The sequence below is a fragment of the Lepisosteus oculatus genome, chromosome 2 (genome assembly GCF_040954835.1).
Source record: "Lepisosteus oculatus isolate fLepOcu1 chromosome 2, fLepOcu1.hap2, whole genome shotgun sequence".
NCBI classification, from domain to species: domain Eukaryota; kingdom Metazoa; phylum Chordata; class Actinopteri; order Semionotiformes; family Lepisosteidae; genus Lepisosteus; species Lepisosteus oculatus.
In genome coordinates, this window is record NC_090697.1 from 73,084,302 (window position 1) to 73,358,896 (window position 274,595).

The window sequence follows — 274,595 nt, forward strand, 5'->3', positions numbered from 1 at the left end:
CAACGTGTGTGGTTCTCCTTTCTCCGGAGTGAATCCGGTTTACATTTTAGCTAGCCCACGAACGGGCGGCCTCTTCTGAACCTCCGAAATGGCCAGAGACTATCAAAATCACCGATCAGTTTTTTTTTACGGAGCAATTGAACAAATGTGCCTCAAAGAACAAGCCGAACAGATTCCGAACTAGGCTAAAACGAAATGCATTAGAAACAGTTCACTTGGACACTTGGGACAAGGGAACCACTGCCTGAAACACAAACTCGACTCTGCACCTGTTGCCACTCTTGTTTTTTTTTTAATAACATAAAATAATAATAGAAAATGCAGTTTGTTGTAGCCTGCTCCCACTTGCTAGATTACCATAAGCCAGCACCCACAGATCCTTCAGCGGTCCCTCAACACCTGCGCTCAGTGCGGAGGAATATTGACAACTAACAGGACCATTTACCCCCCAACCGTGAATAAATTAACATTATGACAAGCTAAAAGGCCAATGGGGGGTGAGAAGAGGTGGGTCGACAGACTTCTCAGCCGTGTCTGCTCCTTATAACCATTTGAAAGTTAAAACTGCGGTTATAAATATACGCGTGATTATAAATATCCACAGCGAGACACTCTCCAATATTTTCTTGTAAAAGCAAGGTAAAAGTATTTTTCTTTTATGACACGTATATCGGTATAGCTAATGTCAATGCATGGTGATTTTTTACTGGTTGGGTTGGAGTTCTGAACAAATGCAATATGATGCTATTCGGAGCATAGCCGTATACTGCGTATTTTTAACTCGTCTGGAAGTTTACCGTGTTGACAAAATACAGGAGAATGAAACAGTTTTATTTGTAAACTGTGAAAGCCTAGTACTTGTTAAATGTTACGTGTTCTCTGTAAGCTTGAAAGTTAGCCGCCTTAATGAAGTATGTACAATATTAAAACTTTATCTCCAGGTAAAGGAAAATTGGAACTTAAAAGTTGATATAAATTATGTAAAATTGTCAAAGCATGGGACGCGTATCGATATGACCTGCGTCGCATGCAAACGTCATTGCTTTATTTCCGAAATATTTCTCTCCTATGGAGAGAGTTTTTTTAAGCAGATAAATTGTTCGCGTCCGGCTGCTGGCGGGTGCCGCGGTTAGTTCGGGCTCACACGCAGTCTTGGTGTCCTGGGTCCGTCCTGGACGCCCTTCCTCGAGGAGTTCATATGTCCTCCTCACGGGCGCGTGGCTCTTCTCCCGGCCCCCGAGCGCGTGCGGGCCAGGCGGGTGGGCGGCTCCCTGTCTTCGTTGTGTGCGTGTGAGGCTGTGCCCCCGGTATGGACTGGCGTCCTGTTCACTGGGGGGTGCGAACCCTCCCCAGTCCTGTGCCCATTATGCAGGCTCCCGTCTGCCGCAACCCTGAGAAACAAATGCAATTTCTGATGGTAACTGGAGAACTACCACACAGTACAGATTCACTTTCACACGGGGGCTAGGTGAGTCAGCCGCTGCGGTGCTCATTGCGGACACTCATGTATGGCAAAATAAAGGTTAAAACTTTCGACATCTCTTCTTCTTCCCTCTCCCGTGTTTACATCTAAAGTTTTTTTTTTTACGCTGACAACAAAATGTTGAAATGAGATTAAACCAGTTCAACAGTCGGGTTCAGTGCTCGCTCTCCCGTATTCCGTTTCTTCTTGTCCTTTGAAACAGAAGAGCCGCGAAGCTTGCGCATAAGGATTAAGGATAGTTATGAAGTTAAACGCTGACACGAAACTTGTGGGCATTAGGAAATGTGTGGGTTTAATTTGCTTCCACATACTGTACAGTATGTACTCTTTATTTCGCACAACAGTCACTTGTGTTTCTATAGTTGTCTTTTTACATCTTGTCGGGGGATAAATGGCAGTTCTGTTCAACAAAGAGATTAGTTCAGAACCTGATATACATCTTCGAGTACACAGCTGAAACAGCTATATGCTTTAGGACAAATAGACACAAAGTTATTATTATTATTATTATTATTATTATTATTATTATTATTATTATTATTATTATTATTATTGACAGGACTGAAATTGATCAAACAAAACATCACAATCTCGAAGATTCTATATTGAAGGCGTGTGACTGTTGTATAGTTGGAAATATCTAAGAAATGCAAGTTTTTATTTTATTTTCAAGTGACTTCACTGCTGTCCAGCACAGTGATCAACTGGGGATTCCTTAAATACCCGTTAATCCCCCTTCCTGCTGTTATTGTACCTCTTCATCTGTTGTGTTGCCTATCTGGTTTTTAAGTAATTGTTAATACTACTATTAATAATAATTCCTTACACTTTCTGGGCACTCTGCAGAATGAGCTACAGGTGAAGGGGACTCCTCTCCACCGCCATCCACACTGTAGCTCCGCAGCTCGGTGATCCCACGGCAACCAAAAGGCAGTTCTAATATAACTGCTCCGTTTTCTGTTTTTTTCCTTCTCAGTACACCTGTGCAACTGCGCTTCTGCATCTTCCCGTTTGCTGTATTGTGCCATCTGTTTAGAAAAAGGGAAACACTAAATACGAAACCGTTTAGATATAATTTGCACAATTTAAACATGCTGCTTTTTTTCCTTAATAGTTTGTGATTGCGTTCCGATCCTGTTGTTCCTTTGCCTGCCACTTCAGATCAGATGCTGCGTAGCGTCTGAGATACAATAACCACAGTTTATTAGATTCGGGTTCAAGCGAAGCAATTGACACATTTCCTACTGCGGTTTTGATGTAAACTGTCGCATTTTGTTTGCATTTTCGTGTACTCTTGTCTCCACTATATGCTTCTATTTATTTACGAAACGCAAATTCCAGAAAAAGTACCTTGAATAAGTTTAGGTTTCTGTGCTGTTGTAATGAAGTAAACATGAAATAGATGCGATGATCAATATTGCACCTTCTTCAGCACGATCTTCTTCAGTACTGAAAGACGCTGAATGATTTGATTATTAATTTGTTAATTTGTGATTCTTGTTAATCACCTTGTCAAAATTGTTTGCTGGTACAATTGAAGCAATATTAGAGAATTAGGTAGAACATTGCCCCACTCACGTTACCTAGAATATCTGGAAAAAAAAATTCTAATGTATGTGGCATTTTTACTTTTTCAGAATAACCCAAAGTAGTCCTGCTGGCTAATTGCAAATATTGCTTAAGGGTTTTGATACCATTGGATTTTTGTTTCCTCTGAAGAATAAACCACAGCCTTTTTGTTTATACTGTAGTATGTGTGCTGTACAGTACATGTACAGCACACACACAGATGGGTAGCTACACAGGTAAAGGATGACATACTGTACTGTAGCAGAAGACAGAAGATAGAACAAACCTTGGTCTTCGATAGCTTCATCTGTGATAGTGTTTGAATTGTAAAAAAGTCATGTGTCCTGCCACTTAAAGTTTGCTCACCACCACCCTCCCCAAAGGAATAATCCATCCATTTGGAATTAGACAAAAAAAACATACCGCATCCTTTACTGTTTTCCAAGTGGGGATCAGAACGTCTTGGTAAATGCTTTTGAGCTAAATGCCAATTGAGGTAATTTCTTTCATCTTGTTAATCCTTTCTAAAACGATACAGTGAGCATAAGGGTTGATTGGTAGCGAATTTAGATTATAACCCTGTTGAAGAACTCAAGAAGTAGTTGCCTACTTTTCACTGCTGTCCTGCTGGTATGAAGTGATTTATTTGCACAGCTGGTTAGTCTGGTGCAGGCAGGCTGGACGAGATCTTTGGATCCTTTAGCTACTACAGTACGTACCGAATGGGCTAGATGGGACACATGTCCTTCTCTCATTTGTAATGTTTATAACAAAAGTTCGGGAGGGATGACAACAGCCAAGCTCAGTCAGACTCAGCTGTCGGTAATTAGCAATCGCTCCTGACAATCCATTCCTCTCCCAAATGCTGTAAATACCTACGAGACCCCTATCTCTCTCTCTTGCATGTCTCTTGCATCCCACCTCCAAACCCATCTTCACCTCTGCAGCTGCCCCTTGGTCACCCTGCATGGGGGTCCTGGTCTCCTTGTCCTCTGGCCAGGAGGTCAGCCCTCAACCAAGCGAGTTAAAGCCAAAATTTCACTCCATGATGCTTTAATCTTGGGTGTTGTCATTCCTCATGAAACTGGTCTTATGTTCCTATGAGGCATGGTTCATAAAAAGAAAAATTGCTCAGGCAGGACTACCAGGACATACTGTACACAACAGGAGTACAAGTGTTATTTACCTGTATTATTTAACTGTGGATTGCTACCACTGTGTGCTTCAGCCTGTGTGACACATAAACACTCCCTCTGGCCTCTTCGTTTTCCCTCATTCAACTTTGAGAATTCTCTTTAGAAGTTGTTTTCCACAGAAGCACTGGGAGGCAGGTATAAAAACTCCCATTGCTTAGTAATTTGAGGCACATCAGGTTTTACAGATGGGAGACTCTCCCATCTAAGCCCTAATAAGGCATTGCAGAAATGATATTCGTTACCTCGTTTGATTAAATATGCAAAGAAAGGCTTTTGTTGTAAAAAGATATTTGAAAAGCATATGCGATTTGCCTTCCTGCAAATTCAGTACAGTTTGTACCAGGGCTTTGCAGCTTGTCAAGCCTGAAATGACTCAAGAATGATGATACACTGTGGGTCGTTAGTGGGGTGGTTGTGTGATTTGATTTTTTTTCCCTTCCCACTAGGAGCAAGCTGGCTACGATGCAGTGGTCAGGGATCCTGGTGCTTTGCTTGGCTGTGAGTGTGTTGGAACTGGATATTGCTCAGGGAGAAAAGGACAGGATTTCGGAGAAACTCAGCAGCGCCGATGAGCAGTTCTGCCGGTAAGTAGGGTGCAAGCAGAGATCGGAGAGAAGGATAAAAAAGTAATCTACAACAGGGTGCTTGTTTCTTAAAAAGCCTGTGAAAGAAATCTATGGAACTTTTTAAACCTTTGGATCAGTACTTCAGAGAGGTTATTCTTCAGTGTTTTCAGTAGCATGGATCCAGGAGCAAAGTTGCTGTGTAATTACTTTTCTTCATTTTTGTACTCACAGCCCGAGAGACAGCATTAACAGACCAGTTTTGAGAGAATACTCCTGCTATTAAGGTTGAACAATAAAAAAAAGAACATCACTTGTATCAATAAAGCTGTAGTTTTGTGTTAGGATAGTTCAGTTAAGTTCTACACTGTGCATCATTTTTTAAAGAAAAAGTTTCAGTCCAGGTAGTCCAGTCGACAGTTCATGAGCTGTGTGTGTCACCAGATTGCAGCACTAACTGGATTGAATTTGCTCTACAAAGAATGGAGGATCTCTTTTATCCAATATGCAAACACTACTGCCTTGCATAAGCCAGAGAGTGGCACTCCACAATATTGCCGTTACTCATAATTTGACAGGGGTATGTGTGGTTCAGAATTAATCAGGTTCACCTCCAAACCTGGGTGACTGTTTTCTTACCTTTCTATAACAGATTTATCCCTTTCCCTTTAATAATATCTATAAGTATAAAGGCATTTTGCATTGAAAAGACAGAAGGGGTGCAATTCTTTTCTCTACAGAAATTTGTGTATTTCTGCTACATGGGTGGGAGAGACTGTTGAAGTACAAATTATGACTAATCAAGAAAATCCAGTACTGTACTGTATATCAAGGACTTCGGTGACACATGGGGGCTAATCTTTGATAATACCTTTGGTGGGAGGTACTTTTGACTGAATGGCTGTAGTGGGTGAAATGTGTTTCCTTTGCTTTGCAGAGGGGGATTAGAGGTATTGTATCCAGAGCTGCAGATCAGTGAGTGCAGCATAGTCCCACAAGCCCAGCGTTGCCGATACAAGATCAGCACAGAGTGGGAGGCCCCACAGGTGCAGCTGACACAAGCCAAAAAGGTGAGGCTGGGTTCTCAGCTGATAGAGCATGTCAGCCACGTGTGGTAAAGGAGAGAATTCAAGAGGTTTGGGTACCATTGTCATGCCATTAGCACTGCCTGACACAGCGTTTCACCTTTGATGTTTTCATCGTTTATTCAGCTGTATGTCCTAAAGTGATCTGTCAAGGGGGATCAGTCTGAAAATGTCAGCAGTATTTTCTTTGTACGCTAAGCAGTCAGATGCATTCTTGAGACCTTGTGCACGTTTGCATCGTTATCCTCTTTGACTGAAACCAGAGGCTCTTGCTTCAAAAGGCCAAGTTAAATAAAAAAAATAATCTAAATTCTAATTTAAAATGTAGATGCCTACAGGGGGTAGTGTGACATGGTTTAGACCTGATGTGTCAACTCCAAATGCAGCTGGTATGATTACATAAGAGCTTTTCATTCTGCTCATCTCTTGAGACAAACCAAACCAGTTCAAATGGAATTCAAAAGATGATATTTGTTATTTCTTGGAAATGCTCATGAACGTCTAGAATTCTGGAAGTTATAATTCATTCTCAGCTTTAAAAGATGTTGATTCTTTTGCTTGAGAAAGATTTTGACACAGTTCTTCTCTCTGGGCACTGACTCGTGGATATGGGAGTACTGTACACTGTCCATTTTTGCTGACCTTAAAGCATTCTGTTAAAGGTTGACATTTTACATTTTTGTTTGTTACATTTTCTTAATTTTTTGGTGCACTGACTTTAATTTCATTTCACTATGAGATGAATTTCAAGTTTGAGAAAAAAGCAGCAACTAATTTTTAGTTTGAACTATTTTAACTAATAATTAGTTTTCGACTTTAATGTGGAAAATTCGTGACATAGTTGTGAATCTGGTATTCACTTAAAAATAAACAGAGTTTAACGACAGGAAATTGATTCCAGTTGTCAGATCACATATACGCATACCTTAGCTTTGTGCAACAACCTGAAACTTTCGGGTACCATAAATAATATTATTGCTAAACATATGCCATTCTAATCTGCAAGCTTTGAGAATCAGAATCCTTTCGATGCCGATCACTGTCCTCGCACGTCTCGCAGCCTGAGAATCGAAATTATTTCTTACTCCCACGGGTAGAACTGAAATATTTGCTACCAGGAGGTGGCGCTATTACATTATATATTTTGTCTTAATTTCAGGCGGCATCTTGAACTGCTGCTCAAGTCTCTAATATACATTATATTAAAATTCGTAATAAAATTGTTTTTATTTTTTCTTTGTTTTTTTATGTCACTTCAATATTTTAATTTTTCCATGTCGTTTCTAACTGTCGAAACATAAATTTGAATCCATAAAAAATGATTATAGAATCAGGTTCATAACCTTTGTTTTAGATTACATATTTACTGAGCCCTCCGTCAGTTAGCCCTCTGTCTGGTGCGCTGGTTTTCATAATAACTGGACATTCCAGATGTAATCAGCGCACGCAGAGCTCTCGGAAGCAGTCGTTTAACTGCAGATTACATATAAATATATATTTTTTAGAATTTCAAGTTTCAAGCTCAAGTATTTTGTTTACAGGCATTGATTACCTCTGAGTTTTTTTTTCTCCAAAAATGCCTTTTTTTATGTTACCTTGCCTCCCAAGACACAATTGTACTGTAAAGCTACCATTGTTGCAAGGTATCTCCACTTGGCTTTATTGCTTCCCTGAACTGGTCGAATACCTTTAGTGCTAGCCTAAAGATTTAAAGAATTTGGGGTTGAAAATAAATTTTTGCATTTTATTTTTTAATATATTCAATTGTGTAAAGATGGAAGTTACTGTAACAATAGCCTAAAAGGGCATGGATTTGAAGGACATTCCTCTGAGCATTCATGATTTTCTTAGTGACTAAGCCCTAAAACAAGTGAGCTGACAATGCAGCTGTTGTAAAAGCCATAGCTTGGATTAACTTTTTTTTTTCCTTTTTCTGGTGGTGCTTTATTTCAATTCCAAGTTTTAGTTTAATCTGTTTCTGAATTTGTATAGCCACCTTCAGCATCAGAGTCAATTAGTTAATTAAAAATAAACTGAAGGCATGGAGTACTGATTGGACCAAGGTTCTGCTGTGGCACATCAGAAAAGTGGTAACATTGCCTTCCTTTGATCTAAATGCTTCTGCATGCTACTCTCACACAAATCAGAGGAAGAGGTACTTCTGAATGACTTCTCTTTGCATAAAAATGACCAAAACGCTAACAGTCAGCTGGCTACAGCTAATGTGTAATGCAATGAAGTTAAGTGCAAATACACTGTGGAAGGCTACATACAGCACATAAGGCATGTGGCCATGAAGCAACAGTGAACATGCACTATAAACTAAAAGAAAATCACTTTAATGGCCATATACAATTTCTTGTATTAGGAATTTGTCTTTTCACAGACCCCAACTTGCTGTCCTTGAGACACGCAGACAGGGAGAGAAGCTGGGGGTCAGAGCACAGGGTCAGCCATTTACATGGCACCCCTGGAGCAGTCGGGCAGTTGGGGTGAAGGGCTTTGCTCAGGGGCCCAGCAGAGTAGGATTCCTCTGGCGGCCACAGGATACAAACCGGCAACCTTCCAGCCAGAGGCGCAGATCGTTAGCCACAGAGCCAGCGCTCCGCCCCGGAGGGGCCTGCTAATCTGATCTGTAGTAATGGGTGGTGTCAGTAGTGGAAAAAGCAGTTTAAGGGTTGCAAGGCAGAGATACACTGATGGGCAAGGCTTCCCAATCCTGGTATTTGTGATCCCAGTAGATGTAGCGAGAGGTACTCTTGGTTACTTAATTTGACCCATAATTAGTCATTTGTTATAATTTCCAACAGTTTCAAAGATGGAGAAGTTTAAAGGCTTATACGGCACCAACAGAATACTCCTACACCACTACATAGATACACCATACCTCCGACAATTGAATGTAAGCCAGACTTGAACATAACACTTGACTTGATTGAGTTGTACTATTTGATAATGCTGTATTATTTTGCACTGTTTGCTCTGTTTGTGTACTTTTGCACAGTTCTTAACGGATATTGGTACTGTCACACTGGTTTTTACATTGTTATTGGTATTGCATTTACTTTTTATTGTCTTGTCTGCTGTTCTGTATGTGCTGCACCTGAGAGACTAATGAAAAACACTTTTCATTATACTACTGTATGTACCTGTGTAAGTATAATGACAAATAAAGTGGAATTGCAATGGATTGATCACTATGGCCTTATATAAAGTACTGTTACATACTAATCCCAGTACCCATTGGTTTTAAAAGCATAGGGAACATTTTAAAAGTATCTGTAGCATGTCCATCAGCATACTGTAAAGTATTTTGAAGAACTTCTGCATGTTGTCAAAATTATTAATTTCACATGGAGTTTTTCAGAACGTTTAACAATTGAATTTCAGAATGCAATTTCAGAATTAAAAAAAATAGTGATATTAAAGGAGGCATTCTAATCAGTAGATAATAATATTTTAGATATCTTCATGTGGTTTATATAAGCTTAAGTTACTAATCAACCTAAGAGCTGAAATGAGTAAAATAGTTCTAATTAATCAATTCAATAATGGGTTCAATTAAGTGAGAGGGAATAGAGCTCGGCTGGAACAAAAAGCAGCAGTTTCTGGGGTCATGAAAAGCTGGAAGTACAGTGAGAGGATGGAAGTGACGAGGAGACACCGGATAGTGGGCTGACATGATAGTTGTAGGAAGCCTGATGCGGAGAAAGTGAAATGCGGAGAGTGAGTGGGCGTGGGAGGTGGATGGGTGAGGGCAAGATACCCGTGTTACATGGAAATGTCCCTTGGCACAGATGGCACAAGTGGATAGGGTACCTTCCAAAGAAGCAATGATAGTCATAGGGAATTCTAGTGCATTTTGCTGGAATCTCATGTCTTACTGTAGAAAAGAGCATGTTTTATAAGAACACACAGTATAATCTGAAGGAGACAGATGAAGTCACAGAGTTGGCTTAATTGAGTGGCAACAGGGACACTCTGTGTTCCTGGAGTGTGGATGTGTTGGCTTGGAGATTAAACTGCTTTTTACATGAACGTCTTAGAGGTCCTGAGTTCCTGTCAGCAGCACACACAGGATTAAACCCACTGAAGCTAAACAAGTGTGAGTACCTGGATGGGAGAGCTCCTGGGAAAAACTAAGGTTCCTGCTTGAAGAGGTGTTAGTAGGGCCAGTAGTGGGCGCTCACCTTGCAGTCCATGTGGGTCCTAATGCCCCAGTATAGTGACGGGGACTCTATACTGTAAACAGGCGCTGTCCTTCGGATGAGACGTAAAACTGAAGTCCTGACTCTCTGTGGTCATTAAAAATCCCAGGGCGTTTCTCGAAAAGAGTAGGGGTGTAACCCCGGTGTCCTGGCCAAAATATCCAATTGGCCCTTACCAATCATGGCCTCCTAATAATCCCCCTCTATGAATTGGCTACATTACTCTGCTCTCCTCCCCACTGATAGCTGGTGTGTGGTGAGCGTACTGGTGGACTATGGCTGCCGTCGCATCATCCAGGTGGGGCTGCACATTGGTGGTGGTGGAGGGGAGTCCCCATTACCTGTAAAGTGCTTTGAGTGGAGTGTCCAGAAAAGCGCTATATAAGTGTAAGCAATTATTATTATTATTATTATTATTATTATTATTATTATTATTATTATTATTATTATTAAACCACCCAGGGCAGAGCACTGAGGCAGTTCATGCTCTTTGTCCATTGTCCAGTGTGCAGCAGGTTAGGATGGCCAATTGAACCTAATATCAAAATTATTTTTTTTCTAGCTGTATTTTTTTTTGTGTTCTAAAATAAAATCATAACGTTAATCTGGGATTAATTCAGTAGGCTTTACGCTTTAAAGAGGTGGAACAATTGCAACAGAGGAGGTTGCCTTTCACCAAGGCAGAGCAAGACCAGGCCTGTGGGCAACCTCTCGTGGGATTGCTATAGTAAACTAAAAATAAAATAAAATCAGCAGAGAAAAAAACCCTATATATATAAATTGAAAACTAAAATTGAAAGCTACTTCAATTTGTGAGGCATTTTATAAATTCCATAGCTAAGCAGTCTGGGTAGAACATGATATATCACCCTTTTGCGTCTTAAACCCCCATTGATATATGGCCGTATTATCTATAATGCTGTCTTACATGATTCTCTTTTATTGCCAGAGTTAGTGGCAGACAGCAAAACAGATTACGTGTGAGATCAAATCAATACGAACTTTATTTACTGGGCCCTGAAACGCAATTTTAAAATGTTGTTTTGCCCATCACTTATCAAAACATACGGCAGGTAGTGGGAAAAAAGCGGGATTTCTCTCAACTGAGTAGCAATTTGGAGCGGTGTGGATTCGGCGGTAGGTCTTTTATTTTCTGCCAGTGCTATTTCTCAGCCTTGTCTCGAGTGCGGCGGTGGCGGGGCTGAGTGTGTTTGACACTGTGTGAAAGGAGCCGCGAGGTTGTGGTCAGTTACTGTTACAGTTCCATGCTGTGACATAAGAATTTGCTTCAAGTAGGAAGCAAACTTGATAACGCTTCCAATCTGCTTTTGTAAGTTGTCTTGTATATGATATTAGTGCTCAAAATTGATCCTTATTGAATAATATATAACCTTAAAATTGGAATCTCACCTGGAGCTATTTGCCAAGTGCAGAGAGAGGATTCATAACCATATTTGGTTTTCCTTAAAACCTTTCCTATTGCGAGCCTGTGTAATCAGCTCAGTAGCTTTCTATTCTTGTTAGCTCTACATCTGCCTCTGCATTCAGCCCCTGGAAGTTCAGAACTGCCCAATCAAGCTGCAATTTGAAATTTGGAGTCGTCCAATGGAGAACACCGTGGGTAATGATGAGCTTCATTAGGAACTGAAATTACGCAGAGTCTGAGATACAGTATTAGGAGTTATAGGTCATTCTTTTACCTAAAAAAACCCACTGATGTAGTAAGACTGCAGGTTCTGGGAAGTGAAAACACAAGCAGTACTCCGCTGAAACCAAGACTTATTTCAAGTTTTCATCTTTTCAAGTAAGGTACTAAAATAATAATAATAATAATAATAATAATAATAATAATAATAATAATAATAATAATAATAATAATATAGTCAGAGCAGCACACTCTGGATTCCTGAATCCGCCTTAAAAGCAAGTCTGCCTTTTTCTCTTGAAAAAAAAATAAATTGTGAAAGAAACTTTTCTGCATTTACATTTTTGGGGGAGTACTGGAAGGGAGAGGGTTGTGCTGAGAATGGGTTCAAGCTCGAAGTGAGGGTTTTGGCTGGGGTTTGTGTGGCTGGCAGTCCCAGTAAGGTAACTCTCTGCTATCATTGACAGCTGCCTTTACTTAACTTCCAGCTTTCCATATCGCGTAGATCTGAATTAGCTCCATCATTTCACCAATGAAAATGATTCGATGGCATCATTTGTTGGAAATGTTTGTGTGCCTTCACTCCTGGTCTGGGGGTCTGGGGGTGGTGGTGAATGTTGGGGCTCCATGTCTTTATGGTTTGCATTCCAGCCTGGACACTTGTTGTCTTTATTGGAATCAAATTTTCACTTAATTGGTCTATATTACCATTGTTTCTGGGTGTTTACTGTTTGAGGAACACCCCGACTAGCTCAGCTGGTAGAGCATAAGACTCAGGGTAGTGGGTTTATGCCCCACATTGGGTGCAAGGTTCTCTAATAACCCATACTGGGCAGCAGCAGTATGGGGTGGTGTTGGTGGTGGAGGATCACGTTTCCGTGACAACGGCAACAACATTAGCACTATCTACGCGGAAGAAAGGCCTGGGAATCTACTTCTGTATCTTGCCATGAAAATTCTATGGATAGTGATGGGGGAACTGTCCGGAGGGTCGCCATGAGTCAATACCGACTCGACCACCACCACTGATTGAGGATTATAAACTATTGACAGAGTACTGTACTGTATGTAGGTGGACTGCAGCTCTCCAGGACCAGGAGTGAATCTCATGTCTATAGAGCCTGGAGTGGAAAAGTGCACATGTACTGTTACTGGATTTGAAATTCCTTAATTTTTTAATGAAAAGTCAGGATTGACGACAGCTAAAGTATGCTACCCTGACCCATAGTTGTTCCTCACCTAACTTCCCAAAACACTATAGATACTATACTATGCCACTCCCTCTTCTTTGCATTCATCTGTCTGCAATCCTCCTCCTCCTCCTCCTCCCCTTCTCCCTGGACATCCTAACATCCTCACTTGGTGACTGGCCCTCAGCTGAGCAGGTTAAGCCTAAGCTTCTTACATTCAACTTCTGAATAAACATTCCTAAATGCATTTTCATGTTGGGTGTTGTTATTGCTAGTGAACTGTGATTAGAACTGCTTCTTTCATGAACTCTGCTGAGCTCACGCATAGCAGTAGAGGCTGTTAATAGCTGCTTGCAGTCTCTGAGACACACTCTCTCTCTCTGATTTTGTATGCTTCACTAAATGGAAAGGTCTGGGGGCGGTGAAAGATTTAAATGTGACCCCCTTTTTTTTTTGCTTTTTGCTCCTTTTTATGAGCTGATGATGATAAAATGGAGCCGATAAGCCGGAGGTGCCAGAAAGAGCCAGTGATCTCTCAGCTGCCCACTCTGCCTGGGCACAGAGAGACTGGCAGCGTGTGTGCGCGCGGGGCTGCCTTCTTATGGAGTCCAGCAGGCCTTGTCATTCTGAGGGAAGCCTACAGGTCTGCCCACGGAGTATTCCTTAGCAGGTTTCGCTGGGGTGGATAGACAGAGAGAGATGTTCTCTCCGCAAAAAAAAAACCTTCCAGGAAGCTTACCCACATTTCACCGTATTCAATAAGGAATAAAGGAAAATGTCACAGTTAGAGGAGCTACAGTTATTTTTTCCTTTATGGGGGAAACTGTACTAATTCTAAATTTTATGGGTGAATTCTCAATGCATTTTCTCTAAGGATTATAAAAGGTTAGAGAAAAGTGGGTGTTTGCTGTCATGGCATGAGAGTCATTGGCAACGTGATAAGGTAATATTATTTAATGTGATTGACAGTCATTTTTATAACTGCTTTGGAACTGCCCATTGTTTTAAAACCTAGTTTACAGCCACAACCCATGTAAAACCCACAAAAACTGAGGACCTGCACATTTGATACACTGAGTTGTCGGAGTCATTTGTTGTTTGTCATCCTGCAAGTGGTGCTGTGCCTTATATGCTAATTGGAGTGGTGGCATGTCTCTCACTGACATCACCTCTCCAATGCAAGTGTGCAGGTGACATAGACAGCAGGCTGTGAAATCCTACGGGTAACACCAATGAGACTGGTGCAGCCCTGCTCTGTTCCTGCTGGGATTCGATCACAGTCCCTTGCGGGCTCAGAGCAGACACACAGCTGCTCCCCAGACTCCGGCAAGCTCCGCTGAGCCCTGTTTCACCGGCTTCTGGCTGTTCAGAGGCGTTTCTGTTTCATCGAGAGCTTAGATAAGAGCTGATGCCCACTCTACCCTGGTGATGCTCTGCCAGTAGTCTATGTGGGTAATAAGCAGGGTTACTCAGGCAATCTTCAGCCATCTGGAGCACTGAGGTCCACGTGCACCCCGCATGAGTGTTGTTGGTTGTCAAGCCATTAAGGGGACCCCAAAAAATAAAATTCTGGAAATTACAGATAAAAACCCAAATCAGTGCACTAAATACTCAATATTACTGATCATTGCTTAATTTTATCTAATCAATGTTTTATGTTTTAAATATACTGTAGGAATGAATTACATATATTTCAGAACTACTTTATCTTCAGTAACAGTAAAGGGTTCTAAATGTGCTTAATTAATATTTTGCTTAATTAATTTTTCATCAAGATGTCTGATCTTGGACTGTATATGAAGTCCAAGCCATTTCTTTCATGTCAGTTGTTGCTAGCATTGCTGGTGTGCAGTGATGGTAAGTTACTGCACACCAGCATGGATCCTGAGTGATCTAGCAACTCCATGTTGCAATGTTCCTGCCAGAAACATTCGCATAGACACATTCTGTGTCTTTAATTGAGCCATGGTGTGACTGCAGTGTGATTAAAGCCTGCAAGCCTGACTTCCTCTTATGTGTGGTAAGCATCATCTTTGCACATTCAAACTCACAAGCACATTTTTCTACAGTATGTGTCTACACATTTTTTAAAATGGCATTTGTATTATGTTGCAGTTTACAGTGCATGAGCCATAAAAAGGGGGACAGTGTGGTGCAGTGGTTAGCACTGCTGCTTTGTGGTGTTGGGGCTCTGGGTTCAATTCCTGAGGTGATATTCCTAGGGCCCCTGTACTTTGAGGTACTGTAGCAAAGCTAACTGCTGTGCCACCATAATTCACTACATTACATTGATGACAGTGTTTGGAAGTCTGTATTTAACAGGATATTAGAAGAGGAATGGTCATAGAAAATAAATGATCAGTTTCACATAATTTAATATAGAGAAGTTCATAATTTGATATAGAGATGTTTAGGTCTGCAAGCATACAGTAGCTGAAGTAGGCCACAGACTCTTTTGTTTGCTCAGTTAAAGTGCTAAAGACCTTTCACAAAGGACTCGAAAATACACATACCTACAGTCAGAGATTGCGGAAACAAACAGTCCAGCTCTGAGCTTCATGGCTTGTTCTCAAGGAGTGGGAAGGACGCAGGCAGTAAAAACAGGCGCACTGCTGGTTGTGGGAGAGTAAAATATGATTTCAATTACCATGAAAATGTGTTTTATCATCAATGAGGGGATTAGAGCAGATAAAGGGAGATACCCAGGCAATCTCAATGGCTGTAGCACTCCTCGTAGGCAGGCAGGAGTATTAAGAGGCAGGATGGATGTCTGGCAGCACTCTGACGTTAAACTTCTCCTGAGAAATCGCTTTTGTTCCACTGTTGTCCCACTGGTTTTGAGGGGATTCCTCACGCCCCCCTCAAGGAAGTTCCTGGGGTTTTCAGCTCTTATAAATAACTACCTATTACTTACTTCTTCTGTGGTCTTTTCTTGTTCTGGCCTTAATTGCACTTCATTTTGAAGGCAGAATGATGGAGCAGACAAACAAACTCTAGAGCCTTAATGAAGGAATTGAAATTTATAGTTGGAATCAGTGTTCCAATTTCAATGAAGTACTTCTGCCAATGTCATTCACTGCTGCTGCTCACTCACAGTAATCCTTAGGTAGCTTTACTGCATTTTGTTAATATTTTCAGAGTTTAATCAAAACATATTTCATGTGCATTTCTTTTGGGCAACATTTGTTATGCTGTCCTAACGTCCTTTAAACCACTATTCGAGCAGGTGCAGATGGTTATCAGTGATTTCATTCTGCCCCCAAAAGTTTTTTTTGTAATGGAGTTGTTTTCTTCCACTGATGGTAAGGAACGTTCCACCTACAGTACATACTTTTGCATATCTCCATTTTTTTTAATGCAGCTTAAGCTCAGGTGACTCTAATAAAAGTAATACTGAAGGAAAAAAAATCCTCTTAATAACATTAGACTGCTGCAAGTTCTAAAACTTATTAAAAATGTGGAAACATATTCTCTGGTGAAGCGGCAGTTCATATAAAACCACGAGAAAGGCTGATCTGTGTGAGTTACAGTTCAGAGATTCATAATCTGGGCAGAAAGTTACTGCGAAGGCTTATTGGCGCTAGAGCAAATACAGAAAAATTAAATTCTATTTATACGGACCATATGGGGTAATGTACAGTGTGCAGGTTGTAAGCTACTGTATAAGGTTCCCCGAGAACAGTTGCAGCAGTGGCCACAAGGGGGGGCTGCAGCAGCTGTGTAGTGAAGGTCATAATTGGGCTCTGCTGCTGGAGTCAGAAAGTTTTATTATCTTTATAAAGATGGTAAACTTGAGTTTTCCCTTACATGCTCTTAACCGTGCTGCAAGGACAAAGCCAGGATGTGTACTCTTGCATGATTAATCATGAAGCAATGCTAGTGAGAGGGATAGTAAAGATCCTGGATATTTTTTTTAAATCGTTATTTGAGGGCGAATGTGCATTTTGTTTATTTTACGACCTTATTTTAGCTCCTGAAGGCGAGGTGAGAGCAGATGTGCTCATCCCATAGACATCTGGCTCTTTTTCAATTCTTATTTGTGGCCATAATTGTCAAAGCCTATAATTTACATCCTCTTATTTTCTCTTTCCAGAGGTACTTTGCAACCCAGAGTATTGTTTTTCACATGTACCCCAACATTTCTTTAAGTCACTTTAAGTCACAACAAATCAAAGTATCGACTGCAAATTTGAAGGTTTCGGGATCCCATAGAAAGTGGAAGAGCAGAACTGCATATAACTGATAAGAAAATGTATTAGTTTCTTTTATTAAAAAAGAAGAAACATAGCTGTTAATTGTAAATTAAAAATATCTGTGTATACAGTATATACATTTAGGTAAAAATAATATTGACTGCATGACAATTTATTTCTTTTGCAGTACAATCTCTTGCTTCAAACATGTCCCACTGAACTGACCCACAGTGTTTGCAGACGATCTAGGAGCTGGTTTGAAGTCCTCAATGAGCAGGTTGTTTTTCCAAGTCTGGCTTGCCCCAGTTCCCAAGGGATTTCTTTGTTTCTCTGCTGAGGCTCAGGACCGAGAAGAAAGGGTTAAGTGAAATTGGCACAGGTTCGTTCAAGTGGGCGCGTTTTGAAAGGACAAGACAAATCGATTTGGCATATTCTAATCTCATTGCTATACTCCACTGTCACTCTTCCCACTAGCCTCACAAGTATGTTCCATGCCTGGACCCCACACTGAAAAATGAAGCAGCTGTGTGTGTGTGTGTGTGTGGGGGGGGGGGTTCCTATGGCTTTTTAAAAAAGAGTATTACAGTATCTATTTATTCGGTCCTCTCATCCTCATCCAGACCGGAGTGTTTCTGTAGCCCTTAACAGTATTTCAACTTCGTCAGAGTATACATTACGTTCCCTTATGTGGGTCTCTTCTATGACCCAGATTCTTGACAGTCAACAGTTACATCTTCCATTGTTGGAAGAAACACAGCACGGATTGGCAAATATTTGTAATCCAGAAAAGCTTACAGGCCCAGATAAGGATCAACAAATAAATTGATCCTTAACACAGCAAAGAAACAATAAAGTTTATTCGGTAATTACTATAAGTGTTGAGCAGAATCCTGTGTTTCAAAAGACCTGTTTTACTGTACTTTGTTTTTGAAACAATGAAAATAATATAATTTGAAGCCACCAAATTCCTACAAGAGAACAGCGAGTAAATAATTATGATTTTCCTAATGAAGACATTAGAGTGCACATAACTAGAATAAGTGTTTGTGCTAGTGTTAAATGTTCTGAAATGTTCTAAATGGGTAGCATTGAATTAAATGCAGCATTTATTGTTGTTATTGTGTGGCAACAATAAATGCTGTGCTTATCATATATCACAGTACTGACATGATAAAACTATTTAAAAATGTGAATAGATGGAAGAGGTAGATTAGAACTGATTCACATTGGCCTGAATATTCAAGTCTTTAAAGTTTTAAAGTACTTTTAAATTGAAAGTATTAGTGCCTCCTTCAGATGTATTTAATTACATGAGCATTCTGATGGTGGGTTACCATTACTGTCCCACGGCTTTAAGGTCTGGTTTTATTCCAGGATCTGGTGTCTGTGTGGAGCTCTCCTGTTCTCCCTGTGTTCACACAGGTTTTCTACAGGGTGCTGTCTTTTCCTTCGTCCAAAGCCTTGCTAACTACACTGTAGATTCGCCATTAGGAATTTCTCTTCTCTGCTGCCCCACAATTAGAGGGGCATTCCATCTAGGGTTTGGGCAGTCATGAGCTGTCAGTCCTTCTTGGTGTACCGTGGTTCTTGAATAGGAGAACTCAGTGTGAAGAGTGGGCTTCTGATCAAGCGTGATCATGCATCGACAATAACTAACATTCATAGCTTAGATATGACATCTGACAGATTGTTACAAATACAGTAGATCATATTTTTTGTGCGAGGAAACGCTATGCAGAGATAAGTAGCTAGTCAAGGGTAATTACCCATATTTTTCTTCTACAATTAATGCATGTGAAGTAAAAAACAAAAGTTGCCAAACCATTTTTCTGCTCCTGACCTCCCTGTAACAACATCCTCAGATTAAACATAAAATGAAGCATAAACTGAACCCGTGAGCTGTGAGTAGTTTTCACCAGCTTTTGTTTCTTTAACACAATGAGTCTGGAGTCTAATTCTAATGCACAGAACCAAATATTGTGTTAACCAGTTTATACATATCTCTGATTTCCTGTATTTGAAGTGGAGGAATGCTATGCAAATTATTTGTTAATCCTCTGCTATTTTATTTACTTTTTCTTTGCTGTGTTACTTAACACTTACTCTATCTTCAGACAGAATGTCTTTGTTGTGTGAAACAGGCAGTATACGTAGCTACATTCTCTGTGCACTGAAGTGAAAGGGATAATAAGCTTTGCTTAAAGAATGCAGCTTACAAAACACCTGAGTCTGTTTTGTCATTTATAGCTAACAGCTTTAATTAGGAAAACAGATTTAATTATATCAGATGAAAATTTAAATGCTGGTGTAATGAAAAGCATTTGAGGACTAATGGTAAAGATGAAAATATCAATATTCTGACCACCATCCTGTTAAGAGAACTAAATTGTCAACCACATTAGAGTACCTTGCCTTGAATAATGGATGTAACTGTTATATGTGTTATGAAATTAAGATTGTAATCAGAGCTTTCTTTAGTGTTTTCTACTATTAGAATACAGATAATTGTGAAAGAAGGAACCAAGCTTGTCATTTAGCATCTTCAACTGATAATAATCAGAATCCTCAAAAACTTGAACACATTCGCTCAAAGTAAACTATACATCAGCCAATATGCAGTGTTGTAGTAGCTAATTGATTACATTTATCAATCAAATGTAACTGACTCATTACCATGTGTTCTTCATAATTATCATAATTCCCTAAACCTCCATAAAGGTAGAAGGCTATAATATAAATTACAGACCTATCAAGATTAATAATTAGTTTGTAACCAAAATGGCTAAAATTCAGAGAGAAGATTGTCTTAAAATAGTTTATGTACTGTATAACGAATTAAGAAATTAAGTAAAATAAATATAGAACAAATATTAAAAATATAAAAATATGAATATTGGAAAATATTCAAGACATCCACAGTGCAATAGTTTGGAGATCAGAAGACATTTTCCTTTAGTTTTAAAACTAGGAGAAAGTGCGGTGTCATTGTATAAAACAGATTTGTAAACTTTTCCTAATTCAGTCAATAGGAGTCAAGCCTATTCAAATGTTTAAGAAATAAATGAAATTGAGGTTAAGTCATTTTCAATATAAACCCAAGTGCTAGAATACCTTTTAAAAGCTATGTTTTAGGCACAGGAGACATTGTTAAAAATAAGCATGCAAAATCTATTTGAAATTGGTATTTGTATTGAAATTAAATATTTGAAATTGGTTTGTCTTGTTTATTTTAACTAACTGAGAAAATAAATCAAAGTCAATAGTAAAAACACTGCAATCTTTTGGTGACTGATTTGTTACTGTTTATTAAATGATTTTGGCATTTTTATATTCCTCTTTCCTCAACCCTGAAATAATTAAGTATGAAGTCAAGAAATTAGGGTCAAATCAAAAACAGCAGCAGCACTGTATGACTGTTTTGACCTAAGTGGCCTGTGTTTTCTTTGCACAGGTTTTTTGATTTGTTCTGAAAATAATGGGAAGCAAGGTGGGAATTTGTCATAGCCAAGGAGCTTAAACATCTACAGAATCAGAAAATAAGCTGTTTTCTTTAGCCAGTCATACTTGAAAATAGATCATATTTTCCTAATTTCAACTGACTCATATACCCCCCTCCCTCCATCCTGTCCCCTTTTAAAAAGGAAGGTTTATGTGGTTTTACAAAAATTAATGTATCTCGACATTTATCCAGTTTAATCTTCTTAACATATTAAAATGATTTCCATTACCCTGCAGTAACTAAAGCTGAATCGTGCTCCTCCCCCACAATGCATACACACTGAAGGATTTGGACATCCATTTTTCCAAAATACACCAAACTACAAGACCAGAGTTAACAATTGTACTTTTGGGTCCCTAGCAGACAGAGACCGATATTCTTTAACAGTGGGTTTCCTATCCAGAGTGCAGACATCTAGACCTTGTACTGATTAAAACTGATTGCATGCTTAAGTGACATGTCCATGTCCATGATCAAAATTAATCTATTGCTCTATCCCTGGCCCCTCTCACTCTTACTGAGTGGTAAGACTAATGACTGGTAATGGAAACCATGCTATCTTTCAGTATTCATTTTGGTATTTTGGTACTTTTTCATCACTTATTGTCTTTGATTAGTGTAGTGTCATTTTTGCTCTCATATCCTTGTCTTTTAGATTTCTTCCAAACAACAACTAGAGTATATCCTACAGTTTTTTTTCCTGAGATATCGAGATGATCACAGACTATGATCATCATGATCATTTGTCCCTTGTGCTCCTTTTTCAACAAATGTTTTGTCAAAATGCAACTAAAAGGAAAAAAAAACTTTCCTGTGTATACAGTAAATACTCACCGGCTGCCCACAACTCTGAGTGCCTCTTTTTTGGCCCCTCTCCCTCTACCCCATCTTCACCCTTTCAGCTGCCTCCCTGGTTCATTCCTTGTAAGTGAAGGAGCTTATGACTTGATCTTCAACTAGCTCTGTAATTTCTGTCAGCCACATATGCTAAGTGTTGAATATAAAGGGTGAATATTTTGTTGACTTTTTCATAGTTCTTAAATTGATTAATTTATTATAAGGAATTTGAGCTCACAGTTTAACAAAGGGAGACAAATGTAACAAGGAAAATAATCTGACTGTCACTGTATTCGGTAAAATATTACCTAGCTGTCCTTTCTCCCAAAACCATAGTTTATACTATTGAAAAAATCCAAGTGCAATCTAAAAATGAAATGACCCCTTTTCCAGGTCTTTTTTGTTTAATGAATCTTAATTACCCAAGAAACATACAATGTTTCCATTTTATCTTATAGTAGGGATACACTGGAACAGCAAAAATCTTACACATCCATCCCTCATGATTTTTCTGTTAGATGAGTGCTTGAAACTGGAGATCATTAGGTGCACTCCATACTGTAGGAATATGTATGTTGGATGTTTACTACTGTATTGAAGACTTGGCAGGATAGGCTCTGGCTCCCCTGTCACACTGAACTAGATGAAGTGGTTAGTAGTTGGATGGATTGCATCAACAGCTGTCCAAACTGCATGGAATTCTGCACTGCTTTACCAAAACGATTTTTTGGCACGTGATAGAACAGCGGAAGGATCTACCCATAGAAATTAGAACTGCTCAGTCCCTGATCACTTTTTGGCACCTGCTCAAAACATCTTTTTTTGACAGCACCTCTGATCTCCCAGCTCTACGTTACTTAAGTTACTCTCTGTATTGCACTAATGTTTTTCTTATTCTAAGTTTAGTAACCTATCTTAACCAATTGTGACAGACCCCAACTTGAATATGGTGACTCAAGGGATCTGAGTATGTTACAAACTCGCAATAACTAGAGAAATGCAATGAAGGCATTATTCTTCAGCCTACCCACCAAACCATGCTCCCATCTAACCACTCTAAAACTTTAATAAACAGCCATGTGAGAAAGTGATCTATGAGCCCTTCACCAGTTCATATTCACCCAGTGTGTCTATTTACAGTAATTAGAGGCCTTTATCAACCTCTAGTGGCAGGTTAGCTGTAATATCCGCCTTTCAAGACCCAGCCTGCCACACATTCACTGGAAACCTAGAATACACACTAACATTATGGCCACACTGCATCTCTTTATCAGCACTGCGGCTAAGGATCTGCACTTAGGAAGAGGAAGCAGGGGAATCCTACTCCGTTGGGCTCCTGAGCAAGGCCCTTAACGCCAACTGCTCCAGGGGCGCTGTACAATGGCTGACCCTGTGCTCTGACCCCAGGCTTCTCTCCCTGTCTGTGTGTCTGTGTCTCATGGAGAGCAAGCTGGGGTATGCGAAAAGATGAATTCCTAATGCAAGAAATTGTATATGGCTAATAAAATGATCTTGTCTTATCTTATACGATTTTATGACTTACTGTTTCGTTTTTCATAGGGCACCACTTGCACTGAATATCCAGTTTCTGGTGATCTCCTTGTCTTTTTATTAATTTAATAATATTTATTTATACCACCTTATAGTACCTGAATGATTCTTCCCTGTACTGTACTTACATTTAAAGTAGGTACATTTTCTATTTTATAAGTTGCCCAGAATCATGGTGCCTGCTGATTAAGTAGCACAGTAGCAGCAATAAGAACTAGGACATCATTTTAAAAGCAAAGAAAGTAAGGTCTACCTACATTTTTTCTTGAAACTGGGCATCTGGGTTTTTCATGTTTTTGTTATAGATATCTCTTATTTTAATACTTGTGTTGTATCACATTAAATGGATAATAATAATTAATAGCAACCTTGCTTTTGCTGTATTCTCAGGGTGATCAATGCATTGCATCCAAAATATGGCCAATAGCAGTATTGTAAATCGTTTAAATTATAACTGGGTTTATTATCATAAATGGAGAGATTTCTGAAAAGACTTAACGTCAGCGGTGCGTAATTTTGTAAGATCTCACATTTATGTCAGATCTCCAAGCATTTCCGATTATCTGTAGAGCAGGCCCAGCCCTGAGATCTGATGAAGCAAGCGACTGCTTGAAAGAAGGATGTATTTAAAACAAGAAAGAGAACTTGAGAATCTTTCTTGAAAAACTTGAAAAACTTCACAGCACACTTAGCTTAAATTATTGTTGTGGTAACACATTCAGATATTTCCAGGCAATATTTTTATGTTATTATTACTGGTAATGGTGGCAATTTACTTTTTACCTAAACAAATACTGTATAAGATGTTATGATTAAAAACAGCCTATGAGGAAGTCTGTTATTTAAACTTGCGTTGGTATAATCGGCTACACCATGATTCCCTTATGGTTGCAACACAGTTAAAAACTTGATAGATATTTGAAATCATATTATATATTATCCTGACTAGATTGAAAAAAAATCATTTTTATTTTAGTTTTTCCTTAGAAGTGTCTTATACTGTTTTACGTTTTATATATGTTTTTACTGCAGTCCCTCTGATGTCAATTTACTGCAGTGAATCTCTACTTTGTTGTGAAATAATAAAATATAGGAAAGTCTGAACAGTTTTATATTGAACAGCATTTATGTGACATAGACATAATGCATTTGTAGATGGAATACAATAACCTAGAACCCTAATTAGAATAATTGTAATAGCTTACACTATTGTAATAATACTGTATATTTCCAAAGCTCTTCACATAAAGGAGAGATCAGAAAAACAGTATCGTTGGGTTTTTAATGACCAAATGATCAGGGCCTCTGTTTAATGTTTTTTTCTGAAAAAGCTATGAAAATAAGAAGCTATTTTTCTGATTGATGTGCTTTACCTTGTAGTCAAAACATGTGATTTACAGTTACAACTATGTTAAAATATATGAATTTATTATATATTAATTAATATATATTTTATACATATTAATTAATTTATCATTTTAATGCGAGTTAGGCTCTTTAAATCAAGATGCGGCTCACCAATTAATTTAATCCCAAAATTTGGAAAAAGTATCTGGTCGTTATCAGTTAGAAATATTGCCCCAATACTGACATCTTGCAGTTAATTTAGCTGTTGTTGTGTGTTAAAAGTGATCATTGTAAATGACATATTGTTAAGTAGATCTTCCATTAAAAAAAAACACAAATGGACTTTGTACTTTTGTAAAACATACATACTTTATTGTAAGACATACATACTATAATGTATTTATAATGTAATATAGTAGTTTTAATGTTGAAATCACAATGATGACTTTTTTTTCTTATAAGAGTTTTATTCAGAGTGTTCTAACTTTTTTGTGTTCAGAGCTTTGGAGATGCCTTCTCCTTCTACAACAAAAATAAGTTGAACTGAATCACTGAATAAGTGATCAAGACTCATAGCAATATTAGCAGCACATCCTTGGACTCAATAACACATCTAATGGAGAGACATATTGTTAGTCATGCACAATACTGTAAGCTTAGAAGACCCCTCTCATCTACTCTTTTTGAAAAAATACTCTCCTACCGTACCTCTGGATGGAGGTAACAGATCCTCTGTATAAAGACTAAAAGAGCATTTACTTCCTTTATACCTGAAAGCATTCATTTGTTGAATAATGAACATATTGTTTGCAGGTAGGGGATCTTATTGTTATAGTTATTGCTGGAGTCTTTACAAGCTGATTGTCTGTTTGTAATCTTACAGTACTGGAAAAGTTCTGACTGGGCGATGTTGTTGAATGTAGTTTTGTATTATGCTATCGTACTGTTGTTGAGTTGTATTATTGTTGTATACTGTAATATGTTTGTGAGCTCTTGATGTGCAAGACAAATTCTCTTGGGGCAATAAAGGTTAATTCAATTAAAAATTCATGTTTCAATTAAAATAAAATAAAGAAAGGTTGATTCAATACAGGTGCATTTTGTTATAAAATGTGAAGAAACAGGAAAACTGGATTTCAAATTGCTTTACTTTGGCGAATTACTCCTCTTTCCATGTAAATGGCATTGGAATTATCCTTTCCAATTTGATCTAAAAATGTACAGAAACGTTCAAATTGGATTGGTACTTTAGGATGTAAAATTTGTATGTTCTGAATGCTCACCTTTTAGTAAATTTACATCTGGGTCTACCATCCTTCATGATAAAGACCAAATATAATCAGTAACGTTCCTCTTCATTTGAAATATGAAAAAAAAAAACATTTAATTAATTAGTTTAGATGATTTTCACCAAGTGGACATTTTTAAACTATTCAAGCAGAGGCTAAATGTTTCCACATATATTGTTGGTGACAACAGCAGTGTGGCGTCTGAAATCATACAGAATCATTATATTCATGTGTTATTATAAAGACAGCACCCAAATGTCACCGTCAGATTATTTAACTGTTTCCTCATGTAATGCATTATATGCTGTGATTTTTCTGCTGGGCAGTTAGTTTCCTTGCAAATCTTAATTAGGGTTTTTCTTCTATTACTTTGCAAAACAGGCATTTTTAAGTCATTTTTTTTCAAGTGACGATGTTCTGAGCTGCATCTGCAGTGTTAGGCAATGTGGGTACGGACATTATGTGACCTTTGTTTAAATATTACATCTCACTCTAGCTGATTACTCATCTGTAACTGTTGTATCACACTGTGTGATGAACTGGGAATGTTCAAAGAGTAAATACTGCATTATAAATCACAGAATCTTTCTTAGGCCATCAGACTTTAGAAATTGCTAACCTTTCTTGCAATATTTAATAGTATGTTTATGACCAAACATTCTGAGCTGCCCCATTCACTCATGGAAAACTACAGTAAGTGTTACTGTGGTGGCTGTGGCTCAAAAGGTAATAGGACACACCCCAATTCTTGGCTTCTCTGATCCAGATAATGTGTGTTCAAGCCTGTGTCATGTCCCCAGCTGATTCTGACAGGGAATCTGGGCTGTAGCGACATGAAGGCGTAAAGCTGAGATCAATTGATCAGCGCTTGTTTGGCCTGTAGTTGTGATTTCCCAGGTGCCTGCAGAAGCGACCTGCCTCTCTTCCTGTTGGCACTGAACTCTGCATATTGCAGTGCTTGTACCGCATTTAAGAATGAGTGGCCTGATGGGTGGGTCAGATTCTGTGTCATTCTCCATGTGCGGGTAATTGGCAATTGTAATTAAAACATAAATAAACTAGAATTAGATTAGAACAAACAAAAAACAGTGCTGCACCGTTTTTTTACATTTTTCTTTGACTCCCACAACAAATACATTTCTAACCATGACCATGCTTATTTTTACTGTTACGTTTTCATGCATAATAATATTCAGAAATTTTATAGCAAAATGTAGAACATACGTTCCTCTGTTTACCTGTCTGTTTTTTTTCTCTGTTGCGTCCAGATTCTAACAAACAAGTGAACTGTCTGTGAAATGCTTGTAAAGAATATATGCCAAATTAAAATTTGGAATGACAAAGTGAATGGATATTTTTTTTTAGATAATACACAACTTGTTAGACTCGTACGTATTTTTCAAATGGAATCTAAGTTCGGGTGTTCAATTATTGGAACAAATTAGATCAATTTGTTCGTGAATTATAGGAGGCATCAAATTTATTCAGCATATTAGATGAAGTGGTGTTAAATTAGACAAACTGTCTACCTTACAGAATCTCACTAAGCAGGCGACTATCACCTGCTGAGAAAAATGAGTATTTTTAGCTAAAAATTAGAGTACCATAATTACTCTGTATATGTATTAAATCATTAGAGTCTTGAATTATTTAATTGTTTTTTTTCTATACTCGTACTTCAGCAAGCTGCTCAAAGCCTGCTCCGGGAGACTAACATCGCCTTGCCAGGTTTTGATTATTTTCCGATTATGAAAAGAAGTCAGTGTTAATATTAGAAGCAATGTAAACCCTTTGTCAAACCTATGCTTTATGTTTCAGTAAACAATCTGTCATCTACTATTGTTGGTTATCATTAAGAAGTACCGGTGATCTCTCCAGCAGTACAATGGATAATGTATTTGACTCACAAGTAAGAATAAGAATAAGAATAAGAATAAGAATAAGAATAAGAATAAGAATAAGAATAAGAATAAGAATAAGAATAAGAATAAGAATTGCTTACGCTTATATAGCTCTTTTCTGGACACTCCACTCAAAGCGCTTTACAGGTAATGGGGATCCCCTCCACCACCACCAATGTGCAGCCCCACCTGGATGATGCGACAGCAGCCATAGTGCGCCAAAATGCTCAGTACACATCAGCTATCAGTGGGGAGGAGATAACAGAGTAATGAAGCCAATTCATAGATGGGGATTATTAGCAGGCCATGATTGGTAAGGGCCCATTTGGCCTGGATGCTGGGGTAACACCCCTACTGGGTTTTTTAATGAGCACAGAGAGTCAGGACTTCGGTTTTACAGTATAGTGTCCCCGTCACTATACTGGGGCATTAGGAACCACATAGACCACAGGGTGAGAACCCCCTGCTGGCCCCACTAACACCACTTCCAGCAGCAACCTTAGTTTTTCCCAGGAGGTCTCAAATCCAGGTACTGACCAGGTTCATACCTGCTGGGCTTCAGTGGCTTGCCAGTTGTGAGTTGCAGGGTGATATGGCTGCTGACCATAAGTGGAAGATCATTGCAGGAGTGTCTGTGCAAGGGGTTTGGGAACAATTAGCTATGCAACAATGGGACAAAATGAGTTGAGATTTGTCATTAGTTGTTGTGGAATTATTGGACTAGTTTATTGGGAATTATGTATAACAGAAATTTGGAAGAAAGTTATGTCGTGTTCTAATCAAAGCCATACTTGCCCACTCCTCCATTGACAAAATGAACCACAATGAGATGAAGGAGGCACCCGGCTTTTGATTAATAGATGGTTTCCCCCACTCAGGCACTTCAAATAAACTTCACCAGCGACTGATCCTTTCATGTCACACGAGAAATAAGAAATTGATTAAAACTAAAGGGATTTGAAATACCTAAGCTACTCATGGAGCCTTACATGTCTTGCCAAAAATGGGCACAGATTTTCTTTCCTGCTTCCCAAATGGTGCTCCAGGTTCTTCCTAGTGAAAAGTTGAGATTCTGGGGAAGAAGAAAGGTTCTTTATATGTGCAGGAATGCAGATCTCTTTCTTCCCATGAAATCCTAAGTGTGCCTTGAAGGGATGGTGGCGTACAGAGTATTGCTGCTACAGCTCCTTTCTCAACAGGATTTTTGGCTCAACATGTATGTTGAAGAATTAGAGTACATTCATGGAGATGGGGATGTAACCCTTTAATTGCACGAGCAAATCAATTCTTGCCTAATTCAGGCTCAGGGGCTGCCCATCCATCCAGGCAAATTGTTGAGGAAAAAAAAAGGTTGAAAAAACATTTAATATAAAAAATGAAGAATCCTTAAATATATTATTTTAATTAAAATAACAAAGATGTCATTATTTCATTCCGTGTGTGTGTATGGAGGGAATATGAATTATAATTTATTTCTATACACTTCTGAGATTAAATTCAGCATCAAATACACTCGCTGATTTGTAATAATAAAAATGTTGATTAACATTCTCAGTGCCTTTTTATTTGAAATTGGACTGTTGTGCAAAAGTATGTATCCTGAAAATTGTGTCTCTATTGTGATCTCAGAAACACTGAACCTTAAACGTGCTTATACACCCCATGCTTAAACTGGGGATTAAAAAAACCTTAAAAGCTAAAAGGAGAAAAGGGGAAAAAATATTTTCCTGTTTTCCAAAAGCCTCAGCCTAGATCTGCCTGGGGGGTTTGAGGTGGGGGGGCACTGATGGCTAAGGATGCTGTTGCTGGCAGCTGCTTTAGGGCCGTCTGTGTATAGTCTTCACTCTTTCAATCAGAAGACGTAGTTCATGGCATGGCACTGAAACTACAGCCTTTCTATATTACATATGACCGTTCTTTGCACAGTTGTATCAGCTTCAAGCCTATGTGTATGCTTAGTGTGTATAGAGCTTTTATTAGGTGTTTGTTTTTGCAAAACGCAGGCCAGAACCTATGGGAGCAGGCAACACTCAGGATCGTGAATAAAAGTCTGATATAAAAGTGAATCAGTCGACTGAAAAACCTACAGTCAAACAGCTCAGGCAAACAATGTGTGATGTTTGGGGCAAGACATCCCGAGTGTCACGGGAGCCGGTCCAGGAGGGGCTGACGATGGCCACCGGGTGCTCAGGGAGGGTGGCCAAGGCAGACGAGTCCAAGGAGTCCAGGGGGGGAAATCCGGGGCGAAGCCCAAAAGTCCAAAACCAGGTGATCCAACCAAGACGGGACAGAACTGAGTTAAAAACCGGAACGGGATCCAGAACAGGGACAGGGAATAAAAACGGGAGGACGAGGCCAGGCGCTCCGAGCCCCTGACTCAGATGGTCGGGACACTGTGGTGAAACCTATGCCGTCGGGTCTCTCCTGGACCCGCTCATAGGCGGGCTTCCAGGCGTCCATCTCCCAAGGCTAAGGCCAGGCTTAAATAAGGAGGGGCAGGATTGGGGGCAGGTGCACGTAATCAGGTAATCCGAAAGAGCCGGAGCACCCTTGAGAGGAGGGATTACGATCGTGACACCGAGCAGGCTGGCTGTATCTAATAAAATCTCAGACCTGTAGCTAGGGTCTGCCTGGCTGCCTGTTTCCTTTGATTCCACAAGGCGAGGAAATTTCGATCCATCCCACCTGGGCTCTGACACTAGAGTGGGTCACACAATCAATTTTTGGTGGTGGTGGTGGGGGTGGATATTTTATGTAAAATGTCTAAAAAGTGTATACTTGAACTTATACTTGAATGGATATGTGTATACTTGTATATGTGTATTCTTGAACCAGAAGGTTGGTTTCTGATCTACTGTAAGATAAAGAGAATGTTCATTAAATGTCACACAAATTGACATTTGTGTTTTTTGTAATTAAAGGTAAGACATACTGTAAGGGCACCGGCTGAAAATTGATTTGAGTTTTTTTTCCAAAACCCCTGGCATTGCACTTCAACCAGTTAAACTGATCGTGTCAGTCAAAGACCTCCAGAGACCTCCAGTGTCTCAGTGTCTCTTTCTGGAAATCACCTTAGCCTTACGTCACCAGGCTATCACCCAACAAATCAGGCACATCCCACAAAAGGCTCAAATGATATTGCTGCCCCCAGAGCAGAGTACCAGTTGATAAAAAAATAAAAGAGGTGGCATGCAGTTGTGTCAGGAATCATTTATCCCCTATGAGGAAGGGGAGCATTGATTTTTGTGAGGCCTTATCATCACAGTATCAGGCAGCCAGGATCTCTTTTCAGGTTTTAATTGCTGAGCTATTTGTTTCTCATAAAGCCAGCCTCTTTAGCCAGCCAGATAACCTGTAAGGCAGTGACCAATAAGGCTGTTCTATTTGTATCCATAGAGGCACATAAAAATTTACAACCAGACACACAGGTAGCAAAAACAGCCGATTTGGAGTGTTCAGCAGAGAATTCCTTTATTTTCAGCAGGTAAATATTTAATAGTCTGCCATTGAGAACACAGATCTTTCTAAACAGTTTGTGGAGCAGAGGAACTGGAAAGCAGTGCAAATAACTTGGGTGTGATGCTGCTTTTGCTGGCTCAGATATGACTCTTGAGGAATAATAATAATAATAATAATAATAATCATAATAATCATAATAATTGCTTATTATTATAATAATAATATCACTTTTCTTGACACTCCACTCATCCAGTGAAACACCTTGGGATTTTTAATGACCAGAGAGAGTCAGGACCTCAGTTTAATGTCTCAGCTAAAGGATAGCACCTTTTTACAGTATACTACCCCCTTCACTATACTGGGGCAGTAGGACCCACACAGACCACAGAGTGAGCACCCCCTGCTGGCCCCACTAACACCTCTTCCAGCAGCAACCTTAGCTTTCCCAGGAGGTCTCCCACCCAGGTACTGGCTAGACCCACACTTGCTGAGCTTCAGTGGGCTGCCAGGTGTGAGTTACAGGGTGATATATCTGCTGGAATGAAAAGGTTTTAGATTTTTGTTCCAAATAATTTCTTCTAATTACTTCATTCCAGTAAATCATCTACTCAGTTGTTCACAAATAAACCATTTCTTGCATTTTGAGATTGATAGTTTCATGGGGGGCTTCTTAAACATGTTGGGTTGGAGCTCCCCGACATGCTCCCCAAGACCAGGAGTGGCCACCCCAGTTCTAAGGCTACAGAAAGTCTTCATGGACTCTTCCTCTCAACTGTTTCCACACTTCCTTATCTGGAAGGTGGAAATGGTCTGTAGATGGCCGACCTTGGTAAAAATCCATGTGTGTTTTTTTCCTGGTTTCTCCCTTTTTCACACGTTCAGAAGTGGTGTGCAAAGACATGCTGTACGGAACTTGATTACATCGTTGACATCATCCTCCACCGAGATGAGTAAGATCCAGTGCCAAAGTGGTTTGTCATTGATTTTAGCTTGTTTCATTTATGGTGATTAAGAATCTTAATTAAGCCTGAAAGAAATGCCTGAAAGCATGTTTTGACATCACACGTCCACTGATCACAAATTGTCTGTGAAGATGTTTGATAGGTTTTATCAGCAATGAGGAAAGGTGTCAAATCCAGTATAATCAGGCTCAACTGTTTTCTTATTAATGACATTTCTCAATTCCTTTATTTGAGTTATTTTAGTCAAGACATGAATTACAGTAGATCCTATGTGTACCTCATAGAATTATATACTGTATACAGTATGTTAGCCTTTTAAAAGGTTTTTCATCTTTTTGAGAGCTAACCCAGCTGAATTTTCATCCTTGCGTTGGGACATTCAAAATTTAGCTAGAAATGGCCAAATGTAACGCTGAAGCTTGGCTTTCCAGTTCAGCCACAAAAATATTGAGTTGTGCAGTGTAAATGTAGATTCTAAGAGGTAGACTGTTCAAGAAAATCAGTCTGTCTTTCCCCCTCCCCCTCACTAATCACAAACAAAAAAAGAGTTGCTATAGAAACCATATAGCTGCCTAGAGTTAAACTAAAATTCCGTTTCCAATATGTGTTTATATTTAGAATATCCTCCTCATCGGGGCAGAAATCAGATGGCTTTCAGAGACCTTGTTTAATTGTCTTCAGGCGATTATAGCTTTGAAAATGTATTCTTGCCCAATATTATGTGACTTTTGGAAAGGAGAGTCGAACAGCTTGCTGGCTTTGAATTTACTGTGTTTCCATTTTAATTACTGCAAATCTGGCACAACCCATGTGCTGTAAAATTTGGCAAATGTCTGAGGTTCTCATTTTGATAAGATGAGAAAACAAGCTGCATGGCTTTCACCTTGATCATATGCATTGTGCTCTCTTTGCCCTGTGATCTACGCATTTATTTCGAAGGGGCTGTCCTAGGAGGAGCTTGGATGATTTTGGCATTGGTTTTGTGCGTATTGGGTTTCTGGGAGTTTTTCATGGGCATCTAGAGGTCTGAGTGTGAACTTGCACATTGTGTTTGCTAATTCCTTTGACGTATTGGTGAGAGTGTAACTGAAAGTGTGTGAACAGTTCGTTTATGCTTTGTTTAGGAAATGGTATTAGTTTATTGTGGAAGGAAAAAAAGCTTACTGTAGATAAACAGTGATTACAACTCAAGTTGACTTTCAGAAGCAAAAGCTACTTAAGAAAAATTTCCAAAAGCAGGATCTATTCCTCAATGTGTGTGGTACTGCTTTTCTCCTGCTTTTTTACCAGTTTTATTTCAGAACCCCCTTTTGCCAAAGGAGGGATTTTAAGGAAATGAATGACTATCTGCTTTGTACTATGAAATCAGCTCATCTGGAAATTGAAGACCCCATTTAATAGTGTATTTTTCGCTCCCTATTTTTTCAGGTCTTCCTTTGCTGTGCTACAGCTCAGTAGTTCATGAAAGGTCTTGTAATTTCGATATTGTAACACTCTCAGGTTCACGTGTGTATGCGCCCTCGCCGCTGCCGCCTCAGGTCGGCCCTCCACCGCTGGGGACTCGAGCCCGGGCCTCCGGCGTCACTCAACAGGGACCCAGCCAGTTGAGCTAAAGGGAAATCTCCCATCAGCCTGACGGCTGAGGTCCCTGCTATTCACAGGGAAGGGCGGTGATGTCACCACCTTGGCAAGCCGGCTCGCACAACCAGTAATGTCGGCTGTATGCGTTACAATAGCAATATGATATTCATAAATTCAATCATTTACAACCATAACATTTTTTTTTTATCTTCATGAAAATATTGTTAGAAAATATCGGATTCAAAACATGGCATGTTTAAATCTTGACCATTTGGGGTTTTTTTAAATGTTCAAACCGTAATTAACACAAATTATATTAGAAAGAAGAAATGTATACAAACTATTGTCAATCCCCAATTCCTTAACCTTTGACCTCCCAAATAAACAGACATTCAATACATTACTGTACTGCATTGTCTTTCTAATGAAGGAAATCGTAGGACCTGAAGGAGTTGTATTGTCATTATACCATCTGCCCCAATCTAAAATACACATACTGTACTGTACCAGGTTTCTTCCTATTTCTAAACTTCTTGACTTGCGTTGTTATTTCACTATCCTTAGTATTACATAAATAACATTAGTTTTGTCATGTGTTATACTGGAGGTTTATACGTACTCTTATCCTGGTTTACAATCGTACAGCTCCCTCAGGTAAGATCATAAGAATGGCTATTCATTTGATCTGTCTGGCTGATTTTGTTGCTAGGAACTGATTGGGTTGAAGATCTAATCCAACTCCTTTTTGAAGAAGTCAAGGTACACGTTTTATCACATGGTCGGGTAGCATGTTCTGAATTCTCACCACCCTTTGTCTACAAAGTACCTGCAAGTTCCCAGTCTTAAATGTTGTTTCCTTAGTTTCTGCTTGTGTCCACAGGTGTGTATTTCACTGTGTCGTAAAGACATCCACTGGGTTGACTTTTTCAATAGGCTGGAGGAGTTTCTATACTTGAATCACATTCTCTTATGTTTGTTTCTGTTCAAGTTTAAAGGCGAATTCGTTAACATTCTAACAAACAATATAGGTCTGCAGGGATCATGTTCCTCACTGTCTGACCAGCCCAGATGGCATCTCTAGTTCAAGACAAATCTGGTCCCAAAAGCAGAATGAGGTCCTACCACAGTGTTGTGGAAGCTTTCTTCTCCAACCAAAAATAAATATGTATCTATGGTTTTTGATGCCCCCACCCCAAAACAATCCCACTATAGTTGTGTATGTTTGCATTTCTGGTCCTCAGTATGTGTCTGTGTGCATCTGCGCTGGTTCTGAGTAGGTGTGTATGTGTAAAGGCACCACAAGAAAGTGTTGAAAGACACAGCTAACAAGATCGCATCCAGGGTGACTAACAAGCTTAACATGAGCAAGGCTGTGTTCTCGAGCATGCTGTGCCGCAAAGCTTCCTCAGCACAGAGGAACACACTGTCAGCTTCTACCACCCAAAAAAATAACCATTTTAACCCTTTCCCTGCGTGCAGGAATACTTTGCATCACTGCTGTATAGTGGTAGAAAAGCAGAAAGAAAACAAACCCTTAAAATGCATGCAATATCATTGGTATACTGGAACTTGAGATTTAAATGTGTTACTGTACAATATATATTGACAAAAAGGCGAGGAGATGCTGATATTCCAGTCAAATGCTTTTAAGAGTGCTGGAACAAAGATATTTGTTTAATCTCTCGTCTATGTCCTTGTGCTGCATAGCACACATCAAGTGATTGAGCTGTAATTGGCTGAACAGTGGCTGTCCCAGAATGCCTTCATGCTGTAACTGAAACACGTAGCTAAGGTTTGTATGTCTCTAAGAAGAAATGTACTGTAGCAACTTAAAAGACAATTGTCCGTGCATAGCAATTTTGTTATAAATAGGCTGCAATTCCTACCCTATACAGCTACACACAGGATCTAAGGTTAATGTTATGTTTCTGTGATACAGTATATCACAGATTGTACTATTACAATGACAAATTCAATAATTCTTTTCACTTTTAAAGATTAGGAGAAATCCAGAAGGATATCTTATGCATCAGTTATGTCACATTTCAGTCATCAGTCACATTTCAAATATATTTTTAAAGCTGGTTTACTCCTGCTACAACTGTGCTGTGTGATTTGATGACTGAAGACAAAATCTTTGCACAGGGACGTAGAGAAAAAAGCTAATTGCAACGATCAATCCTATTATACTGTTCATGTTAGGCAATATATTTAATTAATTTTAATATTTAGTTAATCTGCATAGAAGATGATACTGTACACATTAGTTTGTGGGCTGTTTTTTGCATGTTATTGTACAGGTACTGTACAGTATATGTACAGTGCTTAATTCACAGTTCTGTGTAGATCATCTGCTTTGCTAAGCAAATAAAGTAAACATTTTCGATGGCTTGTTGAGTTTTTACAGAACCTATTTTCAGGTCTGTTGGTCAATTAACGAAGTGCGAATGATCCAATAAGAAGCATCAACTGACAGACATATGATACAAATAAAGACTCTAAGTATTTAAGTGTATCTGTATATTGTAAGTTAATGTATACTGTAATCTATTTTTCCTATGCATTTTTTCAATAGCATTTCAAAAACATTTTTTTCAAATGGAGACTTTTATTGGGGGCATTTATTAATTTGGATTTCCCAACAGACACTGGTCACCAACCCCGGATTTAGCAAATGTTTTTAAAATCACAGTTTTACTGTAAATATTCATCGTAACCCCAGCTTCACCCACTGAACTAGGTTCCTGATTTGGAATAGATTGCTTCTGCCTGGAGGACAAAAGCGAGTCTGAACGACGCTGCATGGAGCTGCAGGTAGCCTGGCCAGCCACAGGGGGAGCTGTTGCACGACAAATAAAAATTAACTTCTGTCCCCCAACCAAATCTGTTGATGCCCAGTCAATTTTGCACTATTACCAGGGAGCCCTGGCCAAAAATGGTGAGCAGCACAGACTGGATTACAACATTGTACCCTGGATAGACTGTGTAGACCATATGTGCCACTGGGGCACTGCCAATGGCTTTGGATCTGGCATCAGAATAAGTGGACTAAGTAACTAATGCATAGTGATGCCCTCAACTATGTTGTAACCTAGAGGAGACAAATCTAGCTTTCATTGGAAATGTTTTAAAATAATTACCTTGTTGCACCAACAGAGCAGGAGTAATAACACTCATAGATATACAGTACAGTAAAAGAAATTCATCCTGGGCAGAAGGGTTCATGAAAAAAAGCTGTTAGCTCTGTTGAGGCTTGAGCTGCCACCTTCACAAAGCTGTCGATAATAAGATGCTTATGGCACAGCTCAACGTTAACGCAGGTAGTTATTTCTTTTTGTGCAGTATAAATGACTATCAGGTGGCATTAGCAGGCATTAAGAGGAGGTGTTAATGTGTTTTTGTGGCTGTGCTGAGCAAAGGCGCTACATTGCAGAGCTGTTGCCTGGCTCCCTGCTCTCAGCTGTGTGTGGTCCCGTGAGCCACTTCACACTCTGCTTGTGTGGGAGTGAGGCTGAGATATAAATAGATGGGATTCTAGGTAGAAAGCAGCATTAACAATGCCAGGGTATGATAATACCAGGAATTAATGAAGTCTTGTGTACTTATTGGCAAGCTAATGCTTTTTGATTATAATGTGTAATGTGTAATGTGGGCATCACTCTCTCTCCCTCAGATTTGACTGTCTTTCTCAGTGTGTATGAATATTTAGTCCTTTAAACCCTCCCGATAGGTTGACAATTTAGGCACTGGTACAGCTGCTACAATTCAGTTTATGTTGATCCAGTGAAATTTCACACAAATAGAAACAGACAGGAATTGAAATATCTCATATTCTGTGTAGCATTTGCTCTTTAATGTTACAAGTTAGTAATTAAAGTCTTCATCCGTTGTATCATCCCAGAAATACGGGCACAATGGTAATTTACCGTTTGCATACAAAACATAGTTCTGCTTGCACCAGACAAGTGCAACAATTCTGTCATCACAATGCTAATAAAGCTATTTACAGTTTTTTATTCATAAGCTTTATAAATAAATGCTGCGAGTTCCATTGATTTGTGTGGATTAAAAGAGTGATAAATTAACAGCAGGGTTTTTTTGTATTTTGGAAGGCTGTGAACCTGAACTGTGGAAGAAAATGTTGCAGAGAAAAGAGTAAACTGGTGTTTGGCTAAATAGATCTCAAACAAAATAGGAAGTCAAATTAATAAATAAAGCCTCTGACGTAAAGTACATCACAATCCAGTAGGAATCACTAACCCACATTTAAGATTCCTATGTGGTGCAGTACTTCTGGTCCAAGTTGGGAATTTGAATGTCAAAATGTGGAGTTTCCTGGGACCCAAAAATGTTCTTGGTCACAGAAGCTCCAATCATTCGTGACTCACAGAACGTCTTTTTTTTGACAGCTCAGTATCTGTAGGCAAAATTCCACTGTACCATGACAAAACAGTTCTGCCATAATTCATCCTACTGTCTTCTCATCTGTTTTAATGGTTGATGTGATATCTGCAAATTGGCTTGATTACACGCTACAAGAAGTTAAAAACCCCATGAGGTCTGTGGCAGAGAGGTTTTGTTACTTTTTATGTCTAGACCCCAGGAGAAATGTGGCAATGTTCCATCCCAATGCAATGGAAGCACACAACTAAATCTAGTGATGTCTTCTGAATTGTTTTAGCACAGACTGAGGCTGATTTTACACTAGACAGACCATTAGTGTCTCGTGTTACTGTGCATGCAACCTGCAGATGCATTAAAATGATAGGAATTGTTTTCACTGCAGAATTTGTCTATTCCACTTTTGTAGCACTGTTAGTGCAAAAAGAGGGATAGTGCAATCAACAGCACTTTGAAATATTGCTGGGTTCTGCTTTAAAGGAAAGTTTCGAACTGACAGCACATTGTATTTTAATAAGCTGTACTACGTCTTTGGAAATGAAACCTGTTCAGCGAAGAGCAACACACTTTTGGCAAAGCTGTAAGTCACAGTATGAAGTGCATTAGTAAGCACCAAAACAAAGCACTTGGTAAAATTATTATTTTTGTATTAGGTGTGATAGGTTATATATTCAAATCCAAATTATTTGAAACATGTATATTTTAAACACAGGAGCTGGCTAATTGTCAGTTTATTTTCTTCAGTACATAGCAGTTAATGACTATACAGTATAAATGTATGTTGTATTACATTTAATTTTTTTTAATATATTTCCAATGTGTAGCACTGGTTGTGTGTTTTACGTGTCTCGGTTTGTAGTGTACAGAGGGGAATGAGCAAGAGGAGCACAGTCCTCCAGCCATCCCACCTTCAAGCCATTCGGCACCGACACTGTAGCCCTGGACTGTAGGTTCAGCTCTGAGTGGAGGAGCAGTGTGTCCCTCCCCGAAGTCACCTGCAGGAGCCTGGCTGACCACAGGGGGCGCTGTTTTGTTGCAAGCCGAGAAATCCCAGGCCCATTAATCCACCCTGTCCTTGACGGGTCTCAGCCGGTTGCGCCAAGCCTCTCTAGGAATCCTGGGCAAGGTCTGTTAATGACAAGACACAGGTTCGAAGTCCCAATCGGCCTGCACTTGGACAAGCACCTTGACTGGAGGAAACCCCCGTTCTTCTTTTTAATTCTGAAGCTGCGATAAATTCTATGGAACAGTATTGTTGTGCTACGTGGTGAACTACTATATAATAGTAAGTGTGAATTCCTGCTTTTTCAAGCTGACCATGGTTCATTGTAGGAATGCCATTGTCAAATTTTAATTATGTCAATGTCAATTTTTGTAAATGAATACTCGTTCCCAGTGGCTACAAATATACTGTACTCAGTAAAAAGAAAGTTTGTTGTCTGCTTCAAGTTTAATAATCTTCCTGTTCTGTGTAAGTTGTGCAGTGGCGCAGAAACAGTGTAGTAGTAACCCTACCCTTTTTGCTTTCTGCGGGGGATTTGGAATGGGCCCCTTAAAATGCGAGACACTGACTGCACCTGCAACTGGTTTGTCTCTGAATTTGTGTGCTGCTTTTGGTAAGGGGTTAGATACCAAATGGTCCAGCTTTGCCTATATTTTTACACTCAACCTGCTGTCCTGTAAATTAAGTGGTCTTCAGTGTAATGATTCAATAGTGTGAGCTCCACTCCCCTTGATAAAACTAGCAAGTAATAATAATACACTTCTATGGACCATCTGGGGACTCCAGTCGAAGCACTTTACAGGTAATGGGGACTCTCCTCCACCACCATTGTGTCCAGCTGGGTGATGCAACAGCTGCCGTAGTGCACCAGTATGCTCGCCATACATCAGCTCTCAGTGGGGAGGACAACAGAGTGATGAAGCCAGTTAATATATGGGGATTAATAGGAGGGCAATGTGAAATTTGGCCAGGACGCCAGGATTACACCTCTACTTTTTTCAAAAAACACCCTGGGATTTTTAATGACTACAGAGAGTCAGGACCTCACTTTTACATCTCATCCTAAGCACTGCGCCTTTTTACAGTATAGTACCCCCTTCACTATACTGGGGCATTAGGACAGGGTGAGGGCCCACTACTGGCCCCACTAACACCTCTTCCAGCAGCAACCTTAGCTTTCCCAGGAGATCTCCCATCCAGGTACTGACCAGGCTCACACCTGCTGAGCTTCAGTGGGCTACCAGGTGTGAGTTACAGGGTGATATAGCTGCTGGAATGAGAAGGATTCAGATTTTTGTTCTAAATAATTTCTACTAACTACTTTATTCCAGTAATCATCTACTTAGTTGTTCACAATTAAACCATTTCTTATATTTTGAGGTTGACGGTTTCGTGGGGGACTTATTAAACTTGTTGTGTCATGTTATGGGCACAGAAATACGCCATAATGTTTTTCAGGAATGAGTATCTAACAGCATCAGTATTGGAAGATGTCAAGTGCATGTCAGCACATACTGTAGCATGACTTCTGTTCTCACTTGTAGAAGCTTGGCACTGATACTCACTTATTAAGACAATACAGGTCAATGGCAGAGCAGAAAGGATGCAAAGGGTCTAAGTGTCCTCTCTCAGTGATGACCGTGTTCGTCTACTTGATTGTGACTTGATTGTAATATTTTGCGCATAATTATTTTTGCAAAGCCCTGTGGCATATGAAAATATGTACAGTGTCATGACTAAGGTTAAAAGGTGTGTTTTTAAAAATAATGGTTTCATATAGTCTTCGAGTCAAATTTCAGTTAATGGGCAGCGAATGCCAAAAACACACTGTAGTTAAACCAGACAGCTCAATCCTTTCTCTGTTCCAAAAAAAGGATTTCTCCCCTCGCTCTCCGTCTTTGCCCCATGCAGCAGTGTCCTTTGTCATTAGCTCTCAGCGTCTACCTGTGTGTGTTGAGGGGGGGGCCCTTTACTTTAATGGACAGGACCTGTATCCAACTTCCCCCTTCATCCTCACCAGCCCCCTCCAGGCAGGTGACCTCTAGGTTGCTGGCAAAGCTGATGAGCAGCCAGTCCCTGCTAATGTCACAACAACTGTGCGAATGGCATTTCCATTTCAGTCAATCACCGGATGGCATCGGTCCATGCAAGAGACAGGATTCAATTACCACTGCGGCACTGACCTCCTGCCACTCCTCTGCCCCCTGTGCCTTGTCACACAGCTTAATTTTGCTCTGTTAAAGATCCATCAGACAGGCAACGTTTTTAACCCCTTTCCCATCCTGTGAAGTTTTTTTTTTTAGAATCAAATTTAATAACTCCACCTGAAAGTCATCTACCTGTATGTTTCTGCTGGTCTCGTTCTTATTTGTTGCATTTCCTATGATGGGAATGACCTGCGTGCTCCTCTGTTTTCCTCTCCTTTAGTATCAGTCCAATCTGGCACTAAAATGACTTCTGCGCAGCGCTCAGCAATGCACAATGAAGGACAGAACAGAAGTGTCTTCAAAGAGCATTTCTGGAATTCAGATGCTGTATCCACAAATTCAGAAATGCATGCTAAGTCAAAATCATCGTTTTTCAAACTAAATTTAAGCTCTTGCTCTGTACCTTTAACACTATTTGTCCTTTTCACTTTATAACTGGTAATCGAGCTGGGAATCTGTCTTTCAGATGAAAAGTGTCTTTATAAGCTATTCTAATGGAATAAATACAATGGACGAAGAAAAGAAAACCAAGAAAACCAATTGGAACAAATCAGAAACAAAATACCTGAAAAATGAAGAAAATGGATTTGCTTTTTTGCAGTTCTGTGGCACAAGACGCAGGTTTCTAAGCCATGGAATGATGCACCACCACATCAAATAACTTACTGAAATAATCAAATATATAGTTAAAATCAAATTTATAGAAGACTACAGGCATTCCTTAGTTCTTTTTTTCAGTTTATTATTGATTATCCAACCTCGCTTTAGGCTTCGATCAATAGCTGTTAAGCCATCTCCATTTCTTAATCACAACACAGATACCTGTTAATTACCAAACAAGTTCAAGTGTTCTTGCTACTTAAGAGGGATTTCATGTCAATGTATTGCTTTGCTCTCAGTGTGCAGTGGATGTATCTCCCATTTAATGAAATGAAGCAGTCCTGTCAGGAGATCGCTGTGCTTCGACTGTTGAAAAGGAGAAAAAAGGAACAAAGAAAGGAAATTAACAGAAAGCAGTGTGAATGACATTGTTTCCAGTTTGATCAGGGATAAAGCGTGAACTTTTAAACTCGCCGAGGGTCTCCCTCTTTTCTGGACATGTTCGACTATGGAAAAAGAAGCTTGTTCAGATTATGCTTTCTGCCATCAGAAATATCTCGAAATCTGTGGTGTTTTTCAGTGCCTCATTTACGGGACTTAAGTTACATTATATCTAAAGCTGTTTATTCTTTTATTTTTATATTCACCCTTCAGTCTTGAATTGCTTTTTAAACCCCCATTCAGAATAATAACTCTTGCACCAATACAGAGAGATCAAGAAAAGGTGTGCTTTGCTCCCTGACTGGCACATTCCTGGTGCTCCACATCGCCTGACAGGAGGGTTAGTGCCAGAGGATGGGTACAGGTCTGCAGTCCTGCAGAACCCTGAGATGTCTAAGGAGTCTGTGTCTTTTTCTGAGAGATTCTTGGGAAATGAATCCCAACTTTTTCCACTGATGGTGCTCTATCAATTGTGCATCCCCGCTTGGAGAATCCTGGTCACAGATGACAAGTGACATGACCTACTGTAGGATTTGAACTAAATTTGAAGCAGTATAAACAGCAGTGTGGTCTATAGTCTTGGTTTGGAAGAGACATTTAGAGAGCATTGAGAACTAACCTAGATAAAATTGCATGAAAACAAATGGGGTAACAAAGTCATAAGAAATAGTCTCCAGTATTTGGCTTGTGGGCAGTCAAAAGACCTTTAAACCTTCATGTGTAAGGAGGCTATCCCTGGAATTGAGCCAGACTGAGATGACCATTTCCTGTGGTGATGTCAAGCTGAGTTATGGTGTCAGTGGGTGGACAGTGGCCCTTGCCAGAGATAACAGCAATAGCCGTGACGTCATGAATCTCAATGAGGAGATGCTTTGTTTGTCTGCAGTATCTTGGGGTGCCACGCCAGGAGTCATTCAGGATATCAATAGGTTTTGATAGGTAAGGAGGTGGCTGGATTTAGTGTTGTGATATTGTGATGGGAGCCCTCTATTGAGATATTGTATTTACAAGAATGATGCTACACAATGCTCACTGTTAGGGCTTATGTGTGACTGACAGGCTATAAATTTCTTTCAAGGGAGACTATCCTACCCTGAACACCCTGGCCAGCATCACAGCTAGCCTCTTCAGCATACAGTAGTGCTTCCAAGTGTTCGTGTTTTTAATACTTTACCCTCACAGTAATCAATGTCCTCAATATTTCCTCAAATATGTCCTCAAAATATGTAAATTTCCTGAGATTATCAGCAACCTCTGTTAGATTAAACCAGATCCTTAACCCTGTTAGAAATCTAATTCCTTCCTGTGTTTGAAGTCCACCCAATAAATCATACATTTCTTAGCTCCATCTTGGAAATCTAATAATTAATCACAAATCACACCACTGATACTTCATTCTTTGAGTCCAACCAAGTCAATGAAAGCAAGTCAAATCAAGTCAATTTCCTGAAGGTTGGCTATTTAGGGTAATAATCTGTGTGATAATGCATTTTAAATTAAGATACGCCACATGATTTTATGACAACAGCATCCTTTTCACACCCACTTGAGTCTTAACAATTCGTCTCATTTGCAGATGAGGAAAAAGTTGGGTTGGTGGCTCACATTTACGTGACAAAGTTTTTTTCTCAGAGATCTTCCCTTTCTCAAACATTTCTGTGCCATTCAGTCCTTGCTGCACTAGTAGATGGAACTCACCACACCCTCAGTATAAATCAAATCAAATAAACATCGTGGCAAACACTTAGACTGAGCTACTTGAAGCATCACAGTCTTGTTTATTATTGAGGTTTAAGGTAAAACAGGTTAAATGTGTTTCTTTACTTTCACTAGTGTCTATGCTTTTTGTTATATATGCTAATATTTCGTTATTGTTTACAACAAGATAACTTGGAAACACCCAGCTCTGTCCTATGTTGCTGTTTGTAACAAGTGATCTTTCCTACTCTGTCCTAAGAAACTGAAGTGGGGATCACGTGTTAGGATAATTTTATTTCAGGGAATGGTCTCATCTCATTTGCTGTTTGGCTCTTTTGACTAACTCAAGGTGGCAATTTAGGATCCCTGTCTTCTTTCATCGCTGTGCCATTTGATCTCTCGGACTATCACCTTCCCTTTCTTGAGGCAAAATGGAATTGAGATTTCCTGATCGTTGCCATGTACTGAGAGAAAGGCTCACGACCTCATTTGTTCTCAGCGGAAACACACGTAGAAGCACAGAAAAGGTGCACTGACTTTGCAGTAACCATGCTCAAGATGCATGTTATTCCAATGAGATCTCAGCTCTGCCCCTCTCCCCTCAAGCACAATTCAGTAACTTTTTCCTGTACCAAGAAATCTTGTCCGATGAACTCCCGCACAAATAATTCCATTGTCGTTGAGTTTTTCTCTGGCAGTTAATAGGAATTCCCTGTGGGATTGTGCTGTTATCACCAGGGCACTTGGAGCCTAATCCATAGGAATACGAGGCTCCATTTCCCTGCTGTTAGCGAGCGTTAAAGATCACGCTCTGGCCCGTTAATAGCTGTCTCTCTCCCGCCTCCTAGCCTGATGATTCCTCTGATTCCCATCACACCTCATTTCTCTCGCCGCGCTCTGCGTCCTCAGACTCTTCATTACAGCGCAGTGGGGTTTGTGCAGCAGCTGTAGAAACTAGCAGAGCGAGCAGTTAACCCTTCACTCCCAGGGGAGAGTTGTTCACAGACCAGCTACAAGACAAGCTTAACATAACCTTCTACTCACTCCGGCGCCTTGCTTCGTACCATGTTCTGTGTTGCATGGTCTTTACTGTGCCGCCGTCCATATAGAAACAGTACAAACGTAAAGGGAAATGCGCAATTGCCCACTTTTTACTATGCTTTGCAGTGTTTAACATTGCATAATGAGGTAACTTGTTTTTCGCATGCACTCCATTCCCAGGAAGAAAAAAACAAAAATCAGAAACATTAATTTTTTTTTTTCCAATGCTGTGAGTAGTATGAATAGTATGGAGTGCATGAAATTGAGTCTACTGTATGTCATGCTCACTATAAGGCAACTTATTTTTCAAATTTTCATAAGAAAGTATCAGGTTAAAGGATAAATAATGCCAGAATGTCTCCATCTCCACTATAAATACTATAAAATGCTATACAGTATATGTACCTAATCAGCATAAGTAAGAGTATTACTTTTTCTGTGTCTGGACTCGGTCTCATAGTTTACGCATACCTGTAAAGGACATTTCAGTATTCAATCCAAAACTTGTTGCAGGATCAGTTGTGAGGAATGAAAAACCATCCATCCATCCTCTTTCTAACAGCTTTATCCAATCCAGCGCCACAGGCAGGATGCACCCTGGATGGGACACAAGTCCGGCGCAGGGCACACACAGACATGAACACCCTCCTACCAGGGGCTAACTTTCTCAGAAGCCAGGTAGCCTATCAGGATGCCTTCGGACTGTGGAAGGAAACCGGGACACCCAGAATGAAATTACAATTCATGCAAATCATGCTGTGAGAAACATAAACACATTGAGTTAAAGGCCTCAATGATAATTTAATCGGAGGCAAAATTACACACATTCAGAATAAGTGGAGATCATTGGATAGTGCTGTGTTAAACAACTGGAATGGGTACGTGCTCTCTGAAAAGAGTAATTAGGTCTGTCAGCCTCACCTAACAGTGTGGTTAATGCATGGCAATTTATTGTGTACACAAATTAATTTTCATCGATATCAGAGCATCAGAGGGTTCTGGTCGAAGGGCACTCATATACAGCAATTATATTATTACTGTAGGTGAGAATGCATCCATAAAAATCTGAACAAAGAACCGGAATGCCAGAGTGAGTAAGTGGAGGCCATCTGTAGTGGGGGCAGATTGCAGCCCAGCCTCGGGTGACCTTGCTTGACTCTTTGAAATGAACTGCAAATGCTAGGAATCAAATCATAGAGCTCTTCTGCACAAGATTACAGGAAGGTTAACATATTTAGGAGAAGTGGCTTGCAACTGATGCCGAGTTTAATGGGCAGCTCAGTTCCACGAGATTAGTTCTGTGTTTGTGTGCTCTGGATTACTACGGCCAATTTCTCCCCACCTCCACCACCACCCTCCAAATGTCAATAAACTGACTGAGGAGGAGGTCCCTATCAAAGGAAAAGGGTCAGGGGTATTTGAAGTTGATTGATTCTCTTATATGGGAATCCCAATGAGTTAATGAGGCTGATTAACAAATTATTTGGAGAGGCAGTGGGCTTCTTGTCCCCTGTGGTTGTTCATGAACGCATGAAGGTTTCAAAGCTCTGGTATAGTTCATCTAGTTCAGGTTAGTGTTTGGTCGCTTGATCAATAGTTGCACCTTTTTACCTTTCTGAGCAATTAAAATAGATCAGTACAAGAAAAAGAGTGCTTAAACAATTACTAAATGACTAAATGGATTCTTGCAGTTTTATAAATGAAAAAGGCAAGTGGTCACATGAATTGATGAGTTTGTTATAGATATTTGACAAATATAGTAAATGATGAATGTTGGAAGTTATCAGTATTGAGGATATCAAAGTGTGGCCCTTCACTGGGAATGTGGCATACAGTAGGATAACCTGCTTACATTAACCACTATGAGGAAACTCAGAGCTAGGACTGATGCCCTGGTGTAACAGAAGCACCGTCACACCCTAATATGGCCTATAACTTAGTGGCTTAGTTTGTTTTCCCTTCTGTTTAAACCTCAGTCGATGGGCGTGGACTAAACTTTGTCTGAAACCCACCTCCTTGCCAACTCTTAAATGAACCTAATCAATAACCCTGAGTCAACAAAAGAGCACAGAACTTAACCCACTTCTGTGACAACTTTCAAACTAACCTAACCAAAAGACTGCTCTCGCTGCAAGATTGCAAGATGATTCTCACACAGAAACTGGTCTGATTTCACCAGGAGACTAGACATCTCCAGTTATGTTCTTTTCTGTATTTATAGAGAAATCAAATTGAAACGGGATGCACTAAATTCCTCTCTTGCAATCTTCAGCACTTTATCTCTCTCCAGAGTGCCCCCAAATTGCCATCCAACTGCTTAAACTTACACCGATAGCCCCCAAAGACAGCAGCATTACATTTCTGAATCCTGAGGATGGAGCTACAGCCTCTGTGAGACAATGCACTATACTGTAGAGAGGACATCAGAATTATGCTGCAGATATGTCACTTAGTGCTGCATAATAAATTGGACTAAATAAATTTGGATAAATAATATTAATGTACTGTAGGGCAAGAACTATTTTTATATGGGCATTATTTTCCTTGTCAGAGGGTCATGGTCTGTGATCAAGAGATCAAACACACAACTCATAGTCAAGCAAGTAATATTTCAGGGCCTCCAACACTCTGAGCTGTCCCTTTTAAAAACAGCATAGGTCTGTTCACTTGAGAGCATCCAAAGGCTCAATTATACCATTAGACATTTTTCCCCTTCACAAATCTTGGAATAGCACAGTCCCTGGACCCATCTCAGATCTATATGCGTATAATTTTAAAGTTTAGAAATATCTGGTATTTCAACATACTGTAGGGTCCTGACACAGTACCATGTAATGACATAATATACAGTATTCTGAACTGTTTGGTAGAGATTAAGTTTGGTAAAAAGCTTTTAGCAGATAGGATAATCAGAAACCTTTTGTAACAACCACAGGGCCTCAGAGAATTTCTCGCAAACGAGCTAATCGGCTTCAGCGCATACCTACATAACTACACTTAACTACAAGCACCTCCGCACGTGTTGACTATGACCCACAGCGGTTCCTCATGATGAGTCCTCATCAACTCCTATCCAGTACACGCCATACTTAAACCCTCTGTACACACTGCTCTAGGCTCGGTATCGGTTTCTTGTCTTGAGTTTCTACCTCGCGTTTTCAACTGCCTTCTCTGATCGTCTCTTTTGGATTTCGACCTCCCTGCCCGTTCTTTGATCACGACTTTGCCTAACGGATTGGATTTCTTTGGGGACTCCCCTGGATTCTGACCCCCATTTCTCGTTCCTGGACCTTTACCCTGGCTGACGATTTGGCTTTGGATACCCCGACCTTGCTTGTGCCTATTGTCTCGACCCTCTCTCGAACACTCTCTCTTCTCCGCAGAGGATCCTAAGATATTTTGTCTTGGCTGCCTTAACACCTTTGGGACTTTCATCAGACCACTGCCTATCTTTGGTCCGAGTCAAAAATTGTTGTTTAGCAGAAACTGTTTTTTCTTTCTGTTTCCCTTTCTTACCACAGCAGTAGGTATTTTTGTTCTATGAGCTCCCTTAAGCATATTCTTCTTTCCATTTTTTCAGCCTACAATATTTATATTGCAATATGTATATTGCATATTAATAAATATATAAATATACAATATTTATATTGCATCTTTATATTGAATATATTCCAATATTTATATTGGAATGTCTGTGCTTTTAACTTATGTGAGTGATCTAGATTCTGGTATAAGTAGTAAAATAGTCAAGTTCACAGATAATCCCAAGTACTGTATATTCCATCTGTATATATCTTATATATGACAGACACTGTAAAGGAAATTAAAAAAAAACAAATTAAAGACTGAGCAAGCACCTGATAAAATGGAACTTAACGTAGACAAGTGTAGGCACTTGCGTGCAGGTAGTGAAAGTCTGAGCTATATAAAATGGGAAAGACTGAGCTCCAAGAAGCTACTTTTGAAACAGGCTTAAAGTGTCTATGGTGAGAATGTTTTGGTCTTGTCACGATTGTAGTCCCTCCCCCTTAAGGGCGCTCCGGCTATTTCACTTCGGACTTGATTTTTGCACCTGCCCCCTGTTCCAGCTTCCTTCCAGCCCACCTTAAAAGCCAGACGCCCACTCTGTTCCGAGCTCTGCATTGGTTCCCGTACCAAGCGAGTCCAGGATCTGAGTGTCTGGTCCCGTTCCCCCTTTTTCCCCCCCGACCCTCCACCGGGTCCCGCTCCGGTTTTTAATCCTGTTTGTCCTCGTCTCGGGTGGACCGCCCGGCTTTGTTCCTTTTGCCTTCCTCTTGGATTTCCCTTTGGACTCTGTTTTGGATTGTTTGCCCTGGACTCACCCCCCTGAACACCTGCCCACCATGGATACACCCCCTGTTTTCATTCCCGACTCCCGCATGCTTTTTTCCCCGTGTTTTCCTCACGCATCCCCGGACTGTGTTGTCTGCCTGGGGTCCAGAACAAATGCTTTGTTACAGGTCTATATTCACATTTTCCACCTCTTTACAAAAAACAAAATGCTGATTTGGAATCAGTCCGGAGAAGAGAGAGTTGATACACTCATGGGCTTGATGGAATGCCCTTATCTTACAGCCTAAAAGAATCAAACTATTTGGTTATGAACACAGAAGACTTCTAAGGTATCTTGATCAAATATTCAGTCAACCCCTTTTCCGTTTTACCTGTCTTCAGTTCCAGTGTTTTGAAGGGCGTGAAAAGTTGCATGTTTAACATTTAGCCCAGAGTCCAGCTGAACATTTTGCATTAAATGCTGGAGGGCAGGCAGATTCAATAGTTCGGAATAGGAGCGTGCAGTACATCACTTAAAAATTGAGCATTAGGTGAAGATTTAGGTAGAAAGGACACAGTATCATGTTTCATTGCAAAGAATTGTTGAATTTCATCAGTGTGTGACGAGCTGCACTTTCTACTGTTGAGCAGATGCTACGGTATTTGACTTCCTGTCGAGTATCGAGAAGCATACAGACGCAGCGACATTTTTTTTGCACCATGCGTTTATTTTTTTTCAAACGAAGAAGAAAAGAAGGGTTTGAGCCTCCAACACAAAAAACAAAGAACAATAATAAAAAAAACAGATAATGATGTGCATGTCTGCTGGTCCCTGGAGTCTGTCTCTATATCTGGTTGCAATTATTGCTGGGTTTGACAGATGGAAGTTAAAAGTGCGCTTGCGAGAGAGAGAGGAGCCGTGGCAGAATGTGTGAAGAGCAGGCGTGGAAGGGGCCTTTCTCTCTCCTCCCTGGTGCTCAGTGTGCCAGCTGGGCCTGCCGCCTCAGAGCAGGTACCATCACCACGCAGCTGTTCTCCTCACACACGCACCCTGGCCACGGCTCACACACGCCAGCGTCGTACGGCTCAACGCTGGAACCAAGCCACATCGGTGAATGTTGAGCCTGATTGACATCCGGCTGCGCACAAGACCATTTCAGGAGAGGAACAAGACATTAAGTACATTCGAGTTCTAGAAAACCTGTCCTATCCCAGGCTGCTTGTTGAAATTCCTTCGGTCTCCTGTAAAATAAACATGATCTGCCTGGGGTGATTAAATGCTTAAGAAATAACAAAGTTTTCTGTTTAATTCCACTGAAACAATACAAAGTAGTTCCAGTGACTCTTTGAATAACTGGTGTACCAGTGCTTATAAGAGCCGCCAAAATGAAGGTTCACACTATTGGATTAAATAGTGAGATTCTATGTGTTATATATTAAAGTATACCCACTTACAAGTGGCACTCTTTGTGTATTTACAGTGTGTAAAAGTGCAGTGCAGTAAAAGAAAACACATTCAACATGTTTTGGTTTTGGTTCCTAATAAGGTATATATGAATGGTTCTATTTTAAGGGACAGTACGTGCTAAAACAGTGTTAAAGAGTAACAAGATCTGAGATCAGAGACATGCTTCTCAGGAGCATGCACAATCTAAAGTGAATTATGCCACTCATCAGCATAACAGCATCTCTGCTATTTACTGCTGAAGAGCAGCCTAGAGCCTAGTATTTGTCCCACATGCTGACAGCAAATCAGTCCAGTTATCCCTGATCCAGCCAACTACTTCCTCATCTGGCTTTTAGTCTACAGAGAAAAAAAATAGCCAATTCTGAGCAATGTTTCCGTGCATGATATGATTTGCTTCCCCACCCTACTTGGACTGCTGTCGTCATCTGCATCATGCAAGATGAAGTGTATAAGAAAGAAAAAGCATCCAGCACTCGGAGATAGCCTTTCAACAGCAACCTGGTCATTGAAGACTAACAAAAGATGAACGCATTGAAAGAGCTGAACATTGCGGTCACACAGCTTAGCAATAATGGATGGGCTGGAGCGATTTGGTAATGCTCTTCAGCTTGCCAGGCTCTTGCTGTCGGAAGGCAATGTGTTTGTGTATTACCTGCAGGCAGTATCAAAGGGAATTTTTAACATTATCCGATTAGCTGCAGGGTAGTATGTTTAGGCTTACTGCGATATCTGCATGTCAAGTAAGCTGAGGTTTACGCTCTTAAGAATGTCCCACAGTGAAAATTAGTATTTCCATAAAACTGTAAGCGGCACAGTCTGTTCTCATTCAGGCACTCCATAAATAAGCCCACAAAGATGCACACAGCTGCTTGAGAGAGCCCAGGCACAAAAGTTCATTTACAGCTGTATATCCACCACAAATGTCTTAACTTCTGAGGCCGGCTAGATCACAGACTTGTGCAGACACTGTGCAGTAAGCAGAGGGATGGATATCGACATGAAAATGTGAGGTCCTGCATTTCAGAGCAACCCCAGCTATGGAACATGTGTCCACGATATCCCAAAATTTTGCAAAGTTATTAGTCATGTCTTCCTATTAATGGAATTGCAGAATTTCCTTAGATTTCTAAGTTATCTGTTTGTACCTAAGAAACGGAGCCCCACCTGCTTACGGGATACTTATTCATCTGCTTTTTTGAATCAGAATATCATCCATTTGTGTACAATAATATTTCTGTGAGGTAGCATAAATTGGGAAAAACAAGTGTTCATGCTGAATAAAAAAATAAGGAACTTAGCAGTATGGCTTTTCCGAAGTCTGTGTTATCACAGGTCTATTAACATTGTGACTCGTGAACAGATAAGTAAGCTGAGGCCGTTCAGGTGGTTTGTATTGGAAACCTTTATGCATTCCTGAGCCTCTGTCTCTAGCAGTGTTACCCCAGCCTTCCAGGCACTGTGATTCTAGCAGATTTCAAGTGTTGCCTTTAATGATTCCACAGAAACCGTCCGACGCCAAGTCTGATCTGAATGGCTGTGCTTGACGTCTCTGTTCATTTGCTTAACGGGAAAGAGTGTAAAATAAGAAAGCCATCATATGGTCAGGCAGATTTCAGGCACCGTGCCAGAGATGGCAAATGTGCTCTCGCAACAATTCAATCTGCTCCCATAATTCTCTAACTTTAATAATACAGACAGAAAGGAATATTTTGTGCTATTTAGCTGGCAAGTAGAGCCTTTTTCCTACTCAAATGGATGACTGTGGCATAGAAAGCTTTCTTCAGAGCTGGTTTGCTTAGTGCCCTCACTAATCTCAGTAGAGAAACTATGAGCTTCTTTCGTTAATCACAGGTAATACAACACTTCTGAAACATCTGTTTCTCAATTTGCCTGCAGCTAATTAATCCAGTTTTCCAAGAACCTTTCACATCTGGAGAACGTGAGTTCAAATCCAGCACAAGTGAAATTAACTTGCTGGTCCCTTTGCAGTCCTGATTTAATTAGGCAGCAAAACACAAATGGGCTTTTATGTATTCTTGAGAATAGAGTGTTTTGAAAGATTTGCTTTTTTAAATCACAATGGAATGTTTGTTCCTAAAATGCCACAAAAAGTATTTAAAGTTGCTAACTTAATAAAAGCTGAAGAACTAAGGAATAATTCTCAAGTCTTTTGCAAGGAAGGACATTATATGTAGTTAACTGGTTCTGAAGCCCTTTTCCTCAAATGTTGCCTTTCGATCCTGGGGACCCACAGGGTTAAACATTGGCCTCACATTCCCTCAGGCTAACATTAGAAAGTCTATTACAATCTCCTCCGATCAGAACACTCAGGAGCAGTGGTGCTATGGTAGGTATTTAAGAGACTGAAAATGACTTCTAATGCTCAACAGGACACAAAAATCTATTTGTTTGGTTCGATGGCTGAAGATAAAATAAAAGAAGGATTGAAAAAGGTGTCACGGTGGCAGTTCCAATTTGAAGAATACGTCTCCTTTCCTTCCTCTGTAGCCTCTATTTTCTAATTTAATTAGAAAATAATGTAATAATTCACTTACCCTGAGCTGTTCATAAAGCAGGTCCATAAGAGCAGATGAATGCTCATGAAACTGTATTCTATAATCAGGATTGATCTTATTAACATGATAATTCATGACATTCATTCTCAGGACTGCCCTCTTCTGATCACTTCCCTTTTCCATTTCTTTTTCCTTTCTTAATGTGCTCTCAGTTCCTTGCATCCCTTTGTTTCTGGGGTTGACTCCAACTCTGCCCAGCTCTCACCAGGATAAGCTCTTTACTAGTAATGGATCTATACTATTTGTCTTACTCCTCTGCTGTACGTCCCCTCACAGGTCTCACCAACAACATCAATGCGTACATTGTTTTGAAATGATCCAATTATTGAAGCAACAATTGAAAACCTTGTGACCTAATTGTGACTTCAGCAGCCACAGTCACATTCAGGTTAACTCACTTGAAGTGGCCTTTCTTCTTTCAGAAACAGAAGTATGTCCTGATCATGGTGGATCCAGATGCTCCAAGTCGTAGCAACCCCACACGCAGATACTGGAGGCACTGGCTGGTAGCTGACATTGTTGTGAGTCTCTTGCTTTTGGATTTTTTGCATCTTTTTAACTATGTTGAAGATTGCCTACTACCAGTGAATTCTCTCTGAGGCCAAGAGGCAAGTAAAAGCAATAGGAAACAGGCTAGGGTAAAACATACAAATGTACCACTCATAGCGTAACTGTACACACACAAACCTTGTTTTGCACACTAAAGATTGGACAAGCCCGCCTTTATAATCAAATGCAATACAGAATCAGAAAGAATATATTAAGCTGTTTATATTTATAATTTGAGTCAATGATCTGGGTGTGTAATTCATTGGTAAAACCTATGATTACTGTGGGATCAGTGTTTCTAAACAACAGTATTTGCAGTGAAATGGCACATTTCACCAGAAGTACTCCATCAATGTTAGGCTCAGGCTTTCACCAGATTTTATCTAGATAGTTTAGATTTCTAGATAGTTTATCCAGTTTATCTAGCACCTAGCAGTACCATTTCTCTCCAGTCTTGTGCTCATCAGTGTGCAGTACATGTATGGTAAGTGGCAAAATTCCTGTTCCAAGGAGCCTGTGTATCCATCCTTCAACCTAGGTGTTACCACTAGTTCTGGAGTGTCAATCATGAGGGTAAGAACTCCACTGACAAAATGCCCAAGGTGAGTGGCTGTTTTCATCAGTATAGGATCACAGGTTCCTGAGCAATCAGTGGATGAAAAGTGGAAGCTTCTAACATACAGAAGGTGGATTAGTTAGAAGAATTCATGTGATGGATGCTGTATTTCACCATGTTTGTTCTTGAGAGAGAAAACCGTTGTTTTATCATGTTGACTCTGGGTCGAGGGGAATGGGCTGACGGATCTGCGTTGCTCTTTGACCTAGGAAGTGCTTTTACTATGCAGCTTTGGTCAATAAATGCTATATTTTAATTTACTTCACTTCCTTTCTCACCGCTTTTCTGCTTGTCTGTCTCGGCCTGCTGCAACCAATTCGAAGAACATGGCGATTTTATTCAGCGCGCTATTCCCTCAAATTGGCGTAATCAAATATTTAAATCCTTTCATTTCAAAAGAAGCATCACAATCTTCCTCTTGAGAGGACGCCTATGCATACGTCTAAATTCAGAACATGAAAGTGTACAGAAGAAAAGAGGGAAATTGAAGTAAACAATACCTTCACGGGTTCTCAACATATTCACCTGCTCAGAGCAGTGAAGTGCAGGTCAAGGGTAAGAATCAATTAAGAAAAGTCCACTCATGCACAAATAAGAGTGATTCAGTATGTCTTAATCACCCTTGTGTTTACATAAGTGGAGTTTTATTTTGAGTGAATGAAAAAATAATGTTTAAACGAGTACAATAACACAGGGTCCAGCCTTTTATTTTGTAAAATGGCAAACGAATACTGTAAGTGCTCTACATGTTATTTTTTTCAGAGCTGCAGTGATGCAGACTAGCAATGTGTGCTCTAAGTATAGGCTGCTACTGGGCCTTTAATTGAAAAGCTAAGCTTGCTAATATAGATTTTTTTAAAGCGCTGATTTGGCAATCAGAAATCTCACGTACATACCATATAAAAGAGTAAGTGCAAACTGGTGCTAAAAACACTTTGGAATGCTCCAGTTTGTGAATTCCCCCCCTATGTGCTTTTCATTAGCATGTTTCCAGCTTCTTGCATAATTACAGAATAAAAATATCAAATTAGTCATCATCCTCACAGCTTTAGAGCTGCTTTAGAAATATCTTGAATCAGTTCCTTCTCAGTGCTAAAGACCTCTTAGAATGACTTGATAACTGGTTGCAAATTCTCATGCCTTGTTTTCCAAGGTTAAATGTCAATGAACTTGGAATGGACTATGTCCTTGGTTTTGTTAAGGTCTGATATCGGAAGTTCTTCTTTGTAAATTTGCTGATGGCTGACATTTCCGTTCGGTTTATTTAAATATTCCATCTTGGTTGATCTGATGGTGCTTTAGTTTTCCAGTGGTCAAAGTGCCTCTGTGGATTGTGATGGAAAAGAGGCCAGCTGTTTCCTTTCTGTTCCTGTTGAAACCACTGGATTTTTAGGCAGGGTGGTTATGAGAATCTTAGAATAAAATGCCACTGGCATTAAGAAGATGAGCTAAGAGTGCGCTCCTGCAGTAACAATTTTCTTCTTTGTTTTCCTCCTGTTTCGCAAGATAATATCAAATGTAGTTTCACAAAATAATGTCAATGCTGAACAAAGTTCTACAGCTTCTGACAATTTTGTTCATTCAATGTGTGACTGGAAAATGGCGCCCAAGACTTTGATGGGGTACTGCAGTCTGGAAAGAGCAAGCTTATCGCTTCTTTCCAGAATGACATTATGTGTACCACGTTCCTGGTGCCAGAAAGTCCTCTCTTTACCTAGTGCCCGGGGCCTTCCAGAAGTTTCCAAGTGATGGATGATTTTCAATTGTTCAAAGGGCCAAAATCTACAAGTGTCTTTCTATGAAACATCTTTCATTTAAGTCCACATACAGCATCTATTACATTGTTGAAATTAACCTCTTTCCCCACTTTTTTTTTTGTGTGGAGATGGTACTCATCATTTAAAGATGTAAAGAAACTCTGTAGAATATCCTCAGTGATATCTAATGGTTGACTGATGCACTGCACATTTAATTTGGTTTAATACATCAGTCAAAAACATCTCCAAAAATAGTCTGAGCGAAGTATATTGTTCAAGAGCAGCCTCTTCCCACCTGGAATCTGAATGCATGAACTTACAGTCAGGTGTCCACAGCCAGAACTCATGCCCCACACTGTTGCACTGTCATTGAGAGACTCTCCACAGATGTTAAGAAGGAACTGCAGCCAAACGTTTATTTGTTAAAAAGTAGTGATTTGAATTGTTTAGATTCTAGGGGTAGATTGGTCCTGTTCACCTGCTTTTGGTAGGCCCCTCTAATTTCCTTTATACATTTGTATCACTTACTGTAGGTCCATCTAAAGTGGTATCTGAACCTCCATTAGCCTGGATGATGCCGATGTCTTTTGGTAATGTTGTTTCTAGTGGTAATGCTTTTAATTAGTAGTCCCTGCAATTCATTTGAATGTCAATGCTGTATTTTTTTCTTATTCTGTTCTGTAAATTGCCATTTCTGAAGTCTCATGAAGTCTCTCATTTGTTTAATAGTTTTCAACAGATACGGAATCTAGGAGGTGCAGTTGAGGCGAATATTCTAAAGGGATTAATTCATTGGAAATCTAGTCCAGTCACATGCACTTACAAAAAAAAATAAAAAATGTGACCTGAAAGCAAAAAAAAACAACAACCGTCACAGAAGCCAGGGGCTAGCCGCGGAGAGAGACCGGCGAGACGGGGGGACCCTATGCGTAGCGGCAGAAATGGAGCAAACACAGGGGTTAAATCCGGGCTCAAGATATCAGGCGGAGTCAAAACGAGACTTAAGCCCTCAGATAGCAGACGTGGGGCGACCTGGTGAGGTGAGCCTCTCGACAACGCATACCAATGCCGAGCGAGGAGGATAGGGAGACCCGGAAATATAAAGCCCCAGACAAAGAGACACACTGGAAGAACAAGTAGAGCACAGGGAAACTAGGAACAGGACAGAGCAGGAGCGCCCTCTAGATGTAGAGGGCGTGACAGCACCTTAAGTACAAGTGGGATGAAGGCTGAGAACGTGATGTGGTTTCAAGTCTAGTAAACTGTTTTCATGGGATCCTTGAGAAAGCTGCTTAAAGAAAACAGTAATTATTTTGGAATAAATGTGTACTTAGAGACTAAATGAGTATACTTTAGGACCTAGATTTATTTCTTTATGTGCCACACAGCTTGCACAAATGATTTGTTATTTAACCTGAATCCTGTCCTGGAATTAAAACAATAAAGACCAGCCATGCTAGTCCTCCAGGTGCCATCTGCAATACCCAGCCATCTACCTGAGATCTGCAAGACTGGGATGCAATAGGCAGAGCCTTGACGTTAACAGCTCCTGATGTTAACAACATAAATTAACTGATGCTATAGATGTTATAGACAATTTTAAAAATTTGAAATTAAGCAGAAAATCATGAACTATGAGCCCTTCCTGCTCACTAGTCACTGTATTGACTAATGTAATGTGATGTATGAATTGATAAGTAAAGGTTGTGAAGCAGACATCTCACTGTAGAAATGTTCCAATGTTATCTGCATGCAGAGTTAACACGTAAGTAGTATTTATTGGCAAAATTGTCTCGAAATCAAGAGCAATATTTCTAGCAGATTAAAAGAGAGTTATTCACAAGCTTTTTGACAATGTAATGAGGCCATAACAAGTCACCGGAAGTTTTATTGGCTCTTTGTTTGATGGGGGTGTGATTGCATTGTTCCTAATCGCAGAATATGGTGCTGCGCATACCTGGAAATTGACTATTTTGTGAATGTAAATTGGAAAATTTACATGTTACTGTGCACATTTTACATTTATTGTGGCTTGAAATGCACACTTCAATGCTGATTCTTTCTAACCTCGAAATATAAAAAGAGTGTTCTAGTCCCCCCTTAAACCACTCCCACAGCTGAGGTTTGTTAACATTCTCTCTTCTCAACTGTGGTTGTGTGTGAGGCAACACGTCTTTCTCAATCGAGAGCTCCACCTCCACGCCAAACACACCCTGCATGACTCCACAACACCAAGCCAGTGCAAGATACTGTTGCATGGCAGGAAAAGGATTCTCTGAGTGCCTACCTAGCTCTCGCAGCACTAGGCGAACAGCTATATCACCCTACAGCTCACAACTGGCAACCCACTGAAGCCAAGTAGGTGTCAGCCTGGCCAGTACCTGGATGTGAGACTTTCTGGGAAAGATAAGATTGACCAGTAGGGGTCGCTCAACCGGCAGTCTCTTTGGGTCCTAACACCCCAGTATAGTGATGGGACCACTATACTGTAAATTGTCCAATAGTTAGCAAATCTTCCAATGAAACATAAAACCAAGGTCCTGACTCACAGTGGTCACAGAGCGTCTCTCAAAAAGAGTAGGGGTGTTAACCCTGGTGTCCTGGACAAATTCTCACCTGGTCTTTCCCAGTCATGGCCTCCTAATACTCCCCATCTATGAACTGGTTCTATCACTCTGCTCCCCCCCCACTGATAGCAGATGTTTGGTCAGTGTACTGGTGCGCTATGGCTGCTGTTGCATCATCCAGCTGGGGGCACACATTGGTGGAGGAGGAGAGTGCCAATTGAACAATCGAGCCCCAGGAAAATAAGTACTTCCACTATCTATTCTTCTACCTGCTACTTGATGGCCTGCACTGGCCCTTCAACATAGGAATTACATCTTGATCTTAGCAGGGAGGAGGGGGTTTGATTATTAAACCAACAGAGGAACAGTAATACAGAGTGGAAACAAAACTGATTGTTTACACACAGGAGCTTTAAGCTTTTAAATGTAAAAGCAAGCACACAGGATAAAAGCTGAATAAATTAAACATCGCAGTGGTGAATTAAATCACCATGGTTTTCTTCCAAAGCAGATATGGTTCACTTTCAATCTGTTTTGTTTCTGGTTCAGAACATTGGCTCTACAAAATGCTGTTTTCTGCCTTTTGAAGCTGCAGCTCTTTGTCTTTTTAGTATTTTAAAATGTTAAATTTGAATGTCTTATATTTAATAGCGAGTGTGACTCAACTTCTTAATTAATATGATACATTAAGATGCACTCTTAAAAATAATGCATTAAAAATCTTTATTGTGCACATTCCCGAGGGTGCTTAAGGATAGGATAGATGTGTTTGTTTCACAAAAAACACCAGTGGAATATAGGGAGAAACAGAATATTGCACATACTGTGGGCTTTATTCACAAATCTATAACATACATGAACAATGGTTTAAAATACTGCCTTTACAGTATTTCCTTTGGATTTTATTCCTATAAAAAAGTGTTAGTAATCCCATATTTACATAAAATCATTTGAATACTGGGCCCATATATAATAGTTATTATAGTTATTGCAATAGAATGTATAACTCTTTAAGATAATATAGATAGTAGACCAAATTGAATGAAATGTGTTATGTGCAGTAGCTTAAAAAAAAAATCAGTATAGTTGCTTTGATATCAGTTGTCAATAAGGTGTTTATACAGTATCTTTATCATTCTTTATGTTCATATTTACAGCACATAGACTTAATGGATAGTCACACATTTTTTACATGACAAACATTGCACAGAGTAAAATGTATATTGGTGAAGGTCTGAACAAAAAAAGCAACAATATCATTAAATAAACAAAAAATCATTTTACTGTTAATAGTCTTCATTGCATTATTTCAGAATGCTTATTGCTTAAGCTGGTGATTTTTGATTCATTAATTAAGATTCATTCTGTTATTAAAAGCCAAGTAGATTAAGAAAAAATGAAACTGAGAACAAACAGCTTTTATGTGTAATTAAGGGTGACAAATTTGTTCTCGTAGTCGCTGAGATTCTTTAAGACAATACAGGGTTTTAAATTTTGTTATTCTTTCTAAGGTGTGCTTTAAGGTCACAATTTTATATTCTGTTGATTAATAATATATTGAACACAAAAATGCTTTCCCAACTCACATTATAACATTGATAACTGGATATTTAGCAGGAATTGTGTACAGTTTAATAGTAGGTTATTAAACTTTTGCTACACAAAGTAATTGAGCACTGATAATTAATTTTTAAATAACACATTAATTTCCTTCCCTTTAAATGTAGCCATATACTAAACTTTTAACATGAAATAAAAACTCAGTAACTCAGCATTGCTAGGAGTAGTATTCATAATGGTAATGGTAACACTATTCCATTAACCCTTTGTCATCTTGTCACAGGAATATTCATCTCTGTCCACAACCGAAAAACGTTAAGCATGTACAGTACTTTTTACCAGGCAGACTAGGGCTTGAACAACAAAACAAGTCAACTACCAAGGGAATGTGCCATTAGGATGGATCTTAACTGGTAGCTTTCAGACTTTCCTATCCTTTGCCTATCCTTATCCTATTGAGGACTTTTTTCTGATGATCAACAGTACCTGGGACAAATTTATAGCTTTTCTCAATTTTATGACATTTCTCGCAGTGTCGGTTACTGACTTACTTGTTCATACAGTAACCATTTGGGTGATGGATCTGCTATAGGGTTTTAATTCTGCTGTTTATAAGCACATCCTTTATTTGTAGAGAGAATTGGTCATGGGTGATATAGGGTAATTGAATCAGTTCCTGCAGTATGTTTTGATTATCCAATTTGTTTAATTTCCTTCTTGTTAGTAGTGATTTTTCCATGGGGATCTATTACGGACAATCAGTACTTTGTTTTCCCAGAGTACTTTTCCTGTCTCTTCCTAACTTTGTTCTGTCCACTGTGATGTATTTTTGGCTCTTTAGACTGACAGCCGCTAACCAGCTGTTCAATATTCCACCGCTGTGTGGGTGTTGCCATCAAATCTTTGAGTTGTGATTGGCTGCTGTGCTGGGCTGTTTGTGGTGTCAAGGATGGTGGTTGGTCAGAGAGGTTAATGAGTATTCTGAGTGATGGGTACCCTCAGTGGGAGGTGTTTAATTGCTGGGAATGGCTAAGTGACATCCTTTGACCCTTTCTTGTTATCTCAATTGAGTGTGTGAATTATGAAGTGTTAAATTATATCCAGATTCCTCTGGGATACTTTTTTGTGTATGAATCCTGATGCTTTAATTTGAGGGGCTATTTTTTGACCCCTAGAATTCTTTGCTGATTTAGAATTTCCCATTTCAGCCTACTGATTCAACCCACCTGGAGGGATATTAACAATCAATGGATGAGTTTTCCCAATTCACAATGCTTCTGGGCATGATCTATCAGGTGCCTGCTGATGCTCAGACTGCCTCATGTGAAAGTACGAAACCAGGGCTGATTTGCATCCAAAAACTGAAGAAACAAACAAGTAAACTGAGTTCAAGGGGGCATGTAAAATTGAATTGCTAGAACCAAATTACTTCATCTTTATTAATAAGATGTTGTACAAACAATAATGTAACAATTGTTTCCTTTGAAATCATCATGGCAGGTTTGTCAATCATTAACATTGAATTAAAATGTACTGAAACTGTTATAAGCAGCATGGTGGTACAGTGGTTAGCATTTCTGCCTGGCAACGCTGGGGCCCTGGGTTTCATTTCTGGGCTACCTGCTTACTTACTTTAATTTCTTACTTTTACTGTCCCAGATGGGAAATTTGCTTTGCAGGCAGGTAAAAGACATAACACAATACATTTAAAATAGCATGGACCTATTGATAAATAAGAGACATATATGTATGATGAGAAAGAAAATAATATAAATATACAATCGATGGTCCAAATTATGAAGGTTAATGGGATTAGAAAAGACCGTAGTTCTACTGCATTTGAATCCAGGTAGTCAAATACCATACCCTGATGGAAGGAGCTCAAAGTCCCTGTGCAAGGGGCAACCATGACAGTCAGTGATTATATTGGCCTTCCACACTATTTGTTTGATGTCTGACAGCTGAAGCTGCTGCTCTTCAATAATTTTGCTGGCTGCCTTTATTATCTCTGTCTGTTTTTACTTTGTCTTTGAAGGTTACCAAACCAGGTGGCTGCAGGGAATGTTAAGATAGGTTCAATGAAGGTTCTGCAGAATTAAGTCATTGCTGTAGTACACACATTAAAAGAGTGGAGTTTTCTCAGGAACAACAATCACTTTTGGCTCTTCTTACATACAGGTATGGCATCTGTGCTTTTCTCCAAGGTTAGCTTGTGATCTAGGGTCAAGATATTTAGAACTTGACCAATTCAATGTCTTGCTCCTCAGTGACTCCTCAGTTGGTTTGGCAAATGGTGGTTGCATTCTATAATCAGTGACCATGTCCTTGATTTTTGAAACATTAAATTGAAGAAAGGAGTTGTTACACCCTTCAACAAAGGTTTGCTTCCACCACAGGCCCTGATCAGTGTCTATTGTATGTTGGAGGAGACTGACAAATGACAGAGTCATCAGCAAACCTGATGATGTGTCTGTCCTCAAAAGGGCTTCTCCAGCTGTCTGTATAAAGAATTACAGGATGGGGGGTAGAACACATCCCTTAAGAGACCCAGTGGAAGAACAAAGCTGCTCTGATATAAGACCATTTACTCCCACTCTTTATAATAAATTGGATAAAAAGTCTAAGTACAATCTTAAAGTCTAAATTAAAATTTGAGAGTAACATTAAGAAGTGTGGTTGAACTTTGTTAAAGGCTGATAATAAATCTATAAATAAAATTCTGACGTGTGTCTTGGGACCTTCTAGAAGTGACTATAAATGTCGTGGGAGCCGGGTCAGACTCCCGTGAAATGTGTAGTTAAAGATCCTATGTGTGATAGTATAATCCGGAAGAGTCTGGAGGAGGACATCAGGGAAAGACACAGCAGGGTTCGGTCGGGCTGAAAGACAGGAGGTGGTGAACGTAGTGATCCGGTGAGACACCGGGCTTAAATAACAAAAAGGGGACGAGACACAGGTGAAAGTACTAAAACAAAAACTAAAAACAATACAATAAATGTGGGAGCGCCCTCTAGAGGAGGGATGACCACCATGACAATAAGAGATGCAGTAATATCAGGATAGCATCTTTGACTCCTCTTTTAGCCCGGCATATGATTCCCACCCACTGCTCTACCTTGTGGTGACAGCAATGCCATTGGTCTGAAATTATAGTCTTGGGGGTTGTGTGTTTTGCAACTGGTATGATCAATGCCCATTTCCAACTTGGGGGTACTTTCTGCTGGTTCAGAGATAGTTTGAAAATATAATGGAAATATAGAAACGAGCTGTTCAGCACATGACCTCAGTACCGGCCCACTGATGTGATCAGGTTCACGACTTTTCCTGACTTTTGCTATCTTCAAAATGTCTGTAACATATTGGGTAACAGATTCCGCTTTGGTGGAAGCCGTGATCTGCTCTCTTTCTGCTATCTGTGCAGAGTTTGCGTGTTCTCCCCAGGTTCGCATGGGTTTCCTCTGGGTGCTCCAGTTTCCTCCCACAGTCCAAAGGCATGCTGGTAGGTTAATTGGCTTCTGGGAAAATTGGCTCTGGTGTGAGGGCGCGCATGTTTAAGTCTGTGTGTGCACTCCCATCCAGGATCAATCCCGCCTTGTGCCCACCGCTTGCCAGGATAGAGTCCGGCTCTCCTGAGACCCTATATTAGATAAAGCAGTTAGAAAATGAATGGATGGCTGAATCTGAAGTCAGTCTTTCTATATACGCTCTGATCTTGGCCTTTATCCATGTATTCCTGTATTATACTACCCAACATTCAGTCTGGCATGTGTCTGGAATCACAGTGCCATGCAGCTCACTGACTTTCTGCTCTGAGTGCAGATATGGGGTAATTGAGCCCAAAAGCATTTAGACTGTGAGTGTACATCCACCATTTTTGCTATGTCATCTTCACTTGCAAGACCTAAGCAAATGGCGATGGTTTATTTGGTCTTACACAGTAGATACACCCTGTATTAGTTATGTAAAATAAAACTCAGGTTTCCACTTAAATTGTTCTTTTTGGAATTATATTATATAGAATAATAACTGTTATGTTTTATAGTTGAATAATTATTTTACAGTAAACTTTACCTTTAAAAGGGTGATGAAGATGATCATAATGATAGACACTGCACAACAGATGGGAATATGGTACAGAGACCATTCAAATAGAAAGAACTTTTCTTCTGCTCACCAGATTAGCCTTGACCTCTGCAACTCCCTAGCTATCTTGCAATCAGGATCTCCTCTAGCCTCGCAGTTTCTCATCAATAACAGGCAATTAGAGAAATACATTTAACAGCTTGTTCCTTCAGTGCTAAACTCGGATTCCAGATTGTCTCTCCCTCTCTCTCTGTTTTTCTCCCAGTGTCTTGAGTGATGCAGATGTTCCTGTTTGCTGTTGGTAGCGATAATTAACAGGCAAACCATGAGAATTTAACAAGAGCAGTCTGCTATGTAAATAACCTGTTAGGTAAACAGTTACACTGTCTCCCCTTCCACACATACTTAACCAGTTTGCAACATTATTTGCCTTAAGTGTGGGGAGGGTTGGTAGTTAACTAGATTTGTTTCAAATACGCAGAAACTGTTACTGAGCACAGATATTGTTGTATTTAACCCTTAAGATGATACAGAGGATTTCCATAGATAAAAAAAAACATATGAAATGCTGCAAGAAAGAGTAAGCCATTAGGCCCTTTTGGCTCCAAGTATCTAATTGATTGAACAATGTCATCCAGCTGTTTATTTTAAGAAGCCAGGGTATCAGCTTCAACAACATGGCTGGGTAGCTTATTCCAGATGCAAAACCCTAGAAACACTGCACATTCATTAAGTGTTATTATACACTATTATACACTATATAGTATTATACACTATTATATTATTATTATACACTATACAGATGACACGAATTAGATTCAAAAGCCACGAAATTCCTAAAAATAGAATTAAGCAAAAACCAAGCCAAAGCAGAAATCAAACATTTTGAGTCTTTTAAATGTATATATTTTGTAGGTGTGTGTATGTAAATAATTTAAAAAAAACTGTTAGCAAAGGGATTCTGCACTGCTGGTAGTGGTCAGAACAGCTTAAAAAAATCTGCTATCTTGCATTTTTTATTTTTTTATTGTAGGTAATTGATTTGCTTTCTGATTCCAGTGGTCCTCAGGTCTGGTGGAAGAAACCTAAAGCAGTGAATTCAGTTGTCAGTATTAATTAAACCTTGTTGCCAACATTATATTTGATCATTATAACTAAGTTGATGCTGTTTTGCTGATCTTGTTAAATGCATGTTGTTGAGGCAAGTTTTTTTTCCTGGTTTACACTAGAGGTCACAACTATAAGATCCTGGCTAGTGGAGACTTGGCACTCCAATGTGTCACTAAAAGTAAATTTCACTTTACTTTACAGGTGAGCTGGAGATCACTGAAAGCACACCTTTTGAAATATGTTTTGTGTCTGAATATTTGCAAATTAAGCTTCAGGATGAGACAGTTCACAGCTACATGAAATCCCAAATATGATAAGGCAACTCAAATGCAAGGAATTATTTCTAAAAGCTATGGATCCACTTACTGTATATCAGATGTGTAAAAGATAATATTGTGTGATTATGCTTATGCAATTTGCCTTATATTCCCGTTATTTTGCTCTGCACTTTATGTCTGACTTGTATCTTTAAGAATAAAATACTTTTTAGTAATTGTACTTATCTTATAAATTAGTAATATACTGTGATGATTATGTAAAGACATGTATTCTAGTGGGAGAACATTTCCTCAAGTCATTTCTCTTCCAATATCCTTTTTTATTTCCAGTGTTTACTAATCTCTGTTTTTACATCATTCTGAAGCTATTTTGCTTTTGTGTTATTGGAAAAAATAGCTAAGTACGTAAGGTAGAATATGATATTTCCTCAATCCATTGTGAAGTAACATCAATATTACATGATCTTTAACTACTCTAGGCTCATAATCATCACAATCTCTGAAGCCTGTAATAAAAAATGCCATGACATGGAGAACTGCCCATTGCAATTGAATTGTTCAATTTTGAACTGTTGTTGTTTTTCTTGAAAACTGGATCATCTTCATGTTCCATGTTTGTAATGGCAATCATGAATTGTGTTGAGTTCAATTCAATAACTGGGCAATTTGCAGGGGGCTGGGGTACTATTTATCACAATGGCTTGTGTACTTGTAAATGGGTCAGAAAAGTTTTTGTTCTTATTGTTTTTATTGGCTAACCAATATTATGTAATGAAATCTAATGACTATAATTGAACACTCTAAAGAGCTTTTCACCATTTGAGAGAGCTTTCATTTTAATTGTTTTTGATATTGCCTGGTAAACATGCTAAGAACAATATTGGCTATAAACAAAAATACCAACTTCAGATTTTTTTTTTGTTAAGGACATTATACATAAATGCCTATTCATAGAGTTGACATTTACAAAAAATGTAGAGCCTGGTAGTATTCTGTTTCCTCAGGCTATTATTTGGATTTAAATTAGGATATTTTTAAAGCTTTTTAGTATGTTGTGAATGAGCAGTATTCCCGTTCATTAAAAACTGGGCAGTTTAGTGACTAAGTCAGCAGTGTAGGTCGTTGTGTTTTGGCATCTCCTGTTATTTAAGATGCATTTATGAGATCACAGGGCAGAATTTACAATATAGTTAAAATATTATTATAAAATATTATATGTGCAGTACTGAGTCCAACAAAGTGAAGCTTCCCTTACATCCATGAGGTTTACCAAAGCTTCTGTCATTGTTTTGCTATAAATAAGATGTCTGATACATCTGGAACAGAATCTCATTCTTCCCCATCCTGGAGTAACATTGGTATTTGGTGTTGGACTGATTCCCAGTAATCTTCAGTCTAATTTCTTATCACCTGAGCTTATATATGCAGAATACATTACACAGAAATGACAATTTCAGCTTTAATCTCGGCAGAGTTCCTAAAGAATGGTGGATGACAAACAGTTGTGTCCCCATGGCTTCACTCTATGTATAGCTTGGAGATCACGGGTTCGAATTGAGACTGTTCCATTGGCATGCTGTTACTTAGAGTCTCTCAATGAATTACCTTAATATGAACAGTGCTGGCAGCTGAGTCATTTTAATGTAAATAAAGTGTATCAAAGATTCTGGCTTTTTGTGGGCATACTACATAGCTTGCCCATCGTGATTCACATTTACTGTCTTTAAAATAAAAGGTAAAAATGCCTTTGTCCCATTTATAGTCAGAAAGCAGTGGCTGAACAACAGCCTTGAGAAGTGGGTAATGTCTATGAATCAGGCTTGTTCTGTATGTCACTTAATGCATACTCCTTACCTCAGCCCAAGGGCGCCAGTGTCTGGGCACACATGGGTACTTTAACATAGTAGCAGCTGATGAGAGTTTGTGAGTCTTTGATATTTTCTAGAGCAGGCCAGGAGTGCCATGGAAAGAATTTAAACAGCTGCAAGGTATTCTAAATTATAGTATGACTGAAAAATTGACTTCAATATAAAAACACACACAAATCTCCTATGACAACATAATTTGTGCAATAGTTTAATACAAGTGTACATGTCCCCGCAGTAAACCCTATTGTGTTTTTTTAAGATTTAATTTCTGTTTTTATTCTACCAAGAATAAAAATAGTGTTTTCTAGGGAGTATGGTAGTCTGTTATGTGAACCTTTTTTCCTCTGAACAAGAACTGATGTTGTTGAAAAAAAGCATGGGATGTCCACGTTTTCATTAGAAAAAAATACATTATTTTGATTTTTACATTTTTGCCACAAAAAAAGCAGGATTTGGCAAGACAAAGAGACTAAATGAAGAAATATTGGACATTTGCAGGGAATAACTGATCATATGACAGAAGCAGAAAGAAATAGCTAAAAGACCAATATTTACAAAATATGTTGGTCAAACTGGTGGTCAGTGACCTCAAATTCTAAATTTCTAAGACTTTTCATTTTTGTTTTAAAAAGAATTATTTTTCTGGAAAAAAAAGAGGTTTTCCATTCATGTTTACTCAAGCCAAGCAATCCTCTCTCACATTGTTCTGATCCACTGAGCTGCTGTGGCTCTAGTCTGGACTTCACTAACCCTAAAAATATCTCCAGATGAGCCTAATATGCCTTTTCATTCTTAATGTCATAAAATTGCACTAAAAGGCAAAATAAATAAAAATACTTTCAACATATAATAGATAATAAAGATATATAGCACACCAACATGCTTGTACTGCCTTACCGTAAGTTAACAAAAAATATTACAGCATTTTTATCCTCCTATTATTTCCACTTACCTAAGGCCTTTTAATACAAAACCATTTGCTTTTTTTACAAAACCCATTTGTTCACCAAACGTAGCAATTTATTCAGATTACCTTTTATAATTCATCCAACATAGGCAACAAGAAGCAATATTTGTCATTCATCCCTACTGGTATAATAGCTCGGTCTATAAAGACCTCTCCTTGTGATAATAATGGTTAAAAAAGTCCAAACAAGAATGAACAGGGATTATTAAATACGTAATAACCAGACGTCCATACAACTTTTAAAACTTTTTTGGGGGATTGGTCTTGCATGCATATTCATAGCTTGTTTTTCAAGGTACTGACTTGCTGTGTTGTTGTTTCTTTGTTTAGCTCTGTTCTGTCCTCCAGGCTACAGCATACAGCCCTAAAAGTAGAGTCATATTTCCCATTGTAAGAGAGCATCAGCATAATCTGTTTCCTACTTTTTACTAAAAAGCACAGTTATGCATATACAGTATACATTACAAATATATTTCATAAATGTATGTGTTATGTGCTGTTGGCGAAATGCACAATATATTTGTCATACTTGATTTTCTTTTTTTCCTCCTCGTTTCAGTGGTGCAAGTAATCTTTTATTCTTCCTTCTGTTCCTTGTATTTTTATTATTCTCTCATTTCTGCCTAATGCACTTCACACCTCATCTGTGGGAACATCTGGCTGCCGTCAGTAAAACAGTTCATTTTGCATATTGGACCAACTCGTGGAGCACACTGTCACCTAGTTAATGATGAGAGCCTCTGCCCTTTTACAGGAGATGCTCTATAGAGTTTCATAATGAGGCGCTCCTCTCTTGCACTGAGGGAAACAGATTTTGAAACATATGCATCTTTTTTATCTCGTTGAACACTTCATTTACTAACGAACAGACGTAACCTAACAGAACGTGTTCTTCATTTCGCAGGAAAAGATAAATGTAAGGATTTTTATTTTCACTTTAGTTTCATTTTCAAATATTTTGAACACATGCACGCATTCTTTTGAGGAAATAAATATGTGCATCCAATTCCTAAAAAAATCGTATCATAAAAACCTTTATTTTATATAGCGCCTTCAAAAGTGGCCTCTCAAAGTGCTTTACAGTAAAAAAAAAAGCATACAAGGAACGGAGACAGCAAAATTATCACAATTACAACAAGAGCCTGGATTGCAGCATAAAGGGAGACAGAACCAATTCAATAAAAGCCCTTCTTAAGAAGAAGGTTTTGAGTCTTCCTTTGAAAGACTCACATTAGTGAATTACAGATAAAATGTATATTTTATATTGTGAGAGCTGATAGAGGAATATTGTCTTCGAACAAAATATCAAGACACTGAATCCTTCTGTCATTCTCGGATCCCCTTATGAAAATCTTTTCTGGTGACTGCAGGGCCAGGCCACTGTGCTGCTGTAGAAGACTGTCAGCCTCCTACATTTTGCAGGATTTGTGCCTTTAACCTATTTTTTACCATTTCATCTTATTCATTTTATCTCCAAAAAGTTGAATATGCTGACGTATTACAGTCATAGATTCTGTCTTAAGAAGTAAAGCGCATGTGGAAAAAGCCCCTGTAAAAGATGTATTCAGATATATCAGTTATGTACAGCAGAATTGTAATTATACTTTGATTTAATATAGAAAGAGACCTTTCTGTTGTCACTGAAGTGCGCATGCAGTAAGGACTGCTATTCATGACACAGTCCACATTTTCATTTTTTGTAATAACTAAAGATATTCATTATTTTTATTATAACTATATACTCACAGAATTATGGTGTTCCCCCTGATAGCCTAATGCAACCCACGCTTTTAAATCAGATCACTGTTAGTGGGTTTTCTTTTTTCTTCATGTTTTTTGGCATAGTTTCCTTCTGTGCTTTTTTCAGTAACGATAATCTGGGCAAAAAAAGCATTTTCTTTTCTGTATTTTGAAAGATTTGGTTTCAAGCCTCCAAGCTTTTATAATAAGAAGTTCTTTGCTTGCTTTTTTCCTCCTTGCTTTGATTAGCTTTTGTCACATTAATGCTGTAGCGTGGCTCTGCTTTTCCCTAATGCCGAAATGGATCGATTAGTCAGACCAGTGTATTAATACTTAAAGGAGAAGGACAATGTTATCCACGTTCAGGTCTAATGCTACGACCAGCTGCCATAGCTAAAATGCTCATCAGACAGGAGATTTATTTGGAACCTTGGTTGTTAATGGAGGTAATGACTTACGTTTAAGAGAGAATGGCCACTCCTTCACCACACCCATCTAAATGGAAATGTAGGTGATGAACATTGCTTTCTCAGCATTAATTGTTGGTTTCTCCTCTTAAAGCCTATCTGTGCTCTTACTGTGGCAGCTTGACTAACGTAGTGGGGATTCGATGGTCTTGTACCAAGATTAAGCCAAGATGCAGGTCTGTATCTCAGGACACTAATCTTCTTAGCCCAGATCTTGAAAATAAATTGGGGTGTATGAGTAAACTCTGTCTGATGATTGAGAGAGCACCTGAAAACCCGTGGATCATTGTACAGGTAGCATGGACTGCTGGGAAGTCTTAAATATTGTGTATTGTGAATGCAGCGTTTGACTTCTTCCAACCCTCACACACATACACCCGCTGACAACTTGGTGGACAATGCTTTTACTCAATGACTGGGTTTTGCAGAATGTCCAATCTGCTTTCAAGATGACGTTGTACTGGAGGATGAAAGTGAAAGCCAGTACAAGTATTTTAAATGGAGCACAGGAACATGAATTAAAGCAGGTGCGTCATGGGGGCAGGGCAGTTAATGCTGTTTCCTACACCAATCTGAAGACATGCTTGCTCTGTTAACTGGTGTCTACATTGTTGCTGTGCACTTTTGCGTGTCCCTGGTTGGACTAGTATCAAGTTCAGGTTTTTTCCTGCTGGGATACATTATAAGCTGCTGTAATTTTTGTCAGGAATAAGTGGATGTATAACAATGGATGTATTAATTCAATGTTTCCAGCTGCTTTGTTGCTGTATAGATTAAAAAACTATGTTTACACTGATAAGAGGACAATCTTTGTGCATAATGAGTGCACTATATAATTTTCTGAATTAACAAAACAAGTACTTAAACGTGAAATAATAGTCTTTAGTGAATTTGTGTACAAATCACTTAACTGTATTGTTAGAAATTAATTAGGAATTTCTGAATTGTATTTTTAATGACTTTTTCAACTAGTATGTACTGGATTTAAAAACATTTTAAAAGTGTAAATCTAACACACGCCCACCTCTCAGCTTCTCCTTATTTCACTAAACGATTAACAATATGATCATATGGCACAGCTGCAACGCTTGTTATTATTATGAATACACGGCTAATGAGAGAAATAAAAGTATAATATTATAATTATAGATTTGTAATGGCCTCTTCATTTGTCTTTGACAAACACACACACTCTGAGAGCAAGTTGAAAAAACCACACGAGGTAACCAAACTCAGCGCAGTTTGGACAGAGCAAGACATCTCAAGGCCATAATAGCCTTCGTGTTTGTCCCAGGAGCCTTCCAAACTCGAACCTTTAACACGTATCTAACTTGATGAAATGGCGTTACCTGTCACTTGAAGCACATGCCAGGAATATTACAAGAGTGACTTTCTTTCACTTGCATAACATTTGGATAAGACTTTTGCATCTGATATTGATAAATGCCTTGTACCTTCTAAGATACTGAATAGTCTTCAGCATTTTACGAATTCTACAAGTCTCTGAGCTCTCAGGACACCCAGTAATGGTACTCACTTGAGCGCAGGTAACTAGCCTACTGTGACCCGGATTCTCCAAGTTGCACTGCAGGATTGGCTGAATGCTATTGCAGGCAGGCTGGTATTAGTTGTCCTGGGCTCTCTCAGCTCTCAGAGACTTTGGGTGCAGGCATGCAATGATGTGGTTCATTGTGAAGCTGCATAGCCCATGACATATAGGAAGGTGAGTTGGAGTAGCTAGCCTGCAGCACCTCTTTCTCCAGCACATACAGTACAGTCACAGAGCTGGTAGCTGTGAACATGAAAAACACACAACCGGTGATTGTGTTTTGGATGGGCATAACAAAAAAATAGCTGACAGTTCTAAAATCTAAAAAATAATCCCTGCACACATTATTCCTGCTCTTCCTCTGTAAATTTCACTGTTTGTCTGTGCAATCTAGAGGGGACTTTAAGGTTCTCCTGCTCACAAATAAAACTCTGAATGGTCTAGTTAAAGATTATTTTGAGGGTTTATCTTAATTTAAGATCTGCTGAGTCAGGCTTTCATACCCAATGAAGACCAGGTTCCACACAATTGACCATATAGCCTTCTCATGTTACCACCACATAAGTGACACTCAAGCCTCAAAAATCACAGGTATCAAGATTTACCATTTTAGTAAAGCTTTAATGTGTAATTAATGATGAGGGCAACAGAATGGATTATGAGGTTTACATAGACATTTATTTATTTTTAACATTTAACATTAAGGAACACATTTAATTTTATCTGCCTATATAGAAGCAAATGCTTACATAGTCCTTGGGCGGTGCTTCACCATTCAACATGAATCGCTGTCATGACAATGAAAATATATGGCCATTGTAACCGAGGAGCTGACCAGGAAAAAAAATGGATGCTTTGACTGGCTGAATTGATCTCCAGGTTTAAATCCATCTAACCATGCATTTTAACATAACAAAACATAACATCACTTTATTAGCCCTATACAATTTCTTGCATTAGGAATTCGTCTTTTACATGGTGCAGCAAAAAATAAAGTCACAAATTTAACCCCAAGAATTGGTCACTGGGTTGGAAGCTATATTTTTGTTCTAAAATGATCAAATATAACTAACCAAAAATAGAATATGTGTTATATTGTACCTATCATCCATATTAATCTCAAGATCACAATTATAACTTGATTGACAGTAAAGCAAAACATTTTAACATTTCTGTCCCAATATTGCTGGAGGACAGAAATATATAAGATAACTTTATTAGCCATATATAATTTCTCACATTAAGATTTTGTCTTTTCGCATACCCCAGCTTGCTCTCCATGAGACACACAGACAGGGAGAGAGAAGCTGGGGGTCAGAGCGCAGGGTCAGCCATTGTACAGCACATCTGGAGCAGTTGGGGTGAAGGGCCTTGCTCAGGGGCCCAACGGAGTAGGATTCCTCTGCCAGCCGCGGAATACAGACCGGCAACCTTCCAGCCACAGGCGCAGATCCTGAGCCACAGAGCCACCGCTCCACCCCATATGTTCGCTCTACAGTGTTTAGAGAATTTTAATACCCCTTATGAATATGATTATAAAATAATATATTTAAAATAATAGAATAACAATATCCATAAAATAAGAAAAATCAATACATCTCCAACATCATGTTCTTTAAATGCCTGTCAGAAAGACTGATATTATGTCCATACATCGATCTAAAGTCAATGTACTGTAGGTAATAATAGGTTGAACATCATTACGCTTCCATCAAGAAGAAATCTGTCAATTTTCATGAAGTGTAGTGACCCACTGCATGCTGTATGTTCACTTTGAACATTGTGTTGCCTGTCGTCCATACAGGTGATGACATTCCTTCTATGAGCTACAATGTTGCTTTATCTTCTGTCCACAAAAGATTGCACACTCTCCTCATGTGCTGACAGCTTTTGTCTGCAATAGTCTAAATTTAAAAAATAAACTGGTCAAATGATTGTGCGATACAAAAATGTCATCGTCGTCAGGAACACTTCCACTGTGCAGCAAGCAATGGATAAGTAACGGGAGAGACTAGTGCTCAAAAACCTGGAAAGAGTTTAAAAATGCACATTGGATGATGTCAATGAGCATCCCGACAGAAGGATTGTACTGTGCATTATGCTTTTCCTGCAACTGATACTCTACCGTTGCTCAGGCAGGATAAAGTTAAATCTAACCCGTATCGAATGAAAGAAGAGTTTAAATGAGGGCAGAAGCCAGATCCTCCTCCCTCTTTACCCTGTACAATAGGCATCGTGAGTAAATGTGAGTGAGTGTGTGTACATTGTATTTATAGCAGGCAGAGCCGGTCTTTCCTTTGCGCTGTTGCTCACACACCCTCAGGCTGCTGCTAGGGAGGCAGTAATCAGATTATAATTACTGTGAGCGGCTAACCCTCATTGTCAGCTCAGTTACAAGCAGGTTACACCGAGTGTGGGCTGCTGTTTTTACCTACAGGGGGAATTACATAAGAATCCTCCGCTTCCTAGCCAACCTGAGCCCCCGTTCAACATACCGCGCGCTCGTGCCGCAGCCGCTGTAACCTACACAGGCCCCCCGCCATCGCCATAACAACCGCTCGCTCCAGGCCAGCCTTCCTCCAGCTGCTCGGGCTTGGCCTGCGGTGGCCCCTGCGCTCCACGCAGAGTGGCGCGGGCCCGGAGTGGGGAGAGGGGAGGGTTTTCCAAGAGGGTCCACGGAGGAGGTGACAGTGCTGCACTGAGAGCGTTTTCAACTAGTCGGCTCCCTGCCCGGGTGGCAAGATGGTGGGGAACTGAAGTGGTTCACTGCGCTGCACTGAGGTCAACAACAACAACAACAACAACAACAAAAAACTGAACCGAGGAGTGGCGAGAGTGCCGTGTTTTAAGAAAAGCCACAGAAGGAAATGAGAATTATTAAGGCGAATTTAGCCAGGAACCCAGTCTGAGCATGAGAGCGCTGGAGAGAGGAGAGGATGGAGTGTACCCAAAGTTGAAGGTGATATGGGGGAGCCATGTTGTGAACGTTGTGAGGAATCTTTCACTGCAGCAAGCTACCCAGGTGATGAGCGTGGCTTTATCAGCAAGGCCAGGCTGGTGGCTATGGGGGACAAAGCTTTTTTCCCACTAAAATCGGGAAATGCTGCATGTGACTGACTTTCTTGTCTGCTGCAGACTCTCTGAATTAGTTTCAGCCCTTTGCCTGACATGGAAGAGACACAGGGTACTTGCATTCCATTGCTATCAATACTTCTAATCAATAATCTGGACAGAAGCCCCAAGATGATCTTGATATCCATCTGCAGGGAGGAACCGAACAGGCTGTGAATCAGAGGAATCTATTTGCCGATACCCCAGCCTGCTGTCTGACTCTCGCTAGACAAACAGTTTCTTTTTTGGTCTGTGTGTGCAGATTCCCCAACAAAGTTGTCTTGTTCCCACGTAAGAATTTTCAATGTTGCTGCTGCAGGCTGGCTTGAAAGTTTGCCATCTCCCCTCTACCCCGGATACCCAGTCTCAGGCAGCCTCCTGGATTGAGTGACGCTTCAGCTGGCCGGCTGGAGCCAATCCTGAGGCGGGTGGGCGCCTGTGAAGCCCGCCCACCTGCGCTTACATAAGCGGGGCGATCCTGGATGAGAGAAAGAGAGAGCGAGCGTGTGGAGGAGGGAGAGACTGGGACCAGCGAGGAAACCCCGCTTGCTGAGGGGGAACAGTGTGACTGCGTGTAGCCCCACAGCTGCTCTCGACAGGCAGGGCAGCACGAGGGGGAGGAAGCCAAGCTGTTTCCACACCTAATCCACAATTAGGCAAACCAAAAATAGGAGGCAGACACATCTCTGGCCTTCTGCGGGCTGCAAGGCCTATTCAGAAAAAGGAAAAAAAAAGCCCTGTCTTCCAAAAGAAAGTTTTAAGAGCATGTGGTTGCATAGAGCTCCTTTTTGTCATTGACTGAAATCCTGAATCGTGCCATAATCATTTGACGGATTTCCACCGTTATTTGTGCAATAGAGCACTGGTGCCTATTTTGGGTTTAGAAGGTAGTACATCCCCAAAACTGAGCAGGAGTATTCTTCGCTAATACATATGCATCTAGATGTTGATTTCTTTGTGTTTAATCAGGAGACAATTGTATTGATCAGGCTCCTACTAACTTTATAAAGCATTCATTAAAATGGATTGGGTTTAACCATTTGTTTTGACTCTATGGCAATTTCTTACTTGCTTGTTTATAATACCTCACTGAAGAATTATAGAGAAGTCTTAGTCAGTCAAAAGGGATTTTTCAGAGTAATAAGAAGGGTATACAGGATTTATGACTCAAGCTTGACAATTATAAATTAATTGGCTTATTTTATTCTCTCGTGTGCAACTCACATTTGTTTATCTGAAACACTGGTTATTTGATAGTGCAAAGATAGGCAGCACTGTTCATCCTTTAGTATTCAGTATATATTTTATATTTTATATAATAGTATACTATTTTATATTCAAAAAATAGTAAATTGCAAGCAGCATGACCTTCATGTTTATAATGAAATACTGTATTTTTTGGTGAGCTAGAAATGTGGGGGAGTGTCTTTGGTCACTTAGTGATTATGAATTATTTAGCATGAAGAGATGACTGCAGACTTACACCATGTTGCACTTTTCTATGTCATAGGCGAGCTCCACTTTTTCACTCTGCAGCTACTGGGGGCTGTATCCCAGGGATGTTCAGACTTTACTTACGAAAAAGACCCTCATCCCCCATTTCTATTGGATGAGCTTGTTGATCCCGACACATTTCAGAACGCTTCATCTTGCCTGCACAATAACCACTGTGAGGATCTTTACATAGTGGGAAATACTTCCAATGAATATGATCTCCGTTCTGAGAGCTGAAGCAGTGCCTGTCCTTAGTATCTGCTCCTTTCAGTGTGCCTGTTGTGGCTGTAAATCTCAAGATGACACCTGAATGGCATGTTGCTGTAATCTCAGGAGCACAGGCTAAGCCTCATACACTCAAAGTGCATGTTTGGCCCGCCAGAAACAGGAAGTGTGTCACAATGTATTGAATCCTGCAATCTCTATACAGTTTATGATACACTTCGGAGACAAATCTTAGTTTGCTTCACCTGGCAAAGGAATTCATGACTCCTAGAGTTTCAACCACGCTTCTGACAAATTTCTGGTCTCACATAACCATCAATTTCCTAATGCTTGTCCTTAATTGCAATTGTGAACTAAATAACATTGTAAAAACAGAAATGAAGGAGCAGCAAACTAAAATAGTTTTCGTCCTCTATGCTAACACTATTAATGCTGTGATATAGATTTCTCCCTCTAAAGAAATGAAAAGGCAACACATGAGTGTGGTATAACCTGCAGCAACACGATTTCACTACCAGCCCAGGATTGCAGGTTTAAAGGGGAGCTCCTTTGGGGGCGATTAAATTTCTTACACTTTTGCTTTCCCTACTTGGCTATCCACATTGGTAGAACATTTACAGCTTGCAGGGCTCTGAGACTCTTCCTGCAAAAAAATAGGCTTCACTGTATTAGCTTGCAGGAGAGATAGAACACAGGTCAAAGTACAGGTGGATCATTCGCTTGTATTGAATCCTGCCTCAGCTAGGAATGCGGAGCTCAATAAACGTATACATAGGTTTGTGAAGATGGTGGAGATGTGATCTGAAACAGAAGATGGAAGATAAGCTGGGGAATATAGTGATTGTTTGGTGTACGCCCACAAGTGTTTATCAGCATGATCTTGGAATCTCCAGTAATGGAAAAATCTCTTTTTCCAAATGTCCCTAGAGATGAAGTCTTATCTAAAATGGAGATCCTTGAAGTTGAAAGGAATTACAAAGAACAAGTTGGGATCCCTGTTTAATTTTCAGTTCTCCCACTGCACTTTTAACTTGACTGATGAGAAAAGACACAAGCAAAGGATCTTTAAGTTCTGTGCTGCCAAGCTTGTTGTCATTAACAAAAAAAGAGAATTACAATAGAAACAGCAGAAGACAGATGAAACACTTGCAGTGAGACAAACCATGTAATACTGTAGCTTTCTTACAGTCTATTTCTTTTGCTTATAGCACTGATGTACTGTATAAGCATTTAGGATGTAAGTGTTAAGTTGTTGTTAGTGTTGCATGTTAGTGTTTTCTGGGCAGAATTGTCTTCCTAGTTTTCACTGTTTTCATTTTTTCCAATAAAAATCACGACAATGTGAAAGACTGCAGTTCTGGCCACTCACTCAGGCAGGTCTACATCCCAGACATCATACAGGTACATATTGTCTGAGACTTACAGTACCATATAAGACACCCTTTCATTTGTGGACAAAAGGCTTTACTTAGGGAGACATTTTTTTACTCTGTCTCTTTCCATTCTGGAAATCCCTATTCAAATTTAACCATAATTTTAATAATAGTAATAATAACATTAATAATTTTACCTACACATGAGTGTGGGAGACTGACAGCAGGAAAGTTATTTAGTCTCAAGGCCTAATCAGTCTATATATTAAACCTAATAATCAGGTGCTTTATCAATTAGATTTTTATAGATGGAGAGGCTCAGATGTTCTAGATCAATAAGGTACAGTGATACTCAGAAGGGACATATACATGCTATTGACATTAAAAAGCTGAATTCTCCATCACTGTTCTACTTGATAAGGCCACTACAAGAAATGAGATCACAAGCACCTTGTGTAGAACTGTTTGTTCTTTTGCAAGCTCTCCGTTAAAGTTAAAATCTGCTGTGATGGTTCACCATGTGTCTTGTCCACTGTCCACTGCTTTGTTAGCAGACTGTCTGCACTGAACTTATTTGGCATCCTGTAATGTGACAGACAGCTATGATCAGATTTTTCAGTCATATACCCTAGAGTTTGTGTTTGCTGTTTTTTTCTCCTGGGAGTATGGTTTGCAGTTGTACACTTCTAGATATTCCTTAACCACATGTAGCAAGACAAACTAATGTAATACATCTGTCTATCCATTTTCTACTCAGTTTATCCAGTACAGGGGCAGTCAGAGATGATCCTGGCAAGTTACAGACACAAGGCAGGATACAAGCCATTCCGTCAAAGCGCACACAGACACTCGCTCACTCACACCAGGGCCTGTTTTCCTAGAAGCCAGTTAACCTTCCAGTATGCCTTTGGACTGAAGAACACCGGAGCACCTGGAGTTAACCCGTCTGGACACAGGAAGAAAAAACTCCAGACAGATAGCACCCCAGGAGTTGAACCCAGGGCCCCAGCACTGGGGTTCCCCACAAACTAATGTAAGGTACAATTTAAATTCATGCCATTTGCCCTGGATTTTATGGAGTGAAATCCATTTTTAAAAAGGGGGTAAGGACTGTTCTATGCACATATTATAAATAAAATAACACAAAATTCACTGGTGTTCTACTGGTGTGGCAGTAGCACTGCTGCCTTACAGATCTTGGGTCCCAAGTTTTATTCTGGCCTTGTGCACATTATATGCTGAACCTAGAGTTTTCATGTTCTCCCCATGTAAGTTTGCATGGGGATGCTCCAGTTCCCACCTCTCGAAGGCATACTGGCTAGGGTAATCAGTGCCTTGTGCTTTGGGGACTGACTCTTAGTTGCTGTGACCCTTACCAGGAATAATTATGGATGGATGAAAATGTCCATGTACGTCATTAGTAAATTTCGTACCACCAGTGTGCACAATCATGACTTTTACATTGAACATTTTTCAAACATGAAATGATGGAAAAACAGTATTAATGAAGAAGAAGTCCATTTTCCTCATAATTGCTAATCAAACAATTATATGCTTGGTTCCTTGCTACAAATGCATTCTGCATCATTGTTTTTCTGTCTTTTAGCCTCATAGAACAGAACCCCAGAAGACTGACACCTTTCATTGGCACAAAGGCCGTTTTGTGGTCACAGTCAATAAAAGCATAAAAGCATTTATTTTCCACATTTGTTAAATTAATTACATACTCAATCTCCCATAGGAACTGTGGTTCATTAACCTTATTGTGAAGTATGCACAATTCCTAGTAGTTACCATAACATCTGTTCTGCTCTGATCTGCTTCATAATAGAAAGATTCAATATCTAGCAATGCAATATCTTAATGCAATTTTTTTTTTGCAATTTCAATTCCACAGTACACTAGCTATCTGTATAAATCAGTATAAAGGTATTTAGTTGAATGGATTTTATCAAAGACTATCCAGTGACTGAAGAAAAAAAAGCTTAAAGAGGTCATTACCAGGGTGGCATGGTGGTACAGTGATTAGCATTGCTCTCTCCCAGCTCTGAGGTCCTGCCTTCCATTCCTTGGGAACTATCTGTGTGGAGCTTGTATGTTCCCTCTCTATTGCCTGGGTTTCCTTTGGGTGCTCCAGTTTTCTCCCCTAGTCCAAAGATATACTGGCAGGCTGATTGGCTTCTGAGAAATTTGGCCCTGGTGTGAGTGTGCTTGTTCATGTGTCTGCATGTTCCCTGCAGTGGACTGGCATCTCATCCAGAGTGTATCCTGCCTTGCACCGGTTGCTTACTGGGTTAGGCTCCAGCTCCTCTGTGTCCCTGAGTTGGATATTGCAGTTAGAAATGGATGGATGGGTCACCACCAAAACTGGTGTGTCATTTGAAATGTGTTTTGACCAATATGGTTATTCAAGTAGGTACTGTAGCTGCATCAGCATGTGTAGGCCGCAAAGGAACAAGTAAAGGTTTATTCCATGCTGAAAAGAGAAGAAAAGAAACACAACGTTTCGGCTGTGAAATAAACCTTTATTTCTTCTATATGGTTATTGTTTTGTTTCTTTGGAGGGGGATTTACTTGAGATATTAAAGGAGTTGAGGCTGTTTTGTTCTTTTCTTTATGGACTTTAATCCATTCAAGTACCAAATCAAAGTGTACATTTATCTCATCTCACATTACATTACACATATACACCACAGTACGCTACACACACTTTTATTAATGTATTACATTCCTTTACCATGGCGAGGGGCAGTGATGGTTAATTTCACTGCCTCACAAGGTCTTGGGCGTCTTCTGTATGGAGCTTATCTGTTCTCCTCATGCATTGAGATGTTCTCAATACAAACAATATTGGTTATGGGACTAAACATAATCTGATGAACATGAGGGGTCTAAGGGCTTCCTCTCATCTGAGATGCTTGTGATGCAGGTATTTGAGATCCACAGTACAGGTAGGATCACATAATAAAAAAGCACCATCTAACAGGTAGCACTCTTCTGTATGTTAGCAGTGCCTGGAGGAGTTTGGTTTGCAAGTGCTAGTCTGTGCCGTCGGCTGGCACAACCACCTGATACACTGTAGTACCTTGTATGGATTAAGGATCCACCAGCCAAGGCTCAGTTCTCATAGCCTTGCTCACCCTATGAGATCACGAGAGATTAGGCTGTCTAGCAGAAGACTAGAGAGCAGTAGTAATCTCCCCCATTATGTCCCCCACATAGAACCCCCCTCCTACAGGACTTGATTGACCTTGAGATGATTAGAGGTTTAATTACACGCCTGTTGAGGCTGCTGTAATGGCCTTTTAATTGAGAGTTTTTCACAGGAAGCCCTTGGAAGTTGTGTGTGTGGGCCCTGCTACTGCTACCCAGCCCCCTAGTGTGGCAGGCCCAACTTGCCCTGCTCAGACAGCCACTTTCCTGCTCACAGGTATCCATCTGGCTTAGTTCTTCCTCATCTTTGTTCCTTATCAAAAACATTCAGTAGTTTGAATTTAGAAATTAAATATGCTCCTTTTTTATTTCTCTGTGTTTCCTGAATACTTTCATTTCCTTTGTATATTTAATCCCAGCAGTTTAAACAGTAAATTCAATTAGTTTAATTCAGAAGACATGGAATGTCTTTGTCAGACTTGCTCTCCCAGAGCCAGGCTTTTTTGAGGTTAATTAGCACAGTTGATTTTTTTTTTTATCTTACCAGCTCTGGAGGAGAGTTTTAAAGGGGCTAGTGCTGACATTTCCATCTTTGTTCATTTTTCAGGTATTGCCCGTTGAAGTCATTATATTACATGAACACACTGTCACGATTATAGTCCCCCCTCCTTAAGGGTGCTCCAGCCCTTTCACTTTAGACTTAATTCTGTGCACCTGATCCCTTTTTCTAGCCCACCTTAAAAGCCAGGCGCTGACGCTCATCCGGGCTCTGCATCTGGTTTCCGCACCGTGCGAGTCCGGGACCTGGAAGCGCCTGGTCCCGTTAAGGTTTTAACCTCTGTTCCCGTTCCCTGTCCGCCGGTTCTGACCCGGTTCATGTTTTAATTCCTTGTTTGGATGGATCACCTGGCTATGGACTTATTCTTGTGTTTTGGATTCCCTCTATGGATTACTTTTGGATTGTTTGCCTCGCCCACACCTCCCCCTTGCACCAGCGCACTTTGGACACGCCCCCCTGTTTTCATCCCCGTATTCCTGCATGACCTTTTCCTAGTGTTTCCCACTTCTTCGGATTGTGTCGTCCGCATAGGGTTATTATCAATAATAAGTGTGCAATGTACACCACCATGTATGTTAATAGTGCTCACTTGGCCCTTTAATGCAGAACTAAACACACTATTTTGTAGTCTGATCCTGTCATTTCAGAAATTAAGCGAGGCTGATCCAGGTCAATACTGAAATTAAGATATGTCAGAAAGAAAGGATGACAAGATTGCCGCTGTCTGTGTGTGTGTTGGCAGACCAGTAGGTTGGGCTCTTCTCTCTAGTGCTCAATTTTCAAAACCAATGCCTTAGTGTGCTGTAGGAGGGGGTTTCCTTCAGATGAGACATTAATACAAGTCAATACTGATTCCATGGCACTATTCATAAGAGTAGGTGCATTAATCCAAGTGTCCTTGTTCAGGTCCAGTCTGGGCTGCCGTGATCTAGCCTACCTGAACTTCTCCCTCAATTGGTGAAACACTGTCTCACACCTCCAGCTGACCGGCTGTGTAGAGGGGCTGCAGTTGCTCATGGCTCCTGTGTGTTTCCCTGTGTGGGGGCTGCTCTTCAGTGCTGAATAAAGTGGATCCCTTCTTGTACACCAAGTGCTTCGGGATGCTCCGGGATAAAAAGCGCTAGGTAATGCAAATGATTATGTTTGGTATTATTTTTAAACGGTTGCACTGGGCCCAGCAAAAGCAAACTGCATGCTATTGCTTTGCTGAGCCTTAGTTCACTTTGGCTGAAAAAAACTGTTCTCCTAGGTTTGTTTAGGGTGTCAGCAGAAAAGAACTATGCAAACTAGGTGCCCACAAGAAGTTGTCTCAGGCTTTGTGTGTGTGGGGGGCTGTCAGTGGCTTGTTTGCCTGCAGAGGGCCGGAGGTCGGGGGTGGGGGGAGTGGGCAGTACTGTTCTAGGATTCCCTTCAAATGAGTCACGCAGACAGACAGTCCTGCTGTTACCAGGGGAACACAGGCGAGGGCATCCCTCTGTCTGTAACAAGCCATAGAGCTGGCAGTCCTAGAAAATCGTTACAGAATCTCAGAAACAGCAGACTCTGGTCAGTAAGCGTGTAACAGGAGGAAAGTAGATGTGCATTAATTAGCATTATTGAGTGCTTATAAATTAAATCCAACGTTATCTTTTGTGGGAAAAAAAGAGGAAAAAAGAGCTAATGGAAATGAGTTCAGGCGTTTTCAGAAATTCCCCTGATAAAGATAACTATCAAAGCATATTGTGGTTTGTAATGTGATTGCTCTATCAACCAACAAATGTTTAACTAGCAATTGCGGGTTGGCAACACTTTCAATTCTGATACAGAAGGCTTCATCTATACGTGTTGTGTGTTTCCTAAATATTAAATTGTTGTATTTTTCTGTGGAGAGGTGACGATACCACCAAATGGTGAACCCAGGCTGCTCTCTCGGGTGAGCTGGATAGCATTATCAGCAGGCCATAGTTGGCTGTTTTCGGTTTGGAATTCTTACAATGTGTCACATTGTGTGTTTTGACTGGGGAGGGAGGACCTACAGAACAGTAGGGAGAAACTCTACTGATCAAGCTCCCAGCAGATATAAGATCATCTCTCTTCCAGTGATAAACTGATATGGAGGATGGTGAGGATAAAAAGTGTTCACCGACTCCTTAACTTGACGCATTGACGTGGCCTCATGTAAGCTTATTTTGTTCCCTAGTTAGGACTGATGGGCCCCATGTGCTCAGTACTCTAACAGGTGACATTTATCACAGTTTTAACACTAAACACAGGTTATTTCCAAGAACCACATTGTCTTCCTGGTTCATTCCACAGTCTCCGTTTTGGAACTTGAACAATGCAGGGTTTTACCCATGCATCTGCTGTGCTTAAGGACAAATTAGTTTCTTTTTAAACCTATTAGTTCAGGGGAAAGCCTGTTAAGAGAGTTAATTTGTTCAACTGATGAGGCAGTGAAGCAAATCTGGAGCGTCCCCCTTCCTCCTCCTTATTGCCATCCTGCCTACACAGTGACACACCGCTGAATCTGACAATGGAGAAGCAGTTCTAATTGCTTCAAATTCATTAGCTGACTAGTCGGCCCAATTGATTAGCCTTGTAACTCTGATGTTAACTATTTTCTTGTGTAAATGCACTGAACATGCCGTACATTATAAAACTTTTCACAGAGCACCAAAAGAAACTTACTGTATGTATTTATGCATGTATGTTTTTAGAAAAATAAGCTCTGCTGGTATGAGTTATTGATGTTTTTAGCTTAAGTTTGATTAATTGATCATTTGTGAGTGACTGTGATACGCTGAAGTGACTATTGACTGTTGTATAAGCACTAAATTAGCTCATTAGTGAGTTGATTGGGCACAGGTGATGAGGTGACGACTCGACCTGTTGAATGTCAAGCATTGTGGGAATGAAGAAGAAAAAAGAGAGGGACCAATTTACTCCACTTATCAAGAGCACAACACCTTGATGCCATTGATAAGATGTAGGAATTAGTCAGTGCCCTCTCTCTTGTCACCTGATGTGCTCACAAGTCTGCAAATTATAGGAACCCCCTGATCAAAATCAGGGAACCCACCCCATGTGAATGATCTAGGGGATCACAAGTCCATGATTAGGTCTAAGTGTGAAGGTTTGGGCAGGCACGTTTAGTCATACCAGAGCTACAGCTGCAGTTCTTGGTGTCAAGCTGACTATATGGCACTGCATTGAGCCTCACCTGTAGGCCATTTCAGCAGGATCCTCATGCTGCTGCTGTAACAATGGCTTTTTCTTGTGAGTTGAGAGCGTGAAGCTCTCAGACATGAGTCCCATTTAATATTCGTATGATAAGCTAGGAGTATGAATGCCATCAAAGACTCAGAGACCAGTGAACAGGGATACACATGTGAAGGATGAGCATGGATGTCAGTGTTCCTGCTATAAAAATGTTTTTGTCTTTTTCCTAATAATCATTTTGTGAATATGTTATAATTGTATATTTCTCTTGATGCTCACCATACTTTGAGAAGGATACAGATGTCTTATTTATCTTGCATGTCCAGTTCCCAGAGGGTATGGGTTGCAGGCTGAAATTTGTAGTACTGTACTATTACTATACATGATACTGCTGCTGACAGACCAGCAAATACACATGACTGTGACTTTAGCTGATAATCCTGACCATGTAGTACTTCTAAGCTCTACCAAGCTATGGAAATGTGCTCACAATGTTGTACCCTAGAGAGCATGTTTAGGAAATGCAAGGAAAGGGGATATTAACTCATCTGGTGAAAATCACAGATTCCTCACCAACTCCAAGATTCTCCATGCATAGGTACATTTCCTAAAACATCATGTCACTTATGTAGCATGTTCATTTGACTTCAATGGTTGTCACAGAAAAGACACCAAAGAACCAAACAGCTCAACTCCAATGAAAGCCAAACCTGCACTGTCCAAGGACCACCATAACAGTCTCATTTTACACAAGGAAGACTGATTTAGTCTCCCAGCCTGTAAATTCTTTAGCATCTTCACAATGTGGGTTTATGTAGTTTCTAAAGAACAAGCATCCAGGTACAGATCAAATAAAACCTTGGTTTCACACTGCCAGAGGTTTGGTGGTGCTTCACATGGCAAGTGTGTGGGTCAGCTAACGTATCAGGGCACAGGAAGCAACTTTATCAACAGATCCTGATATAAAAAAGAAACTGACTTTATTACTCTTATTTTCATGCAAATCGTTTCACTGTCTGAACTGTGTTTTGTCATGTTCAGCAATTCAATAGTGTGCTGTATTAAGCATTTCATGAAAAATCGGATTCCCCAAAAGAAAAGTTTAAAAAAACTCCATGTACTGTATCAGTGCAATAACATATGTAATCTGGAAAACAGACTTTGTGTTTTACTTCCAAATGGTATTTCGTTTTTCCGTGCAAAGACACTGCCAGTGTAATGACAGTGAAGTAACTGAACCAAGCATTTTAATGAAATCACAGCTTCACATACTTTAATCATCTCCCCAGTATGCTCACTTTAACACTTTGTATTCGCTGTCAGAAAATGCGGGTGGGAATTAAGCTCAGAGATTTGTTCAGTCTTTTCTTGTATTTTATCCCAGAATGATAGAAAACTGTTACAGGTCCTGAACTAAAAAGCCAAAGCACAAAAAATTGAAAAGGATCAAGGGGTAATAAATCTCTTAAAAACGGATTTTTCACAGTGCATTTTTGATCCTCAGTACAGGAGGAAGGTTCTTGGGGACAGATCAGAACGTTCTTTTTGAACATGTCCATTTCATCCTCCTTTACATGCAGCAGAATCCTGTTTTCAGCTGCTGTAGACAAGAATCTTTCTGTTCCAGCTGAAACAATGTTTGGAGTTTACTACTCTTTGCTTTCTGGGAAAGTGAACTGATTTGATTATTTTCTGCTGGGTTAGGAGATTCTTTTAGACGATAACAAGATGCCATCCTACGTTTTTCTCCATCATTTGCTAATCACGACGTTGCGTAATTTTCACCGTGGTCTAAAGCTCAGAGCCCATGCTCTGTGAAAAGGAATCTGTGCACATCTGTTAAACCGTGGCGTTAATCAGGTGGAGATTTATGGTAACAGCTGATTAATTAGACCCTCTTAAATATGAATAAAGTGAAGTGGCAAGAGGAATCTGAATGAAGGGAAGATGACTAGCATCAGAGAGAGAGTGAAAGTGGCAGAGTCCATCCTCAGAATAGAGCTGCTAATGCCATCTGTTATGGGCTTTCTTTCTCTTCTTCTCCCTTGCTCACTCTGTCTGTTATTTAAGCAGCGAGAGAAGCCCTCGTCCCTTCTTTGAGGACGTGGGATGCTAATTGTCGTAGGTGTGGGTTTTATGAACACAGTGAGCAAGAGAGAGGGAAGGAGGGAGGGGTGGGGGGAGGCAGAGGGGGATGCTGGTCTTCGTGAGTAAGCCCTGCTGACAAAGGGAACCTCTCTCCCACACAGACAGAGAGAGAGGTGGGCAGGCGGGTGGGCGGGCAGAAGGGGGCATCCCCCTCCCCTCCTTGACACCCACCAGGTGAATCCTGTCATCTCAGGATCTGAGCATCTTCCAGGTAGCAAGAAAAAAAAAAGTTTACTGCTTATAGCAAACATGAAAGAGGGAACTTTTTTTGCTTTCGCCTCAGCATACTCTCATTTATGGTTCTTTTTGGTATTCTTTCTGATTTTATATGTCTTTTATTGACTCCAGTCCCCAGATGATTGGGGGATAATTTATTCATGATCAGATTCCAGGGACTTGAACTCCCCATTCTCCATTGTGCTATAGTATAGTATATAGTATAGTAGCCGAAGATCTTGGTGCAGAGGAAGGCAGTACTGTGTAGGAATGCAGAGTAAGGATAGAACAGGAAACTCGTGATGCAGAAATATCCTGCAGATCGAGAGTTGACGAGTGTTTAACAAAAGAGACAGGTAAACTAATGGGAATGGGGTGCCAGCTATTAGATCATTTAGTGGCATGCTGTGCTGAGTACCTGCTTCAGTAAAAAAATAATGGCACCTACCCGAAACAGCTCCACAGGCCTGAATGGGAAAAAATATATGAGAAGATTCGTTAAGAGATTCCGTGTGAATCTCCCTCCTTTGCACACTTCTGCCAATCAGAATTAAGAAGTGTTTTGTTCAGGTTTTTGAGGAGGTGCGATAACTAATTAGCATGGAAACTCCTTAAGCAAATACAGCATTTGAGGAACCCTCTCTCAGGGTAGAAGTCAAAGTGTATGCTACAAGTAAGAAGTGAACAAGTACCAAGAAAATACTAAGTCTGTTAATGAGCTGATGTTGTAGGGATGTTGAACCCAAGAGGACAGAATTCAGCCTGCTGTGGTACTTCATTTCTAGGCATGCTCCCAGCAGGACAGTGAAGATCAGCCTCAGGCATCTTTTTTTCATTTACCCCAAGAGAAGACCATGTATAGAGTGAAAGTTCTCATGGTTTCCCAGTCATATTCTGGACTCAGAGCGTATCTTACACATTACCCAGCCAGCTGATTAAAGTACTCTTATTGCATTTTCCCAACTAAGGAACAAGTAATAGGTTTATTCCATGCTGAAAAGAGAAGGAAGAAAACACAACGTTTTGGCTGCTTTGTTACAAGTGGTCTCCCACTGTTTTCTTGGCTTCAGATGTGTATTGTATCCTTTTCCTTCTGGTGCCACTGAATGGAATTCTGCTTTGTGTCCCTTGAACCTAATCTGAAGCAGTTAGTTGGTATGCGGTCCCCTTTCTCTTGTTTAGGGGTTGTTTTCCAAGGCGACGTACTGTAGGAAGCTCATTTGACAAGCTGGTTATATCATCCGGTTACTTTCTCAGTATTTATAGTGAAATGTTGTGGCATTTTCTCAACACGAAGTAGAATTTCCACATGAAGGTTGTCATCTGCCTCCCTTGTCCCTGACCCTAACGGTTGATCTCCCAGCAGATTAAGAGCAGTAAAGCACACTCCTGCGTGTGACTGCAGCTGTCAGAAAGAGACCACGGAGCGGGAACAGTGGGGAAACAAATATTCCAGCGGGCTTTTGGTCTGGTCCAGTGGTCTGGTGGACTTTTTGGTCCTGGTGGTTCTCTCGACTGGATACAAGGATGGTCATGGAAAGAAGGATGTTCTCCTTGGTATACTTCAATAACTCGAGAACCATACAGTGTCCATTCCACGTAGGTGTCCAAGAAGGTTAAATTTAGTTCCTCAGGGGTCTTTACAAAGAGCTACAGGTGAACGAATCCACCCTCAAATGCTAGCGCATGTTCACAACTGACACTGTTGGTTTTACGTATTATTATACTTGGGAAGCAAATTATTTATGTTTTATTGGGATCCTTTGGACAGTTGGAGAGGTTCTCCAGTGCCTGTTTTGAAGCTGAAGTTTACTGTTCATGCTGTGTAGTAGAATACACTTGGAAATCAAGGGATGAGTGAATTGACATTTACAGTTTCTCATGACCCCTGAAAATACAACAGCGGTAGCCCTCTGCAGAAATCCGATGTACACATGGCATGATGCAGTGTAATGTTATCAGCAAATAGCTTGTCTGTAGGCACCACCTGTTTGTTTTTTCACCGGACCCAGCCAGTTGTTCTGTGCACCTTACAGTGACAAAATGGACAAAACTGTTTTATTTATATGAGAAGCCATGTTTTTTTCCTTATTGCATTTTTTGGCCAAGTAAAGTAAGAATCCTGCAAACATGCAACACAAAGTACAGGGAGGAACCATCAGGAACATACACATTTTGAAAGGAAAGGAAATTTGTGGAGAAGCTTGTTTAACTAACCCTGGAGTTGCTTGTGGTTGTCATTGATTCATAATATACAGTAGTAGCGAGACATGTTAGAGAGCAGGTCAGCATTGTAGCCTAAGGTAGAACTAATGCAGAAATATAGAGGTGAGGCTAAAGTGTAGCTGATTTGCTGCTAAAGGATACTTACAGGGTGGTGTGGTGGCTCTGTGGCTAAGGGTCTGCACTTGTGGCTGGAAGGTTGCTGGTTTGTATCCCGTGGCTGGCAGAGGAATCCTACTCTGTTGGGCCCCTGAGTAAGGCCCTTAACCCTGACTGCTCCAGGGGCGCTGTATGAATAGCTGACCCTGTGCCTTGACCCCAAGCTTCTATCCCTGTCTGTGTGTCTCATGGAGAGCAAGTTGGAATATGTGAAAAGACAAATTCCTAATACAAGAAATTGTATAGGGCCAATAAAGTGATCTTACCTCACATTACAAAAGAGTTGAAATTTGTTGAGCAGAGAGACAAGGATCCTCCTAGTCTATCCCACCCTCAGGTGGGATGAGGGACATCAATGTACACTCCAGGCCAGGACCCCAAAACGTTTCTTCACAAAATATGGGGCTCATCCTGCCTGCAGGCAAACAATTTACATCAGATTTTACCACCATTTCCATTTTTGTAGAATTATTTTTCTGCTGGAAAAATGTTGTTTGAGCTGACTTTTCTTTTTCCCCCTTTTAACCTCCATATTGACTACCAAATAGCACCCAGTGAAAACCTAAAAGTGGACCTTTGCATGTAGAGACTGAAAATAACTATCAAATGTAAAGAAGCACAGCTTTCAGAAAAATATCATTTAGAACTGCAATTCTATTCTATTCAACTGCTCGGCTCTCCCAGCAGTACTGTCTGTTGAGTCTTGTAATTTAGCAGCCTGCAGACAACATGCAGAGTCATTGTTTTCAGCAGTCTGACTCACTGCTGGGGTGGATTATAATTTCAAAGCAAAAAATGTAAAAGAACAATGATTTTATTGTTAATTGTGCAGTTCATATATTGAATTTCATATCTGTGAATGATTTTTGTAGTTAAAAGCTATGTGGCGCAAATCTTTTTCAATAGCAAACAAGTGAACTATGGGATCTAGCGTCTGTGAGCCATTAAACCAGTTCTGTTTGCATAAAAAATGTATGGGTTAATATTGATTGGTCCCAAATTTTGTAAACTATATTATTCAAAGTTTGTGTTAAGCATAGAATTATCTAATTTGTATAATGAGTCTTATACTCTGTCTGAGGCACTTTTTCTAGGAGTTCAAAATGAAAAGAATACCTGATAATATAATGGTTTATACTCCCCTCTCTTTGAGCAACTCTGAGCTGCTGACATGTGGTCTTGTATTTCTTGCTGTTTTAGTTGCCTCTGAATCTGTCATCAACCCAAAATTTAAAAGCCCATACTTCTTTTCTAGTAGATTGATGTCTGTTAATCGCAAAAAGAATAAACGTATTTTGTGACATGCAGTGGATAAGATCTGTTTGCCTTCTATCCACATGTGTTAGACCACTCGTGACAATTTTAAAAATCTAAAATATATGCGATTCTCTGAGAGCTGATATTCCAGAGTCTCTCAAACCATAAAGGTTGAGGCCTGTAGTCCACACATCACCAGTTAACGTTTAACTTAACTCTGTAAATGGAGCTACACAGCTGGTTAACCTTTAGGGTTTCAGTGGGCTTGAATTTGCCATGATAACCTTGATTTGCCTGCAAATGTACAACTTTGTAAAAGAGAACTATGTTTTTTGCTTCAGGCAACACTACCTCCCCCAGTGGGACCCCAGTGGAAAACGTTGAGAGGTTCTGACAACATGTTTGTCGGAGGAAACAGTATTCAAATCCTCATTTTTTCCATTCTGATTAAAGGTGTACAGTGTTCAAGGAGATTAACAGTTGGTCATTTAGGAGGCTTATAAAAAGTAAAATAATTGGTGATTCTGTAGATAGAACTGAAATTGGAGTATCTGCTAAAATGTAGACAACTGCACTAAGGGCTTTATTAAAAAAAAACAGACAGTTACCGTGTTCAAACCAGAATCAAATGCTTTTGTTGTGTAGTATATCAATACCACGAGGAAGGCTCATTCAATCTCCATTTGTCCCATCTTGCTTGCTTGGTTGCCTGTGGATCATGAAGCTAACTTTTGAGGGATTCTAATGAATCTGGTTACACCATGAGGAAAGTTACCATTTTAACAAGTGAGGAAATGTATATGTTACATTTTGGATAAGGACATGTCTCTTTTTTTTAGTTCAAAATACACTTGCACTAAAGTTAGATCCTCTGTACTTCTTGCTTTGCTTGTGGTGCTTGTGGTAATTATTTGACTGCAATTGAATAGTTTAATGCATCTAGCTTGTAGTCATGCAGAGCTAGCCAAAGCTGAGTTAGCAGACCATGGAAAAGTAGTGCGTTTTAGATTCAACACAGGGCTACTCCACATAAGAAGGCGGCTTGGGCTCAGCAGATGTATTTTTGAGACGGCGATCAACACATCTTGAAGAATACCTTAATTAGCTGAGAAATGCTGGACCTTTTGTAAGTGGCATGAAGGAAGTTTGACACCTGAAGGTCAGGACCTGCAACTGTCTATGTAGTGGAGGTGGCAGCCGGTTTAATTTATCAAGGAAAGTGTTGTGAGGAGTGAATCTTGGCAGAGTTTTTTTTCCTTTTTCATCAGGATTAATTTGTCTTTCTCAGGTACGAGAAAGCTATTACAACAGAACCCGGTCTTCATCTGAGGACAGTCAGACTGAAGGCTTTAAATGTCTGCCTGAGAAGCAGAGATACAGCCTGTGGCCAGTAATTTAGTTAACGTGAACCCCTTGATTGACACTACTCTACACTTATTCTAACGGTCCTATTTATACCAGCAAATGTGTAATGTTCAAAGGGAAAATACATTTAGAACAGATTTAGATGTAACATCTCTAAGAGGACACTTCAATATCTGCATTGGCTCTCATTGGCTATATACCCTGTCACGAAATTAATGAAGTCTGTGGAAGTTTTTTTCATCTGTAGGCTCTACAGATATAATTCCCAACCGTTCAATAAAAGTGTTTCCCCCCGAGAGGAGGGAGCAGGAATCAATTGCTCTGCCTGTCACCTGCATGTGCCACCTGATAGTAGGACCGCAGGTCCTGCCCACTCCCTGAGTCCCTTATTCACAACACCCACTCCACCCCCTGCCCCTGGGACTGCCTCTCCTTTCTACAGGACACTGATCACAATGTGAGAATGCCATGTAAATAGGTGTTATTCCCCATGGTGGCCTGTTTGTGATACTTTAATGGGAGACATGCTGTCTCTAAACTCGATCACCTGCTGTTTTTCCCCTACATGTTAGCTTGGTTAGTGCACATTTTGGGTGTTCATGAATAGGGCAGATGCTCTCTTAAATGCCCCTAACCATCATAGAACTCTTATTTTTTACTTCGGCAATACCCCCATTTTACAAAGTCTGTTCAGTTTTTTTTTTCAATCTATTTTTATAATCTACCATCTTCTACTAGAAACTGATATTTCTTTCACAAGCAGTGTCGTCAGGGACGTCTTAATTGCTTCTCTGCTAAATGTTCCTAGCCAGGAATATAGTGACTTGCCTCTTTACAGTTCTACAGTACCTGCAGGTCTCTGCATGGCGACTTGAGAAATATAGGCAAGTACTACCCACACGCAGATCCTTGGCGATGCTGGTTTTCAGGGTGAGCATCTGGTAGTAAAGACAGTATGCCTCTGTCCACATCACAGTTTGAAAAGATACCAACACTCTGCTAGCTCATGTGTATCTGACACAATTCACATGTACCAGTCCAATGCAGGTGTGTATAAATGTGTTAAGGAAATAAGTGATTAGAAAAGTACTTAAACAACAAAACCCTTATATCTGTAATTCCCGAATCAGATTACTAAAAACCATGAGCCCTAATCATGTATATACAGTACATTCCGATGTGTCAGTAGGATTGCTTCTTTTCAATTGTCTGGTTCTGTCCTACCTATCTGTCTTGAAACCTGTATCATTAATATATGCGAGTATGTTATATTAAGATGCAACCGATGGACAAGGCTGAAGAATTGTGATCCCTTTACACTCATTATAAGGAGGTCATTACACTACACAAAACTTTCTGTCTGGAGAACCACCACTTGTTAAACTGGTCATTTAAAAACTGAGGCTGTTTAAGTTGCAGCCAGGTGACACAGAGCAACGAACCTATCAGAGCAAAGAGCAGGCTTTGTGCTACAGTCACCGGACTGTAGTAAGGGAAAAGTCTCCCTTTAAATCAATGTCACTATGAGTCCTTTTCAGTTTCTCTTAGTAGTGAAATTCTGTATTGTGCAGTCCTGATCCTTGCACATGTAGGTTAGATGAATTACTTCACCGACAAGTTGACTGAATAAGTAAGTGAAAGTCAGCCCTCTGCTATAGACTTAAAAACTGGCTTGATCGTAAGTCTGCTTAACCATCTGTGGAGACAGAAGCCTACCACCTGCGACTAGAGCGCTATGGTATCACCATGACAGACAGCCAATTAACCCCAGAACCCTGCAGCGCAGACCTCCCTGAGGGGTGACAGCGCTGAAACAGTGATCATAGCCAAGCCCTGACTGTCTGAGCTGCGGCCCCCTTGTTCACAGCATACAGAGTGAGAGTTGTACTGCACAGTTGCATGCTCCACTAAGCACTAATTATACAGTTCCCTGGCAGAGACTGCGGAGGATGGTAGTTCTAGGTTCTCGTATTAGGTACGTATCAAGCATTAATAGCCAGCTAATTACAGATCTATTATCTGTGAGCTACTGCTGGAAAATCTACTGCCCTTGAATTTGTAATTTTAATTCACTGTGTTAGTTAATGTGTGAACACAGACTGGCAATCAGTAGGTGTGCAGAAATATCACAACCTGAGCTGATTTCCATGGCACGTGATACTAAATTGAAAAATGTTTCTAGGATAGAGAACCAGTAAGAATGGGAGTTTGGCTCAGCAAGCTTCAGAATGATATCGTACGGAATGACCTCCCAGCACCTACTGATCAAAGACAAGTAGTGTAAAACGATTAGCATCTAATAAATACCATTCCCTTTTGGTATCTGTGGAACTGAAGGCATGTCCAGATCTCTGTAATGCACAAGCTCTTCTGATGTGCTCTTTCTCATGATTTGACAAATGTTTCATCACAACAGCTGGAGCTCAGTATTTTCTCCCAATATTTCTCCCAGCTTGGAACAGCCACATGGTTTGTGCATGATACTACCCCATACTGCTGTATCAGTCATTCATTACTCATGTGTGAGTGAGCAAAGGCCCACATTTACTCTCACATAAGTGGCCTCTACACGACGGCCTTTGCAGGCCTGTTGAGGCTCCAGCAACAGACAACATTGTTACATTCAGTTTCTGCAAACTTTTGAAACCCCAATAGCTGTTCGATTCAAGTGACAAAGAAGTCTCACTTCTGAATAGACTCCAGAGTTAAACAAATGAACCTAAACATCTTTAAATTGGATGAAGTCAAAGCTGAACTAGGTTTTCGAAATTTTCAGAAAAATATCATGTGTAAATGACTGTTGCCTAGCTCACTGAAGTCTGAAGGAAAAAATGCTTTATTTAGAATAAGTTACTAATGAATTACACAGCATGCCGAGTCCAGAACTATTGCTATAGCAACAGCAAGTCAACATTTGAGAGCTGAAGTGACAGTGTTTCCTGCTGAGTCTGTTCTTACTGATCTCTACAGGCAGTTAATAGTTCAGGGACAAAGTTAGAGTCTGTTTCCTTGTTTTCCGTGTATTTATAGGATTGAATTGGACAAGCTTCTTTAAACTGTATCTGCCAGAGAAAGACAGCAACAGCAATACAGCAGGGAATGGGAATGCACGTCTGTAGTAGATGTAAGAACAGAATTGCTTAAGTCCAGACCGAAGAAGACTTCAGGGGGGTGTTATATGAGCTTTTCAAACTGCAGAAAGAGGCCAATAGAATCAATGCTACCATTACATGATAGGCAACACATCCACCAGAACCAAAGGAGATAAATGGAAAGTGATTTAAAATAGATTCAGGACTGAGAACAGATATTTCACTTTTAAGATATTCAGCTTTTGGGACTAATTTGGACCATATTTTTTAATGCTTTGGGGTACTTTAAATCCATATCTGTGTAGATAATTGATTTGTTTTCCTTTTTCAAAAAAATTAAAAAATCTTTTAAAGTTTTGTGGTCACCACATGGTCTTTCATAAGTCTATACACAGAGTCACAGAGGGTGAGGGCTATGTTCAGGGTTAGGCAAATGACAAAGACCTGAACTTTTGATGTAACCAAGTCCACATTTCTTTTAAGTAGGCCTGATCACAAGAACTGAATATGAAATTATTGACTTAGTTGGACATAATAATCAGAAGTAGCCTGTTTTTATTAAAACATCTTTATGCTTAACATAAAAAATAATGCAAAGTTCAATTTTGACTATTAATTAACTAGTAAAAACAGCTCTTGTCAGTGATGGGTTAGAGGAGATGAACGGAGGGGCAGTCATTCCTTGTACCGTCCTGAAGGCTGATTTCACCAGATGGCGATTCTCTGAATGGGAAGCAGGAAGCTTAATTGATGCAGAATGGTCCTGAATGATGCTCCACCTCTGGGAGATTTGAAGCATTTGTGTTTCACCTCTTAAGTTCCTAAACATACTGTTCCTTGTATTAAGAAGTAGAAATGGATCTTCCAGGAGAATAACAAATGGCACCTCAACCATCACTATGGAGGCCTTTTGCAATCCATTTCAGTCCACTGGTAGCATAACACACAAGTTTATAAAGCGAAAGAGCTCTGTCTCTCATGAAATCCCACTTCAAGTCCTGATTAAAGGCAAGGGGACTGCAGGTAGCAGCAGTGGCTACTGCTGGCAATTTCAGCCCCATGGCCATGGCTGGCCACACCATCTCATTATATTGGGTTCCAACATAAACAAGAACTTAATGAAATAACAGAAAAAAAATGCAAGACCAAACTCAAGTTATCTCATCGAGAATTCAGGATTCCATTGATGAAATTGAAGTAGCTCTTATTGATCCGCTGGTACATCAAATGCAATGACTGGTTGTAAGAAACAGTTGTTAGGGGCTGATTTTAACATGTTAGGAACTACAAACCACATTTTGCACATTTTAATTACCTTGTAGATAATAATAGTTAATAAGCGCTTCACAACTGAACTTGTTACTTCACTTCCTCTACCACTATAGTACACCTGGGTAACACAGAGCATCTGTTATGTGCCAGCAACCCCACTACACAGAAAGAAATTGCTTTGCCTATTAAATTCAGTGAAAGTCAGATTGTGCAAGCCCACAGCAGAATATAACTGCTCTTACAAACAGGGTCTCGGAATCCTTAATTGCCAAGTATTTAGGACCTTAGTTTGCAAGAGCAGCTCTTTTTCAGGTAGCGCAAACACAGTACACTAACAGTTAAAGGCTGATTTGTTAGGAAACTTGCATAACAATAGGCTTTTCGTAAGCCTACTTTATGGCACAGAGGCAGAAGTCCCTTGAGGCCTGTTTCATTCCTTGCATTGCGCCACCTTCAGATGCTCTCCTAGTCATTCACAGGCCCTCGCATGTCTTCAAATGAGCACTCCTCTCCTCACGCTCGTGTCATGCACCTCTTGATGAAGTGCCAGCTTGGCCTACGTCATGGTCAGGGATAGAGTTCCCAGACTTGTGCAATTCTCCACCTGCCACACAGGCTCAGCAACCAGAGCGGCCCAGTGCTTTCATTATTTCCTTCTTCATTTTTTTTCCATTTCCTTCTCTGTCCCTCTTTGACTGTTTAGTTTTTCATTTGGCTATTCTTCCTCCTCCTCTCTCTCTCTGTCACTTTTTTCTTTTTTCCTTTTATCTTTTCTTTATTCCCCCCAATGCCAATAAAACCTTCCACACTGCTGCATCCAACCCCGACACCTGCAAGGTGGGATTTGTAGATTGGAATGTGAATGTGAAGCGTAGTTCAGGACCCTATGCAGACAGTATAATCCAGAAGTAAGTGCAGAAAGACAACAGGGAAGAGATGTAGAGGATCAGGACGTGATGAAGGACAGGGGGCGTGACAAAGTCCAAACAGTCCAAGGGGGAAATCCAGGGCGCAGTCCAGAATCCAGGAAGCGGGAGATCCATCTGAGATGAGACAAACAAGGTTAAAATCCAGAATGGGATCCAGAACAGAACAGGGAATAAAACCAGGGTAATGATGCCAGGTGCTCCGAGCACCAGTCTCAGATGGTCAGGATGCCGTGATGAAGCCTATGCTGTCGGGTCTCTCCTGGACCCGCTGGTAGGCGGGCTTCCGGGCGTCCATCTCCCAGTGCTGAGCCAGGAATAGCGGGAGCACCAGGCTTATATAAAGATTGACAAACAGGGGACAGGTGCACCTAATGAACTAAAATACGAAAGGGTCAGAGCGCCCTTAAGAGGAGGGATGATGATCGTGACAGACTGGGCTTCCCTGTTTTCAAACTTTTCCGTGTCCTTTCGAAGCAGATGACACATTTCTGCTTCCTGTTTGGTTACTTCCTCTGGCTTAGTCCTGCAAGAGCTCTGCTCACTGTTTGTCCACCTAGTGTCCTAGAACCCTAGAATGATTACGAAGAGTACATGTGGCATTATCAACAGGCTTCAAAGAAATGCACTGAATCTATTTGTTTCCTCATCACATTTGCTCAAAATAGGCCTTTTTTTACAAGCAATTTTGACTGCAAACCTGAGACACCAGGGAATTAAGGACTTTACAGTGATATCTTAAAGAACCACAAGAGAGCATTAATTAAGGGAAGAAAACAGCAATTATCCAGTGACAGATACACTCTGTAGTTGTAAAACTGTCATCAGTAGAGAGCAGGTTTATGTGTCAGATTGTGTCAGGGTATTGAATGTTGGAGAACATGTCATGACACTAAGAGCATACTCATACTGTCTTCAGAGCAAATCCTGGGTTTTCTGCTGATTTATATTTTTACAGTTGAAACCCCTATCTACACTGGTTTACATTGTGATTTACCAGTATTCAAAAAGTTACACATTCATCCAGGATGTTTCATATTGTGCCAAGAATGATGCCAGTCTGTACTAGACCAATAGGATGAGACAACGTGATCTATTTTGGCTGTGCTGTCCTGAGCGGTGATCAGACTGTCCAGCAGTTATACACAATAGGTTAATCCGAATCGGTGTCCTTAATACACCTGTGACATGTCATAAAAAGCTTGGTAAATAGAACCCATAGTAAATTATCAATTAATTTGATTACAGTTATTTTTATATCAATATCTGAAATATAAAGGTTCCTGTGTGAAACAGTTATGTAGCAGTCACAACTACTTGTCTGCTGTCTCCCAGGTCCTTAGATCTTATGTTTGTGGATCCATTATTTGGCACAATGACGTTCGGTTCAGATCTGGGTTTCCTTCGGTGTGGAGTTGCAGTGTTGTCCATTTGGGTTTTCTTGCAAATGGTGATGGAATGAGTGAGTCTGTGGCTGCTGACGTAGAGGAATAGCCCCTTTTTAGCTTTCAAAGTGTCACTGTGTGCCGGATGTTCTTCACCAGCTGCATGCTGAGTAATGATTAGTGCCACGTCTTGGCTTCTGACATAAGAAATAAGTTAAAAATAAGCAGACTGTTAAATTCCGACCAATTAGGTGTGCCTTGTGAAAAGCACAAGTTACTGTTTCAGTGGCCTTATCAAGTTGAGCAATGCAATTAGAAAGAATGACTAATAATTAGGGAAGCATAGTCGTGAATTTATTATATTTATATATATTTAAAAAATATTTCAAACAAGAATTACAAGGATGGTTACCATTATTCATCAACTTCCAAAAAAAAAGACTTCAATGTCTATTACTTTCTAGTTTTACCAGCTGTAGTGTTTTCTCAGATGACTCGCCTCTCTCAAACTCCAAAAGTCTGATTTCATTTGCGAGTAAAAGTTGATCAAAGATGCTTCCCAGCCTTTCACCCTCTTCACAGTGCTCACCTTTTTCAAGAGGAAGCTGTTGTGAGAATCCTCTCGCAGAGATGTGTTATATAAACTGCCACCTCTTGTGAGATCCTGGTTGTGAAGACATCAGGGCTGTAGGCAGGACTTTCCCTTTTTTCCTGCGTAAAGTTTTGATCTGTTGTCATTAAAGATTCCACATTCCTCCTCTCTATTCTAATGACATATGAAAGGTGCAACAGAGACGTGTGCTTGCTTTGTGTTATATCTTAATCGCGAGCCTGTTTCCTCCTCTCTGAAGCATTTGTGACTGGTGAAATGTAAAACAAAATGTGGATTGCCGTGTTAAATTTATCCTAATAAATAAATGAGTAGAAGAAATTCTCAAATTCAAAAACACGGGCAATTGCAATAAAAATGGCTTTTTAAAACCCTGACACCTTTGACGTGTCGACACCTTAATTGACTGTTTTGTATGCATTCTTACAATGCAGGGTGTTAAACCATGGATCAAAAAAAGTGATTGGTGCTTGATTGATTATTCTTTTATGTTTTATTTAAAAGCCCTCCATCTGCTAAGAAGCGATGATAAAGCAGGTAGAAAAGAGAAAAGGTGAAAACAAAGCTCTTGACCAAGGTGTACACTTGTTGGCCAAGTGTATTTCTTTGTTCTTCCTGCAGGGGACAGAGGGATCTTATTTGTCACAAGTGGAGGTTCTTTCCCAGTGCTTGCAGTTCAACTATTGACCTTAGGGGGGTGCTATGTATTTTGCAAATCAGTTTGGCCTGGGAGGAACTTTTTCAATCGAAGTTCATTTTTGTCAAAAGGACAGTTTTGACTCATCCATCATGTGACATCACTTAATCAGCTCTTGCATGTCAACCATGCAACCTAATTACATTGTTCTTACTTTGCCCCAAGTAAGGGCATGGTTATGCAGATGAATAATAACACATTCAGTTGGCTTACAGAGCTCCAGAGTGAACTGGTGGAGGTATCAGGTTCCTCGTGGATTTTAAAATTACACCTCAGTTTTCTTCAAAAGATGTGTGAAAGCCAGGGTTTTAATACTAAAGCTGAACAACGTTTTTGAGAACATTGTTCTCATTTTGATGGTCACTTTTAGAACAGGACACACAGTTAGAAAGGTCCACGGAAGAATGAATGGGCTTGTTCTACAGCTGAGCGATATGTCACAGGCCAGATAGTCAGGTTACAGGAACTGAGAATCTGAAACTTGTGCTAACCTAAGAAAAGCGATATAAATAAACCCCGAACCTGTATTATTGGCCTAAATAAATGAAATGGAGGCATTTCTAGGGTTGAGATTAAGTCACATTGTATCTAAGAGACGAACAAAGAAAACATGAGCCACGTTTGAATCACTGTTAGGAAGGGGTTCTCCAGGCTTTGTCATCCGGCCCAGCTGGGGATGCTGATTCTATTCTGTGACCAGCGAGAAGTGGCTGCAGTACCTGGATATGCCTGATGGGGGAGCCTGTGCCTGGTGAATGGATGGCTGTGGGGAGGGTGGGGGGAGGCTGTACTGTACAAGTACAGTTCACTGGACCTAGTGTAGAGGTTTGCCGATATACTGTGAAGGTCTTGGGGACTTCCATCCTCACCGCACAAGTGGGGGCTGGTTCACTTTCGGAATGAATCAACTAATTTCATGCTTATTTTTTCCTCCCAGGCACATGACCTTATAGCTGTAAATAAACATTTCTATTAAAGAAACTTTCCAGCGACATGGTGTCACACAGACACACACACTGCCCCTTCATACATCACTGAATGAGAATATACCGACTTTTTATCAATTTAAACACCCTATTCATGATGACCTTATGCCAATAGCAGGCTTAAGGTTGGAATGGGCCCATTGAAAATGTTTAATTCACCTCAAATCAGTATTAATCTCTGCTTGAAGTAGTCATTTAGCTCTTATGTAATTAGATTGGCATTTTTTTTTACACTGGATCATAGCCTGCCTTCTCTGAAAGACTTTAAATATTTTGTTGGTTAGGAGATTTTGTCATGGTCTCAACATTAATAAGATCATTTGTACATATTAAAATTTAAGTGCGTATCCTTTCTGTCAAGTCCAGAATCTAACCTCTCTCTTTGAACCCACAGGGCAGTGACCTTCAGAAAGGTGATATAAAGGGCACAGTGCTGTCTGGTAAGAATATATCTGTGTGTTTGTGGGCTTGTATGTTACCGGATTGACATAATAATGTTCCTTCTGGATCATGCTTGTTTCCAGTTATCTGTTGTGAAGGTTCTAGAGGAACTGGGCGTTAAATCTTTAATTTTTTAAAAATGTTTTACTCCTGAGACATACTGGCACTCCATTGTCTGCAAAGCATTTGGAGGGGCAAATGTAGCAAGCTTCCAGTTTAATGAAGTATATTGATGCCATCAATAAAAATTAGACAACCAACAGTCTGCCTAGATCGACGGTTTCTATTCCTTAACAGTTAATAAGTGCTACAAATCAAAGTTTAAAGAATAGTAAATGTATGTGATTTTTGGCAATACTGCTAATTAAATAATGCTAATTCATAATGCACTCTGCTCTGGAATAGCAGAAATAACACCGGGACATCTCAGGCGCTTCTTCCAATCTGTTTGAGGATGTTCTGATATCCAATGATGTTGATCAGGCTATAATCAGTAACGGACTCAAATTCAGAATGGACTCTGACTATAATGTCCTTTATTTTAAACGGCTACCATGTTGGGTTTTTTTTAAATACCCCCAGAGTCCCGACTCTGGCCATGTCGAAACGCAGCCCTCACGCAACCCCCCCGCCCCCCCCCCCAGTCCTCACTCATCTCCGGTCCCCACACTCCTCCATCATCATCTGTCTTCTTGGGCAGAGTCGCCAGGGCGGCTGGCCTTCCTGGGTAATGATGTGTGAGGGCTGGTGGAGCTGATGTAGCATGGCAGTAATGGGCGTCTGTCACTCTGCGAGTGGCGCGGGACAAAGCCATGCATGGAGCTGCTCTCCCTGTTGAGAAGCCCTTGCCATTAGCTCTAGGTAAATAAAGCCCCCTCTGTCCCTCCATGCTAATGGGCATGTACTTATTCATTCATTTCGGCAACGAGAGGTCATTAACCCATGGCAGTGCATCTGTGCTTAGTCGTTTTGTCCATATTCATCCTATTCTTGGTTTTCGCGTGTTTGAGGTTGTCTGATTTCACCAGCAGAAGAATGCAAAAGAACCAGTTCACTGAATCGTTCTGAGAAGCAGGCATTTCCAAATTACACCAGGGGTAACAGAGAATAGAGACGCCGTGATTTTTTTGGGGGTGGATAGTGTTTCAATCTGTACCGTTTCGAAGCGGTTGGATTTTGAAAGACACGGAGGAGGAGTTTGATGATGTCTGAAAACCGGTTCAGGCTCTTCTTCCACATTTTCTGTGCAACAGATCAGGATCCCAGGATGTCGAGCCCACGTCAGTCAGATTTGCAGGTTTTAACTTGAGGAACCAAGAGAAATTCAAACATTGTACCGTGGGTTATGGAGAATAGTCCTGTATTCCATCAGTGGGTTGTAAAAAAGGAGTGTAACTGTACTGGGTCCTGCCAAATATTGGAACAAAACAATAGTAAATTACATCCTTAAATACAAATAATAAATTAAAACATTTATATTTTTTCCAAATCTTTCTATTACAATGTAAAATTAGCTCCTTTTTTCTGATGCAAACTGTCCTCCCGTTGAATTTCAGGAACGTACATTTGTGAAAATTAAAAAACTAAATTAAAATTTGTGTTTATAATTCAAAATCATTTTCACAGTACTGAAACTAAACTGAACACTTGGTACATTTTCCCCATCACACCTTAAATTGCTGTATTGGGAAATACCATTACAAAACGTTTTCTAATGTAGATTTCTATGTCTTTCTATGTGAATGTTTTATGTTGCACATCTTGCTTTATTTCTGTTGCAACTGCGCTGTTTTTGGTGATGCTTATACCTTGATCCTGTTTGTTTCCTCTAGAATATCGACGCCCAACCCCACCTTCGGAGACAGGCTTCCACCGCTACCAGCTCATGTTGTTTGAACAGCAGCCCAAAGCAACTCCCTACCTCAGCCCTGAGGAGCAGAAGGCATTAGGTACAGAGAGCTTCCTCAGCACAAGCCAGTACACTAGCACTGAACTACTGAACCCCCAGCAACCCACCTCCCAAATACTGAGCTACTGTCCACAAGCCAGCTCAGCCAACACTGAGCACCCATAACACCGTGCTACTGAACACACTGTAGCTCAGCACCATAACACTGACCCGCTGCAGGACTGAGCGATCGAACTCTGAGCCACTGAACACTCTGCAGCCCCGCTCTCAATTACTGACTTATCCAGACCTTCCAAATAGTTTCTGAGGTCATGATTCAGTTTTGTATTATAAAATTCTGCAGTACTTACAGTAAATGTTACAGTAAAATGTATATGAAACATGTTATTCATATACAGTGCACTGAAAATATACTTTCACACATTGCGCTAATTCCACAGAGCATATTTACAGCGGTATTTTACACAGGCCATTATCTGTCACCCTCATCATGTTGAATACCCAACAGCTCAGGATTTTGTAGAGTTTGTCAAAACAGTGTCTCAGAATTAGACACCATGTTGCATTGGAGTCTGTTCTTCCTTCTCCTTCTGTGTTTTGGGATAAGAGAGATCGTTAACCACACGCATAATTGTAAGCACTTAATCAAGGCATCTTTCCGAAGACTATTTTGTCAAAACGTTTGAAACTAATAAAGGAAATGGTAATGAACTTAGTGAGTCACTGTGCAGCAGAGCACACTAATAGGGTCATGTTCACAGAGCTGGGAGCCCACGCACACTGCCATTTGTACCCAGATCTGTATTAAGGCTCTGTTATGACCTGATTGCTCAAGATATTGATAAACTCAAGCTGGTAATGAAACTTTATTTGGTAGCGTGTGCTTCTTTTGGCACTTTGTACTGCCTTGGTACTGTGTCAAACATGATTCGGGTTGCTGGTCGCTTGGGTCCACATCATCGAACCATAACATAAATGACCAGAATTTTGCTTTCACTGTAGGTCAGTCCTAGTTTAAATTTCAGTGGCTTTTGTTAAAACGAGAATGAAGGGGTTTGCTGTATCTGCTTGACGTATGTCTGATTTGATCAATGGTGATTCCCTATTGCCAATAATCAGCCCTGTGTAATATATACTGGAACAAGTAATTCAACACTGAAGAATAGAAAAGAGAAAAACAATATTTCGGCTGCAAAAGCCTTCTTTGGGTGTGTGTAATAAATACTGTACAGTGCAAAATATAGCAATTCTAATGGTGATGATGTTAATAAGCAATTGCTTTTTTTGTAATGCTCCACAAAAGTGTCATGATGTATTTCAGCACTGAAGTGTTCATTTCATTTTAAATATGTATGTTTCCAAAACTCAAAACCCAGAAAATCCAGTCACAACCGATACCACAGACATGTGTTGTGGTGCTGCTTGAATTTTAAAGGTTTAAAATGATCTTCTTCACAATAGGACACTATGTGCTCACAGCTGAAGTACTGTTGTTATTGGCTATATCTCAAAGCTGAAGAAGTCTAAGTGACTAATTGTTTTGGGATCACCAAGAAAAAATGTGTTCCAGGAAGGGACCAGCTCTCCTTTGTCAACACTGCTTATCAGAAATCTGTTCTAGGTTTTCTTCTTCATTTGTATACACAGAACAACATAAGGAACTTCCTGAAAACTTTTTTAGGCTCTCAGATTGCAAAAGCATGTGACTATAAGGATTCTTTTTCATTGAATTTTTTAAATTGTTTTTGGAAGATGAGCAACTGGATACTAGGATGAGACTAGTATCTGGGCCAATTCTATCTACAGCCAAGGGTTTTTCTACTCTAACTTTCACATCTGCAACAGATCATAAACCATTCTGAAAAGTGTCCTATCATACAAAATGGCTCAAAAATCATTTTTTGCATACATAATTTAACGTAATTCCAGAAGTCAGTATTATTCCTGCATGAACCAAATTGGTCATGTGATTTCCCTTTTCCACTGGCAGCTCACGCTGCTGTCTTAAGAATCAAAACATGGTTTATTTTATGAGTGCACAGAGCTGTTTCTGATTTGCACAAGTCAAGTATCTCTGCTGCGGGACACACCGCAGGTGGGGACAAACCCGCCCTCACACACAGGTCCCCACCCACTCGTCAACGGGAGCGGCATCTCCCATTTCCAGAGCACACCGCTTAGGGTTTAGGTATTGTGTTACTAGTGTTACTGTGGTAGGAATAAAAAAATAGCATGGAGCAATGTCACATTCGACATTCCTTACCTCCATGGTATTCTTTGTGTCTTATTAGAACTCATAAAGTGATTCGGGCAAGAGTGACCAATGAAAACGCTTGTGATGGGAAAGGCTGAAGGTCTAGCCCAGCCCTGTTCCGTGTTCTTCAGTCGGGGATGCTTGCTCTGCCAATGAAAACCCGTGATGGGCAGGGCTAAAGGTTTAGCTCCACCCACATCTAGCCCCGCCCTGTTCCGTATTCATCAATGGGGGATGGTCACTCTGCCAATGAAAACCCGCGATGGGCAGGGCTAAATGTTTAGCTCCACCCAGGCTTTGCCACACCTTGATCCGTGTTCTTCAACCAGGGCTTCACTCATGTGTTGCAGTGATAATATTCCCGCCCATAGCGGGTCATCAACTGCTTTGCTAGACAGTTTACACCAACTGCTCCTGAGCACGGCATGTTTGACCAACTAACTCCTTACACTGTAGGTAGCATTCTTGTGATAATATAATTAATGCAAGGTGAAATGGAATCCATAAACCACAATGCCTGTTTGGCCTCCATTTTATACTCAAAATACAAACGGATGCACTGGTTGCCTTGAATTGTGATAGATTTAATGAGCTCCTGCATTTTGTATGTCCATAATGGGTTTTCACCTGCTTGGGTGGTCTGTTTTCCAATTGTTTCCAAATTTTGGTAATATTCTAGTGGCAAGGCAATTATGGTAAGGTTAAGTAGGGGTCCTGCATAACCTAGGATGTCCTGTTCCATTTTGTTCTCATGTCAATAGCCAGTCCATACTGCAAACTGTATCTGAACAAAATCTCCAGTCTTAATGGGTATCATTCTACTTACAATTACCGAAGTGAAACTCGTGCTTAAGATAAAATGGCTGCCTGGTAGCCTAGCCACCTGCTACCTCAGTTGACTTGAAAAGTGGCATACCCAGACCTGCTCCGGAACCACACCTTACAAATTAAAGCCATACTTTACTTGTTCACATCAGGTCGTTGCATGCTTGGCGAATTGCAGTCTGTAATAGTACAGTAGCTACTTTCAAAACTGTTTAGTCAATTAACTCTGGACTTGGTAAATGTTGTTCTGGTTGCCTTGCTTAGAGGTAGGGGCTTGCTCCGAAGTGTTCAAAATAGTCTACTAGTTTGCTTTTACAATCTGTTTTTCTAGTCACTGAGCTGCTTTTTCAAATAATGTCTTCATTCCCTTCGTATTGCTGGAAGAAACAAGAGCACAATAACAAACTGCTCATGGTTGACTTCTTCAGTGATTCATAAAAACCAAAAAAGACCACTGTGAAAACATCTGTGCGCAGCAGTGCCTGAATGTACTTCCTCTCTACTCCTTCTTTTAATACAGAGCTCAGTAAGAAACTGGCCTGATTCGATGCATGACTCAGAGACCTAGCTGCTTGACTTCTGGCTGTTTCAGTCTTCTGGGCCAATATTGGTGTTTTTAAAGGGTTAGAGAGAAACAACCATTGGGAGTCAATATGCTGCAAGCCTGACACAGTGACTCTTACAGGGCACATACACAGATGCTAAGCAGAGATCTTCTGGAGAAACCCCTGTGTTCTCTGGGTCATTACTTTGGCACCATATGCTGATGAGGTACACTATTAAGGAAGAGGTCCTGTTTAGGCAAAATGTTACTGTTATCTGTAATGGGTGGATTGCTGCTCATAAGAGAAAGATAAAATACGACATTCCAAATGGGCATAACAGGAGAGACAAACAGGAGAACATGTATGTCTACATATGCATTACAGCTGTATTGTAATTTCCTGATGCACAGCACCCATGCGATACACAAGTGCTGTAAATTATATTACATTTTAATTTCCTTAGGCTAATGCATGCTTTAAGTATTGCTTTCATGCTATAGTTTCTCTAAAAAAGATTGCAACCATGCTGCAATACAAACTGCATTACAACTGTATGTAGACACACAGTAGTTATTACCTCTTGGTAGGTTTTGTCATTCATAAATACAATTTTGGGTCAGCTAGCATAATATAAATCTCATCTTCCACACTCATCAATTTACAAGCCTCAGTGTTTAATTTTTATCTTGAATCATATCATAATATTCCCTATGGTCTGTTCTGTTCCAGAAGAGTGTGCTGCAAGTACTATGTTTACATAGGTTCTGAGGTGAAAGTGGTTATATAATGCTTTGTCTTCAGTTTATTTGCCACTGCCCTACTGCTTTTAATTAAATGTAAATAACCAGTAAAGGTACTAGCTGCACCGTGTTAACAGAGCAGTGGTTTTGCCACCAGACTTTAAGAAGATCTGTTTTGTTTTTATACACTACCTGTTTATTACACATTCATAGAGAGTTGAAGAATCTAGAATTTGCAGCACGTTCTGTTAACAGAAAAGCACAAAAACTAGGAAAACCTTTCTAGAAATTGCCTTGTTAAAACATCCCAGCTTCGGAGAGAAAATGATTGCGCTTGACTCCGATTTGTAATGACACCCACCCTGTATTTCAATGAAAAAATTACATCTGCTCGAAACTGATTGCAATCTTGGCAGGTTTGAAAAGGGAAACAAATACCCAAGCCCACGGGACAAGTTATTCCTGGTCCGGCACTGTGTCTCATGTGTGAGAGACTGGGGCAGCCCCAGGTCAGGTGGGCCATGTGATTTTGCTTTTCTGCTCATGATGTGCACAAGGGCCTCTGCCCAGGGATTTCACCGCCACAGCTACCCTGCGGGCGGATGACACTCCTCTCTCTCGTTAGATGCACAAAGCCCAATTACCTAAATGCAGCTAAATAAATCCGGAAAACCACCAGCGCTGACGTAGAGTAGCATGGCTTCAATAAAGACAATACAATTTGACAAAGAATAATGACATCCAAGAATTAGAAGCTTTTGAGGACAATTATTCAGTATTTTGGTACAGTGATGTTTAGCCTGCAGTTATATCACTCTGCAACTCATAACAGGCAGCCCACTGAAGCTCAGCAGGTGTGAGTCTGGCTCGTACCTGGTCTGGAGACCTCCTGGGAAAACTAAGGCTGCTACTGGAAGTGGTGTTAGTGGGGCCAGTAGGAAGCGCTCACCCTGCGGTCTGCGTGGGTCCCAATACACCAGTATAGTGACGGGGACACTATACTGTAAAATGGCGCCATCCTTTAGATGAGATGTAAAATGGAGGTCCTGACTCTCCGTGGTCATTTAAAATCCCAGGGCCTTTTCTCGAGAACAGTAGGAGTGTTACCCCAGTGTTCTGGCCAAATTTCCCCCTGGCCTTTACCAATCATGGCCTGCTAATAATCACCATCTCTGAACTGGTGTCATCACTCTGAGAGCTGGTGTGGGGGGAGTGTACAGGCACACTATGGCTGCCGTCGCATCATCCAGGTGGGGCTGCACACTAGTGGTGGTGGAGGTATGTCCCCATTACCTGTAAAGCACTTAGAGTGGAATATCCAGAAAAGCGCCAAGTGTAAGGAATTATTGTTATGTTTTGGCTAAATCTGCTTGGCTGAGGGTCAGGAAGAGAGACGCATGAGGCAATCGCGAAACGACATTTCCTCTTTATACAGTTTCGAGAAATTACTTCATTAGGATCTAGAAGAGCTGGGCGAGAGCCTGGGTTATCATCCTTTTCTAACTGGACTTGAGAACCTTCATTTAGGCTATCTTGGCAGCTGAAACTCATTAAAAATGGGGCGCTGGACGAGAGCCCGTTTTTCTGAATTGTGCCTTGTGTAAACCACGTTGCACCTGTGAGTCACAGAGGTGAACAACCCTTAGGAACACAGCCCCGTTGTTTGTCTGAAGCTTGCCTTTTATGATCTGGGATTGTTCTGAACAAAGATACAAAGTGTTACGTCCCACTGTGTTTTTAATTGGAGCAGGCAGTGTTTTCTGGGGTGCGGGTGTTTTCTGTCAGCAGGACTGTCCAGGGTCCGGCACACCGAATTATCCTGCGTCATCACCTCGTAACCTGTTAGCGATTTGACAATAAGGGAGTTCTGTGAGTTTAAAGGCGATGCTGCTAGACTCCCTGAGAGAAGAACAGAAGTCAACCCTCATTGGAGCCGTGGACTCTCAGCTGCGAATTTTAGGACCTTGTTGTTTGACGGGTGGCTTTGAGGTGTTTAGAGGTGTAATGTTGTTAAATCCTGTCAGTATGTTGCTCCCCACCTTCCCCTAGATGTAGCCTTAATGGGAATGTGACAAAAGACAATGTAAATAAAATCCCAAGAAAGGGAAACTAAGTCAGAATAGAGGCCACTGTTAGTTATCCTTGTTTTCTTTGAAACAAAATTTAACTTAATCAAAAACAAATATATATAAAGCTTAAGTTTTTTTTCAGCTCTAGTTGACAACAAAAACCTGACAGCAAAATGGCATCTGGTAAACTGCAACACACACTGAACAACTGACAGCTATTTTAAGCTATTTGAACATGGCCTGTTTCTGAGGGAAACGTGTTATAGCAGCTACTGTAGTAAGTGGAACAAACTGGAAAAGAAAAACTTTCTCTCGGTTGTGGACCACACAGTGAGCACAGAAAGAGCCAAGGAGCATATCACAGAATATATCGGTAGAAAACATGTTTGATTTATTCTTTCATCTCAGTTAAGATCTTTTTTTTTTGTATTCTTTTTATGGTGTTTTTTGTGTTCCCTCACATCTAACACATCATATCATGGCAAACCTTAATCGATGGCTTGGTATCCTCATGCTTTCACCTCTCTTGACATCCTTCCTCTTTAGTAAACGTGAAAGTAAAATCATGTGATTACGTAATCCAGTCTGATTGGCTGAGCACAACAGACAAATTGTCAGCTGACCTGCTGAAAACAGAGAAGTGGTACTGTATGTTCAATCACAGCTAATAAATGGAAAAGGTTTTATTTTTGCAGCTTTCACATAAGGTGACTATAGTTTTTGATGGGAACTAACTCTTCAAAAGCAATAGTGCACCTTGTTAAAACAGGCCTTTTCTTATCTTAATATATTATATCATATATATATATAAATATATTATATTTGATTTATAATGACACAAAAGGCTTTCTCAGCATTGGTTCTACAGAGCGTATTGACAGTCACCACTATTTGATAGACGTTGGCAAATATTAGGTTATCGGGCTACTAAAAATGTAAACATCACGTTAGCCTGGTTAACCCCCCATTCAGCATGATAAAAGGGGATTTATTTGTGTAAAGGCTTATCGGGGCCATGCTCATTGTACAGGGGAAAAGGACATTGGAAATGCTCTTTCTCATAATCATATTTGACTGCCAGCATGTGATACCTCCAGCAATTAAATTATGCCTTTTGACACAAACAAATTTTTCATTGTCTAATGAAATCCTGACAGCAATCAGGCACGAGCAGAGGAGATGCAGAGTAACTGAATTTAGGCAAATGGTAACTTAGTCCTTGATCTAGCCCATGCGATGCCAAAAGGCAGTGTGCTTGCTCAACAATCAGAAATATGGGGCAGGTTTTTTTCTGTCGTATTTAGACCGCCTGAAACAGCTGATCTGTGCTGTCAGTGTGCGGAAGGCTTTGATCTTGGCTCTCTCGAGATGTAGCTCAGATTATGGGGAAACCCCTCGTCGACTGGAAGGGAAAATGTGCTTGTGTTCCTGTTTTGCTGCATGCAGGCGGCATGTCAGCGAAGCGCCAGGGGTTTCACAGGCTGGGGGCGAGGGCAGGCGTGGGCAGAGACAGAGAGCCTGGTGTCATGTGAAAGCCAGCTGGCAGACAAGTACTGCTGAACTGCACTGCCATGGAGCAGTCCAAGGCATAGACCCAACTCCAAAACCATGAAGTAACAAAATACCAACAAGATTTTATCAATGAAATTACAGCAGCAGACTAGGCAGCACAGTGGATTGGCACAGAAGACTGTCCACTGTAGACTGCTGTCAGGAATGTTTTTCTCAGTTCTCACAGACCTTTCTTAGTTTTGTTTGCCACAGAAGATCAAGTGATAAAAAGCTGTAAATCTATGAATGTGTATCTTCAGCAAAAAGAATAGTGCCCATGTGTGATTTCTGCCATCCAAATTGTCACCTTTAACATATTTTAAGTGAAGCATAAAACATTAATCATCTGTGAAATAGTTGTTGATTTAAGACCCCACATTTTCTTTATATCTGGACTTTATCATACTTTACCTATAAAATTAACAAAGCTAGTAGGGTCTCTTTTAGAGCATATCACTATGTGACTATGAAATCATAAAAGATTGTGAAATATCAGCACTGAAAGCTAGCTTCAGAGACCCTGGTTTTGAGAGTTGTAATTACACAGAAGTGCATTTGAAACTGAGAACAGAAGGCTCTGTTACACAAAGAGTGGCAGGAGTCTGGAATAAACTACCCAGCCATGTTGCCGAAGCTGGTTTCTTTCAAGAAAGAGCTGGATGAGAAGATCAGTCAGAAACCACAAGGCTATGTGGACCACAGGCCTCCTCTTTTTTGTAACCTCTCTCATGTACTAATGAGAGGTTAAAATTGAACTAGTCCTATGGGAGAGACATTGAAAGTTCAAGCCTAAGTCACATCATTACCTGATTGTGACCAGACTTCCTCCAGTGAAGCTTTTGCCTAAACAGTGAATCCTGTGACTCCTTGGTCTCCTACTGGTTAGCAGTGGCCTCAGTGAATGATGCGCTACCTCTCCTCCATGTGCTTCTGGAAGGTGTAGCGGGCGTGTCAGAGGAGCATATCTTACAGGCCCTCATTCCCCCCGTACAGTATTGGAGTTGTAGCCATAAGCCAAGTCTTAAACCATTGGCCTGTCCAGATTGAGTTGGGGTATAGGAGAAATATAACTCGTGATTTTAAATTACTGAGTTTTTGTTTGTGCCTCTGATAGAAAATAAGAGGAAACCCACCCCTCTGAAAGAAGGTCTTGGAAGCACTGCACTCTGACAGATCGGACAACGTGCTAGTCTCACATTGCACTTCCCCCAGACCCTTGAGCACAGACTCAAGTTATATCAGTGATCTAGATTGTGGTATAAATAGTAAACTCATCAAGTTCACATTTGATCCTAAGCACTCTAGAAGCAGCAGATACAACTCTTAAAAGATTGAGATCAAATTTAAGGTCAAACACCTGACAGATGATTTCAAGTGAACACATGTTGGATGTTGTATGCAGGCAGGAAAAGCCTAAGCAATAAATGAACATGGAATAAACTGTCCTAGAAGAGGCTAATCATGAAACTGTGTCAACAAAAGGTCTTTATGTTTCATACCTTTTAAATATTCTGGAAAGTGTCAGGAAGTAATTAAAAAGTCAAAATGTTAGGATATGTTGTCAAAAGTGTAGAATTCAAATCAAGGGATTTAATGTTAAGGCTTCATGTAGTATATGGTGAATAATTATGATCATTATATTAGAGAAAAGATGCTGCTCTGGAATCCATCTAAAGAACAGCAACCAGATACATTCTGCAGCTTAATGGAATGTCCTACTGAAGGAAAATTAGCCTTTTTAGTCTTGAATAGGGAAGACCACAAGCGGACCTGGTCTAAGTATTTAGAATCATCAAGGGCAGTGACAAAGTCAACCCAGAGCTCCCAGTGACAAGCAAACCAGGGGACACAAGTGGAAACTGCATGGAAGTGCATTTCAAACCGAGAGCAGGAGGCACTTTGTCACCCAGAAGATCAAGAGAGCCTGAAATAACGTACCCAGCCTTTTTGTTGAAACTCATACCCTGGCTTGCTTCAAGAAACAGTTGGATGAGATGCTTGGATCAATAATCTTCTAAACAGGCTAGATGTACCAAATAGCCTCCTCTCATTTATAACCATTCATGTTCTCTACTCCACAAAATTTAGCGAACGGCAATCAACACAATCTTGCAAGTCATAAGCCACAAAAACATGTGGACAGTTCTACATACAGTATGTTAGTATCCACATCACTCAGCTGAATTAATCCTTTTATTTAAACATTTAAAAAACTTTCTGACGCAGAAATACTCAGTTTTCATAGAATGCTCAGTTACACATTGTTTCAAAGGATTTTTATTCGGAAATTTGAAAGCAACCATCTTATACTTTCCATTGTCTCACAGTAAAAGTCCGGAGGAGAGAGGGTGTGTGAATGTCCTCTGCTGGTATTCACTATTCCCTTGTCATGATTCATGATTCATGATTTTTTTGATGATTTCTCTGTTCAGCTTGCCAAACCCCATTCAACAGGTCACAGACTTTTAAAATGTGCCCCAGAATTACCCTCTGTGGTAGGGGATAATCCCTTGAAACCAGAGCTCAGACTCGTCGCCTCTGGGGGAGGTGGAGTGGTGTAGCTGTTCCCCCTAAAACACCTCCGTGGAGAAACAGGGGCTCTGAACAAGGGTGCCGAAAGTAGGACCTGCGGGGCGTTTTTTTTTTATGTTATTGTGCGGGAATGCCCTTCAATGGGAATTGTTTCTTTTCATGGGTATTCAAGGATATTCTGATATCGGAGACACAGTACAGCTTGCAACTAATATTGCAGATGGGTTGTGTGAGTGCGGTTTACAGAGTAGGCAGGTCAAAGCCTAATGCGGTCGGTAGTGTTGTGATGAGTAATCCGAAAAAGATCGAAACACCCCCCTTTAACTCTCTCTTAAAGGTCACCCTTCTAAAAGCGAGTCGTAAATTTGAGGTTGAACGCTCATTCGTACTCGCACACCAGCAGACGCCCACGGATAATCTCCTCTGGAGCAGGAAGGGTTAACGTGGTTGCCCCGAAAGACCCCTGTGGCGTGAGTGATGCCCCCCTAAAGCCGTGCCCTCTCTTCTTGTGGCAGCTGTCCCCCCCCCCCCCTGCTCCCGAAGTCACGGCGAACAGAGCATCAGCACTTTCCATCCTCATGCTCAAAAAACAAAAGCCCTGTCACTCTCACAGGCCCGCGCTGAGCTTTCCATGAACAGGCAAATTGGGGAACTGGAAAGAGCTGCCGCGGAGCGCAGTGGCTACGCGCCGAGATTCAGCCCGTGGCCGCAGAGCCTATTTATAGACTCGCTGCCTCTCTACGAGGCAGCGTGCCACTTCCCCACCAGATCACAACGTGCCATTATTTTCTCCCTCGGTGTGCGCCTGCTGTCAGCGCGGAGCGCAGGCAGGATACTCATGCCACCTGACACCAGACATTTCCCTATCAAAGTACAACTGCAAAGGGATTTCCCCTCATCCAAGCAAGTCAAGTGATCTGGCAGTCGTCACTCTGCTATAACCGGGCCTGTGGATTGAAGTTATATACTGTATGCCTGCCGCGTTTGTGTGATATCATATATTGTTTGGTTGCACGAGAAAACAATTACCGTTCTCATTCTAAAAAGAAGAATGGAGCCTGGAGGAAATATTAATAGCTTTTGGCATGATCCCAGGGTTTCGTCCTGTGTGGTTTTTATAAGTCAGAAGCACAACTACCAATGAAGAATTGAAGGTGATGTTTTCAGTTGCATTCTATTTTGTAACAACGTCATGTTTTTGGCCCTCTTTGTCTTGTCAGGAGCACGTAAAGCAATGTCATTTCTGAAACATCCGCAGTAACTCGCCAACCCATTCTCCCCTCCCTGAGCGTTATGTAACATTTGTTCCAGTTTTCTGTGTGATTCTGACTTTTGCGGTGTACATTCATTCAGCATCTGGATTACGTTTTTACCTTTCTACTATGCTCGTGTAACAGGGCTCAGTGCACTGAGCGGGCTACAGGAATGACATCACACCCTCTGAAATCTAGACAAAGTGCAATTCTGGTGAGGCACAGAAGCCAGTCATTCAGAATAGTGGTGCTATCCTCTGTCTGGGCAGAGGCACTGTGTGTGCTCATAGACCCCAAGCGACAGGGAGATCTGCACTCATCACACTCTGGGGCTCATTTTACCGCTGTCTCTCGGCAGAACAAAGCTGTAGGTCATGAAGAAATGAGCAGTATAGAGAGAGCATGAGAGCCGTGGTTTCTGCATTCTCTTGCGCATTTCAAAGTGTGTTTTGTCTGCAGACCTGACCAAAAGCTTATACCCCCTCTTATATTTTCCCTGTAAGGAGATAAAATAATTTCCAAGGACAGATTTGTGTGCAAAGTATCAAGCGTGCTGATAATTTTCATGTTATCTTCCAGCCCATGGAAACTATCAAGAAAAAAATAAGAACATCAAAAATTTCAAGTTTCGGAAATAGAGTATGAATTACAGTACTGTGCCACACAGTGTTTTGTGTTAAAGGTAAATAAAATGAATACAGTCTGATTTGATCTCCACATTATAGTACTATACGACAATGGGCTGTTCTAAAAGCATGGACCCTTTTGTTTTCGAATGTGTAAATCAACGATGGCCCAGGAATCCCAGTAGTCCCTGTCCACCTTCTCTCCCTGGGCCAGAGTACAGGGAAGCAGCGAGCTCCTAATAACCCAGATTCTGGGCAACTTGGCCCTTGTGCCCTAGAAATGCGGAGGCGGCACATTAACCCCCCTGGTGCCCCTGAGCACTGGGCTGCCAGCACCCTGTCACCTCATAAGCACAGGTCACCCACTCCATTTCCCACACTCAATTAAAGTTGCTCTCCAGGACAGTGAATAAGAAAGGCAGGCAGGTAAATGCTGTTTAACCCACGTTGTAATTCCCAGTTTGACCAGCATCAATCAAAAGAGCTGTGCTGGAGCTGTGATGCTCACTCCAGCCAGATCCCTGACGGTAAAGAGCTCAAGAGAGGAGTAGTTTGGATCAGTTCAAGTCATTCATCAGTTTTGTTAAGCTGTTAATAGCCGCCATGAAATGAAAAATGAAAAGATCAGGAATGCATATCTTTGTTGCATTCTTTGGGCAGAATAATGAATATGATAGAAGAGGCCCTGCTACAAAATTAATATTTGAACATAAGGCCAGATTGAAAAGGGCCATTGAGTCTTTCCTGCAAATACACATTCTAGGTAGCAGTTATTCCAAGATTCTCATCAACACATTTCTTGAATGAAACCCATATTCAGTTGGCCTGTTTTTTATTGCTCCCTCCACACTGTCTAAATGCAGACATTGGTGAATTAGAACAAATGATTAGGTCCTTCTCCTAGGGTACGTCTTCTATCTCCATACCATCTGTTTCACATTTATGATTTACATTGATCTTATCTCTGGTTAATATTAAGCAATCATGTTCATTAACTTAAATTTAATTTCCTATGGATATCAATGGTTAGAAATACAGCCTACTTAACCTTTTTATGTCTATTGTTCCTGTCCCAGCTTTTCTGTAATACTTCTAGCATTTAGAAATAGGCTTGAAGAGATGCTCAGCTGAAGTAATCTTTCTGCCAGAAGACCATTCTCAATCTGTTTGCCTATTGTCTTACAATCCTGTATTCCAGGATTTGTCTATTCCAAAGGAGAGCTGTGGTGGCAGACTGGACTGATATCTGGGAGTCCTCATCAGTCCAGGAGCGCTAGGACAACCTTGAAATGAACATGGATTTACTGATTAGGCCACACTGCAACTTCAGAACTGTGCAGGTTCCCCAGGAGAGTGCTTTCTGACAAATTGCTTTACGATTTCAGCGGACAGAGAATTAAAGAAAACGAGAAATGAGTGGTGGTGGTTGCATGGCATACTGTATGAGTGAGAGACAATTCAGAATAAATTTGTCCCAATTCTCCCAGTCTCATCTTTACCCCTGTGATTTTCAGCTTCTAGCTGCCAGATGAGAGAGATGGACTAAATGTCTTCCTCTCATTGGGTATCGTTCTTGCGTTTGGACAGTCACTCCTCACTCCCCGTGGGTATAAAAGTTCTCTTCATCTTCGCCAGCTGTAGGAAGAAGGGAGGGCTGTTCAACAAAGCCATTGAACGAGCCGTTTTTGGGGTCGCACAGACAGGGCCTTGCGGTTGTGCAGTCTTCATTACCTCGCCCTCACAAGAGCTGTTATTGCACCAATGAGGATGAGTGTGATGATGAAGGGTATCACGTGGAGATATATTTGCTATGTGTGAACAAATTAGACAATGACATCTTGTTTGTTGATAGAGAAACCACCAGAGCAGAAGTGAAAGCAATCCAAGGTCTTTTTGAAAGGGTTTTGCAGAAGACCTGAGTTAACAATATACCTTTGTGGAAATGGGCAAGATTTCCATTGATATTTATGATTTTTACCACATCTTTTAATTAATTAATTTAATACATATTTTTATATTCTTTTTGGTTGTGTTTTATACATTACAAAAAGGAAATTGCAGTTCTGGGAAGAGTTCGGGAAAAAAAAATATTCTTTAATCATTTTGTTGTACCTGAGCTGGAGAGAAGATCTACAGCCTTTTTTTTCTGACTGTCTGGTCAGATATTCTTTTTATAAACCAGTCAGCTGACATTTTCAAGTAGCTAGATCTTGAAGCTTGAAGAAAAATATGATCATTTTCTTTCCGCTCTTTCTAAATGTGTAGGAATTGCAAAGTGGGCACAGGAAAGGTCTTAGACTACAGCAAGGCCCAGAATTCCAGCAAATATCCAGTGAACTCCAGAATGTGTGGTCTGTGGGACTGATCCCTTACAGTCATTGCCATTCAAGACAAACCAGTGCCACAAACTAGGCAATCCTGACCCCAGGAAGTCCATCCCACTACAGGGCTGATACTTTAAATTATTCTCAAATTGACCCTCCTGCACCAGATTACCTGATTTAACAAAGGACGTTTCTGGAGTTACAATAGAAGAGCGTGCAATGGATGGCAGACACAAGATTGCTTACCCCTGGTGAAGCAAACGGATAGTGTTCCTCTCACCTGTGATGTGAAATTATGGATCTTGGGGAATAAACAAGTTAGTTCCCATTAGAACAACACTGTTCCCCTCAACACTATGACTGTCACACTCCGCCCCGGCAACGCCACTCACAGGCTCTCTTTCCCCAGGATGTGGTGAGCACTGCAATTGCACACACATTGCACTGCCTGCTGCACAGGCTGAAAGGGTTTTCCCTTATAGCACAATGGAGAATATCATACATACCTAAGTGTATATATAGTATATGTAATATATATAGTGTGTACATTACTACACTGAAAAAAATGAAGGACGCGTGCAATTCTATTGTATGTCTTACTTTTTTTAATGGGCTTGGAGATGAAAGGTCACGGGTTCAAATCCCAAGTGGGTGGGGCACCTTGAGCAAGGCACTTCAGTCAGAGGACACAAATGCAAGGTGCTTGGGATAAAAGCATTAGCCAAATAAATTAGTATTAACAACATACTCATAAGTAATAAAAATCCTAATAAGTGCCATTAAGAATAGGGTCCCCACATTTACTAAGAGCTACAGTATGAGCCCCTGCCGTGGGACTGCAAAGCTGAGATGAAGCAGCGAGTGACATGGACTTTCCTTGTGAACAGATCACATTTAGCCATTTCAAAGCTGGGTAAGACAGTAACAGTAACAAGAAAAGTCCATCGAAATTGAAATCTGTGGTTTTGTTTCTTCTCACCCTGCAAATGCATGAGTTTCGTGTGATTTTATTTGCGGATTAACAACTTTGCAATGAAAAAAAAAAGAAATATAAAAAAACTTAGTTTGTAGCACATTGTGGCTCTCCAAAGGCTATTGAAAAGCAGTGGCAGTGTATTTTATGCCTAATACTTAAAATAGCATTCATTACCATCGGGTACCCAGCCAAAATTATCCTCGCTTACAGCCCCCCGTGCTTTGTTTACAAGGGAAAAAAAAAGTTCTGCTTCAGCTGCAAGGAGCAAATAAAAGCATTTTGTTTGTCAAGTTGGAATTCTAATTCAAATTTTGTTTGAAGGGGGGTGGGGTGGTGGGGGGAGAGGGTGTCAAAATCCATGAAGTGATATTGTCATACCAGCCGGACTGCCTTCTGGTGTTTGTTTTAAAAAGGGAAGAAAAAACGCAGTCCAGGCGCTAGAACCTGCTCTGGGTGCCAACTGCTCGCGCATCCCTCCTCCGATGCTACGGCAACACGTTTTATTTTCAGCAGCGCTGTTCTCAGTGACTCAGATCTCGAAGCCACGTGCTTCACGGCAGGGTTTCGTTTTAAATAACCAGCGAAAGTGGCCAGCTCGGTTTCTTAGGATATGGCTGCCTGCAAAAGACCAGGCGGCCATTTTTTTTTCTTGTCCCTTGTTTTCAATTTCTCCCGTTGAATTGAGCTGTGAAGAAAGATGGCTGTCGGGTGCGAGGGGCAGGGGTGTACAGGTCATGCTGCTCTCTCACGGATCGTACCTAATGGAAATTTCAGATGTATTTTACGTCATCCTGGATGAAGGTGGCTTCTGAGCAAATAACTACTGATGAAACCTGTGATCTGGTCACACGATTCAGAAAAGTCGGGGAAGGTTTAGAGACAAGGGGAGACGATTCAAATGATCCCGTTTGACACATTTTTAGCCCAAGGGGCCTGTGTCCCTGCTCCTGGAGAGCAGCCACAGTTCTGCCATTTATATCACTTGCTTGAAATGAGCCGTGAGTGGAGAGCTGGGGGAAAAAAAGCACATCATGTTGCATTAACTAAATAAATATTCGAACCAGCGGATCCATTTGCAAATCAGCAGGAATGAAACTCTTTGCCGTAGCAGATAGGTAGTTCAAGGGCAGGGTGCTCATGAAGATATCTCCTGAAGGAGGACTAGCATTCATTTATGAGCCAGTCATTTCACGTTCACACTCCCATGAATGCCTTTGTAAAAATACACTGCCTCCCGAATCTCCTTGTAATTCATCTGAATGCTTTTTCTTCTCCATGAATGTTTACGTTGTATTTTTTTATCAGTTCTCCACACAGTTTTGAGTACCATAGTCAACTCTCATTCAGGCATAAGGAGCCAAACAGCCTAATGTTACTTTTGACCTTTCTAATGTTCTCTGCTAGCTACGCTAATTTAATTTGCCACTTTACATCCTGCCTGCTTTTAAGCGTTGCATGGCATGTTATTATCACTGTACTCTAGCTTGCTCGTGGTGTTTGCCTTCTTTATTTTTGTTTCTTTTGCCTGTTATGCCTAAAGCTACTTACAGATTTGTGACTTTTTTTTCAGGTAACTGGGATTTGCAGGCTTTCATCCAGAAGTTCAATCTGGGAAGTCCTGTGGCCACTGTGCAGTTTCTCACTCAGAACGCCAACGACTAATTTGGAAAGCTTAGGCCCATCTTATTGTGTACCCTGGCATTGCCATGGCTCTCTGACAACTAGTTAAAACATACCCAACTGCCTTGTAAAACATGCCAAAAGAGAAGCATTTTTCCCTGCTGAAAGATGTACTCCTGTCTTAAGTCACTGTTGTGTATTGATTCCTTACTGAAACATTACATCTCTTTAAAAACAACTCCAGAGCACATTTTCTGTTGGATCTATCACTTCTAGTTGGAGAGGAAATCCACAGCTTTAAGGACCATAGGGTCTCCTGGACTTGTTGGAATTTTAATCTGAGTTTCCAATTGAGGAAGATCTTGTGTTTTGTTTGTCATCCATCAAACCATAGTCGCACAACAACTTAGATGATACACAGAGAGGCATGGCACCAGCTGTATAGATCACTATGACAGACTTCAATCACAGCTTTAGGGGATGCTAACATGCTTTTCTCACCTGCTTCCTCACTTTGTGAAGTGGTTAGCTTTTAGTCTTATCTTTGAAGGTAATTACTGTAAGCAGAGCAAGTAGAAATACAAAATCATTTAAGATATGCAAGTAAGAAATGAAATAATAGGAAAGGAAGGAAGTTTTGAGCTGGTCTTTAAGCTTATGCCGCTGGGTTCAATCATTTTCCTCTATGTTTATTGTGTGCTCAACTTGTCAAATGGTGCAGTCACTCTAATTGTTTTGCAATTTATAGGTTTAGTGCTTTTGACTTAAATGAAACTGTATCAAATTGTGAACTGGAATCAGAGCTTGGGTCATCGCTGTGTAATGTGAAAGTCTGAGAATAAATGTCTGCTGTGATTTGGGTTTCTGATTCATGAAGACTGATTCTGATTTTTTTTTTATTCATGGTTAAGCCTATTTTTCCAGTAAAATTGGAATTTGTGCAAAATAGCAATTTTTCACAGTTTGATTCCATGAGACTGTTTTTGTGTAACTAAGGACATGCACTACTTTCTTGCAGGCCACATGACAAACCACTATGGCTTGTCACAGTATTGGCTCTGGGGGTCATGCAAGACTCCTGTTCATGTTAAATCAAAACTGATTAGGCATGTATTTCTAACCTTCCCCATGTCATTGTGAGCTGAATTAATAGAAGCAACAGCTGAGTTGGATTATCATTTTTTGATAATAATTTTGAGATGAATGGAGCTCAATTGGGGCCTCATCTGGTATCTGTTCACTAGGGGTTACTGTGGCTCAGAGCACGTCTTTAAGAATGTGGCCAGTTTTATTACTGCTTGTCCAGTCTCATTCCTGGCAAACACACACTTAGAAAGTTACTCAGGCAGATCAAACAGTCTCTTTTCCTGACTACACAGTGTATTACATCATAGTAGCAACACCTATGACACCCCACACTGTACAGGACAAGCCAGTGTATGGAGTTTCAGTGAAAGCCCTCACAAACCTGTGCTAAAAAAGGAGGCTCAGAGTGAGAAGAGCTCTGATTCTGTCAGCACCTGGGACAACACTCCTGACGTCAGACCTGTCGGGGAGGAAGCAGCACCAGAAGACCAGTCTTCCCTTCACGTCTTCCTCTTTTTAGATTTAATCCTCCCAGCCCTCCTCACTCACAGAAAAAAGGTTATGGTTTCTGGTTTCCGCTACCATGATTCTATTAACATGTAGTGGATTTTTCTTTCTGTGTAATTGTGGGTATAACACTCACTGCTGGTTCACAGAATATCTTCTTTTCTTTTGCTTTTGATCATGTCTGGTTTTGTGAAGTGAGGTCAGCTTTCCTTTGACTTTTTTCTCCATATTTGTACATATACAGTATACAGGATGTATACTGTACATACTCATTGGAACTAGCAGGCCTTAATTCCACTCTGAAAAGGACATACATTGTAGTATATACAGTGTACTGTATATTTATATTTTTCACCTTAAACGTTGCTTTGATTTTCCAGATCCTTTGTTGTCTACCTGTAAAACACCCCAGCATTAATTAGAAACTAAAATATTGTGACTTGGGTGATGGTTTCACTTTAGGAAAAGGAAATCAACTAAATTAAACAAACATTATGTGACATTATGCATTTACAATATCTTAGGGGAAGAGTATAAAAAAGGCCTGATTTTCTCCCCAGCTTTCTCATTTAATTCAGGAGACTTTTATTCGATTTCTGAAACCTCTGCACTCCTGCGCTGACAGCACTCACTGCTGTCAATGTATACTGTATCTGTTTCAATCCAAGTGAAAGACACAAACTAATAGGTTGAAATTCAACATAAAAGTCAATGATAAGCACGTTCAACCCTCAGCAGTAATATTTCTTTAGACTCCTATACTGGTAATGACTCCCACAGTGGCATTAATATTGAAATGAACTACTATATACTCTGCTCTCATGTATTTTCTGGTATTCTTTATAGACAGATTTTATGTTTCCTTTTATGTGAAAATAACATTTCTAAGACCATTTGTTTTTTCAGAAAAAGTGAAATGTGAAATGGCTTTCTAAGTGTTTTTTGTTTTCACAAACAAGTTCCCCGAGGAAGAATATCTAACTTTTGCTTCGGTGGTTTCAGGTGAATCTGACCTGTTTAACTCTCTATTTGGGGTTTTTACGTTTATTTCCAGTTACTAATTATATGAGAAGGGAAGAAGACCCGGTATCACGGGTCTTAATGTGGAAAGAGTTGCTACTAATTTTGCTCCTCGGCACAGGAAGTACGTCAGGCCCTGGAGAGGAAGTGGGCGGCTCTGACCGAGACCACAATACAGGCGGAAACCACAAGCTCTACTGCAATGGAACTTGCTGGAACCAAAATACTCCTCAGCACTATCTCTGAGCCTGACACTTGGGCAGTGCTTGAGGGGAAGGGGGGGGGGGTGATTATTTTTGTTATCTGAGAAGGGAAAGTTTTAGTTCTATTTGTGCATATTTCTTGTTGTATTTCCATTGATAGGTACATGGTATATGAGGTCAGAATATTAAACAAGATGCTGCATTTTTAAAATGATTTGTTTAGTTAAACGCAGAACTCAAATACACGAGACTAGTGGATCCTCAAAAAAAGATAGATGTAATTGAAGATTTTGTTCCGTGATGATTTCTTTCAACTTTGGTATAGCCTTTTGAGCTGGTAGTAAAGAAATATACCTTAAAGGAGTGAGTGAAAGATTTTGTGCTAATAGAGAAACAGGGTTAATAGGTCCCCCATGGAGAGAAGGGTTTATTGGTGGAATTGGATTTCCCTGACTGGCTGAGTCATTGTGATAAAAACCTAGAGAAGGTTTCTTTCTCACTCTCCTAGGAACTAATGGAGACTCACAAAACCATAAAGGCAGCATTTTCTCTAATATCAATCCTTAATACACAGGAACAATAATGTGTGTGCATATATGTGCAGCAACTGAGTAAAATATTACAAAATGCCACATTCAAAAGAAGTGACCCATCCTATTCTTGGTATTTGGCATGGCCCAGTACATACTGTGCTATGTCTCATTGCGATTATTGTAAATTAGTACCAGACCCTTTCTTCAGTCTTCTCTGCTATGGGAAAAAAGGCACATTTTCTGGTGCATGTCATGTGATTGTGGTGTTCTGCTGAAGGCAAAAACAAACCTGGCTAATGGGTCAGTCCAGACAGCCTCTAGGGTGGCAGCGATTGACAAATTCACTTAACACGGAGCTACTGGAACACAGAAACTAAGCAGATGATTACTGAGAGATCTTTCATCTTGACAAGCATCTATGAACATCTAGTGGAACTACTGCGGTGAAGTGTTGGAGTTTACTGTTGGAGACGGAACGACTTGTCTGCTGCTCCTGGATGTTGTGGGATTTATTTGTATACATAAACAAAGGAACAAGTAGTGGTTTATTCACTGCAGACACGGACTGTAGAAAGAAAATGGACTCTTTCTCATGGAAGTGACCTGCACCTGCTCCGAAATGTAGGTTTACTGTGTGTAAATGCATAATGGGAGGCATTAGAAATGCAAAAAATGAGTATTGGAACCAATTGCATTTATATTAACTTTATATTTACATTAAAGCCCAGTTTACTCTATATGAATTGTCTTTCTACAGAAGGTGCCTATCACTGGACATAAAATATCAGAACATTGTATTCTAACTTAATTTAACTGAACTACTTTTTCTCTGAACTGATCCTATTTAGCGTTTATCCCAGGTCTTAAACCATAGCTTTATGGACTCCACTTCTTTGGCCCCAGTAGTCATCTAGACAGATATGTACCGAAGAGCAAAGGTTCTTGTAGGATGTATAATATAGTTTAGAAGCTACCCCATATTACATCATGATACTTTCTTGGTTGATTTATGTGGTTTCATTTATGTGGTTTTTATTTGCTTCTTTAGTGTATTTTATTTCTATAATCAACATTGTTTGTCCTACATTGCCTACCTTGAGCTTAGTTTTGGTGTTCTGATGTTGCCTGAACATAGGCATGCACAACAAGACACAGTTCCCCTCTTAGCTGAAGATTGCCATTCTGGATGAACACCTACCAAGCCAAGCCACACACAGGCAACCTCACCTAGTCACCGCAGGGCAGAGAATTAACCTGAACCTACCATTTCTGAAATAATCTCAGCCTGCGCTGTTGGAAGATAGCTTTATTGGATGAACTGCCTGGGAAAAAGAGGTTTTCAGATGATCAGAGATGCCGAATGCTTCATGCAGCAGTTCCTTCTCACTTGTAATACAGTCATCGTCATCAATTTTACCCAGTACAGATAATGCATATATGCATTATTTTTAAAAGTTGTTGATTTTATTTAATATTTAATATTTATTTAATTTCCTCATGTGGTTACTTGTATCATATTAATCCTCATCCAGCTATTTCCTGAAAACTCACAGTAACCTGGCTGAGCAATGTCAGATCCCCACAAACCTTTGTGTAAAGAGTCATTCCTGATTTCAGTTCTAAATACACTCTCTTATTCCACTTGTGTGCTCAGGTCTTAGTGTCACTAGTTCTCCCTATGTAGTCCGCTGGGTTGACTTTGTCAGTAACTTTCAAGATTTTAAATACATCTATCAAGTCCAACCATATCGTCCCTTATTCAGGTCTAAAGAGATCCAGTTCCTTTAATACCAGAAATAAACCTTATTCGCCTTCTTGGAAATGATTTCCTTTTTGTAACGTGGTGACCAAAATTGTACGCAATCATACAAAGCATTTTAAGTGATGGTCTTAGCAAGAGAATTTCAACTCCAGTAGTTCCCGCAATATATTAGTAATTTACCACATTATCTAGATGAGGACTCTGATGCATTCAACGACTGGTCTTGCTGAGATTTTGGACAGAACTTAATTTCATTTTTCGACGTTCAAAAGAAGTACTTCTACTTCTGATAATACTACTACTTCTACTAATAATAAATGTCTACATTGTGGAAGAAAGGGCAGTCAGTACTAATGCTGTTGTTTATGTGCTTCAACTAGTATCTATGTCACTGAGGACAAACACTCTGTCAATATCAGTGCTTTCTGAAAGAAGGTTGATTTCCAAGAACGACTTTGATGTGCAGATGATCAATGTCTTGTTGGAGGTTTCACTGACCTTATTATTGTGTCTCACCAGACTGAGAGGCTGCACAAGGGTGATTGAGGGCTTTGTTCCTTCTGAGGCTTAACCTACCTCAATAAACCTTTAGGTGCCCTTTCTGTGAACTCCGAGAAATAATTGACCAATTACCTGATATTTGCACCAATCTTTAGGAGCTTATTACTTCAAAAAATAAGCAGCAAATCCTTTAATATCACATCCGAGGATTTATTTTTTAAAGAACCTCTGTGCTCCGAGATGCACAGAGCTTTTGCTTCCACTGGTGCAGGCAGTTTTCCAGATACACAGCACCTATATGAAAATGTAAAGTGTTTTGAAAAGGAAAACAATGGTATTGGTCAAATATGAAGAAAGACTTGTTTTTTATCATTCACACAGAGGAGAAATGAAGCTCGCTAAAGGGCGCTGCGATAACATCACTTTGAATGTTGCAACATAGCATACTTGTTCTAATTTTAAAAAAAGACAGTTTTCGAGCTATAAACTGGGGTGTCCCCAGCTGGTGAGGATTTCCAGACAAGCAGACTAAGTCCAGGCCAAAGCAAGTGTCACTCAGAAGAGGAAGGAATGGGCTGGGAGGAAGGGTAGACCAATACTCAGGCAGTTATCAGGCTACACAGCAGTAGTCAAGGCTGATCATCCTGGCTGCAGATCTCTGTGCAACATGCGGGTCAGATTCATCAGGTGATGGCGGAGGGCTCTTTCTCTTCTCAGCAGCGACTTCCGAGGACACCCCTCTGTCCTCAGCACTTTGCGTTCTGCAAGTGGGCAGATGGCAGAAGTGGGGGGTGAGGCAGTTCAAAAGAGACTAATGTTATACTATGACAAATTGAATCCAAACAATAAACCCCTGGTCAGACACACGGAATTATGCAGTGGCGACACACATAAGGACAGGGTCCTCCACCCCCTCCACACATCGAGCCTAATAGCGGAGCTGCAGCCCAACCCGGCAAGACTGGTTCCAAGTAAATGGAACCAGATGACCTTTGGCATAAACACCAGGCTCATTTCCTATTCTCATCTGTCACTTATCCCCTAGCAGCAGGAGCCTTCCACGAGCCCACAGCAATGGGATGTGTATAATTAGCATTTACAAACGAAAACGACCCTGTTTTTTAATCTCATTGGTTGCAGTAAGGACCACTAATTTGATTTGGTCAAAAACGAAAAGACAGAGGAAAAGCTTAACCCACTAGGGCTCTGAACTCACTTAAGAATCTGAAACAAAATCTGCGGGTTGGCAGCAAAATGTGAATCGAAGGCGGCGTTGCATCACTGCAGGTAAAGTACGGCAAGAGTAAGGGACAAAATTAAGGAGGACAAGAAATTGAGAATTCAAATGGGCCTGAACAAAAAAGCTGATATGTAATTTCTTTGTGACCTTTAGGGTGGTTCGGTGTGAATAATGCATTCAGTATCAGGCTTAAAAATAGACCTCACACAGTGAAACTACACTTGTTGCTTAATTTTGCTGTGCTGGTTTGGAGTTTGGTGGAATGTTTTGCGATCCTGTTCTAGTGTATTTTTTAAATGTGTACACCACCTGTCCTGTTTTTGTAGATCGTCCTGCCACGCTGTCATCTTTTTTAAATTGATGGTTTCAGAAGCATAGCATCATAGCATTCATAATGGTCTGTCTGAAAGATCAACAGACAAGATCCTGGGCAAACTGCAAGATAATTCAAGAAACTTTAGATACACAGCAATTCACACTGATCAGCATTGCCTGTTTGACACAGGCTGATCACTGATATTCATTCCTTACCTACAATGGCTGGTTTTACAGCTAACTAATAAACCTCAACAACGGTGAGAATACAGACGTGTTGATTGATCAATTGATTCAAACAAAGTCATTGTGACTTCAGCATAAAACGAAAAGCAGAAGACATGGCCCTACAGGACCAGTAGTGACTATCTGTGATATAAAGGAAGCCTGAAGCTTGAATGAACACTTGAAGGTGTACTGCCTAATTCCTTGGCAAAAAGAGGCATTGTTTCTGTGGTAGTGGCTAGCATTGTTGGTGGCCTGATGACTTGGTGATCAGCGCTGGGGTCCAGGGGTCTCTGGTTCAATTCCAAACTGGCCCTTCTGTGTGGAGTTTGTATGCCCCCCCTGTGTCCAGACGTTCCGGTTTCCTGCCAAAATCCAAAACTATGTTGTATAGGTGAACTGGCATCTCTGAATAGTCCACCAAGTGTGGGCGTGCCATGCCAAGGAACTGGTGCTCCATCCAGGACGTACCCTGCCTTATACCCATTGTCTGCCAGTTCTGGCTCTGGCTCAGTATGACCCAGTATTGTGCTAAGTATAGATGGATAGATGACACTGCAGTCAACCGCTGCCATGTCACATGACAGAGTCACCCAGGGAAATAACAAAATGCCCTGATGAAATGTGGAATGTGAAACAAATGAAGGATGGAATGTCCTGATAGAACAGGGCCCTGCGCTAGTTAATGTGTCTCTCACAATATAAAAGGATACTTCCAGACATACTGTTTTGATTAACCCTGTTTGCAAATGCTTCTCATGTCAGCTTTCCAGAGTCATTAATAGAGGTTCTTCACCTTCAAAACCAGAAGATTTGTTATCAAAGAGGCTGAGTCTACAATCGTAGCGCCTGGAGCATCAGTTCTCTTGTTGCTTGCCTCTGATTTTCATTCCATCTCAGCCCTTAGTGACTTAATCCAACCAACTAACTGAGTAAGACGTACAGTCAGCTCTGTTTATCAGATCTTATTCAGGTGATACGTGAAAGATGCCTCTAAAACCTATAGGAACCTGGCACTTAACCAGGTCTGCCTACACCTGACCATTCTCATAAAACCACAGTTATGCCACCAAGAACATACCATCCTCATTGTAATCACAGTGTTTTTATTGCCTCAAGACTCTGTATCGCCCTCTAGTGGAACAGCCTCACGCCTGTTTGAGTCCATTTACCATTTTGGCTGATGTAAGTCTGAAATGTAAATGGTTTGCAGAGCTATCCGCTTGCACACTAATTGCTACCATTGTGTTATAAGGGATTTTCCTGGGCCTACGAGGATACACCTCCTCTTCCAGCCAGATATTTGCAGCTTTATCAGAATTTAACAATCTCTTTAAACATCCGTACATGGAGTTTATAGTCTTTAAATTAAATCGAAAATTAACATAATCTCCAAAGGTTAGAGAGGGGGAAGAGAGAAAGAGCTTGCTCTGGATTAGAATGAGTTTGACTTTCTAGCGTCAACTTGGCAAAGCAGGTGTGCAAATGTTGTCGTTTCATACCATTCACCTCCTGTATCTGAGCTGTATTTTAACATTTTAAAGAAAATATTAGGAACTGGACAATTGTTTTATAACAACAATATTTGCGATGTAAGTCTTCAGGGAGGTAAGTTGCGTGTGTTACCTGAGAACACGGGCCTTTCGCTGTTTGAATATGATATTGTGGTTGTGTCTTTTTTTTCCCACTGTATATTTAAATAGCTCGATAATGATCTCTTGTCGGCTGGTGATTCCATGGAATCCCCACATGCAAACAAGTCGGGGTGCTCAGTCAGAGAGGGCCACCGCTGCCAAGCAAACATGTCCGGTCTGGAATATTTAAGATGATTCATTCTGCACACCTACATACAGCATATACAGTATAAGAAGAAGGCCCTGCAAAACATGATGTGGGGAAAATAGTATTGTGTTTTTTTTTATTATTATTAAGATGCTTTTGTTGCTGTTCTGTAAGTCTTTCTTTGAATCTGGCCTTGCGGCTTCCTGCATCACCTCTCACACTTCCTGCAGAAACTTCCATAATTGGCCGTAGGGATGGGTTGATTATGTAATTGCATTAGAAACCTCTAATTGTGCAATGTGGCTGGTGAAGAAACGGGGACTTTTCATTGCTGGGGGGGCTATACGCAGGTGTAGAAAGAGCAGAGAACAGAGGGAGGTAGATAATGGTAATGGGGGGTGTGGGTTAGCCAGGCAGTGAACGATTCTTTGTCCAAACTGCTCCTTCCAAAAAGGTTATTTCCCTTCGCGAGCACCACCCACCTCACCCTGACTCTCCTGCATCTGCTGCCTCCAGCTGGAGCAGAACACAGCCAGCAGTGGAGCTGCCCCACAGAGGGGAAGAAGAAAAACAGGCACTTCTTTGCGCAAAGGGTTGTGGGAGCGTGGAACAAACTACCCAGCTTCAACAACAAACAGCTGGATGAGATCCAAGGATCAATGAACTGCTGTCAAAAGGGATAGGTGAGCTAAATGCCCTCCTCCTCTCTCTTACGTTCTTGTGAGTGAACACAGGACGCCACAATCCTTAGTTTACTAGTATACTCAAAATAAAGAAATGCTCTCTGGGCAGGAGAAGACCAATAGGGGAATCAAAAATATTGATTGATACAGGGACAGTCGAACATAGGCCCTTCCAAATCACATCACTGCAGAATTGTGCAGGAAACATTTTTAGTTGGCTAATTCCTTGACAGGTGATCAAGTTATACACTTGCAGGGTAATGAAATGGGGGTGTCTGGTATTTTACCACATCTGTTGTAAAATGCTTAAATTTTCCTTTGGACAATCGCAACTTTAAAACAGCTTTTTTATTTCTTAGTACAATACGCTGGTAGACTCAGGCTCCGGAGAAGGTGAGGGTGGAAGTTTGTTCCTCTTTAAATGTTGTTGCTCGTGGTCAATCTTGGTGGTCATCTCCATCAGACAATCCGAACACCGGGACCCAGACTGAAATCAACTTTTCAACAAATCTTCCAGTGGCAGATTACAGCCTTGTATTTGGGTTTCTATTGAGCGCAAAGAAGAAACCATTCTTAATTACTTATTACTAATTAATTACTGATTAAAAAGCTATTACAATTGGGTGTAGCATGTAATCCAGACCTTATTTCAATCAGCTTTTCAATAGTTTTCTTGCTAATTGTTCTTAAGAAAGAAAATGTGCATGAAAAAACGTCACAATTGCTGTAACAATTTTTGCCTGGAAAAAAAAAGAGCTCAGAATACTTGCAGACCTGTAGCGTTAAAAATCAGCATCACTAATGGGATATAATTAATCATGTGGGTAGCTGCGTCAGCATGCGTAGGCTGCAAAGGAACAAGTAATAGGTTTATTCCATGCTGAAATAAAGAAGAAAGAGAACACAACGTTTCGGCCGTGGAGCCTTCTTCACCTGAAGAAGGCTCCACGGCCGAAACGTTGTGTTCTCTTTCTTTTTTTTTTCAGCATGGAATAAACCTATTACTTGTTCCTATAATTAATCATGATTTTTATCATGTTCAGCTTGATGCCTTTAACCCAAGAAAAGGTTTTGATTGTAACACAAATATGCATTTTACTATTACAATCAACATCACGATATTGAGCCTACAGCCAGCGGTTTGGACAGTACATTCCAGTTACCATTTCACCCGGTATATCACTGTCTTTAGATGTGATAACGGCAAATTGGTGAAGAACAGAATCGGTTGGTTGTGGTATCGCTTGCTCTTTCAAGAGCTAAATCTTCTCTGTAATATTAATTGACCCGTTATGTTTAAACACCTGCACAACTGCGGTGTTTTCGGGTGTTTTGCCCGTCGTTTACTGGTATGAGGAGAGCGTCTGCGACGGATGTTGAATGTGTGTGTGTACAGTACGCGTGCTCGCGCTCGAGTGTGCAACGGAAGGGAAATAGTACCGCTTTTGTTAGTGGAAAAAGCGTCTCTACCAGTTCCTCTTTTTGTCAGAAGAATATTCAAATCGCTTAGCATTGGTTTTCACTTGCCTTGTCACAATGGGTAAAAGTTTCCCTTGGTCACTGGTGTTTGGCATCAGACTTGAATAATAACTCCACGCCACGAATGAAATCCTCACAACTATATTGTAATTAATGTCGTTTTCAGTTTGTTTCGAGTGCGCCAGAAATTCACGTAATGGTAAATGTTACTTCCTGCAATGAGTCCGTCAATACACAGAGCTTCATTTTTACAGTAATATGAATTAGTAACCATATTGAGAAACATCTACAATAATCTGTATTTATGATTCATGTTTTATGACAAACTTTCGGTATGTCGTATTTTATTCTCGCCCTTGCAAAATCAGTATTATAATTCGGCCCTCCCACAAAAATTGTCACATTTTACAGGGGATAAATACAAAGCTATAATGTTTTAGGGTTCGGATTTTAGGAAAGTATCAAAGGGAAGGGGAGGAGAGGGACAGAGGGTCGCTCGATCTGTGTTTTAGCTGTCCTAGAACTTGTACGATTGTTTAATGGAATCTGTACTTCTGCATGTCCCATCGCTCTCTATTCAACGGGAATATCCAGACCGTCCGGGATCCCGGGGGACGCTGTTCACCTACACGTTATGCCTCGTGTTGGTTTCCTGAGCCCACTGGGGACCCCAGTTCATTAATTTTGCCAAAAACCACAGAGAGTGAGTCAGACCATCTCCCACTCAAGTCTATTCTGTAACTCTCTCCAGTAGGGGAATCTTAACATTAACAATATTTAATTTACTAAAATACTAAAATATCATTTTCTATTTTTTCCCTAATGAAAGCTGTTTTTCCGAGCCAGCTGTACTTTTTTTTTATTTATTCCAGCCCAAAGTTGCTAATTGTGAAAAACTCCAGAAGGATTGATCACAGTTGTAGGTCACCTGGTGATTAGTAGGCTGTCCACATGAAAGTTTCCCCAGTTTAAGGTTCTGACCCATTTGCAATGCTCAGGTAACACTATCAAGCAGATACTTTGGTTTCTAGGCTCTGTCTCTGGCAGAACAGGTTTGGACTGGCCTGAGTAACACCACGATTGTTAGCCATATAATGTTATCAAGAAAGTCCTTCTAAGCCAGCAGGATAGCTGGGGCAGGTGCAAACGTCCATCCATTTTATCCAGTTCAGAGTTGTGGGGAGCTGGAACCCATCCCAGCAAGCCAATAGGCACAAAGCAGGATACACCAGTCCATCACAGGGCAGAGACACACAGACACGCACACACTCACACCAGTGAGCCAGTTTCCCCAGAAGTCAATTAACCTACCAGTATGTGTTTACACTGTGAGAGGAAACCGGAGCACCTGGAGGAAACTCACACAAACACAGGAGGAACATGCAAACTCCACGCGGCTTGCACGTTGCTAATTGAACCCAGGCCCCAGAGTGTGCTGTGACAGTTGGATAGTTTTATTAATTCTTAGCTTAGCTATTACATCCTGAGGGAGGGGGCGGGGGGGCAAAGCATGAGATAAATATTAACACAGTGTACTTCTTTTTACTAAACATAGGGACTATGTTGTTTGAAAGCCAGACTGATGAATATCCGTCACGGTAACAGAAATACAAAGAGCTCACCAGCCCATTGAAAGATGCTGCCTACAGGCGATTTAATCCCGCTGTGCTATGGAAGTCCCAGTGATCAGATCTATTTGCCAAAGGAAAAACCCTTCATTCTGGTTTGTGAGGGAAGCATCACGGTGTTGCCTGATCAAGATCATTCACTGGACCGAAGATCTGGCGAATCCGTGAGACACTGTTGTTCCTTTCGGGTGCTGGGGTGACCTTTCAGTTGGGTATACCACTACTGGGAGAAACGTGGTCGGGGCAGAAAGAAATTGAAAATGAGACATTTTTGTAGTTTTAATCTGATCACAGTGATTCAGATCAGGACACCGTGACTAATGGGGAAGCAGCTTCGGCCTTCACAGGGTATCTGTCAGCACGCTCCTAAATGAGCAGTTATAGCACTGAAAGAACTATCTTTCACCATGTAAGTCATCTCAACTGCTGCTGTCGAATTTGCTTTCCATTGACTTGTAATTTCAGGTGAAATGAATAATTTGCAATGTGTGTAAATGTCAATGCTCAGTCTTTCCAGAAGCTAAACAGTTTATGTATATATTAATTCTTCAGACGAAGAGCCATATAGGGGCATTTTGAGAAATCTGGACAAAATGGAATGTTTTACATTGAAATCGCATGTATGCAATGTTCTGAGTTGTGTTGTTTGATTATAATTAAGGCAGCAGGGTGGTGTGATGGTTACAGACACTGCCTCATAGTTCTTGAGTCCTGATTATGATGCCGGGCCTGAGGGCCTTCTTTGTGGAGTTTGCATGTTCTCTCTGTGTTCATCTGGCTTTGTGCTGTATGCTCCAGCTTTCGAAGGCCATGCTGGCTAAATTAACTGGAGTCTCTATTTGGTGTGATCTCTGAGTGCCTGTATGTGTGTGCCCTGCCCAGAGTGCAGACATGCCTTGTGCCCTATGCTTCCGGGATAGGCTCTGGGTTCCTGCAGTTTATGCCTGTATTCCATTAATATTTATTACGGCTAAACTGAGTCAAACAAGCCAGGTCCAGTCAGGTCCTGAGCCAGCTTTGAACCCACATTGTGCAATGACAGTCTCAGATTTTCATTGTCACCTGAATATGCACACATATAAAATGTTGGTAACATGATGTAGTTTGAAATTTATACTGGGGAGAACATGGAAAAAAGGTTAGAAGACTGTACGTCCAACCTAGCTTTTCTCTCTCTAATGTGAATTAACACCATGACGACCATGATGTGGTTTGTATGCATTGGTCATGTCATGTTTTTTATCAGTCAGAAGTGCTGAGGTCAACGTAAGAGTCTAACTAGTCTTGTGTCTTTTTGGATTGGCGTCTGTGAATGAGGGAGCCATATGTCTTACCCCGTGTAACCCCGGCGTCCTGGCCAAATTTCCCGTTGGCCCTTACCAATCATGGCCTCCTAAAAATCCCCATCTATGAATTGGCTTCATTACTCTGCTCTCCTCCCCACTGATAGCTGATGTGTGGTGAGCGTTCTGGCGCACTATGGCTGCCGTCGCATCATCCAGGTGGGGCTGCACACTGGTGGTGGTGGAGGGGATCCCCATTACCTGTAAAGCGCTTTGTGTGGAGTGTCCAGAAAAGCGCTATATAAGAGTAAGGAACTATTATTATTATTATTATTATTATTATTATTATTATTATTATTATTATTATTATTATTATTATATGAAGCGTTTCAGGTTGGTTGGTTAAAAGTGATTGCAAGGAGAATCCAGGTGGCTAGAAAACACAGTCCACCTCTCTCAAATACCCTGACCAAATAATGAGTGTTCAGGCCTGCATCTGGAACACAGTAAGCTGAAACAATTCCCAATTTTTAAACTAATCATTCCCTTCTTCCCTGCTAAAATAGATAACTTTTCAATGTGTGCTTTCCTGTGCCATGCAGATAAAGGAGACCCTTGAGAAGACCTGCTCTCTATAATGGAATTAAAGATTCAAAGATCCCATTACACCAGCATTGACAGTGAGGAGGTTCGTCTCATTTTTGGGGGGGTTGTAGTTGATTACATATAGTTGACCTTTAAGAGCTGATAGCCAGCACTTTTTTGTTTGTGAAGTAACATGTAGAAAACTAATTACAGCCCGACGGTAGTAAGTGACACTTTGGTGTGACATAAAACCATTCATTTTTCCCCTGAGAGTGTTGTTTCTTTTGATTGGCTAACACGCCAATGAGCAGCAGTGTTTGTCTTGAAGCTGTTGTCCCACAGTCCGTTTACTGCTAGTTATCAACTATCAGAGTCTTAGCGTGCGAAGGTCTCTGTGGGCCAGGAGCGCTTAAAGTTGCCACTCCTCTCAATACAGCTGAATAAAGCTTAACAATCAATGCTACACATGCGGGGCTACTCCAATGTATAGTCCTGTCCACCTTATCACTTAATGATCCCGGATTTCAGCTGTCGTTTAGCTTCTTTTACCCTCACTGGGAGTTCTGTATAACACAAGTGTCCGTAGCTCCAGTCCTGCAGAGCAAAAGAGTCGTCTGTAGTTTGTTTATCCTGAGCCCGGAATTACTTTATTGAACACTGGGCACATTTCCTGCATGTGTATAGACGCTGGCTTTAATCTTGACTAATGGGTTCAAAAACTATAGGGAGGGACTCTGTAGAACCAGGGGCGCAAACCTCTCTCTCAGGATAACGTTTTTCTAAACCCCTTAGAAGTCACGCTTTTTCACGCTTTCGAAGCGCAGCGCACCTTGGCCAAGTTCATGAAACGTGGGCCAGCCTGTGAAATGTGTACGCCCTTTTGCCTAAACAGAAATCGGTGTGTTGAAACTGGAACGTATCAAATATACAAGTCAGAGTACTAGTTTATGAAGCCTAGTGGGATGTTGTCAACGCGCACCGAGAGTCTGATTATCCCTCAATGTCAATGTCGCCGGCTTGAAATACTGAAGAGGACGACAACTTGCCCTACTCACAAATGAAAACGCGATGACATACGCGGTTTTATTTGTTTATAATTACAATTCTTGTTAAAATGTACTCACTGTTCAAAAAAATGAGTCTAATGCACAGTTTAGGGGCCGGTATACAAATTCCCCAACCGAATCTTTTGCGCGTGCATAGTTGTGACAAATAACTTTAGAAAATGTAAAAAATATTTAATAAGAGATGTTTAAACTTTAATATTATTTAATAATACTTTGCCGGTATGTGTTTATCATTTTGAAGAGGAAACAAAACAATTAACACGAGTGCGACCTGGCGAAGCCCTGGACGAGTTGAAACACAGCTGGCCGGTTCAGAAGGGTGTGTTCGAAGAAGACCATTTCATTTCTGATTTGAGTTGCACTGGGACTCCGGACCCCGGCGATGAACAGCATAACTTAAAAGTTGAAAAATAAAGGCACCACTCCCTCTGCCCCCAAGCCACAGATAAAATGATTGGATGAAGTAAATTTACCGCGTTACCGTGAGACTACAGTAAATATGGGAATGGCAAACACAAGAGATGGGTGTTGTATGAATGGGAAGTATGGAGAACGCTGAGCTAATGAAATCATGATTGTAATATTTAAAAAAAACTTAACCGGACTTTCCCTTCTGCTCAGAATAGAAGACAAACGCGACACAATAACAACAAACAAGGAAAGTCGCTCAGTTCCCTTGCAAAAAATATTACTTTTAAAAAAAGGCGCAGATAAGACTTTTTTTTTCTTTCTTGTTTCTAAATTGGTGAAATCCGATCCATGACGTTTCGTCCTTTGCGGTTCCTTTAAAGGCTGCGGGTTCCGATCGCTTTTCCACTTTGCAGCTCGTCTAACCGGAACTTTTCTAACCAAATCGAGAGAGAAAGGGGCGGCGCCGGATCCTCGCGCCTTATTTGGGGCTTCCAGTTCAGGCTCGAGCTTTTGGCTGGGCACTCCAGCTCAAGTCTGCGGGTCTGCGGAGCACTTGCAATGTTTACAAGCGATTAAGTCTGTGTAATTAAAAATCTTTGTCCTGCAGAACTCCTTTTCCCCTCCCTGGAGGTTTTGAAATGTACTGGGTTGTAAACACTGTTTTCAAACAATCACGCCTCTGTGCTCGCAGTTCAGAAAAAGTAGCATCTGTTGAGTCTGAGCCAGTATACACTGAAAAAGTACATGGTTTTGAGTTTTATTTTATCGTTATGCACATCTCCAGACCCATGGATTGTAATGACTCGTTTTAGAACCCGTCAACAAGCACACATAATTCCTTAGACCATCTGAAGAAAAAATGGAGGGAGTATCTACACTTCCTGCAGATTTCTGGAACGACGGTAGTTTTGTTTTGGCTTTTGAAAGTTTCTTTCTTTTTAATCTTCAATAATGCTCTAGGCTGAAACACTCGATATTGTTGCAAAATAACTTATCCCAAAAGGAGGGGGGAGGTGAGATTAGTAACCCAAGTCAATACAGGCCTGTATAATAATCCAGGAAACAAAAAGTCCAAGTTTATTTTTTTATATACATTTGAAAAGCACATTACAGCAACCATACATTCACATATAGGCTTGTAAATGAATATTATTTCAATTATACATCCCCGTTAAAAGAAGCATTAGTGAAAACCATTTCCATTAAAATTGCCCACTCTGAATTCTAGAACAATTATCTGTGCCAGCATATAATTGCGGCTATTTAAAAGCGAATTACCTTCTGTATACAATAGCAGGCCACCAAAAAACAAACACAACACACCGTAGTTTTGTGGCGCAACTATGAGAAGGTTCAGGGGCTACTGTGGTGTGGCACGAGCCAGGAGACCACGAGGTCTGACCTAATATCCACAGAGCACCCCGAGGTGACTGCTGAGAACGGCTCACTCCATCCTCTATTCAACGTCTAAGTCTGAACGACCTCCAGCTACGTGAATGGACTGGGCTGACTGCTAGATAAGTTACACCGCCCATGGTAATGGCACGGGGGTCACAGCGGTCTCAGATCGACGGAGAGCACCTAGATGACTAGATACCCTCAATACAATCTCAAATAGCTTTACAGAATGGACAAAACATGACTGGTCAGAACAGGTTCCAGTGCTCTCCATGCCTGAGGTTCATGGTACAGCAGTCCACCACGCTAAACCTGTCCGCAGACACTTTCCATAGAGAGTGACCCGAGCACCCGGTCTGGGTGACTGCGGCGCGTCCGCCGTTCACCATCGCAAAACTCCCGTTTTCTAGGGCATCTGACATCCTTACTGGTTACCCGATTTTTAAGATAGATTTCTTGTTGTTGTTGAAGTGGCATCCTCATCGGCGTGTCGCAGCAATCGTGTTCAGAATCTGAAATCCATCGTTAAAAAAAATGTGAAGTGCAACGATTTGGCGTTCTAATAGACGTGAAATGCGTAAAAATCTATGTATTTTATGATGGGTCTGTTTTAGTGTTGATTTAATACCCTTTTAGTCGGCATAAGTTTTATGTGCAGTTTTATCTGTGTTTACCTCCTTATCTCTTTCTCCAGCGAGCATATCTGGAAAGGTGGTTGCTTAAATCAGTGGATGCATACATAGATATTATTACAATAGCGGTTGTAAATGAACGCGTCTGCCACCGGAGCAGCTTACGAATCGCCAGTTTCAGATTCATAGATGCCGCGAAGGCTTGCACTTCCTGTTGCAATTTATTTGAATTGTGGCTTTTGAATTCATTACAATCCAAAATCTCAAATGGAAAGGGTCGTCTCGCGACTTTTTTTTTTCTAGGTTTATGCATTTACCGGGGCCGCCTGAAAACAACTTCATCTTAATAAATGCTGCATTGCTAGTCATTGTTGGAACTGCATCGACTCCAACGTAATGACAAATAGCATGTAGCCAGCGCATTGTTTGTGGGTTAACCACAAGCCCCGAATTAGCCTGCACCGCGATCTGTGCACATGACAATTGCAACCTTTAAATATTGCACCATCTAAAGAGCTGTTGACGGAGCGGCAATTAACACGAACACGAAGTAGCCGCGCGTGTCTTGCAAAGGTGCAAGTGCACGGAGTCCCGGTTGCATAGCGCTTGAGGAAAACCTCTAGATGAGGGGCTTACTTAAAACTGCGTTAACTTAATTGTAGTACCGTAATTGCACTGCGGGCAGAAAGCGATAAACGCCGACTGTCATCCTTCACCATCGAACATTGTGCAACGTCCATTATCACATTAAAGCAATAGTCCAAGCACGCTTGCATTTCCAACAACATCGATTCAGCACCGGCAGGTGCACACCGCGATAGAGAACCTGGTTGCCCATAAATCTCCGATTGGAGTCTTGTCACTGTTAAAAGCTCCTACTTCCCTAGAGCTAAACTTGCTAGCATGCCATCTTCCTGCTGCCGCCTCTAATGTTCCACTATGAGGTACTTCCATTGTGACGTCTGGTGAGCACACAAAGCTTTGTGTATCCATAAATGGTCATCTACGTCACAGAGTTGTTCCGTCCCCCTATTTAATACCAGCAAGCGTTGGAGTTCCCTGTCTGAGCAATACACTGAGCTGCGCTACACTAGTGCAACTGGTAGCACCGTTTCATTGATTCAGAGACTTAGAAAAAAAAACAACAACCCAACAAAAACCACTCATTAAAGGAAAATATTTTTTTTTACTGTCATCATATATTTCGCTCTCAAGGATAAGACAGAGCATTGCATTCGTCGCGAACTTCTGTTGGATCTACAACATCATACCTGGGATTTCTCTCTTTCCTTTTCCCCTGTAGATCTTCTACCGTGTTGTCATTTTGAAAATACAGCTGGTGTATCTGTACGGATACCTGTACGTCTCCATTTATGATAGACTGAAAAACTGCTATGACAGGGAAACTGGCGGACAAACTCCCTCTTACCATGAGCAGTTTAATAAATACGATTCCCGATGGTCTTTACCCAGAAGAGGACATTCCTACGTCTATGAACATTTTCACCAGCACGGATACTATTTCTCACTATTCGCAGATGAATACAGGTAAGGATGAAAACAGTTGCAGATGTGGCGGTTGAACGGTGTGCGATACCAGCTCCTGAAATCGCTGCGCTTCGTTGTAACTACTGCACGCATCTCGGCAGCGAAGTGTGGGCAACAGTTGTCTTAAAAGTGCTGAGAGTGCTTCTCAGCGCCGGAGAGCCGAGCACCTGTTTTCGCGCAGCGCAGTTTTCCAGAGACAGTATTTTTAAGTACTGGTAATGAAGCGATGATGGAGCCGTCGGCCTCGGCTAGGAACTCAACGCCTTCGGAGGAGATGAAATTTTGCGAAAATACGAAGCTTATGATCTTGCCTTGTTCCACTTACAGAACTCTCCCGTTTCGTTACGATTGCGCAGCGTATCATGTACTTAAGGATAGACCCGATGTCTGCGCGTAGAAAAACGATATACGCTGGACGTCCTTTAAAATCACCAACCTGTTACAAATAGGCTCTATTTTACTATGATTGCCTTAAAACGTGACAGTGCGTACGATATAAGGCATACATCAGTCTCGGTTACATTTGAGTATGTCTGTTAAGTATACTGTAGCATACCTACGTACACTATCTACTTTTCATTGGGGGTAAATTTATTTGACGGAGCGGTGAGCCACAGTCACTTACATAAGAAATTCCAAATTAAAGACATCTATTCCACGTGTTTACACACAGATGTAACATATATGTATAAATACGTGCGTGTGTATTGAAATGTGGGTGGAACCATGTACAATGGCAATGTGCAGTACAGTAAACCATCTGCCTATACAGTTTCTATTGTGTTACATTCTCTATATGATCCCCTTGTTACTTTCGGTGACACGTTTTTTTTCGGTCTTCCTGAAGTACTTGACAGCGAATAAGCAAATACGCTATAGAGACACGGCTCTCGGGTGTCAAGTCAGTTTTAAACACCGGAACCAATGTTTCAACTTAGAAAAATGTACGTAACAATATAACGAAGTTGCAGAGGTGATAGGCGCCTGTTTCATAGTTCTTGAGGTGATCTACGTACAGGCTCTGTCCGCATGAAGATTCTTTATAGTTTTGACTACGCACATGGAAAACCGTCTTCAGCATCCTACCTGTTTCTTTTGTTGATTGTTTTATTATAAAGTGATTTGAGATGATTCATCACGGAAAGTGTTATATAAAATAAAAAAAAAATACATGAAGATCATCATAGCGATTGCTTAGGAGAAAATGGTCCTGTATTTCCGTACACGTGAAACACTATAGTACATTTCAGGAGTAGGAGATTAATAGCTAATTTAAAAAGATACGCGTATATACACTGTATTAATTTTCAAAGCGTTAACTGTCCAATTGTCAATAAAGTGTGCGCTTCATATAGATGCATATTCGTGTTTTTTTAAGATTCAACAAAGAACGGTCATTTTGCATTTTACTACTCGTTAGGGATATTTGATCGTATGAAAAAATAATATTTGTGACATTAAATTAACCGATGAATCCAGTAAAATCATTTTTTTTTAATGAATGATGTTTTTACATGGAAGTGCAGTTAGTGTCTTGTTTTATGACCGCGGAAACATTTTTAGGTCAAATTTTTTTTTGGGAATCACACAACTGAGGAAACAAAATCTGCTATTTCGCTTAATCCAACGAGGAAACAATGAAATATTGAAGAAAGAAACCCAACCACTTTGCGTATGAGATTCGTGTTAAGGCAAGAGTTGTCATTCTCATTCGATTTTCCGGAGGAGGGGGGTTGTGTTTTCTGATTTGTATTTATTTTAATATCAAAAGTAGGACTTGACCCCCGTTGTCTTTACTTAAAGAGCGATTGTCCCTTTAAACGAGTCGAATATGAATGCCATTATGTCGTCTCTATAGTTTTATGACTAAAACGATACTGCATTCCCGAAGACACGTCCTGTATGAGAGCAATTCAAGTTTTCTTCCTTATCAGAGTTATGTTTTGGTTTGGGTAAAAAAAGTTTAAAAAGATGGGTCTCTTTCCCAATATATAAAGTCTGAGATCAACGGAGAGCTGCGGAGAGTTCTATTACTCAACCCAACTAAGGCTGAGTTGATTTAAACACCAATAAAAATTAATGTTTTTCCCCCATTCGTGAAACTACTCAGAAGAGATCAATAATATACTCTAAATAACATCATCAAAATACATGAATACAGCATAGACTGTGTCTATTCAGATCGTGCACACTGTAGAGGCAATATCAACAAAACAAGCCTGTGTTTAAAAATAACTTATTCTGGTTTTTAGCACGTATTTGCCACTGGATTGTCTTTTTCCTGATTCAACACTTATTAGTGATATATTTAACACATTTAGTCATAAATAAGTAGGAATGAAACTGGGAATGTATGCATTTTAAAACAGAGGCAGGGATTGAACCCTTCATTACACTTAGATTTGTCCATTATTGTTCTTTCAGATACTGCTGTTTTAGTTTACCTCTAAACAGATCCCATATCATTTCAGTTCCTTTACAAGGAGCCAACATAGGGGCAATTCCTGTAGCAGAAAATTAAAGTACTCTGTGCACGTTTTGTGACATGACCATAGACATGCTTTTCTTCATATTGTTTTATATCTGTCATAACAGGACATTTGATACAATAATGTGCAATTAAAAATGAAACCAAATGCTTGAATCAGGTATGTTCTCCCCATTCTAATCCCCTTCTGTCAGTGTAAACCTTTAAATGAACTTGACTATATTGGTGATATTTATAAGGCTTCATATGAGAATGAGAACCAGTCTTCGTTTTAGTAATCAATTCACATAATTATCAATCAATTAATCAATCAAAATATCGAAAGGGGATCAGAACAGAAATCTGTGCCGAATGGTTTTTGCAAATTTGGTTGAAGCAACTTTAAGTCTCATTGAAGGGGTAATAGTTTATAGACTTGAGAGACCTACTATTTTAGCTATAGTTAAGAAGGTTTCCTTAAAAAATGCTTTTGCTTAACACTTCTTTCCTTGTGCATTCAATCAGCCACTCTGCTTTACAGAGCCCTGCTTGAACAGCTGGCTAGTGGAATGGAATGCGTTAGTGGTCTGTCTCTTCAAGTAAATTTCTCCCAGGCCACTCAACTGACTTTTGAAGGTTCTGAATGAGCACATGTTGGAATTGCCAATAAATTTACATTTCATCAGCTCATGTGTAATGCAGTTACTAAAGAAACAAACGTTTTGAATTAATTGCTTAGCAATACACTGTGTGCTTGATCTGAAATGTTAGTCCTACCCTGTGTTTATCCTTTGTTTTCTAATGTTAACATATGTAAAATGAAGACAGCTCTTCAAAAACAGCTAAGGGGTTAATTCCTCTTCAGCTATACATTAATATTATATGATAAAATCAACTATTTCTTTGTTTATTGTTCACCAGTTTTTACTTCCAGGTACTGGATTATATAATTTGGATTATCAAAGCCAGGTATATACATAAGACTAAATTCTATAAGTACTTTATTCTGGAAATACATTAAACTGAATTCCAAAATAATTATTTAAAAATAGCCTGTTAATTAGGGAGGGATATCATTTTGAAATCCAAGTAAATTCCTGGTTTTTAAAAGACAAATTTTATACGGTAGATGAATATATGTTTGTATCTTTTTGATACCTTGTATCTTCTTCTCTCTGACATATTAATACATGAAGTAAATTCATAACATTAGAAAATACTAGAAAATATGTGTAATAAGTACATTTATGTTTCTGTTTTGGTTTGTATTGCATCTATGATAACTGAATTGCAAATGCTAGAACTGAATAGTGTTACGGAGAGGTCTTCCATATAATGACATCATTTACTATATACAAAACACCAAGCACAAAACAAATGGACACAACACAGAGGGATCTAGTAGCTTGGCTATGCATATTGTGCAGAGCCTGATGCAGAATCTTAAACAGAAGGCTTATTATTACAGCAAGGGAAGCAAAACAGTTGAGAGGAAAACCAAACAATTCCCACTAGATTTGGGAGTGCTCATTTTAAAATGGAAGTTCTCTGTACACACACTCTCCAAACTTCATGTCTACATCATAGGCACAATTATTGGCCGGAGCTTTTGCTTGAGATGCAGCTGTCTTTAAAAATGCACGTCTGTTACAAAATGTATATTGAGTACATTATTTATTTTTAAGGCATGCCACAATACCACAGATGAAGCAAGCAATTAAAAACCATGTCCTCTGCTTCTTGTTATATACTAAACATTTAGTTTCAAGACAAGTCTTGTGTAAGTGTGTATGACACATCTACACCTTTGTACATGTTCATCTACACAGTGCTTTTCATTGGTATACCACAGGATTCTGTTTGGTTTTAAAGCATTAGCAATTTTGACATTTTCTGTTTGCCAGGGTTGTAGTATATTTACTCCAAGCAGGTTAAATGCCTTCCAGTTCAGCTCATACAGATGTGCTGAGAAGCTATAAGACGGACGGTAGTTTTCATATGGTTGTTGTGATTTGTCAGTGCCTTTGCTTACATTATTGTAGAACAATACAAATCTGAAACGAATCATTCCTAAACTAAAGATCAATAATATGGACAACAGTAAATGTAGGCTCCAGATCAGGTAGCTGGGAAAGATTCATATGTCATCCCCCAAAGATGCACCTTTCAGAGGAGTCTGTACTTTTCACTTTAACCCACCACACAATTCGATACTCTTGCTCAAGGGAGGGCTGTGACTCAGTTGTAGGGGTGTGCAGTATCTTATTGACGCGAGAGCTGTCACAGCAAGCCCTCACAGCGACGGTCTGTCTTTGACTTAAGTCAGGCAACAGCGTACTGTATCAACAGGTTTGTGATGGATTGCATTGTTTTCTCTTCTGAACTTTCTATTTCTCTCAGTAATACCAGCAAAAGAAAATCTGCCTCTTTTTTTTTTGTTGTGCAACCCTGAACACGCCTCAAAAATGTTCACACGGGCTTTGGCTACAGTGATGAGATGAACTGCAGGCTCTCGTGTCTTGTGATTCTAGAGACGGCTGATTTTGTTCTGTCAAACAATAAAATAATGCTTTTGGTAACAGTTTCTTAAGTGTTGGTATACAGTGTTGAAGTTGATGAGGAAATAACGAGATGTTGCTCGACGGTCTGAGGTTTTTTTTTAGTTGACTGAGTCAGTGGATGTAGGTATGTTATGACATTTGTTTTCCCTCTCTTTCTGCTGTTCAGACAATATCATGGATTTGGGAATGGGTAACGAGAAGGGGACTCCAGAACTCCAGTACGGTTCCAGTTTCCCACCCAACCGCAGCGGACAGACGGTGACCTACCTGGGCAAGTTTGCCTTCGACACGCCTCCCTCGGGTGGGATTGGCAGTTCGGGCTGGTGCTCAGACAACAACATCATCAGCCTGGTGAGCGCAGGGATCCTGGGGGTGTCCCCGTCGCCTGGGGCCATCACCACGCAGACCTCATCTGCCGGCAACATGGGCGGCCAATCTTCAGAGCTGGAGCAGGTGTACGGAACTCCCCTGCCGGCTTATTCCTCCTGCAGTGACATGTACCAAGATCAGGTGTCCTTCCACAGCCCTGCCACCACCACCCCTCTGCCCTACCCGAACACTGACTACCACACCACTAGCAAGCCCTCCATGGATGGAAGTCTCTTCTCCATGATTCCAGATTACAACCTTTTCCATCACCAAGGGGAGGTCAGCGTAATGGAGCACAAGCCCTTCCAAAGCATGGACCCGATCCGGGTCAACCCCCCGCCTATCACACCCCTGGAGACCATCCGGGCCTTCAAGGACAAGCAGCAAATCCACCCAGGGTTCGTAGGGGGCCAGCAGCACGCCCCTCAGCACCACCAGCCTCCCCAGACCCTGACGCTCAAGCCCATCCGTCCCCGGAAGTACCCCAACCGCCCCAGCAAGACCCCGGTCCACGAGCGGCCCCACGCCTGCCCAGCGGAGAACTGCGACCGCCGCTTCTCCCGCTCGGACGAGCTGACCCGCCACCTCCGCATCCACACCGGCCACAAGCCCTTCCAGTGCCGCATCTGCATGCGCTCCTTCAGCCGCAGCGACCATCTGACCACGCACATCCGCACGCACACCGGAGAGAAGCCCTTCGCCTGCGAGTTCTGCGGCCGCAAGTTCGCCCGCAGCGACGAGCGCAAGCGGCACGCCAAGGTGCACCTCAAGCAGAAGGACAAAAAGCTGGCGGAGAAAGCGGCGGGGACGGCGGCGGGCAGCCACAGCTCGCCTCCCGGCTCCTGCGGCAGCGCCGGCGGCAGCGGGGGGAGCATCATGACCGTGACCACCTGCGCCTAAAGAGACACGGACGCAAACCCCGACGGGACGCAAAGATTGTAGTGTTTTCCAAAAAGACCTTCGTGGTACGAAACGAGAGACCCGACGTTAAAATTGCAAAAAGGATGGGACTCTCCCTCTGCTTTTAAAACAAACTCTTCCTCCTTTCATTGTAAGCTGGACTGTTTTGCACTTCCAGGAGGAACAGTGCCGAGTGGGTCCCATTGATTCTGCGCAGAGAGATCAGGTGGCCGGGCCGCGGGGGGTCCCTGCTGGCGTCGGCCAGCAGGGGGAGTCCAAAGTGCCGGGGCAATGCCATGCCATGCTGGCACTGCCAGCCTTCCTTTGAGGACACAGCACCGCAGTGTGGAATTCCATATCCAGTATTGTTCGGACCGCTTTTAATCTCACTTCGGAACGGAGAAAAAAAAACACTTAGAATCTGGAGATGGGGGAGGGTTGTCGAGATGACCACGGTTTCGGCTAAAATAAACGCTTTTACAATACCGCCTTTTCAAAACACAAGGTGAGCTATATTGGCATTTCGGCCACTTGGATGCTTAATTAGTTTTTTTTTTTGGTTTGTATGATTTCAGAATACAATGGACACTGCTTAACGTCGATAATTCCTTATTTGATGCGCCTTTGTTTCCTTATCTTTCTATTTAAACTGTCAGAGAGGGGGTTGATGGAAAAAATGCAAATGTTGCCATAAGAGAATGTGCCAAAAGAGAATGTGACTATACAGTTAGTTTTTGGTTTCAAGAATGTGTCCTGGTTCAAGCAAAGCCCAGGTTTATGACAAGTCTTGTGTTATGAAGACTTATATTATGGCTGATCCTTATACCTTCATAGAAGACATTCCCTATGATTTAGCTTCCATATTGGAAAATCACTCCTTCATTGACATTCCTAGTGACTTGACAAAGTATGTTAAATGAAGTTTGTGTAACAGTGAGTCTAGGCCTTCACTTCAAACTTGAAGTGTTCTTTCCATCAGCTGCTGTTTTAAATATATATGCTTGTTTACTATTTTTGCCTAATTAGGAAATGTAAAAAATATACAACATATCAGGGGAGAGACATCTCTAAAATTTTAACAGAAAACTAAATTCTGTCACAGCATATTGTGAATAAGACACAAATGTGCAAATGGTGTACATATACTGATATGGATCCTGTGCGTTGGAAGAAAGATTTTCAATAAACACTCTCAATTATTACATTTCAGCAGGATAAGACACTTTTAACCTGTGACACATGCAAAGAAAGTGCATAATATAATTTTTTTTATTAAGCACATTATATGCTCTTTTTTACATATAATAAAAATACAATCATAATAAGGGAATAATTCGCTTTGCCAGCTTGCAATGTAGACTAATATACCAATGACTATCCAGCAAGTGATCCATAATCAGTACAGAACTTAATGACATCATATCAACAATGTTGTAAAAGCACTACATGAATTTAAAAAATGGGGGGACAGAGGAGAGACCTGCATTTCTCAGCAGATGGACTCCAAACTTTGAATAATCTAAAGCCAGTGAAATGCACTGTAGAAATCCTGCCCTTTGTTTTCTGGGCAAAAACCCACAGTAGATTGCCAATGCAATTAGAGAGAAGAAGAATGGTTGGCCCTTTTGTTCAGCAGTCTTAAACTTTGGCCAGTCGTGTTGGTTTGCTCCTGATAAAAAAGTAGGAGTTGATCCTTGGTGATTTGCTCTGACTCAGGTAGTAATGCCAGAAAATGTTGGTCCTTAAATTTTCTTCAAGCATGGAGAGGCATTCTACAGCCTGCTTACAGTTCCACTCTCCTATTAATTGTACACAGGCAATACTGCATGTAGCAACATTTGTAAGAGATGAATACTGGCCTTTGGAAGAAACAGGGTAGCTATTTACATGAAGTTGTTAAGCTGATGATGTTTTGATCGCCATGTGCTTTACATGCTTGAAGTAGGTGGGGTTCTGACGTCATATACACAGGTTCGTCTTGCACTTTGTCATTTACATACATTTGACACACAATGCCAAAATGTTGTTTGCTGCACCCTTATTCCCCGGCCTCAGTTAAACCTGAAATGGAATGGAAATTGAAGGAAGTAGGTCCGAAACACTGTGGGGCATTCAACAGTTTGAAACCATGATACTCTGGGGAGTACAGGGCGTTTGAGCTGCTTGTAAAAGCAACGTGATTCTTTCCAATCAGTTTTTGTAGGTTCTCATCTCCTTCTGAGCTAAATACGTGTTTTGGTTATGTGGAAAAGTCAAATCAGCATGGCCTTTCGGATCTCATTTCAATCATGTCTTCTGGTAAAAGGCTGTATATGTAACGTAAAACATTCACCTGATGCCGTAAACATTGTAAATTATAGCCGCCATTTTTATTTCCTTCATGCTTGGTTGCTTAGTCTTTTTTTTTCAGGAGTTTGTTACATTCCTACAAATGTCTCTGGTTCTTATTTGAATACTATACAGCTGTTAGAAAGGTAACAAAAGACTTTCTAAAATGCAAATAATGTATTGTTGATTATTATTGTATAATTGTTCCAAAAACGGGCAGAAGATAAACAACTTTAATGACTCTAGAACTGTTCCAAGAATCAAAGTACAGTGCTAAGAACCTCTGTATTGAAAAAAAAAACATTTCTGATTGAGACTGGAATGAGATGTGAAAGTCTTTATGACTTACAATGTCATATTATAATGCTGTTGACTTAGACCTCGCCCTTAGGTCTGTCTAATGCTACATTGGTCAGTTACGATTGTTTGAATTTGTTTAGTACAGCACTTAAGAGTTCTGTAAGGCTGCTTCAGTGACACAGTACAGAATTCAATTGAATATTGTCACTATATTATACTCTGCACTGAAAATGACCTGCAAGAATTTAATGAAATCAATTTGGCATTGGCGTGGAGAGAATAGCCGAGAGACTGAGGCATTAGTCTTTCTGTATGGATTAAGTTTGAAATACATTACTACAACAAAAGAATCAACTTTTATACACAGAATGTAAAGAGCACAGTTGTTGTTTTCAGTATTAAACTGTTGTGTCTGTGTGTGTATATATATTCATATATATATGAAGTGACTGAATGTATATATATAAAGGATTTATTCAAATCCTTATTGACACAGCAAAATAATTGTAAATATACAAAATAGAATGTTGTATGGTCATAATTCAGTTCACACAAAGATACTTTTCTCATTTGTTTGGATATTACTGAACTGGCTAACACCTGCTGAATATCTAACCTTTGGTAAAGCTTACTCAAGAATATTTCCATGTCTGAGCGTTGAGAAAGTCAGACGTGGTGCATTCTTTTATAATTTTGGAATCCTAAAGTTATTATAAATAATGTAAATATAAATCTATGGAGGAACAGCTGGATGAGGGTGTTTATTATAAAAGAAAATAAAAACCAACAAAAAAGTTTTGCGTTTTTCACTTTTATCAGGCTACAAAAGCATCTGTTTGGCTTGTGGTGATTGAAATGACAACTTTAAAGTGCCGCTTGGGTGATTCTCATTTTACATTTGGGTTTGTTACACTGATGGAAATTTATCTTGATGTGGCAGTTCTAAATTTACTGATTGATGAAAATGCAGCTTTGTGCATGAAAAACATGCATCATTACACGTGATGCTTTTGTGAGCTTTTATTTAAAAAAAAAGTCTAACTGAAATATTAGAAGCTGACCTGTAGGCCTTGCCACCTCCCTTGGTTTTCATCAGTCCATAATCAGTTCTATTGCAATATAGAAATAACATTAAGTAGATTAAATAAACCAAACTAGATTTTTGTGATATTATAGAAACATCTCTTGTGAAAGAGCATCAGATATGATCAAGTAATATTGAGGCAGGCTTCAAGTAAAAAAAAAAGATCAAGATACTTTTCAAAGTCTGTGCTTAGATGCAAATCTCCCTCTACTTGCTAACTCCCCCAAAGGTCCATGCTGTACTCTAAAAAAAGACATCTGATTTCTCTTTTCCATACATCACCTTCTATTGTACCTTTAAAGCTGTAGAAAATGTTCCACAGGAGCAAAAGCACCAAGTGCAGAGACAGGGAATAGAGAAGTTCATAATGTTCCTGTCCTTTTACTGCATTCAAGACTGTTTCGAATTAGTTGTGGCAACCTAGCCCCCAAAAGACACGAGCGCACGTCGGGGACAAAATGGTTACTTTGTCTCACTTGGGCACCTCTGGAGGTCTGGCAGAGGGCCTGGATGCTGGAGAATGAGAATTGATCCCGCCCTTTCCATCCCTGTGTGGGTGGTACCTCTAGGGCAGGGTGGGGCAAATTGGGGGAAGTGTTCTAGTGTGAGGAAGCTCACAGTGAGTTAGCCTGTGCTCCATCCCCTCTAAGACACGATGGGAGATTTGCCTTCTAGACCTACATTTTTCCATAGGCTAAATATTAGAAGCCCACAATGATTGAATGAGGCCTTTTTCCTGTTGCATTTTTTAAATTAAACATTATAAGAAATAATTACCTGGAAGATAATTGAATCCTTCAGATTAAGACTCATTAAGGACTTTGTTTTTAACTTTTTTAGCCATACAGATGATGTGGCTCTGGCTCCGTTCAATCCCCAGTATTCATGATTGATTCTATAGTAATGAATATTATATAGTGGGTCTTAGGACAACATTTAGCGGAAGATCACAGAGAAAGACGGCATATTTCAAAATGGATAATATATAATATACAAAATATATGAATCTTTGTCTGAAGGACTCAATTATAATAGACGTTCAGTGGCCACAGATTTCATTAGCAATATGAGCAGAATTGTTCACATTTAAAGGTATAATATTTCTTAAATTTATTGTGCTGGGTCAGTGTCCTAACAGATTTGCACCATAATCCTTTTGCTTAATACTTTCTGGCCCATACAATCTTTGATATTTCTATGAGCTCCATGTTGCTTTTAAAATGTTCAATAACACTAGAAAGTCACAAAAAAATCTTCGAAAAGACATACTCACAGAACAATTGTCCAACTCCAAAAAACAGATGAATCAAATAATCAATATGTAAAAGTATCTATCTTGACTAAGCAAATAATGCAAAGGTTCCAATTCTCCCAGTATGTAATAACTAATGTAAAACAAAGTCTTTGAGTTTGGTGACAGCGTGATTACTTACTCATCTTCTGAGACTCTCTTCTGAACGTCTGACAAGTTAAATGAGTCTGATGGTGCCACCTTCATCTCCATTAGGAATCACACCACCATCGTATCTGTGGAGTAAGTCAGCAGTCATTTAAGTATTTAAGTCAGCAGAGGTGGGCAGGAGAACTTAAGAAGTTATTTTTTCCAGGGAATAAGTGAGACATGTTGGAATGACAGTGTGGGAGATTAAAAAAAACACTGTGACACCATGTGCTGTACTATGGGGAGATATCGGTTTCCTCTGCAATCTGTCCAGCACCTTGCCCTGTGCTTTAAAGGAATGAGAAATGTTACATTGAGGGGGTCGTCAGTTCTGTTAACCCAGAACCTTGAAGTGTGCCATTTTAATGTCTTCAACTCTCCATCTCCTGGATGTGGCTGTTATTCAAAGGTTTCTTTTGTTTGCTGTTTGTGTGTTTGTATCAGTCAATTTGTGATGCCTGCCAGCTTTAGTTTGTGTCTCAGAAATGAACACCATTGTGTTGCCATTTGGTAGTACCGGGACCAACATGTATCTGTATGTATGCCAAGTGTATATTCAATCTTGAAAACATTCTATACTGATTAGTACCTTTTTATTTTGATAGGTTAGCAAAAAAGTATTTATGTTTTGTAGTTGTTAAGACAGGCCTTTTCTGGTTTAGCACATCAGTAGTAAATGGAAGTCAGAAGGAAGTTCACTCTCTGTTATAGCAGGTGTCTTGTTTTAATGGAAACAATCCTTAGGTTCGTAGTGTATAGACCTAAAATGTGCCAGTGAAGGCACAGAGATGAAATGCACAAAGTAAAGAAAAACATAAACTGAAACTCGTGCCAAATTAGCATGATTTGTGTGGCACAGGCAGATGGGAACCAGATAAACTGTGTCTAGAAAAGTTCCTTCTTGTTTTCTTGTTTGTACAATGTGTTTAACTTCAATTAAGCAAACGTATCCTATCATGAAGACAGAAAATTAAAAACTGTTTTATGTTTTCTTTTTTTAATGAAAAATGAGATTTTTTCCAGCTTATCCCTGTTCAAGTCTCTTACCGTGTGAATGTTGTATGTGCTGTAGACCGATACCGAAAGGAAAAAGTTCTTGCGACAATATCCCAGAGTTTAAAACTAGCTACTGATAACAATAAGACTCGATCCAATCGCATCGCAGATCCCTGGAAAATACACCCTGCAGGTACTGAGGACACTGGAGACCATGGCGGCAAAACCAGGGCTATGTAAAAAGAATCAAAACGGACGTCTCTTTAGGTTTAGTGTTGTTTAACGAGCAATTTTATTTTCTTATGCGTTACTGGCAGTCAGCCATCCCATCTCCAATTAGCTGCAATACCGGCGGCATCGGAAGGCATCCAGCCACCTTATCTGAAAACTTTTCTGACCCGAATTGTATAAAGGTAGTTAGGGGGGTTTAAAAAACTAAGGTTAAGGGTTTTTTTTTCTCATATTCATTATCGTTTTCAAACCTAACATTTGGTCGTGGTTGGACTGTTTAATTCTCTGTTTTGTGGTATCACTTCAGGCTTACAGGAAACAAGCATGACATAAAGGCACTGTCTACAGTGTAGGACTGTGTCGTGGTCAATTTTAATTGCTTGTTCAAGGTTTAGAGCAGATGGGAATGTTAAATTGTAATTAACCACCGCGACTCTGACGCATACCATGAACATACGTAGTTTAACCTTTAAATTTTTTTGGTCGTCTCATATTGTAGCTTTGCAAGCGCTAATAGACTGCGTTCAAAATTAGGTTCCAAGATACTTATGTTTAAACAAGGGAATGATCGTGGAATTTAGTTACCGTTTTCAATGTCGTTATTGCAGGCTTGTTAATACTGTAACGCAACGGGGGCTCGGGCGGGCGCCCTTGCCGCATTAGGTCGGCCCCTGCACCGTCCGGGGCTCGAACCCGGGACTTCCGCGTCTCTCTGCAGCGACCTAGCCCCGTGAGCCAAAGAGAGATCTCTTCACAGCCCAGTAGCTGTGGTCCTGCTATCACAGGGAAGGGCGGTGACGTCACCCGCTCTGGTACGCCGGCTCTTACACAGTGCCTGTCGGCCGTAAGCGTTACACTCTCCCCCGCTTAAATCGCCGTCCCCGGCGAAGGGCTATCCCGCCCCGCTTCTGACACCAATGTAACTCAACGGGGGCTCGGGCGGGCGCCCTTGCCGCATCTGGTCGGCCCCTGCACCGTCCGGGGCTCGAACCCGGGACTTCCGCGTCTCTCTGCAGCGACCTAGCCCCGTGAGCCAAAGAGAGATCTCTTCACAGCCCAGTAGCTGTGGTCCTGCTATCACAGGGAAGGGCGGTGACGTCACCCGCTCTGGTACGCCGGCTCTTACACAGTGCCTGTCGGCCGTAAGCGTTACACTCTCCCCCGCTTAAATCGCCGTCCCCGGCGAAGGGCTATCCCGCCCCGCTTCTGACACCAATGTAACTCAACGGGGGCTCGGGCGGGCGCCCTTGCCGCATCTGGTCGGCCCCTGCACCGTCCGGGGCTCGAACCCGTGACTTCCGCGTCTCTCTGCAGCGACCTAGCCCCGTGAGCCAAAGAGAGATCTCTCTTTGGCTCACGGGGCTAGGTCGCTGCAGAGATCTCTCTTTGGCTCACGGGGCTAGGTCGCTGCAGAGAGACGCGGAAGTCCCGGGTTCGAGCCCCGGACGGTGCAGGGGCCGACCTAATGCGGCAAGGGCGCCCGCCTGAGCCCCCGTTGCGTTACATTGGTGTCAGAAGCGGGGCGGGATAGCCCTTCGCCGGGGACGGCGATTTAAGCGGGGGAGAGTGTAACGCTTACGGCCGACAAGCAGTGTGTGTAAGAGCCGGCGTACCAGAGCGGGTGACGTCACCGCCCTTCCCTGTGATAGCAGGACCACAGCTACTGGGCTGTGGAGAGATCTCTCTTTGGCTCACGGGGCTAGGTCGCTGCAGAGAGACGCGGAAGTCCCGGGTTCGAGCCCCGGACGGTGCAGGGGCCGACCTGATGCGGCAAGGGCGCCCGCCTGAGCCCCAGTTGCGTTACAATACCGATTATGACTAAGGTCCTCCAACTTTGAACGACTGCAGTCTGTAGTTGCCCTGGTAACCGGCTAGGTGAGGCGGCAGCCTAGTTTCACACTAGGCTTGGTTTTAAGTGAACTTCAGGTTACTCCTTAGACTAGAGAATCCGGACAGGTACTTAAAATGAAAGCGACTATCTCGCCACCTTGGTGATTGAACGATAACACCGCAAACTATGCTTGATTATTTCAGCTAGAGAGGTTTATACCCGTGTTTCCATTGTGAACAGTTAGAAAGAAATGTAAATATTTTAATTGTCCTCTACACGGGCACGGGCTACTCTTAATTTGTTTTCGATGGGAGGGGGAAAAACAATCTGAAAAAAAGCTTAATATACACGCCCCTAATATTTATTGTGAAATGTGTTTCAATTCACATTCAGTCTAAAGTGTCACTTGAGGGCGGATTTCTGTTTGCCTGAGCCGCCTTCCTTTAACTGTTGCGAAGTATTTAGGCAGGCTGCTAGATAATATATGCGTTACATTACATTGGTCAAAGTTAGTTTCAGTGCGATGTGTTGCCGGCTTCACTGCTTTAAAAGGAGTTACAGTTATCCTATCAGCCACGATTTTGAATCTAAAGCCTTGAAGCATACTTTTATAGATCGGTATAGGTGCTAGATGGTATTACAGCTGTGATTCTATGCTAACAATACGGTTTTTGAACGAACAACTTATTTCTTACGTTGACTTACGTATTGGAAATGGAATTGACAGCTCAAGTGTGACTCATTATTATGCCCGAAAACTACCAAACACTGTGGAATAAGTGCTTAAATTGTTTTCTTCTGTACCGAGTATAAAAAGATGGCAAGCCGCCTTTAGCAACCCCCTTAGTGTTTAAATCAATAGCAAGAATAATATTTTCAATTGCTTTAAGCTAGACTTTTAACCATGATCTGTAAAAAAACAAACAAACCCTGAGACGAATTTATTCAGAATATGGCCTTTATACAGTCGGAATGGAGCGTATCAGAGTGAACTTCATGCTGTAATTGAGCGTTTGAAATGCTCAACAACCGCACCACATCTTGGTCCGAGGCTAGCAAGGGCGAAAAATAATCTATAACACGTAAACTGCAGTGTCCCCGTAGAGTCGATGCCATATTATCACGCTAGGTTTGGAATGCTGTTTCAGCCTTTTCTGGTTTGGAGTGATGTCTTTATCCCCGACGAGGGCCAGTAGCTCTTAAGGTGTGGAATACGCCGAATTGTTGTGGAGTTCTAGCAATAAAAATAGCTAAGAGCTAGAAAGTTTTTTTTTAAAAAAAACACTTTCACATGCAGCCAGAAAAGAACATCCCTGAAACACACACAGCCCAGAGCTTGTAAAAATAGCAAGGTTAGTTTAAAAAGACGATTTGAACAGCCCAGTGGAGCTGGTGTATGCCAGTGAGCGCTCATATTGCGATTTATGGAATGCGGTTCATTTTGAAGGGAAAATAGTCTTTCGAGCCTTTCCCTGGGAAAGGGCGGAGCCTGAGATATGTGCTCGCTTTAAAAAAGATAATTATAAAATCATCAAGTTAAACACCTGATATAAGTTTGTCAGTACCTGTAGAAAATTGCAAAACATTCTTAATCAAGAAAAATCTATTATTTGAAGTATGCAGTTTGTTCATCTCTTCCTCTGAATGTTCCACATTAATTTCATTTTTCAGTGTGTGAATGTTACCTGAGTCCATGTCATCTGGATACTAAAGATGTGAACATAAGAACAATTTCAAAATAGGATGAGAGAGTCCATTTGGTAGTTAATAGTTAATTGATTCAAGGAGCTCATCCAGCTGTTTCTTGAAAGATGTCAGGGTGTCAGCGTTGAAAACAGCGCTGGTTGGGTTGTTCCATACTCCCACAACCCTTTGTGTAATGGAGTGTCTCCGTTCTCAGTTTTAAATACACTTCCATATAGTTTTTCTGCTTGTGTTCTCTGATTTGGTTTCACTGTTTATTCTGCAGAAGTCCTCTGAGTTGACTTTGTAAAATACTAGTTTCACAAAGCCTTGGCACAGCTTGGAGACCACAAGAGAAGCGTGGATTGTTCATCCAACTGTACTTGGGTGTATACCTATTTGAAAAGGGATTTATTTTATTGATCTAAAATCTAATTCTAAACATTCAAGAAATACCAGTATCTTAACACATTTATGGGTTAATGGTTAACCGTTCCATATGTTTATCAACTGGTATGTTCTCTGATGCAAGTATTTTAATTTTTGTAGCACTTCCTGAGAAGGGAATTTAATAAACAGTAAAGTAAACTGAACCTGTAAATTGCAATGTGGATAGTGATCCAGTGGACAAGGAGATTGTCAGATAACAATTCTAGTTATCCAAGTAGGATACTACCAGACTGTGACCTTATGCCAGTGAAGCAGAGGTTGCCCGAGCTGAATTCCAGTTCAGTAACTCCTGATCGTCTGCCAGTTCCAATTGCCATGCTGCAGTTACCTTGTACCTGGGCCCCACCTGCCCAATGGTGTATATGGTGCACTGATCTGTCATTGCCCGACCACCACCAGCCTCAAGTGTAGATTGCAGGAGGACACAGAAAGTCGAATTACTTTACCTGTATAGAATATATACAGGAACAAGTAATAGGTTTATTCCACGCTGAAAAGAGAAGAAAGGAAACACAACGTTTCGTCTGTGGAGCCCTCTTTGGGTGGGGGTTTTCTTACACCCAAAGAAGGCTTCACAGTCGAAACATTGTGTTTCCTTTCTTCTCATTTCAGCGTGGAATAAACCTTTACTTGTTCCATTGCAGACTACATATGCTGACACAGCTACCCACCCGAACTAGAATATATACAGTAGAACAACATATGGATTATATACCACATACAGAGAAAGATTAACAATGTGGAAATGCCTTTAATACAAACTTTGTAGAAAAATCCAACAGAATACAATTTTTGACACTTTTAAAACTGTATAAACAAGGCCAGGGGATCTTAATCTGCCCAACCTCATGTAGTTGGTTTTTCTGTCAATCCTTTGCTCCCTCTTGGACTACTCCTGGTCTTACTCTTTTTTGTGATTGTCCTTAAGGATATCCAATGAATCCCATGTTGTAGGAGATCCCCTATAGGTTAAAGTTTTTACTGACTTGGCCATTAAAGATCCCCCTTTCCAATTTAATGTAGCTGAGTTCTAGTACAAATTATTTAATCTTTGTATTCAGGCAACTTCTCCTTCCCACACCTATCCTAGACCGTGATTCTTTAGTTGGTATATTATAAGCTATGTCCATTTAATTCTAGATTTTGCAGAACATTTTGTATTAGGGTTTAGTTAATCACTGGCTTTTATGTCATTCATATTCTAAATAAAATTGTTGTAAATCCATGAAGATTTATTTATCAGTAACAAACAGGCACCTTTAGTGCAAGATCTTCTACTTTTGCCTTTCCTTCATGGCCTTAACCTAAGTACAGTTTTTGTCCATGCTTTGGGCTGTGCCAGAAAAAAAAAAATCAGTTTTCTGCCAAATTGCATGACAGTTTGGTGTTTTGGAATAATACACACCCTGGTCTCTGCAGAAACAGCAGAATTTCAGTGTGGCCTACTACAGAATCAACCCTGGTCTGATTTGTGTTGATTTCTCTTCTATTAATTTAATAGGGTCACTGTAAATTGTGTCAGGTCATTAAATGCCATGGAAGACATTTAGAAATGAAATCCTCAGTATGTAACCCAAACTCTGTCTCCAATGTAGGCTACTATTTATTTGCAGCAGTGAATATACTTTTTTCTGTCTTTGGCGAAAGTCTGAAATAATGCCCAGGACAAATCGAACCCCTACCATTATATAAATATCATCAATTTGAAGATAAAAGAATTTGATTTGAACAACTGTATATGGCTATGGATTACAATTTTTAAAATGCTACTCAGTTTAGTATCAAGACCTTTATTTTCAGATTTTGAAAACAACATAATAAATTACTAATCTGTTGCTTGACTGAAAATTGAAGTTTGTTTTCGAGGAGGTCTTGATCTGAGCTATCACCTTGGTTTACCAAAATGGTATCTGTTTTTTTTTGCAGTCTTCATATGTAACTGTCAAATAAAAATCTCTTTTTAGTGCTGAGTAAAGTCACATTAAAAAAGGAAACCCCAAATTGGAGATACTATAAGAAATAGAGTGCATTTGGCTGCTTTAAATAGAGTTTACAATGAAAGTTCATGAGGGATGACAGCAGCCAAGTTCAATCTGCCTCAGCTGTTCTAACTCGTAATCATTCCTGATGTTATTTCCTAAATTAAAAAAAAAAACTTCTCCAGCTCATCCCCACCTCTGCTGTTCTCCCTTGGTTACTCCTCGCTCTGTGGTGGCTTAACTGTCTAGCCTGGAGGGTAGGACAGTTAAGCCAAATCACATTGAGACTAAACTCTCAATAATAAACATTTTTCAATACATTCGATTCTTGGGTGGTGTTATTCCTCATGAACTTCTTTCTGTGTGTTCTGCTGGTCCCTTTAGAAGAAATCATTTTTGAAGGCACTTTCTTTGTCTCCAGTTTGGAGCTGAACAGGAAAAGCTCCTCATGTCTAAATGCACGCCAGTTTGAACCTTTGCATTGTCCTGAACTGCACATATTCTGATTTTTTTTACTTGGATGGTGTAACTCACTGTTGCCAGCCATGTAATGGAATACTTGGCTTAAGTGATGCTAACCATCCCAGATACCTACCAAATGGTTAAAGACATCACTTATAGCACAATAATATTAATAACTCTCCTCAAGGAAACCAACTAGGGTGCAACTTCTTTTTTTTCACAGAATATTTCAGTTCTTATGATTTCTGATTTGTCTACTATTTTTTATTCGCTCATATTGCTAAATATAACATAAATGCATAATGTCATAAAAATATCAATCTGAGCACTCTTGACTACATGGTCCTTTAAGTTGTGATAGTGTTTCCTTTTAGGATCTTTCTTTGGAATGTAGAGAAACTCCATGATGAACTGACTTTGTTAATTTTCATTTTTCATTTATTTACATATATATATCAGTCAATTATAACAAAAGATGTACTGTCTTCTCATCTGCCTTAGTAAATGATAGCCTCCCATAGGCCAGAAGGCTTAATCCTCAATGTACAATACACGGAAAGCACAGAAATAACTGAATAGCCCTTTACTTCATTGATATACACAGTTACTAAAATTTCCCTGAAAGGGTACTGCCATTAATTTTAGATATTTTTGTTCGAACTCTGAGTTTGTTTATTTAAGGAAGCAAGTAACTGTTCCAATGTTGAGATGGAGGCATTATCCCTGACACAATGTTTCTGAGCTGTACTTATAGAAGTGATCATTTCCCTTCAGCTCTTCAGACCTATGATTGGTTTATTTCTGTGTATGGTGGTATAATTTTTAACTTCATGTTTTAAAAAAGGAGGATTTTTAGCATTGTCTGTTAATGTCCTCCTGATGTATAATTGCATGTCACTGCACGGAAATGTCTCATTTTGTCCACAGAAGAAACGTTGAAATATGTGCTTTAAACTTTAGCATCAGCCTTTTGTGAAAAGGCTGAGCTCCATTATTTTGTTATGCATGTATAAAGAATTATTTATAACAAATGATAAAACAACATGGGACAAATTGCAAAAAAAGTATACAGACATTTTATTGAACACTTGGGAAAGATATTTTTGGACAAGAGTTTCGTTTTTTTCTTTTTGAAAGAAAACAAATTAAGGACCTGTAATATATTTTGTGGATGTTTTTACTTCATGAACCTTTTCTATTACCTTATAATAAGGTATGATGTGCTCAATTAATAATATGAATATTGTTATGAATTATTATTATTTTGTGTAGAGGTGAGTTGTTCACCTCCTCGTTTCCTTGGCTCTTCAGTTTGTTGTAATGCAAATGTTTTGTAATCAATGCATAAAGCATTTGAATAAAATTTTAAAAAAGTTGTATTGTTGTACCATTTGCACTGTGACCAAAAAAGAAAAAAGAAAATCAAGAAAGTAAATATATTGTGTTGCTGACAATCAACAACCTTTGTGTGATTTCTGTTTTTCACAATGTGTCGTTTCCATAATTTAGGTGGTAATAAATATATTCCTTGATAGTCCTTTATTGGTCTTTCAACTCTCATGGCTTTTCAATTTAAACAATACTTTTGTTCTACATTTAATTCCAGTCTGCCTTTAGAAGGGAGAAGAAGCCATTTGAAAAGAAATAGCTAAAATGGCAAAGAGATTGGGCGAAACAAGCACATGAACAAAGAACAGAAAAGAAAAAACGTGACAACTGGATTTTAATACCCACTTTGTGATATTAAAACCTAAAGTAAAACTTCTAGTAATGATAAGCAGTATTATTACAGTAAGAGTTGGCTCTGGTCCAGCAGATCTCACAGCTCACCCTTAATGATCATTTTCTGAGCACTGAGAATAGTTTCACTTCGACCACGTAAAGAAGGAATTCGGTCAAATAATTCAGAGATCATGTAAAATGGAAACATGAACACCCTGCAACTATTAAGGAGCACAGTGAGCAAATGACTGACTTTGATCCACAAATGAATTCACTTAACACATAAAAAATGAAGATGGGATGAAATGTGGCTCTTCAAGGCCAACACAGCCCAAACTTATTTTGAGGATATCACAGCTGCAAAAAAAAAAAAATGATCACACTACAGATTACATTTCTATTTGGAGTCTCACTTTAGATTTAGATTACACTTTAAAACCATGTGTATAAATAAGGGGTTAATATATATTCTGTCACTGATGCAACTACAATTAATTGAGATTCTATTAAACATCAAAAAAAGCATCTTTACAAAGTAGGGTTCATACTAACCTTATCCCAACTGAATATCTACAAAATGCTTTTTAAAATATTCAGTAGAACCTCAATTGAAAGTAAATTAGTAAAGATGATTAAATATGTATTCAACCTTCATTTAAACAACTTAAATCAAATGTGACCAGTTATTTGAGTTTCTGGGTTCTGTTTTCTTGGAGGAGGTTACAATGACGCTACTTGACACCGTCAACAGTTCAAAATGAAGAATGGCTACAAGAATCTGCATCACTTAATCAAAAAGATAACAGTTAATTTGTGTGAGAGGAAAGGAATGCTTCACAGAAACATGTTTCCAGGTTGCATTCATTAGCCTTATTCCCTCTTATTATGTGACATAGTCTTTACAATATGCGTGATGTACAAGATCTTCTAAATCAGTCCTGTTTCACTCTTCCTGGTATAGTGAACCTGACCTATTGTTGCGGGTGGCTCTAAATCTGAACCTCAAACATGCTCCTCACCACACAACTCAGCCATTCGCTTACATTCTGAGCAGATGAGATCCACTGTGGGGGCACGTCTTCATCATCCTGGCATTTACTCACTACATTTCAGGGTATATTCTGAAATGCTTTGCTTCTTCTTTCAAACTTATTGAATTGACTTATATTTTATGAGCAATCTGCATCTCACTTTTACCAGCAGGTCAAATAGGCGATCTGTGTCTATTAAGCTATAGTACAGCTTTTTTTTTCTGCCAGGTAACGGCTTATTCTAAATCCTCCTTATGGGGGAGGTTAGTGTAAGCCTCTTTGCTAAGTTGCCAAAGTGAGTGGTGAACTGTCCCAGTTGGGCGTTGAGGTACAATCTCTACCTCTGAAGCAGCTTGGTACACTCAAGTCATGTGAAATTCACATGGCAGGTTAAAAATAATGCATAGCAGTGGGGCCTGTAGACGAAGCATTCTCACCACGTTCGTCAATGTTGACTCATGTCCACTCACAGCTGCCCCCAGCCTGTCAGATTTCACTGAGGACTGCATCCAGACCATAACCTGGCCTCCCTGGTGTTGACAAGCAGGAAGGCCAGTTAGTCTTGCCCTCCCCCTGTTCCACTCAGCCCCCACACTTTCCCACATTGCAAATAGTGCTGGGTACATTAGCTGCTCCTACCAGTATGCCAAGACCAAACTGCAATGAAAATAAAGGCCATGTGAATTAAGGCAAATGTAACTAGGAAAGATCCAAATATAAATAAATCATTTTTTGGTTAATATCTTAAATTATAACACATGCATTAACTGCATTACCCCTGGGATGATGGTAAATATTATTTTGCTGATTTTTTAATACTGGCAGTTACTCATATTGATATTAGAAATAATGTTATAAACAATAAGTCTTTTGAGTTGAGGGCTGTGGAATTGTTAATTCTAGATCTTAAAGTGTTGCCCACACAATCCCTAAAAAAATAGATATTGATCTACAAAAATTCCAGCATTTTTAACTTGGAAGAGGCGCCAACTGGAAGGTAAGTCCACCTATTTTTGGTGTCCCCAAAATGTGGCGTGAGAGGTACGGAGGTAGATGATGCGCTGGAGGCAAAAGGATAGAACAATCTCACACAATATAGATAGAATGGAGTGTCACCCAGAAGCAAACGTGAAGAAAAGTAATGTTCCAGCAACTGTGGATGCACTAGATGAACTGAATACCCAACATTGACATAAAATATGAGTCGCACATCCACGACACATACAAAAAACTAACAGAAGAAAACGCTACATCTAACAGACAACACGTACAAGTAAACCATGTTTCAGATGAAGAGTCTATATTCGGTGTTCCCGATCCTGCGTTCAAAACTCAATTTTAACATGTATACTGTACTGTATATATACATGTATGATGTATATTGCATGTGCTAAGTATTCTTGGAAAATAAGTATTCAATACGCCTTAGAACTATGTAAAGACACCGTGACAGCCACAACCGTTTTTAAGACGTTACAATATGCAAGTTTTACGGAGTATATCATTATATAAAATTCACCACATTGATATAGTTACTTTTAAAAGCGGTCATGGTCTGTCAGTGTTTGAATCAAGGTATTATGATATCTCTCCGACAGGACAACAGTCAAATTCCCGATCGTTATTTTGAGCCCAGCTCTCAGCGAGCTGTGCTTTCCGTAGTTTAAATCCCCTCACCTCTGACCTCAGGATGCGGTTTACCTTTTTACTTCCTGGATACGAGAGACGATCGAGAGAGAGAGTGAGTGGCAGGGCAGTGATCTGGGTTTTTAAAATAACATGTAATTTTTTTTTTTAAATTGGGAAATAAGAGAACGGTCCTCCGCATGAAATCGGATTAATAGCCTCCAACAAGATGAGCTGGTAAGTCTGTGTGTTTGTAAAAGGGAAGCGGACGGAGCGCCGGGCTGAAACTTTAGTGTGTAAACAAGAGTTCAAAGCCGGGCAGGTGAGGACGATATGGACTGGTATCAGCCGGCACAGTATCACCAACTTAACAGGTTAAAGACCCCCCGAACACGCAGGGTAAAACACATCCCGCTTCTGAGTTATATTGTTAAGAAGCATGTAGTTCAGATTTCAGCCACAGTACAGTCCGCTTTGAAATGCAGGGATGCGTCTGTGGTCACTGAGTATGGAAAGGTCAATATGTTCTGTGTATCACTTACGCAGCCGTCTGTCTGCGGCTCTGTAACGTGTCTTGAACATGTACAGTGACAAACCTGAGATATTTAGATCCTCACACAGTAGAGACAGAAATCGTGCGGACCGGTTCTTTTGTGGGAAAACGGGATAAGCAATGATTTCGTGACGAGCTACCTTCCGGCTCCCGTCTGTCGTGGACTCTTGGGGCTGAAATTTGCTACTATTTTGTAGCCCAATAGTCTGATTAAACCCGTTCAATTGTCTTTTTCGTGTGCTAGCCGACATCGGAGGCTCAAACCAGGGTGTCTGGTGAGCACTGTGAAGCGTGGAGATATATGGGTCTTCTTCGCGTTCCAACATAAGAGCTTCAGTCTTCACATAGGCTGGTGCCGCCGAAAAAAGATAATTGCAATGTGTGTTTTCGAGATTAGTATTGTTGGGAAAAGGGTGAAGTACATTTCTCAGGGACATTTTAAGCATCTTTATAGCTGCTAACTGTGTGTGCCCGAAGTGCAGTGTTGATCTGAACGTGTGAGAAGTTGGCTTCTTAATACTAACGACTCCAGAGAGAGTTTAAAATTTCAGGGAAGCCTAATCTTGGGATAGAACTGCCAGAATGAATTCCTTTACATATTAGATTTTACAAGCTAAGGTAAAATTCACCTATTACCTTTAAACTCCTAAAGCCAGTACTGCTGGATAGTTTTTTTACCTTATTTTGAGTTACGCATAAGTATATGTCATAGTACAACAGCAGTATTTGTTTCATCAGTAAACATCGAGGATGGACCTGCAGCTTGTAAATGCTGAAACAGATCAAACTGGTATGTAATGGAAGTCTAGCTTTCCTGTGACTGATAAGGTCCCTGGAGAATAAAGCATCTGATGGTTTTCCTGATGTTCCAGGTCGTAGGCCAACCTTTTCCAGTGCCTCTTTGTGAATTATACTATGAATACTAATACTTTGCAGAGGGGTGCTACACTATATAGAAACTATATAGAAATGACAGGATTCACTTTTTCCATTTTGTATTTCTTAAATTATGTGAAGACCTAATATGGTTGTTGCTTTTACAATGGTTTCAGTAGGTTTAATACAAGTTATACATTTATGACTCCTTTTAGAATTCTGCCCATCCTTTTTCAGCCTGATTCCACACAGAGATGTGTCCATGTCAACTATCTCTGATGTTGGGGCATATATTTGCCATGTAGAGAAAGCATTTAAGTCCAAACTGTACATTAAGATGTCAAAATGATTTGAGATCATTTTAAGTGGTCATTTGTAGGCATTTTTGTACCTAATCCATTTCCTGGAAGACATTGTGGCTTCTATCAGAATGCATGTATTGTATACAAGGTACAGTGTCTTCAAGGAAGTCTAGTATATACAGAAATGACCATTATTATTGCTTTGTATCCATTCTTCTTCCTTAGAACAAATGTGCTGAACTATATGAACTGTATGCTGAATTGTAAAATTCTGTTACAAGATTATGCCAATATCGGGTTAATTTCCTATAGAATGATCCACCTAGAGTTTGAAATTGCTATTAAACGGGAGTGAAATTATCTGTATTGCTGAGTTAGCGAGATCAGTGTTTCTTGTAGTGATTGTTTTAACTTTCCTCTTGATTAAACTGCATTCCTTTGTGCAAATAGTATTGCTAACAGTTTGATATCATATTCATATGAATAAAGTAAGTGCATATTTTCATTAGAAAACATTCTTTGTGTTTTTGTCATTGTTTAGCTTTATACGCTGCAAAAATGTAGAAGATTTTTTTTCTATCACTTTGATTCCTTATTTAGGGCTCACTTCAGACATAACGTCTGCTATGGTCAGTAGCCAGATTGAAAACAGCACTTAGTATTTTCTAGTAACAAAAGGGTAACATACTTGTTTCCAGCTATGTACATCTGAATCTGGAACTATACTGAAGATATAAAAGCCTCAAGTGTAAGTGCAAATTTCATATCTTTAAAAAGTTATGAGATTTAAATACTGCTTTATTGCTTCTTCTGTTTGACAGTACTTTAGTTCGGTAGGAAGTGCTCAAGACTTGTTTTCTATTCAAGCTACTTATTTTCTATTCATTCTCAAGGAGTGGCATGAATTATTGCAGACAAATTGCCTTTCAACCCTATGCAGATATCATTGACGTCTAATCAGCTCATTGTGAAACTGTAATAAAATGGCTAAGTGGATTGTGAAAGGGAATCTTTCAAAGCCATCTAGCATTGAACACCGCAAAATGACAAAGGCTTACAGTACTGGACGGCTTAGGGACATTTACAGAAGTTTGCAAATGTCCTGTAATTTGTGCAGCATTTTATCTGACCCATCACATCCATGTATTTCAAAGTGACCTCACACAAGGGCGGCGATTCATCGTAACATTCCATTTCTTGGCATGGGACAATGCAAAAGAAATGAGCTGCGTCAGACAGAGTGACTTAGGAATAGAGCCACTGTATTCTGGATCTTGGTTAATTTTCAGTGCTGTCAGCACATGTGCGTATGCTGCTGACCCCACCCCCTACCCCCCTGTACCTACATTCACATATTGAAACCAAAGGGCTCACAACAGCCAGGCCTGGCGCTTGCCAGCGTCACGGAGCTCTTTGCATATGCAGAGATCAATGGCTGGCAGTCAACCACTTCCTCCTTGTACAGTCACCCAGCCTAAGGGGTCAGGGACTGTGCTGCCTGTCCAGTCAAAGAGCTCTTTCTTAACTCCGCTGAGCAGGGAATTTGAGGTATGCCTCCACACGTGCCCCGATGACGTGGGCACTTTGTAATTCAGTGACATCCAGGGTCAATTTGTAGAAAAATCAGAGAGCGCCACTGTTTTCAAATGGACGTCTATATTGCACGGACGTGTTTTACTATGGTAATCCCTTCTGAATGACATTACTTGAATTGCTGTATTTGCATCTCTCCCTCCCTGCAGAGTTAATGAAAATACTGATTTCCTTCCCTTTCTGCGTCTTTGCCACAGAGGGGAAGAAAACCACTTTTGTGTTTTGGGGTTCTTTCTCTTTGTGTCTGGAGTCATGTCTGTTTTGTTAAAGCACCACGCCACTAAACAAGAGCAGGCTTTGTACTTTTTGTGTGTGATATGCTAGTTGTGGGTGGCGGGGAGCTGTTTGCTATTTCTTATTGGGACCCATCATCTTTTGTGCAAGAAGGTCACACCAGAGTGAAACACAGCTGAATGATTTTATTCCATATCAACAACTGCGAGCGGTTCTTTCTTTCATTATGGTGCTGAAAGAGAATGCATGGATCTGTTAGGATTTTTGTCCTGTTTGTGTCTTGAATACATTAAAGTGTAAATTGAGATTTTGGCAATGATAAAAGAGTTTTGCATAACATTACCATTACTTTTAGTGTGTGTCTTAAACAGAAAGTCAGACTATTAGAAAATGTTTGATGCATTATACTAATTAATCGGTAGTAATTATTTATGTTGCTTAGAAATAATGTATGCTATGTACATATGGATTCCTGCAGCAGTTACATCAAGTTTTGATGTGGTCTACCAGAAGCTCTTTCCCCCAGTTTACCGCAGCTCTTGTGCTGCTGGGTACCTTAACATCTGGGCATTTTATGGCGCCAAGATGTTTCAGAAGATGGAATGATGTCATTTTTTTTTTGTCTTTCATTCATCTCTATTTCTGTTTGGAGTGAGCTGGGTCAAGTACCAATTGTCAGTGGTATATGAAGATACAACCGGGAAAAGCAGAGGGCAGTTGTTGGTGAAATATAATTTCAAGAAACGTGATTCATGTGTTTTCTTACACTGGGTTATAAATTCCAGTGGAAATGACTATGATGCCCAGTTTTCCGAAGTAAGTAAATGTTTTCGATGAGTCTCTGCTAGTCAATCCGGTTTCTGCGAAGAGAAAAAGGAAAAAGTGTGTTTAAAAGATTGAAGATTTTTACATTGAGTGCGATTCACCCATTCTCTTCCAGTGCCATCAAAGGTGATTGTGCAAAACTGTCTCTGGACGAGAGTAAACTACTAGCTTATACGTGTCTTAACCACAGAAGCTACTCCAGACAGCAGGACATGGATCGAGTGCAGCATTTGTTTGGGTTTCGTTTCTGTTCTATCTTAAGTAAACGACATAGAAGGTCCTCGCACCTATGATTAACCGATTAAAATTAGATTATAATTGGCCTTTACATCCTGTTTACCTGCCCTGCCACTGGGAGGGGGGCCATGTAGTCACTTCAGAGGTGGTGTTTAAGGAGACAGGGCCTTGTCTAAAAATACCTTGCTGGGATAGGGCTCTTGCCAATAATGGGCATAATTACAAGCTTGTTTGTACTAATAGTTAATTGTTATGTAGAAAACAGTAAATATTGTCATTTTTCAAAAATAAGTGCTTGCATCAGCAGAAGACCATAATATGCTGTAATCATGGATCACATTCAAAACATGTTTTTCTTTCTGTTTTAACGTATTTTTAGTTTGAGAACTGTAGACAAATCCTTCTTGTTTTTCTTTTCCCATTTATCATGAAAGACAAAAAGTCCAAATGTATTGGGGGGGGGGGGGGGTAGTGTCCTTCAAAAGAGCTGAGGAACTAAAAAACTAGTACAGTATGCTGCTCAGCTCAGAAGCCAGTTCTGTGGTGCAAGTTGAACACCAGTTTCATTCACAAGCTTTCTTTTCGGAATTTTATAATGAAATTGTACTTGTGTGGGAAAAAGATTGAAATTAACTATTGTTATATATCTTATAAGGCCCAGCCAGGCATCTGCAGCACTGCAGAGTTCCTGAAGTGGCTTCCCAAAACGGCCCTGAGAAATGATGAAATATGGTCTCACTGTGCCTGGAGTCCAATCTAAGGTATCTGTTGGAAAGGCCACTCTGACTTCTCTGTTGATAAGTTCAAGAGAGGGGGGAAAAAACAAGCATCCAGTGCTTTTCAAGTCTGCACTCCACTCACCCACAAGGTAGGCTGGGTTAACATGAACCCAGCTGAAATCTTTTATAGATGCTGAAGGTTATTAGCATTGACTAACTGGGCATGGCTGAGTTAGTGTAGGTTTCTCTCTGTGTTAGTGTAGGTTTCCTCCGGCCTTTCAGAGACCCAGTGAATACATTTATTGGAAGCTTTAAGCTGTCTCTGTGTGTGCACTCTGCAATGGTCACTCAAGAGTATAGTTCTGCTTTGCACTGAGTCCCTGCCTGCTTGCTGCAATCCTCTATAGGATGAAGTGGCTTTGAATTATGGATGTATGGATTTTTACTGCATTGAGCAATATAAATCATTTTAATGTGCTTCCTAATAAAGTCCATAGAGTCATCGTAATTACAGCTGTTTACACAGTAATACATTTTATAGAGCATATTAAACCGTTTTTTGGGTAAAGTTATACCCACGTAAGGTTGTTGATCTAGCCTGATCTTTACTGTGACACACTATGCAATAAAATGTTAATATAAATGTAAGATGGGCATGGTCACAGATTTTATTCAGAATTGCATTATTGAGACCGGAAGAATATTTATAGTTGGCATTTCTAAGGAGGTTATGTGATACAAAGCAAAAACTGTCACTGGCTTAACACCGCAATCTTCTCTAAATCCCAGTTAAAGATCAACATTAAGAACCTGTGATCCCTTATCCTGGGACTGCTGACAACTAATCCCAAGCTTGCGTCGCAGTGGGTTGAAATTATGCTACATCAGTACCTTGTACAACAGGTAAATAACTTGTTGAAACGTGGAGCGGTCAGTTTTTTTTTCTCCCATCTATCTAGCTGAACAGTATTCTATCACTGATTTAAGGAAGATGCATAGTTGAGGATTTTTCCCCCTAAAAGACTGGAACACAATGACATACTGACAAATGCATACTAAGGTTGTTCACTAATATGGCTGTCTCTCTTTTCAAAACTCTCTCTTTTGTTCTTAAGTCTTGACAGTGCTCAGGTGTTATACGCGTAAACCAAAGGTTTTGGATTGATACGTTTCAGGTTTTCCTGAGTTTTTTTCTGAAAATTATTTAGGTGAAGCAAAAAGCAATGTATAATGATATTTTTGCTTTATGTCTCCGTGCAGATTTATTCAAAATAAGGGGACAAACCTGTAATATGTAGTACCATGTGTTGGGGTATTAAAGAGGTGCTCCTGCATCTTGTAAAGCTTTTTAGCGATTAAAAAGATGAAACAACCCACAGATTCTGATCATGCAAAAAATGTGCTAGAAATATCTTTTTTGAATGGTGTTGGAACACCATACATTAAAAAAAAATTGTATTGCCCTTGCTGGTTAAAGTTTAAAAAGAAAAACAACCAAATTATCTACGGCTCACTCTTAGAAGGAAAAAAAGGACTAACATGTAGAACAGAGTATCCATACTTCTTTAAAGGTGGATATAAAATTGCGATACACCTGTTGGGCGAAAGGAAAAGCTTCCCTGTGAGTTTAATAAGGTGCTGGCTGTGATGGCAGTGTCCGTCTTGAGCCCTGGGTCATTTTCTGCAACCTTGGTTTTCTGTAACCTTTTCACTTGAGCTTGAACTTTGCCTAGTCGGAGCCTGAAGCAAGTTGTTTGGGAATATAATGACTATGATTTCTGAATTCAGTATATCTGAAAACCCGTAGGTGAAATTGGCTGGCCAGTCTGTGATGGGGAGGCAACTTGCTCAGCCAGTTCTTATCAGTTTCCTTGACCTGTCATTTGTAACCCCTGTCAAGGCCTCCAGGTGGGATCCAGCTCAACCTTGTGATCTAGGAACTGGAGGATTTTAATGCAGTACAAATACAAATATTTAGCTTGAGCTGAAGCTGCTTTACCTAGAGCCTAAGAAGAGAAACTCTTAGAATTTCTTTTGACATTATAAACAAATGTATTGTTTTCCAGAAGTTGTTTCCGTCTCTATACTCTCCACTCTGTATAGCATCATTGTTTACTGTCCTATTCTTCATTGAACTATAATGCTTAACACTACAGGGGTCCCTGGAAGGGGTGTTATTATTTTGGAAGCCCTGTTGGCCTCCGATAATTTATTTATGATCCTTTTTTGTTCACTAGTTCATTATTTTTAAGTTTAGCTTACATCTCTTCTTTTCTGTAAACATTTCCATTCTGTAGGCAGATTCGACACCAGACACAGAATTGTCCCTTAACAATAAGCTGGAGTGAGTCATCTCTGGCTGTGGCAGCCACTTCACACTTAATCAAATGAAAGCAAGAGTCTTTTTAGATTTAGTAGATCTGGAAAACTGTCATCCTTGTGTGTTAACATGGGAAGTCACAGTGCAAGAAGCCCCAGGCACAGAACACAGAGGATCACAGTAGGTTCGCCACCACCTGACAAATGAATAATAAACTGGTATTCAAAGTTATTACAGACATTCTATACCAAATCTTTTTTTTAATTGGTTCACCATCTATTTTTTTTTACAAACAGTAGTAGTTTTTCTTTTGTGTGTTCTTTTTAATTCAGTTGTCCTTAGCTGGTGTTAGGATACAACATGAGACCCTGCCTCTTCATACCCAGTGAAATTAACTTGCAGGATGTCTGTGCCAGAAGTGTAACAGTTAGCCCAATATTATGGTCTGTATGTGCATCAACCAAATTTTTTGTTTTTGATTAGGATAATAGAATTGGCAATTCAGTGAAGAACTGAAGAGCTACTGTATGTTAACTTGCTTTTCTTATGTTTTTGAAAGCTCACGACTAATATAACAATTCCTAAACACCTGAACACAAATAAATGTACTCACCACTATAGATGTCATAGATTAATTAATAAGCTTCCAAGATGTCAAAGATTAAAAGCTAAAAAAAGTATTTTTGTGATATGAAAAAACTAAATATAGACTATATTTTAATGCCCCAGGCATATTAGACATGATAGTTTTGACACATCAACCTTCCAGATACATGTTTGTGCCTCCTCTGTATTTTGCTTGGTATTGTTTTATTCATATTATCTTGTTGTCATGGTTACATACTTTAATGTGGCATTGTAATGTATTAGGCAGTTTCTGTGTGATTATGCTTAGATTTATTAAACCGTACATGATCTCTTGCATTTGAAACATGTGCTTGTTCTCTTGGGCATACCTAAGAGAATTACCTTCAGTATGTGGCTGTTCTGCCAGTAACATTTAGAAACATTTTGGGTTGTTGTAGAAGAATAGTGCGTAATGCCAGCTCTAATTCTTGTCTTGTTTTTGTTAACATCTGATAGCAAAGGCAGTGAGGAAACATTCATGGAAATGATCATTTCAAATGGAAACAAGACATTCTATGAGTTATCAGTCTATTCAAGTATTGAAGAATGTAGGGGGTAGAAAGTGTGCCAGATGCAGTAGGGTACAGCAGTATAGAGTAAGTGGGATGGCAGTCTGTAATATGGTTTGATCTATGTGTGTTCCTAGACCTGTGAACCTTCAGGAGTGTCCCGGGTCATATTTCTGTAAGTATGAACGGGAGCCCCCAACTCTACATGGTATATGAGTTCCATGGTGAATAAATAGGTTAGTTTCCAGCAGCTGAACTTGCAATGTTCAGTTTTGTTAACAAACAGAAAGGGAAAGTTTGGTGGATAACACCGCATTATACAATTAGGGCCCTTGTGCATTTCCCATAATAAAATCATACAGGATGTGGCCCTAATTTTTGGCTTTAAACAATAGAAATGGGTGACGCCATTGTGCTAATGTTATATTTAAAGATTAAATTGTACAGTACTCGCATGAAGCCACCATGCACTTCCTTAAATGCATGACAAGGATGGACATTTTGGTTAATAATATGAAATGACATCAGATGTGAGGCAAATAGTAAGATAAACAATAACAGGATATGACTGGCAATGATCCTTCATTTAAATGCTGCTTAAACTCCGGCCAAAGAGAATCTTTATTTTTGGAAAGCTGCTAGCCACAGTGTAGCAGGGTGACATTCCAGAGTTTAGTGCTGGATATGCACAGATCACTGTGAGCACGAGGAAGTTCAGGGTTTTCCCTGGTCACAGGATGACATCAAACTCCGATTTATGATTTTGTTGAAGAATCAATATGCGACAAAGATTAAAGGGAAAATTGTGATGTTTTACTGCGAGATTACAAGTTCACAGGAAATGTAAAATTTGATACCTTATAAAACTGTTGTACTTCATTGTTTCTCACACCTCCATACTGTACCCTGATTCACTTACGTTGAACTGCATGGACACCCATATCAAAAACTGTTCATGAAAGGGATAACAAACCCTTTATACATCCTGTAGTAAATGTGTTACATTACTATTCACATATTACTAATGCAGTGCTTTGTATTGATTGTTGGCAATGATGTGAGAAGTAACCTTTCAGTAGTCTCAGAGAATGCAACATTCAGTGGCATTGGCGTCAATGACACCAAGAATGTGTAAGAACATAATATGAAGTGTCTTAGATCTGTACATTTTTATAAGCAAGACTTTTTAGTTGAGAACAGTTAAAGTGATCAGTAATGAAAGAAGGGATTTTTTTTACCTAATTAATTGAGAGAGGAAGATTTGGGTCAGAGTTCACTTGGCACTGAGGTACCCAAGTCATTCTGGCTTGTGAATAATTGGGGTTCACTTATATAGGTTTGTCAGATTAGACTCTAGTCATTCTCTCTCTCCGTCAGGTGGTGCTGAAGTGGTCACATAAGCAAGAGAATCCAAAATAGCTGATTGCAGTTTATTCTTGCTTATTTCTTTTTTAGCATAAAGTAGTTTGCAGTGTACACTAACAAGAAGTTTCATTTTGATCATTTTCATTGTTTCAAAAATCAACCAAATTCTAAAAATATCTTAATTTCTCTTAAGTAGTATTACTATTTGGTGAGATAAAAATAATAAATATAGGCTAAAGTTGAGGATGAACATCTTGCACCCACACAGCCCCCATACAATGATATGCACTATTCATTCTTTCTTTATATTCAGTTGCAGAAACTTGGAGACAAAGGAGGCATTGCGTAGCATTCATGTGTCATCCTAAACCGGTTGAGACAAGGCAGACCGATAAAAGGGATTGTAGGCAGAAGCACGTACTACCAGGATCGAGATACTTGTGCATCCATTCGAAGTGCAAGGCAAAAAAGGCAAGCTGTTACAGATCAGTTGACTGTAAATTTCCATTTGGGGTGTGAACTGACGGTTTCTTCAGAATGTTTTAGCTGAGAACTGCACAGAGTGGATTGCCGTAGTTGAGCTGAAGTGCATCAACAGCTCACCACACCTGACAGTGCGTTTTTATGTGTCCAGTGGAGCAAAGAGCACAGGGAATAGACTACTGAGCAGTGGCGAAATGTGATCAGGTCAGGTGGATCATTCTTCATCATGATCTTGACAAAAGGATGAGTGCACAGGTGCCACCCTAAAGAGCCATACAGCCTTCAGTGCTTGGTTCCAACAATGAAGGTTTTCGGTGGTTTTCTGAAGTGTTCTTCCCATGTTGCAGTATTTCTGTCCTGCTGGGAGGGTGTCTCCCAGGATGACAGTGCCCCCATATGCAGAGCTTGTGTGGTCGCCCAATGGTTTGAAGAACATGGCACTAATGTTATCCGTATGCCACGCATTTATGGGAGATAATGGAATGTCGCCTGAGATGGAGGCCTGAGTTGATTGCCTTTCTCATGAAAGAATCCGTCATCCAGGATTCCTGATGCTGGTAGATTCTATTCCATGACACATACAGGCAGTGCTGGCAGGACATGGAGGTGCTGCACCCCGTTAAGTAATTTTACATTGCTGTTTTCATTTCTAATTCACTACCCGAACATGAGGTTTTGACTTCCATGCTTTGTGCTGCTAAATCTAAAATTGGCTAATATAAATTTAGTCAGTTTACTCTGGGGTCTATGTTTATTCTTCTGCTGTAGTAATTAACTCTACAGGATTTTCAGAGCATGTTATTTTTTCAGAACAATGGTAATACCAAGATTAATATAAAATCAAAGTGCATTCAACACAATTAAGAACATTAAGGCAGATTAATGTAGATTATACCAAGTATATACAACAGTTTGTCATTTATTTTTTCAGTTATCATTCAGTATTTCCTATAATGTTATTTCGTTTTTTAGTTTGTTTTGTAGTTGTACAATCCTTTAGTGCTAATGTATCTTGAGTACTGTGTTCACTTATAGATGTCTCAGGGCACATCTTTCAACATGGCATGAGTTAGCAATGTTAATTATGATTATTGCAGTGAAGAATGACCTTTATTTTGGTGACAAGTTTACCATAATACATCCGTGGGTCTACAGATGTGGGTTATATAAGTATTAAGAGGACACAGAAGGTCTGTCATAACAGAACAGTCAGAAGTGCACTCTCTTCTGGAGGTGTGGGTTTGGGTATCACTCCTGACATACTGGCTGCCCAGTATCTCTTAAGGTAGTAGTGGAGATGTAAGGAATACAGGACTCTGGAGTTTTTAACTGGAAGTCTGTGGGTTAAAATCCTAGGTGGAGCACTACATTTGTACCTTTGTGTAAGGTATTTCACTTAGATTTGCTGCTGTAGAATGCCTAGAATGCATGGAAAGCAAGATACTCAGAAATACATCCACTTTATTTAAGCAGATTTAAAACTGAAAAGAGGCAAAAATCTTCTTTTTAGCACAGTTCTTTAATACTTGAAGCTTTCTTTGGGACTATTAAATTAAATATTGTATCAATTTCAACATGATCATCAGGGAAGCTTTGCAGAAAATGCACTGAAAAATTATGGAGTTCACTTTATCAGAAGATGCTTTCTCTGCATTGATAGAGAAAAAAATTGGAAAGGCTGGACATCTTCATCTTTCAAAGTTTTTTTATTTTCATTTAATGGGTATATACTTGTATAAGTAACTGTTAGGAGGTTATATATAATATTTTGCAGACCCATGGTTTTACTGAGCCAGATAGTGTATACACTCCATTGTTTATAGTCAGGTCTTCTAAAAAAGGTATCCTGTTTGTTAGTCGTCTTGCACAAAGACTGGTTTTGATTTTATGTCTCTCTTTGGCAGAGCAATGCAGAAAAGTTTCAACAATGTTGAGGTGTTCTGAACTGTAAAAATGTGATTTTAAATTAAAATACATTTCACCTCTTGTGAAAAAGGAATCGCGTAATCACTGACTTACATTTACAATTGCTGGTAAGCTGCTGCATATTCATTCAATACCACAGGAATTCATCGTCTAATAGTCTTGCAAAGAAAATGATGACAGATTTAAAATGTTGGCAAAACTATCAATACCATGTTACCCAACGCTTATATTGTATGCAAAAAACAAGATGAACAATTTGAAAAAAAAAACTGTCCACTCTGACATAATTTCTAAAGACTGTGGATAACCTAATACTTTGCAATACTGTGCTGTCATAGTAACAGTCTCCAGATTTAAGGGCGATGGAGGGAGGTTGTGAGGAAGGGTTCAGAAAGTCTTTTGAAAGCTGAGCCCTGTGCGCTGTGGAGGCAAGCAAAGGGAAGAGGAGATGCTTTGCACAGCGTGCGGTTTAGCGCTGAAACAATCAGCGGTGGTTGATAGCTCCAGCATGTGGGACCGAGCTTGAAGATCAGGGCTGTTGGGCAGAAAGGACAGACACTTCTAATTAGTGACATCCTATAAAAAAAAAAATCAGAAGCAGATGTGAGGTGTGGTGACAGGAAGCCAGCAGCGAGTGTTAAGTGTGCTCGGGAGGTTAAAGGTCAGTGAGGCTGGGTCTCCGTTTCAGACACCTCAGACTCTGGCTCTTCCCCTCCTGCTAGAAGTATAGAGGTCTTTACCACAGTGCTTCATTCGGTTCTCACTGTTATAGCCACACCAGATTGTTTCTGGACAGAGTGAATCAAGGTGATTTTCAAAACTTCATATTAAAGAGCACAGTTGCTTTGAATATGCACTTTTTTAGCAAGTCACAAAAGGAATTTCATAGGTCAATAGCAGAAGAACTGTCAGACATGTCTCCGGCTGCAAGTCAATTTATAGTACATCTGATGGTATGTTACAACATGGTACATTTTTGGAGTAGCTGTTTAGATGCATTATGAACCTTATTTAGCTGGTGCCGGGGGGAGGGGAGGATTTGAAAACTTTATAAAATCAATGACCATAGTACACCGAAGATGATCGAAAGCTGAAACGCACGTGGATTTTATGTATTAGAAATTCCTACTAGATGTGTAATTTGCTGAATATACATTATTGCACATGTTCTACACAATACTAGAAAATATGGCCTGGAATGTGTTAAGATCATATTGGAAAAACCCCTTTTTGCATTATTTTAACTAAAGTGTTTTGATATGCTTTACATTTGAATTCTGTAGTGTACTCAAGGGTAGTGATTGGACTTAAAGTATAAAAAAGGGTTTGGCAGGCAATTAAGTGTGCCTTGTCTTGGCAAGTGCCTGTTGCTATCTTACTGCCTTTCCAAAGCAAATAAGTATTGTACTGTTGGTTCTACCTAGCCCTGTAATTCTGAGGCATTTCTGCTGCTCTTGTAGGCTTTATCACAAGAAGAGTGATGAATTCCAGCCATGAGGCTATTTGTAAAAATCTGTTTTACAAGGAGATATAGCTTGTGCTGTGCCTCTACAAACGTTTCTGTACAGTATATCCCTGACATCTTGCTTGGATGCAGTGCAGTAATTTATATTTAGTTCATATATTTCAGGGAATATGAATTTGTCTGCCAGCTTTTATTGCTAGGAATTTTGATTTAGACATCTTAAAGACATTAAACTTAGGGGTTTGGCTTTTTTCATAATTTTTTAATATTATGATCTTATAAGCTCAGTCAGAGAGATAAACAAAACATTTTGAACAAAACATTTAGAAACTCTAGTGAATTGAACTAAATCAACTAATAAACTAATCAACTAATAAATAGTCTCATCATCAAATGAAGAAGTGAGAATATATTATTAAACGTTAATATTGTTTTTTCCATCACTGTTTTGTGTTTTTTTAGGATTCCATTCAAGATCGGTCAACCGAAGAAGCAAATTGTTTCAAAGACGGTAAGCAAGGAGGGCTTTGATCTCTGATGTAGTGTAACTGATCCAGGTCCTCGCCTATTTTATATCAGTGATAATAAGTGTTTGGAGATCACAGGTCCTTCACTGTCACTTACTGCCTATAGTTGGGAATGCGCAAGTCTATTCAGAAGTTCTGAAGTTTGGACTGAGTTTTGTTGAGTCAACTAAGGAATTCACAGCTTGCTGTACAGTATAAATTCAGTGCAATTGGTAGATGTCTCTGTCCTCCAGAGGGTAAAGAGACGTACTCATATCTGTTTCAAGTAATATACAACTACACAGCATTGTCTATATCTCAGAAAAAAAAATGTAACTGTATATCTGCTAGTTGGGCTTAAAGGAAATGTGCAATTGTTTATTGTTTATTGGATTTTAACAAGAATAAAGGGTGTATGCATGTGTTTTAAAGATTGAAATACTTCAGACTTTTTTCTGGGGGAAGAAGGTCAGTCAATTGCTAATGTACACAAAAATATGTTCCAATATTAAATTGATTACTCAAGTACAAAGGAGAGCAGGTAGTGTGTCATTTCATTTTATGAAAATTTTTATTTTATTTTATTTTCCATTTTTTATTATTTCTAAGCTCTGCTGTTCATACAATTCTCTGTATAGTTGCCATGTTAACCTGTCAAAGCTGAAGCAGAGGAAAAGGATTTTAGAAATGGGTCCCTGCTGCTTAGTTTTCAATGCAACAGACTTGTACAGACTTGCAACAGAGTATTGCCAACAGACTTGTACATTTTTATTGTTATAAGACATAAACTTCATATAACATTGACCTGCCAGTTGAGGTAGGAATGAATAACAGAATACCACAGTCTCGCAGGTGTAACTTACACATAAATGCAAATGAAATCTTTTGAGACCCAGTTATGAGCAGTGAGCCTATGTAGGAACAACAGGATGTAGTGAGGCCGTCCCATAGCAGTGCAGATTGGGGTCTTCTTTTTCGTCAACAAGAATAAGTGCTTGGGGGCTCTTATTCCCCTCCCTCATGGTGCCCAAATCAACCTGACCTCAGACCTCAGCGCCACGTGTGTCTGCTTACTGTACTTGACTGATCAGCGCAGAGCCCTTAGTGGTACCGGTTGTCATTACCTCATTAAGGTCCATTCACTGGTCTTATTTGAGCAATTTGAGCAATTTTGTCCCAATTTGGTTTTCAGTTTTTTTTTTCCTGTGACCCCTTTGGTAAGCTTTCAACTGCATCCCTAAATGCCTGTCTTATAGGGCACTTGCGGTTGAATTGTACAGGACCTGCCCCGCTGTTAGCAGCAGGGTTCTGCTTTCTGAGGCTGGAAGGGCCCAGGAATAAACAAACACAAAGGAAGGAGGGAGGAGGAGGAAGCTGGTCACTGTCGCCGGAGAGAATTCGAAACAACAGTGCCCAGTCCCCCCACACAGTGCCCCCTGCTCTCCCCTCTGTCCTACTTTTTGCTGCCTGATGTCACAGGAAACTGGGAACTCATACCGCGTGTCTCCTGTGCCACAGACAGATTACAGTGGAAGTGGTTTTTTTAGCAGTTCGCACCCACTCACTTTTGCAGCCACTGCTGTCCCACACATGGCCCAGCCATGCAGGTAGTTTAAACAGCCCTGCCAAGCGTGCAGTTCAGCGGCTAAATCCCTTTTCTCCTTTTTGTTTAAACGTTTAGAATCTGAGCCACAGTTGGCCATAGTTGGATCGCATAACCATATAAATGTTACATCTGTTGCGATGTTTACTGTCCTTGATGCATCTATGTTTACAAGACTCAAACAACCATGTGAAATGATCATTCTGCTTTGTGGAAATGTATCTGATGACTGCTTTACTTCCTAAATGAGTAAGGGCAAGAGTCCAATCAGTTTCACTGCCCTTTTACACTTCGCTTGTTCTTAATTCTTTTCCAAACTATTAGCCTTTGACAGATAGCTTAGCTGTTAGTTACAGTTTGTTGTAGAACAAAAATGAAATAACAGACACTCATTATGAAGTGATTGGCCTTGAAAAATGAATATGCTTAATCTCTTGCCTTTATTATTTTAAGATAATATTGTTACCTTTTCTTGAATGCCCACCATGTCCAGATCCAGTGTCCCGTGACACTGAGTCGCTGTGTTTCCTTTGACCAGGTAGGGCTTGGTGGTTTCCAGCAGCTTGTCAGTCTCTACCTGCTGTCACTCCCATTGTCCTGGCAGGTCATCCGTTCTTCCTGATTGAGCACAACACAAGCCAGTGGAACACTGGAAAAGGATGCACACATACCGGTTTCCAACTAAAATCCTCACTTCTCTAATGCCTTTTTTATTTTTTATTTTTGCAGGTTGAAAGAGACTTTGAAAGAGAATATGACAAACTCCAAAAGTAAGTTAAAGAGTGTTTACATCCCTAATATATGCGTACAAATGTGCCCGTGACTTTGTACATGTGTATGTGTTTCTCATATGTGTACTTGACTGAAGATGACCACTCTAAGGAACACTGATGTGGTCCAACTGCTAAGCACTAATTAGGGATTCCTAATGGCAACACTGTAAGACAAATCAGTTAAGGCAAGGCATGACTTTCTTATTGTTACTTTTGGAGAAAGGTTGGAAAATCTGCAAAGGCACAGTAATCCCTGTTTCCTCTGCCATCTTTATTGATCAGTGAAGCTGTCATCGTATTGCACATTAGAAACGTATGGTTCATGACTTTGGCGTCTCCTCCTTTGCTTTCTCTCTGTCAACTTGAGTGAAATTGTGTGTCCTGAAAATATTCTGATTGTGAGCACAAGCTGCAGTTGCTGTGATTATTCACAGTTGGCTGTTGCAAAACCTTATGGCTTGCTTTGACTACTCAGCTGTGTGGAAAAAGGACTTTTGGGAGCCAGTACAGGCTGTCTTGACAATTCTTAAAAGAGCTTTGGCCTGCACCGTGTAAAATTGACTGGGAAATCTGCAGTGTATTGCCTGTGCCCTGGAAAACTAGTTAAAAGGGTCTTTTGGTTGCACATCTTACCCCCTTACTTCTCCTTCCCTGAAAAGGCACTGTACATATTAGTGTTGTGATCTATCAGATTGTCTCCTCCTTAAAATGTTGCCCCTAGGGTAAAATCTAGAAAAGCAGTTGAAAAATTTTTGTTTTATATTTAGGTTTTCACAAATGCCATGTAATGAAACACAAAAACGTTTTGTATATAATAAAGAAAGAATAATCTGGGGTTTAAATTTTTATTGAGAAAAAATGCATAACCATGAAGTGCAAGTGACCGCTCTCGGTTTGAAATACGTCCCCAGGTTTGTGTACAGAAAACATCTGTATCTCACAAATGGGTTGTAGATGTCCTACATATTGACTATTGAGAAAATATTGACAATTGCATCTAAAAGCTCTTGGCTTACGTAAATGCAGCTGGTAATGAAGCAAACACCATAGAGGTTTTTTGTAACCTTGGTGGACCAGTAGGTGTCAGACTTCCCTCTTCTTCAGGTGGGTTTTTAAAGGACCTGAGCGGTTGGACATTAGAGTTTCAATGGTAATGTTCTTATGAGTAGGGTGTTCTAGCTATATACCACTATATTCTTGCATAATCTGTCTGCCCTAAATCTGCCCCATAGTGAACCTGATTAAGTTGTTTCTCACTTCTTCACTTAATTGATTGTATAGCAAGGCTTCTGGCACATAGCTGCTCTCGCAGACAGTTTAGATCTATACCACAGTGTTGAAAGAAATCAGCACCTCTCATATTCAAGTGCTTTGGTTTTCTTTGGGATGCAACATGCTATATAAATGCTAATATTAAAAACAGATTTGAATCTTAATCCCCTATTTGTACAATAATAGGAAAGCTAGTTTATTGACACAGTATGTCTCTGAGTCACAGACAATTACACAGACAAGTGGGTTTAACTTCAATGTAGAAATATGCATTGGAGGTGGGCTAACTCCTGAATATCAGAACCCCCAATTACAACTTGTTCATCAGGCATTTTCCTAGGAGCTAAACAACTTACAATTTGTTTTCCATTTAGTGAATGTTAACTGCAGCGGCAATGTAATAAGACTGCTACAAATTAAATATACAGTGTTCAGAAAATGGAGGCATTAGATTTATTAATCATTTCCCTTTTGAAGCATTATAAGAGCATAGCGGGAAGAGTACAAAGACTTATTTCTGGATCAGCATTAAGGGAAGAAAAACTTAACTGGTAGTAGTTTTAGAACTTTCAAAAATAATTGAACGTTTCCAAATGAAATCATGTTCCTATACTGATTTCAGACCCATTATGTAGTTAGCAAATGTTAAGAGTCATTTTAAAAGAAAATAGTTGAATATAAATAGTGTTTTGTTCATTTTGGTGCCTGTCAGATCATTTGTTCTACATACCATTAGAAGAATAAATGTTTCAGTTTTTCATTATTGGAGAAGTAATACATGTAAAGCAGATTTAGATTTTAAACAAAGGCATCTTTTCATGTGAAAGGGATGTTGTGAAAGGTTTGTTACAGAAACCCCACCCCAGGGTGACAACAGGGCTTCTGCGAATCTGCCTGTCTGTGATATTAATGGCTGCATTTGGGCTCTTCTGACAAGACAGGCCTATAGTTTTTATATGCCTGCCCTAATGTTGCAGATACAAGTCAACAGCTTAATTCAGTGCGTTTCGGAAGATGCTTGAATGTTGCTGCCATCTCTCTCAGGATCCAGTGAGGTTTGTAGCAGGCAAAGGGGGTCATAAATAATTGGCTTGTCCAGTTTTTAGGAAAGTCTATTACTGGGATGAAGTTTTGTTAGACATGTTAGACAAATTTGTGAATGAAGAGTTCACACTAAACCAAAGAGCAGCTGTAAGAATATGCATCATTTAGCGCCTTATTGAAACAAATGAAAGAAAGCAAATCACCTGCCAATAATAGAGGAATTCCAAAACAAAACACATTTTTTCAAGGGCTTTATGTCCTGTTCATTAGGACAATTGTTTTGTATTGAAATAATTTACACTTTTTCTTACTGAGAAGCATTAAAAACACAACAGATGCTATAGGTTACAATTGTCATTTGTTGTGTTTTTAATTCCTGCCTGTATAGTTTTGTAAATGTTATATTAACTTCTCTATAGCAAAGTCAAAACAGCACTTGTCTGAAAAAAATACAGAAAATCTTCCAGACAATTGTTTTTTTTTGCAGAAAACATAATCCTGATCTTCAAATAATTACCATTAATAGAAGCAGCAAAGATAATGAGAATCCCAATCCATTGTTTTTCACATGGCATATATCCACGCCTTGGGTGTGCCAGAATTGTCATTCAGTTGTCTTCCTCAAGTTTCTTTTCAGACAGAAATGGAAAAATCCTGATGTTGGATTATCTTGTCACACCATTTTAGTCTGCTTTGTTCCTTGTCTGTGTAAATTTGTTTTAAAAGATGTTTCTGCACATCACTCAAGTGCACAGCTTTATGGATCCCATTTCAAAAAAAGTGTTTCCGGTTTAGTGTTCTTCTGTGTTTAAGTCCATATAGATATTGTTCATGTATATTCCTTGGAATATAGCTAAAGTGAAACCACTGGCAAATTTGTAAACTGTGTGTTTACAGAAATTGTGCATCAGGTCTTTTTGTGCTTTAAATCAGTTAATTAAGCATTTTGCAACAGCAGTCAAGACTCCAGTTATTTATTTTTTCATGTCAACAGGGACCTTGTTTTAGTGAGGTGGGTTAATCTTTGCAGTGTCTGAAGAGTGTCAGTTTAGGCACTCAGATCAGTCAGTGGAATGTAAGCTCTGTAGCCAGCAGACACTCTTTAAAAACTCCAGCTGGGGGGTGTGGTGATGTCTTTGCCATGCCTGGGTCACTGGCAGCCACTTGTGCTGGCTGGTATTTTTACATTTTTGTATTGCTAATTTAGGTTTGTACAAGAAAACTGTACACTGACTGACCACAGCAGTGCAGCAAAAAGCATTTTTGTTTAGTTCTTGGCTAGACGTTCCAAGTTTGTTCTGAATTCTAATTTTTTTATATTGACAGATTGGAAGATCAAACAAAGAAGCTTCACAAAGATATGAAGAAAAGTACAGAGGCTGATTTAGGTAGGCCCCTTTTGCTAAAATTGCCAAACGGCTTTATGACATTGTTTTTTCCAGGAAAAGCATGTTCAGGTGTACTATTTCATCAGCAAGCAGGAAAGTCAACAGGTGCACTTTACCCACCACTGTACAGCACCATTAAGCATAGTCGCTTGCACAATTAGCAGTACACTATTACAGCACACTACAGTACATCCACAATGTAGGTGTAAAGCTCTCTGATCCCATCCTTTGGATCTGAAAAGGATAAAGTCTTGCTCAAAAGTGAAACCTGTAGATGGAAGACCTGACAGAAAATCCGGTTCTCATGATAATTATTGTTATAATTGTATCGCAATATTTAAAAAAAAAACAGCTAAAAACGGCTTCAGGAGAAAACTAGTTATTAAGTTAATGGTGTCATTCATCTTAAGGAATACCAAAGTGATTGCAAGGTTAATTTTTAAAAGCTTTTTTGGGAACCTTTTGAGCTTTCTTTACTCCAGGAGGTTCCTGCATCCAAAGGTGAGGACTACTTGGTAAAATTATTAATACATCAGTATTTGACTTTTGCTTTGTATGATGAGGATTGCAAAATTAACATGTAAAGGCATTACAGTGAAACACTTTATTTAATGAAGATAGTCACACAGATTGTGAGATTATCTTATAGATGGCGTCCCCGTTTATTTTAATATCAATATTTAATTGCAGCATTTTTTTTTTTCTATTCAGAGTAGATAGGAGATCTGGTACCAGCCCATCAGCACTTACACGTTTGGTCTATATCTCAATGCTTGGAAGATGGGTGGTGGTGGGGATTCTTTTAATTTCCTTTATTTCATGACTTGAGTTTGAAAAACCTCATCAAAGTAAATAAGCTGTCAAGTCCTTAATTTGAATTAATGAACTACATCTGTTTCACAGGTCTGTGTGACGAACCCCATGTATTGAGTCTCTCATTGAGCAAAGAATGTCATTAGTTGGATATTTATCTCACTAACCACATGCAAAAAACAGACTCAGTGGTACTCGCACTTGATGGGGTTGCCATATCATTTTTAACACTTCTGTGGAGGAAACGAGAAGAGTTTCTGAAAGGACAAAAGGATTTACATATGTCAGCAAAACTTGACAGCTTTCTCAGACCTTTAATAAAATCTACACTGATTTTGTTATAGTGTTTTTAGATGTGCACACATTTCACCATTGCCTGGATGTTGATTCGCAGTAATGCAAAGCGTGAGCCAAAGCATGTCTTTAAGGGTGGCCATGCACACTCAGGACTATGATCAGTTGTAAATTTTTGTCTTCAAAGGTAAATATCAGGAACCAATTAAAGAGGGGTCGACATTGATGCAGGTACAAGGGGATAGTGAGCCTGTGTTTATTCTGAAAGCAGCATGTTGACTTTGTGTGCTTTCAGCCATGTCCAAGTCTGCTGTGAAGATCTCTGCTGATCTGTTGAGTAACCCACTGTGTGAGCAGGACACAGCCTTCCAAGAGTTCATGACAGCATTGGACACAGCCATGCGCAGAATGGATGCCTTCAACCAGGAGAAGGTGAGTTTCTCTAAATGCCTAGCAGGCGAAAATGGGAAATTAAGGAGATAATTCAAATGGCAGTATGGAATAATAAGAAACAGAAATGAGACACAACGTTTCGGCTGTGGAGCTCTCTTCATATCTTCTTCAGTATGGAATAAAGTTTAGGGAATCATCATCAGTTGTTTGTGTGTTCAGGCCCCAGTATGAAGGCTGCTGATAGCTGTTTGAAAGAGGCATTTCACAGACTTGTCAGACTTGGTACTGTGTAAGTTACCTACAGTGGACCTGCTTTCAGTCCCTAGAGAGTCTTGTACTCTGCTTAAAGCTCCAGAAACTATGACGAACCACTTGGATATATCAAGGAATCTATCATCATAGGACTCCAACCATCCATTTGCCAGGAACCCTTGTAAGCAATGTGTGGGGTACACCTTGGACAGGACAATAGTCCATCACAGGGCAGACACACTCACATCAGGGCCAGTTTTTCCATAAGCCAATTAACTTGCCAGTATGTCTTTGGACTGTGGGAGGAAACAGGAGAATTTGGAGGAAATCCACACGAACACCTAGAGAATAAACAAACTCCATGCATATAGCAGCCCAGGTCTGGAACTGAACCCATGGCCCCAAAGCTGCAAGATAGCAATACTAACCACTGTGATAAATAGGTGTTAATAATGTTAAAAGTCTTTGTGCCCTTAACATCCTTCTGTAATATTGATGTCTTTGACATTTGCTGGTGCTTCTTAGGTGAGCTTTCAAGCCATCATATGTTAATCAAGACAGAAACATTAATAGTGTACTGCATATGTGTGTTATTTCTATAACGCTTTAACACTGCAGACTTTCCTTTTGTTGTTGGATTTACATTCCTCGTCAAACGTTCTGCTTAGATGAAAAATGCTAGTTGCTAATTATCCCATTATTGGAAAGTTACAGATGTGTTTCCTGCAGATATATCACACTGCAACTCACAACTGGCAACTCACTGGAGCTCAGCAGGTGTGAGCCTGGTCAGTACCTGGATGGGTGACCTCCTGGGAAAAACTAAGGTTGCTGCTGGAAGAGGTGTTAGTGGGGCCAGCAAGGGGCGCTCACCCTACGGTCCATTTGGGTCCTAATGCCCCAGTATAGTGACGTGGATGCTATACTGTAAAAAGGTGCCGTCCTTCGGATGAGATGTTAAACCAAGGTCCTGATTCTCCGTGGTCATTAAAAACCCGGGCCGTTTCTCAAAAACAGTAGGGGTGTAACCCTGGCATCCTGGCCAAATTTCCTTTTGGCTCTTACTAGTCATGGCCTCCTAATAATCCCCATCATTGGATTGGCTTCATCACTCTGCTCTCCTCCCCACGAGAGCTGATGTGTAGTGAGCGTTCTGGTGGACTATGGCTGCTGTCGCATCATCCAGGTGGATGCTGCACATTGGTGGTGGTGAAGGGGAGTCCCTATTGCCTGTAAAGCGCTTTGAGTGGAGTGTCCAGAAAAGTGCTATATAAGTGTAAGCAATTATTATAATGATTATTATTATTCCTTGGTTTCAGATGTATAAGCATGTTGCCATACATTGTTACTCAGTTTACTTTGATTTGTGTAAACGATAGCATTCTGATTTATTCATGACTCAGAAAGGACATTAAAAAGATCTAGGATCCCTGCCAAAAGAGCGTTGAACAAGTAGTTTATAATGTTCTATTTCTTACACGTGCTCATAATATCATGAAAGAGACAAAGTGGGAATTGACAACAAAACCTTTGTATATTAAACTGCTGAAAGGAGAAGTCATGGTTTCACCAAATAATAGCTTGCCAGAAGTTTTCTAAATTTAATGAATTGCAAAAAACGATTAAAGGTGTTATTAGTTTTTGGTTTATTTTCTGTAATCAAATCATACAGTCCTGTTTTTTTGGAGAGTTTAGGCTTTCTTGACCATGTTTGGTGCTTGCTGCCAAAGCATGCAGTTAAGACCAACAGCAGAAATGCAGCGTTTAGTTCAACTTTCTGTTCGTTGCCTGTTTATTTCATTTTCATGAAAGGAGTTTGACTTGATTAAAGGAAAATTGAAATTAAACTTGAGTTAAAAAAAATCAGGAAGCAACCCTGACATCATGTGTGATGTCTTTGATATCTTCTGGATCAGGGCAGCAATGAATCTAAATGGTCATCGCCAAATTTAAAATTTAACTCCCAGGGGAAAAATAATAGGTGATTTTTAATTAAGAAAAAATATGAAATCTCACAGGCAGACAGTTTATAGGTTTTGGGCTAGGTTTGTTTTAAGTAAAACGTTTTTGTGGTGGAATTCTGAGTCAGTAGGAATCTGTTTCAGTTTGGCATCTGGAAAACCAGCAAATGGAAACTTGGTAACATAATCCGTACACCTACGTCTTTGTGTAAAATGAGAATATATCGAAGTAAAAGCCCCTCCTATTCTCCACTGTCTTCTGTTAAGAAATTTTGCCATTTTTTTCTTGCCCTCTGTATAGATTCTTAGGATGCTTCTTGGCCTGACTGGATCAGCACCCTCAAGGATTTTAAGGGCCTGAGCCAAATGTTCCCGAAGCCTTTTTTCTTCTAGGCTAAAAGGGTTCAGTTTTTCTGACCTCTTTGACCTAACCTGCCAGTCATACTCCTTAGCCCAGGGATTAGTGTAGTAGCTGGACTCATTTGTTTTTCTACAAACCGATTCTGTGATGAGCAGAACTATGGAAATATAGCACTTTTCCTGATTTAAAGAAAGGAAGAAGATTGTGTTTATATTCACATACTTTGATTTTATTCATAAGGTTGTTTTAAATCCGTTGGTATCTATATTTTTTACTTTCACATTTTTTTATTTTTACAAAGTCTTTACTTCCTGTCTTTATCCTTTTCATCTTTTTACCAACTGACTTTTCAGTGATGTTTGCTATTATAGCACAGTTTATCTGTCATGCTTATTATTTTAAAAAAATACTTTTCATACAGCATGGGAAATAGTTTTGGAAAAAGCAGAAAGTAGGCGTGTAATGTAAATTGTAAATTAATAGCTTGTGTGTAAGAAATGAAATGTTACGTAATATGGTATTCATATATTATGGCATTGGTTGTCAGGCAACCCATCAAAAAGTGCCACACTGCCTCAAGGCCTGTGTAAGTATAGGAAGTCATACCATTGTGGAGTTCTAAATAAGTGGTTTTTGCTCCTTGGGCTGAAATCTCACATGCTAAGACCAAAGTTTAATGTAACGAAGGCTACTCCTGTTGACACGTTGTAGCCCGACTCCACATTTCATGCTGTGCTGTTTGTAAGACTCTGAGGCAGGGGGGTGTGGGGGGTTTGTGAAACTGCTTCTGTTGACTGTTTGTGAATCTACTGCGTTTCCTGCAGTTTAACTACACAGTACTGCTAAACTTTTCGATACTAGGGCCAGTTGTTATATAGCAACATAAAGAGAGTCAGATTCAAAAGGTAAGTAACATGATATAATATGTAACAGATATGCACGTGAAGGAATTATTGATTCTAATGTCTTGCTATATTGAATTGAAGGAGTTCATAGTGATAGTGCGTTTTGTTTTTTTGTGTAAACGTATTGCTATAGTTGGTCCGGTCACCCAGAGCTGGTACTGGCCACCCTCTATTAAGTCACATTTCAAATTGGAAGGATACAAAAAGAAAAATGATTGGCAATTTCAAACGCCAAAGTTACTATTGTTCTTATTCGATGCTAGTCTGTTTTGGATTTAAGACTAAAATGTGTCCGAGATTCAGATAGCTTGTTCAGTTGCTGCCATTCAAGCTGTCTTGTGTTTTATCTCAGCCCAGCTTTATTCTATTCTTCATCCCTATTTTCAGCTGTGCAGCAATGCACGTTTTCTCAAGTGTTTCAGGGTGAATGAAGTTATTGTTTACCACCACGCTGGCAGTTCTGGGTGTCGGTGGATTCAAAGGGACAGAATCCTCCAACAGTTTTTCATCTGTTGGATTTCTCGTATGCACTGTTATTTTGTATGATTGTATGATTGTTAATTAGATCTCTTTATATACAGATCCTTTCAGATTTATTCATATACCAGATCAAATAGAACAAAAACATCATATAAAAGAATATACTTGAACGGGATAACTTGTCTTGCTTAAAAAAATCTACAACTGTTGGAGTGTAATTGTTATAGCATTTCACAGGGCAAAGTCTTGTTATACATAAACCATACCACGAGAGTCATACCGCTCATTATTCTTTTAACCAAAATCCAACAAAAACAAATCTTTGATAGCACTCTTCTCTTTGGAATTGCAATGGAATCATTATCAATGTTTCCTGCTTCCTAGGGTTATAATAAGAGATACAGCACACAGAAGACATTCAGTAGTCTTCCAAAGGCTGCAGGCATAAGGTCCATTGACTTACAAGTTGAGGGAAAGGACGCAAGTGTATCTTTGTGTAGTGTGTCTTCCCATCACGGACTGTGAGACAACTGGTTTGTGAGATAGCTGTAAATCCAACGTTGAAGATCTGTGGTAAAATCTGGCTCCTTCGGGGAACCATAGTGTCACGGCCTACTATTCACGCCTGCATGATGTACTTGCAGCCTACTGGGATGCAAGTAAAATGCTGAGGGTGAACCACAAAAAGAGGTTAGTCAAACTTGACAGATTACATCTGAATGACACCTGAAACCATATCATATAGTCAAATAAAACAAAAATGAGCTTTTTGGACATGCTCATCCACATTATGCTTGGTGTAAAAAAGGCAAGCCTTTTGTTGAGAAAATACTCATGCCCACTATGCAATTTGGTGTTGATAGTGGGTGTTGTTTTGCATTTACAGGTCCTGGGGCCTTTGCTAATCTATGGGGGAATCATTAACTCCAAAACATACCAGGTTATTTTGGCCAGACACATAGTTCCCTCTGCCACAAACCTCAAGCTTGGATAAAAATCGACATACCAGCATGACACTACTCACAAAATCTTAATCTCCAGACCTCAGGTAAATTGAACATTTGTAATTTGAACACAATAAGACAGTTAACAAATGGAAATGGGAACCAATGGATCTAAGAGGAATCCTACTCCGTTGGGCCCCTGAGCAAGGCCCTTAACTCCAACTGCTCCAGGGGCGCCATATAAATGGCTGACCCTGCACTCTGACCCCAAGCTTCTCTCCCTGTCTGTGTATCTCATGGAGAGCAAGCCGGGGTCTATGAAAAGACAAATTCCTAATACAAGAAATTGTATATGGCCAATAAAGTGATCTTATCTTAAAACAATTCACCTGGTAGTGTGGTCTTATTGACCCCCATGAAAGTACCAGATCTTTCTAGCATGCTATGGCAGTTACAAAACAAACTACATAGGTGTGAATAATTTCAGACAGACAAAAATTTGCTCTGTGGAGTGCTAATAAAATTACAGTGATACTGTACTGGAAATGGCTTCAGGGTGTATACAAGTGACACAATAGCTTTAATTTGTAGTTGAAGGTCATTCACATCACTGAGTAAACATAAGACATGGTTCCAGTTGTCTTTTGTGCTTTTTTCCTCACATGGGGAGCTGTTGGAACTGGAATTTTTGGAAAGCAGAATATGCAAACTGCAGCTTGTCCTTAAATTCTCTTGTGATGGTAAGCAGCTGGATTTCTGTAACACGGTTTGCAATTGTATACCAACATATCCCGCTTTTTAACACTTGGATGTAGATGTGGACAGGACTCTTTTTTACTAGCCTGAAGAGAACTTTCTCAAAAGGTTCGACCGCTGAGTGACTGTGGGTGAGCTCTGTTGGAGAAGTAAGAAAATATTTCTTGTTCTTGGCTTTTGATGACATCCTGGCCCCCCAAAACTGCAAGACAGCCAACTGCTCTTGAATCAGTCCTAAAGTTCATTTTGGTGCTTCAGGTCTGATCTGCATCAGACACATAGCTGACACATTGCAAATGTTATTGACTGAGAGAAAACACTTTTGGAAATCTGCATTTTTTGCAACTCCACATGGACACAAAGTCGTAAGGCTAGAATAAGCACCTGGGCTGAGTGGATCATCTTTTCCATCTCAGTTAAATTTGGCGTTGGATTTCTTTGAGTAGCTTCCTTTGTTGTAGATTTCCTTGCGGAAGGAGTAATTGATCAGCATCGCACATCCTTTTTGTCAAAGGATGACAAAACAAAATCTAAATAATGGAATATTCTGCTAAGTTTAAACCACTCCTTTAAAGGCCCTGCCTAACTTGTGTTTAGTTTTTTAAAATACAATTTAAACCAGAGATGGGCAAGTGGGAGTATTTTGTGCATTTTTCTTTGCAAGTCCATTTGTGAGAGTAAGGGTGGTTTATGTAAAAAACAACCAATCTACAGTATTTAGTTCAGTCCCAGCACTTTCATGCCAGAACATCTTTTTTTGATGAAAACTCCCAGGCTAGCATAAGACTTTACCAATGATTTTTTTTAAGGTGCTTAGAATTAAATAGTTTTTTTTTTTGCAAAAACATGTATTAGATTTGCAGACATTTCCCTGTCCCTTTTGTAAGAGTTGTTGAATTGAATTTAAGTGATTTACATTTACTGCCCATTTGGAACGGATATTTTCCCGAGTCCCTTTTGTGGTCTGAGGCTCCTGGTTGGATTGCAGAATTGGTCATGAAATGCGGCAGAATCAAAGCTAAACAGATTACAGGCAGTTATACTTATAGACTCCAAGCACAACCGTCATGTGTTGACATAGAGTGAGCACAATCTTGGACCAAAGTGGCTGTAATGATTCTCAACCTGTGATTTTTTTTTTTGACTAAGCAATATCAGTAGAGTTTGATAAGGAAAGCATACATCTGTCTGTAATGAAAGCAAGACTCCTGTTGCAAATATTTAATGTATTTTGGATTGGAGGTGCTTCGTGCTCTTACATAAGATGCATTGTTGAAACAAATAGATGTACAGTACGCATTCCAAAAAATCAAACATCAGGCTGTTCATGCAATTTGACTATAAGATAAGAATCATGAAATAACTAGTGTCTAATAGACTGAAAATAGAAACCTGCAAAGGAGTCCTTATTTCCATCCATGCCCTAGGTCACATATGGGCTCCAGTGGTACAAGAGGCTGCATGTAGTTTATGAAAGGGAAAAGTAATTGGATTTAAAAAGAAAAGTAGTTTCCAGTTATATAAATGTGAGCCGCAATTGTGTAGCTGTTTTACTCATTTTAGGTTTCAGAGAATCAGAATTTATAAATATGTAAGCCAGCAGCAAAAGCTGGGTTTTTCAGTCTTATCTTATTTTAAAATAATTTTGCATAAACTGATGCAAGGAGTTTATTAATAAATATACTTGCTTTTCTGTTTCAGCAATACAATTTGTAAAACAGCCTGCAGCTTGTAGTGTTAAAATGGATCAATGAGCAGTGGATTTTTTTTTTAAATAGCAGATATATTGCTTTTCTTGTCCTTAATAAGTAAAGCTTTTAATATAACTATGTGCAGGTTTTGGCAAGAAAAAAAACGGGCTCATTTAAGATTGAATTAAATAAACCTTACATTGGTTTTCATTGACCTGCTTTTCCCTGTCATTTTGCATTGTGCTTAGAAGTCCTTGTGCCTTTTAAATGTAGGTTGGAAAAACATACTTAGGCTGAAGCTCGCAAAAAAAAACTATGAAGCTGTTTCGAAGGGGCCTAATGATTTGATTTCTGATTCAGAATATCACCACAGGATATATCAGCTGTTAGTGAGATGCACATGAATCATAAAAACAGACACTAGAATGTAGCTTTTAGTGCTTACTTCTTTGCAATTCATTCCAAAAGCTCTACCAAGAAAAAAAATAAATAAAATAATTTAGCTCTTAGCTGGGAAATGGGATCTTATGCCAAACTGAATGAGGGGATGAAACGTGCAGACATGATTAAGGTAAGAATTCTTCTTTTTCTTAAGAGGCATGCTTTGTAGAAGTATGTCCCTGCGGCAGATTGCTAGTTCGCGGGTGTTTCAGTGCCTTTGAGATGTTAAGGTTGAGGATGCTTAGAAATGTAAATTGCTTTGGATGGTTGAGAGGTGGACGGTTCAGGGCTGTGATTTGTGTAGGTATTGATTTATTTTTAAAAATATATATATTTATTTTGGTGGAATGCGCTTTTCTCTCCTTTGACCTGTGACTCATGCAGACAGCACTCAGATACCTAGCTGCGAGCTATGCTGCAGCCTCACTGGAATATACCTAGTAACAGAGACTGGGGCTTTCAGCACTGGAAAGGGTTAAGGGTGACAGTGCAAAGGCATGTTGAAGACCGTCTTTTTCTTTTTTTTTCTAAAGCATGCAGTGTCTTCAAAACCACTTATTTTAAGAAGCTATGGACTGAAAAAAATATATATTGTGATGCTAAAATTGCACCCCTTTTTCACCTAAAGCAAAAATGCATTCCCTAGGTGTTTAATTTTTGACTTTTTGCACGCCTTCTCATTTTGTACTCTGCTTGATCCAGTTATGTGCATTTGCTGCAATTCTCCGGGGTGCGTCATGTTCAGTCTGTCATTTAGCATGCTAGGTAGCTGTTCCAGCAAATTAAAAGCTTTTGGAAAAGATTTCTTGTGTCGTACTACTACAAAGTGCACAAGCTTCCCAGGATAAGTTGTTGGTGACCTTCCATGTTAAAAAAAAAATTGCTGTTGTGCAAAGATCCTACTGTCGGGGAAACATATTCTTTTCAGTTATGATAACAGGTACCTGCACAGCTTCGCCATATTACGATGAATAACTTTGACATGAAGATGCACACATAAAACACAACATGTAATTATCGCTGGAGCATATTTCCAGCAAAATGGAAATATTGGGCATGTTGTTCATTAGTGCTACGTGGAGACGATTTAAAAACAAAGACTAGACTTTCAGGGACATGATTGTATTGTGAGAAGAATTCTACTTTAAATGGGGTTGCCCCAGTTAGTGTAGTCATTAAAATGTCAAGTCACAAAGATATGTTCAATGGTTCCCAATTCATGTTGGATTGTAATAATTGGGGCTTTGGGGTATATATTTTGTTATTGTTGTAATTAAATTTGACAGCGTTTAATAATCTTCAGGATTTTCACAGCACATTATTTTTTATAACCATGGCAGTACTGAGATTAATATAAAATTGAAGTGTCTTCAAAATGCCAAAAAAAACATTAAGGCAGATTAAGGTAGATTATATCCAAGATATACAACAGTTTGTCACTTATGTTTTCATTTATTGTTTAGTATTTCATATAATGTTATATATATAGTTTATGTGCCCTGCTAACTTGCTTTTCTGTTGGATCTATAAGACATCTCAGTGCTGTACTGTTACTATACTGCCAGTATCTTGGGAAGTTCATTACTTGCCATCATAATGCTACCCCAATGGGCTTTAGGACTCTGCCTGTATTAGACAGCTTCTGCTCACTCTTCCTTCCAATCAAAACTTGCAACAAGAAAAGGAGAAAAATGAGGATGATTAAAAACGTTTCCTTCAGCAATATAATCTAGACTGTTAAAATGTTTGTATGAATACAACTTTCATCTCATAAAGCAAATCCACCCTCTCCAGGATTTGAAATCACTGGCTGCTTCTTTCATGTCGGTCCCCTGACGGTTCAGCTCTTTTGTATTGTGTACTGCATGAATATTCAGGGGTTTTTCTGCAGGGCTTTATATACAATAAAAGGGTCAACATCGTGAAAGTTTTTTTTTCCCCTTTTGTTGTTAGGATCTGGGTGACATGGAAGATATTTGAAAAAAGAAAAAAAATCAAAGCGCAATCTTTGATTGTTTCTTTGCCAAGATTATCAGAAGTAGAATCCTCACTGTGCACTCATGTTTAACAGTTTAATAGCATTACTGTATATGATTTAGCAGTTAGTGGTTATGCTATGGTGAAGTTCTTGCACATTACAGATCTTAAAATATCACTTTTGGAGTTTTATTTGACATGTCATTTTACTTCTGGACTTCTTCATGTTTAGGATTTCTGTAATAAATGATTTATCATTCTTCTGAGCCCATTGTAATTTAATGTAGTTTCGGGAAAACTAAGTTTGAAAAACACAATCAGATTTGAAGTAGAGCAATAGTTTAAAATCTCACATTACTTAGACATAGACATGTATAGAAGTTGTCTTCCTGTAATGATATTCTGCTCAAGCAGTAGATAGCACAGCATTGGACAGTAGATGAAAACGTGGTGTCTGTTGTGCTGGTTTATGATTCCTTCTAGTATCTGAGTGTTCAGCAACTTCCAATATATGTTAGAGATACTCAGCATCAGCATTCTTCTGAACACCAAACTTCTAAATGTTCCCATGTATTTGACCATTTTGTTATTTTTTTCTTATAACTTGAAATGGAATGCATGGCAAATTTTAGTTTGAAATTAGTTTTGACAGTTTGGAAGTATTTTACGTTAAGACTAATTTATTTTATATATGTCCTGCAAGTAACGATGACTGACCTACTGGAGCATTCTATTAAACCTCTAAATTAATGTAAAAACTTCTATTTATTCACAAGCAAATATTAGATTCTAGTCTAATCCTATGCTTTGGAAGTATTTACTTTGAATAAGAGACTGTGATGTGTTAAACTTTACGCCATGTGCTGAATGTGATCTGAGACTTTTATGTGTTTTTTTGCACAGGTCAATCAGATCCAGAAGACTGTCATCGATCCGCTTAAAAAGTAAGTGTAAACTATCTACATTCAGTGACTCTTGCTTATTATCATTGATGAACATTTGATACTATTTACAGACACATCAGGATGTAAGAATTTTAAGAGGGAACTGGTCATATCAGGTAGTAGGCTGATCTTTCAGGAAAAGAACCTTTAGATATTTTTGCATTGAAGTAAATCAGTTGCTATGATGCAGAAGTGGAAACAATCAACTGCAATCTCCAATTCATAGGCTAGGTTGTGCTTGTCAATAGCAGCTGGATTCAGTGTTTAGTTTTCAAAGCACCGTGTGATTAAGGTCATGTATCAAAATCCACTCATTCAGTGTGCACAATGCACACTTTTTTATATCTTTTCTATGGCTCAATTTTAGAGGTTTAAACTAGAACGAATAAAGTGCTTCTAATTCAGTCCATACTTAGGGAAGGTAGAACCTTCTGAATTAAGTTACATTTTGGTCTTGACTGGGGAATGGGTTAAGTATTCTTATAGCTGAGCGAAAAAGGACTGCACTGTGGTTGTTAGTGTGCACCGAGGGGCTGTGTGTCTGGAAGACCGTTTTCTCAGCGTCCCCCACCCCCCTTTCGGTGAAGTGCTATTCCATTCCTCGGCATGCCAGACGGCTTTCCAAAACTTAACCTCCGGGGAGGGACCAGGAAGAGGAAGCACTGCCTTAACGAGCGCTCGCAGGGCGGGAGAGCTAATCTCTCTCAGCCCGGCCACTCCTTCTGCCGCGCCTGTGCTGTGTGCGCGTTTGTATCTTGTCGGTGCACGTGTGGGAGTTTCTGTCCCTGTACGTGTTTGAGTCTCTCCACAGTTGTGTGGTTTCTTTTGGCTTTTCTTTTATGTGTCTGTGTGTGTTTATGTGCTTGTGTCTTTCCTCAGGGTGTGTCCTAATACATGGTGATTAGCATTTGTTTTTAAAGTTTGACAAAAAAAACACAATGGATAGTGCTTCAATAAAGGTTTAATTTTCAGAAAGGTTGATATATTTGAACCTTGAAAAATCAATAATCGTACGTCAATGTACATTCACTGCTGGTGGGACAGCATATTGTAATGGTAATATCTCTGGTAATGCAGATTTTAATCATATGAAATATTGTATATTACACATTTCTAACTCCTTTATGATATACGTTTTAAAAACTAAAAACAAGATTGTGCTTTTCAGTTAAAAATCTAAGGTGCACCGCCCTTTTGAATATCAGCCTCAACTTTGTGTGGCATGTGTTTGTATAGTGTGTATATCTTCTGTGTACATAGTTTGTGTATCTTCTTCATGTAAATACAATGGAGACTTCTGCCCGTCTCAGAGTGCTGTCTTTCCTAAGTTTATGTGCAGAGAATGAATGTGTGGAGTGTGTGTGAGATCTCCGTCTCCCTCCTTGTTTTCTGGTGGCTGTGCTGCGACAGGATGGAATGGTTCTAATTTCCTCTTCCTGGTGGGCGGCGGGCGGACGTGTGGGCAGGCTCTGCGGATGGCAGCCAGCCCAGTGTCCTGGGCCAAAAGCTGGGATTGGTTGGAGAGCAGGACTGTCCCAGGACAGCGCGCGCACACACACACACACACACAATAATGAAAGCCACCCATTGGTAGACAGAACAGGAGGGGCTCTGCGGTGTAGACAGAGTCTAAGGTAGGGAGTAACTGCACTATAGAAAGCACCCTCACTCTGACAAGTTCATCAAGTTCTCTTCCTATCTGAGTTCAATGTTGCCTGCAAAGGAGAGAGTTTTCTTTACAGTAGAGGTGAAAAGTGTGATGTTATAATGATGTCACTACCTTGAGAAATGGCTACATCCCTTGTATATGGTTCAATAGCAGTTTGTAATTTTAATGATGGGTGTTTACAACTAGTTAAAAAACAGATCTGTGACTTTGACTGTTAGACTGTTTGCTCTTTCAAAGTTAAATCAACCTCTTACCTTCAAAAATGTCTGCTGATCTTCTGATCAGGATTATATAAACTGACAGAGGGTGTTGGACAGTTTTGCTCAGATCAACTGCATTGATTATGCTGATCAATGGTGAATTGCATTTTCTTCTTTTTATAATTTTGAACTTGTTACAAGCTTTTGTACATTGGGTATGATTTTTTTTCTTCTCTGTCATTTGCCATGTTAACTAAGCATAAATCCCTTCTGAAAAGGTATCACAGTGATGCATGCTAGCAGCTTTACAGAAGCAAAAGCGTCCTAAGATCACAAGAAAGGTATTTTACCATTTTAGTTTATTGATACAGAATGCTCATGGTGCCTAGTTTAGACAGGTTCCAGGGACGCTGTGTTTGCGGCTATTTTTTCCATATACCAACAGCTCTTGGTGTATAGAGCTGAACATCAGAAAGATCACAAATGCAAGGAGAACATTCAAGCTTATTTTGCAATATTTCTCTGCAGCCCCATAAGTACCACTGGGAACAAACTCATTATAACCCTTCCCTTGGAAAGGACGGTTTAGAGTAGACAATCAAGTTGAACCTGTATGTCTTGGGAGGTGGGAGGAATCATATTAGCATATTAGTGCTGACAGAACATGAGAACTGGGGACAGACAGGTGCCCAGGCCTGTGTTCACTCTGGAGCTATAAGGCATCAGTGGTAACCATCATGCTATGTTTCAGTCTACCTCCTGTTCTTAGTCATTAATATGTATGTACTTAATCAGGAAATTAGTTCCTTACAAGAAATTGCTCATTTTTCTTGAAAATGTGGTATATTGCCAGGCACTGCAGTTTCTTGTTTGTGTAGGACTCCTTTGTTGAAGCAGAAATAAGAAACCATTATCACTGATACCTACCTACGTACAGTGCCTGGATGTTCTCTATTTTTTACTTTTTTGGTTTTTTTTAGAAAGCAGCAAAATATCTTCAAAAATATATTTTGTTTTTTAAACTCCTTTGTTTAAAATGACAGAAAGCATTGAAAAACAAGTTGTTTAAGACGACACAGAATGAGCTGTTAATTAGGCTGGATAATATGCCAAGAATGGGTTTTTATTACAAATAATGTTTTGTATGGTTATGACTGCTGAGATAAATTGTAAATTAGGAGCAGGACAAAAAGAAGGTAAATGCATGGGAAGATGCACAGTGTGTGGAAAAGCACTAACTTCAGATTGCATTCTTGTGTAATCAGGTTGTTTGCCAGTATATTTAATTGCCATTCTGGTGCAGATAGACCTAGACCTTCTGACCGGTTTAAAGGAAAACTCTTGAAAACTCTTATCAGGCCATCAGTTCTGACACTGAGACCAACTGTCTTATGGTAAAACATAATAATGACCAGTCATTCCTGCTAATTCCTCTGTAAAAGAGAGATCAAGCATCAGAAGAGTCAGGCCCACCATACACACCCCTCACCCCCCACATAGTTTCTGAACTTACTGATAATGCCGAAACACTTCATTTCTGAGCTTGAACACACACTCTCTCCCTCTTTCTCTGACATACTCACACATGCCCTTTCTCAGGGTCACATTATGACGTCACTGTGTTTACATACAGGGAGGGAGGGAGAGGCGCGTGGGCACACAGCTGCTCATGATCTTCGGCTCAGAGTTGTTAACCACTTCAGCATGCCTCCTGTCTTTGCACAGGAAGACTCTCTAGTCGTGAACTGGAGGTTAAAGGACTGATTTGCCTGAGAGTGCATACTCGTTCAAGAAAAACTATTAGTCCTGTACTTGTTTTGCATCATGAAATTCACACACCTCCTGGAAGCTACAGTATAAAGCCAAAACATTTTTATTATTTCCTTTTACTTTTCACTTAAGAATTAACCTCTACTTATTTGCAGGGAATAGTCACCAAAACTCAATATCCTGGCATTTTTTTTAAAAAAATGTCAGTTGTATGGATGTGTTTAATGTTCTATGCATGAAATGAAATTAAAATCAGAGTTTTGTGTTGGTCAGCTGTTCAAAATAAGTGGAATCAAACATCATCATTAGCACTGCTGTGTTTTAATCAGTCATTCTGTTCCATCTGGAAGAAACTTAATTACGTATAATTTTATTTTCAAAGAAGGTAATTACACCAAACACTGTCCAAGAATTTTCCAGCTATGCATTATTTTGAATTACTTTCATCTAACATGAGTTTACAGAAATTAGTATCCAATTTCGGTAATTAATGAATAGAAATTGATTTTGTATGTTAAGATCAATAAATGAGGAATCTTCAGCTCTCCTCGTAAGTCTTCAACCTAAAAAATGTAGTTTTCTCTTTTCGGCAGTGTATTGTTTCTCCAGTAATCACATTCATCATTTTAGTGCAATCCATCACATTTTCTCCACCTCTTTTGGTCTGGATTGCAGTTTTCCAGGATTTCAAATACAGCTGGTTTGATTTCGTTAGCACGGCAAATCAAAGGCCTCGAACACTGTGAGGTGGGCCCCAATAAACGTGCACGCTGCTGTAGATCTAACACAGAAAGAAATAAGGATAAGAAACAGCCCAGACAGTTAACCTCCCTTCTCAGGCGACCCGTCTGCCTTGAGCTTGGATAGTAGCAGGCCCGGGCCTTGGCTAAGCTCACAGGTTCCGCTCCTCTTGGAGCCACAGTGTGTGATGAAAGACGGCACTCTCCAATCCAGCTGCTATTTCTGTCCCGCCGCCCACCACACCCAGCCTGGGTCCTTTGCAGTGTCGCACACATATGCAGCACCCTTGCTGCCCTGTCTTGAGCTGCTTTAATTAGAAAGGCTTGCACCGCTAGGGGCATAAATTTAGAATGTGCTTATGTCCACAGCTCGCCAATGTGCAGCAAAATAATGCGTTTTTGAAAGTAGTCTGAGATCACCCGCAGAGTTAAGTTAAAGACCTACCCGTCTATTACACTTTGCACACATAGAGACATTCAAATATAACTTCAGTGTGACTTGTGCCAGCCACACATATGCCGCTTAGTGGAGTCAAGTCAGGTTCTGCAAGGTCAGAAACCCAAAAGACTCCCTGACACACTTCTATTTTAAGTTATGCATTTTGTTTTGCATCAAGCTTTCCTTATGATTTTCTTGCAGAATGGTTGAGGATTACTAGCCTTATGGCTGTTGGTTTAGTTACGCCTATTTTTCTCTATATTCACTCACGATTGCATATAGTGTAAAGTTATTGGATCTTGAATCTTTAGAATGTGAGGATCATCTAGATTGTTTTTTTTCCCCTCACGCACGTATATTTGGGCCTAACGTTTCATTGGTATTGCATGTTTCTCTGAAGGCCATTTCTAAAGCAGAGTCAGCTGTGACCTTTGTTACAGTGTTAAAGTTTCTCAAATAATTTTTAGTTCTTTGTTTAGTAAATATTTGAGTTTTTCTGTGTTTTTTTTAAATCATCACAGATGATTGATACAGATTCCATGCTTTCTGATTTCACTCTAAATGATCATTTTTTTATTTTGTAATTAGTAATAATACTTCTCTGTCCTTCAAATACTGTAAGTCAGTTGAGAATAATCCCAATTCAATGATGACCTGACCACAGTATAGAAGCATTTTTGGCAGGCAGCATTGTAAGCAATACACGCTGTGCATCAGTGATGCTTTGCGCCAGGTTGCAGACCTTCCTGCTGTTCTTGAAATTCTAGGTGCAACTTATTGTCTCAGCTCTTCCCTCAAATTTTCAGTGGGACTCAACTTTGGTGATGAGGATATCCATGGCATAACTATCACATGCGTATATCACAAAAAAGCTGCTGTTACACAAACGGATTGAGGACATGGCACCCATAGCCCTGCTGGAGTGTTGTCACTCCAGGACAAGGCAGCAAGGGAGGTCCCTGGACTTGATCAATGAGCACAGTGCCATCAGCTTGCCATGAAAAATTATGAGCTAAGTTATGAAACTTGTGTCAAGATCAGCACACGTGCACACAACAGTTAGCATATTGTTCTGCCTTGCACTTGCTGATGTCCTTCAGGTGTTCTACGCCAAGCCTTGATTCATTGCTACTGAGCATTGGGCTCCTCTATAGGCGTGTCTGCTTGTGGCTACTTAGTCCAGACTTACATCTACTGGTGCTACAAGAGTGGTTGTTCTATTGATAAACAGGGTGTATTTTTCTTAATTTTCACCAAGCCAAGACATCCAAAGGTTCAACACCCTCCTCACTGTACCAATCAGTTCTCTCATTGATGGGTTGATTTATGCTAATGCTACAGTCAAAGTAACTCAAGTGCATTGTTGTCAGTCATGAATGATCAATTGATGCCAATCTTTTAATCAATCTCCAAAATCCTGCACTTTATTTTTGTAAACACAGAGGTGTATAATATAAACCTTCCTTGACTTGTAGTTTCACATATTCACCATTTTCCTATTTTTCTGCTGCTGAGTGTCTCTATACGTTATCTGCAAGATTTTACATTTTTGTTTCTCCTTTGTGTTTTGCTGTCTAACTCTCCAGAAAAGGATCAGTACTGAAAAGACTTCTCCAAGGTAATAGGGAGTACAGTGTTCAAAAGAAATAAAGTAGCATTGCTCAGAGATCTGAGAACCTGTGTGTGAAGCAGCGCACACTGAAGCCAGTAACCTGCTGACACAGGCTGTCCTCTTTTATTTGCTTTCAGTGAGATTTTCTAGGTGCTCAGCATCACACAGAATATTGATTGATGCATGGCAAATGAGTGGGAAAGCCAGTAAAACGTTCTCTGCACAGCAGTTTGATCCATTTCATAAAACCTGGTTTTGATGAATCCACTATGTAACTGGAGCCGTATGGGTTTCCCACAGTGATACCTGAAGCTAAGAACAGTTTATAAATGAGAGGAGGTCATTTAGGTCATCTAACCCATTTGGTAGTTAGTGGGTAGTTGATCTAAGGGACTTATCCAACTGTTTCTTTAAAGAAACCGAAATGTAGATTTCAAGAATATGGTTTGGTAGCGTGATCCATATTTCCACAACCATTTATGTAAAGAAGTGCCTTCTGGTCTTAGGTTTTGGATGCCCAGTCATGTAGTTTTCCCTTGTCTGTTAGTGCAGAACAATGCTTTAACCCCTGAATGTGCAACTAAAGTCAGTCGAATTTGGCCTATAGTCGACATTTTTATGGAGGTGCACTATGTTAGGAGTTCTCTACACCATTGGTACGACTGCTTTTTTTGTAGCTTTCAACAGTTATAGCTTTACAGAGAAAACATCAATTAAAAAAACAAAAACCCTTTGTAAATTACTCACTTATCTCTCGTCAGGAAGACAATGCGGATTAGGCAATGTGACTTCTTGTTAGGAAATGTTACAGAACCGCAATAAGTGTTGCCTTATAGGAAGATATTAGCTGCTCTTGAGATGAGCCTTATTGCCAAGGTTTTTTTGCAGTGTGATGAAATAAGAGTTTTGCTTCAGAGCCTACCAGTGCCTTGAGGGCTCTTACATAAACGTTTGGCACCCAAAACGTGTACCCTTGTCAGATTGTGAAGGAGCACATACACCCTTCTTAAAAGTGGGCCAAGGTGATATTGTATAAATAGAGAGCGTAGGCTGTGCGGGGCTGGGCCCATGTGACGTTTCATAGGCGCTACCAAGCCGCTCCCTATCCCACTTCCTGTGGGAAACAATCCACGGCTTGTCTGAGCACTAAACCTGCAGCATGGGCCAAGTCTGGAAGCCTTAGGGCTGCCGAGCTTTTTTGGCTGGCCCTGGATAAGACTGTGACATCACCACCACTCCTCAAAAGCCACTGCGGCCCTCATCAGCCCAGTGCAGGTGATTCTCGTATGATCTCCAGGGGCTTCTTTGAAACAAACATCGTTTACTAGGCTTACTCTCTTGACTAGCTACAAAAAGTTGTTCCAGTAAGTGCTTGTACGGAAAGGGTTAAATGTATTGGGGCAATGTGAAGAAAATTTTAAAACATCTGTACCATGTGCTGCGAGAAACGAGCTAAAGGAAATTATTTTATGATTTTAGAGGAAGTGTGGACAGTATGCAAGCAAAAGCTCTGTTTGTTTGAAAATTCCAGAAGCGGATTTAGGACATTTTTTTCCTCTCATGCCGATGAATTGCTGTCAAAGCAAAGACAGCACCACAGAATTAGAGAGAACATGTAAGCAGAAATGCCACAAGTAAAACATAATACTGTGAAGGCAGTACAACAGAGATGACACTTTTGAATACAGAAGCAGTTTATTGACCTTTCTGAAATGGTAGACCCATCTTGTGAGCAAAGGATATAGTAGTCTCAGAATATTAGCTGACCTGAACATGACTCTCACAAGATAAACCTTAGGCCCTGTTTGTTTCTTATTTACCTTCAAAGGAAGACTATTGTCAGAATGTTGATTGACAGGGAGTCCCAGGATAGGGCACTCCCTCTTGTTGCTAAGTTACTGAGAAGCATTTCCTATTTTTAGTGCCTTCTGAGCCCAGGATTCTCCACCAAAGGCTGCATTTGCATTGCAGTAAATAGACTACAGCCATGCTGATAAGATTATTTTAACTATAAAAAGTCATGCTTGAAAGTTTGTAAATCCATTGCATAATTTGAGAATGTTTTTTTAACAACAAAATGTATATTTAATCAGAATTTGTCACTTCCTAATTGAAATAAAGCATAATTATTCACCAATTTGAGTGTTTTGAAAGAAAATGTCCATGCAGCAAAATAATACACACAGTATACAGAAATTGTGCAATGTGCAAAAATAAGTGACTTACATCAAGGTGAAGCAGGGTCAGGTGTGTCAGTGACAGAGTGTTAACCAATTAACTGGGATAACCAATGAAATTGAAGATCTGAAATGTGTTAGGGAGGAGCAAACAAATAATTGCAAGAAATCAGGTCACTTACTCTTCCTACGAGTCTAGCATCATGCCTCGAACTAAGAAAACATCAGCAGAACTGAGTAAAAAAGTAGTGGATGCTCATCAATCTGGACAAGGTTATAAAGCCATTTAAAAAAGATTCAGACTCCATAAATCCACTGTTTGGCAAATAGTATACAAGTGGAGGGCATTTAAAACAATGGCAACCCTGCCAAGAAGTTGTCGTCTTCCTAAAATTTCACCCAGGGCCACCAGGAGAATAATAAAAGAGGTAAAAGATCATCCTAAAATAACATCCAGGGATCTACAAGCATCCCAGCTACCTCTGCTGTAGTGGTGCATAGATCAACAATAAGAAGAACCCTGAACCGAAGTGCCATCTTTGGAAGGGTCGCCCGGAAGAAGCCTCTTCTGTCAAAAAAGAACAAAGCTGTCCGTCTGAAGTTTGCTAGACACCACCTGGACAAAGCCTGAAGAGTTCTGGAAGTCTGTTCTCTGGACAGATGAGTCCAAAATTGAACTATCTGGACAGAACAAGAGCACCCATGTTTGGTGAAGAGCCAACACAGCCTACCATCAAGAAAACCTTATCCCTACTGACAAGCATAGTGGTGGGAGTGTTCTTGTATGGGGCACTTTTTCTTTGGGTAACTTGACATCATTGAGGGAATCGTGAATTCTGAGAAATACCAAGGAATTCTTGAGAAGAATGTCAGGCCATCAGTTCAAAAACTCACAAAGTGGGCACAAAGTGGATGTTTCAACAAGACAATGATCCTAAACATTCAAGTAAGTCCACTAAAGAATGGCTTAGGAAGAAGAGGTTCCGTGTCTTGGAATGGCCAAGCCAAAGCCCTGACCTGAATCCTATTGAAATGCTGTGGCAGGACCTGAAGAGGGCTGTTCATGCAAGACATCCTTCAAACCTCGCAGAGCTGGTGGAGTTTTTTTAAAAGAGGAGTGGGGAAAAAATCCCTCAGCAAGATGTCAGAGACTGATAATTGGTTATAGGAGGCGACTGTGTGAAGTTATTGCTGCTAAAGTAGGTGCCATAAGTTATTGACTGAAATTTCATTTACTTTTACACACAAGAATATCTGGTGATTTGTTAAATATCACAGTCTAATAATCTATGAGTTCAATCCCTTTTTATGTGTGGGAAGTCTTTACTTGGAATATTCATTAAGAGTTCAGGTTCATATAATATCTCTATAATATCTAAAATAATGACCACCTTGAAGAGTTCCCAAACTCTCAAGCATGACTGAAGATTAAGTTCTACAGTCTACAGTTAAGGGCTGTTCAACTTAATACTAAATTTTTGTATAGCTTAAAATCCCTGCAGTCTGCAAAAAAAAAGGCTTCCACTCTCATGGATGTTTTGGTATAATGAGAGTTGAATTTATATACTACATTACATAAATAGGTTTTATTATATTTCATGTTGATAACTAATTTCATCCATCCTCAGTTATCCCACCGAGTATAGTAGCCTGTTATTGTCTAGGATATCTTGCCACTGGAAAAAGAAAATTGAAGACAGTTTTAGAAGCTACAGGTTCTTGTGCTAATAAAGAAGAAAAGTAGCATGCATTTTCACTGCCTTTCTGTAAAACACAGAATTCTGTGCTGCATTGCTCTGTCAAGTAAATTGTCCTCCGTATACAAAAACTTTCCAGGCCAACTCCCAGCTTAGTTATTAAGTAAAAAAAACATAACACATTTTGCTGTGTCTGCCCCCTTTCCTGTGTCTGCCAGCCACCCGGAAACCAAACAGTAGATCTGTAGAATATTAGAGGAATTCATTAAAAATGTTATAAAGATAACTGCATGACTTAAACAAAGGCAAACTTGGCTATGATCAAAATTACATTTAACATCAGCCTAGAAAGTTCTGTGTGCTTTGAAACGAAGCTCTTCTTTTCACTCTCACGCAATTTCACTGATGGTGGGGTCTTGATATTTTAGGTACAGTAGTGTGTTCCCAAGCCTGAACATGGCCGTGAAGAGGCGGGAGCAGGCTCTTCAGGACTACAAGAGACTGCAGTCTAAAGTGGAGAAGTATGAAGAGAAGGAAAAGACAGGCCCTATGATGGTCAAGCTGCACCAGGTCAATGCTCAAACACAGAACATAAAAGAACCATACATGCTTGACACACAGTTTTTCATACCCTTATACACAACTGTTGAACTGAGTAGTGCGCAAAAATGTAGATTACTCATAAAAGGAAATGTTGAATGGATATCCATATTACATCACAATTCCATTTCAAACTTCACAATTGCCACTTGGATGTGTTAATACAACAGAAAAGCAAAATACTTGTATATTTGCATGTGTATGTTTGCTGAACTTTTGGACGTTTGGAGTACGTGTACGTTTGGAGGTTTGTGTATATTCACATAGTTTTCAGTTTTGAAAGGCACACTTAGCTGTACTGAACTGGGTCTGATACATACCCTGGTGAAGCAAAGATACAGCACACGCATTAAAGCGCTACGCTGTTACAGGCTTACACTGCCCATACTCACAAACGCCAACAGAGTTTCACTCACACACGCCCACACGCATGCGGAGGCATTCAGCTTCGTCACGCACACAGACGTAATGAGAAAATCCTTCTCAGTCACTGCACTCTCTTTGCCACAGTCATGTAGAAAGTTCATTGTATTTACAGCCCTCTTTGCAAGTTATGCACCAGACTGACAGTGTGCTAGTTAACACATACTGACACGGCTTGTACTGCCTACAGGCACGCAGTGGGCAGCCACACATTGATACATTGGTACAAATAAATATTCAGGCAGAAACGCACAAAGACATGCAAGCATGCATCCTTGCAAATATTTCTAAATCTGCCTACTGTCAAGCATTGCATACTAACACCCCCAGTCACACACACACACAGGCACTTCAAGTACTGCTTACTGAAATCCTCTGCACGCCAACACAGACACTTCCCTCAGAACAGGACTTTGTAGACGAGCACTGATAACACTACCTACAGACACACCCCCATTGCCCCTTTCCCACTTGCACAGGCTGATCGTGAGTTTTCAAGATGCTTACCCCTCTGTGCTTTTGACAATTTTTCTGTTTTACTTTTGTTTTGGCAAGACCTTACTGGGTAGATCTCATACATTTCCACCTCATTAAACTATCTTCTGGCACTAAGTTTAGCTGGTCCCTAACTCTAAACATGGGACCCATGGTACACCAATATTAGCAAGACAACTTTTTATTTTGTTGTTTTGGGTTTAGTTATCCATTACAACAGAAAACAAGGTGGCTGTTTTGCACATATTTCCCTCTGATCCAAATCCTCTTTGGTCACCTAAATCCTAACCAGTCACCTATAACACCACAGGACGTTGTGTTCCTCTGCATTCCTTTCAGAATAGTTCAGAAGACATTCTCACACAAGTGCATAATTACAGTTTTTTTCCCCCAAAAATCCCACTGGTGTTTCTACCCCCAGGCCCGAGAAGAACTGAGACCAGTGAGGGAGGATTTTGAAGCCAAGAATAAGCAGCTGTTGGACGAGATGCCCAAGTTCTACCAAAGCCGGATTGACTACTTCCAGCCTAGCTTCGAGGCCCTCATCAGGGCACAGGTGAGCCTATCAGAGCTGAATCCAGAAGCAGGGCTGCTCTCCAAAAACAAAAGAAAAGACTAAGCCTCATAACATGCCAGTGTGGACAAAAACATTATCCTCATCCAGTATGTACAAGGCTTGCTGTGTTACAATTAACATGCTCCATAGCAAATACATACTTAACACAGCACCAAGCACGAAACAAAGAGAAGCACACTGGTAACAGATAACTGATGGTCATAGTGATGCTGATGGTTGCTCAGAAGTATATTTATACCACAGTTTTGGAGGCTGTGAGAATAGCAGGCACTATGTGTTGGGGTGCTCATTGCACATTAGAAAGAATTTGCATTTTTGAGTGGTATGTGCCAGTTTTTGATTTTTATATTCGGTCTTAAAAATGCATTTAACATGATTTTTTCTGTAGTACTTTAATCTGTATTGGTTCTTTGTTGATTTACATTTTAATTAGTTTCACCAGTGGTGATCTGAGGGAGTCAGAAATAAGAGACTTTTCACAGTTGAGATTTTTTTTCCCTAATGATCAATGAAGAACATGAAGCTTTTGCCCATGACTGTAAATTATCTTGTTGAAAATTAAAAAAAAAAGATTTACTTAGCCAGAATAATGTTCTCTCAAAAGGTTTAGGTTAATCGCTGACAGTGACAAGATTTCATACAAATAAGTTAATTTAAATTATGGAATGTCTGCTTTTCCAGTTTTTTGTAGCTGTTGTGGGGGCAGTTCTAGTTATCCTGAATGGTGGATTATCGGCATTTGGTGACTAAGACACTACTAAAATGTCAGTGTGGGAATTCTCGCTGTCAATGAACAGCTTTGTGATAAAAATGATATTTTTTATTAATTACACAGCACGCTTTTTTTAAAAGAACCCACCTTTTTGTACGCTCTGCTAGTGAAATTTAAACAAAGGTTTCAATAGAGAAAAAAGAGTGATGTCTCTAATGCTTTGATAGTAACTCTTCAGTGATCTTGCTGAAGTGGGTATGAAATGGTTTGTCAGACCTTGTTTTTAAAAACATCCATTGGCAGTTCAGTCTAGAAGTGAGTGCTTTGATTAAACTAAGATTTATACATTTGCGCTATCATCCAGTATAGCCACTGTTATTCTGGTATGGATCTTGAGATGACTGACTGGTCACCAGAGAGATTAATTTTGTTAGCAATGTGTTACGGAGTGTTACTTTCAGACATTTAGGTGTGCATTGAATCCCACTGCTGGAAGACAGGGTATATAATAAAATGGGAAAGTGAAGCAGCTTGCAATAAATACTTTAATATTTTTTAGTAATGGTGAGTACTTTATTGATGTTCAGAGAGGCAAGCTTTCCAGTGACACAGTATTTCCAGTGATTGATCTGCATGTTTAATGGCCTGTGCACCCTTTTAATTTCTGTTCATTCAGAAAGTGGCAAAAGCGTAAATATGGCATTGCACTGCTGTGCTTAGGAAGTTATGCAACTGTAAAGTTCCAAAAATCAGTCTGTGACTAGTGGGAAAGAGCTCACTTTTTTCACCTTTGGATTAAAAAAAAATAATTATATTAATAAGGAATAATTTTAAATTTATATTTACTTTAATTATTGGTCTTCTGAAGCTGATTCTTTTTTTTCCAATATGGGTGGACAAAAAAATTACCTTACAATTCAAGGGTCTAGCCCCGTGTAGGAGTCAAGCTGAAATTCATGCAACTGAGTGGAATCAAGTCACACAGATTGAGGAGTGAGTCTCGGTAATTCAGGTCTTTTTTTTGCCAGAGTTGTAATGAGATTAGATCTCAGTGAAGTAGAGACCAGCCCCTCCATAGGCTTGACCCCTTTTCCAGGAACACACACACTTAGGTGGCTTAGCTCTGCAGGAGCTACTTGGAAGCAGTAGACAATTCTTTCTGGAGGCCCATCACTACCTCAGAATACCACCACGGAGATAAGCCAGCCTTTGGATTTTAGATCACTTTAACAAGCTCATCCATTGAAAGTCAGTCTGCCTTCTGGCAAAGCGGGTGCGAGTTATTTCCTGCAACAAGAAGTCGCGTCCGTAAGGAGCTTATGTTGTCGGGACGTCATGGGACCTTAGGCAGGAAAGTAATGAGTCAGTGTTTTGACAACAGTTCACGTCCAATTTATCTTTTTGCTAAACTGGGTGATAACGTGATTTTCTAAACACTTAGAACGGTAAGAAGTAAAATGGCAGTGACCAGCACCTGGTCCAATAGAGGCTTTAGAAAATATGAAGTATGCGATCTTTAATGCAGCCATTCACAGTGTGAGGATCCTGCTGTGACAAGTGGTGGTGTCACCCTTATGAAACTACTTCACCGGACCATGGAAGTACCATGATATAATATAGTACATATCCCTTAAGAACATTTAGACTGTTGTATTCAGGGTTATTCCCATTGCCCGCTGATAACATCTTAAAACAACAGGAAACCACTACAAAACTGTGTTGAGCCCACAGCAAAAGTCAATGCTAAAATTACCAAGGTAAATTTTCATTTGGGTATTTTCAAATGTAATCATGGGGGTTAGCAGTAAATTATATTTGCATGTTGTTAAAGATGTAAAAATATGAAAACTCTTAAATGGTTCTTATTGCCTTTGTCTTGCATGCAGCCATTTTTGTATTGTATATTTTGTCCTACATATGCAATTCAGTGTGTGTTTCCTTAGCTTGTGTTTTTTGAGGCCATCAGTAGGTGCTATTAATAATGTGAAGTTTCTCAAAGTGAATTCATTGCAATTTTATGTACTGTGGTATAAGTCACTGATTGTTGTATGGCTTTTTAACTTTTGACTCCCGAACAGTCAGGTTTGGTTTTTCAGAGAGATCAGATTTGTGGGGACTGAGGCTGTTTTCACTCCTTGAAAAATCATAGTAACAGGCTGAAATATTTGTGAATTTCTGTTTCTTGTGTAAGGGTTTTTGGACCTAATTCTCTGCTTCTAAAGCCCTGTTTTGGAATCTGGTATGGAATGGCATTTAAAACTCACTAAAGTCAAATACTCTCTTGGCTACTTTTTTAAAATAAAAAAGGTAGTTTCATAGTGAATAAATGAGCAATGTCTGAGGTAACTGAACAGATAACTACTAAGGTCCCTGCTAATCTACTTGAAGACAGATTTCACAATCCCATCCAGTTCGTCAGGGGAGTCCCACAAGGTCCTGTTTTAGGCACGGCTCCTTGCTCCGATTACATCCACAGTATTGCTCAGGCAATAGGCAATTCCCATGGTCACCTCTGTGCAAAGTAACACTTTGACCTAATTTATTATCAATAATGACCAACTTTCTACTAGGATGAGGCAAAATGCAGCAATCGTTTTCTCCCAGTAACAATGACAAATGTGGAAGTTCCAAGTTGGAACATGACAAGATTGATAAATATCTAGGGTTTTGTGTTATGTGTAGTAACATTCAAAACTCATGTTAATAAATAACTAACTAATATCAAGTGAAGACTTGGTTTCTTTTATCACAACAAATCTTGTTTTATACATTCCCCTGGTTGTACAATAATCAAAATGCCTGTACTCCCTATTGTGGATGATGGTGATGATGTTTACATAATGGCGTTTAAAGCAGTTTTTGGCATATGAGATGTCCGTTCTGCCTCAAGAATTATCAGTGCTGCCATGTCTCACTTCCACCATTGGGTTCTTAACTCTGATTGGCCTCTCTGTGTACTAGGTAAATGCTTCACTAGTTTATTTCCTCGTCTTTGTTTTTAGGAAAACATTTACAAAACATTTCTGAATTGTATTGCAATTCTTTTTTTTCCGTCTTTCAGTTTAAGATGAAGCATCTTTTTTAAGCATAGATCTTCCGGAGCAGTATGTTTTTGTAAGACAACCAGAGGTTTTTCTGTTGGGTACATTTCAATATTATTTTTTCCCTCTTTCTGTCCGAGTTTCCAAATGTTTTTCATTTGTATCGGAAAGCCAAACTTGAAGTTTCAAGTGGCTAAGCCTGGATTTAGTCCTTATAAATTACCTTGAGACAGATGTTTCCAGTTCTTCGCTTCTTAACATACATCCTTTGTGAGGGAGAAGAAAGTTTACTTCTTTCAATCAGCTCTTACTAATGTTTTGTGGAGTTAAAAGAGTACCCTTGTACTCTTGATGGATCTGTGATCTAGGCAGCAAAGGGCCACATTCTCAAGGTAAGATGCTATATCTGTTGAGGCTGGTGTGTGAGTTTGAAAGGAAGAGACTAGGTGGGGGAAAGCAAGTGGCACATCTTCCTGAATCAGCCAGCTTTCTGGAGCTCTCAAGACCTGCTGACAGATCTGCTGCCCTCATCCGTGCTTCAACTCTTTTGCCCATAAGGGCTATTGTGGGGCCGGCAGCCTGTTAATTGAATTCCTTGTAAAACACTCTCTTTGCCCAAAACCTGTGTCAGTTTGGTTGTTGTATTGTCTTCAGTAGGATTCTTCAGACCAACCTAAATCTTTTTTTTTCAAGGGCTCACAAAAGAGTAATGTTTAAGAAGTGAAAACTATATTGATATTTCAAAAACTACCTGCTGCATTATTCAATATTTCCTTCTTAATTAGGTCTTTGCATATTCTTCCCACACTGAAAGACAAAATTAAATTATAGTTGATTGATGTATCATCAACTAAAGTAAAATAATAAGCAGAGATGGGCTGGTTTATAGTATTGATCCTCAGAATACTTTAATGCATTTTGTGCAGAGAATAGCAATAACAGAAATTAATCAAAAATAACCTTTTTTCTTAGATGTTCAGCATAACATCCCTTGGTTTAATTTTCACAGTTTGGTGTATACCTAAGCGTTCTGTTGGCAAAGAATTATCTAGAGAAACAGATTTCTTTCATATGTAGCATCCCGCTGCTCAGAATTACCTACAGTATGTGACTAATGTATGTTCCTACTTCCTGAGCGAATTGCTTTATACTAAACAATTTTTAACATTTAACATTTGAGAATTAACTTTTTATAAAGAAACTTATCAGAAACCTTTAAACTTTCAGGAAACTTTTCTCAAGCAATGATTTTGAGTTTTAATGAATAGACAGAAAACTGTATCAAAAATGGCTCCGGAATGCCCATACCATTTTACACGTACACCTATATGTTATTTATATGACTACCCCTTCTGTGGTCTAAAACCCATTTTTTTAGCTCAGATGTTTTGTTTGCTGTCCTAATTAGATCTCCGTGTCTCAGAACAGAGTTGAATGTTTTAATGGGCATTTGTAATACATTTTGTACTATATTTTTACCACTTCTTACAGTCTTGGAGGCACTGTGCTGTCAAAGCATTTTTTCTCACTTCAAGCATTGTAAAAAAGTGTTCTTGAGGCAGTTGCGGGTGACATCAACGTATGGGTTTGGTGCTCTTTTTGTAGGCAGTATTGCAGACTTTTTTAAAATGTTTGCCCATTGACGTTGATCTTCAATAGTAACAAGGTTTGTCCAGACCTTTTACCCTTGACCTGATATTGCCACATCCAGTCAGAACCAATCCTTTTCCTTCCTTTCTTACAGAATGCATAATCTGTTACTTTTTTTAAAAAAAGGTTATATGTGCACACATTTAGGAGTGTTTTTAGCATTCAAAGCGGTGACACCTATACTAAATGGGGAACACCTAGACATCCATATCTCAGAGCCATTCGGCTTTTTTTAAATTTAAAATCACCATTCATTTTTTGTTACACCCATGCAATTTGGAACAGCCAATTGCATTTGTTTTCCGGCGTGGCTCAAGGCAGCAAGACCTCCAGCTGCGCCACAAGACAGTGCGATTGGGGAAAAGAGAACAGAGAGACTCCTCTGATCCGCCCATCTGCACGTCATACATATGTATTCCTCAACAACAGAACCACAAGTCTGCAATTAGCCAAGAGATCGTAGGGATTGCTGTGTTGCTGAAAGCAGAGAAAGTCCTGGTTGACTATTCCCACCCTACCTTCCCATGCTTTCTTCCACTTGAGAACTGTTTCTTGGGGAATCCTCCCCAGCGTTGTGGCCAGCAACATGGCCCAGGCTCAAAACCTGCAGCACCTGGATCTCGGAGTTCAGCCAGTGCTCGAACACATGTCATCACCTCTTGTGCCACTGGAAGGGCCCCCAGATAGATGCCCACCATCTTATCCTTCTGGAGAGTGAGCACTGATTGAAGGAGATATGCATGTCGCGCTGATATCATGGCAAGCCTGCAGGTGCCTGTCAAGTTACAGTAATGTTTTTGTTGAAAATCTAGAGGATCCAGTCCTGCACCTTGCGGAATCCTGGTTAGGGCTACCAGTATGACCCAGGCTTGAACTGGCAACATCTGGGCCATAGGGCTTAACGTGCTCTGTGATCAAATGGTTTTTTGGTTAAACTGCCTTGTTGCCGCCATAAGTGACTTTTTTTTAGCTCCGCAGCATTCATCAGTAATAATGCAAATTCCTTCTGTCGTTGTATTCCACCTCCTCTCTGCCTTCTGAGAGTTGTAAACAGATGTTCACAGCTGTCTGAGGATGAGGCTTTAAGGGTTTGTGAGGGTCTCATCAGAAAAAAATATAAATTGGTTTATTGTTTAAGAATTTGGACACATTCCATTGGTAGACTGATGATTGACTCATGTTGACTAATGAATAGGCAAACACTTTAAAGCACTGTGTTATCCAGTGGTTTTAAATTAATTACTGAAATTATCTTATTTGTTTAAAGAATGACAGTGAAACCTTCTCCAACTCCCCTACCCTCAGCTGTGCTGGGTGGTCAGTCTTTGTGGAGTTGATCAGTTAGTGAGCAGATGATCAAGGCTTGCCTGCTAAATAAGGTTCCTTCTCTAAAGGTTATACAGTTGTAACAGTCAAAGATTTTGTTTTACCATGGGATTCTGTCTCTGTGCAGTGCAATTTCACCATACTGAGGTCAGTTTCAGCCTGCAGATAAGCAATGGTACTTTCTGCTATGGAGAGTAACAGGTCATTTATGACACTGCCTTGACCTCAGAGTGGTCACACTGTTGGGTAAGTTCCATTAAATTCCAATGTTGTAGTGGTTTCCAACACTCACCGCCTAAAACAGAGAAAAGCAAATTATAATCTTGTATGAGTTGTAGCCACTGTATATGTAGAGACTAGAGCTTGAGAAGTTTGTCTTTTTCTTAACGCACAGTTTATTATTGTCACCAATCAATGCACTTGTGTGGATTTTAATATTCTCACAGTTACAGATCAGCACACAGAAAGTATTTGTTTTGTCCCCCACATATATATTAAACCAGTTATAGTTTGTATTGAGGGAATTGTTTTTGCGAGAACTCCCAATGTATGTGAGGTATTTTTAGTATTAATGAAGAGAACAAACCCCTTTCTGTATTACTCTTTCATTTATTTCTGCAGTTGTGCCTTGCGAATTCCTTCTTGATGAAATATACTTTATTAAAAGGGAGAGGTCTGTTTTTCCGTTGTATCGCCTCACTGTTTGTTATAAACACTGTGTAGATAAAGTTTATGTACAATATTGTATGTGAGGCTAAAATTTTGTTTCCGGCTACATTTGGCTAGTAGGTATTTGGGTCACTTGTCTTCTGTCACCTTTTCCACTCATAATCCTTGCCGTGTTTCTAAAGGTGGATTAGTGTACCGAATTGTGCTAATGTCTGGGTTATTAAGTGGCAGAATATTTGCATGAGGTCTTTGTCTGCAGGATGCATGAATGCATTAATATTAGTTAGAATCATTGTTACATAGAGTAAGCCAATTCCAAATTAAAAGACTTTTGTGTAATGGGAATGTTGTATTATATGTTCATATTCCTTGGACAGCATATTTTCTTCTCTTCTCATAAGTTTGTGCGCGCTTCTGGGGCTCATGGAATAGAGCTGGATTTCATGTGAAACACAAGGAGTTAGGGTCTGCAGAGCAGTATGATTATTTTACTGCTTAAAAAACACAAAAGCTTTAAATGTTTATTCTTCAGTGCCACTCCTTTGGATGAAAGTCAGTCAAATACTTTTTTTTACTGTACTAATGAAAGCAGCACACTTCTTGTTTAATGCTGATTTTATGATTGCGAAAACTTAACTCGCAATATTTACCCATTTGCAGACAGGATTTAAATAATGTGGCCACTAGATCATTTTCAGTGCCTTTGGTGCATTTATATTACAGTTTCAGACAAAGGCAGTAAACTGGTATGTTTAAATGAAAATGTCTGTTTTACCACAGATTGAAAGGTAACCCAATATACCAGGCCTTTTCATGTGGTCCGGAAAGAAAAGAACAGTACACAAATGGACAGTCATGACTACAAAGAAGACATGGTGCCTGGATTTTTATTTTTGTCGGATTCTTAATTGTTTCTGGTTCTTCTTTAAGTCTGTTTGCCAGATTTAGGAGGACTGTCTAGGGAATAAGAAGACCCCTTGATCCAGTCAGACGCTGCTTTCTACAGAGCATTTATCCCATCCCAGTGCTTCAGCAGACCAGAAACTACAAGCTGTTGCTTCAGTTTTTTACACGGGGGTCTCCAAATCTGCTTCTGGAGAGCGAGGAAGTGTGTGGTTGTCATGCCAGCCCAGCTCACCAATTCTTAATGGAACACGTTCTAATCAATCACACCTAAAGATCTTAAGCTCTAACCTGATGTTTTAGTTCCTGTATAAGTTTTAGTAACCTGTATATGTAACATAAATCAAAGTCTTTTATATATTTTCTGGAAAGCTCTTGTGCTATGACAGGAATTTACAGTAATATCTTAAATCATCTTCAGCCAACTGTCTTATACCTGTTCCAGCATTAAAAAGGTTTGCCTCATGCCTTGAGGTTGTTTATTAATTTTACCAGGAATATAGTGACCTCCTGTTATTGCTATTAACTTGCCTATTTGTCAGAGTTGTTGATGAGGGCAACTTGGAGTGATGCAGTCCCCAGGCAGAAACAGAATCTCTTTAAGTAGAGAGATGGGAGAAAGCTCTTGTGTCTCAGATCTCCATCGTTTGTGTGTGGGCAGAAGAGGAACTGATTCACCAGGATTCTTCAAGAAATATGTGGATGAAGGCCTCTGATGAATAAGCTCCTGCAGTGTAGTAGAAACCAGAGGAGCTCAGTGGACCAAATGTCTTCTTAATTGCCTTTTTTAAAAAGTTCTTTTGTTGTGGTGCGGTGTTATAAATTAGGAAAAAATATAGGAAAGGCTAAAATGGATGACCTTAAGTTAAAAAGAATCCCACAAGAACACTGTGTTTTATTAATACGCAAGTGTCATCTGATCCTGGAGGAGACAAACCAAGCTGAAAATCTTAGAGTGTCTCCTCTCCAAGTGGCAATCTGAGGGCAAATATGCAAGAAAACATATATGATATAATAATAATTAATATGCTCACACTCCTGTTCAAACTGCATATATTAGAAGCTCTTTATTTCTCGCTTTAATTTTCCATTTTCAATAAATCAAAACCAGATCATAAATCTGCTCTTCTGTGAACAGTTGGTGACAGAAATGGCATTCGCATATTATCTATGCACAGAAATATCACAAAAGATATGCTCTGACCCGTTCATTAATCATGTAGTTAATTAACCACTCCAACTCTTCTGTCTCATGTGCGAAGGATTACCATGCTGCTGAAGAGGGAACAACCACAGCGCATTGTAGAGTGTTCTGTATGTAAAATCATCTTGATCAGCCACCAATGCAGCCACATTCCAAAGATCCCAACCTTTGTACCAGGCTTAAACCTATTAACATTTACTGGTCCATTCAAAAGGTGTGTTGTACCCCCCCCCATACACTCATACACATTTTCAAAAGTAAGGGACCACAAGCTGTTAGTGCACTGTACTGTACGTATATATATATACGCGAGTGTGTGTTTCAAGGGTTGTATTTCCCAGTGCTTTCATTCTCTGCCTACTCCTCCAGAGTCTTGTAATGTGATTAAAGTCTATTAATCATCAAAGAAGCTCTCCTGGGATCCTGACTCATGAACCGGGGGAAGAGGCAGGGGTGGGATGTGTAAAAAAAAAAAGCTTTCAGTGAGCATTTGCTCTCTCTGCCACAGATTGGGATAAAAAAAGGAACGGTCAGTTGTGGTAGTTTTTTGTATCATTGTTCAATATGTTGTTTAATCAATGAATGGGAGCTCATTGAGTAGGATCTCACTTTGCCATAGGTAAACAAATCAAGAAGTAACTTTTGTTTCTATGTAGCACCTTTTCATGGTGTGCTCCTGTCTCCCGCCGCCATCTCTTAATCTAACTGGTGACATTGGGAGGTCATAAGTAATATGCATCAATTAATAATATTCAGTGGAAGACCTGGATACAACAAGTTGTCAAGCTTGAGGTGAACATTGAACTGTCTTAAAAACAAGTGCAGCTACTATTAGGGCCCTCAAGTTATACAGTTCCCTTTTGTGCAGTAATGTTACTCAGTTGTATTGTGTCGTATTTATATTCAGCTGTACTTGACAATGTAAACAGCTCTTTAAGTACCATTGAACATTTAAGTGATAGTTCATTATTTCTAATGAATCAACAAATTTAAAGTGTGTTATTTATGGAGTTCCACAAAGACATTTAGAAAGCAGCATATAATACACTCAATGAATGATGCCAGTGCACCTTGGTACTGTAGATAAAGGACATTTTTGTTTTCCAGCTCAGGTGTTATCGTCATAGAATTTGCAGAATTCCAAGAGACGGCAGGTTCTGCTTGACATGAGCCATTGCCAAATCCATGGTTCTTGTTTTTTTCTCTCTGGGAGGTGTCTTGTCTGAGGATATGTATGTTAAATGAGGGCCTTGCTGTAAAACCAATGTGACTTTTTTTACCTCCTTGGTTAAACCATGCAATAAAATGTAAGTCTCTTCTGGACAACACATTTTAGAATATTTAGAATTATCCTAGTGCTGAATGTAACAGCATTTGTGCATGGTTCTCAGTCATTTAAGTCTGCATCTTTTTAGTTCTTGGAATTGTTCTGAAGTCTCAGAAGCTACGCCCTATCTTCATAGCATGTTCTGTACATAATCTATACACGTTTGTAAAAATCTCACAAATTGTTTTGCAACCTCCTTGATTTTATACCCAGTCTTTTCACTGGAGCATCCAGCTTATTTGTGTGCCAGAGATTTGCCAGTGTTCCTCTATATGTTGGAAACCCTGTCATAGTTTGCTGCCATTGTTCAGTGTTTTAGAAAATATCTTTAATGTCTGTATTAAACGTACTTTGCATTCAAGTCTTTCTTTAGTCATTGGGAGTTTTAAGACCTTCTGGTTTTGATTTCTGCTGAGCTCCTTATTACTTAAAAGAGTCAATTATTATCTTAATTATTCAAGCTTTACATGGTTATTGGCTGTTAATTGAAGACCGCTACAAAAGATTACAGCTCCCCAGGACCAGAGTGGAGAGGCTTCTGCTGCACTTCCCCGGTTCAAAGTGTGGTTGTGTGTGCGTCTTGCAGGTGGTGTACTTCACAGAAATGCACAAGATTTTCGGGGAGCTGACGGAGCAGATCGACCAGCCGGGACTGACGGACGAGCAGCGGGAGCGAGAGAACGACGCCAAGCTGAACGAGCTGCGCGCCCTGTCCATCGTGGCCGACGACTGACGAGACGCCAGCCGACGCTCAGTTCCAGATTCTGGGCAAAATCTGAGTAATGACCTGCACATCTCCCAGCACGTTTGAGACGTACACCTGTAGCTGATTTTCGACATGTCCATCCAGCTTGCTAGCTCGACATCTCATGATTTTTTACAAAGTTGGAATAGACCTCCTCTAGATGAGAGGCTGGCAAACGTGGCCCTTCTATTCTACTGCAGAATTACATCAACTAATATTTTAGTCACTTTTAATTGACCCTTAATTACCAAACTGACCTGTGATTACTTAATTGACCCCGCAGCTGAAGATTGCTTCGATAATTAAGGATTAATTGGAAAAAAGACTTGTTGAAATGAAGTAGAAGAGCCAAACATTGCCCACCTGGGGGGGGTTGTCCTTCAAAATTCCTTTCTCCTAGAAAGTGTCGTGACTGCTAGTGCTTACCTGACCAAACAGAGACCCTCGTTAATTTCTGTTCTAGACCAGAACTCCTGTCGCTAACGACCTTGGATAAATATCTCACCTCTCGCTTAATACATTTAGAATTTTATTGTTAACACTACCAGGCATTTACTTTAAAAAGCCATTGACACAATGATGTTACACATTTATTTTAGGATTTTATGTAGGAAAAAAAGCTAATATATTAAAAAATACAACACTAGATAAGGTAATATTATGTGAAAGTACCGTGTTGCTTTAATTTTTTTGTATGTAAAAATCATTTTTTAACGTTTTTTGGAACGAAAGCTAGAGGCAATTAAGTGTAGCACGTTTTGCAACTCCTTTTTTAAACGATCTTTTAATTTTGTCTTTTCCATTTTATGTTTTTCCATTTCTTTTTGTGCCATTTTAAAGACTTTTTCAGTCTGCCTAAAGCAGCAACTCTTGAAATGTTGATGCAGTGAAACTTGTGTAAGAACAAGAAAATCGAAGAAAAAAAATCTTTACTGCTTAATTTTTTTTACGTTTGTTTTCATGGCCAGGGTCTTTACATTGCACTGATTATAAAGATCTAATTCCTTATATCACCTCAAATCTCAGATGTCTCCTTGTCACTTATTCCTCTTTGCGCAAACTGTGTGCTCTCTGTTGATCTATTGTGCTCATAGAACCGAGTTATTATACTGCGGGACTGTGGAATTTTGTAATGATCGCTACCCAGACGGAGACCAAACAACAATACAGATTATACCCAACTATGATCTACTACGGAACAGGTAATAGGTTTATTCCATGCTAAAAAGAGAAGAAAGAAAACAACGTTTCGGCCGTGGAGCCTTCTTCGGGTGAAGAAGAAGGTGACACCTGAAGAAGGCTCCATGGCCGAAACGTTGTTTTATTTCTTCTCTTTTCAGCATGGAATAAACCTATTACTTGTTCCTTTGCTGCCTACGCATGCTGACGCAACTACCCACCTGAACTACTATGATCTACTACAGTGCATATCCTGGGATGTAAGCCAAATTTACCATGGGATAGTTTGATACCATTTCATATGTAGCTTTAGTTTAGCAGCATTTTCCTTAGATTTTTAAAATACATTTCATTGCATTCATCCTAAAATCAGCTTGTTTGTGAGTGTTTGGAATCGGACGATCCCAGCTGATACCACATTTTTGAGTGCTGAACTCACTCTGGAGTCTTTCAGAAGCCACTCTTTTGGCTAAAATAAAAGCTGAACGGATGTTAGGAAAGCGTGGCTGACTGTTGAAAGAATGATCAAAGAGGCACAAAATAAAAGCAACAACAAAGAAGCAACAAATAAGGACACAAAAAGACAGTTTAGGAACTGAATGATAACTGTTTCAGTTATCTTAAACACATTCTGGTTTCAATTCTTAAACACAGTTTTTCAATAATTTCAAACACCCGTTCATAAGATCTGTAGAAAATGTTGTCTGTAAGCAGCCCAATATTCTTTTCCGGCGTGATATCCAGTTTGCGGTTGTGTGGAGGAGAAAATACTACCTTTTGCGTTATTCTTTTGAATCCATTCACGGTGTTCATTTTGTGTTGTTCTAAAAAATAAGCAATAGTAAAAACAGTTGTAGTACATACTATATGTACTGATAGTAAATACTATGTTAAAATTAGTTTTTTGACTCAAGGAGTAAATCGCTTGCCTCTTTTACACTACACATGGCAAGTAAGCGAAAGGCTTGCAGACCACTCAATAAATCACAGCCCTTGTCTTGTGCAACTTGAATGTGGTATTTCCAAGCATAAGACATTTTACATTTTCTTAATCATTACAAAGGAAGAGCATAAAATTGTAGAATATTAATGCTAAAAGGGCAAAGGAGTGGGCATTAAGAAATAATGCTCAATTGATGATGTGTACAGTATATATTTGCTTGATGCAAAGCTTCTATTGCTTTAAGGATCTGACATAAGTGCTCATCATGCCAATAGTGTATTGTATTTTTGTATAAAGGGAATATTTAAATTCTTGTAATGCTTTAAATATTTTCTACTAGGATGCTAACCATTTAAGTCTGGTGATGTCTTCTAATTACTAAATCAGACCTTGTTTTTTTTATCTGCAAGAATCCTCCCCAGCTTGTCCTGCCTGAAACATCAGCTGAAGTATTGTGTTATGTTAGGATAGTTAGAGTAAAAGCACGCATGCACAATTCAGTAGCTGCAAATTCCTCTTCTAATTCTGATGAGTAACAGAAGATTGTGAAAAGAAATTTGTTTGCCATGTGGCACATCATGCACCATTACCATCATGTTAGCAACAACTTCAAATCTGCTCCATCACAACGTAATGGCAGCATATTTTGCGGTTTTATTTAGAGGACGTTGAGGCTTAGAACATGAATGCACTTCAGTTATAAGGCTGTATTCAAAAGGTAAAGTCTAGTTTTCCTTCCATTCTTTAGTGTTGTATTATGAAGTGCACTGTTGTTAAGGATGGGTTAGGTAGGTGGCTGTGTCAGCACGCTGGCTTTGAAAAGACACTACGATTCATTTCACATTGTGAGTCTGGAAGGGAAATAGGTTAGCAGGTGATTGATTTTCAGCTCTGCTGTTATTAGCTTAGACTGTCATGCTGTACTGCTTAGTTTAGAGAAGAACAGCAGGACTAATCCTGGGGCTAAAGAGGAATGAACTATGAGGACAGGCTGAAACCTCCATATAGCTCAGCAGCAAGATTGGGTTAGAGAGATCTAATCTGAAAGAGATACTGCAGTTGCTCCACATTTTACTTCCAGAAGGGTTTGGGGAATGGGAGAGTCATTAATGGAGTTTCACTTAAGCACATTGTTTAAGCATTTGGCTGGTTTGTTCACAGTTGCATAGAGAATGCAAGGACAGAAGGGGCTTGCCTGTGTCTTATAGAGCCAAGAAAGGTTTAGGACATGGAAAATCTAGTTTTCTGTTTTCTTTTAAATTTAACACTGCCAAATATTTTGGTTTTATGCCCAGAATTTGGAGGTAAGCAATTCTCACACCAGCCTTTGAGAGCCTGTCCTCTTAGACCTGTGTTGTGTTGTCATACCATCCATTTCTTTTCACACTTCTGTTGTAAATCACATACTGAAGAGCTGTCATGTTGTGTGAAGAATGTGTAGTTTTTCTGTCACTGGTATCCCCAGACAGGGGTTCCTGGTTAATGGCAGTGGTTCTACCAAGTCTCACCCTGCCCTGCCCTGCCCTGGCAGTACCCCACCAGCTGTGTGCCATTCTTATTTGCCTTTATCCCTGTGCCTGTCTGTCATTATCTTGTTAATTAGATTTGGTTAGGGGGTGATGGGGTTATTTGCCTATAGACAAGTTAAAATGATTGGACGTTGTGCGGGTTGTAAATTCATAACATCCTTACAGACTTCACGAGAATGAATTATTTGATTAAATTCTTGTTTTAATCAATAAATAAAGATATGAAATTCTCCCTTGGAGAAAGAATCTGCGTTTGTATAAAATACAAATACAGATGTGCAGTAACAAAAAAGCACAGAAAAAATATTAAAAGTGTGGGATTTTTATAACAAATGCACCCTTTTTTGTCTTCAAAATTAGTATAGAGCGCATAGCTTCTTAATTTCTTATCATCTTTATACAAATGCAGGTAATCCCTCCATAAATTGTGATAAAACATGTTTTCTGTGGTTGGTTTGCCTGTATTAGAACTTCTTGCATTTCAGTAGCACCAGCTAGATTAAAATAACCTCCACTGCATAATTAAGCACAGTGTCAAAACCTAGGCTGTTGTGCCCTCTAGCGACAAAGACACAGATTTCAGTTTTTATACTTGTATTTAAAGATTTTTTTTGTACTTTGTTTTTTAATGATTATACTGTCCAGCGACCTTTCCTTAAACCAAGAACCTCCACTCAGGTCACAGAGAGATGCATAGTATTCTGTTTTTTTTTTCTTCCAGCCCAGCTTTCAATTACTGTACCATTTCTATGTCCATTATCAGAATGCCATTTAATACTGGTGTCACAGCAACCTATGAGCATTAGGCTCAAGGTAGAGGTCCAGCCAAATGCAGTAGGTTACTGTATTTCATTGCAATAAATGTTTTTTCAATTACCCGTTTGATTACTCAAGATTAAAGAGAGCTTTAGCCAATTATTTTAGATGCTTAAAAGCAATGAAGGGCTGAGGCTCCACAGGAGTGTAGTTGGAGACTGTTGCCTTAAAGGTTGCTGTCAGGTATACCCGTTAGCTCTTGTGTAGACTTATTTTACAATATTTCACACAGCTGATGTTAGAACTGTGTGTTCAGATGCTGACCTGATAGAGTCAGTTGTAGGAATCCCATTCTTTGTGTGTGTAGGTGGCAGTATTGTGGTTAAAGTGCACTTAAAATTGTGAAATTATTTGTATTTTAGACTAGTAATTCTTTAATTGGTTAACAACTTAATTTGTATATTATTTGTATTTTAAGGCAGTAATTATGTTTTGATGACATTTAATTACTCCTTTATCTTTGCGTTCATTGGGCTGGAGATAATGGAGCCTTGTTGTAACCCAGAAATTGTTACTTATATAAGGATCTTCCGGTTTAAATTTCAACCATGCTTTCCAGGTATAGCAGTTAGTGATTTATCGGCCCTAATTAAACATGATTAATATTAACTTTAGCCTCTGATTCATATAAAGCTTTGAAGGACTGGGGCTCTCGAGGATCCTGATTGAAAATCACCATTAAACGTTTACTGCATTTGTTCATACACAGCGAACGAAAAGGAGACGTTTAAGTTGAGAAGCAAGTCTGAAATTCTCACTCTGTAGCAGATTTTAAAATGGATAGAACTCATCCGACCAACTTGCATAGAAAATAAATCTGTTTTTCATTATGGACTCAGTCCAGAGAAGCAGTTTGTAGTGTTAAAGGCCTTTGTTTTCCATCGTGGGCAAAATGCTCTTCCCAGCTGTCAATGAACTGTGGTCAGTTTGCCACCAATGGAAACAAACACACTTTGTTTTTCATTTAAACTGTGATTAAAGGAGTATAGTCTTGCTTTTTTTATTCTGCGGGGTGTCCTGATCACATACACAGTTAGGGCAGGAAATAAATTTGACAATCCTGTCAGAAATGAAGTGTGTTCGCACTTAGCGAAACCCCTCATTCCTGTTTGGTTTGTGGATACTGTGAGCTGTTGCTCAAAATCCCGAAACTACCAAACACGTGTGTGTGTGTGGTGTTATATAGACAGATCATTGAAAACAGCCCACAAAACCAGTTTGGAGACGGTAAAATTCTAAGGAAAGTAATATAATTCAAGCAGAAGCGTATCTGTTAATTAGACTACTGCAATCCTAAAGAGTCATAGTCTGGCACCTTACAAAAGTGCTGGGTTGGACCAGTTGAGACAATAATTAGCTCACAGGTCTGGAGATAGACAACACTACACTGGATGAGTTTTGAGGCAGTGTTGCCTCTTTGCCTCTTACAACTGATATGTTATTGCTATCCAGGAAGGTGTATACCGAAACGTTTTTTGGATCAGGTAGATTTTGATCGTTGCTCATTGTGGAACCTAAGGATCTGAGTTAAAAACCCACTGCCACATTAATTATTGTGCAGTTGGTCTGTTTTTCCGAGATAAACGCAAAAGCATGTAAGGTATTTAAAGTTTAATGCATACACTGCAATTAGGAAATTAAGAAGCTGTCAAGAGGTATGATTAGTAAAGGTAAAGCGAAGAAAGCTTTTTAGTTAAAGCAAACAATAGAACTGGCTTTAACATTTACCGTCTTTCTAATTTTATACATTTTATAGTACACGTTCTGCAGATGCATGGCTGTTTGAAGTTTTGGTCCATTGTCCTGAGTAGTAAAACTGGTTTGAAAATATGACACTAATAATAAAATGATAAAATACCCATGTTTTGAAAATATTAGGCAAAGCCAAAATGTCACCTGAACTAGATTTCCATGGCAGGAACTGGAAGGGAAATGTATTTTTAATCATTATATAAAATTTAGTTTTATATTTAGGGTGAGTGCTTGTAATTTCTTGATTGCACTTTGTATATGTGTGTATGCTGTTGTGCAGCTATAGGCCAGAGACCATATGTCAAATAGCACTTCGGAGCAATATGGATGGCCACTTTGACAAATCACCAAGTTTTCAGGTCTGCAGTGGCCCAACATTTAAAAATGCCTATAAAACCTACGGGACTGCAGTATGTGAGCAGACTTGTGCAGTACTGAAATGCAAGAGATCTCTCTTCAGACCTTTGAGACATACCAAGCAGGCCAGGTGAAAACTGGTGTGGATACCTTAATATTGAGGTTTTTAATATTCTGTGTCGATATTACGAGATGGAAGAATGTTAATGAGGGTTTTGTTTTTGTGATATATACAGATATATATGTATTTTTAACTTATTTCTACTAATGATTTGGTAGGAGGCCTCTTGTCAAGTGACAGAAAAAAGCCATGCAGGGTGATACGTATTCATTTGAGGAAAAATGTGTCCTCAGTATTCAGATTCCTCCTTGGTATGAGATATTTCTGCCTTGCTTGTCATATTTGCTCAACTAAATGTTTCATGTTTATGATTCAGTTATTTTTAAACTGGATGCCACTGATTCAGAACAAACTGAAATATAGAAAATATTTTTCAAGGATTAAAGCCTTTTTATTGTTTCAAAGAATTTTTTCATCTATTTGTGTTACAGGACTGAGTCAAATAACCCAGGTGCATTTTCTCATCGAGTTTTGTAAGCTTTCTCTCCCCTGTTTAGAAACATTTGGCTCCGATTTAACTCCACTGCAGTGTTGTCATTTACTTTGATGCTGCCTAAGCACCTGTGTTTTACCAAAGTCACGCAGCATATTGCAATTTCACACTTCCTTGGTTTGTCAAGTGGAAGATGTTAAAATGTCAAACTGCATTGCGTTCTAATTCTGCTCTTTATTTTATAGTGTATAGGTGGGCAACAGTATAAAAAAAAGATCACAATGATTTTTTGTTTTTATTTTATCAGTAAACAAATTGAGAACTTTTACAAAGAGCCATGCTTATGATAATACCTGCAAGTCAAGACAACATCAATGGAACAGAAAGTGTTCTATGTCATTAGCTTGGGCTTTGATAGCTGATGCTTTGGGGGGCTTTGTCAGATGAAGTCTGTACACTATTATAGACCTTCTATGAGGTATTGTGCTGGCAATGTTGTGCTTAAATCTTAATTCAGGTTGTGTATTCCCACCAGAATACAATTTGTCTGTGTTGTTGCATCTTTAGCAACAACTTACTGTTCAGTGAAGTTTAAAATACCTTGTATGTGCTCATCTCTTTCTCAATCTCCTGCACTTTATCATTCCTGTAACCAACCATGGTAACACTCTCTAGACGAGCTCTCTTTCCCAGAGTACCCTTGGCAAATTTGTATCTTGCTTTATATATTTTTTTTATTTCTAGTAATTTAGCATGGTGATGAATGCTTTCAATAACTTGAAAACCAGGATTGTCAGTTGTTTCGTCTTTATTATTGTATGAAAATTAATTTCTAAAACAATACTGTAATGAAATTGAAATGTATGCCTTGTAATGGGTGCTATGAATGTTTTGGTTCTCACTTGTGTACTTTTGGTTCTTCATCATGGGATGTATTTTCCACTAATTGGTTTCTGTCTATTGTTGTCTCAATTCTGTTGATAAATGATACCATGTACTGAGCTAAAACAAACTTTGTTAAACTGTCTTTTTATTTGGCATACATTTAACATTACTTACGATTAAATTTTTCATTCATTTTAAATGACAATTTCCTAGTTCTTGCTTGCATCTACAGTATATCATACCCCGTCTTTAAACTTGTTTCTCACCTGATAAACCTCTGATGATTTCAGCTCCTTCCTTTGTGCTCTGTAGTTGTTAATGAAAAATGTTTCACATTCATTGGCTGAATTCACGAATTGATATTTATTCCATTAATGCAGTGCTTTACAGAATCACTCCCAGCTTACATTTAAAGAGCATAAACTAGCGCTTTCAGACTGGGTTACAAATCATCAAAATAATTAGTGATCCTAATTTAAAAATGTTAAAAAAAAACTTGAGAAAGTGCCAAAGGAGGAGGCAGTTTTGAGGAGTCAAGGGGAGGTACTTCATGCAGTGTGAGTTGTGGGTGGATGCAGCATGTTCCCAAGCCATGTTGAAGCAGCTGATTCACTGGGTTGCTCCAAAACTTGTCCAGCTCCTTCTACCTCCTGATAGTTATTAAAAAACACCTCAGCCCTCACTGTAAAGCATACAAATTCATGCTTACAGAAAACCAGTGGAATTTAATATTTGCATATAGCTATAAGATGTATTTCATTTAATCTGATTTTAAATGGGAATTTGATTATTTTTCCTCAATGTGTACATAAAAAGCCAACACTATTGCCTTGCTCAGTTTGTACACAGAGATACAGGGAATATTACAGGTACTACAAATACTTTCTCACAAACACTTGCTAACAGTTTGATGCCTACTGTCCTTCATTTTCAAACCCTACAGTACCATGCTGTGATCCAGTGTGCACTGAGTGCCCGCAGAGGAAGGAGCTCCTCTGGCCACGGTATGGTCGGAGCATGAGGAGGAACACTGGCTATCGCCTCCTCAACTAGATTTAAGCAAGCACTGTGCTGGAGAAAGATCCCATAGTTGAGCCTACAGGAGAATGGAGAGTGGTCATCACCACCTCGCAGGCCCAAGCTTGAAGAGCAGGTGGATGAGGGCAAGACGTCTGTGTCTCTACGGCCCATGTCTGAGCTACAGGACAGGATCATGAGAGGTCACTGCTGCCCTGGCCGGAGCCTCAAGAGTGTGAGGCAGCCGCTGTGCCAAAAGAAAGGGGGCACTCGTGTAGACACCTGCTGGCTCAGGAGGGGGAGGTAGTTTGAGAGCGGTAGATGATGCCACATTTCACACAGCCGCCAGAAGGAGAACGCCAGGGGGGGGTGCACCCAGTTCGCACTGCCTGCTGCCCCCACGTCTCTGCATCTGTCACGGCTTCGGACTGGCAAAACCTGCTCTTCCGTCGGCTTCCCCGGTGAGGAGCAGGACGTCGGGCAGGGTGGCAGGAGGAGGGAAGAGGGATCTTGTCTCAGCTACATCTCCCAAGTGCCCCTGTGGGGAGAGCAGTCTTCCTCCCTCACCTGGCAGGTCCGGAGATGCAGGCTGGGTTCGGCCACAATATAAACCAATAGAGGAAGCCTGCCTTCAGGGAGCAGGGAGCAGGTCCTGGGCTGTACAAACCGCTTAAGGGAAAAATGGGCGCCAGAGAGAAACAACCGCAGGACTGAAAGAGTTTTAACAGCATTTTGGGAATGTGATTTGTTTAAAGCTGGTAAGCAGCTTAGTTGTCCACTGAGTTATTGAGGAATTGAAGGCATTTTCTGGTTATCCGTAATGCTCAGTGCATAAAGTAAAAAATGGCGAACGACGTCTATTCTACTTATTTTTTTGTTTTGCATGACACTCACGTTCGATTTCTGCACTACCGCCGGTATTGATTTATCCCTTTATTTTCACTTCCACTTATATTAAGGCAGGGATATAAATCGGCTATAAATCCAGCCTAGTGGGGCCCTCTAGTGGTCAGGCAGTAGAAATGCCTGTGCCATGCTGGACGGTGATGCGCAGATCGGACAATTCTCAAACGTCCAGCAGAATCCCGTTGTGGAAAGATAGTTTTTGCTGTTAAAGTGCTGTGGAAAAATATAGAACGCTTAGAAATACACTAAGTATACCAACACAACTTGCCTTAAAGGTAAAAGGTTTAGAAGAAATTAAAAATAAATGTATAAATGTTACATTTTCTCGAATGCGATAAAGGTAATTGTCTTAATTTTCTCATTATAATAATATTGCTTTTCACAAGAGAGTAATCTGGTATATGACTGTCCACAATTCCAGTACATACAGTTTTCAGCACATAAGACAGATACCATGATGACAATATAATTTAACATACTATGTCGTGCAAGTCGCGTTGTTTGTGAATATATGTCTAGAATCATGTTTTACCTTGGTATTTTGTAAAATGTGACTTTTCTTCTAAAGTTTACATCGAAAGCTTTGGAATAACTTGCTACCTTAGTGTTTATTAAAATGTAAGTTTCATTTCTTTGCTATCGTTCCCTGCAAGAGGAACGGAGGGTAGGCGGGTCTTGTAAAAACACGGGAATCCATTTCGTATATTCCAAGTCTCCCGGCAGCAGGGTCGCATCCTGACTCCGGATCGCCTGAGAAAATCTGTGCCGTATTTTCAAGCAGGCCCTCCAGTGTAGTGGCGCGGTTGAAATACGAGGAGAAGAAAGGCCCTTAACAAAAACAGAAAGCAGTCATTAAAAGCAACGGAATGCGAATAAACACATTTCAAAAACGCATTTAAACAGTGTACAAACGAGTTTACACATCTGTTCTGGACGCTGGGGTCACGTTTTGGGATTACACTTCTTTTACGGTTTCTTGACACAATGACGTGAGCTCATCTTCTGGGATGCCGCCAGAAAGTAAGTGTTTTTATAGTATAACGATAAACTCTCCTACGCATTGTTTTCACCAGCTTTGCCCTCACAAGGACGTCAATAACCATGCTTTGTGATATCTGGACAGTTCTTTTATAGAAATGAATCTTTTCAGTACCTAGGCCGGCAGTCCTCGGGTTTTCTTAAAAAGAGCACAGGACCTGAGCGTACCCTGCCTCGGCTTGAACAACGTCTCGGAGCCGGGGTCTTTTTTTATTTGCCTGTCGAGTCTATTTTCTTGCCTGTTACAGTAACAACAACAAAAACAGCAACACGCCCGGTGGCTGATTTACTAGCCTTGACAGTGTCCTTCTTCGTAGTTTAGGGAACGTTCAGGTGTTAAAATATAAACTGTAAATGTAAGTTGTATATTGTATTGTTGCCTTTGTATCCAGTAGTGTGAAGGAAAGTTTAACCCTCACTGTATTAAATATACAGTCTTTGTCATTTAATGCAGCACTGCCCGACCTTTTACAAATGCCCCTACCCCCAAAAAAGTCTACTTAATGACCGAGTTTAAATTGGAGATTCCAATCACAATTTAATTTTCACTTTCAGAACATGTGCTTTTCTATTGTACCGACATCAAGGACCCAGCAATTTGACTTACAATTTTTGACTTACAATAGTAAATAAATCGTGATTGAAAACATCATCGTGCGTTAGCATTTTAATGGTGCAGTAAAATAAATCCAGGCAAATCTGGGGATGGATATTCCCATCAAATCAATTCCTTTCGTCAGAGATTCATTATGCCCATTTGCTCTTACCATAACTGTTGCTGGCGCAATATTCATGGTCAGTAAAGATTAAACTCTCAGAAGTGTCCCAACAGGTCAACCGTGGACTCACCATCGAGATTTCAAATCAATTATTTTGGTCCACTCGTTATTAAGAGGGCGTCATTGTTAAGGGCCAGGGGGAAATTTGGCCAGGACACCACGGTTAACACCCCTACTCTCTTCAAGAAACGCCCTGGGATTTTTTACTATCCTTGCAGAGTCGGGACCTCAGATTTATGTCTCATCCGGAGGACGGTGCCCTTTTTAACAGAATAGTGGCCCCCTCACTATTCTGGGGCATTAGGACCCACACAGACCGCAGGGTGAGCGCCCCCTGCTGGCCCCACTAACACCTCTTCCAGCAGCAGCCTCAGCTTTCCCAGGAGTCTCCCATCCAGGTACTGACCAGGCTCCCACCTGCTGAGCTTCAGTGGCCTGCCACCAGTGGTGAGTTGCGGGGAGATGTAGCTCTTTGGAGAGCAGGTCAGGTCTGCGCAAGGTAGAGGTTGCAGGTGGGCAGCTGAGGCCGGCGAGGGCAGCGTGTGACCGTGTTGTGCCCCGTGTCCCTAGCCCAGCCTTGTGTCCGGAGTGCCCCCTCCCGCTGAGAGCGTGCGCCAGCTGCCCGAGAACAATGTACCGCGGCGGGGAGCGGGACTTCCAGACCTCCGCGCGGCGGATGGGCACCTCCTTGCTCTTCCAGCTGTCTGTCCACGAGCGGGAGCTGGACCTGGTCTTCCTCGACCACAGCTACGCTAAGCCCTGGAGTGCCCACCCGGACGCCAGCAGTGCCCGCCCTACCCGCATGCTTTTTGTCACGCCTCGGCGCCAGCAGGACACCACCGTGTGAGTAGACGCTGCACCGCAGTGGAAACCCCCCCTGCAGTATTACAGCTTCTCCTGGCGGTATACAAAGTAGACAGCCTTCATTTAAATGACATGTATAATCACTGTTGTAAGACCAGCTTTAAGACCAGCTTTTAGACTGCCCTGTCTCCTGTGCAATTGGTTTGTATGTTAATTGTGTTTCACAGTGTGGCAATTACAGGACATGAAATATGTACCCCATGTTGTGTGCAGACTGGCAAGATTCAGGCTTTATTAGTTGCATTGAAACAATCCAGCATGCTCACAAGTTGAAGTTATTCAGATCTTGATTTTGAGTGCGTCTGTACTCTTTTCACACTCCTGTGATTTCTTTGGTTGTGATTTGCTAGAACGGGGGTGGATTTGCATTGCCCTACTGTTCTAAAATTACATTATTTTCCCAATTAAAATAACTTGTTAGCATGTCACAGCGCCAGTGTTCCTGCATACGTACTTGCTTATGTGAGTTTTTTCAGTTTAAGTTGCAGCACCAAGCTGATGTGAGTGATAACTTTACATCAGCAGAATTTCCTAGAAAAACTTTTAATTACACTCCTTCTGCTGCTACAGTTGACGAAAAGTGGTGAGCTCAGCTAATTTGGAACAATTGGTTGCAAGGTGTTACAAAGCGTGTCTTTGAGTTTTGTGCCACATTGCCATCAAGTCACGCCAGGGGTTGGGGGAGCGTTATTAGAGGAAGCATGAGCAGCGCAGGACGTGCGTTATGAATGTGGTTGCAGAGAGACGGACATGCCCATCGATGTGGAGACGGTGACGCCCACGCCGATGCCCCTGTATGACAACCAGAAGGCGCGGAGTGTGATGAACGAGTGCGAGCGCCACGTGCTCTTCGCCAGGACCGACGCTGATGCCCCTCCGCCACCGGACGACTGGGAGGAGCACCTCAACAAGTAAGAGCCTTCAAGCTCCTCGTGCAGCAAGCTGAAGGGTGGAGGACAGTGAGCACCCGGGCTCTGCTTCACGTGCAGGCCTAAACTAATCGCAGTTTCCGACACCTGCCGAATGTAAATCAAAGTCGTACTGGGATCGACAAGAAAGAGCTGGGAAGTTCTCCCTTGGCAAGAGGAGGGAAAGGTTGGGTCTACATTGTTTTAGAGCTGTAGCCCTCATCAGGTTCAATACACGAGTGCTAGCCTACAGAGCTTGCAAGAGGACAGCTCCCATCTCTCCCGACTCTTGTCAGGCCCTGTGTTCCTGCTAGGACTGAGATCTGGTTTTTCAGGCTGGCTGGCAATGCCAGTACTGAGGTGTAGCGAGTCCCAGGCCTGCTTGTTCTCTGTGCTGGTCCTCCAGTAGTGGAACTACCCATCTGCGGCAGTCAGAAACATGGACTCACTCTCCATCTTCTTGAATTTCCCAGAAGAAACTGAAAATTAATCTGTTCAGGGTATACCTAACCTCACAAGCCGTGTCTAACCCTCACTAACTCTTGTGACTCTTTGCTCGTGTGTTGCTACTTCCAGTCTATCAGGCTGCACTGTTCAGCATTCTAGCAATGCACTTATTGTTTTGTGCTACTGTTGTATGCACCTGTTGCATCTTGAGTGGATGTGATTGTAAGTCACTTTGGATAATAGCATCTGCCATTTGAAAAATGTACATGTTTTGTACAGTTTTTCTTGATTGCATATTCACGTTTTTGTAGGTTTGATACTTGTTCTCTGTGTGGAAGTGAAGAAAAGTAATTTAGTGTGTCTGGCAGTGGTTGTTATTAATCACCCATCCCACTGTGTTCCAGGACAGGCTGGTCCATGTCTCAGAACAAGCTGTTCAACAAGGTTCTGAAGGCTCTGCAAGCTGAGAGACAGGCTCGTCTGGCCAATGAGGGGGTGAGATCTCGAAAAATTGGGCTGGGAGTGGGCGCATGCACTCTGGAACCTGGATTGACATTTCTTTCCAGATTTGCAAGGCTTTTTATTAAGAGTGACATTTATCACTCTTTTTTTCCTCCGTCTCACAATAGGTGTCAGATAGTGAACTTTGGGTTATATAGTCTCTCAGGAGCTTTCTATTACATGATACAGCAGTAATACAGTAACGTCAGTAATTCAGAGCTTTTGAAGAAGGCTCCACGGCCAAAACTTTGTGTTTTCTTTCTTCTCTTTTCAGCATGGAATAAACCTATTACTTGTTCCATTATATTGATTCACAGTTTTCATTTTGAGATTTATTGTAATGCTTTCTCCTTTGAGGCAGAGTTTTGTAATATGCAAAAATAAATTTGCTCTTTTATTTTTTTGCTTTAGACAAGTTTTTAACAGAACTAAAATACTTATCCTCATTCATAAGGTGGTGAGAATGTAATATGCACACCTTGAACCGACTTGAGTACATCTGAGCAATTCTCTCAGTTCCTGTCTCAAACTAGTTTTAAGTAGTTAGTATTGCAGAATGTTCAAAAATCTTTTTCTAAAACTTTACACTGGTACAAACATAACTTTCTGTTTATAAATTGTATATAGAGCTGGTGAGGATTTGAGACAGATGTTTAGTGTGTTGCCCTACGTTTTAATAGAAAAAAGTGGCATATTTGAAATCTCAGTAATCTGAAAATAACTAGAAATAAGACGCATTTACTTTTTTATGTGTATTGTTTGGATTGTAAAATTTGTGAAATCATGGATAAGAAATAGCTGACATGTATAAAAGCCGTAAGAGAATACAATAACCGTTTGAACGTCTTCATGTGAATGCTCGAACACCAAAAAGATCGATGATATATTGGAGCAATTGGAAGGACTCGGGAACATGATTAATTGTCTGCTATGGAAGTGACATTCCCAGCCTTGCTATTCCCTGTGTCCCCTCTCTTCTCCTCAGGCGTGTAACGAGCCAGTTCTGCGGCGCATCGCTGTGGACAAGTGTGCCAGGAAGGTGCGCCATGCTCTGGCTAGCATCAGCTGGGACACCAAGCTCACCCAGTGGCTCCACACTACTCTGGTGGAGTCTCTCAGTCTGCCAATGTTGGCCGCCTACCTGGACGTGCTGCAGACCCTGAAGAGCAAGGTGAGCTAGTGGCACTGACTTCAATCCTGAGAAAATCTGGGATATTACTATGTTACTATGTCAGCCACTGGATAATTTTCGGCGCCTTGAAAATAAATGGTTCCTAATCATTATTTCATACAATTGCCTGCTATATTTTTAAGGACCATATGATATATTTTCTGGTCTCGTATGGAATTATTAAAGAGTTACAAGACTTTTTAAATTGCATCAAATGGAAGATTCCCTTCAGTTTTGTTCACTGTAAATATTAGTCAGATTTTACTAATTGGGGATTGAAGGTTTGTAAGACCCCGTCACGTATTGTACAGTCACGACTTTGCCCTAGCTTCCTAGCTGGCACTTTCCTCCACAAGGATGAGACAGACTTCTATGAAATCTGTGAATTTCACTAGAGAGAATGTTGTATAATAATAATTTGTTACACTTATATGGCGCTTTTCTGGACATTCCACTCTTAAGTGCTTTACAGGTAATGGGGACTCCCCTCCACCACCACCGATGTGCAGCCCCACCTCGATGATGCTCCAGTACTCTCCCCACACACCAGCTATCAGTGGGGAGGAGAGCAGAGTGTTGAAGCCAGTACATAGATGGGGATTATTAGGAGGCCATGATTGGTGAGGGCCAATGGGATATTTGGTCACCAGGGTAACACCACTACTCTTTTTGAGAAGAGCCCTGGGATTTTTAATGACCACAGAAAGTCAGGACCTCAATTTTCTGTCTAATCTGAAGGATGGTGCCTTTTTACAGTTTAGTGTCCCCATTACTATACTGGGACATTAGGACCCACACAAACCTCAGAGTGAGCACCCTCTATGGGCCCCACTCTCACCTCTTCCAGTAGCAACCTTAGCTTTCCCAGGAGGTCTCCCATCAGGTACTGACCAGGCTCACACCTGCCGAGCTTCAGTGGGCTGCCAGTTGTGAGTTGCAGGGTGATGGAGCTGCAGGCATTAAAAGGCTAGGATCCACCTCTCTGTGTCCATTTGTAGGTCCCCACATTAATCGACCGGATGCTGTTATCTTCCTCGGTGAAGACCGGTGCCACAGGGGCGGAGGCGCTGTCCCTGCTGCTCAAGAGACCCTGGGACCCAGCAGTGGGCGTCCTGTCCCATAACAAACCGGTATGCTCCTCTCCCAGCTTCAGGGTGACCCATACTGAACTGTATTCAAGAAACATAAAGATGGTCTGCTCTACTGTCTCTAGGGGTTTCAGCTTGCTTAACTGATAACCATGTTCTGAAATTTTTTTTTATTTGGTTGACCCTGAATAGTTGTTACTGTACCTAAAATTACTTGAGAACAAACTAGCGTGCAAAATATGGTTCCTGCTGATGCTGAGTCCCTTGGCTGTGTACGTTTTAACTTAGAACAAAAGTTCATGAACCTTGCCAACCTGTCGGCTCTAGCTGCTATGAAAAGAGCTTTGACATTGTTGCCGTGAACACCACAAAGAATTTCTATCATGTCATTCAACTTCAGCGTCTTCACTAGCAAAACTGATCAGTTGTTGCACAAGTCATGTAACACTGGAGTGCCTATATAGAAAAGCAGACATCTTTAAAGTTTTTGATTGTGACATGTTTTCAACGTCTTGCGTTGTCAGTTTAGCTTTAGCTTTTGATTAGAGCCATTCTTTCTGATGTTTGAGTGTATGAGTTACTGCTGAAGCTTCAAAGCATTTCTTAAGTTTTGTTTTCATTGACGATATTTTCAGAGTAAGCTTCCTGGTTCGCCCCTCATCTTGATTACGCCCTCAGGGCCCACCAGTCCCGTCTTCACCACTTCGCGACGCCTCCGCTTCTGGCAGTCCCAGCTCTCCTGCCTGGGGAAGGTCAGTTGGGTTCTGCTCCCTTCGGCACATGCAGCAGACTCTGGGTTTTCTCCAAGAACTTTTTTCAATGTCACAGCTGGGTTACAATAGAGATAGATAGATAATACTTTATTAATCCCGTAGGGAAATTGGTGATAGTCTAAGGCTGCCAGAAAAATTAGCCAGCTCCTTGCATGAAATGACTGAAACGGGAAAACTCTTTTAGTATTGTATGAGTCATCCTTCATGATGTATCAGGAAAATAAAGAAATTCTTTTGTTCATGCAGTTTTTGCGTTATTTGAACAATGGGAAGTAAATTGAATGGATTTTCCTAGTATGGTCTATAACCACTCCTGCTGGAAAGCCTTTATTATGAACCAGATATTGATTTTGTGGATTTTATAATGCTGTTGGGTATTTTTTTATTCTGAGCCTTCGAAATATTTGTCATAGACATCTGAGAAACCTCTTGTATATAATTGTAGGAGTGCCTCATTACTTAATCATTCTGCTGGACAGACTCTTCTTTGTCCAAGTCAGCTAAAGTGTGCAGTGACTGAAAACTGAATTAGAATTTCACATGAGGTTTTAAAGTGGGTTATAAAAATAACAGCCTTAGAAATGTATTTAACTTTAGGCTTATAATCCCATATTTGGCCATTTTCAATGCAAGTATCATATGTACTCTCCTGGTATTCATTGTGTCTCTTGGAAATTTGTCTTAAATTATATATTTGTCCTGATTATTTTTTAGCTAGATCTTTTACTTTGAAGTGTACAATTGAAGCTCAGATACAGTGTATAAGGCTGCAGTCTATTTGTAAACATTTACAGTACCTAGGCATGGAAGAATGTTAAAACCTAACATTTGCTTAGATTTCAAAATCGCGTTCCAGGGAGCAGAAATAAACTTTAATATATAATACTGAAACTGGATAAATAAGTTCTTATTGCATGCATACATTTCAATCATGTCATGTGTCTCAGAGCAGTGAGCAGTCCTGTCTGTCTGCCTTGGTCTCAGGTCATACCCATTTCCACACATCTTGTGAACAGTGGCGCCAACATGAGCGTCTCTCAGTGCTTGGAGCACATGGTGGGAGCAGTACGGGGTAAAGTCCTGGAGGTAAAGCTTCTTTGTTTTTCTTGAATTCATTTCAGCATTTTCCAACTTCCTTTTAGTACGCTGGTGGGAAGCCGTTTTCTTGTGTGTTCTGTGCAGCGCATGGAAAGAACTGTCTGTTTACATTTGTAACTCTTTATTCTTAATCTGCGTGGCGATGTGATGCTCACCTGTGTTTTCTTGGTGTCTTTCCCTTACATGCAGGTGCACAGTCACTTCCCTCACAAGCCCATCATTCTAGTGGGCTGGAATGTTGGGGCACTGATCGCTTGTCACGTAAGTCCCTTCTGTGCTCCTGTAGGATATGAATTATATTTCTTTCCTTATGGCTAGTGAGAGGGTGCCAGTATAATTAAGAAAAAAAAACATCTTGGTGAACTGTTTCCAGCTTAGCTCCATTTCACAGGCATCGTTTAAACGTATTCAAAATTCCTGATGTAATTGTTCAATTAAAACTGCAGCTGAATGTTTGAACTGCATATCACTAGGCAGTTTTTTTAAATGCATAATAAAGAGATTAAAATTTTTTAATGTTCTTATTCTTTTTTAATATCATAGACAGAACGTCTAGTATAGAATCATTGTACACGGATCAGTTGGCATTGCACAGTCTTGCATCTCGTCTTTTCTTCGACATAGAAAGATATTTAGATAGATTATGGATAAAGATTATTGCTAGCTGAGAGGCCTCAGAATCTATAGTGTCTCAAGCAAAAAAAAACATTTGGATTTTGAATGAAATTATTAGAAAAACTGTATTAAACTGAAATGATACTTTGATGCCGTTCCATTTAAGTGAAAAATAAATTTCAGTTTGCAAATGCCAAACAAATCTTGCTTTCTCCAGGTCTCACTGATGGAGTATGTGACTGCTGTGGTTTGTCTTGGATTCCCTCTGTTCACTGTCGATGGGCCCAGAGGGGTAAGACTCAGCTTTTTGATAATTCTGAACGTTTATGCTTATGTGTGGTGTATATGTAATTTTTGTTCTCAGCTGGAAGCCTAATCGCTCAGCATTGTGCTGTCCAAGTCAGTGACAATAGAGAACAAAACCTATGAGGTTATGAAGGAGGCCATTTGACACATCCTGCTAATGGTTTATTGATTCCCGATCTTGCTCAAGCTCTATTAAGACCCTAAATGATTAGGCACTCTGGGATGGTCACATAATTTTGTATGCTGCTTTATATTACAGATGTAATGGAGTCATACCGAGTTTGTCTTTGCTTGAAATGAAGATATCATGCCTGTTTTATAAACTTCTTGACAATGCATAACCCAAAGACATTAAAATAATGTTCTGCATAATGTATGTGCTGGTTTTAACCTTTTATTCTTGTTAAGAGTCACTAGATGGCAGTCTTACTTCTGATCTTGAAAAACATCTTTACCCAAGGCTATAAATATTTGAAAAAATCAGACCTGAGAGTTCTGAATTCCTCACTTAAAGAGGATCATTATACAATTCCTATTGTTGTAAACATTACACAGCATGATTAAAAAGTTGATGTATATGTTTTTACAAAATAGCAGTCTACGACTGACCTTTTAGCAAAATAGTTTTTTAGTGTCTCTTCACATCAGATAGGCACATTTGTTTTTTGCAAAAATGTAAAATATTTGACTTGTTAAAATAAACATTTCTTAGAGACTGTCAGCTGTTTACTTTAATCATTGAAGGTGTTTTTAAAAAGCACTGCGTATATTTCTCTGGCATATAATCAGCTCACTAATTGTACCATTTACTACTGATTGTGATATTTTGTGGCATTTCTTGAGTGCATACAATCAATTGTTGAATTCATAATTAAGATCTTCAGTCAAAAAATTAAACAGCTTCCTGCAGCGATCATATATGAATGTTTTGCATGCCTGCTGATGCTAATCCACCTACTTCGGTGTGATTGTTGTACTGTAATTTCCTTTTTCTGAACTTGTGGTATTTACTGTGATATTATACTGTTTTCCATTATGACAAGCTATATTTTGAAAACCCCTGATTTGCAAAACAGCTGAAATAAAAGTGGTGAACCTTCCCTGGAGTTTCATGAGGATAAAGGAGTTTTCTGGTGTTTGTACTGGGCAGGATGTGGATGACCCCTTGCTGGACATTAAGACGCCAGTGTTGTTCGTGATTGGCCAGAATGCCCTGCAGTGTGGGGTGGAAGCCATGGAGGAATTTAGGGAGAAGGTCCGGGCTGACAACAGCATGGTGGTTGTGGGAGGTGCAGATGACAACCTGAGGTGAGACATCTAACTGGACCCTTGCTGGATGTGAGGAATTGTGTCAGAGGGTCTGCATGTGACAAGAGATTGTTAATTTGTGTGTGACTCACTGGATGTACGTGCATTGGAGTCCTGTAACCTGCAGATTGTCCACAAAGTACAAACTGGGTCAGGTTCAGGTTGAAATCTACAACACTGCATCTTGATTGTCACGTTGGAACAACGTATACTTAAACCTTCATTCATCCTGTTAAGAGAGACTTTTCATTACTGAAAATTAAATGTCTCGATTTCTTCAGAATACATTTTGGGATCAAAGCTTATTTCAAATCACTGTATTTGGGTGTATTTCTACACCCAAACATGAAACTGCTTCAGGGAGAGGATGATGCATAATGAAGTATGACGAAAAGCTGAAATTCAGAAGCAAAAGGAGCAAACCTGGAGCAGGGTGGCAGCTACTGTTTACAATGAAGTTTGTACACCTGCACACCTTCACATTCAAACTTTCATTGCTGGAAACTTATCAGATGTTGAGGACTCCAGCGACGACATAAGTTTGCCTGCAGATAAAGAATAGTTGTACTCTGAATGTAAGATTCTGAAAGCAAGCAAGGCTGAAGATTTTGATTTCCTGTTCTAGTGGAAGGCACACTCTTGTTCATTTTCCCCTGCTTAACACAAAAAATTTGCCTTGTTAATTCAGGCAAGCAGTTCCTTGAGTGAAAAAGAGATTTTTTTCAGTGGCAGGATTAGTTTCAGGGTAAGAAAGTCATCTGCAACCAGGAATGGTAGATGACAGTAATTCCACTAGAAAAATTTAGAAGGTGAGTTTTCAGATAGTTTTGTTTAAACGTGTTAACTGTAATTGTGACAATGTTCATTACAGTAGTATAATGTTGTTTAAAAGCTGCTTTGAAAATATTTTTTTGAAAAAAAGGGGTTATTGGTCTTATGAATTATTATTATTTTGTTATTATTGTGATTTTTTTCTCTCCTCAGGATCAACTCTACAAAGATGAAGTCAGAAGGACTCACACAGAGTATGGTTGACAGATGCATTCAGGTTAGTCTCAAATTACATATGTAATTTGTAGATATTGTATTACTTTTTATAGTATTTAGCTATAAATAAGATGACATAAAGCAACGCTCCAAAACTGTCAGGACCCGCACGTTGATCATGTGCCAGTAAACTTTAGGTTGGGTTTAGGTGTCTGACTTGAAAATCAAATAATTTTTGATGTTGAAAATCTAAAACAAACAACACTCCAAAACCTAAACTGGGCTAAACTAGATAAAACAGGATTCAACAGTGTTGTTTCAGATGTGAGTAACAGGAACATAGTTCACAGTAACTTACCTGGGCAAATCTTTTCCAGAACATATTTTCGTCTCCTGAACTGAAAAATAGTGTTGATTGTAAACATTTTGAGAAGAAGTACGCAACCATTAAGAAAAGGGAATTACTTGTAGATAAAGTAACAATTAATCTATGAAATATTTTTGTGCTCATGTTTTTCACTGCAGATTGTTTTTAATTCAGTGCATATGTTCACCTAAAAAACAAAAGTGAACACAAAGCCTTTTCTGTTACCTGGTACTTAAGACTTATTTGTTTTATTTTATTGACAAAAAATATTTGCAGAGCAGGATTAAAGTGTGCATTTCACACAGTTAAGACTTTTCTTCTGTTTTCCCACTGTTTGTTAAATTTAACATTGAATCCAGGACACCAGTACTCTTCCATTTTGACTTCAGTCATGGACTCGAGACATGTGGAAATTGTTAGGGAAAGTTACTTTTAAAAAGCAATGTATTGCAACTGCAAATTACTAATGTAAGGGATTGTTTTTTTAAATTCACAAGAAAGAAGCAGAAAATGATTTTAAAAACTCATGAGTTATATTGAACTATGTAGTGTTTTTTAATAGTTATCATTTAATAATGTCTTAAAAGCAATTTTCTTCAACTTCATATTAATTCTAAAAAGTAATTATCTGAACAATTAACCTTTAACTGCAGTGTATTATTTTTTATTTTCCCAACCCCATATCAATTTCTCAGTTCTTTGTGGAGGAAAGGTAAAGTACTCCTGGAAACGACAACAGTCAGCGTGTGAAAATCTTTTCTGTCCCCTGCAGGATGAAATCGCAGATTTCCTGACCGGAGTCCTGACTCGTGCCGAGAGCCACGGTTCCGGTGAACCCCGCGACCTGGACACGGAGAAGAAAAAGAAGCCGCGCGATTCGCGGCGAGAGCTGCCGTTCGAGCTGGAGAGGAACAGGCCTGCCTCCCCAGCCGTGCGAGTGCCCATCTCCCCTTCGGGGTCAGAGGTCAGCGCTGAGGATATTGCTTCACAGCTGTGCCTGTGCCTCCATTGTAAAGAACAGAAGGCCTTTTTAAAAAAAAAATGTATCGTAAGCATCAATAAATCAAAAGTACTGATGGAGTGTATGCATTCTGTCTCCTGTCTAGGTTATTGAAATGTTTTTTCTGGTCTCACAAAGTAAAAACTGTATTGATTTTTTTTTTTTCTTGAGAATCACGCATGCACTGACATACATGGAGAATTTGGTCAACTTCCAAATGAAGTGCCGCATTTTTATTAATTGCAGATACTTTAAAAAAAGTAAAGAATCAAACTTTAAATAAACATCAGAGTCCAGAGTTAGAAAAGCATCATGTATAACTTTATGGGATGCACACGCTTAGCCGAACAGAAGAGTAAATTGGAATCATTAACAGCTGTAATAATTGTTACTATTATTACAATAGTAAGAGTTCTAGTAAGCTGTATATATGTTGGTGTTGAGTCAGGGCACAAGGACCCGATTCCCTGTCCAAACACTAGTGTGAAATTAAATCTATTCTCTTTTCTCTCTTTTAGGATATGTCTAGCGTTTCCAGCAGCCCAGCCTCCAGCCCCAAAACCAAAGCCTCCACTCTCTCTCCAGCACAGAAGTCTACCCTGATCACAGCCACACAGCTTCTCAAGACACATATGCAGCGCTCAGGTGCTGTGCTAACGCACAAACAGGCACAAGGTACTTCCTCTCAGCACGAAGAAAGGACAGTTTATGGTGTGCAGTTCATAATACTGTTTCTCATGGTAGTTTTGTTATGAGAAGGCATTGCATTTGGCAATGGTAAAACTGCAGTTGTCTGAAAGTAAAATCAGCTGTTTTTCTTCAAAGAACAAGTAGCAGATCATGTGAACTAAACAGAATTTTGTGCATTATTGTTGCTTTTCATTTCAATGGGAATATGTTGAATTTCTCCCAAGAAATGAAAGAGATTTGGGAGTGTCTGATAATATAGAGCTTTTAAGAGAACTCTGTTTTGCAGACAGCTAGATTGAGATGCATGCCTCATTTTTCCCTCTGCAAGACTCTTGCTGCTTCTGTCCTCTTTCCTGTAATTTTCCCATTTTTCTTTCTTTTTCCAATTCATTTCAGCTCAGTTCGCTGCTTTTATGAAACAAAACATGCTTGTGAGGAAAGCACTTCCTCCAGGCACTCCATCCTGTCTTTTTGGTGAGTATCTTTTCTTCTTTCTCCTTTTTTCCTTTCTCTTTTCCTCCTTCCTTATCTCTGACCTCTGTCCTTCAAGGCAGTTGCTCACTTAAACTCAAATTGTTTCACCATTTTTTGCACTGTGTTGTGCACAGTGGAAACAATGTGTCTATGTTTGCTCCTTGTTTAAATCCTCACAATTTTCAGAGCTTTGGAGTTAAAAATCTCCTTCACTTCAGATTAACTGTGATGTTGTGTTGTGTCCATGAGGCTGCTGTTTCTCACCTAAAGAACTTCAGATGTGGAAGACAAGGGTCTTTTCTTGTGTATGAAACACCGAGGGATCATTTCAGTGTGCAAAGAGCTAGGGATGTGATAAATATATTATTTTAATACATTAAATTAATATAAAATGATGTATATTATAAACTATATTATCGTCATTTTACCAGAATGCCTTTCTCACTGTAAAGCAGAAAGTCCTGCTCTTCTTCACCACTTCATCTGTTTGGCGACGTGAAAAAAGATTCGAGTCTGAAGCATTGTCAGTCATGCCTGTCTGTTCTCTCTTGGAGTCAGAACCCCCTGCTGATTGCATTGAGGTCTCAGTTTTAAAATAATTTGATGCCTTGCGGTGCTGCATTTTTTGGAGGCTGCTTGTTGTGCCGTCTTCAACCTGGTCTCCTGGGCTGAGATGTTGGAAAGGTTGTTAAAGGACAAGATAGGAAAAATAGTTTCTACATTGGAAGAAAAGATGTGAATACTGCTTATTATAAGTTGGTCAACAGCTGTCTTTCTTGTCTCCGGCAGTTCCAGTGTCCAGTGAACAGGCTGAGGGGCTGGACAGAGAAGATCTACGAGCACATCTGAAGAGGAGGCAGACACCCAGCCCTACTCCTGCCAAGCCCTCCAAGAGAGCCAAGATCAAGGTCACTATACTGTCCCATGGGGAGACTGCAGGAAGCAACAGTGGCAACTCAGCCACTCCGGAAGGTGCTGAAACTTAAGTCAATGTCTTCTCAGTTCTTTTGAATGTAGAGGTAGCATGACAGTAGGTGTAATGTGATTATCATAAATCATATTACTAGTGACTATTGTGACACACAAGAAAGCTTTCTTAGAATACAAACATTTTTAAAAATAGCTCTCACAGTAACAAAGCCTTTCTGTGACAGTCTGGATGTCATGAGGTTATTCTGTAAAGTTAACATTTTATTAATTTAGAACAAGCCTAAGAGTTCCCCCCAGAATTGTAGTATTTTGGTCATGATAGATGTATAATCCAGGTCCTTACTCATTTTTTTTGTCCTTATTAATTGTTGACCTTTAGTACTGGTGTTACAGTTAATAGAATCCATTATAATCATTTTTTCATTTAACATTTGGATTGGGGTGGCCCTAGCCTGAAAAGTCTTAGAATGTAAGAGTTACCAGTTTGAACAAATGGGGCTTATTTATTGCTTTCCAGACATTATAGAAAATGTATGTTTACTAAGATTTTTTCTGCAGGGAAGCCATTGACTGTGACTGTGGGACAGTCTATCCCAGGAGCCAAGGAGCTGACGGGACTGCTCACAACGCAGAGGTTACAAACACCTTCCATACTGCCTTAAGCTGCCATTTACCCAAGCTCAAGAAATAAGGATTAAACTCTATATCTCTGCATCATAGCCGACTCTGAAATATAAAGCAGAATGAACATTGACACCTGAAGAAGGCTTCACAGCCGAAATATTGTTTTCACTCTTCTCTTTTCAGCATGGAATAAACCTTTTACTTGTTCCTTTGCAGACTACGCATGCTGACGCAGCTACCTGCCTGAACTATTTAAAAACAGTGTTTAATATATAAAAAACAATTGACATTAACAACATATAAGGATAGTGCTTCAGAATAAACTACTTTTTCCACACCTTGGGCAGTAATCTGAATAGTTTTAGAAAGGTAAGCCTTTTAACCGTTCAGGGGTACTTACTGTCACAATGCAGAAACACATTCTTCTCTTTAGCTTCCTGAAGGCTTGATTCTCTCTTTATGCCAATCCTTATTCTTTTTTCTCCAGATTGATTTAATCTGAAACTGGCACTGTTTCAACACCCCTCATCAGCAGCTGTCACTGATATAAAAAGAAAGAACTAAAGCACATTTTGTCTTCAAACCCCTTGCTGGGTTTCAGTGTGATTTTCTGTTTAAGTTCCTTCTAGTTACAAAATGTTTCCAATTTTCTGATCCCTTGGCTGCAACTGTAGTTTGGAAGGGAGTGACAATACCTCCTACGTATTAGGAAGGAGTATGGTGTGGTGGGTGCAGTATTTTATGACAACAGAAATTTTCACTTTTTAAATGTTATTTTTGGCTCAGTCAGGTGCAAAGTTTTCAGATAAAGATATAGATGAGTCAGAAAATAAGATTATATTTTTGTGCTGCTCCTGGGTGCTTCAAATAATTTTTAGAGATGCAGTGATTGCTTTGTGGGACAAAAGGCAGTTTTTTTAAATTGTTGGTTGTGTTTACATCTTTCATGCTAGCCAATTTTGTTCAATCAGCCTCTTTCAAGCAGAGCAATTTTCCACTCAGACCCAAGCACTGTGCCATTGATGTCACTACTTTATAATTAAGGTTCTACATTTCTCATAGCTATGTAGTTGGTGGCACTGACAGTGAAATCCTGTTTGTTTTGTTTCCTCCATTGAAATTCAACATATATAGTTTGTTACACACATTATTTATCTGATGATGCGGTTAGAAAATGGATGGATGTATATACTGTATGTAATTCTAAGGTTAAATAAAAAGATTGTGAAAATTGCAAAGATTGTCTTTGACACACTGAAACACCTATGAAGAGCTCCGCTCACTGATTATTAGATACTGGCATTTTGTGGGGGGTTTTCCCTGTAATATAGTGATCTGAACTGTTAGTGTGAATATGAGTGAAAATTAACACGTAATTCATCTGAAGGTAGTTTATAATGGCTTCGTACTAAATTCTGCATATTGATAGTGGTATACTCATTCGTGTGAGCCATAACCGTTCATTTCTGCTCGCATCACATCGAAAAATCACTGATGGTGATTTTCTAGTGCTGTGGTTTTGGAAGTTAGTGCATGGCAGAATCTTCCACCTCCCAAAGCTTGGTGCTGTTTGAGAACTCTGCGGAACTTAATTCCAAGAGAGACGATTCTAAATACGGACAGCTTGCATATGCCCAGTGGTTTTAGAAGGCCAAGACTGTGATCCTAACAGCCGTTCTTTTTTGAATAGTGCTCCATATTAGTGACAATTTAAACTAAAAAAAAACTTTGCTTTTGTTAGCTTTAGATGTCTGTTTTGCGGTTTCTATATATATGTTCATATTTTTTTACATGGCCATATAAATAATGTCAGAAGCCAAACAGCCATTTTGGAATGTGAAATTTACAAAAATTAACTCAATTTGCTCCCCTTTGTAAGCGATCTTGTTCTTTATCACTCAACAATAGTTGATGGACGGTATCCTTTGTTTCTTAGTGGCTGAGTGTACTGTGTGCTGAGGGAATTAAAAAAGAGGCTGCGGGAATGACCGTGATAATCAGGGGGTTTGTGTCCTGTGATTTCAGGTCTGCCAGTATCCCAGAGGCCTCCAGCGTGAGTCCTGGAGCGTCTGGTAGTGCGGCTCCCAGCTCTTTTCACAGCTTGCAGAGCCGCATGGTGTCAGGGTCCTCCTCGCCTATCCAAACTCAGGCCCCGGCAGCTGCTCAAGGTATCATAGATCCCTTTTACACTCAGTAACCCTGTGCCTTATCCCACAGCTTCTCGCTGACCCCAAAACCCTCCCTCTGTTGTAATCAGCTTTTCTGCTGTCCCTTCACCTGACCACATTGATCACTTTGGCAAAAGAGTGGAAAAGAGTCACTGAACCCCAGTTATGGACATTGAGCTCCTAGGACTCTTCCACTAGTGGTTTGACAGATTTACCTGGAGTGATTACCAGTGATCATTGCTTTTCATTATGCTTTTAAGTCATTTTCAAAATGTTCTTGATTAATTGAAACAGGGGACATTGTTTTTTTTGCTGCCCTACATAAAATCTTTTTGTAAAAATGCCCGGCAAAACGTTACTTGATTAACAAAACATGAAAGCAGGACTCTGTTGGAATGAAAATACAGCAATACTGTATCTAAGAAGACTTGTGAGACTGTTTTCTTCAGGGCGTCTTAGTTTGTCTAAAAAAGAAACAGCTGTAACATGTTGTAGTAGCCAGTAAAACCAGGAAAGTGTAGATTACAGTCTTTTAAAGTATCCTGATTATGTGTTCCAATGTCCCCACAGGAATCTAACCTGGGGAAACCTTGAACCTGTATTGAACTATTAATATTGTTTCCTATAGGCACGCCCTCTGCCAGCAGCTTGCTCCAGGGGCTGAGCTTCAGCCTCCAGGAAATTGTCACTAAGTCTCCCAGTCTGCCCTCCACAGCTGCCAGCTCAGGGAACAGCACTCAGGTAACCTACACCAGGAACAGACCCACTGCCACACAGGTAACTCAACACGAATACAGCCTGCCGATTACAAGCCTTCCACAGTTCACCTCTGGCCAGCTAAAGACAAGCGGGCTTTGGTTTTCTTTGGCTTTTGTTAGAGTTGGAGTCGAATAACTTGCCACCTGCATATACTCCACAAAATAAGGAATATGCAGTGTAATAAAGTTCAAGATATTGTACACTCTTGTGTTGAATACCAACTGGAAAAAACGTACTGTTGCTATTTAATTTAGTTAATCAATATACTTGGTCATATGCTGATTTGCTAATATCCTTATCCATTAAAAATTAGTCTTTTTGTATTTAGTCTGTATTAACAATGTTTCCTTGTTTGGTCATTTTGTCTGTTGCCGTGACTTTTATTTTGCTTTGTTTTTTGCATTTGCAATTCAAGGGGAGTTTTCTTTTCAGTTTTCTAGATCATTAAGCATTTAGTTTGTACTGTGAAGTGTTTTTCCAGCTTAGTAAAGGCTTCCTTAGTTTATACTCCTTTTCTATAGCTCACATGCAACACTGTCTAGCTTGAAGTCAGTGAGCACAAATTCTAGTCTCTTGTTAATCACTCATCTGCACAGCTTCACTGGAACATTAAAGTAAATGATAAACAATTTATTCTCCTTCCATTCCATTAACATATCTTTTAACTTTTTATAATTTACATTCTTTTTTGGGGTAGATTTTAACTTATTTTAAATTTCTATATGCGTCTTTTCGCAAGTTGCTCTCAGCACTAGTCTTTTTTGCTCACCTTCCTTAACTGATTCCTAGATGTCCCTGCCCCGGCCCCACTCCTCTCCCATCTAACTCCACAATACTTCGGCCCTGGCATTCATTTAATGCACCATTCTGGCCATGAAACACAATCTGCCATCCCGTCCTCCTCAGTTGCACTGTGAGATCACACCTTTGCTACAAGGGGTGAACAGTTTGGAGATGCAGATGAACAGTTTGTTTTTCTGCCATTCCCTGACTTGTCTATTTCCCAACAGGTTTCTGGATTGAAGAGTCAAAGCCAGGTCCTGGGCACCATCACAACAGGTAGCAGTACACTAGTCAGAGCTTTGCCTGTGGTCACAACTGGGGCAGGAGGAAGTACCAAAACTACAACAATTCACCAGCTATTGACCAACGGTGGACTGGCCAAACTTGCCAGCAGCTTACCTGGACTGGCGCACATCTCCAGCCAAACTGCCGGTGCGTACTTTACTGCTTCAGGAATTTCCTTTCTGGTTCCTAGCCGTGGATAAAGAAAGTTAGCTGACAAAAATTAACCTCAAGAAACGCCTTTCATACAGAGTGAGAAGCGTGTTCAAGTTGGGCTGTGCTTTGTCCTTCTTGAATTTACTTTATTGAAGACGCTGCAGCCTTTCAAGTGGGAGATTGCTGTGAGGGCTTTTCATTTCTGTTTCTTCCTGTGATTTATTACAAGTTATATGTAGTTTCGGTCTTTTCCGTTGGAATTCTCATCAGCCTTGTTTACAAATTCAGGGATTCTGTTGGCTAATGCTGGGATGGCTCATTTGTGTTTTATCACTGGAACCGTGACCAGACCTTTTGAAAGTGCAGCCTCGCAACGTGCCTGGTACTGGCTACTGGCAGAGCGGGTGGCGTTAACAACCTTATTTTATCTCTTTGCTTCAGCTGCTGCATGAGAGAAAGAATCTGGTGGCCATTCGTGTTGTAGAATTGATGAAGATTTAATATAATTTATTAATCTAATATTCATGAAAAGCTGTAATATTCACACTGAAAAGTGAAGCTTTGTGCTTAATGAGCATAAGATGAAATGCAAGGTATTACTACAAAAAGCAAAACGTAGGAGTACAAAAAAATGTTTTCGTTATTTCAAGGCACTAAAGCAAACCAGTTCACTTTTATACTCACTGGTTCATTTTCAGACAGAATTTGAATCTTAATTCTAAAGATCTTATAAGAACTGGGAAATCATTCAACAGTCTTGGAATTTAAAACAAAAAGCATAGAGTTGGAAATTGAAAGAAAACAATTAGACTTTAATGATTCATTGGTAACTTGTGACAGTGGGGGAGAGAATTGCATAATTGGAGCACAGGAGGGCAGAGGGAATGGGATCTAAGAAATATTTTGGGATTCTTTTTACTAATCAGTTCAGGTAGCTGCTGAGGAGAGGCAGCTTAGGACTCTGTCAGGGGTGATGCAGTAATCTTGTCAACTTTAGATTGAAGTGACTCAGAAATATGATGTAGACTCTTCTGTAGAGTGCTATTCTTAACTGGATTGACTTAGAGATGGTGAATTGTGGGGAAAAAAGGATTACTCTTCCTTTCCTAAACTAGCTTGTGACCCTATGACAGTTGGCTCCTTACACTATGTAAGATGGCTATTGCTTGAAGGCATGTAAGTGAATAGACAGGCTAGTATGCCTCTATTTACATGAAAGTTTCCGCTCATGAATTTCATGTGCCAAGCTGTTTTATTACACTAAGGGAGGTGACATGTTAATGATACTTTCCCTTTGTTTTTACTGGTGACATGTAATCTAAAATGCCACAGAGGGTGGAAGCCCCGTGGAGGTTTAAAGTCAAGTTGATTGACAGTTGATTGCTTTTGAGGGGAGAACTTTAAAGGGAGTGAGACAATGAATCATAATTAATTAACTTGATGTGGTGAAATAAGATATAATAGCATGCTTAGGTTTGTGAATAGTTAATGAAATATCCAGATCTAAAACGTTTGTGCAAATAGGCGAAATATAGAATTTGCAAATACCAAGGTTTTACTGTAAACTAAATAACAGCATAAGCTAGAAGAGGCTCTACTGATGACAAAGATCTGGTGTTTATAGATACATTACCATCCTCTAGACAATGTGGGAAAGCAAGAAGGCAAGCAAAATGCTAGGATATAAAGGTAAAAGCAAAACATTTAAATTAATGTTAAAATTGTATAAAGTCCTAGTAAGCTCTCCTTTAGATCATGTACAGTTCTGGTCACCATGTTACAGAAAGAGATATTGCTGCACAGGAATCAGCCCAGGGGAGAGCAACCAGGTGCATTCTTTGGCTTAGAAGTACAGCCTACACTGACAGGCTGAAAGAACTGAACCTTTTTAATCTTGAACAGAGAAAACTGAGGGGACCTTATAAATTATCGGCTATCATTAGCCATTCTGTCTTTTCAGTTTTCATCTGCTGTCATCCCTGATGACTTCTCCCAATCTTTTTCAAGACCATTAAAATCCCTCACAATAACCACTTCTTCCTTTACTCTTAGAATTTTGATTTTATTATATAAGTATGCATTTATATTTTTTATTTAAAGATAGCATGCTCTTAATGCTGTGCGCCTTTGGTGTATTTCATGTCTTACCCATATAGATGCTGAGAACCCCAAGATTATATTTTTTTGTGATGTGCTTACCTTCGCTTCAGTTTTATTATCATACCTTTTAGTCACTTTTCAGAGATTCTGATTGCATCATATTTGCCTGCTAATGCAGTAACTACATTTCCTCATTGCTTGTATTTTTCCCTGTTGTTTAGGTATAAGCACTTAATTATCTTTATTTTAATAATGACATGTTTATTTTCCCACAGATTCTCTTTTTGCCATGACTCCCTATGTTCCTCCCTTGTATATTTTCTTTTGGTACTCACCCTTCTATTCTAGTTTAAGCGTGTAATTTAAAATTGCAGTTCTCTAATCCTTGCTATAGTTTAATTTGGTTAGATTTAATCCATCAAATCTGTACCAATTTAACAAAATCCTGATCCATCAACACATATTTTTAAAACTTGCAGTAAGTCAGGATACACAGCTGTTTTTCTCGACTGTTCTGTAATCATTCTGTGTTGAAAATGCAACAAAAAAGAGTGGTGAATTATTTTGCAGTTTTCCATGATGGATTTGGCAGATTGTAAAATTGTTGAAGTTTTTGTAACCCTGTTCTTACGATTCCCAATTACAGGCAATAACTGTTACTTTAAACTGTCTACCTGGACACACAGGTCCACATAAGTGGTAGAGATTTTAAAACTGACTGGAATCTTATGGGGTCACTTCATGTAGTGCTTGTACATCACAAGCTCTTTAAGATGTCTGTTAGTTGTGATGTCCTGCCACTGCACTGCGAATGAACCCACATGGGATCCTCTACTTAAAGTGGGTAGCTGCGTCAGCATGCATAGGCTGCAAAGGAACAAGTAATAGGTTTATTCCATGCTGAAAAAAAGAAGAAAGAAAACACAGGTGTCACCTGAAGAAGGCTCCACGGCTGAAACATTGTTTTCTTCCTTCTTTTTTTCAGCATGGAATAAACCTATTACTTGTTCTTCTATTTAAATGTTTGTTTCTTAAAATGGAAAAAAATAAAATGGGAGAGTTGTCTGGTGATCCTTTGTGCTGGCACCAGACACAAGTTCAGCAGCCTGTAGAGGGGAGCTAACTACCAGCACATGCGAAGATGCTAACAACTCCGGCCTCCTTCTCACCCGGTTACACAGAGCAAAATGAGAGCAAAGTGCTCGGTCAACCTTGAAACCTTGACTTATCCCTCAGAATTTGTATGTTTTTAGGTGTGATACATGTTCTCTTGAGTTCTTTTTGGGGAATTTGTTTTAAAGAAATAGGTTTGAGCAGAAAAATGTCTTGCACCACGGCATCATCTTTCAGGGCACGCAGAAGAAGAAGGCTGACTATACAACCTGATCTGAAAAGTCACACCTTTCTTTCAAATAAGAAACCTTTTTAGATATAAATTGGAGAGAGGTTTTTCATTAAGCAGTTATTCTTAACTAAATTATTTATCCTGTTGCTCGGCTATTCAAGTGTCCTCAGTTTCTAATAAAAGTTGCACGTGGTTGCCCGCAGGTTTGAAAGCACCGACTACAATTACAGTGACCTTACGGGGGCAGCCCAACAGAGTGACCACCCTCAGCCAGTCCGGAGGAGTCATGAAGCCCTCTGACATACAGGTGGGTCCAAGCATACGGGCACAGTATCGGCCTTACAAAGCAATCCTGGGATCAGCTGGAATTAAAAAAAAAAATTATTTCAAATTTTGGTGAACTCTCTTCTCTACTGAAGAAAATAAAGGCCTCCTCACTAAACAGATGTTGAAGTTGTACCATTAGCAAAATTCTCCTCTATTGAATTACAGTATCAGATAATGCAGCTGTGAAATAAAGGCAGTTTATCTGTTAGTCCTGGGATATTTTTTGCCAGGAAAGAAATCTACTCTCATTTTCTTCAAACTCCGCTCAAAATATTTGTGTAATTTAACTTATTTCAAATTGTCTTTTAAAAAGTCTTGGATATGCAGACAAAATAGACGATTCATGAAATGTTGCTGGAAAAATGGATTCTGTACTGACCATATTTAATGCACGAATTGGATGTCTTTGTTGGCAATTCCCTTATATTTCAATGAAATCAAATGTCATTTAAAAAAAAAATTACACAAGGGCCTGACATAAGTAAACATAGGCCACGTATTAACAACCCACCCCATTCGTTTTCTCCTTTGTACACCACCAAATACAAAACCATGTTTATAACAACCTATTACATTAAATTATTAAATAGAATATTAAATTACAATCAGCTGTAGAATGCCATGTGAAAATGCAAACATAGTGTGCAGTATATTAATTGACCGTATTCTATACTTAAGAAAGGTGCTTAAAAATGGAAAAGGCTCTAGTTAATGCGAGAATAATTTGATATTCAGATGCTGCATTGATATGCCTGTTCAGTATGGCTTTTCCTCTTTGAAATTCACAGATTATATTTGTTTCAAAAATGCATTCAACAAAAATAGCAATAATGTCTCAAAATTTCATAATTGCTTCATTTCAGTCTTAAATTTAATGCTACAAAACAAATTAAGAATAATTGAAGCAGTGTTTTTTAGTTTTACTTCATATGTAGAAAACATCAGAAATACTGGTTATTGACAAATCACAGTCAGTAAGTATTTTTCTATAGCATCTGACACTTTCATTCACTGCAGTGACAATGCTTTCTTGGTATTTACAAACTGGGGAAACTTTTCCCTTCACAGACTTTCAAAAGTAGCCCATGCAGATTTTAGCATTTTGTGATAGCAGGAATGAAATTTTGCAATTGTACCTTTACCGTGCAGTTTGGCATTCTTCACTTGGTCCTCTGCAGTAGTTAATATTGAACTTTTAGTTGCTGGTAGTAGTTAAGTATCTTGAATGCTTAAAGCATGTGAAAAAACAATTATCTCTTTGTTCTTCAGTAACTCCATCTGGACACAACCGATCACTTCACAAAATTTGTTTTCTTGATTGCAATGACATTTTACTGTCTGTTTCATAAACATAAGCAAACCTCATTTAATAAGTACATCATGAGGTAACTTTCTGTGGGGAACATTAATTATGCATTGCACAGTGGTACAGAATGCCAGCACTGGTACTATTATGCATTAAGTGTAAATAAAACTAAAGTTACACTTACAGTGGATACCAAGATGTAGTTATGATTGTGTTTTAATTGCACGCCTTTGCCCCCTTCTTTGATTGTGAGAACTGTCTGTTCAGCACTGACTTGACTCTCCTAGCAATGTACATTAGGTGACGTCGACCAAATGCAAATATGTGGTATCCGGATCACAGGACGCTTTCTGTGACTGAAACTGAGACTTTTTGTGCATAATCTTCTTGTGAGCTCCTGTTGGTATTTTTAAGGTCATGTGGAAAAACAGATGAAATTAAAGTTTGGTTCTGTCCATTATCTTTCCCTGCTGCAGTGTGGTGGTTATACTTGTTCTGGCAGCTCTGTGCAGTATTTCCACAAGACTGTGCTGAGTCATGATTCAGTCACTGGAGGTAGTACCTGGACCCTTTACATTCCAGTTACCATCTGCTATCGGAAATGTTGGCCTAAATGCATAACAGTACGTCTTAGTTGTATCTATAGAATCATGCCGGAGGCCCTCAACAATTATTGTTTATTGCAATTTCTCTGAGAGGAATTTTACTTTAATTTTCTTTTTAAAAGTACAAAATGAGTATATTACAAGTAGCTTCTATACCCCATTGTTCTTTCTGGGTTTGGCCTATTTATACACTGTTCATTTCTCTAAAACAGTCTCTCAGCACTGCTCGAAATTACCATGGTTCTGTAAGCTGCTGTAAGTATAGTTCACTTTATTAGCCATATACAATTTTTTGGATTACGAGTTTGTCTTTTCGCATACCCCAGCTTGCTCTCCACGAGACCCACGGAGAGGGAGAGAAGCTTGGGGTCAGAGCGTAAGGTCAGCCATTTATATGATGCCTCTGGAGCAGTTGGGGTTAGCTTAGCTCTGTTTCTATAAATTTAGAGTTGTCAGTTATTTTGTGTCTCTTAACACGTCACGGGCACCATAGCCACTGTGTCCCTGACAGCCCAGAGAGCCCTGGCCACATAATCTCGCTCTGCTCTCGGCTGCGCTGTGCTCTGCGCACAACGGGCTGGGGAACAACTGCAAGCAGCATGGGGAACTGCCATCCTATTCATCTAGAAAATCAAGCTGTGACACATTGTATTGATTCTAGAGCTTTGATATAAACAGCACCACTCCCTTTCTGACTGAAGCTTAATTAGCTACTTTAAGCACACTGACATTTTTGGCTTGCTCCAGTCTATGTATTTTGATTGATAGTCTGCCTAGAGAATAAGGACAGTGTTTGGTAGTATATTAAGAACAGTATGATACTTAAGTACTTTAGTTGGAATTGCTGGTATTTGGAGTTGTGTTGTGACATGGCTAGTAGTATTGTCCTTTATAAGGATGCTTTCATTTTTTTCAAGGGCCCTTAGCTCTTGTTACAGACCTAGAATCTTTTTTTATGTGGACATCTGCTGTAAAGGGATATGATGTTTCCCCTATGCAATCTCAAAGAGTATTCTGTTAACAAAGTATACATTATTCTTTGCTACCCAAGCATCAAATTGAGCTAATAGGCATGGTGTATCCTTACCATTCCAGAGAGCATTTAGTCCTTGGCCTTTTCAAAAACTAAGAAATTGGCTCTTCATATGTTGCTTCTGACATGCATATCTAAATTTATTTTCAGAGTCTGTCGTTTATGCCTGGTTTCTCCATGCTCTTGTACTGGTGTGTCACAAGAAAAGCCTCTGAATACTTTAAAAAGCCCATATTTTATGTTTTTTTTTCAACCTGTAATGGCTGCGTAGTCTGTAAAATAGAAATTTAATTGGCAACAGCATCAAAAGTACAGCACCTATACAAAAGCTAAGGCACGAGCTAACAGGAAAATGAGAACGGCTTCAGTTTGTTTTCCGTCTCGCAGAGCCCCATCAGCGGTCTGTTTTTCCTGTCCCTTTCGTTCATTCAGCCCACTCCCGTCTGTGCCCCTCCCTGGCCAGCTAACGGTCCTGTTTCCGTTCTGCAGAGCCTCGAACCCGTGCCGGGGACTGCGAGTGCCCAGGCCGCCGCCAGGACGCTCGCACAGCGGGAACCCCCAAAAGAGGGCCCCCCTGCCGAGAGAGGCCTGGTTCTGCCAGCTGCCCCGTCACCACCCGTAGGTGAGGCATCCCAGTCTGCTCTCAGCCTTGGATACTCTGCACTCCAACTTAAGAAACAAGAGCCAGACTTCCCTCGGAAAAGATTACATTCGCAGTGATCTTTCGGGGTCTTTTAGGTTTTGCAGACGGCATTGTTTTTTATCTAAACCAGAAATTTTGTTTGTTTTTTTTTGGTGGCACATATCTTCTACTAGACCCCTTTCAGAAGTGAAATAGCATGCACTAAACCCACATTGATTATGTTGGGATGTCTGCACCAAACAGTGTGAAAGGTGCTCACACGAATTTTACCTGCGAACTGGTGAGGTTTAGCTTTTTTTACTGACCACAGCTGGTTTCCACATTTTTGGAACTAGAATACCCCCTTCAAATGTGGCCTCACAGCTATGATCCAGCACAGACACATCTTTTCCGAATGGTTGTCTTTGGATGTGTGTAACTGAAGAATGGACCAAAACCCAAGTGATTTCCATGTGCACTGATCACGTGCTGTAGTGACCACTGTGCACACACTACAGCAGTGAGGCAAAATGTGGCCATCGGTTCCGGTTTATTATCCTTTCCTAACCCTTGGAATTTCGGGTGATGATTCCACACTTCCTTCGCATCCTTTTCCAGTGTTTGCTGGAAGCGCTCCAGTCCTGCAGTTAAGCATATGTAATTTGCTTTTTTAAGATGCAGCCCATGCATTACTTAAAGGATTACAAGATGCCATGTCACCCGTAAACTTATAAGAGGAAATTAAAAAAGTCCTTCAGAAGAACCTCACATCACAAAAGCATTACAAATTGGTGTGAAGAAATGAATAGCTTTCTGCGAGTTGCACAATGTTGTGAGTCTACTCTGACACTGCTTATTCCGAAGTTTTAATGGATATTTGAGAATCCATTTGGATAACTTTTAAAGTGTGGTTCTAAAGCATTTTGGTAGTCATTATAAATTATTGGTTACACCAGAAAAATGGAGATGAAAGAATGTGGCTGTCTAGTAAGGCAAAAACAGAACAAAAGAGACAAAATGTTCTGAGTAACAGAAATCAACACCTGCAGTTGATTTCCTGTCCTTCTGTATATCATTTCTTGCTTTCAAATCTTTGACTATTCAGATGAGTCCTGATGATAACTGAGCATTTACTGTGCCCAACATGCCTGGTCTGAATTTTATTCCAAAGCAGAATTCCAAAGTCTCTCACTGTACTGTGCTCTACAGTGGAGTCAGATCACCACACCCCAGAACTAGTTCAGTTTGATTCACTCCCTGGAGGTTTGCCCAGTCTAGTCCAGCTGTGCTTAATGGCATTCATCAGTCCCCCACCCAGGAGTGAAAATTAATGCTTTCAGTCTCACTCCTCTCTGGTGGGTTTCACACTGAAGTTGTAGTTTATATTGATTATTTTGCTCCTGTCTGCACCGGTTTCATGCTGTTCTGCCTGAATGAACATGCCCAAACCAGCATTCTTAATAAACCACGGCACAAATGCAGATAATAAGAATGGGGCTGGGGTGGTTGTTGCTGCAGTGCATCTGACTGTTTTATTATGCCTTGAAAGTTGTCTGACATCAGTTTTTTACAACAAAAATGCTTTTGATACAAAGCATTCACTGCTGCACCGGACAGCTCATGTTGTGCCTTTTGTTGGCTTGGCACTACCGGAATTCAATAAACTGAGCCAGACCTTTTCCCTGTAAGTATATGTTGTGTACCTGGAGAATTCTCAATTATCTATTTAGGACTACTCCAATTTGAAAACTGTTGGATAGATTATGGTAGCCTGTCTTTGTGACTGCAAATAAATGTAAGATGATTCACTCTAATTTGTTTCAGTATAAACTTTAATCTGTCAAAGAAATAGTATGGGTTTTTTTAAAATTGTTAGTTTGAAATAATATATTTTAAGTGTCAGATGGCTCCCTAGTTTTTAACTTTTAGCATCCTATCTTAAATTATAGGGATACAGTTTTCAGGTTCTACATAAAGGCTTCAGTGACCTCAAATAGTAATTTGTATTTCCATTTTATTAAATACAGAATATAACCAAATCACTGATCAGTATGGAAGAATCTTTTGAGCTGTTCTGAAAAGTCTTACTGGCAGGCTCTGAAAGAGAGCTATACATGCTTACAGCCTGTTTCTGGTTCTTTAGAACAGATTGATGTGCATATATTTTTTTGAGTTTTTAGCATAGTTATTCAGTACCTCCAAGTGATGCACGGTGATTGAAAATTCTACTGAACCTTTTATCCTACCTTTGAATTGATCTTTAGAGGCTGAACATGTTATTGGACTTTTACGTGCTTATTAATAGTCACATTTCTCATTCCACCTCCTTATTTCTTATTAGAAAGAGGATGTGCAAGGAAAATATGTGTTTTTGTGATTGCTCCCTGCGTAAGCTCAAATAATATTTTCATAAATACTATAATAAATTGTCCTATTTAAGTTCCGGTTTAATTAATGGCCTTAAGCTAAACTAGAAAGGATAAGTTTTAAGTACAAGTGTCCTTGAGTAGGTAGCAGAGACAGATGTGTTGCTTTACTGGAGATCATTTTGTGCTGTCACAGTCAAGAGTCGAGACCTTGAGGTTGTGGGGTTGGAGAAGATTGCTTTGCCTTTCTCTCATGCTTTTTCTTTAGGTGGGATAAATGTAATCAGAATACCACATTTCATGTGCTTGTAGCTTCACAAAATATCACATTTTACTTGCTGCTTGCTTCTCTGTTTCACAGCAAAATGTGTAAGTTCATGTTTTCTGTGATATGGGTCACAATCTTATTCCTACTCATAACTACACATTAGGGTAGTATTAGTATTTTAGGTTGTACTGCTCAAACTGAAAACTGTGAAGGTTCAGTAACTGCCTGAGTACAACTTGCACAAGTAGCTCAAGGGGACTCAAGGTTATGCAAATAATTTATTTTGCACGATGTAATTTGACAGGAAGAGATGACTGAATTGTTTAAATCAAATTATAACTTTATACCATCTAGACAGTTGCTTTTTAGTTAAATAGTGTCTTTTCTCATGTCTGGAATGCATAATGGCTCTTGCAGATTGACTGTGCTACTTGTCCAGTAGCATGCTTTGATTTATTGTTGAAAATGACACTAGGGGGCGCACATTGTCTGGCAATGTCATGTCATAAGGAGGAATTAATTGGTCATCACATAATTTTCTGTTTTGAAATCTGGATTTCTGGATTGAAATGCTTATCATTAAGTTTGAAGTCAGAGGTTTATCACCTAAAGTGCATGGAAACTATACAGTCACATCAGCATCACAAAAACAAACACTAAATCCCATAGGTTTACTAGTTATTGTGAATAAATCCAGTGTAGCACAGAGAATACTCTTTTATTCATTTTATTCATTCTACATTCTGAAGAGTGGGTGCATATCCTGCTCTTGAGGAAAATTTAACTAATCCAAAAATCTTTTTTTTGTAATTTTTCTATCCTACAGGAGCACCAGTTTAAACTTTTCTCAATTGAGCATGTTTGAATCACTGGTTGAATGCTGGTTTGAATCAGTGGAGCATCACAGTAGCTTTTTGATGGCCTTATTTTATTCAAATTATTTTTGTTGAAGTGCTTGACTGCCCCTTCTACTGAAGAAAAGAGAAAAGATAAGATTACACAATGGCTACCACCAATCCCTGGCGCTCTGCAGACTCAGCCTTGTAGCTGGCATTGATACCCTTAATCCCTTGTCTTTGACAATATTCTTTCTTACTGCAGTGACCACCACCAGTCCCACCAAGACCCTGTATGTCATGTCAGATGCCAAGATGTCAGCTCTCACCAAGTCCATCATCCCACAGCAGCAGCCATCCTTGGAGGGGCCAAGCACCCTGAGAACTTTGGGGGTGCCCTCCCCGCCAGGAGGAGCAGTGACCTTCACCACACCTGCCCTCACCAATATACCCAGCCCTTCTTGCACCATGGTCTTGTCAAAAGTTGGACCAGTCCTTCAGGGAGGCCCAAAGACTGTACTCCTCACCCCTACACTGGGGGGACCTCCGTCCATCAAACCAGAGACGCTGGGCAGGGTACCCTCTGTCCTGGATGAAGCGAGCACCATCCTTCACACCTGTGAGACCATCACCCCTGCACCTGGGACCACCATCATCACGCTATCGGGGAGATCTGTAGGCACCTCGAACACTCCCTCACTTCAAAGCAGCGCCCCAGCCAGCTCAACAGGACCCTCAAGCCAGCATTAATGAGAGTGTCTCAGCCCCTTTCTTCAATCTGTGTTCACAGGCTAATCACAAATGAACAGCAGATTTAATGTTGAATCTGGCGTTTTCCAGTGTCATTACGAAAGGATAAAATGTTTCTTGGGCCAAAACATCAAGCTCTTTACACGTGTCAGCAATCTCTACCAAAAGTAAGCTTAAGGTAATCGCAGTTAATCATCCAGTTACATGATATGAGCTTCAGTTGGATTGAAAATTGAATAAGAAATGTAACAAAAAGCTTATGGTATGTGGGGGGTTAATAGCAATGTCTACAATGTACTGCATCAAAACTTCTCTTCATAAACAACTGGTCTTCTTACAAAACATCTCAATATAGAAGGCAGTCTTGCCAAAAAACTAAAAAAAACCTTTAACATGACAAATTTCATTAAAACCATATTCATTTTCATTCTTCAATTCCCGTTCTTCTTTTTTTGTTAAGTGAGGGGGATATGAAGTTAACTTCACACTGCAGTGAAGGTGATGCAGTGGTAGTCTGTGGGAGACTAGATTGTCAGCCGCTGTGTATCTTGAGACTTGCTTAGCTGCCTTTTTTATCTGCATTGTAATGCACTTTGTGCATATTGTTTTGCCATGTACTTAAAGCACTCGTAAATAAAACAGCTGGAGAAGAACACCAGGCACTCAAAGAAACTACCAATAACTCATTCACAGAATAGCAGCATGTAGCGATTTTAACAAAAGTATCATTGTTATGCCGCCTCTCATTAAAAAAATGTGCCAGTTCTTTTTTTTTTTTACATTGTTGGTAGGATGACATTAAGATGTTGACTTAACAAAAGAATACATTTTCCCCCTTTACCAATGTTTTTTTTGTATCTGAAAATAACTTTTTTTCTCCAAAACTTGTTCTTATACTGTGTTCTGTTTTTTTTTTTCTCTTCACAGGCTAGTTATCCTTTTTGTGTCCTTTGTATTGTAAAAAAAAGGACTTCATGATTGCAAAGAAGGAAATTATTATAATTATATCCCTAATCTATAGACTGATTCAAAGGAAGATATTTTGTTAATGTTCACATTGAACTAAGAAAGAGCACCTTATTTAAAGCTCCAACAAGACATTCTGATCACAAGTTAACCAAGGGGAGTCAATTACCTTTTCACTGTAAAATCAGTATATTACTACTGAAGAATAAAGTCGGTTCGGCATCTTATTATCCAAAAAAACTACATGAAATAATATTAATGACGTAATGGACAAAAACTGAAATAAATCTATCTAGTAGACAAACGTTTAACCACATAAATTGAATGGATGTGCAGTAGTTTAACCATTTAAAGATTTTATCCGACTAATATTATGTGTGTATCCAGTAATTAGCTAAGTCTTTTCTGTACTTACATACGAGCTTGTATACACCTCTCAAAGTCTTTGTGATCTCTTTTATTTGAACAAGCATGTATAATGAAGATACGTCCCGAGTAGAGGCCTGACACTTCAAAGAAAAAACAGTATTTACATACAGATAGATGTGCATGGATAAAGCTTTAATGGAATAAGGATAGGAATTGAGGAATTTATTCTTGCCCCGATTGTTGACAGAATTTTTGAGTATTTTCAACACATACTCAAAAATGCCCATCTTACAGAGTGAATTTTAACACCCGGTGATTTCATACATGGGGCGAGTCAAACCTTTGTGAATGTGTTAAAAGTGAACAATTCTGCATAACAGCCTGCTTGGAAGTAAAAGGTGTTGACAAGACAGCACTACCTTCACTTTCAGCAATATATGAATGATACTTTGATACATTCAGGTTTTTCATTCAAGCAATATTTGTCCTTTTTTTGTAATGTGAAAATGTTTTGAGAGCTTTTTTTTCCCCTCATGAATACTCATCAACTTGCAGCAATTCATCACTAAAACAAGCACACCAGTGGCTGACAGATGAGGACAACACCCATAGAATGTTGTCTAGTAGTTCAAACAGGTATTTGTGTCTAAAAGAGAACTGACCATATTTAACGGTAAGAATGCATCTCAAGAAACAGTGTGGGGCATGACATGTCTATGAAAAATATCTTCTTTCCGATTCCTCCAGGATGATTATTTCTACTTCCAGTGTCTAAGATCAATATTAAATTATGTACCTCCACCTTCCAGCACATACTCACACTTTCTGACAGTAGCAGCCAAACTGAACCATGTTCACCTGGTATCACGGATTTGTATTGAAAAAAATAAATATTTCTGACTGGAGTCAGAAACAGAATAATCATATCCAATTACGTCTCATCACTCAAGAACCTGAAGAGGTCCTTTTGCTATTGAAGTAGAAGGGGTGACCTTTATGAGATTTGAAATGTACTATCTGCTGTGCCCAATAGACTTGATTGCCACAATAAAATCATGTCAAGCTACACAAAAGTCATTGATTCTTCATCTGCAGAATTCTGCAGATACAACTAGGTCACTCTGCCAAATTATTTGTATAAACCCTCTTTTGTTAAACAATGTTCTGATCTGGGTGTTCAATTCAGGCTAAGCATCTTTATTGTAATCATTGATTATGAAAAAGCAGACACTTATTAATGAAATGTATTTGTCTGATGAAAATGGTTTCACTTGAAACTGAAAGAAAAGGTTTTACAGGCTTCGTATGGTAGTCTGGGGTTTGGTAATTAATCGGTCTTTTTTGAAGAGCACCTTTTCACAATAGTTAATCATAAAAGTGGCTTGCAAAGTGTAATATGGTGAAAGTATAGAATGCAAATTAAGTGATAGGAAAAAAATGTATCATGTCAAGAAAATATGCACTAAGTTAGCAAACCATAAATCAAAGATGTGATAACATTTTTAAAAGTTACAGCATCGTCATTTCCAGTTAGAAGAAAATGAGCAGTATGGTTCATAGTGGATAAAATTAAAATCTAGGTCACAACTTTCAGAATTACAGGTGCTGTGTGATCATAGATCTCCGAGTCCATCACTACCTCTGTATGTTCCTCCCAGGCTGTAGCTGGTTGCCAGCAGAGGCCCTAAATCAACTGAGCAACCTCAAGATAGAATATAGAATTGTCTGTGGGAGACTCTTGACTGAATGTCCTCGATTGGGTTTTAGAGGGAGCTGTATCAAATTCCTGTAAAACTCTTCTAATTCCAAGTCTTAAGGGATTGAAGAAGCCTTGGTACTTCTGAAAAGTTCATATACATGAGTGCATAATGTAAACTCCACCCCATCTGTAGCTTAAAAAGGATCTTATACCTAGCGGTTTGTAGGGAATATAGTGATAATTCAGAGAATCTAAGAGAATGAAACACCATTTACACCAGTGATATAGGCCATGAAGATTGAAAGAAGTGTTTCAATACATTTTCCTGGATGCCATGCAAGTAACCAGAGATGCTCCGTGGTGTCCAAAATAACAGTGTTTGTGTTCTTAGTTGTCTCTGAAAAGATCTTGCTTTGAAAACCATCTCCACCCTCCTGCTGTTGAAGTCACAATTCAGATAGCATTGAGAGCAGCAGCAACGACAAATGCTATAAGGAAAGGTGATGGAAAGGCTTAAAAACTGTTTTAATGACTAGAATCATTACCGAGTCAGGTGAAGGTGAGCTTTCTTTGTTGACAGGAGTCCTATACACAAAGATGAATTAAAGAATCTTAACTAGACAAAATATTTGTTTTTTCTGTTTTAACTAAAAGGAAAAATCAACTTTCCAGAAAATAAAAGCTTCAGAAGAAGCTCAGAAGTTACCATCTTCTTAACATGTGTAGTTAGAAACAACAGCACTATGTGTGGTTTGCTGAATGATTTAATTTCTTTGGGGAAGAGTTCATCTGTGAGCACCTTGAGACCAAGACCTGTGGGATCTTTTAAATGCTTATACCTCCATACTAGAAGCACAAGAAATGACATACAAGAACTGATGGGTGAACAGGGAATTATAACATAAAAGTGACTGAAACAACACTGGGTGATGGAGATGAATATAAAATTAACACATACACAGTAGTTCAGAAAGAATGGCAGGACAGATGATGTGTTGTTGAGGGAATATATATGAATTATGAGCTGCTTATGAGTGTTGAAGCTAAACGATACAGTTTAGTTGGAAAACATTTCTAGTCCTTATCAATAGATGTATACTACACACCACCTAATGTAGTTTATGATGAGTTGTTATTTGATGAGATTAGTAAAATATGTAGCAAAGGTGATGTTATATGAACGGGAGACACTTTGTAAAAGCAGCAGCAAGAAAATGATTTTATTGACCTAATCTTTTCAAACAACTAGGACAGAAGTAATAATAATCAAGAATGGGCATGATAGAGCTTCTGGGAAGTTGTGATCACAGTAAGGTATCTTTCGATGTATGCTTTCAATCTCTAAAATGTGAGACAAAATTGACAGATTATGATTTCAGAAAAGCAAACTGAAGGAATGAGGTAGTTTACAGGCAGTGAACTTGCAACTGATAAATAAATGACTTAAGTACGAAATAGCGAATCAAGTTTATAAAGTTAAAGATACAAAACTAATTAATCTCTATAGGTTAATAAAATAAATATAGGTTCATCAATGTGGTTGGCACAACGAGGTGAAGAAGCTCTAAAAATATCAAAGAATGTGCTTGTAAGACCTCGCTTAGTATATTGTGTTCATCTTGGATCACCATACCACAAGTTGGATATTATAGTCTCAGAAAAAATGTACAGGAATAATCCTTCATCTCGCGATCGTCACCATGTGGACAGAAAAAAGGAGCTTGATCTCTTCAGCGCACAGGAGATTGAGCGGAGATCTGATGTAAAATTCTAAATGGAAAAGAATGAAAGAGATCAGTCCATTATTCATTCGAATGAAACACTAACATTTTATTGCTTTAAATCTTGCAGTCACTTTGAAGTCAACAGATGTTTTATATGAAAGAAAAGTTACAATTCTTTGCAAAAAGAATCACAGTTAGTTTTGTGGCCTCTGTGTCTGTGCACAATAATAGTGGTTCACGTGATTTTAGAATAAATACTCCATTGATTGAGGAGTTTTCAGAACAACTCAGATATAAAGTTGTATTAAGACACATACATTTATAATCTCTGTCCGAGCACAGTGAAGGCACCCAACACTACCTAGATCATGCTGTCTCTACAGTCAGAGCAGCTGGGCAAGGAGGAATCTCGGGACTCTCACATGATCTTTTCAGCAATATATCTAAGTAATACTGCAAACATGTGGAAAAAGGTTTTGTGGATTAACATTGCAAAACTGGAACTTTGTGGTCTAATTGCAAAGTGTTACATCTGATGCAAAGCCAACGTGGTGGGCAGCATTATGTTATAGTTCTGCTTCTCTTCAGCAGAGACTGGCAAGCTTGTCCAGATTAGTGGAGAAATGTACTGGCACATCTTAGAGGAAAACCGGCTTCAGACCTAAAATCCACCTTTCTGCAGGACAGTGATCCAAAGGACAGCGCTACACTGGGGTGGCTGAAGACTAAGAAAGTGAATGTCCTTCAGTGGCACAGTAAAAAACCTGACTTAAATCCTATTGAGAATGTTTGAAAATCAGTCTGCCAAGAAGAATGTACAAAGATTGCTCCAAGCCACTGTGCAAGGTTGATATTACGTTACTCAAAAAGCTTGTGGCTGTAATTGCTGTCAAAGGTGCTACAGCCAAATACAGAGTTCACTGGTGCATATTTCAGTTTTTTTCCACTTTCACTTTCGCTGACATTTACTGTTACATATCTAACCTTTAGAAGTCTTCATTTTGAACATTTTGAATGAGATGTTAATTTTTAAAAAAGTAGGCAATATTTTGTATTTGATAAAACAGGACATCATGGGAAGACTGAATATTTGTGCAAGGTGCGGTGTTTATTGCTGTGTTTCTCTTTCACCTGTGTTCTTTTCTATTATTTTGCTTGTAAAATGGGAACTATTTAAAAAGCCCCGATGTGCGCATTTCATTCTCAGCCTTTAATATCTTCTGACACCCGTCTAAGGCCATGTTTGTATTTGAAAAGTAGACCACCGAGAACCATCAACTGAGATAATGGACTGTAAGTTTTATTTAGAACCCCTTTTGTCATAAATAAATATTAACTTCTAAAAGCCCTTCCAGGGTAGCTTTAATGTTTATACACTGACATATGAAGTACAAAGCCCTAGCTTTTGACAATATTCACATAAACAGAAATGCATGAGTCTTTTTCCTATTCTTATCCTTGAATTGTTTCACTTTTCTCCTGCATTAAAGCCATTGACCGCCTTGTGCATTAGGCACAAGTAGTGCTTGTGTTGTTATGTTCTTCCACATCATGCAGAATGTTATCTGACTCATCTGTAGGGCACGTGGCTTTACCAACAATCTGCTTTTTAATACTGAAACGGAACACATTGTGCTCATTCAACTAAATACCTGTCCATCTGTAATAGTACAGATGGTACAGGCAACCCTCAATTATTGTTGTCACCATTCGGTACTGCAGTTAATGTGTTAAAGCAGGACATTTTGAAAGCCAACAGTAATGAACTGAAATTCAAGAGGGATGACAACAACTAGTCAATCTCACACACCTGTATCTAATCACCATCACCACCAAACTAGCTACATAAACCAAACTCAAACAGTTCCCTTTGCATTCTTCTCAGGCGTCCCTACTGCACCCATCTCCACCTTGCAGCTGCCCCTGGGTCCCCTTGGTCTGTGGCCAGGAGGCTGCCCTTCAATTGAGCAGGTTAAGCAAAGCCCATCTCCTGTGGTCCTGCCACCTCCCTAAGGATTTGTCGGCCCAGTTTGAAGACTGGTTATAGTCTTCACCTTCACCTCACTTTTTCCTGAGAGCTGCCTTCATTATATACAGCATCTTTCCACTGCTCCCCACGGCCCAAATCCTGTCAAACATGTTCTCTACACCTCAGAGATCTGTAGAGAAGGGAAGGAGGAGGCAGAAAATGTGGAAAACAGTGGGTATAGGACTGAATCTCCATACCTCAAGTAACTGTAACATGCTGCAGTCTTTAGCAGGGTTTGCTCTTTAATGACTTCCTGTGTGTACTTTATACAAGGAGCTGCATCAATGTGCAAATACTGTGGAGGAATGAGAAGTTCATTCCACACTGCCAAATGGAAAACATATTATATTGATTATCATGTAAAGGAAAAAAGTGGCATTTGTCTTTTTTTGGAAGTGATTCAAAATGACCTAATGCACCAGAAAAAAAGTAATTATTGTTATGTAACAGTTGTTTTTTCTTAACCTTAAAGATACTTAACCTTAAAGATGTACTGTTTTAGGGATCTATAATATTGTAGAGTTTTCTATTTCATGATTTTCGGTATTTATTTGTGACAAGAAAATAAAGGTCTTAAAAATCAAAATCGTAATTGGGTTCAGCAAAACTTATCTCACCAAGTATTCACAAAGCATTCAAACCTTGGATGTTGTTGCCCTAGTGAACTTAAAAAAAGAAAAAGAATGAAGTAAAAATCATCCAGCAAGTCACAAAGGACCCCAGAGTAAAATCTAAGGATCTGCATGACTCTCTCACTGTGGTTAATGCAACCTGTTCAGGCAAGGAAAACCTAAAAGCAGTGCTGTCCATCCATTTTCTGTTTTATTTAGGTATTCCATTAATTTAGGCTTGCAGACCCTACTATCACAGTATTGTTTATAAAGTCTTGTGTTGAGCTTTTAAAACGAGATTCTGAGTCTTGTAAACAGGTGTATTGGCTTATAGTAGATGCAGTTCCTACCCTCCAGAGTTCCATTATTGCTTTTCTAGGTTATAAATAGCACTTCAGTTTGTTCTCTTGTACTTATCCATTCATCCTTTGAGGGCCATAACAACTCAAAACGTATCCCAGAAGCACAAGCGAACTCCCCACGGAACAGATTCAGTCTGAAATCGAACACAGAACATAGAATCTGTGAGGCTGCAATATTATCCACCATGCCCCTGTGCAGCCCTACGCCCCACTTATTAGAAACCCAGCAGGGGAGATTCCAAAACGAACAAACTAAGACATTATTTTGTTGCAATCAAATGAGTGGCGATATGAGTCAGCTGTAGAGTCTGCCACAGTTTTGAAAACAAAACTGCCTGATGTTGAATGTCTTCAAGATCAACGATATGGCACGAAGAGCCCTCATACCCCCTAGTTAAACCTGGATTAGGGGAGGATCAGCAGAAATGTTAGATACACATAAGTATTTAGGGACTGTTTTAGACTGCAAATTAAATTTTGAGGCAAATGAAGCTTAAACATTCTAAGGTTGATAATTTGTTGTATTATCTGTCTTATTGAGTCTGCTCTAACTCCTGCACTGATCTGGGAATCTGATTCTGAGGAGTAAAAGCAAACCTGAGGAGTATTGTCAAACTATGTCACAAAGTCATTAGTGCTGAACTCTCAGCCCTGCTGTACATCTATCAGTTAGGAGTCTTGAATAAAGCATATCCCATCCTAGAGGACTCTTCACACTCTTTGTTTAATGAATTTCAATTAACTGGTTTTGTTCTTTTTCTGTTGAGGGGGTAGAGCTGATGATTCCCATGTTCCACACTGCATTTGACATCTCTCCTGTGACAGGGAATGTAAGTCGGTGATGTCACAGAGATTCACCTGGTTGTGCTCCCACAGTGCACAGTATCAGTCTTGAACACATCAGTGGAGAATCTGTGATGTTTTCCCGTGGATGCACAATGAATTCTGCTTCACATACTTTTTTGAGAGCTGTTCTTGCTGCTGTTGATTTGATCCCTTGATTTCTTAATGCCCTCAAGGCTCGCAGTAAAGTACCTTTACTGCCAAAGCTCCATTGCATTTCCTAAGGCAAAACAGCCTTTAAAGCCTGAAAGATAAAAAATACTTCTTTACGTTTTTCTGCTTGGGGCCTCAATTTTCCCTTTTGCTGCAGGTCCTAAAATATTGAGTTTCTCATAGGTGTGGAAAACTACTGTTGAGTTTCAAGCAGAATCTCTGTTTACTGGAATCTCTCTTTTTGTTCTTTGACCCTCCAGTCTCCATACTTTAGGAGGAGAACATCTAGATGAACAAGGACATGGAATGAACTGCAGATGCCCATTTTCTGAAAACCTCTTAAGACTCATTGTTTAATATGCATGCAATTTCTCCAGTAAAGTGCAGAGAGCAGAGTCAACGTGAAATATACATGGCGAGCCATTCAATATTTGTATGTTTAATGCAATGGTAAAATGCGTGATTCATGGGCTTGAGTGCACAGTAATAGCTCAATTACATTAATACGTTTTATTGGGAGCTAATGCATGACACAGTGTAAAGATGGCTCACAGACTTAAGATTTGGTGAAGAAAAAAGCTTTTGGATCTTCTCCTCCTACTGCTTTTTTAACTTTTATTTTGATTTTTTTATTGAAGAAACAGTTTACATGTAAAATATGCATGCAATTTCTGGCTTTTTTCCTGTCATCTTTTTTAGAACTATTTACATTGCATTGTCCCATTAGTGATGGGTTAGTTAAACTCTGGAACATAAGTACTTCACATCTACATTAGTTTAATCATTACTGCAAAAGCAACAATGCGGAAAGATGAAGGTCATATATTACAGTATTTGCTAAACCTTTCTGACTGTAGATTGAGAGAAAATCAACTATTATAATGGCAAATAGTCTCCTTCCATTTTGCATGAGAATTTTGATCACACCAAGAAACAAGTGATCTAAGATGGGTGGCTTGGTAATTTGTCTCCAGGCAAGGCTGGGTTTGACAACCCAACTCGTTAGTTAATCGTATCATCTTAAATCTAATTTTCAACTTCTTTCCATTCCAAATAAACCTTGAGATTAATTTTGCTCCACTCATTAAAACATTCTGTAGAAATCTCTGCTGGAAGAGCTTGAATCTTGATAGCGTGTTTATCTTAACGGCCTGTGCTCTAGATCCAATGGAAAGAGGGAGCACATTCCAACTACCAATATAATCCCTTATTCTGTGAATTATGGAACTGTACTTTAAATTGAACAATTGTGAGAGGTCTTTTGGTAAATACACTCCAAAGTATTTAAAGTTATTTGCCAATTTAACTTAAATTTCTCGTTAATATACAGCATCTGTTGGATTGTAATTGAAAGACAAGTTAACACTTGTCTTCGCTATATTTACTTTGTAACCAGATATTTATCCCAATCTCTCCAAGGCATCCAAACCTCAATAAGACATCATCTGCATATAGTTCAATCTTATGTTCTTAGACATTGATTTCTTACCCTTCACTTTGGGATTTTCTGCTAGAGTTTCTATATTTAGAGAAAACAAGAGAGGAGACAGAGGATATCTCTGTGTTGTACCTTTTTTTAGTAAAATCTGGGAGGTAACCGTTGATCATAATTTATGCAGAGGGATTTGAATAATTTATATTAATTGCATATATAAATTTATGATCAAATCCAAATCTCTCAAGTGTTTGATATAGAAAGTCACAGCTGACTCAATCAAAAGCTTGTTCCACATCTTGACTAACCAAAACGGACTCTTTCTTTTCGATCTTCAATGTGTTTTCATAATGTGCAATATATGCCTACCATACTATCTTGTGTTCTGGGTGAAACCGGTTTGATCTAGATTCATCAACTGAGGTAGAAATTGTTCCACTATGTTGGCCATGATGGCAGCATTAATCTTACAGTCCACGTTAAGAGCGGAAATTGGGTGAACAGAACCACGTTCTAGTTCGGTCCTTCTCTTCCTTTGGTATAACTGAAATAATACTTCTCTACTTCGTTTGCCCAATTACAGGTGGACAGAAGTAGAGGAGCTGTGGGTTCTCTTCCTTGGGCAGCCATCGGTCCCTGGTGTGTTCGCTTTAACGTTAGAGGGAGTATCATACATTTCCTCCCTGTTTATTCCTGCAGTTCATCCAGTCTGCAGTAGCGTTCCGCTCCTCCCCCCCCGGTCATATGGACTGTGCCGTTGCCCCATGACCTTGAGACGCAGTCTCCCCTCCTCCTCCTCCCTGTACCCCTCTTCGCGCTGCATGACGAGCTGTGGCGAGCTGCGTTCCCATTTCTCCCCCTGGGGAACAGCACACTTCTGTTGCCAAAGGGCAATAAATCCTCTGGCTTTGTGAAGCTGCAGACCTGCCTCCTGCCTGTCCCTCTGTCGCAGTCCTGTCCGCCGAACCGGGTTTGGGCTGATTCGCTACAAGACTGTTTTTTACAGCGCTTAGAACACGAATATGAAGGTTTAAGGACTCTGATAATGCGGTTCCCCGTACGTTAACTTGTCAAGTCAGTCCAAACAGTATGAATCGAGTAAAATCAAAATTGCACTAGGGCGT

The 274,595-nt window shown here is 39.9% G+C and overlaps 4 protein-coding genes across 9 annotated transcripts; all 4 read left to right on the forward strand.

The window, feature by feature from the left end:
* The first annotated feature begins 521 nt into the window (after window positions 1-521).
* Window positions 522-122,383, forward strand: LOC102688494 (phosphatidylethanolamine-binding protein 4). 3 transcript variants are annotated; one of them, XM_015348463.2, is made up of 7 exons: window positions 522-639; window positions 4,695-4,832; window positions 5,749-5,881; window positions 53,709-53,807; window positions 102,241-102,286; window positions 104,120-104,236; window positions 117,790-118,052. In XM_015348463.2, the coding sequence occupies exons 2-7, from the start codon at window positions 4,711-4,713 to the stop codon at window positions 117,882-117,884; spliced, it is 612 nt and encodes a 203-aa protein (XP_015203949.1). In that variant the 5' UTR covers window positions 522-639; window positions 4,695-4,710; the 3' UTR covers window positions 117,885-118,052. The 3 variants fall into 3 exon arrangements, with proteins under 3 accessions (XP_015203949.1, XP_015204007.1, XP_069039284.1); XM_015348521.2 differs by lacking the exon at window positions 117,790-118,052 and adding an exon at window positions 121,462-122,383 and having other exon boundaries at window positions 529-639; XM_069183183.1 differs by lacking the exon at window positions 522-639 and adding an exon at window positions 1,366-1,468 and having other exon boundaries at window positions 117,790-118,055.
* Window positions 122,384-140,918: 18,535 nt separating this feature from the next.
* On the forward strand, window positions 140,919-153,840 carry egr3 (early growth response 3). Its single transcript, XM_006625299.3, has 2 exons — window positions 140,919-141,399; window positions 146,594-153,840. The coding sequence occupies exons 1-2, from the start codon at window positions 141,246-141,248 to the stop codon at window positions 147,694-147,696; spliced, it is 1,257 nt and encodes a 418-aa protein (XP_006625362.1). The 5' UTR covers window positions 140,919-141,245; the 3' UTR covers window positions 147,697-153,840.
* An 11,104-nt stretch (window positions 153,841-164,944) lies between these two features.
* Window positions 164,945-222,894, forward strand: bin3 (bridging integrator 3). Its single transcript, XM_015341831.2, has 9 exons — window positions 164,945-165,097; window positions 179,357-179,405; window positions 181,733-181,773; window positions 185,419-185,480; window positions 186,883-187,019; window positions 197,652-197,692; window positions 208,425-208,566; window positions 209,936-210,070; window positions 221,510-222,894. The coding sequence occupies exons 1-9, from the start codon at window positions 165,090-165,092 to the stop codon at window positions 221,654-221,656; spliced, it is 762 nt and encodes a 253-aa protein (XP_015197317.2). The 5' UTR covers window positions 164,945-165,089; the 3' UTR covers window positions 221,657-222,894.
* A 9,461-nt stretch (window positions 222,895-232,355) lies between these two features.
* On the forward strand, window positions 232,356-264,045 carry kansl3 (KAT8 regulatory NSL complex subunit 3). 4 transcript variants are annotated; one of them, XM_015340445.2, is made up of 23 exons: window positions 232,359-232,626; window positions 233,994-234,266; window positions 235,028-235,198; window positions 236,047-236,137; window positions 237,129-237,314; window positions 238,313-238,444; window positions 239,038-239,154; window positions 240,160-240,261; window positions 240,463-240,534; window positions 241,106-241,180; window positions 242,345-242,502; window positions 243,487-243,550; window positions 244,629-244,820; window positions 245,375-245,531; window positions 245,943-246,020; window positions 246,810-246,992; window positions 247,509-247,584; window positions 249,600-249,742; window positions 250,371-250,519; window positions 251,512-251,716; window positions 255,371-255,474; window positions 258,928-259,060; window positions 262,796-264,045. In XM_015340445.2, exons 2-23 carry the CDS (start codon window positions 234,055-234,057, stop codon window positions 263,278-263,280), a joined length of 3,285 nt encoding a protein of 1,094 aa, XP_015195931.1. In that variant the 5' UTR covers window positions 232,359-232,626; window positions 233,994-234,054; the 3' UTR covers window positions 263,281-264,045. The 4 variants fall into 4 exon arrangements, with proteins under 4 accessions (XP_015195941.1, XP_015195931.1, XP_015195936.1 ...); XM_015340450.2 differs by having other exon boundaries at window positions 250,371-250,483; XM_015340455.2 differs by lacking the exon at window positions 258,928-259,060 and having other exon boundaries at window positions 232,356-232,626; window positions 262,796-262,883.
* Window positions 264,046-274,595: the final 10,550 nt, after the last annotated feature.

Excerpts from the sequence above, each read along its gene's own strand:
- kansl3 (XM_015340445.2), top strand. The coding sequence starts at position 234,055 with ATGTACCGCGGCGGGGAGCGGGACTTCCAGACCTCCGCGCGGCGGATG. Across the intron at positions 241,181-242,344 it reads CTGTCGATGGGCCCAGAGGG|GATGTGGATGACCCCTTGCT; the intron begins GTAAGACTCAGC and ends TGTACTGGGCAG. Across the intron at positions 249,743-250,370 it reads GGCCCCGGCAGCTGCTCAAG|GCACGCCCTCTGCCAGCAGC; the intron begins GTATCATAGATC and ends TGTTTCCTATAG.
- egr3 (XM_006625299.3), top strand. The coding sequence starts at position 141,246 with ATGACAGGGAAACTGGCGGACAAACTCCCTCTTACCATGAGCAGTTTA. Across the intron at positions 141,400-146,593 it reads CTATTCGCAGATGAATACAG|ACAATATCATGGATTTGGGA; the intron begins GTAAGGATGAAA and ends TCTGCTGTTCAG.
- bin3 (XM_015341831.2), top strand. Across the intron at positions 185,481-186,882 it reads AAGTACAGAGGCTGATTTAG|CCATGTCCAAGTCTGCTGTG; the intron begins GTAGGCCCCTTT and ends GTGTGCTTTCAG. Across the intron at positions 197,693-208,424 it reads GTCATCGATCCGCTTAAAAA|GTACAGTAGTGTGTTCCCAA; the intron begins GTAAGTGTAAAC and ends TTGATATTTTAG.
- LOC102688494 (XM_015348463.2), top strand. The coding sequence starts at position 4,711 with ATGCAGTGGTCAGGGATCCTGGTGCTTTGCTTGGCTGTGAGTGTGTTG. Across the intron at positions 4,833-5,748 it reads GCCGATGAGCAGTTCTGCCG|AGGGGGATTAGAGGTATTGT; the intron begins GTAAGTAGGGTG and ends TTTGCTTTGCAG. Across the intron at positions 5,882-53,708 it reads AGCTGACACAAGCCAAAAAG|AAACAGAAGTATGTCCTGAT; the intron begins GTGAGGCTGGGT and ends TTCTTCTTTCAG.